Source organism: Excalfactoria chinensis, chromosome 1 (assembly GCF_039878825.1).
Source record: "Excalfactoria chinensis isolate bCotChi1 chromosome 1, bCotChi1.hap2, whole genome shotgun sequence".
NCBI classification, from domain to species: Eukaryota; Metazoa; Chordata; class Aves; order Galliformes; family Phasianidae; genus Excalfactoria; species Excalfactoria chinensis.
Window position 1 is genome coordinate 118,478,858 of NC_092825.1, and position 288,358 is coordinate 118,767,215.

At 40.5% G+C, this 288,358-nt stretch overlaps 1 protein-coding gene across 6 annotated transcripts; it reads right to left on the reverse strand.

The window, feature by feature from the left end:
* Positions 1-2,873: 2,873 nt before the first annotated feature.
* TBL1X (transducin beta like 1 X-linked) lies at positions 2,874-212,359 on the reverse strand. 6 transcript variants are annotated; one of them, XM_072336421.1, is made up of 17 exons: positions 212,205-212,359; positions 140,835-140,908; positions 87,082-87,189; positions 54,604-54,711; positions 35,184-35,329; positions 32,351-32,600; positions 26,007-26,139; positions 18,358-18,499; positions 15,519-15,582; positions 15,317-15,414; positions 13,730-13,790; positions 9,914-10,035; positions 8,378-8,452; positions 6,628-6,755; positions 5,328-5,493; positions 4,320-4,421; positions 2,874-3,213 (listed from the first exon to the last, which is right to left on the reverse strand). In XM_072336421.1, the coding sequence occupies exons 4-17, from the start codon at positions 54,659-54,661 to the stop codon at positions 3,187-3,189; spliced, it is 1,572 nt and encodes a 523-aa protein (XP_072192522.1). In that variant the 5' UTR covers positions 54,662-54,711; positions 87,082-87,189; positions 140,835-140,908; positions 212,205-212,359; the 3' UTR covers positions 2,874-3,186. The 6 variants fall into 6 exon arrangements, with proteins under 6 accessions (XP_072192522.1, XP_072192530.1, XP_072192514.1 ...); XM_072336429.1 differs by lacking the exon at positions 212,205-212,359 and adding an exon at positions 211,997-212,054; XM_072336413.1 differs by lacking the exon at positions 212,205-212,359 and adding an exon at positions 211,189-211,327.
* Between the last annotated feature and the right edge of the window lie 75,999 nt (positions 212,360-288,358).

Genomic DNA, 288,358 nt, shown 5'->3' on the forward strand with positions numbered 1-288,358 from the left:
CTTCTTACCTCCATGCAGACTGGCAGAGGAAAGACGCCACTCTCACCAGCCCTTTGCAAAAAGGAAAAAGAAACAAGAAGCACACACCGTTGACATTGCTGAGGTATCTACAGTATCTACAGTATCTATTTCTGGAACAAGCACAGAACTTGGGATGAGCAAGGAGGCAGCCATGTGGCACAGCCAAACTCAGATTGAGCAAGCCTATGTCTTTGAATCCTGAGATCTGGCTGAATTCAAGCATTGCACAAGGGCAATGAGAGCCAGCCCAGGGCCCTCTGGGCACTCTGCCCTCCACTGCCTGCGGACCAGGAGCTTTTGTGTGATATTCTCAGAAATGCCACCCAAAAGCAGCTCGGGAAGTTAACCATGAACACGCAATGATTCTCCTCCAAGCATCAACCCAACTGAGCTTTAGAAAACCATGTAAAGCCTTCATATTCAAATTCAAGTCTCTCTTCTAGTAAGTACTCTTTTCTAAATAGTGAATTAGTAGTAGGAGCATGTAAGTTGCCATAAAGCAGTGCGAAGCTCTCACGTGATCATCTACAAACTACACAGAGAAAAATTTGACACTGAAAATAACCCTCAATACCATCCAGTGCCCTGTTCTCTGATGCAACTGATAAACAAGCCTAATTGTAATTAATAACCAAGATGCCGTACAGCTGCCTTCCCCTCAGACTAATTAGCAGTTTTTGCAGGTGCTTATTTTCTCCTTTCCAACTAGGTATCTTTAAGAAAAGCACCTGCAGCTGGCAGCAGCTGGTTCCAGGGAAAGGACTCGGATACTGTAAAGATTTAAGTATAAAGAGAGGAAAATACAAGAGAAAAAAAGGAAATACAAATTCCGTGATGCTGTGATGCCCAGTGGATCCTGCACCACCAGTTCAGTATCAAAGCCCCGGTTTGATTTTTGCTCAGATCAAATCACCACTTCAGCAGCTGTGGTCAAATTAAAGGACAGATTCTGCGTTGCAGAAATAGCAACTTTGGGTGGGAACACACTGTGTGATTTTCAGGGGGTTCTCAGTTTCCTTTTATCTGTGCTACAAACCCTTACCTCGCCTGCAGGCTAGGGAGGATAGCAGCTCAATTCAGGCAGTTCTGAAGATCTGTCTGAATAACACAGCCACCACCCCAAGGCTGCCTCAGCATTTAACACCGCTTCCAGTAAGCTCTGCCTTTGGCTTTCCTGTACCTTCTCTGCATCCATCATTTGCTCTTACAGTAAATAAATCTTCATCTGCAGATGTCCAGCTGGCAGTAAGGAAATCATGCCCCACCTGGGTAGCTGATACTTCGGATGTCTTTATTGTCGTTCTGATCATTTTGCCCACTATAACTTTATCGTGATATATATGTAAAGAAGTAGTTTATATATTGTCGCATCCTCACAAAATTGAGATTTCTACGTTGTCTTCTGAGCATCACTCAAAGCTAAACCTGCCTGGACAGACAGTGACCCTCCACCTGCAGACCCAAAGCCTTTCTTGTCACACGGAGAACACACAAGGCAGAGGGTGATGCACTGCCAGATGCAACAGAAGAGCCTGATTTTAGGCATGTGCCCACCACAGATGGTCAGGAGTGCAGCAGGAGTCCATTCTTCAACACCGATAGCCACAGTCAATGTATCTTGGTCCGGTTGGTCGCATTAAGTCACTGACTTACTGGAACAGAAACAGCTGATGGGATGAATACCAAGAATAGTGAAGGACAGCACTGCCCAATGAAGCCACAGGCAGCCAAACACATGGTCTGTATGAAGTCTGAACTGCCTCTCAAGGAAAGAAGATGGACAACCGTATTCTCCATGTTACTGAGGATAAACGAAAACACGCACTCACGAAACTGAATGTTCTACTCATGGTCTCAAACCTACAAATTCCTTTTAATAAGTGTAAGTCATCAAACAGCCACAAAAAGTGAAGAGACTTATAAATCTCCGGCTGCTGGAAGAGGTCTCTTAATAAATGACTGGCATTTATGTTATCAGATGGCGTTCGGCCTTACAGCACTTTCTGAGGGAGAAGACAAAAAGGATACTGCAGCTTTCATGTTCCTTGGATTCTGTCATTCTTTTTCCTTGAATCACACAACTGCTTTATATTTGGTGGCCATTTTCAGCTTTTAAAACTGTGTTCAACATAAAAAATATTATTATTATTATTATTATTTTTCCAAAAATACACTGGGTTCTTTCTGTTAAAAGTCATCTTTCTCCTGTAAAAATCTTCCCCAGCACTGCATTCTTATATAAAGCACTTATTACACAATTTGCTGAAAGTGCCCTTGAGACGCTAAGATCTGAAGCATGGAGGATTCTTTTTCTTTTGAACGGAGAGAAAGAAAGGAAGAGAAACAGAGAAGAGAGGAGAAGCAGTCTGTCAAAAATTTTCATTGTCATGTCCACCTGGCTACATCTACTATGGGCATACAGGGGAAAAAGAAACAAGAAATGGGCAAGGAGAAAAAGGAGAAAAGAAAGGAAGGAGAAGTTGGGAGCGGAAGGGAGAAATAAAAGGAAAACAACAAAAGTTCATCCTAAGCCTGGGATCCTCCAGGCTATAATATTCCAGCTGATAGAAAAACCACTGAACAAAAAAAAGTAGTCTAGAAAATAGAAAGTGTTGTGATTACAAAGTCGAGCATTTCATCAGTACAAACTGGTCTTTGAACGTCCTTTGGGAGAGCAACTGTAGTGTCCAAATTGGAAGGAAAAAAATACAACACCGCATGGAGGAGGACTTTTTTTTTTTTTTTTTTTCCCTTTTGGTTTATCACAGCATTTTTCTTTTTTTTTTCTATTTTTTTTAATTTTTTTTTTTTTTTTGGCACAGCTTTTTTTTTTTTTTTTTTTTTCTTTATTTCCCAGCCATCAGAGCAAGTTCTCAGACGCAAACCAAACAGTGCAATGCCTAGCTGGTGGCTTCATGCTTCCAAGGCTGAATGTTCCAAGTGGAAACCATTCCCTCCCCCTCTGAAGTGACTGTGTTTTTACTCCTTGATGAAGGTTACGGACAAAATACTAGACACCTGTGGCCAGGGAGAGTTGGTTTCACAGTACACTCTAACTTTGTTCAAGTTCGTACAGTTCTGGAGCTGTTAAGAATAGTTTTGAAGAGTGCTTCTCCCCACACATTCACTGCTGGTCCATTTGAAATTTCTTCTAAAACTTCACTTTTACTTCCGCAGATCTAGAACACAAACCTAGAGAAAAAACACTCAGGATTAAGGAACATTTTTGAAAGTTGTTTGGAATTCCTACTTATATACGGCCCAGTAAAATCGGCTGATCAGCCAGCTGTGTGCTATACTCCCAGGCTTCAAATCAAGTCAGTCTCAAGTACCTGTTTACATGCACACACGAACAAAAAAGAAGTGGAAAACATACACTCAAGACTCAGCTGGGACTGCGTCAAATTACAAACAAGCATCTTGATGACACGTCCCCTGCAGAACTATAGGTTCTATTTAGTTGCTTAAACCCTTCAGTTTTTGAAGTATACCCAAAATATATTCACAGGCTGGTCAGGCACGACACAGCACATGGAGCAGACAAGCGCCCATTTGGAGCAGCTATTGGAAGCCAGGCACGGCACCAGTTCAAATGATACAACTCAAGCAACTGAATTGTGTTCTCTGTGTACCCTTCATTAAAAACAGTGGAAAAATACTGCTCTACAGTGGAGTTATGCCAGCTAGATATGAAGAAGAGTCATTTTAGTTGGTGTATAGCATGTTATAGCATCCGTGTGTCCTTCACAAGCTGATCACGCTATCACTGAATTTCTTAACAAATAACAAAAAAACCTGTAATGAATAATCAGTTCATGTTCAGCGATAGCTTTCCTTTACCATGGGATGAACTTGCTGGGTATTGTACTGAAAAACTGCTCTCTCAGGTACTATTCAAAGGTACATTTCTTCTGTGGGGTAAAATTAGAAAGCCCCAAATCAACTTTGAGAGTTGATTGGTGTGACCAATCATTAAAAACTGGCATTCAAAATACATAATGATAGAAACACCACCGCTGTTCTTATCAAGTACGTATTTAAAAGTCATTCCCACCTTTGACAATATTCACCGATTCCACAAGCACTCTTCATTTTCAATAAAAATATCCCTCCTAGCATACAGTACCTTTCAAAGCAGGAGCAGTTCTAATATACTCCACAGAAGTACTTAGTTCTGTCTGGAGCTGTCTACACCTTGAGCCCTATCCAGAAACGGGAGCATGGCACACATGTTCTTCATTGACACTTTCCAGAAGAGTAACTTCCTCCCAACATTTACAATGTGTAAAGCTTCTTACCGATCCATCTGATGCGCTTGCTCCCACTTTGTCTCCTCTAGCATTCCAGCAGACTTCAAAGATGCCTCCGGTGCCTCGGTAGCTATGTACTAGAGTTCCACTCTACAAAGCAAGAGAGCATGCAAACGTTCAATGCAGAAGTTCCTTCTTTTTCTCTGTGTGTCACAACATTAAAGAAAAGATGGTGGTGGTGTGTGGGAGATATTCATATCACCTGACTGTAGTCTAGTCATCTTTGTAAGATGCCGAAGTTAAGAAACTGGCCTTTGATACTGAAGACAAACAGGCTTGTCCAGAAAGCAACATACACTATGACTCTTAAACATCTGCTTTTGTCAGCTCTACGGCAGTGAAGGCCTGTGGGGTTAAGCTGAGGAAATACTCCCCTCTAAAGTTTATTGCTTAATTCAGTGCTTAGGCAGCAATATTCAAAACCAAATCCATGGGTCTGTGGAACTGTAAGGCACGTCTGCCATCAGTATGAGAGAGGCTGGATCTTGCCCAAGTTCATCATGCAATATACATCTCCATGCATTAGAAACAAGTAACAGGAGAACTTCCACAGTTTCTAAGCATATACAGATCACCAAAGTTTAAGGAAGAAAGCTGCGTGGACATCAATGCCAAACCCAGCAATTTTAGCTTGCTTCCAGTACTAAGGATATAGTACATGAGGGGACAGAACTTCTTGGCTCTAGGAAGAAAAAACTCCAAATGCTCCACTTTTCTCTGGAGTATCTCCAATCCTTAGTCTGTATTCCCCTAGTATCCCTCATCTCATCACCACAAAGGATAAGCCAGGTGCATCAGATTCACAACTGAACTCGCTTTGATACGAAATACCACTATCTCTTATTTCTAGTGACACAACTGTTATGCTGGGATTTCTATCAGTCAGTACAATCAGGCTAACCCTATCACTGCAGAAGCATATATGTTTTTCATTGAAGCTTTTGCTATTAACATGTTACCCAAAACAGATGTGCTTCAAATGAATCAAAACAGTACCTGAGTATTCCATATATGGACACATTTGTCAAAGGACCCACTGGCTAGATATTTTCCATCGGGACTAAAAGCTACACTGTAGACAGGCTCTTGATGCTTTGTTAATGTATGGATGCAGACGCCTCGGTCAACGTCCCACAGCCGAACAGTGGAATCAAATGAAGCACTACAGGAAGCATTCAAACACAAAGCATGTCTTAGTTTGGGTGTTAATCCATATGTAGTTTGATACTGTAAATATTTGAAAAGAATACCAAGAGGTTTTTTTTCTTGCTAAGCAGAAAATAATGCTTCAAACAGAAAAGCAAAACATGTAACACTTGTTCATTCTCCATGACAAGGACTGCACCCACAGAACTGAATTCTCACATGTAGACCCCAACCTAAAGAAAGCCAAGCTCCTCTTACTGAGGTTCCACCTGTTATCCGGGAAGGTCATTTTAATGCACATTGCCATGAACAGGATAAACTGTTCTAGGAAAATCTTAGAGAAATCTTGGCCCTTAAGAATTTGGACTTTATATTAATGAACATTCTGCAGTTCTCTAGAATTATGATTCTTTTGTTTTGTTTCAGTTCTGTTTGTTGTTGTTGTTGCTATAGATCATCTAAATCCCCGGCTATGGGCCTGGAGAAAGGCAAGGGAAATAATTGGTACTAAAAATGATATTAGAAGAACAGCTCCAAGAAAGCCAAGTTCTTCCATGTTCACTATCAGACTGAGGAGTAAAATAAATAAAACAACTCAGTTCAATTCTTTCCCAAATTGAAAACATAATGAGCTGATTTGATAATCTCATGGTACTAACCCTTAACAAGTGAATACATTTCCTAAACTCACAGAAGAATTTCGAACTGATTTTTAAGTAGAATTTTGAGCATTATCCATTAATTAACAAGACTTCAAAATGTATCTGCCCAGGTGAATTGCATACTCTTGTTAGAACACACACCGACTGGCTTAACAAGCTGCCATCTGTTTCATTTAAGACATGCACTCTTAACAACCAGATGCTGGATGTGAAGGTACAGTGCCACACTTACAATCATTTTAACGAGATAACTGAAAAGTTAAAATATCCTATGACTCAACTCTTCTTCTTTTTCATCTTTCAGATATAATACCTCTGCCTTTTGTATCCATCCCCCTGATTTAGAAGTGCAGGTACTGTGTACTTTATTCAGCAGATAGCTTATTAGAATTGTAAACAGGAAGACTTACAGCAAGGGAACACCAGAGTTACATGTCAGAACAATGATTCTTCTCCTTGGTAGGCAACAGAAAGAGATGTATTTTTACCTTGCTAACATGATGTTGGAGTTCGGGTTGCTGGTGCCTGGTCCTGTAGGACTCCATTTGATAGTGTAAATCTCTTTGCTGTGAGCTTGAAGGTCATGTACACAGGTATCTTGCTTCATACTCCAAATCTACATTTAGAGCAATTGTGAAGGGGTAAAAATGGCAACATTAAAAATCTCAGTTGAATTATTTCGGTTCTCTCCATGTTATACTTGCTGTTTGTTTATTTAGTATCCAGACACACATACATACACACAAATACAACCTAATTTGAGTTTATTAATACAGCTGTTTTGACACCTACGATGGCAGAATAGTCCCATGAGGGAAAAGTGCCACACATTTATTAGTACTTAATCGATCAGAACTGAGTAGCTGCTATTCTGGACATTGCCAATGCATGTATTTTCATATAGAATCTGAAGTTATGCTATTCAGAGAAGTTCAACTTGCAGTTTCACAGAGCAGAACAGCAGTCATCTTACAAAATGAGTAAACTCTTTTATAGCTGCTTAGAACGTAGCAGTTTTCCCAACAGCCAAGTCAGATTTCCCTTTCCTTCCTAAACTCCATTTGTTTTCCTCGTATTTTTAACAGTACGGACGATGGAAAAAGATCAGTTACGTATGCAGTGTTGCATAGCCAATCAGTTAAATACAAGATAAACAACATACAGTACATACAGCACGTAACTTAGTAAATCCTTGCCCTCATCTACATTTACGAGTTTTGCTGCTCTGTTTCCATTCTTACACATAGGCTGTGTGCATACGATCAGCAGTGGAAAGCAATATGAGTTTTAATTAAGCCAATTATGTTATAAGAAATGTGTATTACTAGTGCAGTTCTATCTGCAAAACCTTATGTTGCCTGGGATGTTTGCCTTGCTCAGAGAAAACAGTGAATATTAACAGTAATATTGGGCTAGCTCTGCAGTCCAGCAGGAAGGCTTAGTTGTTACAATACAGATCTTCCTGTATAGACACTGCCTTTATTTAATGCAACTGGGAAGGGTCAATGAGACTGAGAAGAGTTTGGGCTGGAAAAGTTCTATGACAAGAAGTATTTCAGCACACCCAGAGCCTCTCTGCACTAACAGTACTTTGTTGGTACAGTGCTGTGGCCTGGCTGTGCCAGTAGCCTATGTTATCCATAAGACAGAATCTGGATGAATCCCATCTACCTTCAAGTACCTAACAGATGCAATTAAATCAGCAGAACAGCTGCCTTAGTCTTCCTATACAATGAATGGATAAAGAAGTATTTTCAGAGAGCGCTTCAGATTTTTGCTGGGCTCTGAATAATGTCCCGTCCCATTGCTCTGGCCAAGGCTTTTCAAAACAAAATTCAGATGACTTCAGTGAAATTCCTTTCAGACAGAAAGACTCCAAGGGGAAAACTCTTTAACTGCTTCTTGGCATAGGGATTGAACTTCCATTGGTAGGCAAGCAGGTATATATATATATAAATATGTATACATCTATGTGTACATTTAAACTAAGAATATTCTGTGACAGTGACATATCAGTCGCTTGATACTTATTTGGATAGGATGTTTCAGTTTTCCCAGTGGCTACTTTTCTATTTTCATTCACATTGGCTTTAAGAAATCTGGGATAGATGAAACTATTGTTCATGAAGAGTGTTCAGTCATACAGTGCCTCATTCTGGAGAAGATTCTGAGAAGATTAAAAAGCAGAAATAACTTTTGTCTTTACTTTTTCATCAGCAGGTGTGGAAATTATATTACCTTTAATGTCATATCATCGGAGCAAGATGCTAGTAGCATGCCAGATGGGTCCCACTTGATAGCATTAACTTCATTCTGAAATAAAGAGCGATTTTATTAAGAGAATATTCAGGTTACCCGCATTGTACCGGGCACCCAGCAGAGGGCACTCATGGTTTATGTCTCCAACAAGGTGAACTACAAATTACTCTTTGCTTTAAGAGGCGAACAAAAGAAGCTCTGCCTCCATAACACACTGTTTAAACACCATTTAAGAATGGTAACCATTTTGCGTCTGTGAAAAACACACACAATCAGTCTTCTGATATGTCTTCTCTCAAAGTCCTCAACTGCAAGGATATAAATAAACCCTCAATCCAGACAGAATAACAACACCACATTAACTGACTCTTAAACTGAAGTATTTCTTAGCTTAATATTTTGTACATCTACAACAGAAAATACCAGTGGGGCGCAGAGTTTCATGGGCCTCAATATTCTTATTACTGCAGTACTACAACAACACGGGCCTCTCTAAAAAGGACTGTATTTCTAGATGAAATTCAGCATGCTGAATATTTCATATTTTGTTCCAGGTTAGTTTTTACAGCACTTTGCAATTAACTAAACCTAATGTATCCCCCCACGACAATCAGAAAGTTTCTGGTGCTTTTTTGAGGGTCATACCTATGTGAACATAACAGTGTGAAAGAGCATTTCACAAGAAGACAAAATATTCTTTTTATTTTTATTATTATTATTATTTTAAGCATAAACTGGCTCAGGGTCTCAGTGAAAATAATCCTGGAAAATATGTTAATTTTGCTTTATCCGTTTTACACGCTTCAATTGACATTAAGAGGATCTGTACAAATATTTGAAGGCAAAATCTGGTCCGTGTGCAAAATGGTGCAATTCATATAATCATAAAACCCACCGTTCTGCAAGTAGGAACATAAAACTTGTCATAAAACAGCAGCCTAATGTCAGTATAACCACCGACTAACAGTCTCAGAAAGGGTCGCTTTTCCTCTGTGTGGAGATAGCCAGTTCTGGGAGTAAATATATAAACTACAGCTCTGTATCCGATAGCAGTTTTCTCATGAATGAAAGCTAGAAAAACTAGCCTTTGACAGGCACTGTGTACTAAAAAATGAGTTGCAAATACATCTTAAACAGATATTAGATGAAATTGATTTTAAAACGGAACAACAACTGGAGGTAAACTGTTCTCTTCTTATTCATCGTTCTCATTTACTGAAGGAAATTACACCAGTGGAAAACAAAATCTTATTTATTGATGTGCCTTCAGTCTGCAGCTCCTGCTACATATAAATAGTCTCATTGTTTAAGCTGCAGGTTTTGCCTCCTACAATGCCTTAGAACAGTTTATCCCTTCTCACAGGCAGTGACTCACTCCCAAAGAATACGCCTTTAGGAAAGCAATGGGATATAACACCAATGGCTCTAGAATGCACCCTGCAAACACATCAGCTGTCATCATTGTTACATGCGGCTATGACTTAGTCACTAACATTTTAGACTTCTTAAACTTACTGTGTGTCCTTGAAAGGTTTTAACGGGACGATCGCAGCCAAGTCTGCATACGTGAATGCACATGTCAGTGCTGCAGGAGGCAAAAGTAGTGTTGTTCTGCCAGTCTACATCCAGAGCAGGAGCTGTGAAGTAGAAACAACAGAAGGAACGTTAGGGAACAGAGCAAAGGAACATTCATCCCAAATCATTTTCCTTCTGTCACCCATGTGGATCAAAGAAACTAAAAGCTTGCTGTGGGCCTATCACGTGCAACTAGTTGCTGGCATGACAGACATTGTCTGAAGGGAACTATTTTCTCTTTTGCAGTGGCTGATCTGGATGCTTTGTGCAGAACCTACCTGTGAGAATCTTTCAGATAAAAGAGGGCAAAACTATCCTGCTCCTGTACCATTTATTTCTCTGTAAGCCAGTCCGACTGAACTGCTGGAAAAAAACTAATTTTGAAGAAAGAGGATGATTTCAGTTGGGTTAGAATTTGATCAGAATGTGCAACGGTCCTGTGAACCTCAGATACAACACAGGAGGGAGAAGAAGCATGTGGCCTTCTTCTTTTATACTCTGTATATTGGTCATGTTTGCATTGACCAGTGCAAAACTGTCGTTCCATGCAGACACATGTGGATCCCACGCTCAGTTCAGTTTGGCTGTGGATAGATTTAAGACTGGTACATCGATGAAACCTACCTGAAATCTACAGAAACCTGAGTTTCTGTAGAGGTTTCGGCATTAATGGAGACTGAACTACTGAAACTCTGTACACAGACAGCGCCTCATCATGTAACCAGAGCTTGTGTGCAACACATACACTGCAAAACTGTAAAAAATCCCCATATCTTTCTTCACAGTTTGTGTTTCTATGACTGCTGCTTGATTGGGTTTGGTTTTTTTTGTTGTTTTAATTCAAGAAGGAGTTTAGCCGCCCTCTGGAGGATGATATGGGATTTGCCAAAACACAGTAATCTTCATTTTCTGCACGCTGGTGAAAAGTAAATGTCTCAGAACGAGGCTGATGTTTAGAAAGCAAAGTTGAATCTCTCTCTGGCAATGGTATAACATAAGTTTATTGTAAGAATGAAAGCAACAAATGCCTTAATGCAAGGATGCTTAGAGAAATACTTTTATAAAACAGAGCCAAAAAGACACGTGTTCTGCCAAGCCTATTCTATTCAAATACATTTTTCCTGTTCTAAATTTCATGAACTGCAAAATGAGACTGAACATCATCTGATCACCTGATAGTTCTTTAAATGAGAACCAAGGGCAGGAACTGTTTCAAATACGAGGATTTATTTAGAACAGCAAAGAAAATTCTTAAGAAAGCTCAGTGACAGGTAAGGAATCCCTGCTTAGCAGAACTGAAAAGGAAATCTGTGTGAGAAAGGCAGATTGCTTGGAGATTCCTGATGAATGGGAATGAGCACCAGGAAACTGTGGAAGATTTTGTTTCTCTAACTGCCAAACAGGCAGTCTTTTTTTTAATTTTTAAGCTGCAAGCTTTGTATTACTGTTCCAGAGCAAACAAAAGCTCTGTCTTCATTAACAGCTATGTACCTTCAGGGCTAATATCTAGTACGATACATGAGCTGAAAAGTAATTTTCTGAAAGCCACTGGCACCTAAAGCAATGGATTTGCATTACTGTATAATTTGAATTACGGAGCGCTGATAATTAATACAGATTCATTTATTAGTGTGGTTAATCATATGTTTACTGGATAAGTAACTACATGAAACTGTCTTGAAAAAAAGAATCCAACATAGATTTTGATGCAAGTAATTGAATTGCCAAAGTGCCTTCGGAACCACAGGACACCGGTCAATTGCTTAAAAACACTTAGAATGTCACCTAGTAAAAGCAGCAACAAGCCCTTAAGAAACACAGCTATAATCAGCACCAAGAACAAATGTATTATGATAATTATCAGTTAATTCAGGCCTCTTTTCATTAAATTTTGCTGTGTTTTTGAATGAGAAGCTCAAACATGGAGTTAATTGTTCTTAATGAGTCATTTAGAGCACTTAATGGTCTAAACTGTGGTGTAACATCAGTGATTCAGAGGCCTTGACTTAGAAAAAGGAGTCTTAAAAGTTATGACAGTTTCGTCTGTGTGTGTGTAACCTAAGTAAGAGCTGAGTAAAAACTGTGTTGTTCCTAGTCCAGCAGCTTCCAGACTTCAAAGATGTATACAAAGAAGAATGACACGCAAGTATGTGATTAAGCAACTGTGCTCTGTACAGACCAGACGTTTAAATGCCACCTTTAATCTCTCTATTGATAAGATTCTCAGATTCCAGATATGGTGAGTAATTTCTGTCAGTTTGTTCTAGCGAACAGGTGAAGCAAGAAGGTAAAGATGAGGTCTTGGCTTTAGAATTATCTAGGTACAAAGATTCCTGTTGATTTTAAGGAGCTTGCATTTGACTATATGTTTTTGGTCTACCAACAATTTGTTCTTTTTTATATCCCTATCAAGACGTACTTGAAATAATAAAATAAATTCAATCACGTCTTATGGTTGAAAGACAACACATGTAGTAACAATTTTCCTTGTATTGCACTGGAACGAATAGTTAAGTTTTCAAGTTGCTAAAGGGAGAATCACGATGCTTCCCCAGTGCATGTTGCTAAGACAGATTCACTTCAGTGAACATGATTCTGAAGAGGCAGCCGGGTTCTGAATCCATAACTATTTAGATCAATAGCTAGGGATTACTAAGCCTAAGAATTTCATTACCTATAACACTATACAGTGCAAAATGTGGTTTACTGGAACAGTTCTGATTGATAAATAAATGCCACAATGAGAAAATGTGTCAACAGACACCGGCTCCTCTAAACAGTTGAATTAATAACCTTGGAGGCGAGTGACAAAAATGTAGAGTACAGATCTGTTGTGTGCATGGATGCATTTTTTTTGTCTTTCAATAACAACCATTTCTATTGCAAATAGATGTGAGTATTTGAGAATGAGACCAACCAGAAATTGAATTTAAAACTGTGGAAATTAACATCTTGAAATCAGAACTATAAGTTTTTTAATACCATTAAGAACCTCGTGTAAGACTGCTGCATGAAAAAGTGATTAGTTACAGTGAGCCATTATAGCATCAGAACCTGTAATGTTTTTGATGGTTTTAATCTCAGTTTGACTATGCCCATTACAAATACTTAAGTGTGACAACTTACCTGGTTTGGATTATGAATTCAATAATCATCTTTAAACTCTGATTTTGTTAAATTTATGATTACACCAGTGATTACTGTTACTCAGGATTACTCAGAATCTATATCTTGTATCAAAATCTCTCTCTTGTCTTCTTAAGGACAAGACCTACAACTGACAGTCCAAAGTAAGGTTGGCTGTTGACTTCTGATAGTTAGATAAAGCAAACACAAAGGAACTTCAGGTTAAAATTAGAAGATGGGAAATCCCTGAGGACCTTCATGCTTACAGCAGTGAATGCGAGCTGCTGAAAGATCCATATTCGCTTCTTTCTGAAGTCACTATTTTAACCTTGATACTATTCAAGCATATAGATAATGATGCAATCATTCATCTGAGTAGGCTTGGCTGGCATGTAAATCCTCTTCTGGAGTTCAATTTGACTTTCAAAGCTGATTCTCATAGAAACCCATCCTTCTTAAAAAGGGATAATCCCACAGACCATGCTACTCAGAATAGTTAAGGCACAAAAACCCTGGTTCAAAATTTGTGTTTTTTTCCTCTGGCAGACAGATTTTTACAAAGGAATAATTTAGACTGACAAAATGAAGATGTGTTTTTTATGTTACTAATGTGAGTTCTGCAAAAATTACCTGAATGGAAAGGAAACTGCTGTTTAGCTTCTCCTGTGTGAGCATCCCAAATAATTGTTGTCTGCATGAGGAAGAAGGGGGAAATAAGGGTTAGTGACCATTGAGCTCAGAGAAAACAAATACAGAGAAGGGTTCTGAGGGCCACTGAAGAGCAACTATAAAATTATTGACTGCAGAGAGAGCCTTGCGTGCTGTACAGCTGAATAAACAGAAATCACTTCCAAACACCACAGAGTAATTATGTAAGTGTGGATACAGAAGTATCACCCCTATAGAGCAAGTAATGTAACTGCTAAAACAGCGTATTCTCACTGAATAATGCTGGAGGAGAGTACAACAAATTTTTAATAAGAATTCTGTTACAGCTGTTTCAGTTATCAAGTAAGACTTGCTTTCTCCTAAGATGCAAGTTGAATTTGACTGCAAAACTAAGTGATACTACTTCTAATAATTAAAGTATGACATAAAATGTTTGGCCGTGGAGCACCTACGGCTTCCTACTACTGTGTCAGGACAGACTGAAGTGCACTTCGCTTTACTACAGGTTTTAATCATTCTCGCAGAACACATAAACAATTTTCCAACTCAAAACTACCATCTAAGCGAATTGTCAGCTTACTGGGAGTACATCCTTTGAGAAAATAAATTGGTGACAACAGTCCATAGAAAGAATCACCACTGTTACATGGAACTGTTGTTGTGAGACAATTGTAGCTGTATACGGGCCAGTATTAGAAGGAATAAAACTCATTTTTTGCAAATTTCCATTTTCACAACTAGGTGAAAATATAGATTCATCTACTCTACAAATCAGAGTGAGTTTGAGTGCGTTTCCCTTGACTTCTTCTATCAGCTACTGGAGAGGAGCACTGCCTGTGCATCCCACTGTAACACGGGCCATGCAACTCATCACTTGGAAGTACCATTTTTCTCTCCCTATTTTATGAAGGAAGCCAAAGATGGCACACAAATCTAATTCTTCAGAAATCAAAAGTTAGGCAAGATGAATGCTGTGTTTATATTCCAGTTTCAGTTTTGATCGATTTCTGCTCATCATCACCAGTCATCTGCTCATTTTAATCTCTAACACGCACTCAGCTGAAACTACCATGTTTTGCTTCATTTTCAGTTGAGAACCACTGTATTTTGCATGTTTGTACAGGAAACCATATAAATTCTATCAAAATACAAACATTTCTATATTTAGATGCACTAAAAACACAGCATGTGTAAGATAACTTCCCCTTGGAAAGAGCTGCAATTGATAAAACTCTGTAGTGGTGTGGAAGTAGTGGAAGCAGCTCTTTCTTTTACAGAAACATTTAAGATGCAGTTTTAAAAAGGAAACAAGTGGAGAGTTTTTTAAAACAAAGTTCACACAAAAACAGACTTCCCACATGACGTCTCAAAAACGTACTCAATCACTTAACCCAAGGAAATCCAACACACGTTAGAATAAATTAAAGAAACTCCCCAGAACTCCCTACTGCTCCTGAAGCAGAAGAAAATAATCTTACGAAATTCAACAGCACACGCTCACTGAGTCAGCACACTTGGAATTTAAAACAATGTATTTTTATAACTCACTTTATCGACACCAGCGCTTAAAATATAATTCCCCTTTTTGTTCCACTTCAGGGCAAATATTGGACCTTTATGTTGACCTAAGGTGCTTGCAAGGTTACCTGCAATAAAGAAAAAAGCTAATGTTATAATTTGTTTATGAATTAGTCAACTTCCTTTTTATTGCTGCTAACTGCGTAGGGCCACTGATTGCTGTTTGACTTACCATCTTCTGTCCATATTCTTGCAAAACCATCGTATGAGCCTGTAGCCAATAGTGTTCCATCACTCTGTTGGGATGTATATAAATGTCAAAGGTCAATATTAGATGAAATTTGTTTCAACCAAAATGTTTTCTCCCCCCATCAGGTTTGTGCATTACAATTTATAGGAAATCTGAGTCCACACAGTAAAATGGACAGCATCAGTATCATATAAACTAAAGTACTGCAAATGGAATGAGGAAATAAAACCCTTGAACAATACTCTGAAAAACTGAGCTATGCCATCAGATAAAAGTAATTCATTCAAGATGATTAGAAAAGGAAAGCGAGATAGAAAAAAAAATCAATTCAGGATTCTTCCAGATAACAAATATTACATCTCAGACATGACAGCCTAAGAATCATTAACCAACTGTGCATATCCTTACCAAATCCCAGTTAATTTCAGGCAACCATACTTAAAAGTAGGACCTAAACACATAAGCTACCTATGATTAACACCTTGAATGCTGTCCAACACAATGAAACTGCTTCCAGGTTGCCTAAAGACTCCCACATATGCTCGGAGGCACAGCATCATGATAGGCAATCTCAGAATTCTAAATGGAACTTACAGGTTCCAACTGAGAGGAAAAAAGCCTGGTAACTTTAACTAGCAAATTACATGCATTCTGTGGAACCTGATCTTCATCTAAGGATAACTCCTGTGTGGCAATGAAAGATTTACTGGGCCATAATAAGAGAAATCAAAAGGAACCTGACTCTGGAACCAGCTGAGGTGGGTAGGTACTGTTAGCAGTGGGCAATTAGTCACTAAGCATTTTAGCACCTGGATTAGGAGTGAGATTCGCCTTATTTACCTCCAAAAGTTCAGGAGTTAGACTAACAGAGTAACCTAGTTTCCCTCTAGAACTAATGGCACTAACTGCCTCTGGAGTGTAATTCATGATTGTATTTGCTGTAGACTCTGCCCAGACCTCTACGAAGGCACATGTCTCTTAGCAGGATCCTCTATGACCAGTTTAGATGGCTAAATACGAGGAAGATTAGCCTCTACCAAAGGACATGATCTGAATATGACCTCTAGAAATAACCTTTCCTCTTATAACATAATCACATAAAACAGATAAAAAACAATTTAACATAATATTATTTAACAAAACAATGTGAACATTTCACAATGGAATATGATTAATATAATAGTTCTAAATAATGGCAGATGGCATTTCTAGCATCATGAATAAAAAATTAGGAAAAAGCATAAGACAATTCTTTAAAACACACGCCCAACTGTAAGCAGTCAGAGTCGTTGTAGATTTAAGTCAAATATGTAATGACTTAGGGGGAAAAATATGGAAACCCAAGTCAACTTCACTGTGCAGTATGCTTATGTGGACCACAGATATGGACAAAGGGAACAGCAGAAGGGAAAAGAGATGGAAAGCTCAGGGATGAGACATACCGTTTATCCAAATTTGTTAGCGATAATGCACATTCTTTGGAGACTGAAAGCAAGTTGGAAGCACTTATGGTGGTTAAATGAGGAACGTTTCATTATGTTAGATACTAGCCCAGCGCAAGTAAAGTATCACTTGAGACTGGAAGGGTATGGATCTGCAAACTACTAGAGGAAGAACATATTACTGACAAATTTTCTCATAACTATTCTGAATCTTTGCTTGTTTTCTTCTTTCAACTTCCCTCTTCCCACCCGTCAGTTCAGTTTTTTCCTGACAATTTTTCTTTCCCATGATGTACACAGAAAACAAGTAATACACATCCTTGATCTTCATTTGCTTTGTTAACTTACCTGCATGTGATACTCATCAACTTTATTGTGTCAAATAAACAACACACAGGGGAAGCTGACCTGCACAGCTGCCTAATCTTACACTTTTGTGAAGCACCTAGCCCACCTAGCACTAAAGGATAGTGATACTGCAGTAAAGATTAATCAAATCTTGGTCTCTGACCAGCAACTGAAACCATATGTAACTGATGAGAATCCTTCCTGGTGCTTAGTTTTCAATCTGTTGTGATCACTCGGTCTATTCTAATATCAACAGAATGGACAGAATGAAAATGATCTCAAAATTAATTAAGGTTCCTGCAAGGTCTTATAAGTTCCTTTTACACTGCTCAGCAGCAGAAAGGAGACATTAAGCAGTCTTAGTGCTGCCCAAAGACACTGTCCAGCCACTGGGGATTCCTAAGAATACCTGTTTTCTTTGCTCACTTCAGTCATCTCCGTGCAGGACTGTAATATCTAAGACAGATAAAAGATTTTGCAGGATGAAGATCAATAAGGGATCAAGTAGTACAATTTCACCTGGAAGGTGGATGGGTAAAAAGAGAATGGCTACACATGCTCCTACCCGTATAGACTACATAGTGAGCACATTTTGTTTCGTACAACATAATTCAGATGGGAGTGGGTCTTGACAGTTCAATCTCAGAAGCAGCTTCACTGGTGCTGCATCTCCTCATATGCCAAAATAGAATAACTATGGGATGCAAAGACATTATTAATCAGCTTTCATTACTACATAGATGGCTGGTTTAATCTTCATTCTTAAAGTTAGCTGTTTATTTTTACTCATGCTCCTAAAAACAGATACATAAATACATCATCATTAAGCTTGAAGATGGCAACAGTAATGGAAAATTAAAGCATACAGGGGAAAGTTCAGTCTATTATGAGTATCTGAAACAAGAGGTCAGTAGGTTAGGACAGAGGTTCTGGTCACCTCAGATATAAAAGATACAGAGCAGCAGCTGTAATTGACTCTGAATTAAATTTAGACAGTTAAAAACCACACACGGTCTTAGAAGCTAACTTACATTCCAGTCCAGTGAAGTCACATCCTTATTGCTGGGGACATCATGTCCTCCTTCTCTTATACAGTGCCTCAAAACTAGTTGAGTGGAACCACTGTTGCTGTTCTCATTGAGATTCCATATTCTGGCTGTTGAGTCTCCAGATCTACAAAAGCAATTGCAAAGAGATGAAAACTTCTCTTGGTGGCAACCCAGCAAACAAAGTAAAAAACCCCAGTTTCTGTTTTTAACTGAGAGAACATCACAACCTTTCAGATGTGACTTTTCAATTCTGCGCTTCCTACACTCCCTACACTGGCAAATATTGTTAAAGAAATTAATAGTTAGTATGATATCTATCATCTAAATCTACAGCACAACATCATTCGCTTTATTCAAAAAATAGTTGCACATTTGCTTGCTACCTACATTTTGCACTTCATACACATAACCATTACAGAGATGGTCTCGGGGAACTTAACCAACATAAAGGCAGTCCTTTGCACAAAGGCTGTGTCCACATGCCTCCTACAAAAATACTGCACATCCACATTAACCTCCTAGTGGCAGACAGAGCCCCTGGTGCTCCCAGAGGGGCAGAATGCAGCATCACCATCTGCAGAGGTGCAATGTCACCTGGCAGCTGCCTTAGGGAAGGGGACCACTAACAGTGTGACAAAGGTGCTGCAGTGCCTGCTTCCTGGCCCTGCCTGAGGTTTTTCATCTGCTTCGTAGACAGAATGTTTTCTAGGAAGATATTTTCACTGCAGACCGAAACCCTGATGTTGTCTAGAAAATGCCGTGAGGAGAAAGTGAGAAGTTGATCATAATCTGCTCAAAAATTATACAGTTATTTTCACTGTGCACAGATCTTCCTTCCAATGAAAAATGTCTCTGAGGTCAGAAATCAATTTCCAGCAGGGTGGAAGAGATCATGTTTTCTGGTTTACTGGGATTTGCCTCTTGCCCTCCCCAACCCCCCCTACTCTTTTCAAACAATTGATAACAGCAACAAAAACCAAAGCAACTCAGTACGATGGATTTCTTGCTGTGTCCAGAGGGTAATTTTAATTTCCCTGCAGAAAGCAGAAACTTGGAGCAGAATTAGGATCTCTCCTATATTTCCTATAATTGCTACAATCAAAACTAAATGTTGTTGTTGATGCACCTGATGTTAACTTTTCCTTTCTTTTAATTAATGACTAGGACTTACTTTCCGATACATGAGCAAGGAGAAAAGGTATTTATTTGAAGACAAAAATCCTGAGATCCATTTTCGCATTGATAACCCATGTTTTTTTCCTAGTACAAGAGGATTCTGTATTTTCTTCTGGTCTATTAGGAAAGCATTTTAATTGTTCATATGAAAAATACCAAGCCAATTTTGAACGCTTCATACTTTTCAAGTGCCAATAACCGATAAAGCAACAAACTAGATGGATTGATTTTTTGCATATTCTTCTATCAACAATATAGCAAGATTTTACACAAACAATATTTCAACTGTAGAAGAAAAATCCTCTTTGCCTGTATCAGTGTCTCTGAGGTCTGTTGGGTCACTGCATGCCTGGGGAATGTGCCTCCCATCTCCTCACAGCCCTTTGTGTCAAGCTGAGATGTGATCCCTGGCCAGGGCTTTGTCACAAGCTACTGCCATTCTTTGGCTACTATGCAGCCATTCTTTAATTGTTGGCACACATCTTTCACATCGGTGATTATGAAATAATTTGAACCAAGATAATTTTTGTCATCATACGGAACTCTGAATGTAATACAGTTCTTACTTCTTCAGAGGTTTAGAAAACTGAACAGTTTTGTATGTATTGGCGGTAAAGTTCATGAAGTTAAACACAAGGCTCAGAAGATAAGGGGCATTTTTAGCTGCAGTAATTTACAATAGTGGGAATGTAAGTCTTTCATAGGCTTGGGTTACTGGTTAACATGCTAAGTAGGAAATTCCTTCAGTGCTGGCTTCTACACTGCGTAAGATTCCTGGCCAATTCTGCCCTTATTGTAACAATCCAGTTTGCTATTGGACCCTCTGAATAAAATACTCAGCCACTTGGCTATCAAACACAATATCCTATTTGCTATTTCTAAAAGGGTTATGGCTTTGTTTTCCAACAGTTTTATTTAGTCAGTTTGCTGGCTGTGCTTGGGCAATCTTATTTTCCAGTATTTTAATTTTGTTTTTCCATTTTCTTCTTCCTAAGGCTACATAAGCTATTATGTGTCCCTGCAGAGAGGCTTTATAAGCCTACCAGTGTGTGGCAGGGGTATTTGTGTGTCTTCCTCTTTGTTACTGGGGACAAAAAAAAAAAAGTAAAAAGAAAAAAAGGAAAAAAAAAAGTATTCTCTGTTCTGGAAAGTATTCTGATTTCTGTTGAATGATTCAGTGAACCCTACCTTATTAGAGAACCATAGTTCAAGCACAATTCAGAAAGATATTTAATCTCCTTAGCCCACAGAAGCATTTCGATCTGCATGATAAAGCAGCTCATTCCAACATGCGAGTCATGAACACTTGAGTAATAGGTATACTGTTCTGCACTGCTGAAGAATACTGCCAAATTTTAGGAAGGCTTAGTTCTGAAAGCATTTTACTTCATGCCCTTCAGCCCTTGTGTAATCATGAATCAAAGTGGAAGAATGCTTGCAGAATTTTATCTGTGACATATAAAATCCCTATTCCACAGCAGCCAGCAAAGAGGTTAAAACAGCAGCAGCAGTGTGTAAAGGAATCTGCATGATTATTGAATTTTGGTGGTTCTAATCTTCAGGTACAGTCTTACAATTATGGTTATTTTGATATACAATATTGCTACACGTCTTTAACACTTCTGGATGAAACAGGTTGGGTTTTTTATTTTAGTACAGATTATCAAAAGCATAAGGGGAAAGAACCTCCTCCACTTAATTTACACGCCTAATTTTTCGTTAATAAAACAGGTCCCTTAGAGTAAATGCTTAAGTTTCCTACGGAGTAAGCAAAGGCAATTGCCTCAGAGGTATCCAGAGGGAGAAGCCAAGTGCCTAAGCACTATGGGGAAACTTAATGTCTGTCCCACTGAGTCAGCAATATTGCTCCCCACAATGGATTATTCAAATAAAACTCACCTAATAGCTGACCCGGTTGCATTAGCAGATTTGATATAATGCAGAAATTGGCCCCAATGAAGTCAATTGCTAATGAATAAGCACTTAAAATTAAAAGAATTAGCACCTGGTAGTATCTAGGGGAGTTTGCAATCCATTTCTTCAAAGTGATAATTCAAAAGGATTTTTCAGGAGGGTAATTCACAGTAGGTACTAAACAGCTGATATGAGGAACACAGTAACTCAAAGCATTATGTAAAACCCAGAGATGAAAGTTGAAATTGGCACAGAAACTCTCTTGCTTCTGCCATACATAGCTATAATCAAAAGATCTTATGGACAACAGTTTTATGGCTAATTATTATGCTGACTACAGAGAGCAAATATGCACACAAAGCTCTGCAAGACACAAAGTTCCCTTGTGTGAAAGAGGCTGGTATAGGTCAGCAAAGATAAGCCGAGAAACCTACTGCTGTGTTTTGGGAATAAGGCCAGGTTCTTCTGCTTCACAACTATGAGAATTACTTAAAGGGCATGGCTGGATGTAACAGAACAGAGCATGCTCTTGGAAACAGCAGCTAAATGTCCAGGCAGAAGCAGCCTAAATTCAACTAGAAAAGCTTTAGGAGTTCAAGGCTCCAGCAACCTTGACATTCACAGTCTACTTCAGTACTGGGAAATTCAAATAAGTTCAGGAACACTCTGGGTCACTGGACCACGATCAGCTAGCAAGCTGATAAGATTGATTACCCCTGGCCAGAACTTGGGCTGTTTGAACTGGCACTCTCTGATGGGGCCATTAATGTGTATTGTTGCACAAAGGATCTCGATGATCCCACTGAAAAACTCCTGGGCATAGGGAACACAGAGATAATCCCCAGTGTGCAGCTTGTGGGCAACCGCCCTATTTGGCAGCCAGGATGGTTTGCTAGCACAGACACAGGCCATACCGTGCCAGTTGGCCTCAATGCCTAGGAATATTCCCAGGCATGCTTAGTTTACTAATGTGGATGTAGCTGTTTCTGCACTGCCCATGGAACACAACCATCTGTAATGATTTACGTACGCCATAAAATTAAAATACGTTGAAAGAAATTTCAAGGAAGAAATCAGTCTTTGAAGAGAAGGACTTTTTATTTTAAGAGCAAAACTGGAATCGTGGAATGTCCCAATCTTGACATTTTCCTATGCACGTATTTATTATTTTTTTAACTTCTGAAAACGCTGTACACTATTATTTATTTTGGAATGCTCGTTTCCTTCACAAGGTGCAATTAATCCTCCTAGAAAACCACACGTATGTACTTTACTGCTTCCTTCTGCAACATCCAAGTGTTCTCATAAGTATCTGGTGACAGTCATGTCTTTGGTAGCCTTTACTACTATCACCAGTCTCCTGATCCTCCATTTCCATGCTAATGGGAATGATGGAGAATGAAGGGTAGCCACAGAAGGTATTTCTTCTTACTGTTTGATCAGAGAAATTCCTGTCTCCACACTTATTTTTTAAATAGCCCTTTGCCAAGTCCAGAAAGAACACATTTCTGTGCTAACCAGTGCCAGCATCTGGTACATCAAATACACAGCTTTCTTTCTATCTGTGGGGTACTCACTAAATCTGGAAACCAATGCTATAATTCCCTTATGTAGCTTGCTTCAGATCAGGTTGTGAATCTGCATTATTCTTCTAGTGCTCTGAAGATTACATCAGGTTGCTTTCTAAACTGGCACTAACTGTTAGATTGATTACCTGTATAACTTAAGGTTTGCAGAAAACACTTTGCCATGAATTGAAATTCAATTGTTCTATGCGCAGTATAAACAGAATGAACGCACTATTTCGCTTACTTAATAGTTAGGGTTTTTATATGTGTTCTTTTGAAGAGAAAACAGATGGGTACAATCAAGCAGATGGGAAGACAGAAGAAAATTAAGGACTGGGCAGCACAGTATGGCTATTATAGAACCTAACAATTCAGCACTCTCACATCAGTCTAACTGTAGGGTTTGTTTTTTAAGCAATACTTTGTAAAGGACAAATGGAACTGCAGCATGCTTAAGACCTCAGGGAATTTCTTCCCTATTTTTATTTGCTACCATAATATATAGTTTATCTGTAGATGATAACATGCAGCACTACTATACAAGACATCTCAAATATTTCTCTGTACAATGGCATCATCAATCAGCTCCTTTCCTGCCATTCCATTTTTCCTGTGCATTTTATGCTTTTTCCATCACGTAAGCTTCATAAGGCACTCATTTCTGCATTATCTGAGAGCTAACAGAATTCACATACAAACAGGCTAAAATCTGATCAAGATGCATGTGAGTTTGAGATATCTGCATTTTCAATGCACTGCCATTAGTCCACATGAGACACAGTACTTGACTGCACTTTCTGCCTATGTGTGTATCTATATGCTTCCAGAATGAATAGCAAAGCCTACAAATAAGGACTTACTACTCTGAAGGGCAAAGTCTAACTGAAAGGATAGTGAGAAGGTACTCCTCTATCTTGAACATCTAACTAATGGTTCTGATTACTGTCCTCCAGCTTCAGTGGAGACTGTGCAAGATACCATCCATCAAGCTCAGGAAGCATTGATTTAGGTTAGATAGAAGGAAAAAATCTTTTACAGTGAGAGTGGTGATGCACTGGAACAGGTTACCTAGTGCTGTGGTGGATGCCTCACCTCTGGAGACTTTCAAGGTGAGACACTGGAACAGGCCTTGGGCAACCTGACCTAGCTGTGGTGTCCCTTCTCATTGCAGGGGAGTTGGACTGGATGGCCCTTCCATCAGAGGTCCCTTCCAACACTAAGGATGCTATGATTCTATGATCATTGCCCTAGGCACTCTGCTTTATCCAGCTACCAGTGCTCAGTGCTCTGCAGCAAAATTAAATACTCACTGGTTACTCAGTCATTGTTTAAACTCTGCACACAAGGACTGTGAAATAGAGCTCACCCGTGTGGCATGGAATGCACCGATGGTGAGCTGGACGTTGGGAAGTAGACAACAAATTCAACAGGTGATAAAGCCAATAGGTAAAGTAGGAGCCCCTATACTGAGAAGTCTTAACACCCTGTATAATGAATTGAGAGATGAAAGAACTGGCAGAGTGACAGAGCACTTGAGTAGATACCTAACTTCAGCTGTGCGGGTACTCTCCAGAACAAAATAGCCTTTGCTGCTGCATCTCAGGTGCCACCAGGTGTCCCTAAAGAATAATTTTTTATGGTATCCCTTCTCCCCTATATATTTTCCCTTAGATAATGTGCTTGTGATTATGCGATAACCTGAAGTCTGTTTTCAATACAATTCAAATTAATACCCCAAAGGATAAGTTTACGATTACAAGTACATTTCCTAGAATGGCTGGTATAAAGGAAATTCTATTAGGCCTGGACATTCTGGAAATAAAATACATTCAGAAAGATTCTGTTTTCTAAAAATCCAGCCTGTCATCTGAAATCATTCATTGGAAACTGCCATCTTCACAATCTTGTAGCGATTTTGTGCTGTTTCTCCAACCTGATATTTACTTCTGTTAATTTATTAGGGTATTTTTTCCCCACGTTTATTCTTTCCTATTTGTATCCACACTTTTTACTTCCATGCATTACGTCAACAAAGATCTCATGAGAAGATGATTCTGATGAGTTAGCAAAAAGTTGGAAAAAACAACCTTCCTCTCCCATGTACTTGCTCAGATTTTGTTAGGTAACTTCTAGTGATGAAGACCTCCTCTAACTTGCATCAGTTTTCCTCCACGTTCCCAGTTGCCCATCTAAAATTTAGCCTTTGTTTTAAGTTAAATTTAAAGCACGGGCAAACACAGATTCCAATAGTGTCTATGCACAGCTCCTGGGTTATGTTTACATTAGCATTTCAGCTTGGATCAAAATCTTTTTTTCTGAGTCAATCTGTTTGCCCTGCTTACCATGCTTTGTCATGGCTGAGCGGCAACAGAGAACACAAATTGGATTTTATCAATGAAACTGAAACAAAACATGCCCTCAAAGCATTTCTTAATGATGAGCATATTGGACATAACCAGGTTCCTTCTGAAGTACCCCTTCCTGATACAAACAGTGGTGGCATAGGACTCTCAAACAATAGTTTTGCTTTCCAGAACTACTGTTTGCGCTGGACCATGCTAATGAAGACACGGCTAAAGAGAACTCTGTTTTATAGTCCCCATACTTTTTAAAATAAAACTTGGGTGACGAAGCTTTCTGAGATCCCAATGTGCACCATTAGCTAAGACAAGCAGGAACTGATTGCATGAACTTCTAATAGTCTGAGAATTATCCAGTTATTTTAAAAACCTTTACAAATTTTGTTTGCATTCAGAACCATGGAGTGCACATTTTAAATGTTTAAATGCTTCATATTCTGCATCACCTTACTATTACTTAAATCCTACATATGTGCAGTACTGCTGAAAAAAAGAGTTGCAGTCTGAAAAAATCAGTAGGGAGATTACTGATTGGTCACTACTATCTGCTCTCAAGTTCTTGCATCTCTAAATTGACTCTAATTGCAGCAGCTGTTTCCAGTCATGGCCTTACCCAGATGCTAGCAGGTCACTGACAGGGTTCCAGGCACAGATGAACACCTCTGATTCATGGCCCCGAAGGACTGTTGCTTTGTTAGGAGGAATTTCAACATCCCCGTCAATTTCCATTGGCTTTGAATGATTATCTGTAAAGAGAAATATCAGAATAATTAGTTTGCAAGATCATGTTAGGTCTGCATTAAAAACAGCTGGATACCTGTGGCCTAAGCCTTAAAAGCAATGTATATTTAATGCTCTGTGTTGTGTCACTGGTCACGCCGCTCTGTTTTCTTTTCTATGGCAATTCAAAATTATGATATTTCCTCAAAATATAGAGCTTTCTAAAACATCCTGTATAAAGTATGTAGCTTTAGATACAGATAATTAGTGTTCATTTCAGTACAGATTTTCTTGAAGATGGCTTAATTTAAATCAACCTAAGGATTTACTGAAGTAGGAGATTACTAGATATGAGAAAAGATTTATGCTGTTTTAAAAAAGCAGCATCAGCTTCTTAGACAGTATCCAGTTAGAAGTGTGAGGGGCTACTCAGATGTAAGATATATGTAGTATGGGCCTAATTCACCAAGTACAGCAGGGAAACAGCCAGCAATTCTCTCCTTATGGGTACCACGATACTTGCAAAAGGGACCAGCTGATGCATAGATATACTTAACCCGCATACTGTGATTCTGGGGTTGTTCAGATTGCAGTCTAAGCAACTTTGGTTTTGTAAACCTTTTTTATTTCCTTAAGGGGAAAAAAAAAAAGAGTTTAAAACAATGCATTTCTCTTAGTGGCAGCATTTCATACCAATTTGCATAGTGAATAATATTTTCACTCCAGATTCTCATTGCATCAGTATGCATCTCAAACTGCACTTCCTGGCTGCAACACAAGATTATTATCCCCTGTGAATGAGACACCAATCAAGGGCAGGTAACACACTGGAACAACAGGCGGCAGATGTCATGTACAGAACTGCAACCCATTTCAGAGAAAGCACATCCAAGAGCAGAGAGCTGGCAGGCTGGTGGAGAGGCAGCCTTGTGTTATCTCATCGATGCCTTGGCCAGCTGAACTGCTCTGATTGATCAAAATCCAAGTTCTCAATCTGGGTTAAGTCTTTTAGTTAGTCATTCTTTAATCACATACGGAGATCCATAGGTTCACAAGTGGAATAATTATGCTCCTTTATTGCCACATGTTTATGGCATTTAGAATCAGCCATCTGTCCCGATACTCATGCTCTGTTGAGCTATTGCCCACTGACTGGCAAAACAGACTGTGATGTTACACAACTGCCATCAGAAGGAAGATCTCCAGATTTCTACCCTCAACCATGTTTTAAAGTACCCTGTTTTGTGCTAATTTATGCTGATGCATGTAAGTAGCACTTTCCTTAGAATTTCATAGAATGGTTAGGTTGGAGGGGATCTTTATGATCATCTAGTTCCAACCCTCAGCCATGGACTGGAGTGCCAACCACTAGATCATGCTGCCCAGGGCCCCATCCAACCTTGCCTTGAATGCCTCCAGGGATGGGGCACCACAGCTTCTCTGGGCAGCTGTGCTAGTGCCTCACTGTCCTCTGGGTAAAGAATTACCTCCTAACATCTAACCTAAATCTCCCCTCCACTAGACTGAAGTTCTCCTTTGTCCTGTCACTCTCAGACTGTGTCTAAACTTGGTCCTCATCCTGCCTGTAAGCTCCCTTCAAGTACTGGAAGACTGCCATGATGTTTCCTCAGAGCCTTTTCTTCTCCAAGCTAAACAAGCCCAACTCTCTCTAAGCTTTCTTCATAGGAGAGGCACTCCAGCCCTCTGATCATCATCATGTGGCCCTCCTGGGACTCACTTCACCAGCTTCACATCCTTCCTGTACCGGGAGGCGTACACCTGGACGCTGCACTACAGGTGGGGCCTCATAAGGGCAGAGAATGGGTGGACAATCCCCTCCCTCTCCCTGCTGACACCCCTCTTTTGATGCTGTCCAGGATACTGCTGGTCTTCTGGGCTGCAAGCACACACCGCTGGGTCAGGTCCAGCTTTTTTCTCCATCAGGACCCTAAAGTTCTTCTCTGCAGGACTGCTCTCAATAAGTTCTTCTTTGATAAGATATTCTGAGTAGTCAGGGCAACACAGACCAAAGCACTGTTAAAACCAACCAGAAGATATAAGCCTCAAACTCCTGTATGTCTCACCACAGCAAAGAATCACCAGGTTTAAAAAATACATTGATGAGAAAAATGGCAGCATGATGACTATCAGGCCTTCATGTGTGTCCTGTTCACAGTGTGAGTTGGAAGCTGGGGTTAAATCATGCAGTGAGATCTTTCAATTGTTTTAATTTGAAAATATTAAACAAGATACTACTCCTACCATGTACCATCCTACTGTTACCTGCCTGGCTCTAAAGGAAGAGCTGCTTTTCACTCCTGAATAAAGCCAAATGATGGCTTGAACGCAGCTTTACTCCAGGGTCTCAGACTTGTGAGGTACTATCAGAGCAAGCCCGTCTGATTTTTAGAAGTATTTTTTGTTTGTACACGGCCAGATGGAGAAATCTAGATATGCACTGAATGTTATTAATTCTTCTGCAAAAAGAACAAACTCGTGACCCCTCAATCAAGTGATACTTGTGTTAGTACATATAAGACTGAGTGGCCTTTGGAAACAATGGAATATCCACACAATTATTTTCTATTGTTTTTCGCCAGCAATTTTGACACTACAGCTTTGATGGTTCTAAAAAAAGGAGGGAAAGATGAGAAATCTTTCAGAAATTGTTTCCAAATGTTCATTCTGTATGCCTTTTCTTCCTGTTTTTCATCACGTAATTAAGTAGTGATGTTAAAGAACGTTCGTATTTAAGGGATTACTCTTTACAAAACATAAAATGCCCCACTGAATAAACAGAATAAATGAACATTCTGCTTCAGGCTCTTTTCAGACAGACATGATTAAGTTGTACCAAGTACAACAGACCCCTGCAAAAGTGAATAACTTAGTTTGCATATTGGAGAACTGTGCTTAAATGTTAATACAAACTTTTTTCTAAAGGCCATCTATGGTTAAGACTACACTATATTCTAATGTTTTTCCTCAAACATATTAAAAACACAAAATCACTGGAAAGTTAATATTCCCTGCCCCCAAATTATGTTTATTTAAAAAAAAAAAGTAATTTTAACGCACCAGTGAGTAATCTCAACTCTTTTTTCCTCACTAAATTAAACCAAAAATAATGTATTTTTAAGCTCTTACCAGTGTGCTAAGCCTGACTTTTCACAGGAAATGATTTTTGAGTTAAATATTTGACAGGCCATTCAATGAAGTTGTTCTTTATGGCTGTAGCTACAATAAAGGAGCGAGGCTGAGTATTTTTTTTTTCCAGAGACTTATTTTTCTTAAACCCAACGCAATCCTTGCAAATATAATGATAAAAACAACAGTAAAAAACATTTGAGTTGGAAAACAATCCAACGCCAGTTCTTCTAAACTAATTTTTAAAGTGACTCAAACCAGAAAAGATCACTCAGGAAGCAGCAAAAGAAGGCAGCAATTTCCTTTACTTACTTATTTTAAATCTGCATCTCAAACTGCTGTTAAGATTTTTTTCTGTGCTTCTCTTTCTTAAATTACGACTAAGGAAGAGCACACTACCCCAAAACCATCCCCCTATATGCCAGTTCTGTCAAATCCAACAACAATGGAAATCATGGTTCACAAATTCTCTCCCATCTTTTCTATCAAAGTAGGTCTCCCAGGTTTCACCTTATTCATTTTATGTCCCATCCTAAACGTCTTCCGATCTAAATGTCTCGTCTTAATCTAAGCTCTTGCCATATCTTTCATCTTAGTCTGTCCTAGACTGAACACTCTCTAAACACAGTGACAAGGGTGAAGGTAAGGCTGGATACACAGTTTGCCCTGTTTAAGCAATAAAAAGGAAGGGTGTGACCTTTTTGTTAATTCATTTACATGATTACCTATTTCTAACTTTACCATAAAAGAAGGAAATGTACGTGTAAGACCATTGATCAGAGCTATGCAATAAACTGCCAGTTATATCTGTTACTTCCAATGGTTTCTGATAACTACTGAGAGAGATCTCTTGCAGTCTGATCAAGGGTGAGAATGTCAGCTTGGCAGATCTGTATGTATCTCCCAAGTATAATCCTCAGCCTGCAGTTGTTGATACCTTGCTGATATCCTCTGAATGATTCCAACAGAAAGGTTATAGTCCTCCCAGAGCAAGGGAGGCACACAAAGAGCCATCTGTCTCTGTATTTCTCAGCAGCTTCTCCCTAAACTCTCCTCCTTAAATTGCAGACCTCACCTCTTTGCTCAGGATGAAGAACTGGCACAAGAACAGCTGCCAATAAAGTGTGCCAGCTGGCCAGGTACACCTTCAAGACCTCCTATCCCCCCACTGCCATGCCATAGCCTATCTGCGTGACAGGTTCTTAGTCCCGTTCATGCTTTGAAATTTGCAGTCTCATAGTCTAAAAAATTTCACTGGACAACACCACAGTTATCTTCTTGCATCCTGCTCCATGCAGATATTGGATGAGATTAGGTCATACATGACTTTTCTACCTCAATACTCACAAACGTTCACAACTGTTCATGAAAGGACTTCTACTAAAAACCACTGTAAGAACTATTACTTTGAATAATATGATGACGGATCTGAGAGATTGAGCTTTATAGAGTAGTCACACATCTGAACTGGTCTGAAAGGCTCTCATTTTTTTAACACAATAGCATGCATGTTTCTTCAGATCAGAGGAAGTAAGTCTGAGAAGTTCTGCATTTGTGATGATCTGATATTTGATTTTCTACCTTCAGAATTTGTTTACTGAGATGGAAGGATATTCTCCAAAAATTTTTACCAATGATCAGAATGAAAGAGTCAACAAAAACACCAGAAAGTCGGCGGTAGATAAATTTGCAAGTGCTTTCATTTCTGTTTGTACCACTTCATATACGAAATAAGTTCAACTCCAAAACAAAGGATCAGTTGGAAGTAAAATATTAACATTTTTCACAGATCTAAAAACAGGTAACAGCTTGGAAGATTGGAATTTTTTACAACTTTTGACATCCCTTTCTCAAAAGAAAAATGTATTTTAAATCATTTCAGTATTACTGGGGGAAACCATTCTGTCTAACTGGAATTCCCTGAAGAAAAATCTGGTTTGAAAGCATTTTTCTCACTGACCCAGAGAGGAGTCTATTCAAGTCAGAGAGAAGACAGAGACTGATAAAGGCAACTACGCTGCAGAACAAAGAAAATCTGTTACATGACAACAGTCCTGACCTGTTTCTTGTCTAAACCAAAGGGCTCTTGGGATTTCCTACAAAACCTGCCATGCATGTTCCTCTAGAATTTCTTTTGAAATACATAATGTACTGAGGTTTCATTTCAGATGTTAGCCAATGCCCTAATATGGTTTGCACACAGAAACCAAAACCATTAATCACATCCACTCAACAGTGCTAGCGCAGCCATCAAGATTTAGTTACGCTCACAGGAATATACACCTATCTTTAGATGTATAAGCCATGAGCTCAATCTCTCTCTGTAATCAGTAAACAAAGGTGCATTTGGAGCTCTTAGGGACGGACTGTTCCCATAGTCTACAAGAGGTAAGACCTTCACATTGATACTTGCTTGTGCAACTAAGAATGTAGTTTTAAGTAAAAAAGCAAGGAATTCTCTGTGCCTTCAAAACAAATTCACTGCTTCCAAACTGTGAGGAGTGGTTTCTGGCTCATACAAATTTCTATCCAGCACTTGACCATTCTGTACAGGAATGGAAAGGCCAAACTGTGCCAAGAACCAGCAGTAAGGCACTGGATCATCACAGGGTAGTTAGTGCTTAGTGCTGTGCTCTGGTTGTGCTTCAGTTATACAGATTTGGCTTGCAGGTCCCAGCGTCTAAACCCACCTCCCCCTAGCTTGGTCAAAATGATCAACTGCAGCTGCAGCTTCTCTGAACTTTCATCATATATATTAAAGAACCTGTAAGGCCAATAATATTAATGAAATCTACAGATAGCCTGCTCCAAGGAAATTGCATACATCTCCATTTCATGACACTGCAATTGCATCTTGCAATTCTGAAGATCTCGCAATTTGAAGTTTTTGCATTCTAAGAGAGAATCAGTAAAACATGGTATTGTGAGAGAAAATGTGTTGTCTAGTCAGAAATCTTTCTAGAATTACCCTATCCTCTTGAAATTATCCCCCTCAGTTTTACCATCTTACAGACACCAACAAAGCACATGAGGATCATTCAAAATGTAATCTACCCCGGAAGTGGAAAGCAGCTGCACAGGTTGGCTTACTTATTGCATGTGCCCCATTCTCCTCTCCATTCACAGTGGCTTCTCCGTTCTTTGGTGTGTTCTGCTGGGAAACAGCAGTCGTCGTTGTTCCCGCTGTTGCTGCCGTTGCTGCTGCTGCTGCTGCTGCACTGGCTTGTTGCTGAGCTAGTTTCTCTCTGAATGCTTGCTGCCGGGTCTGTACAACATCAGGCATCACTGCGTCTATCAGAGACAGTGACTCTATTGGCCTGCCATCAAATACTGTACCATCCTGCAAAGAAAATGAGCCAAAGTAAAATTGCAAGCTCAGGATCTTCAGCACAGAGGCTGGCAAAGAGGCAACGTTATAAAGAAACAAAACTGGGTTGTGTAAGGATATTGTTCTGTGAAAGCATCATTTGTTCAAAATTTACAGAAGAATCAGGCAGCTAAGCTCTCTACAGTAAAGACTCAAAAATATGATGTTGTGAAAATATATTGTCTGAATTATGACAGAAAGTTTACTTTATTTAGCAGTTTGAAAAGAAAAGAATAATGGCTAAAGTCACGACTGAGCCAAACAGACTTGGGTTGAATGGTTTGCGTTTCTGCACTTGCAGAAGCATATGAATGGAAGCAGTAGATGAATAATGAACCTCAGACAAAATAAGATGTATATACAAATTCACTGTTTCTTTATACCACATACATAAGCCCAGCAGCACCAGTTGTAGCTGATTACACAGGACTGCTTCACCACTATTTTCCCTTTTTCCCCCTAGTTTCATTAATAATAGTTACAGATTTCATTTTGATTTCTGTAAATTAGGCTTCAGGTTTAACAAGCAATTGAGTTAACCTTCAAGGGCTATTTTTTAAGACTTAATACAGACTCAGGTCAACAACTGCTTTATCTACTTAGCTCTGCTTCACTTTCACTTTCCCATTATCTTAAATATAGGTTTTAGAAAGGTTTTAGATGGCTCTATATAGAGGCACTTTACTGATCTAAATAAGACACAACAATGAAGGATTTGGGTTTTAGGAATAAGTTTTGGATATGGACAGATGAAGCAGCTGGGAAACTATCATTTTCAAAAGGTACCAATAACTGGTAATGAAAAATAACAGTCTGGTTTACAAGTCTGCTTCTGTTGGACTGCCCTTTGAATTATACCTTACAATTACCTTATTAAAGTATTACATATTTGTTTCCTCATGGAGAAGAAAACAGAGGAAAGAGTCATTAGAAAAGACACATATAATACCTCTTTCTCCTCAATATTTTTTAATGTAAATGTCTCTATAGACATTTATTTGAATCCTGGCTCAAGTCCTTGATACAACATGAAAAACACACGTTTGCCAATGGATTTTGGCATTCTACATTTTTAACTATAAAAATGCTCACTGGAATATTTTCATGACTGCCTTTACACAAATCACAAACAATACTTCAATTTTATACACAATGATTTATAAACTAGTGATTACTCATCACTTCGAAGTAAGTCACACAATATATCTGTAGCCACTGCTGGCACACAGACTTGAGGAAGAGCGGCTTTTGTTTTGCTGTACGGTACTTCTAGCTATATAATCAAGCAGAACTGAACCACTTGGAGAGCAAAACAAATCACAGCAGTGACAACATGTGTATTTTTAGATTATTCTCTCACAAGAAGTTAATTCTGAAGCTGGATTCACAGGAATAGGACCTTACACCTTTCACACAACCTGAATTTATAGGTGCTGTTCGTGGTGAATGTTTCTAACTGTGTAGCTCTAGTATGAGGCGCGAGGCCAAATGTTAAGTAGCAGCAAATTGAGAGAGATTCCTCACATTGGTTTGTTATTACAACTGCATCAAAGTGCAGCTTGGCATGAATGTCAAATGTCACTGCCCCAATTAAAAAACACATATACAACTCTTAAACATGGTACTGGGTCATAAAAAGAAAACCGTACAGACTGTTAAAGATAAAACCAAATGGATTTCCAAACCATACAGTACGAACACAGCCTTTTCTCTATTTTATATTCCTTTGTTCTCACCCACGACATTCAGCTATAGAGGAAAAAGCAATAGCTTTTTACGCATTAATATTAATACAGATCTCTGACAAATACAGCTATCTGTGGTAAATATTTTGTAATGCAGCACTTGCTCATCCGTCATGCTCCACTCCCCCTCGAAGTATTGTGCCTTTAAGGTTGGCAGGGCAGAAACACTGGCTTTTCCTACATGCCCTCTTTGTTTCCCCTTGCAGCTCAGTGAGAACAGAGACACTTTGTGGCTGCTCTTACAATGCACACAGACAACCACTGACCCAGCCAGGATGAGAATTTACACACACTTGTTTCGGCATGTCTGTGATGGGATGGTGCTCAGTCTCCGTATGATCTGAGCCAAAGCCACTGAAATCAGAAGAATCTCTCCAAGCTCCCCTGCAAACAGAAGCAGTAGGTTCTAATGGACAGCACGGACTGAAGTTTTAACCTACGCGGCAAACTTTTCCCGTCAAACTCTGCTGTTACCTTAAAAACACAACACTGTAAACACAGAGCCACCATCTTGTTTGCTGCAGGAATCTCTGCACCCACTCTGTTGCCTCGGGTAGTGGAAATACTGAAAAACCCTCATAAGCCACAGAGGTGGCTTCAGCGCCACAGCCAAAAAGTGAAATGTGTACCTCAGGGCTCCCTGGCTCTCTTCTGGGTGGGGCAAAACAGGGTGAGCAACAAAAGGAAACCGCATCAACGCAAGGTGAGGACGGATGGTTGGTGTGTTTTTGAGATGCATCCCGTGGTGAGTTCCAGCATGCTGGCTGGTGGTGCCCAGGAGGGGTGTGAGAGGGGTGGTGGGATTACTTACTTCGTTGATGCTGATCTCAGCCTCCACATACTGGAGCCCTTTCTGGAGGATGGAGATGAGTGCAGCAGGTGGCACTAGTGTTCCGTTGATGTTGGACTGACTGATGTGGCTCTCGATACCAAACGTGAAGGCCGAGTGGGAGAAACCTGAGAGCAGGAAAAGGAAGACATGACATGAAATCTAAATGCACCAGCCAGATACACCTTCATGGTCTAAAAATAATTCTGCTTCAAGATGCAAAAGACACTGCAGCATAAATGGAGGAAGGCTGCTGCAAAGGCTAAGGAGAGCTGTGCCAATGGCCCCACAACCGCCTGTGCACAGCCCTGTACATCTCATGGGCAGCAAGCATCACTCTGAAACACGTATGCACACACAGGAGAGTTATAATGGGAATGGGCCAGCTGAAAACAAAAACACAAACATGAAAAATATGAGTCACCACGAGGGCACGTTCAGCTGACAATAAAAATAACTCAGGTCTTTATTTTCTTTACGTTTTCGCGTCAGGGCTTCCTGAAGCTGAGCACTTACACCCCCGCCAGCACCACACAACACCAAGGCACGGGCGCAGCTCACGCAGGGGAGCCGTGTGCTTATGCAAGGGAGACGTTTAAAATCCACATTTATTGCTGAGTGTAATATGACACGCAGAGCACTGCCATTAAGCATGAATCAACAGAATGGCCGCTCCTGCAAGCCTATCTTCTGAAAGTGAACAGCAGCAGCAAAAGTAATTAATTGGGATCTGTCAAACAGCGGATGATGAGCCAATTCGACGGTCCTCCCTTCAGCCCGATGCTTTTCTCTTCACCATTTCATTTTCTTTCTCTTTGCCATTCCATTTTTGTCACTGTCCTAGAGATAACTGGTTGCGACACTGTAAATTGAAGTGTTTTTGTGGATGAATACTGAGGCTCTGCAGCCGAGTGGCTGGGAGGGCTGCTGGGCACCGCTGTCTGGCCTAGAGGCTGAGGACCCACAGCCCAGGCAGTGGTGGGGGAAGGGGAGCAGAGGATGTAGATGTAACTGTAGGAACCCATTTATCACCACACTGTCTCCAGAGCATTAATCTAACATTAAAAGCCTTGGGGAAACCACCCATGCACTGTCTCAAACAGGAAGAATCTTAGCAGTCTCCGCTGACCAGACAAGAGGAAAAAGAAAAAAAAAAAAAAAGAAGAAAAAAGAAAGCAGTTCTCAAATGAAAATACTTCCGTTAAATATAGCTTTGCCTCTTCCCCTTGTCAACAGTGGTTTCATTTATAGTTTTGTCCGTTAAGGGATTTCCCCTCTGTCATTGCAATGTCCGATTGTGTGTGGGCTGGCGGACAGGATTTTGGGCTCGCTCCACAGCACTACTTTCTTTCCCTTTCTCAAACTGTTTTCAAGACTCTTTCTGAAACCAGCTCAATTACTGTCATAGACAGATAGCAAAAACAAGCTAAGAAACAGAATGCCTCCCACACTTGAAAACCAAGGTATGCATTTCTCTGTGATTCTCTCTCCCTGCACACTTCATTTTGCCACTTCTTTTCTTCTCCTCCAGCCTCTATTCTTTCCTTTCCCTATCACACTTCCCTTCCTCAGTACTCCTCCATTTTTAGGAATGTTTAGGACACTTTCTAAAAAGTGTCCGGTCAACCCAGATGAATTATTACGTGTAACCACAGGCATGAAAACAAAGCATAGGGAAAAAAAAACCACCTGCAAATCGGCAGTATCATTTATCTAATCCCTGGTCTCCCTTTACCCCATCTCACTCTTTATACCCTGGTCTAATTTATGAGCTGCTGCATCCAAAATAGATCTGCAGGGCAGTGTTTTTGCCTTGTTATTTGTTTTGCAGAACAGCCAAGCACATTGCTGGGTACCACGATCAGGAGGAAGTCAAACACTCAGCACACACAGCTTGAGTCAGAGAGACCTAGGGTTTGATCTCTGAACACAGAAATCTCTATGTACATATAAATATAGGGCATGCTATTAATCAGATCCCACTAAGTGTATATTTATGTGTATTTAAATTAAACAACAACATCAGTAATAACACATTCTTGAAAAGCAGTGGACTTTAAAAAGCATGACAGAGTAATCAGCCAATCTACTTAAAAATGCGTCAGACGCAGATAATTGAGTTGTTGTCCAGAAGCACTGAAGTTCCCTTCTAAAAGAGACAGCAGCTTGTTTGTGAGCTGGCAGCTCATCATTTTGTAAAGTGGTCTCTGATTCGATCAGAAGGCGGACAGAATAAAAATGGCCAAGGATTAACATCCATAGAAGATGGTAAAAACCAGAAAACTTACTGTGGATCTACAGCAGCCTTAATTTTAACTACAACTTCATTACTGCATATGGTATCCTGCAGACCTTTTTGCTGAGTGCTGTCACATCTCATTTCAAGTCCCATTGTTGCCAGCAGACAGGTTAACATGGCATACAACTAACCTCTCTGGCCAGTACTGAGCTGCCAAGTCCTTGAAGTGCAAGACCTCTCACCTGACTGCGGGTGAGAAAAGGAGCCTCTCAGCACAAAACACAGCCGTGTTACTGAAATGAATCCTTTCATTTGACTGTTCCTCTCCATGACAAGTAACTATTACCAAAGCACCCCTGAGATGACCAAGCAAAAAACTCCCGGATACGCTGTCACTGAATAGAAATCTCACTCATGGATCTCCAGCAGCTGAGACAGATGTTCCCAAATCGTGTCTGGTAAGATCCAAATAATGAATAACAAGAGTGAAACTACTTAAGTGGGTGCTGCTGGACACTGTGTTCCTCAGCCCTCTTGGAAAACAATCCTGATGTACAACAGTAGTTAGAAGAAAAACAAAGAGACAACCACCCAACCAAGCTATATCTAGTTATCTCATGATTTCTTAAACATTACCATAGGATTTACATAACATATGGAAGTACACTGACTTTAAAGGTTGCACACACAGTGAAGAAAATTCTGAATGAAGCTGTACCCACGTCAGATTTTTAGTAACACTGAAAAATCATTAGAGCTTTGCTTTTATAGTTAACAGATGTCATCAGTTCTCTTTAGGGCTCTCCGAGTACATGGAATTATACAGCTACGTTGCAGCTCTTTATAGTTCAGTCACATAAAAAGGTGATCTTTACTAAACAAAGGCAAGTTTCTTTTAAATGCTAGCTATTTAAATGCTTGTGTTACAAATGTTAACTTGGCCCTCCTTCTGAAGTTCATGAAACCACATGAGGCAGCGCAAAGCCAGGAAGCCAGCACACCACCCCCTCGATGACTGTGCAGGCTGTCAAGGCAGTCAGGGAGGGAGAACAGCGGGAGAACGTGCTCTGCAAATGGCAGTCTTAGGGAAGGATGTGACCGGGATGGTATGCCATTCTGGCAGACCGAAACTCAAAATGCTGCAATAGCAGTGAAATGTAAGAAGTGCTTTGCAAATCTGTGTCCATATGCATCACTCCTTTAAATTCTGTCAGCCCAGTGACTGTAGTAATCACTTTATAAAACATTAATTTATACCCAAATAACACCAGTAAGTGGTGTCTTAATGTAACAAAACCTTTGAGGATACATGCAATGAGACTCTGAGTATTTAAGGTTGCGTACATGGACACAAAGGGCCAAATGACCATGGCCACATGCTGGAACTGGTCTTGCACCACTGAGCTGGACAGTCACTTGTGCAGTGACATGACCAGTACCCCAAATGGCATCTTTCAGCAGCCTTGAGAGGATGGCTGCCAGATGTTCAACCTAGAGAAAAGATGGGAAAACACGAGCCATCCAACTACCTACAGTGTGTAAAAACAGAACCATACATGAAAAAAATCCAAACAAACAGTGGACTAACTGCAGGACTTTGTATGATCACCTGGAAAGGCAGTATCTATCTGCGCTGGGAGAGCAGGAAAAATTTTGCAGAGCATACAAGCACTGAATGATATATGAAAATGCATAATGAATGCAGAGAGAAAAAAAAAAAGTCATAATGAAATGAATCCTACCTAACAAAAACTGCCATGCAAGTGTTTTTGACTTGAAAAGTGAGTGAAATTCGTCATTTAGAGATTCCCTCGCGTTTATACTGACAGTGATAAAGGATCCTGGTTCTGTGCTGCATCTCTTCCCTCATCGAGGTGCCTGTATACACCATCAGTGGTACTACACAGTCGTTTGGGAATTGTTCCCCTAGGCAGTGCCAAAAATGCATATGTAGGGCTGTTTTGAAAAATTTCACTGATAGATTTTGCTGCAACTGCAAAAATAGAAATAATGGAGGTTTCTGTTTTCTTTTTTTTTTTTTTTTTTTTCCCCTTGGCTGCTCCTTTTTCAGTTAAAAATGGCCTCCCTGACAGACAGTATTTGCCACTGATTTTTTGTTTTATGAACATAATGCTGTTCTTTGCATGCTGACTGATCTTCTGCAAGCTGCATAACCTTAGTTGTTTGCAATATGCTTGGCTCACAGCAGCAATGCCTAGCAAACACAGGCATAGGAAACAGAGATAGCTGGGATGCCACGCAGCCTGAAGAAAGCCCTGTAGCCCTGTCTCCCCTGAAGACATGCCTCACCTGGCCTGAGTTAAGCATTCCTTCTTTTAAGCACACAAATGGGGTGCTGCTGAGTATTCCCTGAGCTACCTGATCTAGCAATCACAGATCTATCTATCTGACTGACATTCCTTAAGTGCTCCCTTCATTTTCGGATTCCCTTATCGCCGTAAAGAGCACTCTTGTTTAAACTTAAAGTGCAATCAGTATGGCACCTACTGTTACGTTTGTGCAGGTGAGCAGACTGACAAAGAAGGGTCTGTGGATGCAATGTCTTTTGACATACTTCTGTCTTAGCCAGTTACTCAGGGATGACTAGCGACAGCTAAGCCGTCTACTGAGTACCATACAAGTCTTCTGCTTATGAACTAATTTTTTTCTTTATCCTAGTAAGTTTACTTAATATACTGTTCAGTTTTTTTAAACGCATTCTGTCTCTAAGTTGTTTGCAAATCATTCGATTTAATTATTCATACTACGCGATTCTTCATACTGCGTGAAACATTTATTACCACAGAATGAAACAGAGAATGAATAATTATGAACATCAGACTGTCTGTGATGCACATCTCAGAAATCTCTATGAGGAACCAAGTAGAAGCAACAACCCATTCTTACAAATCTTTTAACAACTCATGCCCAGTGTGGTCTTCAGTCCAGGAAAATAGTGAGATCTCATATGGAGATCTGTGCCATTTCCTTTAATGACTTTTCCTATTTCTTTCCTTCAGGCAGTACAGACAGGTTTTCAAAATGTAGTGACTCCAGGTTCATTTTCCCAAAGTCACTAAATTAATGATGTTATCACCTTAAGAGATAGATGTCAACTCCTTTTTCCGTAGTAATTTATCTACCTCCAGGTGCGCTGTTAAATAATCAGCACATCGTATTCCATTGATTTCTCTAATACTGTGTTGTATTCCAAATTTCCAAATACTATGTCTTCCAATTCTTATCTTGATGTAACACACTGTTCTCTTATAAATATTTGGCAGGTACAGGGTACAAAAAAAAGGAAGGTTGTACCAATGATTAAAAACTTCTGGCTTGGTAACTTCTGGTTTTGCAACTGCTATAACGCGATTCACTGGCAATCTCATTCTTCTGATGGCATGAGTGCTTGTTTTCATAAGGTATTCCTGTGACTGGCATTATTGCTTATACTTCTACTGATGTAAAATACATGCAAGGATGGGACACATCTAAGAGATGACTGCAGCTGTACAGGCTGCAGGGAAAGATGGCCATGAACGGGGTTAAAGAAAGTCAGCTTTATCGCCATAAATGGGCATAAGTGCAAAACTCCCAGGAGATTCAGACACATCGAGCAGAAGCATTCCACAGCATAATGACTTAAAAGTATATTGCAGACAGAAGGAGAGGATGTCCACACAGTCCCATTGGCAGCCGAACCATGACACCAAACCCAAGTAACTCCAATGCTTGCTGAGCTTGCCAAAGAAACCAGATGCAAACAGTGGAAAAAGATCGTCCAACATTTGACATCTGGGTCTTGGGAATGCCATCTGAGCTGGAAGGCAAGAAAGGAAGAATGGAGCAATGTGGTGACCTGAAATAAATCAGAGCCACACCACTGCAGTTTAAAGAAATTCCACTAAAGAAAAGTGAAATAGAGCTACTAACAAAATAATCTCCTCCAAATAGTAATGTATGAACAAAACAACTAATGTTAAATTAAGGCTTCTGAAGGTCTAGATTTGTTAGTATAGGAAATCAAAGAAAACATATCCCTGAGCCCATGAAGTTTCGTGTAAGAACACAACTTCTGGCTGAAAACCACAAGCAAACAATCTGACTTTTAACAACGTTATTTTCTTGATCCTGAACATAACACATGCTAACTGAGCTCCTCAAGTAAGTTAAACCATTTCTAGACCATTGCTCAAGAGAACTTAATGATGTTCTTTACTACACTTGACTGCATCTGCCATTCTGCAACAGAGGAATTCCCTTTCTACTGGGATGCACTGAGTGTGAATTACGAACACACAAACACAGAATGAATCCCCACACTTTCTTCTTACATTTCTGTATAAATGTAATTATATAGACATTGTATTGGGCTTACATGGCAAGGTTTGGGAAGCATGAAGGCTGCAGGGTGACTTCCGTGAGCGGAGCCCAGCAGTGCCCCACATCAGAGCTGCAGCTGTTCCAAAGGGGCCCTTTGCTACCAGAGCTGCACCATCAGTGGTGCCGGGTGTGCTCTGAAAGAGCAGACTTAAGGAAGGGAACACCGCTGTGCTACAGCAGTTCTCCCCGTAAGGCCATGGAGGAGCCCATGAAGGACTATGGACTGACTGCAACCCCCACCACCCATTCCCCTGTGCTGCTTGGAGTGAGGAGGGAGAGTAAAGTGGATGGAGAGAAGTGGTTTAGTTTGCTCGTAGCTCCCACTGCTCTAGTCTGTTAGTAACAGGCAACGCGTCACAATTAATCTTCCTATGCTGAGTCTGTCTTGCCTGTGACAGTAATTTGCGAGCAATCTTCCTGTCCTTATCTCAGCCCATGAGCCCTCTTTCATCATATTTTCTCCCCCTCTTCCTTTATGGGGAGGGAGAGAGTGCTTCCAGTGGAGTTTAGCTGCCCATCTGTGTGAAGCCACCACAGACATAAAGAATATGCTCGTAGAACCCTTGTGTATGTATGCATACCTCTTAAGAAAGGACACTCCAAAATACATTTTGTTGCACTTAGTAACATTTGGTGCCTAGAGCCACTGATAACATCCTAAAAACGGCTAAAAAATAGGTGGGTGAAAATCCTGAACCACATCTTGTTTATTATTCACAGCAGCCTGAGATTCTTCTCCTAGCAGAGCTTTCTCAGTAATACAACCTAGAGTGCCTCTCTAGTTTTGGCAGTCTGCTTATTTTTGAAGACTTACCTTTGCAATTACACAAAGGGCTTAACAAGGACACACATTAGCAATTTAAAGTAAGAACTGCAGTTGAAATATATTTTTAGAAAAATCAAGCTGAACAATAGGGCCTGTACATTTGTTTCAACATTAGGATTGCGAAGCGATTAAAATTACTTCCAGAGCCCTAGGAAATGTGCCCCGTATTACACGTTCTTCACAAAGAAATTATCCCTAACCGTAGCCTATGTCAGCTGCTAAAATTATAACGTGCCTGGTTACCCCAAGTTTTGTAGAAGCCATTATTCGCTAATATTAAATGTTATACCCTTTTTTTCTTGGATATCTGACCTGCTCACCTTCTGCCAAGAATTCCGAGTAAATGTCTGCTACCCAAAATTATTTCATTAAAGAATGTTTTTGGCAGTTTTGTTTTTTCTTTCTTTTCTTTCTTTTTTCTTTTTCTTTTCATGCAGGAAAATATGCTGGAAAAGATTAATACTACTTGGAAATGATCTTTTCATGAGCAATACTTGGCACTCACTGTTTAGGTCTTTCTGAGTACTGCAAATTAACAAAAAGAAATATGATACAGGCAGAAAACAGAACATGAGCAATGGAAAGAGGAACTTAAATCTTTTGAAAACAAGATCTGAAATAATCCCCCTTTTTCACTTGCTCTGTGTAAACAGGCTGACAACTGCAAATAAATGTCAACACAGACTGAGCACTTTAATGCAACTATGGGCAAGATTTGAAGTAACTTAGGAAGGTAACTGCAAGAAAACCAAATAATCCTTCTAAATTAACAGGATGCTGTTATCATAGAAAGGCTTGGGTTGGAAGCAAGCATCCCAAGCATCACCAAGTTCCAACTCCCCTGCCACTGGTAGGGCCACCAACCACCAGATCTAATACTAGATCAGACAGCCCAGGGCCCCATCCAACCTGGCCTTGAACACCTCCAGGGATGGGGCATCCACAGCCTCTATGGACAGCCTGTTCCAGCACCTCACCACTCGAATCTTATTTTCAGCCCTGTTCAAGGAATCAAGCATGCGAAGAGTTGTGCAACGTTGTAAGGATCCCTTTAATGTAAGAGACCTTCACAGTCATACACACTTCTCATTTTTTTCTGTAAGCTATGTTGTTTTTTATTCAATTGTAATATATAGCTGCAAGCAGCATCAATAAAGACACTGTGGCTGACACACAGTGGGCACTCAGGAACCTCAGCTCTGGGACGGTTTCTGCTGATGGCCACTACAAATGGAGTTCTAACAGAGCTGTGCTGGCTAGAGATGTGATGTGTAACTGCAAATCTGCTGCACTGTAGGTACAGCTTCTTTCACTGGGTCTGGGCAATCACAATATCATAGTATCACAGTATCATGCGAGTTGGAAGGAACCTTAGAGATCATCGAGTCCAACCCCTGGGATTCGAGCCCTCTGTGTAGCAGCACGGCACTTCTACCACTTATGCCACAGGGGGGATTCAAACCCGGGCCTCCGGTGTTGCAAGCGGCAGTTCTTCCACCGTGCGCCACCGCATGCAATGATCAGGAGAAGCACTACACAGACAAATATATAACACATTTCTGGTTTTACTAAGCAAAGCCATCTTGACCAAAAGATATTTTCCTTCCCCCCAGTATCCAATTTTCTTAATATCCCTACACTGCTATGATACTGTAATTATGTAAGCTATAAAGATCAGAACATCAGATGATCAGAACAGAAATATGGGCTATGGAATAAACTTACAAAGGTTTATTTGCATAACTTCAAATTGCTGTGTTTGCTCAGTGTCTGAGATCCAGCACTGCACAGCACCTTTCAGGCCAAAGAAAAATGAAAATAGCCAAGTTTTTAAACTGTTCTCTCAACAGACCTAAGAGGAAATACCAAGTAAGCAGGGCTTTGCAGAAGGCAAACAAAAAATGCTGTGTATTTTTTTCCTTCATAAGAACCTAGGAAATTCTGCACAAACTATTGCTTTTCTTACGTGACATTTATATGGCTACTATTACGCAACAGGGGTAAATAAGACAGAGAAAGAAGTTTCAAAGGGACTGCTTGATCAAACAAAACATTCAAAATTATTGTTTATACATGTGCGTGTAACACAGATACCTGGTCACAAAAGTTTAAGCTTGTGCATGTTAACACACGTAAAAATGGCCATCATACGTCTCACTACATTCTCCTGTAAGTATCACCAGAACCAAGCATGAGAAAACAGGGTTTGTAGCTGTAAAAGTATTTTTTCCTCTGCATCATGGAATTTGGATTTGGCCAACAAATAGTGCTGGTCTGTATTCACTGTAATATGAAATAAGAGCTCAATGGGGTGTGGGTTAACAGAACATTCCGTATGATACGGAAGTGTTGTAATCTTAGTAACTCATTTGCTTATCTTTAAACTTAAAGGTATTTACCTTTAACCCAGCAGCTTCATCTTTTGCAAGATTATAGCTTCGTTAATTATAAAAGAAATGTTTTTGGGATTGCAGCTCAGTAAAGCTGGTTGTCTTATAATGCTGACTCTGACTTTCTTAAAATCTACTTAGTATTTGCAAAGAGAATAAATGATTCCTAGCAGAGAGAGAAACTCTGCATAACATAGTTCTTATTCAAAAAATGGACTTGTCTCTTCAGCAGTCATTCGTCCTCCAACTATGGAGTATAATTCCATATTCAGAATCAGTCTCGTCATTTGTGAAATCATATGGTAACTTCCTTCCTAATCTAAAAGAAATATAGAAGGCAGGAGATAAAATAAAAAACAGTGGCAATTTAGTGAAAACCTCTGAACCTTTCTGAAAGCACAGTTTTCTTTACTACATTCATATCTTGCAGGGGAAGGTTAATATACATTACGTTACATTACAAGCAATGTATGGAAACAGACGGTTTCTCATTAGATAGGAATTTTAATTCTTTTATTTAAACCCACACTGGTTTTGTGAGTTCTCAAGCACTGCTATCCAAAATCCACTATAACGCATATTTCACTCCTGCAACAACACCGTGGCTTTTATGTATCTCAAGTAATTCAAGAAAGGTCTCCAACACTGGCTCTGCAACCAACTTCCAGTTGACTGGATTTGTATCATAAGCTTAAATAGAGATTCATGCCCACAAATCAGATCCAGATCAAAACTAAGGCAATTAAAAATATATTTTGTATTGCTCCAAAGCCAACCATCGTATCACTGAAAAGGTGAAAGATTCCTGCAGTCAGCCTTCACGTTTGTTCCTGAATAATAAATACCATCAGGATATCATTCATACTGCACTTAGATCTATGAATATATTCAACCAATATATAACTGCCTATAAATTCCCAAGGCGTACCTAAAATAACTGCAAAATACTGTTAATTACTCTATTACCACAATTCTTTCTCCAGAGGATTTAAATATATTTTAGGACTATGACCTTTTTACTGTATGTAAAATTAACTTCATTTTCAAACAGGAAAATAAAGGCACAAAAACTTCAAGGCTGAATTCAAACACCAATTTTCATGTATTTCCTTCAAAACTACTTTCCTTTCTTTAATCATTTATTGACCAGCATCCAGCTGTACTAGTATAAAAGTACCCAGGCAAATAGGAGCTAAGCAAATACACACAACTGCTGCTGAGTTTTGCCTACCAACTACAGTTACTGCACATCACAGGCAGAATACATGTGGTCCCAGAGTCAGTGGCAATATGCGTGCAGACAAAAATAATACAGCCACAGATGGTTACTGGAACAGCACTAAAATGTGTATTTTATCTTTGGGTGGCAGGGTGTCATTTCAAGGATATACTTTTTCTTCTTTGTTTGCACAAAAGGTCTCCATCCTTACCACTAGAGCATAGCTATGTACGCAGCTTCAAAAGCATTCCAGTGACTATAGTGTTCAACAGTACCTTTATGCATAGGTACTTCAAGAGACCTTTGAAGCTTCTCAGCTTTGAGAAGGAGGCTGGGCTAGTTGAACCTGAGCCAGAAATTACCCTTGCAATAAAAAAAGCTGACAGCATCCTGAGCAGTGCTGTGAAAAGTGTTGTCAGCAGGTTGATGGAGGTGATCTCTGTCCTCTCCTCAGCACTGGTGTGACACACATGGATTGCTGGCTGCAGTTCTGGAGAAACACTGGAAAAAGTCCAGTGAAGAGCCACAAAAATAACCAGTGGAGTTGAGCATGTTTTATATGAAGAAAGGATGAGGCAGATGGGACTGCTCAGCATACAGCAGGTAAGCTCAGGGGCTTGTTATCAGTGTGCATAAATGCCTGAGGGGTACAAAGAGAATGGAGTTTTCAGTGGCACCCAGTGACAAGACAAGAGGAAAAGGGCACAGATTGAAACACACATGAAATGCCATTTAAATACAATCCCTAGCCCTCCCCCTGTTTTTTTGGTTTTTTGTTTTTTACCCAAATATCAAGGTGATCAAATATTGGGACAGGCTGCTCAAGGAGGTTACAGACTGCATAGAATCACCAAGGTTGGAAGAGACCTACAGGATCATCCGGTCCAACCATCCACCAATCACCAATAGTTCCCATTAAGCAATGTCCCTCAACACAACATCTAAATGCTCCTTGAACACCTCCAGGGTTGGTGACTCCACCACCTCCCTGGGCAGTCCATTCCAGTTACTCAAAATCCAACTAGGCACAGCCCTGAGCAACTTGTTCCAGATAACCATGGTATGAGCAGGGCATTTGGACTAGGTGACCTCCAAAGGTTCTCCCCAACCTTAACTATTCTCATACCGTGAAGTGCTGAACACTGTGCAGCCTCAACTCTCCTTTGAATTAACCAGTGGAAAGGAGAAGAGAGGAGAGAAATAAGGAAAAATCATTATTCACAGACACTACTAACATTTCACATTATATTTTTTTTATTAACACATTACCCAAGTGCCTTTATTGACCAAGTGCCTCATTCTTCTCATGAACTATTTTTCTAAGAGTACATTTTAATAATTTAAGCAAAACCTATGCACTATATATTCCTCTTCTACCTAGCAGCAGCCTTCCTATGCAAAAGAAGCAGTTTTGAAGCAAATTTAGCTGACCTATATAGGCCAATATTTTATGCTATGCTTAAGCTGAATTATTTTCATACGCTTTTCACATCTGTGACTCAGGAACCCTGTGCTATAACAATTATTTAAAATATACCTCACACAGAAAAAATATGGACTTCAGAGAAGAAAAATTATATGCACGTGTAGTAAGAAATGCTGCATAAAGCACAAATTGGAAAGAACAGAATATTCGATTTCTGTTCTGAGAAAGTACTTTTGCAAACTGTGATATTTTATTTCCAATTTGTATGATATTTCTTTGTTTAAAGATGGGATGAGTCATAAAGATGATATTTTCTTTCAACTTTTGTTGGTTCTGTTTCAAGAAATTGCAAATGGCATCGGAAAAAAATATAAGGTAGCACTATTCCAACTATTAGTACGTGACCGGACAATGTCATAATGCTGAAATCCCAGGAGCTTTAGAACTTCCGTGCCACTTATAATTCCAGAAGACAGAATGAGAGTAAGACGCATTGGATGAGGCTAATAGGAAGGGCCCACACATTTTTAATTCTAAAAGGAATTCGTGCTGTGATTCACAGAAACACATCATGTTCTATGTGTCCTTTGAGTCTATGCTTAAAGCCTAAGAGAAAATCTTCTCTGTCAAACATCAACCAATCAGTCAACATCAATGCAATGCTGTCAACCTGAATCTACAGGGGAAAACAACTACATTACTAGTTTGATTCACATGGCTGGGAAGAAAACAAATGACAGTACTGAAGTATAATGGTATATTGTCCCAAGTCAGCTGCTGAAAATTTACTTGTTTTTAGTACAAGCAACCAGAAGGTATTTTTATTATCTTGGACATGGTACTGATTGTACACCGAGGAAAAGTTTATCAAGTGTATGTCATAAAACATGGAAAAATTCAAACTCAACAGTGAATGTATGAGTGAAAATGGAAACTTATGCAATCTTAACTCTAACAAGGCATTGCCAGACAACCACCACAATAAATGTCCTGAAGAGCAGTAGAAGCCTCAGACAGATGGAGAGCTGATAAGATTTGATGGTGCAAGATACATGTAAGTGGTACAAAAGGGACACAGTTCAAACAATCGATCAATCCATCAAAATACTAAATTTGAAAAGCTTTAATATTTAATTGGCAGACTGGACTGGGTAGGGAAGGTAATTAATTGTAGCATTTGGATCTATGATAGGATTTGTCACTCACAACAGATGGCAGCATAGTTTGGATTAAAAGGTACATCATGATTCGACGTGTCTTGGTTTAGCCATTTCCCTTTCTTCAATCCTCTCTGAGGTTGTTACTGCATACTGGTTACTGCCCTTTATTCTGAAAGACAAATAACTATCTGCTTCTGTTTCAGGCAGATGAAGCAGAATGGGAAATGTATTCTAAATTCGTCATGGTTTTATAGAGTCGCAGTCCTTCTTTCTGAAAACAATCCACAGGACTGTATCGGTGAGGATGGTTGCTGGCAAAAGTATAATTCTCAGGAGTTTGGAAAGGTGCAAACCTGAACCTATATAATTTGGATGTCAGAGCAGTACCCTTGGTATAGCTTGTTTTGCTTTTGCCAACACATATACTTTGTTGGTATAATATATCCACCATAGGAACATTTTGCGTGCTTTTACTTCCATGCTGGTAGAATGTTCACAGTGCAGATATCACCTAAGCCTGACTTCAGTAACTGAGGCCAACATTTCCACCTGGAGGTGGTCTCTGACTCAAGACACCTTCAAATAAATAGAATTCTTGACTTCTGGAAGTACTTGGCACTTTGAAGAATCTGGCTACTTCAAATTGTGCTCCAAGAAGTGCGCATTAAAAAAGAACTAAGCCAAACATTGCAGGATCTGGTTTTTGGATAAGAATTAACAGTCGAAACAGAAACTAGCCACTCAGCTTCTTCATAGCTCAACAAAAGGTGCATGCATTTACTGGCCACACAAGTGAAAACACTCTGCCACCTCAGTGGTAGAATCCCTATGCTATCAACAGAGAGACCTTGAATGAAAAATATGCCTGAGGTACTGCTTCTTTTTCTTGGCACAGACAAGACCTGAAAGAGACACTTACGTGAAAAGGCATTAATTTATTTATTTTAATACAGCTGCGTAATTGCGGCCTTAACTGGTCCAAGTCCTATCTTGTACTGTAGGGATGTGACTCCACTATCTGTAGAGCAACCATCTTCTCCCGCTCCGCTTCTCCAGCAGCAGGGGACTTGAAGCACAGAGTCACCCTGGCTGTGTTTTTCCTCTTTTAAACCCCATGATCAGTCACTGTAATTCCTACAGTGTCAGCTGCAAATGCACTCAAGGATCATTTTATATTTCCTTCCAGGTCACTAAAAAAGCGATTGAGTAGTGTCATGCCAAGAACAGATTCCTGTGAGTTTGCATGAGAAGCAACCTTTGAGATAAATATTCCCCATCTCCAATCGCTTTAAAAGATGTTTCTGTTAGTCAGTTTTCAATCCACTTGATAACCTTGTATTACACCGATTTTACACACTGTTATTTTGTTTTATTTATAAACACAGTGTGTCAACAAGAATACAAGAAAGCCATAAAGCAGTCTGAGTATATTATTGTCAGCACAATTATCTCTGTCATTGTATTTTGTGATCTTGCAAAAAAACTAGCACCTAGCTTGTTTGGTAAGGTCTGTTATTCACACAAACTTGCTGGCTGCTATTATGCATGCTGTCATCTCTTCATTTTTTTTGGAGGTATCTAGGTTCAGCTTTCCAATGATTTGACTTGACCTACAGTTACCTGGATCATCTTGTTTAACCTTTAAAAACTCTGGCACAACATCTGTTCTTTCCAGTTCTCTGGAACTCCTCTTAGTACACCAAGATTTGTTACAGAGCAACAATAATGGCTTAGACAGTTCAACTCTATTAATACATTCCTGTGCAGGTTTTGTAGTCTGACACAGAATGAAGAAACAAAACATAATTACTGAGTTTCACTTCTAACTTCAATTTGAGATGGGATGAATTTCTTTCAGAATGACCTGAGAGCATTTTCATAATGAAGTATGAGAGCACCCATCAGTATTCTTGCAACGATAATGTTTCAAACAATCTCAAGTGCTTCTGTGCCTTCCAGCTGAAAAATACTTGAAATATTATAGGTATAGTTTCCTTTTTACACTGTTTTTCTGCCATATATGTATTTCTTTTTGTCATTTCTCTCTTCCTCCCACTATCTGCCCATATCTTATGAGAAAGCCTAGAAATTTTACAGGATGAGATTAAAGAACAGATAACAAAAGAAGAAAATGGAACATTTTTATGGTCCTGTAAGCTACTTTTATGGCTATGCTTAATATAATTTTTTGAGGCTTGAGGTTCAGCTAATGTAAACATAATTTATCTAATAAACTTGTTTTTGGCAAACTACTTTAACAGTAAGGGTTGAACTTAATTTATATTTAAATATTAGCCCTATGCATTCTTTTTACTTCTGAAGATTATTGATTCAGAATATTTTTCATTTGCTGTCTCATCTCATGGCATTAATGACGGCTGCTCCAAAAGTAATGCCTCTTATTTTATTACAGTGGCCTACAACATCAGACGTTGGTGGTATGGCAGCAGAGATTGAATCTTCCTGCCAATATCCATTACATTTTGTTGTCACGCAACAGATGGCAGCAGAGGGGCAGCCTGACAAAATGGTGTCTGATAGAAGTGCAGATGAAGCAATGGTGTGTCCATGCAGAAAGAATGGCAGCTGTTGCCAATCATTCGCACTTGCTGAACATTTATGGAGATTAAATAGTGGATGTGAGCATGGTGAGGTAGTGGGCAGTTGCAATGATGATGTGAAAGACAAGCCACAATACAGTCATGCAAATTGGTGGATTATGGCCAGTGAACTTGCATAGATTTGCATATCAGCTTCAATATACTGGAGACAATGGTGGCAATGTTCGAGTATTGCAAAGTTTGTATCAGGTAGAGCCCATGATTGCTCACACAAGAACAGAAAGAACACTGTATTACAAGTTTCTCAGGACTTATTGAACCAATATGAGGCTGAGAGTGACAGTTTCCTGGATTGTATCATTACTGGTAACTTGACGTGGTATCACCACTACAAACCAGAGTCTAAAGGGCAGACTTGGAGTGGCAACATAATGTCCCATTGAAGAAAAAGTTTGAGACAGCCCTCAGCAGGTAGAGTGATGTGCACTGTCTTCTGGAATAGGAGTGGGGTGATCCTTCTGGATTTCCTTGAGCCCAGACAAACCATCAAGTCTAGCCACTACATCATGATACTGACCAAGCTGAAGGCTTGAACTTCCGGAGTCAGGCCAGGGAAGAAAATGATCTTTCTCCTGCAATACCATTTTGAAGATCATAAGGACCAGTTGGCTGGACTTCCTTACTACAGTCTGGATTTGGCACTTATGATTTTCATCTGTTTGGTCCAATGAAAGACGGACTTTGTGGGCAATATCTTCCTAGGAACCACAATACCATAGCAGCTGTGAAACAGATGATCACCTCCACTGGTGTAGGTTTTTATAAGCATGGTATGCTGGCTCTTGTTCACTGCTGTCCAAAATGAATAGCTAATAGCTATACTAAAAAGATAATATTTTGTAGCTGAGAATTTGCTCTATCAAATAGTGTTATTGTGTTCTTTTTAGCTTTTCTAGTTTCCATGGAGATACACAGGAGGCATTACTTTCAGTGTGACCTGCATATATTGCCAGGTGGAAAGGCAAGATGCTGCAGAATAATTTCTCTTTTGCTACTCTATCTGAAAACAAAGATATAAAAATCTGCATTGAAAATCATGAGAGTATGAAAGAAGATTTAAAACTAGTGCAAGAAGCTCTACCAATACATTAGTGGATTCTTCATTGTTTATAGCTCTTATTTCCTAAACAGAATTACATGCAAACTGTAAGGCATATTAATGAAAGCAATACTACCATCTAGATTTCAAGATGTTCAATTTTAAGCATATTTGGATATTTTTTCATGTACTTAACCTTAATTTCTACTCTTTTATATGGATAAAACACAATAAAAATAGTGGAAATACAGCATTTCTGTGCCTGTCTTTAGTATGAGTGAGTTACGTAAGAAAAAAACGTGTCCCTTTACATAAGAAGTTAAGAGCAGTAAAAATTGCAATTAAACTGAAGATTTGTATGTAAAATTCTTCCTAAAAGGGCAAAAGTTATTGTTCCCTTGTGGGTGAGGTGTCATCTGAAATAACTCTTCCTGACATTTGGCTGACATCACCATTCTTGAATGAATTTTTAAAGCCTTTTTCTCAATCATTACACAATACGAACCCATCTACTGACCCATCAAAAGGAAAAGGTACCGTATTAATGTACCACTATGAAGAATCTCCTATAATACAAATATAACAATGTAGAACAATTTTAGGATTTTTTAGGCTCTGTGTCTGTCTGTGTGACACTTTAATGCTTAAAAGCACTTTCCAGTGAAGTATCCACTAGCTTAGTTTTAAAAACAAACAACTTCTGAGTGAAATTTCAGTTTTGCTAGTCCCTATCCATCTCCATCTAATTGCATGCTACAACATTTTTTGATAAGCTGTGGTAACTCAGAATAGAATACAATGTGAGAAAACAGCTGCCAACACAGGCCAGCACTGTTATCTCAGAGCAATCTTTTAAAGACCAAATTCTGAAGAAATATTATTAATCATTTTTTTTCAGTTTCAGGGGAAATCTCTTGCATGGGGAGCTGGGCTATGAGGATTGAAATAGCTTTGGAAAAACAAGTTAAAATATCTTGCGTAATGAACCCTAGTTTTAACGACCAAGAGAAGCAGGCCGAGCCTCTATCTTTTACTTTCTGGGATTTGGGCCATCTATTGAAGACATGTCTGAAGTCTGTAGGGCTTACTCCAAAGTTGTCTTTGTGTCTTCTGACACGAGGACATACAGGTTCTGTATTTTTCTCACAAGTGTTTCTTTTTCCTAGCATTTGAAACAACAACATTTTAGTTCATCATTCCATCAGCATTTCAGTCAATTCTACAACCAATCCAGAGCACATGGCCAAACCTAGGTTAATCGGGTTTCTGTCTGTAAATCCTGTGTTTTTCACCTCCCCTATCATCTCCACTTCAAAAGAATACTTGCGAATAGAATGGCGACTCCTTGTAAAGAGTGGACACAAGACTATGAAAACAAAATTGACATTAAATATTAAAGTTTCATTTCATTATTATTATTATTATTATTTTTCCTGAGGAAAGATGCACCTTTCCTTCCAAAAGGCTTTCTTAAAAGTCATTTCTTTTTCCTTTCTGATGATGAAGACAGAAGAGCATGGGCACTTTGCAGTACCACAAGGAAACGATGCCGAAACAGAGCTGTGCTCACAAGGAATAGAGATGTCACCTGCAAAGCTCACTTTACATATATAATTACTGTAATGAAATTCTAAACCATCAGACATTTACACCCAGTTTTCCATTTATGAGATCAACATACAGCCAATATAAAATTAATTTATACAATCCCTGTTTATTTAATAAGCATCTGACAGAACAATTTCAAATAGCTAAGAAAATCGATACAAGATCAATGTGCTTTGTGCTGGCTCTGCCAAAAACGATGTTGGCTCTGATGATACTACTCTTTGAAAACATTTATTAACACAATGTTATTTATTTCCTTGTTTTGCCTAACTTAAATGTTTAATTTGTACGTGTGGATGTCTGTACTTTTATTATGCTTTGGGCCATGGTTCCAATAAAATACAGGTTTGTGCAAGAAATATTTAGTCCAACTGAAACATTTAGTCCAACTGAAACACTCAACACAACATTCTTAAAACAACACCAAGTAAAAAGCCAATTTTTCCATTTCATCTATGACTCAGAGTTGTGATGAAATATAGGAAACTTACCCGATTCCTGGAGATAGCGATACACCAAGAAATTCACTTCGTCACTGGTTATGCTCATCTTAGCCCAACCTCAATATGATGAGGTTTATGAGAAGTGTGATCCACGCTCTGTTCAATAGGAAAGAAAATAACAGGCTTTGTTTTATTTTGATTTATTATTAAAATTGTTATCAAAACAGATGTGAGATTTGTAAAGCTATTTAAAGGTCTCATTGTCATTGCTGTTATATCTCCATGGGAGGCACCCATTAAATAATGTGAATCAAGTTCTCAAGATGTATGATACTTTTTATTACAATTAAAGAGCAGTGCTTAACATATACAAGAATCCAAGGGGGCATTTTAAATCTGGAAAGCCTTTGCAAATGTTAACTCTGTTACCTCAGTGGCTTTATTACTTACTACAAGGGTATTGCCTTTTCAGAATTGCAAGCAAATACTCACATATAACATATCAAATCATTAACTCTCTGCAGCCCCAAATTTGTCATCCAGGTTTCTGTCCAGTAGTTCACCCACTGAATAGAAAAGTTATTTCCTTACAAAACCTAAGTTATGCAGAGGACATAAATAAAATTCCTGTAAAACACAACCAACCTAAATTTAAGATGAAATTACAAATTTTATTACAGGGGTGTGCACGTGAGAGATAGGCGAGGAGGAAGTATGCAATATAATTTGTGCCAACAAGGACTACAAATATCCTGGCATTATAAAAACTTATAATGTTATAATGTCTCTGCTGATTAGCAGTGAGCAAGAACTGAACTTCAGTTATTCACTTAAGCAATCCTAACCTTTAGGATGACAGTTTTACACTACTACTTTGGGCATGCACTGCGGTAATAAATATATTTGTTTTGAACATTTTCCATTAAATCTTGATTCATTTCTGCTTGAGAATCTGCTTTAAGAAGTTTGGTTTCCAAAGCTGTTAAGTGCTCCTCAGACACAACCTTTGCAGCTCTGTCAGGCACATCAGACGTATACCAAGTGATGTAAAGGTTTGGACATAGAAATGCACACTACACACTTGGCTGGAAATTAGAAACAAAACACCACAGGCATGTGCTTTTTGTTTCAATATCCCGTATGTCTCTTCTTGGCAAGCAGAAAGGTCTTTGTTCATTGGGAACCTCTTCAGTGATTCCCGTTGCCTGAGTTAACACCTGCTACTGTGGGCAGTGCTCATCAGCTACAAGTCTTCCCTGCTACTCATTTCAGCCAGCAGGTTACTTCTGACTGTAACAGACCTCTCTGCTTTTACAGAAATTGAGGTCTTTTGAACCCTCTTTAAGCCTTTAATTCTCCTGGACTGCTGGATTTCCTCAGTGGCTCAGATGCTGGTTTGTTTTTTTTTCATAAGAAATCACACCTTGGTAAGCTGGGAGACACATTCCTCAAGCCATCTAGTCTTTATTATTATACTTTGGAGAATATGAACAAAATATTGGAAATTTCAGCTGGGGAAATTTCATCTACTATTAGGGCTCTGAGGTAAGGCAATGCCAGCTGCACCCAACCAGCTCTGTCACCGATGTCATGTTTCTTTCTGGAAAGTTGTTTGGTGCCCCTGCTCCTCAATCCCCCATCTGTATTATGACATTTCTCTGCCACAAACAGGAGACTGAAAGCACACATAGCTGCAGGGGGTTAGTTATCAAGGTGACATTGCCTTCAGCTACAGACAGGCCCACCCTTTCTGTGAGCGGAAAGGCAACCACAGGTAGCAAAAGATATGCTTACAGGCATGAATAGCAGGCAGAGAAAGCACTTCAGGAAAATGGGTGGGTGGCAGCTTTTAAATATCACTTGACATACTTGATAACGAATAATTAATAAATCACCATGCCTCTTCCTGCACAGTCATCATCGTTACATGAAGAACAAGAAAGACATATCTTGCAAAAGGCAAGACCATTTTCATCCCCAAGTATTTGAAACACATATGTATCACTGCTGTGCCTGCGATAACAGAAAAAGCAAGAAATTTTGATAGCTGTGGATTTAAAAAAATACCCCACGTATCATTTTTAAAAGCACTTTTAAAATAGTGGTTTCAGTATTTGGTGGTAGGAAAGTTGGTAAAGTTGAAACCTCGTGCAAGAATTCAGTTTCACCAATGACGTACTTTGTGGTCAAACAACTTTATTAAAAGAAAAAAATAAATAAATCAAGAAACTGCAAATGCTGTTTCTGGATGCATCCTGATAATTCAAGCTATTCACATGGTATTTCCCACATACAGAGAACTGTTGTGGGAAAGGAAAGGGAAAAGAGGGGTGTTGGGTTTTGCTTTTCCGAAGAAGGCTCCTCTTAAATGAGTTAAAACCAGAGAAAATGAGCCTGACTGCAAACTAAATAGTTTGACGGTCACAGAAAAACCTCCACAGCAGCTACCTTCATATCAGAATCCCAAACACACTGAGGAGCTGGATTTACAGTGCATTTTCCCTGAAGTCAGTCAACAGGAATTACTTTGACATATGTGTCGGATCATATCTTTATACAACTGTTACCATGCCATAAATAACCAGACGATCCCTGCTCATATATTTAAGGTTTCTATTCTCTCTGAGACGCCAGTGCACAATCAGATACACAACTGCAAAGCTTCTACCCATCCAGAATCATACAAAGACCTTGGCTTTGACCCAGAGAATTCTATTCATTAGAGATCTGGCTGAGCTTTGAAAGACCATACTCGATTTCATTAATGCTCTTTCTGATTTCCCTTCGTCCTTATGGATAAACACCTCAAATAAAACAGACTACAGAAAACATACTGGGGTTGAGAGGAACGTACATCCCCTTTGCGTGCTGATTCACAAGCAGCAAACAACTAGCCACTCATCAACACAATTTTTAATGCAGAAATGCAAATGCCTACAGAAAATTGCAGAAACCCTTAGTTATCATGGTGATAGAATTATTTCTGCTAAGCGACAGTCTCCTCTTGCTACTGGATTCTGCTATTACTGAGATTAATATCTTTTTTAATGAAGTATTGCTTAGAAACGAGACATTTCACATTCAAACCAGCAATAACATCTTAACTCTTCACAATGACAAAAGGAATTACAAAAAGCATTTGAAGTTTTCAACCTTTCTTTACTTAAAGCATTTTTCCCCCAGTATTCTGTTATACATTAAGGCAACTTCTACTTACTTGAACCTTGCCTTCGAAACATGGCCTATGATCCTGCAGGTATTTGGGTATGTCAGACACAGGAAAAGAGCCTACTAAGTATGGCATTCCCAATCTATTATGAACCCCAAACACTGAAAACCCCTCAGTGGATGTTAAGAACAAGCAAAACTAAATTCACCACTGCTTTATATAAATGCTAAGCTCTCAGTTCTGCAGGGATAGGTTGGCAGAGATGCCTTGGGTTCAGGCACACCATCACCATGCTCTTACACTTCCTTGGCGCAGTGTCAGCTTGCCGCAGCAGCACACTGCCTGTGCTCAGGGTGAGCTAGCAGTCTCATTCCCTGGAGTCAACACTGGGCCTGATTTGGCCCTGGGCGCTGGCCTGCCTCTCTTCCCAAATTAGACCTTCCTGGAGCACTAGGAACCCTAATGAATTAATACTAAATGAGCCATGCTGTGATTGAAGAAGGCAGCCTGGGGAACAGCTCTGCTCCAGCACCACACCATCCAGGTCCGCCAGGCTGCCTATCTGCATCATGTTCTCCTACCCACATCAAGCAGCTATGTTTCTTTCTTCTGGCGTATTTTAGCACTGTTACCATAAACATGAGAGATTTGGATGAAGAATTATGTGAAAATAAATTTTGATTCTTAAAATACTGTATAGAGATGCAGCTTCACTCTCCTCTGCAGATCACAGGCCATGAAAGCCGCTTCCTGGCATACCTCTGCACAGGGTTGCAGAGGCCATTCCAGGAAAGCAGCTCACCTTTGCCACCTGTGGCTGCACTGCTATCCACAGGGACCTACCGGTCAGCCCTCCCCTCAGGAAGACGGAAACAGGGCAGACATTTAGGGAAAACACCTACACTCAAAACCTTGACCTCAAACCTAAATAGGAAACTGCACGCTTCCTATTTCTGCATCCAGCCCTCCTGACAGAAACTCATCAGGCTGCCAGCCAGGTCCTCACATTACCCCCTGAGAACCTGTGAGCTCCAATCAGTTTTAACTGAATGCCGAGCAGCCTTTAGCTTCCTGGAGGCTTTTTTTTTTCCAGTATTGCTAAATAAACACACTCTATACCCCAAAACATTGTGGTTTTTTTTCTTTAATCTCCTGAAGGGGTTGCACTGTACACCTACTTACTCAACAAGGCTAGGCTAAAATGTCTCTTCCCTACAAAAGTTTTAATGACCGCAATAAGAAACAGAGGGGAAAAAAGAGAAATTGTGTATTTTCTTTGTGATAGAAACAACAACAAAAACAACAAAAGGCCCACACCAAAACCAGGCAAAAAACAAGAGGTTTAATTAAAATGAAAACATTCCAGAAAGTTCAAATATTGAGTGTTGCCAAGCTGTTGCATGGGAACTGGAGTTCCTGCCCTTGTGCTCCCATTTTCTTGTCCAAGATGGCTCCGGGCATGAAGCTGCACCTTTTGAGAGCCAGAGCAGCCGCCCATGTCACAGCGGCGCATCTGAAGGCACTGTGGCAGCAAAGCCAAATCAAGAGGTTTCTGTTTTGCATATGCTCTGTAGTTTAATGAAAAACATCAGTTCCCAAAGCCAGAAATCACTTCTCACAAAGCGACCTACTTAGTCAATCTCAGTGTCTTCTGCTGAAAGACACTTCAACAGAAACAGAACCTTGCACTTTGTATATCTATGCTTGGCCTCCCCATGCAGTCAGAACACAGGCAGCAGGCAGCAGCTCTTCCCCAAAGGCTGACAAGCCCTCTTTGGCCCACACCACTGCATTCTTCCGTCTTGTCTTTTATTGCAGCCGCCTCCTCCTCCCGAGGAATTCCAGTATGTTTCCTTCCCAAAATGCCCAAACAGAACTTTGGGAGAGGAACAGAGCGCACGCAGCCCACTCTCTCTTCTGGCAGCCTTTCTAGACATTTCAAGAAGCAAAAGAGGAAAACATCTTTTCTTTGCCACCATCCTGACATGGGAGTGATACAGTTTCATTCCTGCTGATGACCAGATAAAGAGCACACAAGACAATTCTTTCCGAACTCCACCTGTGCTAGTCATCAAAACAATAGGGAGCCCTGTTCACAGCACTGCTTGTGTGTGCGTGACTTCAGGTTCCTCTCCTCCAAGGACTGAACTTGACATCACCTTCCTTTAAAAAACACAACCTAAAGGAAGAACAGTCATTCCTTCTACAGATCAGGCACTTAAAAATCCAAATCAAGTCCAATCGACAGTAAGCTGCACCAGCTCTGTGGCCTTTCTTAATGAGAAGTCAAATAGTTAACTATCCTCATTCCAAATGACCACCATGGGACACTGGTTGTTCAACAACCAAAATGAGGCAATTCAAAACTCTCCTAGGATCTTTCATAGGTGCCCACAGATGTCTTTGCATCACCTACATTTAATGTTGTTGGATCTTCTTCATAAATGCAGCACCAATTTTGTTTATTTATTTATTTATTTTCCCCAGGGGAATAAAGCCTGAGACAGAGCAGAACAGGATCCTCCTCAGAGATGGCTCAGTGCTCTTCGCAGTATGTGCTGCTGCACCCCGAGCAATGCTGTTGACATTTGCAGCAGCTAAGTAAAAGCACGGACCTCAGAGTGAAAAGACAACAAGCTTGCCAGAAAACCCGAATGGCCAAATGTTCTGGTGGACTCTTCCTCTTCTTTTCTAAAGTCTATTTATTTACATTGACCTTGTGTTAATTTTTAAATGGCCACGCTAAACCAAAACAAATGCAGGAAGTTCTAGCTCATCCTCATTCACACTGTTGCCTGAAGATCAAATTCTTATTAGAGGAAGCAACAACTGCATCTATCTCAGACCTTCAGAAAAAATGGTACCGATTACATGCATGTGGCAGTGGTTAATTACATGCAGTTCTGTCTTGAAGAGGTTGCTCTTGTTGAATCAAATGTTACGTGAGCCAATCTGACAAAAAGGGAATTTTCATCTCAACAAAAGTGTCCATCAAAATGAAATATAAACTTTGTCCAGTAAGGTCAGTACACCACGCAGTACTTAGACAGATGTGCATTGGAACAAACAAGTCTCTTATTTCAAAGCATAACTGTGCCTACTGTATTTATCCTCTTAAAAATCTGCAAGTAAGTTAACAAAATGATTGCCCTGCCCCGGAAAAAAAATTAAACATAATTATAGATCATCCATTATATTATATTATATGTATATGTGTGTGTATATATATATATATATATATGTATATTTAAACCTAAATCAAACCTAACACAAATATACTGATAAAAAAAGCTGGCCAATTAAACATTTTGGTGGACTGCAGCATTAAAATCACTTATCTTCAGATGACAAATTACATGTCAAACTGAAAAGCTGTCTGGAATCAAAACTGTACCTATTTATTAAAGAAACCAACAAGATCAACAGAAGACAAAAAACAACAAAGATGTTCCAGCAGTTTCTAAACGCTATTCAACCATTTTTCAATTAACCAACAATTTTCAGCAGAAAATAATTGTCAACAGAAGACAGGCCTTTCATCACCAAATTCCCAGCAAACTCCATTCCTCTATCAAAAGACTAAGAATTGTGCATCAGCTCTTTCATGCTTATATAGTCTAGTTTGATCAGGTTATTTTTCAGTTCTCAGCCGGTTCACTTAATTACATCAGCCTCCAGCATTTCACTTCTAAGAGTGGATCTTTTCCAGCTCCTTTTGCCGTAGAGCAAAATGGTTTTTCCTGTATTGATTTTTCCTTTTTGGCACTTGGCTAAGGGGAAAAAAAGCAAACAAAACCAACTGCTCTTCTTAATTAGCACAATTGTGTTATACCTCTTTTATAGCTCAGTTCTCAGAAGAGGCAATTTCAATATTTTTTTTTTTCCTCTTTCTCAATAAAATTGAGTTTACAATAGTATATTATATGCAAAGCTCAGAGAAGCCAAAAATAAGATTGTGGGGAGAGAAAAGGTTGTTAGTTCTCAACCTTGCAAATGAGATGAGGTGAAATATAAAGTTTTTTTTATTTTGTTTAAGAGGGAATTACAGAGACTTAAGAAATATAAACACATGATTGGTGTGGTTGGTTTGAGATTCAAGACATCTCATCACTCTTGAACAACTTCAGTCATCTGGGGATCCTGCCAGGAAAAAGAACTAATATTTTCTTCCTCATAAGAGCATGAACTGGAGGACGTGTCCATACATGTCAAGTCAATTAGACTAAAATATGTGATCAACGAGCTGTATGCTTAATTATGTGTGTGTATGTGCAGTCCCATGTACGTAATGCAACCAGAAATTAGTTTTAAATCTTACTAATTGTGCTACATGTTCAAAACAGGTAACGAAGACTAAAACCTTTAAAAAAATTACACAATTACTCTGCACGATTACTCCACAGATATTTGCTTTTCTTGATCTTTGCCAAGTAGAACAGCATGTTAATAGTATCTCAAATTCTGCTTTTCACCAGATTTATCTGAATTCTTATTCATATCTCAGAAAAACAAAACAAAACAAAACACAAAAAAAGGAAAAAAATGCAAACACCGAGATTTCAATTTTTCAGCAGTACTTTACATTCACAGAGTACTGAGTGAAAAGGAGTGTGATGGGGAGAGTCCTTGCCAGAACTGGTTGTACCTGTTTCATTTTCTTTCTGTATCCTCAGATGTGACTAAAATGACGCAAATGAATTTTTAGAACAAAGTTCCCCCCTCATATTTAAAAAAAGGGCTGTTTCTTTTTCAGCTGCCAAGCACTTCTTTAATACCTACAAAGGAGTACACTAAAATGTCAACCTGAAGTATCTGAGTCCTAAGCTTGCCTTTAAGTATGGATGTAAACAAGCACCCGACTGTGATGAGGCAGGCCAAGCACCAGCAGACAAAACATATGCCTTTGAGGTGACACCACAGGGTTGGGACTGGTAACAGGGCCTCTATAATGTTCCAGAGCCACCTTCTGTAAGGGCAGCTGGGATCAGCAGGCACAATGTCTGTTTTGTTTATTTTATTTTTAAATGAGGCAAAGAACACAAGACCTGCATGACTGAAAGGACAGCCTTGACTTTCCTGAGATGGAGTAGCTGAATAAAGCTTCCTCTGCCTTGAATAAGGTATCTAATTTTTATCCATCAACTTTACCATTTAAAATGGTGCGGCTCTGGTTGCAGGGACTCAACTCCTGATTTTTCCTGGCACATCTGAACATTTTAACTGGGCTATAGGATCAAGTTGTACCTTGCATGTTCTCCTTATTTCTGAAGAGCAAGGTAAGGATAAAACACCCATGTGTGCCTTTTGCACCACCTCTTATATAAACTGTTTCCTATAACAGTCCTAAGGTGAATCCTTGCTATAAAAACCACAATGCTAGCAACTTACCAGCTGGAATGGTATTAGTGCCAGCTACAGCTACTGGGACCTTTGCCCCTCAGCATATGACAACAGACAGGCCTGGTAGACATGGCACATCAACACTGCAGGACCAGGGAGGTGACACACAGCTAAGGCAATTACCTCTCTCCCATAAGTAATATCTGTGTTTCAATTCGACAACCATTTGAGCTGCATGTTGTTTCAGTATCTTTTTAGACTTCATTACACCTAAGCATGAGAAACAGTTTAAATAGGGAGGCAATTCTGGTGCTGCCTCACAATAACACCTTCTACTGGAATGAAAAAACAACCCTTGGACTTAGCAAACCCTACGTACAGGATGACATAAAACACTAGGAGTCTGTGCTGGACTAGAAAGCCTCAAGCTTTGCAAGCTATCCATGTGGAGCAGCAGATTAGTAGACTGCTGGACAGTTGTCACCAGGTGTGCTCATAACAAATGCAAAGAGGGCAGCTACAAGTATGTATGATGGTTAGGTTGCGGTTGGACTTGATGATCTTTAAAGTCTTCTCCAATCTGAGCAATTCCATGATTCTGTGAGTCTATGACTGATCAGCTGAGGTCAAGTGAACAAGAGATAAGGGAAGGATGTGAAGAGGTCTAGGGAAGAGCTGAGGGAGGAAGCCCAGCCTACCACGTTCAAGGCCTGATGGCCTCAGGCAGAAGGACTGCGTAGTGACATCGTTAAAGGGGTGGGATTTTATTATTTTCAGCTAATAGGCTTAACAGATGTTACTGGGAACAATTTGATGTTATTTTTCCATCATTTATAATTCTGTTTTTATTTTTTTTTCCCTCAGAGCAAGCAAAGGCCATACATCTTAGCACACATTTCAACCTTGTTTTCCCTGTAGTACTGTAAAAAGTGTGGCTGAGGATTTTCTTCATTTTTTAAAATTATTGTTATTATTATTACACTAAGAGAAAAAGAATTTTTCCCATTCGTTTGTAGTTCCAGAATAGCTGAAAAGAATTATATTATCAGCTAAAGGGCAAAAAATATTTTCCAGGCTCACAGCATTGGAAAATTTCAGCCCCCAAAACAAATATTTTGTAAATTATAGAATACATGGAGACAAAGAATTTTAATGGACACTATTTTAAACTTTGATTATGGTAGATCCTCTTATAAACTATTTATAAACATATTAATGATAGCTATGAATAGTTAATGTTTTCTCTTGAATAATCTCAAGAGAATGTCAATGCTAAACGCCACTGAGGACAAACATTAGATAGTATTGTGCAACAGAACAACAGAAACATAAATATATGCATTCAGGATATTTCATTGCGGTGTACTTATACCTCAACATTTAGCTCTTTCAGAAATTGTTTATTAGTTTGTTTGTTACAGTGATTTGAGCTTTGGACACAAGTCATTAAAGGGCTTTCCTAATGCCTCCTCTTTCAAGAAGGTACAATGTTATTTTTTTAATTTTTCTTCTCTAAAGATGGAGGAGGGCAAAAGAAGGGCAGTGAGACACAAATTGCTGTAAACGGATGCCTGCAGACACTCCTGTGCAACCCGCAAACTAAAATCTTACTAAGTTATTTTTTTGCTTGATATTTAATATAGAAGCTTCCTATTAAAAAGTCAGTACAAAAAATTCAGATTGAGTAAACTCGGTCATATGAAAACCTATCTCAAGCACAAGTTTAAGATACTGGTGAATTTCTTTTTCCGCTTCTTTCCCCTCCTGTCCCCTAACCTTTCCTCTGAATGATCTATATACAGACCACAAAGAGGGAAGAGAAAATCAGGCACAGCATATCCAGTGCTATCCACTATCTCACACACTATCTGTCTTTTCACCAATCCCTCTCCCTTCATGTGCTGTTATTACCCATTGGAGTCACACAGGCTCTGTCACTTTATGTTTTCTGGCTTTCTGTCTTACTGGCAAGATCATGGGAGGAATACTCCGTGCTTCTCCTCTTTACATAGAGGGTGTCTGCCCATTTTTATATAGACATTACTGACCCTGTATGGAGGTGTACACACAATGTATATCTCAACCGTATTTGACTGTTTCCTCCAGTCTAAGGATAGCAGTAGACACAACCAGAAGCACTATAAGGTTGCTTTTTATATACTTTGGTTCTTTTTAACACTGATTTGCATGCCCTGACTAGTTTTTTTGTTATTTCCAGACAGATGATGGATACAGAATGTAGCAAGATAAATGTATGGATGCAGTACTGTGAATTAGCAGCAAATTCTATAGATTAAAAGATGCCATGGAAAGCTTTTTAACCTGTTTGTTTTTTTTTCTTTTTTCTTTTTTAAATCCAAACAAGGTAGAAACTATGATAAATTCAAAATCCTTTGGGACTTAGAGACACATATGATACAACCTAAGCTTTTTTCCTTAAAAAGGTCAGCTGAATGGTTCTCAAAAAGGATTTCAATCTATTATGACACAATTGCTATTTAGATCAAATAAAATAGCACTCCCAGGCTTAAAAAAAAATCAACACAGAGAGAACCTAAGACTTAAAACTATATATACAAGGTTTGCGATGCTTTTAAAGTTATTAATGCCTAGACAACAATTATTTCATCAGAGAACAAAATGTCCTATATTTTTGACCTCTCCTCCAAGAGAGACAATCTGGAAGCCAGAGGTGATCACAAAGATTGACATATATGTCAGTCGTGTTTACTACTACAAAACTTCTGAAAGCCTGTGAACATCAGTAGGATTTTGCGTGCCTTAAGACTCGAGGATAGGAGGTCCAAAGGGATCTCAGGAGGTATACAGTCCACTCTGAGCCTCAGCAGGGCCAGGCTTGGGGTCAGAGCAGGCTGCTTACGGCTTCATCCATCCAGAGACTGAAACCCTCGAAGGACAGAAGTGGCACAGCCTCCACAAATTACCTGCTCGTCTGCTTCGCTGTCTTCTCTGGAAAACAGTTTCTCTTTATACCTAACCTGAACTTCCCTTGTGTCAACATTTGTCTCTTCCCCATCTGCCTTGCATCCTGCACCACTATGAAAAGACCACTTCCATCTCCTCGATGATGCTGCATAGGTGCTGGGGGGCTGTCCCTGAAGCTGTCCCTTCTCCAGGCTGACCTAGCCCAGACTCACATGTGTTCCAGTCCCAACCCTGGGGGACACACCATGGACATCTACAAAACTTCTGTTTTGCCCATGTTTTGCCCTCTGCCTCTGTTGAGGACCCAAACTAGATACGTAACTAGATGTGGTCTGATTAAAGTCGTGTATAAGAGGATCATCCCTTCCCTTCATTGGCTGTGCTCATGCTCATACACACAAGAATTGTTTCTTATTGCTCACACAAAGAGGTATTACAGTTGTATTATAAAACTACAAAGTCCATGTAGGGCTTTAAAATGAACATCAACAGTCAAATAATTGAAAGTAAAAGTCTTTTTCCAAATTGGAACAGTCTTACTACCATCTTTGCTAATATATATGGAAAAAAAGTATATCTGGAAAAGACATGCAGGAAGGTAGACAGGGTAATACTCAGTACTGTCATGCTTACTAGATCTTCTAAGGATGTAATAACCAAGTGAGTATTTTAGCCATCCAGCTCCTGGAATGCAATTCTCACATGCTATTTAGCTATTGAATTCCCTCAACAAGGAATGGGGAAAGTTATGTGCCCGTTTCAAAGATTTATGTATTTTCCTGCAGCTACGGATTAGACAGTTGTCTGAGACTGGGATTCACTGCTTTAAACCTCTCCTCCAAATCTAAGCTCCAGTTTGTATCTTTGGCTGAAAAGAACTGGCTAATTATCTTCATTTGGAAACAGAAAAAGAAAAAAAAAGGAAGAAAGGAATAAAAGAAGAAGCAAGAAAGCAAGATGGCAAGACGGATGGACGGACAGACATTCAGACAGGAAGGAAGGAAGGAAAGAAGGAAGGAAGGAAGGAAGGAAGGAAGGAAGGAAGGAAGGAAGGAAGGAAGGAAGGAAGGAAGGAAGGAAGGAAGGAAGGAAGGAAGGAAGGAAGGAAGGAAGGAAGGAAGGAAGGAAGGAAGGAAGGAAGGAAGGAAGGAAGGAAGGGAGGGAGGGAGGGAGGGAGGAAAAAGGTGGCATGGAACTGGTATACAAGATTTAAGAGACAAAAGATTGAAGTGTTCATTAAGAATTAGCAGGTTCAAACCTGCATTTTCCAGCTCCCAGGAGAGTGCACTCTGCACCTGGTTACAGGTTGCTGAAATGAAAACTCTGAGGAGCAAAGAATGGGAGAGCCGTGAGCCAGAAGGATGGGGAAACAGGGATCAGTATCTCCTTTTAAATGATTCCCTACTTAATACAGACATAGCACAGCTGAATAATGAACAATGAAAACTTTAACTTCTCACCATCAATGAAAAAACATACATAACAAGCCTGAGTATTCACGTACTGTTTACTCCTCCTGATTATTTTTTCTCAACATATGTTTTACATTTCCTTATTATGGAAAGATAATTTTGGTCTCTCTTTTTTTTTTCTACAGAAACTCATGATTCTTTGTAGTATTACGCAAGGAGCAGACATCAACACCTATATTTAAGTATGACACATTATAAGCTTACATTTTCACTTATAATTTGAGTACATTTTAACTGTTTGGACTGCAAAGCTCCATGGTGAGCATCTGCCTCAGGCTAAGTTTTTTTCTGGAAGGCATAAAGAAAAGCAGTCATATCATTTCAGAGTGCAGTTGGGGAAAGTATGGCGTTAACGATATTTATACAGCTGTTTCAATGAGGATCTCTAGTACTTCCACACTTTGGAATGGGGACCTGACGTTTGGCAGGCAGGTTGCTCTGATGGCAAAATGCCTTTTCTACCACAGCGAAAACCCACAAAAATTTGAGTAAAAAAAAATGTTCTCCCAAAATACTACTTGTATATGGCTCTGCACAGGTTTGTCAGAAGCCTGTTATCAAATTATCAAGTATTATTATTGCATTAAATTTGCTTCATACTAAGGTGACGGGAGCTTAGCGTCTTCATATAAAGGGACGCAGATGCATCCTGATGCTGAAGCAAGGGGCAGCAGGCTGTGGAAGGTGATGTGAATCAGGGTTACAGGCTGATACACTACTGAACTGGTTTCATTCCTGTTCAGCTCTGCTGAAACTTATCTTCAGAGAGGAGAGAATACTCTTCCTTCCCAACAATGAAAAATAATTATACTCAAGGTATAACTGATTCTGAAACATCTCTGAAGCCCTTCATGTTACTTTTTATCAGCAGTTTATTCCTGAACACTTAGACTATGTGACCTTTAATGCCTTTTAGCTGTATTTATTAACAACCTTGCTTTTATTACATTGAAGAGTTAGGGCTTTTCCCCTGAAGCATTCAATTATGAGACTTATTTGGTTTGGGGAATTCTTGAAAAGAAAACAAAGTCTTCTAATTTTCCTCAACAGAAACAGATGATTTTTTTTTTTTCCCTCTCTCATTTGTTTTCTGTCAATTAAGAACAGACTTAAATAGCACAGCTGATCGTTTATACGTATTTTACCTTAATCAAGTTTATTTACAACACTGCATAAATATAGTGAATGGCTAATATTTAGTCAGCTACCCTGAACAACAGAAATGCGTATGAACACACACTGCTTAATGTGTCGTCAATCCCCGAAACTGGAACCAAATACAGAAAAGCAACAAAACTTTTTCTTGTCAATAATGCATTTAAAACGCTGGGTTTTGAGGAAGTACTTTTTAAAGCCTTTTCAGCCTACAGGGGCAATCAAAGTGTGTCAGCAAAGAGCCATCACTTCAGTTTTAATTCATTATAAACTTGCACAGAGCTGATCTGGAGCTTTAGGGTATGGATGTTCTAAATTGTACCGCCTACAAGGGAAGCAAAGATTTATTCATAAGACTTTCAAGGATGATATAAAAAATTCTTCCTTTCTCTCCTTTACTAACAGGTGCCATAAAATTTAACCCAATGCTTAAGAGTGCTTACAATCTCACAGATCCAAATGATATGCCTCCTTTCCTCCATTATATTGATGGAGATGAGCCTGCTTTCCATCAAATATCTTGTGATATAAAGCTGTAAGAGAGGGAAAGGTTTGCCGAAATTCATTGTTCTTATGACTGCCATTATATAACAGCATTTTGTTTACCTTGAAGTAAAAGAAAATAAGATGTTTTGTAAAGAATTCTACTTTTTGGCTGGTGATATTTTTACATCTAGATCTGTGTGCAAGTCTTCCATAATTTCCTCCTTTCTAACTTCATGTCAGCTTCCTCAATTTAAGATGTGACATGGGCACATCCATGCAGAACTTATTCTCCTATAACTACAACCAAGCAACTTTTTTGGGTAATAATTTAAGCGTATCTCAATATCAAAGAGAAAGTTCTTATTAATAATAAAATATGCATGCTTACAGTATAAAGAGCAGAAAAGTACTTTTAAATACAATATGAGGTTGTTTTACCCAATCAATAATGACAACATTGGTGTAAAATCTGTGCTGTGCATACTCAGATTCCAATGCTTATGTAAAGAAATGTATATCCTACCTAGGAAGCTAACTACCACCCATTACTGACTTTTTATTGCTCTGTATTTTCAAAGCACTCTTAAAACATGAACTAATACATCTTAGATGTTTCTGTACAGGTTGTTTTGGTGTAACACAGTACCTCTCAGATTCTTACTAGATGTCAGCAATGGTAAAGCCATTTTGGTCACAAGTTACCATATCCCTTCTTTTTCCAAGTGAAGGAACGCAATGTGCCTGTGATGAACCAAAATGCAAAGCAAATGTTTCAAAAATTAAGATCTCTAACCTCTGCATTCAATTCAGCTGTTAGTAATAAGCACAAAATCATTTCTACTGATTCTTACAAAGCCATGTTAACCACAGCCTTACTAGTTCTACCTAAGTGTAAGTTGTAGCGTAATACACCTGCCAATGATGTCACTGTGTATGAATGGATGTTGAGACACTTCCAGCAATCCTTCTGACACAAGCATTCTGCAAACATAGCACCAGTCTTTGAGCTTCTTTATGGAAGCAGACAGGTGAACTGGAGGAGAGGCATCATAAACTTCTGTACATAGCAAGATCTGAGCAGAGTTTGAGCTGCAGAGCTTCAGTGGTTTCTCATGGGACTAGCAGCAAATTGCAGAGTGAGAGATTGGAAGGAGTGTGTGTGCTCTAGTGGGGTGTGGAAGAAAAACATCAATAAAATGGCAGAGACATGGGCACAGTGAAGGAGCGGGAAGCTGACAGAGCAACCAGAACCAGAGGTCAAGGAGAAAAAGCCTTGTGAGAGGAGCAATGGGTGCATGAGCCAGCTGAAGGGAAGTGTGACTCGGAGGGCAAAGAAATGGCTTCCTATATAATTCTTGCTGTTTAATTTCACCCTCTAATGATATCTAGGAAACATCACTTACTTTGGTTACAAGTGAGGCTATAAAACAGAAAAATGGCATAACTGCTTCTGTCTCTGGCCTAAATTCCAAAAGCTCACTGTTTCTAGAAACATCCACACTATACTTCCACACTGAAAACAAAACCTATTTCTCCCCTCCCTCAAATATTATACACAAAAACAAACAACAACAAAAAACAACCAAAAGACCAGCATGCAGGAGACCGAATAGTTGTGACTACATCTCAAACCTTGTGTTAATTTGGAAATCATGATCTCTCTAAACTCCCCCATTGCTCCCGTTTCCCATATATTGGGATTTTGGCTGAATCCAGAACAGAGAACAATACAGACAGGATTGGCTACTGCTCACACTGCAGACAATGGCCTGGGCCTGCTGCCCAAGCCACTCTGATCTCATCCCAAGTTCAACCATAAGTTTGAAAGATAACATACATATAACTACGATCCTGTGTGATAATTAGATTTTACTGAATTAATGTGTCACGTAAGACTTTCCTACCTGGATACATCACTGTTCTGGCAGGTAAGACAGGTTGAAATGGCACGAGCCACTTGAGGACTCACAAGCTGACAGCTTCTAAAATAGTGCCTGGACTGTTTGATGTAGCTGGAGAACCTCAACAGATTTACCTAGCAAATCCATTAACAGCATTCTGAGACTGACTTGTTACAGCTTACAGTGCTCAGGCTAAGGACGTCAACAGAAGTCATTCAGGTGTAATACCTCATTAAAGTTGTGCTCAAAAGCAGCCAGTGTATCACCTATTATATGGAAACGCTTGCCAAAAAAAGAACAAAAAACAGTCGTTAATATCTTTTTTTCCTCCTCCGTGGAAAATCTGCAATTGAGTTTCACTGTTTATGGGTATTTCTGCTAGTTTAGGAATCTTCTTTCTAGACTGGTCTTTGAAAAAAAAACAACCCAAACATCAGGGATCAGGTTCAAGTTATCTGTACTTGTGCCATATGTCCTGAATTTGTGCAGGACAACCAGAAAATTCCAGTCTTACTTTGTAAACTGTGTTCAAACAAGCTCATAACACTAACCATTTGCAAAATGGCTGAATACAGCTGACTGGCATGTGGCTGAAGGTGGTACTTCTATCACTTCTTTTGGAAACTTAATTGTATACATTAGAGCTAAGTTCTACTATCACTTGCAGTCTATTCCAGAATAAGAAAACCTGAAACGTTGAGATTTTTGTCAATATTTTAAGATTTCCACTGTCTGTACCAAAGCACTTCAGTTCGCACAGACCCCTCTCAGGACATGCAGAAGCCAAGAGGTCCAAAGTCTCATTGAGAATTTAGTTCCACAAGATACCAGGCCATTCCCAAGGATGAAACGGAGCCTGGTAATTTCCCAACAAGTTTGACATTGTTCTGCCATTTCCTGAATGAGAATATCAATCCTTGGCCACCAAACAAATCATCTAGTCAGGACAGGCTATTTTTACAGTTCCCAGATGGTCCTTATGTACTTTCATGCGTGACATGCGCTTCCACTTTGGTGACCTTGGTAAATGTGAAACTGTTCTGTCCAAGTAAAGAAAGGTAGGAGCTGTGTTGTGCACATGGATGTATCTATTCATAGTTATGTCATGCACTTTAGCTAGCACTACATCATTTTATTTTCACAATGTACCTTGGCATTTGTCATTGGCAGGAGTTCAATTTGTGTCATAAAAAATATACTGTCTTCAATTTCTGTTCATTCCAGTTATCTGCTGCTTCCAAAGGGAAATGTGACAAGCAATTTGCATTCAGGAGCTGATTGCTACTTTTGACCCCAGTTCCGTATTTTGACAGCGAACACTCAACAGTATTACCCATTTCTGAAATTATATTGGAGATACTATTGATATTCAGCCCTGCTGTGTAGCAAGGAAGCATGCCCTGTACTCCTCCAGCTGAATCCCTTGAGGCTGTCTTCACCCGGTCTTGGAGCTAACAGAAAAAAATATCTGGATATTTAAGATTTGAGCATTTTGGCCTCACATTATTAACACTGTGATTGAAACCTTCAACAAACTACGTCTAGAAAAGCTAAGAGAAAAAATGCCACAACTTACTGGGGATAATTAGTTATTCTTCTACATTGCTGCTTAACTAAATGGGTAATCTGCAGCCTGTAAATTCACATACAGTGGTTTTAGATCACGCACTAAACCAAGACTTCTGAGGCAGTCACGATGCTTACAGCTTCTGAAGGTTCCTTTTGCAGCACCGAGACCATAAGCACAGCAAAGAGTGACTGTCTCTCAGGAGACCACTTTTAAGGTGGAACCCATTTTACAAAAGCAAACATGACTGTTTATCTGCACAAGAATATCAGCTACAGGGGAAGAATTTGAAAAGCGTCCCTGGTGTTTCCATTGCCCTTTTTGGCTCATTATTGTGTAGCTCCAGGCCATAACTGAAACCAAACCACGCATCACTGAATGATATTGACATACGACAGAAAATGCTTCCAGACTTGGACTTGCAACTGATACAGCACACAATAGTTTCTCTATGACAACTATTCTAGGCACTTGCTGGACTGATTTTCATATTCCACTCCAGTTTGGGGTTCTAAATAAACTTATCACAGCTTAAATAGAAGTTGTTGACCATGATGATGGGTAGCATGTTGGTGCTACGTAGTTTATATATACAAGGTGAGGAACATTTTGTGGAGCTGCAAGTATAAGGAAGAAGTCCCAGGCTACATAAAGCCACATGACACACAACAAAGGATACAACGTGCCTTTTCTCACTCACATGGAGCAATTTTATGATCTAAGTACACTGTAGTTACAGCAAAAATCAAATTGCTCTCTCCAGTATTAAACCCCTTGATCTATGCCTTGGATAAGAATTGACACCTTACTTTCTTGCCTTTGAAACACTCAAGTTCTAAAAAACAAGTCTGGTACTCAGTACAGGCGCATACTAATCTCTCCAGCCTCAAAACTAAGCAGAATAAGCACCTCTGAAGAAATTAATATGAGAAATGACTTGTTTGGATAACTGAACTGTACTGCATCAGAGCTCCATCAGCCCCCACGGTCACAGTAAGTGCTGCCATGACCATTCCCACATCCCTATCTCTAAGTGGACAAGCAGCCCAAGGCCCTGGGTCATGCCTCAGCTACTGAGTTTGGTGGTACCTTATCATATTGAGTAGCAGTGATAAAAGCTAGTAGTTGAACATCAGGATGCCTGGCGCTGAATTTTGATTCTGTTTTGTGAGAGTGATTTACAGCTGAACTGAGGTGCTCAGTCCAGCCAGCCAGTCTGAGCTGGCTACGTCCACATGGCGCTGCTACGTCCACAAGGAGATGCACTGCTAATGCCCATGCATGACCCAGGTCTGCATGTCTGCAGCAGAATGGCCTCTGCACACATCTGAACACAGTGCAGAGGTAACCCCTGTCTTACAATCAGTGAAAAACTGTATGGTCTTTGTTAAATTATCTTTCTCTGCTTTTCTAAGGAGAAAACATCTCTTTTTAATAAGAATTTTACTGTGTTTTATAATCTCTCCCTAGCTGTAAACTTAAGTAACTTAATTTGATCAAGCTTAAAAGTGAGTTGGACGATAAATGGAGTCTGTGGTAAATCCAGTGATTAATTACAAATTGTTAAAGTCTGTTTGTGTTAGCTTAAAAACATGTATTAAGAGACACAGATTTGTTTTCATATCTTACACAACCCCCCTTTCCTTAAAACCTCAGACCTATTCCAATATTCAGAAGCAACCACCTGCACCCCTGGAGAAAAACATATTATCCAAGGATAAAATCCTTTGCTGTGAAGTCTTATGTTTCATCTTGTATAATCCTCATGCCGTCTTTGCGTCAGAGAAACAAACAAGCCTTTAGTACCAAAAATTACTGCATTCCTTTGGAACCGTAACATGCTTTTAAATAAAACCATCATCTGAACAATTAAATTAAGGGGAAAAAAAAGTGAAGTATGGTTTGTAATTCCAAATAGTGAAATGAACTGTTTCAGCTGAAGAATGATTCCTGAGGATTACACTTGACTACCAGTTCCAACTCTGCAGCCTTGGGAAATACTGTTTTGTCTTTTTACTTACAGCCCACTGTAAAGCACTTAATAATATTTCACTGAGGATATATATACCTCACCAGTATTTTGTGGTAATTAATTGAACTAAATGTATAGAAAAAAATGAGATGAAAAACAAGACGATGGTGCTAAACTTATCAAATGATATAAACCACCACCATCTTCACTTTGAGATATACATCATCATCACAATAATAGAAAAACGACCCTGACTTTGAATTCAAGGTTGATTGAATTTCGTCACACATTCAACCTTCCGGCTTCCCGTTAATTCAAATTATTAATTGGCAGATATCCAGAAGGAGCAGGGGAGGGGAAACCTAATTTGGGTTATGTACTTAGACAACTAAAAACTCCCTTTACAATTGCTTGCCTTCCTATTCCCTCTGTTCATCTTCCAGAAAAAGCAAGAGAATGAACGCAGAAGTGCTGTTTAGCAGAAAATAATGAAGCACTGAAGGTAAAACAATTATTTGGGAACAGCAGATACACATATCCCTGATTTTTATTTTAATTTAATTTAATTCTTTTTCCTCATTTTCATCACTGGTATTAGCTGTACAGCTGTATTTTAACCACTGCACAAAATGGCAAGTCCCTCAGACAGAAGATGCAAAGGCAAAGCCTCTTTCAAAACGAAGTTGCATGTGAAACTCAAACTAACTCCACAGGGGTTGTTCATTCAAGTAAAGACTGACACATTATGGCTCTCAAGTAGAGCACAGGCATGGCAGTGCTTCCAGTGTACCTACAGGACCTCATGTTTTGCTGGTCTAGGGGAGGAAAAGCTTTAGACATTGATTTCTCCACTGTCTTGGTTCTATCTTTCTTGCATTACTTCCCCTGAATATTTTTGTCTTTTTTCATCTCTTCGTTATGCTTTTAGAATTTCCCTATTTCCACTCAGGGTTTAGAGTATTCAGAACTGAGGTTATCTTTATGCTGGGGTAGCTCAAACTTTGCAATTTTCTATTTCTAAGCCACAGATGACTAAACTTGGCAACGCTTACAGTATCTGCTGACAAGAGCCGACTTCCTTTATGCCATGTAGCATTAGTTAGACAACCAACATTGAAAAAAAAGCACAGAAAAATGAAAAAAGAAGAAAAAAAAGCAGTTGATCACTGTTAGCTGCCTTGTTTTGCTATCAGGCACTTTCTACTGCTTCCGTTAAAAGAGTAAATGATTAAATGTAGAAATATCTCTAGCAGAAAAAATTACCTAACAATTCAAAGTCAGTCGTGTTGGGTTATGTTGACTTTTAGAAGGGCTGGAGTAAAAAGTAGTCTACAGTTTTATTCATTTGCCATATAATTTTTTTTCCCCCTAATGAAAGCCCAATGAATGCCTGTTAGCCAAAAGCAGAAAGACCCAGGTGGCTCAGCTGACAGTGGCAAATAACCTTAGGAAGATGCATGCAACTTTTTTTAGTGGGAGAACTCCGCCATAGGGAGCTCAGATACAGTCAGGCGCAATTACAGGGACCCAGCTGGTGAATTTTGCACTTCTTGCTGTAAAGCCTGCAAAGCAATTTGAAAAATGGCACAATTCATGCTGCTTTCCATGGTACTATTCCTATGCAACATGTACTTGCTTTATTATTAGTCTATCTGATAAGCTGGAACTAAAAATCAGCCGGCACAATTTTTTTTCTTACTCATCACTACTAATAAGAAGACATCTGAAGGTGAATTTTGCTCAGATCTTTAAGTGAAACACTCCCTTTTGCAGCGTGGTTGCCACAGACAGACATGAAGAGCCGTCACTGACTGTAACTCATTCATCCATTCCACCTGCCTGTCTGCGGTCAGTACTGACTCTGGCTAATAGTCACAGATACTGTCAACAGTCCCTCGTTACTATGAGCAACAGCACACGCTCTGACTACATGGTGAAGATGGTCATAAATCAAAGATATCCGAGCTACAAGCTACAGGGTTACTTTCCAGAACCTGCATGCAAATTAGAAGGCATAACTTAACCTTTCACATAATCAAATACCCTTTAAAGATGCAGGGAGTAACAGCTCATTTCAGCAGGCTCAGCATTTAGTTTCGACATCTCAAAATATGGGCCATCTCTAAGCAAAGCTCACAAAATCTCATTTTTCAGTTGCTCCCCCTTCACACGTCTTTATGGACTTTGAAATAATGCAAGTGTTCTGAACTCACCTGGAAAAGAAGCTGCACCCTGTCATTGCTTTCCCAAGCCCTGGGGTGACTGGATTTTGCAGAACATCTGCACTTTGTACAGTAAGTACAACATCATGTTTTTAAGTCTTGACCACATCCTTTTGCCTCTGTTTCAATTTGGTGGGCACAATTCAAGCACAATTCAGTAGGACAGTTTAAGTGGTCTACTAGTTAGATAGAAAGGCATTAAAAATGCTAGCAAAACCAATCAGGAATCAAGTCCCAGTGGCTATTATGCCTTCAGTGGCCATTTCCTTGGCAGCTGGATGGACAGCTGGATGTTTCACAATGAAACACATATGGGCAGCAGAATTCAAGTCTGAAGATTAGAAACAATCTCATGCTGCTGATGAGCAAAACAGAACTAGCCATTATAGCTTTTATAAAATTCATAAGAGGCAAGAGTTTCATAAGCACTCTACCAAGAGCACACCTCATTTTGCTCGCAAGTCTGTTTTCTTCACATTTACTACATTGAGCAGGTATAATACAAAGTGGGGTGGGGGCAGTGTGGCATTGACTATTTTTGTTCTCAGCTGGACTGAAAAGCCTTACAATTACATGAGATTGCACACCATGCACAAGGAAATCGTTGTTCTCAGCTGTTAAATTGGAATCACTAGGCGGAAAAAGTCACTACAGTTTTAAAGCAATGAGCAAATAACTTTTTATTTCCTGTCTGTGATCCAGTAGGAAAGGGGCAGTTTCTAAGGGCAGAATGTAATTTGTGGGCACTGTCTCGCTTAGAGACTCTCCATGTTACCTGAAACCTATCCTGTGTTGAACAAAACTAAACTTATAGTGGCTAATTAATAAAAATATCAAGATGACAAGACGCAGGATATGATTAATTGTCATCGGTTTTAGGGTTTTATTTAATAGACAGTCTTTAGGTACAGATAATACAAAACATAACAGCAGGAAAATGTGATCACAGATACACACATTTATCTGTTCTATCAGTTCAGTTCTAGATTTAAAGCAGTTTAAATGAGCTTTGATAACGAAAGGCGACAGAATCAGCTCAAATGGTGCAAGTGATTTGATTACCTCCATGCTAGCCATCATGGGTAGATTTAATTTAGAGCTGAGTGATCACGTCTGACTGTGGTAAACAGCTTAGCGTCTGCCTTCCAAGGTAACATCTTCATGGGAGACAGAGAGAGATTGCAATCTGCTGCATTCACAATCTTGTAGCTAAATCCCCTCTTCTTTACAAAATGTATCTCAATCTTTTGCTATCCTCTCAGGACAAGTAACTACAATAAAGTGAACTATGCAAGTTTCTGGAACGGCAACCAATCATTTAGATGAATAAAATCTGCTCCTTAAACTCTCTCTAAATGTACTGAAAAGTACAATTAGAATTATGAAAATAAGCCCCGAGGCTGAGTTTATTGGTCAAGCAGAGCAACTGGGACAAAGCCACAACAAAAGCTATATACCTAAAAAAAACCTCATCAACATGTAAACTTCAGTAGCAATGAACATATCAGAGTAGCAGAACTTTTATTTCCTCTATCACTGCAAGAACAATGCTACCCCTATTTTGCTCCCTCTTTCAAAAGGGACATTCAGTTCTTCCCCTCAATGGAAACAATGCTCTGAATCACAACAAATTCAATCTCATGTGTCTCTAACACATCTGTGTGAAAATCTTAGTAACACAAACTGCCATAAAATGGCGGTGACCCTTACATAACAATGAATTAACAATATCCTCTCTACCATGAAATCCTAACAACTGACTTAAAAGTCAAGAGGAGAACATTTGCAAAGAAGCTGGATTTCTAAAAACCTCCAGCTAAGTTAGCATCCTCTTCAATCACAGAGCTGTAGGCAAGGTGAGAGCAGACAGTGCTTACAGGACTGGTGACACAGTCAGAAGACAGAGCTCTGAGAGACGCTGCACAGGGCAAAGAACAGCTTTGAGGAATGACTGAAACAAGCACTTGCAAGAGAAACTGAGATTCTATGGAAGGCAATGCTGGAAGCTTGCAAAATATGGATGTTGATGGAAAAGTTAAAGGAAAGAAAGATGGTTAATTTATAGGACAAACCAAAAAAGGTGTGTGTGTGGGGTGAACAGTTGATGTTAAAGGCTACCACAAAACTGGTCCTAGGTAAAACCAGCAAGCCTAACCTATCTCAGACACCAAGCTTTCCCTCATGTTTGGATTTCAGCCCCAGTACATAATCAATCATCTATGGACTGGAAAAACTCGCATGATCTCCCAGCTGCAGCCTCCAAGCTGGGCTGTGGTCAGACGATACTGGAAAGGTTCAAACCAAAACATGGCTGGAAGTGACCTGCTGGCCTACCCAGGTAGGTAGCCCTAGGTGTAGCTTATTGCATCTGAAATTTTGTCTTGAAAAAAAAATTGCAAAAAAAACCCCAAAAAACAAAAAACAAAAACAAAAAAACCCAACACCCACCTGACAGTGTAATAAGATGTTACTGCGCTTAAACTTCAAGCAATAATTTATAAAGCTTGGAATTAATCTGAGACCAACAGACACTGTGAAGCATATAAATAAGCCCTGAATGACCAACAGTACTTAATATCTGTACTCATGAAACAGGACCAGACAAGTTACAAGGAGACATGGTTTCATGTACGGCTGAATTACAATGTTTATTCAATAAGGTGCACCACATCCTTCCTTTGTGCAAATAAAAGGATTATTGTTTTCACAGGATGATGATTGATTTTATTACAGAGGAAAAGCCCCTTTTCAATGTCAAAATGTACTTAAGCCAAATCTTTTTGGAACCAAATTTTGCAACTTGTAAGCTCACAGGACAAGTAAGTGTGCTTTCTGCATTTCACTACTCTACAGACACAAGATATTCTAATGTTAAACAAGCAGTGAGCATTGAACCTAATATTAATAAGACAGGATGACAAAATGTTTCAAGTCTTGTTTGAATTTATATAGGACGTATAATTGAATTCCTGTATAAAAGCCAGAAGCTAAGCTTGAATTACACCCACATTTCCACAAACTACTTTTATTGTGCCATCAGCATTCAGCAGAAGAGGCAGAAATGGCAGCAGTACCTCCAAGCTACAACACCACTAGCAGCATTAGACTGCTCAGGATGTACTTATATACCATTTTCAAGCAACCAGTTGAGGGATCTAGAGCAGTATTTCTATTACTTCTGAAACAGCAGTCTAGAAATTGCAATTGACTAGTATGGTAGGAATGCTTGTTAATATGGACTGTTTTGCTAGTTTTGTTAGCTACACTTAATGGGACATATTCTGAATGTGCTTTTAGCTACAGCAGGTAGATCACGTTTGCCTTCACATTATGGTGATTGCAAAAGGAAGAATTGATTTGCAAGTGCAGAAGTATACTAAGAAGCTATAAAGTATTACTGCATGTTGATCTTTCAGATATTACACATTTTTGATCATAGCATACCTCAACAAAAGTTATTAAATGTGATGATCTGTATAAGTGTATGATTGAAATATCACGGCCAGTTAATATAAAAACAGTTCGGCATAAAACAAATACATTATTGCATTTGCAGGCCAGCTCCAATTTTGTGCAGGAACAATACATGTCACATGGTTAATCCATTAAGGAGGCTCTCCCAAACCTGCAAAACAGCTTCACTTATTTTCTTCTTGTACCTTCCATGAAGCTAACCTCAGTTTTTGCTTTTTTTTCTTTTCTGCAATGGAATGTAAAAATGATTAAGTTGAATCAGTCAATGCAGAGACTTGATTATGGAGGGAACTGAGTAGAGACTAGAAAATAATTTTACATTTCCTTGACCAGGGTTGCACAGTCATGCTACAGAAGAAGTCTCTTGTGATTGATTATTCTTTTTATTTCGACTGCTTATTGGCAGGTCAGACAAACAGGAAGCTAATTTATGCATGCATCACTTGAGCTAAGTTTATTTAAGCTGATTTAGGTTGACCATAAATACAATTCATGCTACACAGATTCGGGATAGCTTCTTAACTACACTGTAACCCACAAAATAACCGACACAAAAATGTTAACTACCTCGCACAGAAGGAAAAGTACAAAGCAGCTCTATTGCATTGGATACATTGTTTGAAAAATATCCTTTCCTGTTACACATGCATTTTTACCTGAGTAGGTGAAAACATACCTGAAAGCCTCAGAATCACTGATCAGAAAAAGGTACAATCCAAAGCAGCCCTGAGAAGTCATTTCACATGTGAAGTTCTGAATGCAATGCTGATTATCCAGAGGGCTTTGCCTGAGCCCACACTAAGTCTGTGTTTACAGAAGCACTGCAGAAACAGGTGCCCCACTGCAGCACTCAGCAAATGCAACCTCTTGCTTTGATCTGGAGCTGTGACGCTCCAGAGTGGCAGCACCACAGTAAGACTTCCACCACCGATCCAGCCCCAATGAGTTTGGGGCCCCCAAAAACACTCAGCTCTTTTGGCTCAGCTGCACGCTCTGCCATATCTTAAATCACCAAAGCTTTCTTGGTGGAGATCATTATCTCGACAGCTATAAGAGTACAACTCTACTAAGTCTGTGTGAAATCACTTTCAGGAAGGAAAAGCCTGAACCAAGGTAAAAGTCAAGCGTGAAGCCGTGACCTCTGTGTATAACTAAAAATGTAGAGTTAGCAATGACACACTCGTGACACCATTTTGATTAACTTTGGTGAAATCTCACCAGTTCACACTGATTATGATAATTAAACTTCAGAGAAAAAAAAAAAAAAAAAAGACTGCTTTTCACATGCAGCATTTAGAAAGAAAACTAGACAGTAAAATAGTATGTGAAAATCCCTATAGGCTGACTGAAGAATGAAATTCTTCCACACAGCTGATAAAAAAAGAACTGACACTCGTCCGTATACTGGGTGCAAATGGTGAGCACGTGCGAGCTACATAACAGTATGATGATTAATAATTTACATGAATGCACCATTAAATCAAAGCAGCTCAGGTAGGAACAGCCTATGCAAATATATATAGTAATATACATATATAACGTATATATATATATACGTAACACAGAGGATCTCCAAGGCTTCACTGAAAGAACTTCTATATCACATGCTTCTTTTCCGTGGGCTAACTCTGTGAGATGTTCAGATACTGAGGAGTATGTTTAACTAGACTGCCCATAATAAGGCAATTTCTTCAGAATAATGTGATAAAAGAGTTTAGTTTAAAACAAAAGCTTCAATTACACAAACACTTGAAAAGCAGAAAGCTCTGTTGTTCAGAGGGAAGCTGTTCTGTTTGGGAAGCACACACAGTCTCTCTGCAAACTCAGTCAGTCTGCAGAAGATGCTTTGCCTCTGGTACGTGCTGGGCATAACAAGTGCTACAACCTAAGCCGAATTCACTTGGGCAAATTTCTTAGTTTTTCCCACACAACTCAGGCAGATTTCAGGTGGAGAAAAACTGCTTGACTTCATGGTCTCTCCAAGGCACATACTTCATTCATATGTCATGGAGGTATGCACCTTTGACTTAATCTGGCACTCCAGGTAAACTGAACACACATTTTATTAGCAATTAGCACATCAATCATTTTTCTCCATGCTTCATATCTGTTACTAGCACTTTCACATGATTGACGCAATGAACATGGAATCCTAACGTGCTCTGCATATCAAGTACAAAAAGAGTAGGATTGTCATACCTCAGTCCTAAATGTTCTGAGTCAGGCTTAAATAATGACAAGCTTAGTTTAAAAATGGAAGGATAAAGCATTTTGGAGTGCTAGCACCCTCAGTTCTCTCCACTGGCATCACACAACTTCCTCAGAACCTGAGCTGTACTGAATAAAAAAACAAAAAACACACAAAAAAGGAAGGAAATGATTTTAGCAGTAGCTTAGAAGGCTACTGTATAAAAGCAAGGCTCAAAACAACCATCTCTGAAGTTGGCCATGACAGGAAGTGTATTTGCCTTATCTCTTCAGCACAACGTAAAGTAATAAAAATTGTTACCTAATGGACAAGTTCATGTTTTAGCAAGATATACTTTTTCACTGACCTCAAAGGTCAAAAATACAGATAAGTAATATTTAATGAATAAAAAGAGAGTTCGGTTAACTATGATTCACCAAGTAGCAAGGGAAGTCTCAAGCAATATATACACGTAATTTTGTTTTAGCCTTGAAACATTTGCAAATAATAGAAATTTAAAGGATGTTCGCATTCGTTTAAAATAGGCTTATTTTACAAAATGCTATGCCAGCATTTCAGTGAGTGGTGACTTTTAAGGATAACTTCAGAATAGCAAATAATGAAGGCTGAGTCGTTCTCGTGCAGACCCAGAAGCTGTAAATTATTCACTGGTAATATCTGATAACCAGTTTTAGAAATCAAAACCAACTTAAAGTTTGTTTACCAAAAAAACTCCAACATTATAAAAGATATTGTTTCAGTGAGCGTGATTGTTCTAGTTACTAAGTTTAAGTGACCAAGAAAATAAACTGCTGGGATCTAGAGCCCATAGTACCTCTTACTGCCATACAGAAAGCTTCCCTGTCTACTTGTGCATTACCCTTAGTAGAGTTCTAAACAAATTAAAACAAGCTATTGAAAATACTTAGTTTTAAAAAAATGTATAAAAGTTAAGGAACAAGTATGTAAGCATGGATATAATAATATTAAAACACATATAGTTTCAAGCTAGAAAAGCAATAACCAACTGCTTAATAGTTTCTTTTACTTACATGAAATGTGACACTGTCATGTACAAAGACGATGCACATTTCACTGATATCAACTGTCTTAATGCTGGCCTATAATGAAACAGCCTTCCCATTCAAACAAAATGAATTCTATAATGTTTCTGAAGAAATACTGTCCTGGAAGTATTTTTTGAAAAGAATAGTTACACACTGGACAACACTGAATATTATTTACATAAATCTATGCTTCTGCACAGGACTAGTTGCAGCTTGCATTACATTTCAGGCATGTCATTCTCAAAATGCATCCATTCTTAGCTCATATCAACTGACATGTCTATCTGAAATATCTTTCACGTTTTTAAAATAAACTAATCACCACAACTAGCACCAATCTAGTAAGGAGTGATCTGTTTCTTCCGAGTACCATGTGTGTATTCCTACCAATTCTAACCAAGCTTCAACGATTTTTTATGTTCTCACATCTATGAGTAATTTTGTCTCATCTGTCTGTTTGATCTTTGTTTTCTAGTTAAGATATTCTAATTCCCTTTGCACTCATTGCTATTATCACACAGCGTATCAGCACTGTCATCCCCACTGTCAAATCCATCATATCAACAACAAGACAAGAATGCATGGGATAAAAGTAAAACACTTCTATTTTGTTAAAATAGATGATTTTCAAAAGCCACTTCTCACTTGGGGAAATAACAATGACCATGTAATGGAAGGTACTCAAGTGATCCGACACCCAACATGTAAAAACTGGGTTAGTGCAACAACAGCAGTAAAGAACAGGCCTGAAGAAACCTCTCTAGTCCTATCCCGGAAACAAGTACATATCTACTAAAAATGATCATTAGCTTTGCAAAATGCTTTTCTGTTCTCCAAATAACATTACGCCTCCATAACAAATCAGAGGAATAATTATGACTACAATAATTTCTTTACAGACAAAAGAGACGAAGTCAAAATCAGATGTAGAAACAGACCATGTTGAAGCTGAAAACTAGCTGTACAAGAAAGGGACGGAGAACTAGACTATGGGTAGGAACAGGAAGAGACTTTGGAATTGATTCTCTTTTCACTCTGAAATTTGATCTCTGAATAGGAAATATAATTCCGGTGAAAAGTGAACACAAGTTCTGTTGATGCTTGGCTTATGTGAAGTGCTATATAAGGAGATAACAAGACAAAATGCACATTCTTTTTTTATTCAAGTAGGGATGGAGCCTGATTTACCTAACTTTATGCTTAGAGGTTCTCACAACGCTGGCAAATTTTGGTAATGTTGCTGTTACATTTTTGTTTGTTTGTTTGCTTTACTCAGACAGAATCTCTTGCTTTTCAATATTCTTCTAATTGGTTCAAATAAGCAATTACTACAGAACAGTCTAAGCAGACTTGCACCACCTGCTCCTAGTACCTCTCCAAAATAGGTTTCTGCAACACTTGACTTACAGGGTTTGGCATGAATTTCTTCTGTAACTTCTTTTTCTGGAATATGACATTTTCTGTCTGGATCAGCTCCATCTTCACTACAGACTGGTAGTGAAGAGAGCTATTCTCTTCAGGAGATGAAAGTTGTAGTCTGAGGGTTCCATGATGCTATGAAAGTTTTAGTTTTACTATGAGAAGTGCTAAAAGCAGGTATCATCAGGTCAAGTTACGGGTCAAGACGCCTTGTCTTGTCTGGGCCACATATAAAATATAGTTAATGTATATAAGTAACAAAACTTTTACAAATATTTTCCTGGGAGTCTGCCTTATCTTGTAAGTGTCCGAAAACAAAAAGCTCAAATGCTGAGAATGGTTATGCTTCTGGTGAAAAACGGACAAGACTCTAGCCTTTAGAAATTAATATCTGTGGAGAGAAGGAGTCATATTTACAAAATAAGCTTAATTGCACTGACATATGGTTACCACTGGATAAGCTAGGGCAGGCAAAAGGCTTCTAAATAAACTGGGAGGTGTTGCAGAAATGGATACATTAAAGCTTGGTCTTACACATGGCAACCTCTATGGAAGGAAGGACCAGAGGCCCAAGAAACAAACAAGACAGGCTGTAAATTCTTATTTGAGAGATTCTTTGTATAGCTGCAGAAAAAAGAAATAAAGGATGATATGCTACACTAACGGCACCATTATCTCTCAAAATTATTGATAAGCCAAGGGCTCAAGATCTTCAATACATATAAATGATAATGCCAGCAGATCCCAGGAGGATGTACTGTTGGTAAGGACAAAGGAAAGCACCAAACTGTATTAGAGAACTGGGTGATTTATTTCATAGAAATGTATTTGCAATACATGAAAGCAACTGCAAAAGGACTTCTGGAGAAGGTACAGGGATGAAAATGTGGAAGGACTCTTCCTTGCGCACTACAGGCAGGGATCAAAGCCACTACTGAAACAGTTATAAAAAAAAATGGCAACTTGTAGAACAGAAACCACACGTTGGTTAAGGCCATAAATGAAATGCATACTAAAAAGGAAAATCAAATGCAATTAATTTGAGTAGGAAATTATTGGCTAAAGAAAACATGTAGTCTCCAACTTCTGATTCATGGTTGAAAAGAATAAAAACACACTGTACAAAAACAAAAACAAAAATGAAAAAAGAAAAAAAAAATCTTCCCTGTAAGTAGAAAAAAGCATTTTAACAGATGAGGAGGCCATTAGCAACCAAAATGAATGTTAAAGACAACTTTAAATCAGCACACACAAATAATTTGTGCCTTAGAGTCTCAAAAGTGTTTGTGAGAGTATCATTTTTATGATGCAAATTTTCAATACATTCTGGAATGCCAATGAAATTCAGTGAGACTGTAGTACTTTCTGACAGTATTTGAAGCTGGAACGCAGTATGATCTTAGTGATTATAGAGTTCTAAGCCACTCAGGCAAAACAACCAGTGAACTGATAAATTCCTCGGAATATGACATGAATAAACAGGCAACACCAGTCAATGCCATTTTATAGAAATTTGGTCAATAAAACGTAAAGGTGGGATTCAATAATCTGATTAAGTTATGAAGTAACTATTTTCGACTAAAATTCATAGGTGAAACAGAGATATTTGAAAGGCACACAGCTTAAGGACACACAACATTCAGGATTAAGAAATTTACTCTCTATATTATCAGTAGCACCAAAATATGAGTTAAATGGATTGGGACATAGAAGAAGAATGCTCTACATTACCCAATGAAACTATCCAGTACTAGTTCAACATTATTTAAGTGTATCATTACCAGCACAAATATAAGAATATGACACTGCTGATAGCAATTATGACACAAAAATTGGCAGATTGGCAAAGTGGTTACTTAGAGTAATATGGATTGCTTTGTAAGATGTATCTGTTAAGTGTACTGCAGCAAAGGGGACTTTGCACCAAGAAAAAAAGATGATAGGTCATACCCAGAGAATGAATGGTGCGTGGAAAATATGAACTTAGAAAATAGTAATACAATCTTCACGGCACAGAAACAATGCAATACAAATGCCAATAAAACCTTATGACAGCTTGAGTTGCATTTTTACCAGGAAAAAAAGAAAGGCTGTCCAAAAGACCATGCCGCCAAGGTAAGGCCATGTGAGACAAATCCTTTGGCTTACCTGGCTGTGAGACCCCTGAGCTGCTGAATGCTGCTCCTCACAGGCTGCTGTCGGGAGTCTGGGGGTTGGAGTTAGCATGGAGATCACCACATCTGACAGCGGAGAGGGCTGCAATGAGGGAGAGAGGCACCATTCAAGCCACTTCGTATCACCCCATCAAAACAAGAGTATTTGACCCCTTTCTCTTTTGGCATTCATCAACATACTGTCTTCCAAATTAGAAGCTCTGGCAGAACCATATGAGGAAAAAAGCTATGACAGAAAGAGAGAGGAAAGAGCAAGACCCAGTGACCCCAAGCATCCAAGTGCTTTGCAAAGCAGTGCACTTTTCCTGGAACCTAATGCACATTCAACCTGGCTCAATAATTTTCAGCATCTTTGATCAAGTATAACATCAGCAAGACATCCATTGAGCTCATGGGCTAGGGAAGGAAAGCTTAACAAGGTACTGAAAAGCTAGTTCAGTGCCTCAGAACAGCACACAGAAGTGGTCTTCAAGAGAATTTCCAGTGGAAATTGATTTCTGTGCAAAAGCAAATAAGTAGGCCAAGTAATGTATCACTTTGGAGGCAGGCAAAGCATTTGTGAAAATCAAACATGAAAGACAGTCCAGCGTCCTGCAACAGTAAACCTGTTTGCAGATTTCTACATGTCTGCCACTGAACACACACAAAAAAATCCTTATTTAATATTTCCTCTGCAGTTCGTCTGCAATGTATCTTCACTAGCTTCATACTCCTGTATTTCAAGCTTTATATCTTATGCTCAGCTTTTGTCTATATAATATAATAATTAAATGCTGTAAAGTGAAGTAAGATATTCATTGGAGACTTCTTAAATTAATTATACTCTTCCACACAAATGTCTATCAGCTTTTAAAACTATACATTAAGGATTATTTTATAATACAGACAATTTAATGAATAACATATTTTAAAGCATCATAAGGAGAAGCTTTTATAAGTCTAATTCTCAGTCTGTGGTATTACAACATGTTCTCATTTGCATCACCATGAGACAAGTACACCATCTAACCAAATACAACTATTCACATGAGAAAGAAATACACCTATTCTAATCAGAGCTGAATGATCATACAAGGGACAAGAAATGATGATTTAATTATCACAATTCATCAGCTAGAAGCCTGTATTTTTTCTGAGTTTGTTGACCTCTACCTATACACTTGCCTAACTAATTCTCAGATGACATTTTGAGATGAGTACTGTTGTCTCTCCATCTTATTTTGGAAATGTTTCCCTTCTTATTTTTCTGTGGAGCATGTTACGTATATACGCAAAATAAAACACACTCAAGAAAGTAACACTTTGTGTAAATATGCAATCTGAAAATCCCAATAATAATTAGAGGATCTTGCTGTTACAACTTCTCCACGTCTTATGGGAAAATAGTTGAGAGTATTAATGTATTAAAATCAGTTCTATTCAGTACTCTGACATGATGGTATACAACAGCAGCTAAAACATAGGGGCCATTCTGGAGAGAAATACTATGAAGACAACTGGCTCATCTCATGGCTTCTGCGAGATTCATGAGGTTTAGTGGACACTGTAAAATACAAGATAAAGGCTTATATTATGCTGTAAAGTGAAGTATTGTTTTGTCTACACATTAAATTCTTTCTGTCCTGATTAGACTCCTAAATCATTTGGGATGTGTTGTTATTTGTTTCATTTACCAACACGGTATAATGGATTCACAGGACCACCAGATGACCGAGGCTGGAGGACACCCCTGAATCCATCTGCTCCAACACAGTCACTACCCATGACCAGGCAGCTTTTGGAAATCTCCAAGGAGGAGACACCACAGTCACCCAGGGCAGTCTGTCCCACTGCTCCAACACCTGCACAGCTTAGAAGTGCTTTCTGGTGTTCGCAGGGAACCTCCTGTGTTCTAGCTTCTGCCCATTGCCTCTTGTCTTGGCACTGGTAACACTGAAAAGAGCGCGGTCCAGTCCTCTGCACCCTCCATTCAGCTATTTATAGACACTAGTGAGATCCCTCTGGGGCCTCCTCCAACCCAAACAGTCCCAGCTCTGTCATCCTGTGCTCAGAGGAGAGGTGCTCCAGTCTCTGGTAGCTTTTGGCAGTCAAGGAATCCCATGAAGATCAGTCATCCCTCCATGCTGCTATAGGGCAAACAGCAGGTACAAGGACAGGGTCACACAGGCTGGGAGAAATACTTGAGTCCTATGGTATTGACTGCTTTTGGTTGCCCTGATACCTTTTTTGGTAAAAGCATTTATACTGGATCTCCACTTCAAAAGGTTTTTTGTACTACAAGTATAGCCAAGTAAATGATCTTCAAGAAAGAAAAGGGAAAAGGAACAAGACTTACATTCTTTAAAGTTCTGTGACCCACAAGTGTCAGTGAGACTTAAAAGTTAAAGACTGTCTTTACAACTGTGGATGAAGACGTGTGGATGGTTCTAGTAGCTTGTGATGATAGCACATGTCCTAATTTGTAAGGCTTTACTCAGCAACAAAAAGGTTCCTTAAAATCTGATTTCCTAATGCAGCAAGTGCTGATATAAGCTTTGAACAAAGAGCACAGGAAGAAGGAAAGTTTTTCTGTGAACTTTCATTTTTTAAACTCTCATTGGCAATACCAATATTCTATCTATCTGATAACTCCCTCTGGAGTCAGATCTCCACAATTTAGAAAGCTGCAAAAAACCCACATATCACAGAAAACAGCTGCAAAAATGATTGGAAGGATGAAGAAAATACTTTAGTATGAAACATTCAGAGAGTTCAACCTGCAGTTTATCAAAAAGTAAAAAAATAAAAGATAAATTATCTGATTACAGCATGTAAGTATTTTCACATGGAGAAAACAGTAAGAACCAACTGGGTTGTTAATCTACCACAGAAGGGTATGTATGAAAAAAATCAGTACATGGATGCTGAGGCCAAGTTCAAATGAGATATAAATACTTATAAATACGTACTTATCTTCACTTGTGATTAACCATTAGTGTGGCTATCAAAGGGAGGGAGAATGCAGAGATCCTCCATTTGTTGGTAAAAGGTCTGTCTGGCGAGACTTTGAGAAGATAAACTTGGGTGCAAACACAAGCTATTCTGCAGTCAAACACAAGCTACTAGGTTTCACACAAAGACTGCTGGGCAAAGTCTGTAATTCAGAGGAAGGAAATCAGGTGACGTAATCACACTTCTCTGATCATACGTTAAGTATCCTATCATCTGCAGCTACCGACTAGCTTTGCAGCAGCAGTGCTGAAGGGAGACAAGTGGCATGCATGCCATGCCGCTGGCTCCAGCACGTTCCTGGTGACACATAAATGCACACACAGCAAGGGAGCATGTCTGCATTCAGGCTATATGTGGAGTCAGAGAATTGCAAGCATCTTCTCAGAAACAGGTGGAATATATTCTGCTGTGAGTAATACTCTGGCTGCTAATTTAGGAAGGTAGTATGTTGCTCACTGAGCTGAAAGGACGTGGTCAAAACCAAATTGTGGTGGTTGCTCTCTCCCTCAGGGCCACTGGTGAGACGACTATAGCGTGACTGCTGCTCGCTTAGTCTGGGTCTCAGCTCTATAGGTGCTGAGCATTGAACAACAGCGCTCTGTTGGCACCAAATGCCTCATTCGTGTGTGTCGCTGTGAGTTGGGCCACCAGCTTCCAGCCTGAGCTCAAAGAGAAGTGCTGCAGTCACAATGAACCTTGTCCCTTTGTCTGGTGTGCAAATGGAAGCTGCTACCAGGAAAGGGAACATGAGAAGGAAAAGAAACAGTCAGAAATGGATGCAAGGGCATACTGAACCTCTCTATGATGACAACAGAGCTTAATCAAGGATCAGAAAATATACTGCAAGTGTTATTTTAGACATCTTTTCTGCTGTTGCTGTGTCTTAAACTGCCACACAGACTAACCATGCTTAAATATCAACTAAAAACAAGACTTAAAAATGTCATTCTTTTTGTCCGACTGAATCCCATACATACAGTTTGACCTTGGGTGCTGCACTACTTCTGGAAACACAAAACTAAGCTGAGCAATACCAAAATGACACTCTTTCCTTGCCAATATTCCATACTTGAATAAGCAAAACAACAGCAAATGAGAGCATCAACTCCCACCAATACAACCAACACAAATGCTAGTAATGGGGTACCGATCTAAGGCAAGACCACAGATGTTTGGCCTCCCACCTCTGTTCCTGTAATTGCGGGAGCAGCCACCAGGTTACAGGAGAACCTCCTGTGCTGTGAGAGTGCTCCTGGTGAATGAGCAGCCACAAAGACATGGCAGGACTTGGGCCTGGTCTTGCCAGGCAGCAGGGTGGCACTGAGAGCTCAGTCAGCAACATGGCAGCCACTGCAGAGCAATCTGAGCTTGGTGCTGCCCTTAGAAGGCAACAGATGAAATGCTGTGCTGATGTGTTGCTTGGTGTGTAGGCTTCCTTCCTAATATCAGTTTTGCAGGGACCCGTATGAGTTTAGGAAACTGAAACTAGAGGCCAGATTTACAGGACACCTGCTGTACAGGTGCCCAGAGGCAAAATCACCTAACTCACTTTCGACTTTACAGCAGTCACAAACTTTAGGAAGATGTTTTTGTAAGACCTACTAAATCCCTCTAAATAGATTTAGATACCTGAATATGTTTCCAATCTGATTCCTGGTTAAGTGCTATTCTGTGCAGCTTCACCTACATAATTTTATTTATTTTTATCAGACAACATTACTTTTCTCTTTCAGCAGTTTTCTCTAACATCATTCTGTACTAAAAAACATTAATTGGGCAAGTAATTTATTATCCCCCCTCCTTTCTGAATTTTAAAGGCACGGGAGAATTTAAATGACAAATGGGCTGCCTTCAACACTCACTGAACTACAAAAGCATTTTTGAGAGATTTCACTATCAATCTCTGTAAAAGTACAGGATACCTAGTGTGCAACATGAATATTTTGCTTTCTTTCAACATGACAAACAGCTTTAATATTTTCAAACAACCTCTGGGGGATTGGGCTCACAGGAAGACTGGAATATATGGTGGATTCCGTCAGGACATCAGTAATTATGCCACCTTCAGCACAAAATAAACCAAGATGTCCTTTCTAAAGATGCTTGAAAAAGAAAGCGATTCCTAAAAGGTGGACAATTTGGTGAAGAAAAGATTTCAGCATTTGCAAAACTTGTGCACTGATGTGCAGAACATCGATCACATAATCACATCAGGATGGTAGTACAGAAGTGCTCACCTCGGGGACACAACCAGCAATTCACCCGCGCTACAAGGATCATGGAGAAAAACCTGCAGATGTGGAGCCCAAACCCAAACCACCACTTTCAACACAACATGCCGGCTCTCTCTGATACATTTTCACAGAATATGTATGCACTGGAACTCCAATGTCTGTTCAGAAACACCCACACAATGCCTGCATATTAATTCATTTGCCCTAAGGTTTTATAGAGTAAATAAATACTATATAATGGCTCGCTGTGATGGAAATTATTTTCTCTCTTGATACTTACGTATCAACCCATTCCCTACAGACTCCTCCTCCAAAGGAAGTTAGAAGAGGTGGGTTTTTTTGTATTTTAAATCTATCGCAGATGGCTGGTGAAGGGAGATAAGATAAAGGAAGCAAAATCATGAGTCAGTAAGAAATCAGAGAGTCAACTTTGAAATAAATATTCATTATAATACTAGCGCGAGAAGTTTTCCCATGGTAAAATCTGAGAGAAAGCAACAAAGAAACCCCAGAAATAACCCCTATGTTTCCAGAAAATCTTAAAATACTCAGCCCCGAGAGCCTCTCCCCAGAATATTTCACTCATTTGAGCTCAGTTTCACAGAGTTTGGGCTTACACTTTGAAGCAAGAGTCTCTAGGGAACATAAAACTTCCACTTGCAGCCTTCACTGCTAGGAGAAATTCTTTTCATGTTTCATCTCAACTAACTCTCTCTCAAAGCCAGTGGACATCATAAAATTATGAACTGCAGAAGCCTGGTATCATTGCTTTGGCTCTACCCTGCCATCCTTTTTATGCAGGCTCTTTATCATCAGAAAAAATGTTAACATCCCAAACAGTAACTCCATACAACCAACCTTAAAGAAATCCAGACTGGAAGGCAGAGTTACAGCACCAACTCTCAGAATTAGCTACCACAGTGAAGGCTCTGTCTGTGCAGATGCTTTGCCAGCTCCAGTCTCTGTTTCCTCAACATATTTCAGTGCAGTAGATATTCCAGTGTCACGCATAACAGTGTTAGAGGCTGGAGATACGCACGCTTTATTTGGAAGGCCGGTACTTCCTGATCTATCAATGGATTTATGGAATGCTCACCTGTCAGTCAGCAGCCAAGGCAGGTATGGATACAGCACACGCTTGCTACTGTAAGAATATTCTTTATAGTACGTGGATTCACGGGTGCTGTGACCTACAGCACCACACACCATGATGTTCTGACAAGATTTTTTTTCCCAGAAAGATACATTCGTATCAATTAGTACAGTGTTTATCTTAGCAACCCTCAAGCAGAACAAATGTGTTTTTTTTCTAATTAAGTAGTCCAGATTAAAAAAAAAACAAAACAACACAACAAATCCACAACACAAGACAACAAACTTGTCTCTTGGTAGTAAGTTATTGGATTTCTGCTTAACTTTATGAAATGTAAAGCACAAAGCACAGCATGGAGAAATAAAGAAATGCACTTGATTATTAGAACTGTGATGTGGCAGGTAGGTGGGAAAGAATTAGCACCTTCAGAGCTGTCTACTTAGCTCAACCTCAGGGAAAAGCTGAGAAGTAGAAGTTGAGAAGAAACAAGAAAAATGAAATGTTGTCTCCTCTGCATTGTCCCCACAATTACCATTAACTGATTAGTAACTGAGTGCTTAAAATAAAAACACACTATTTTGGCCCCTAGTTTTACAAATAGTGCAATACTATTAGCATGCACATCTTACATGTACCCAACCGATGAACAGCATGTGAAATGAATTGTTTTCCCCATCAGAATGACGCAGAGCGTGTACAGCTTTCTAGAAGTGCATCAGTAATGGCAAATGCAGCCTGCTGCGATGACAGAGCTAGCACAGTTTTCTTAAGTGGGGTTTAATATGTGTAACCAGTATCACTGGCTTTGTTTTGGATGAGCTGTAGTTTCCAAGAAATCATGAAGGTAGGCTATGACGGACATGGCAGTAATATAATCTTGCTGTTGCAGAGGCATAAATAACCACTGCAAGGTCAGGCAGAGGGAGAAATGGCTGCAGCCGGTGTCCCAGGGGCAGGCAGGGCAGCTGCTCCAGGCACACTGTGGGCATCTGCGGGGGCTCCTGTCCCCAAAGGGACTTCTGATGCTTTATCTAGGGAGAACCTTCAGCTGCTGTCACTACAAGCAGGCGCATGTATATGGTAATTAATATATTTAAGTCACATTTTCCCATTATACTGCAGCAAATGTATGAAACATTTCAGGCTGCAAGCTGCTGAATCAGGAAATGGACCAGAAGCTAACTAAAATGCCTTTTCAGTTATTGATTCCTGCTCTCTGTTTCACATCAGCTTCCTAGAATCCATCCAGCACAAGCACGAAAGGGTAATGAGTTTCTGAACGCACACTCTAATAGTGCACACTGCATCAAAGCTTTCAGTAATTGCCTAGATGCTGCTTCCCAGCAGTACTAAACAACTTAAATATAATTAGCTAGAAGCTCTATGGGCTGCATTTCCCCACTGGAACACCTCTTACACTAATCCATTTATCAGACTGACAGATGACTGAATCATTGGTACTATGGACCCATTTGACTAATAATATTTTTCAAGCCAATGTTTTGGTTCATTCCTTATCTGGGAAATTTTTGCAATGGAAAATCTGCATTATTTAGAGCGGGGAGAAAAACATTCATACAGCAAGTTCACAGGGCCGAAGAATGTTATTTGTTTGAATAGCTCACTAAGTGCAATGCTGGAGCTATCAGGAGGAAAACAGAAAAGAAATAATACGTTGCGGAACTGTACAGTGCCTAAAATAATAGGCAAACACACAAGCACTGGAAGAACTACTGGCAGCTCTCCAGCTATTCAAAGGTTTCTGTAAGTTTGGATCAGTGGACAGTTTTCAGTGTATTCCTCCTGAAGATGGCCTGAGTAACACCAGCCAAGCCAACATTTACTTCTTGTACATCCTCGTGAATGAAAATTGACCAAAGACACTTTTAAACACTTTGAATTATATGTAAATAGACACGAAATGCTGAAGAGTGTGCTGCTGTAGAACTACTCATTTTGCAAGCTGCTAAAGAAACCTTATGAAGATAGGGAAAAAAAAAGTAATAATTCTTGGGCAGACTATTCCAGTGTTTTAGCATAAACAATTTTATCATTGCATCCCTGTGGTTATTCTTTCCAATATGGGGAGCTCTCTACAGGGAATGAAATACTGGTTACTGCATGTGTCTTTGAGGAAGATTTCACTTTCTTCTTCAGAAAGAAGTCTCCCCTTGGTTTGGATTTTGTTCCATTTCCCAGGAGATGATATAGATTCTATCAGAGCTAAGTAATAAGATAAGCACAACCCCTGTAACTTTTGCTCAAATTTTACATTTTACTTACAGCAGGTCAACTACCAACTACGCTCCTTAAGAAATCCTAGCCTACCAAGAACACACAAAAAACAGAACCTCACTCTGAGATAATGTACTGAAACATGGCAGAAGGTTCAAGTTTAGACAACCTTCCATCATGTCATCTTTTACCCACCTTCACATGGTCTCAACCTTTTGACTGGAAAGATGGACACTGATATAAGCTCAATCCCAACGAGTGACTACAAAAGTTGCAGTTTAATGTTTAAGAAGGAATGATACGGTTGAAATACAGTCATGTGGAGATCAGAAATGAGCCAATTTAGCTTGAATCAGCCAGCTCCTCTTGTGCTCACGGACTGACCACTGGTCTCAGAATGTGGCTGATGGATGGCAGCTATTTGGACATTACCTGGCTAGCCTTTTGAAAAGACAACTGCAGGTGTTGAGGGTGTCTGGTAAAGCACCTGGCAGGTTATTAGATGCTAAGCTGCTAGAGAATTCATGTGAACCCAGCAGCAGCAATCTCAAGTTTCCATGCACTCTCCACCCACTCCTTCCCTCCGGCCTTAAACTGGAAAACTCGTTCTAGTGACACCAGCACTGCCTGAGCCAGCTTCCCAACAGCCAAAGCCTGCCCGTTTCTTCTGAGCTCCATCTCCCCTGCTTGTTGTTTTGCAATAAATGCATAAAGTCACAGCATCACACTCCAATTAGAATCATAGAATCATAGAATTACCCAGGTTGGAAAAGACATTGAAGATCATCAGTTCCAACCACAGCCTAACCAGTACCCTAACTCTAACAACCCTCTGCTAAATCATATCCCTGAGCACCACATCCAAACGGCTCTTAAACATATCCAGGGATGGCGACTCAACCACCTCCCTGGGGAGCCTATTTCAGTACTTGACTACTCTTTCTGTAAAGAAGTGTTTCTTAACATCCAACCTAAACTTACCCTGGAGCAACCTGAGGCCATTTCCCCTCATAAAACATTATTTACAAACACTCCTTTAAAATGGAGCAGAACTAAGCAGCACAAACACCAGATCTGATCTACAGAACATTTTGCAGCATAACACATAGAAAAACCTTCCCCTGCTTTTTGTCACTTCTAATCATACAGATCACAGTCATGAAGTGAAGCAAGGCCGGGAATATAACATCACCTTCATTTAGACGCTTTAAGAAAAAGCCAGCTGTATTGCCAGTGAAGCTGCATTTCCTTGGTACTATTTCCAATTCGAGATAGTTCTTTAATTCATGAGGTAAATAATATCTCTTTAAATCACTTCCAAAATTATTACATCAACAGATTCTTCTCTTTATATTAAGCCAGTGGCAGCTATACAGTGGCTTTGTAGTTAGACAGTTGCACTAGACTATTATTATCTTTTTTTAAAATAGAAATAGAAAAAAAAGAGTTTGAGGAGAAGAGAGGAATCATCTGAGAATAAGATTTACAGCTGGAGTCATCCTTCAGCTAGGGCACACTTGGAAGAGCATGGCAGGCTAAGCAGTTAGACGCTGCAACAATGCAGGCAGTATTTGGAGTGCAAATAAAGAGCTGTTCTATAAAGCATGGTAGAAGTGATCTCATCTTCAAAAAGCACAATTATTTGTAATAGCTATCTGAAAATTAGATTTTTATATTGAGTATTGAGATTTTTTTGCAAGAACACTTCTGCACTATCTCCATCTTCCATCATTTCAAGCCCTGACTGGACCAAGAACTGAGCAGCACAGCTTGACCCCAGAGCTGGCCCTGCTCTGAGTCAGGTATCGGACAAGACATCTCTCAGCATCCTTTCCAAACCTGAATCACCTCATTATGCTATGACAATAATCACTTCATGTTAAAATAACATATGCTTGCTGTGCTATTTACATAGAAAAGAAGAAATTTAATAAGAAAACTAAGAACACAAACTTACATACTGAACTCACTATGACCAAAGGTCTTAAAAACATCAAACAGGAGATGTTCACTCTGCTCATGCTAAGTTTGTGCTGATTAAGCAGCTATCGCTATGGATAAGATATGTATGACTGTAGACAGAGCAACTTTGTTGTACTGCAAATTACATTTTGACTTTACCTTTTTCCTTCACTTCAATCATTTGTAGAGCTATAGTGTAAGAGCTGTTTATATTAAATTACTCACAGTTTAACTACGTGAATTACAATTCTCCCTGGATTAAAATGCCTGGCATGTGGTGATAGGTTATACTTGTCTGGGTATTAAAAATACACCCCAGAATACTGGCTAGAGAAATATACTGAATTAAACAAAGAGCAGGAACATGAGTTAAACTGCAGAAAATGGGCCTGAGGAAGATCTGGACAATTCAAAATTGCAGACAAAAAGAAAGCACACAACAAATGAAACAACAGCAATCACCATCAAAAAAACAAAAATAATAGACCCGTCACCATTAAAACTCCCACAAAAAAACACTACTCACAAATGTCACAGAGAGTCGGTGTAAAGAAAACCAGTCTGGCAGTTTCTTGGTCTAAGTAACTCAAACCTTTGAGCTGGACAAGAGCCCAAATATTTCACCACATTGGAACCTTTCAATAAAATATTGTAAGAGCCTGCAGCAGAAGTGAAGTTCCAGGAAAAAAAGGATGCCAAAATTATCATCTGCGTGTTACAGGAAATAACTGCTCTAAATTGCGGCCCAGTTGATGGATTAATCTGCTAACCTGGTGGTTGACACTAGCTGCCCCATAGTCATATAATTTACAGGAGTAAATGGGTATCCATACCTCTATTGTGATATCAAGTTCATCTCTTTTGACTAGCACATATGAGAATAGTTTGTTGTAGAATGAGATTGGGATACATCTTTGCAATGAATTGTCTCTTCATGTACGTCACGTACATACCATGAACAGCATGAACCAACCACCTTTGGTGCATTTTATTTCCCCATCAACATTAAGAGGTATTTTAATAAAGTAAAGCCCACAGATTTGTAACAACTCTCTAGTCGGTTCTTTTGTGAAAGGTCACATGTAGTCAGGTTCTTAGTGCTATTAATTGGTTATTTAAATTACTTAGCCAGTTCATATTTTATATTCTCTGCCTTCCACTATGTTCAGACATTGTGAAGTTTGTAAAGTATGTTCCAAAGGCATTACAAAATACCTTTATCAAGTATCAGAACAAACAAACAAAAAGGACAAAATCACACAATTGGAAACTTAAAAATTCAGCTAATTCATTAAACTTGTTGGGAAGGGAGAAAGGTTTGAAAACTGGAAAACTGCAAGGTTCGTTTGCTTCTCCTGAAGGTTTGCTATTCCAACATGGAAGTCCAAAGGTCCTGATTCTGTTGTTCTAAACATCATTTCTTTAACAACCAAGGACCAATGAGCTTTAGACTGGAAAAGGGAAAACGCTTATTAAATAACTTCCAGCACCATTTAGTGTCTCACAGTGTTTTATGCTTATCTGTATGCCAACTTCATTTAATAAATTCTCTTTTCAGTAAACTTTAGATCTGCTTTTACAAGTGCTACAGCTTCCAATTAAGACCCTCTGAAAATCATACAGGTTAGGATAATAATCTCAATGACAGCAAAGGCTACTTACAGTCTTACCTATCTCCTAATGTAACACTGGTTCTTCATACAAATTCTAAAGCACCGAATTTTGCGCAGCCAGTAGGTGACGCTACTTACAATCAGCACTAAAAAGCTACTTTTAGGGTCTAAGAAGTGCAAGGATCATTGACTTCAATACAAAAGGGAAGTAACCTGCAAGTCTAGAAGTCATGTTTTCATCTTGGAAACTAAACTCTATTTCTGAAAACTGAGAAAACCATGAGAAGTGAGAACAGCTATTTGCACAGAAAGATGTCTGTTTTTATTGTACTGTATTAAACAAAGCAGAACCTTTTTATTTCATGACAACACATGTCAAAGATGTTCACGCCACTTAACTTTGATTCCAACTTATATATATGTACATAGATGCTGATGCCTAAAGCATTACATGAATATTCAGTCTTCTTTAGAATGAGTATCTTTCTTGCACTGGCGGAAGAACATCTAATAGTAAAAAAATATTCAGTGAAGCCAAAAAGATTTAATGAAGCCAAGGACGAATTTCACCAAAGTTGAATAAATAAATAAAGAAGGATCGTTAATCGTTTTTTGCATTTCTTTTTACAGATTTTGTTTGCTTTGCACATAAATGTTTCAGTGAGATGCAAGGTGTTACAGTCACTATGAAATTATTTAGGAAAATGATGAGGCCAAGCCTCAGAAGCTGAGTAGCTCTGCTAAGAAATTTTGGAGGATGGGGCACGAGAAGTTAATTTTTACCAGGGTAGCAGTAAGTCTATCCAAATTCCCCATTCAATCCACTGCAGTTTGTAATTTCAGGCTGCATTCATGCCTCTTGTTCTGGCTGGGGCTTCACTTGTGTAGACTTATTCTCTTGCTCGTTGTAATCACTCTTCCCTTACACTCCTGATGAACACCTCTGCCCCTCAGTGTCTGTGGAATAACTGCTGATGCAAAAATGATTCTGATTAAAATAGTTCAGAGGGTGTTAAAAAGTGTTTAAACTAACCTATATTATAGTGAACAAATTAGGTTAGGAGTGACAATGTCATCAATTAAACCTTAGGAGTACAGTAGGCGCATGTGCACACACAAGAACCTTCCTCAGTCAATTCATTTGCTGCCAGAACAAAAATATGGGAAACAGAGAAGACTGCCCTTGTTCTGCTGCCTTTTTTTATTTTTATTTTTGGCCAATATCTAAAATGCAGCATTCTTAATTCTAATTTAGGCTTTCCAGTTTCCTTAAAAAATGGCTCTGTCCAATAGCAGCAGTGTTAAGCACTGGAATAGGCTCCCCAGGGAGGTGGTTGAGTCACCATCCCTGGATGTGTTTAAGAGCCATTTGGATGTGGTGCTCAGGGATATGATTTAGCAGAGGGTTGTTAAGAGTTAGGGTACTATGGTTAGGCTGCAGTTGGACTTGATGATCTTTAAGATCTTTTCCAACCTGAGTAATTCTGTGATTCTATGATTCTGTAAAAGACACACATCTACATCAGCTAAAAAACAAGAGAAACACCTTGCCCCCATGCAGACACCACCTCAGTAAAGCAGCACTGAGCTTAAAGGCAGCCATTTCCATGTCCTTGCTTCACCTCATTCCTACACCTCGTTACTGTGGCATGAACATGATGCAGCAGCTCCCACTCTTTGGGTACTCCTCCTAAAGGTGAGACACGTTTTGCAGTACCTCAGCATGGCAGGGTAAGACAACGGAACCTCTGCAGCCCTAAGGCAGAGTTACTTTAATTACACTGTTTTGTGTCCTGCCCTTATATATATTTTTTTACTGAAAGTTTTTGCAATTAGATTTACCTGGGTGAAGCCTACAGAAAAAAAAAAGCCAACAAAACAACACAAACTCTGTATGTGTGCACATGTGCAGTGCCTAGAAAATCTCCTGTGTTATCTGTCTGTTTAGCATTACCTTCCACTAGACAAATATATTTTTAAACAAGCTGGAATCAAAACAACATTCCCAGCATTCAAAACATTCTGTCATCACTGCCCATTTGTTGCCCTCGAGGTTTCTCTCAGCTGGCAAATTTCCCATTTAAGGAATTACCAGATTTGTCTGCTCAGATAAAGCAGCAAAATAAAATGAGAAGCTGTATTGTTCTAGAGAACTTGTATTTTTCTTTCAGTGTACCAAATTAAGCGTACGAGAGCTAAACATAACAGCAAACAGAACAAACCTTGTGTCTCTTACAACCCTACCTCATTGCACTCTGCAAAATATGATTTTAACTAAGAAACCACAGCATTTCTTTTACGCTTACTCATTCCTTCTTTAAATATGTTTACAGTCATATATTATGTTAACCCATTTTTGGCCATAAATATTATGCTCATAAGCAATTTTTTTTTTCCTTCAGCAGCACTAGTAAGTATTCTGCCTGTACACACTGCTTGCTTCTATGTAACTTTACATAAAGAATTACCAATTGCTCTGCTGCCATTTTCCCAACATCACTTTCCTTTCCCCCCCAGAGAAATAAGAAAGAAAGCATGGAAAAATGAATAAAATAACACTTTTCCAAAGCAAGATGGCTCAAGAGTTCCTAGAATCGTAAAAGTTGGAAAAGACCTCTAAGATTATGAAGTACAGCTGTCAATGTGGAGTAACTTGCACATCAGAAGCTGTGTTGCAAAACCATATCCAAGTTCATGGGCCCACTGGCTCCAGCACCAGGATTTCAGATTCTTGGTACTGTAATGCACTAAAACTCTACACAGGCCTTTCATCTGAAACTGTAGGAACACCACTTTAACCCTTACATAGAAAGAAAACTGTGGGAAGGTCTGGAGGAACTTCTCAACGTGATCTTTCCTCACTAAATTGCTGAAACAGGCTTGATCATCTTGATGCAGGTGAGCAAAGAAAAAACTCCTTTAAACTCCATTTAGAGAGGGTTTCATGTGCTGAATGCACACACGCAGACATGTGCACCTAATTTAGCACAAGAGGAATATAAGGGAAATCGTAAATGATTCTAAAATGATTACAGCAAATCATGTTACTGAGCCAGAACTCATCTGAGGAGACCACTGCCTTCTAGTATTTATAATAAATCATTATCCTACACTGTTCCTCAAACTGAAAGTCTAATTTGAGGTGTTATGTTGTTACAACACAGCAATTACTCAGGTTTTTTTTTAGAGCCTCCCTTTAGAGCTTAAAAGGTCCATAATTCACTTGGCTAATACTCTGCATAGCTCTCCACATTTTTTGAGTGACATGATGAAATTCATCTGTGGTTGCTAATGGCCACAATATGGAAAATGCTACCTGTGAAGACCACTGTTCCACATGAATAAATAGATCTTAAAACACTTGTGAATCTTAAGCAGAAAGGACTACAAGTGATCAATTCTTTTCTGTTATTATTAAATAGGCTAATGCTGTTTTGGAAGATATAGCTAAAAAAAAAACACTACAAACGCAATGCATTATATCTGCTGCTTCTTAAGGTTGCAAATTATTCCATGTGCTAATTTGGCTCAAGCCCTACTGATTTATATTTTACAAGATGAGTCTTTACCTATGCTCTGATGTTCTGAAATGAGGACTACCAAAAAGTATGCAAAGTTCACATGTTCCAGTACATTATGGATTTTAAAGATTTTCAACTAGATTCCAAGGGTCTTCACACTGTATTACTTATTCACACTGCGTGTTCTTACAGTCCAGGCTTGAAAATCACAAGGTACTAATTACTACACTTTTCCATTCTGAGTATCAAGAATTGTAATATGTGAGACTTTTTGCATGGGCATGTAGACATAGGACAAGGTGGAAAGGTTCTAAATTGAAAAAGGATAGATTTAGATTTGATATAAGGAATAAATTATTCACTATGAGGGTGTAAGGCACTGGCACAGCTGCCCAGAAAAGCTGTGGTGCCCCATCCCTGGAGGTGTTCAAGGCCAGGTTGGATGGGGCTCTGGGCAGCCTAAGCTGGTAGGGGGCAGCCCTGCCTTTAGCACAGGATGAGGCTGGGTGGGCTTTGAGGTCCCAACCCAAACCATTTGATGGTTCTGTGAATAAAGAAATCAAAGCAACTGTTTTAATAAGATTGAATCTGACATCCACAGCAATAACCAGAGATACAGACTAACACATACATTTCAATTTTATTGAATGTGGAATGATATAATAGTGTACAATCTCATTAAAGAGCCAACCGATAAATAACTCTGTGCTATCAGAAATGACAGATCATTCTAAAACCTGAAGTCATATATCAAAGATAGCAAAATATACTGTAATGCAATAAAGGTAAGGAGAACAATGTATAAAGGGATCTGTCATTAGGTAATCTGAATGCAACATAAACCAAGGTTGATACTTGAGTGATTTCTTTGTTGAGTGCATTGCTATGTATGTTCTGGAAGAACAAAGTTTATTATGCAGAAGTTAAATGTTCTCATTGTAGTTGCTGAGCTACTTCAAATCATGTAACTGAAGGGTGTTTCAGATGGAAAAAACACCTTGGTTCCAAAAGAGGCACCAGTGTGACTCTTCAGAAAAACCAGATTAAAAATAAGACATCACGTGAATTGTACTGCATTGACTCTATGACTATAAAACACATTCTCACTCTAGACTGTCATTACCACTGAATGGGATGAATATGTCTTAATTCACTGGTGATTTTTTGGGTGCAGACATCTCTAAGGCACCTCACCTCTTCATTCCAAAGAAGAAGGGGAGCAATTATGACCATTGGATGGTAACACATCCCCAACACAGGACTAGCAAAGGGGTACTTCTTTAGCAGTCTCCTACAATATGCTAATATTCTGCATAACTCTTTAGCACAGATGTATGCCATTAATTTTACTATTTATTACTTTCTATGAAAGACAACTGACTCAACACTGGATTTTACGAGGCTAATATTTTGTCCCCGTCTAATGCCTCTTTTTTTTTTAACCTCGTGATGCATCTGCCTATTACGAGACTAAATTTATTCCAAAGAATAACTTAAGCAGTAAGGCACGGCAAGCTGTGCATTTGCAGGCAATTTACTTACCACCTGAGGCATGCTACAATGGCTCAAGGCCAAAGGCTGAGTAACTTCAACCATTCAGTAAGTGCAAGAATAATCAAACTGAAACACACAGCTTGAGAGACTCGTGGCTATCATGACATGGAATTTACATATACAGAAAAAAGACTTTCTGCACATCCTCCAGTTCCAACTCCCTGTTATAGGCAAGGGGCGCCAACCGCTAGGTCAGGCTGCCCAGGGCCCCATCCAACCTGGCCTTGAGTACCTCCAGGGATGGGGCACCACAGCTTTTCTGGGTAGCCTGTTCCAGTGCCTCACAGCCCTCATAGTGAAAATTTCTTCTTAACATCTAACCTAAATCTCCCCTCTTTTAGTTTCAAGACAATCCCCATTGTCTATCACTATCAGACCATGTAAGAAGTCAGTCCCCTTCCTGCCTATAAGCTCCCCTCAAGCACTGGAAGGCTGCAATGAGGTATCCCCAGGGTCTTCTTCAGAGTAAACAATCTCAAATCTCACAACCTTTCTTCATAAGAGAGGTGCCCCAGCCCTCTATCATTTTTGTGGTCCTGCTCTTGACCCAGTCTAACAGCTCCAAATACTTCCTGTTGTGGGGAACCCAGGCTTGGACATAATGCTGCAGATAGAGCCTCACAAGGGCAAAGTACAGGGGTATAATTCCCTCTCTCCCTACTGCCACCCCTCTTTTGATACAGCCCAGGATACTGTCAGCATTACAGGCTGCAGATGTACACTGCTGGCTCATGGACAGCTTTTCATCTATCAAAACACACAAGATTTCTGCAGGGCTTCTCTCAGGGAGTTCTTCTCTCAGTCTTACCTGGGACTCTTATTGGCAACCACCTTGACCCAAGTGTAACATCTCATGCTTGGCCTTGTTAAACCTCATTAGGTTCTCATGTGCCCGCTTTTTGAGCCTCTCAAAATCCCTCTGGATGGTGTTCCTTCCTTCTGCTGTGTCAACAGCACCACTCTTTTCCAGAATTTTAACTTTTTTTTTAATGTAAATACTATCCACAAAGCACAGTTCTCCATAAAACAATTTCTTTTTTTTTTTCTTTAAAAAAAAAACAAAAAAAAAACTCGAATGTGAAACTAGAAGACCACAAAAAACAGACTAACAACATCTAGTCAAACATCTGCAATCCACTTCAACCAGTATCTTCTTTAACAGTGGCAAAAATAGACTTCTAATGAAGAATGTAAGAACAAAGCAGTCAGAGTGGTACTCTCCCAGCCTCCAGTAGTCTACAGCTCTAGGACCAGCTGATGGTTCCAAAATCAAGAAACACCAAGACATCTTCTCATGGAACATTAATGCACACTGTTTGCAATTTACAACCACAGAAAGAATTTATTCTGCAGTTACTGCAGGTAACATTTTAATCTCGTGAGACAAAACACCTAAGTCTGGTTTTCACTATCTTAATAGTATTTGTTGAGTATAATCCTGTCCTTCATTTCCGTATGTAATGTCTGAAGTTTTAAAAAGTATTCTAGCATTCAATTCCTTTTTTTGAACCTACAATACAGCCCAAATGCAAAGCCATACAAACACTAGAATACCTGTACAATTAATTTGCACATGAAAAATATGCAAGCGAATTGGAGATTTTTACAGTAATCTATTCAACAAGCATTGCATTTGCACATACACGTGCAGAATACAACCTGCAGAAGTGATAGACCTGTCTGGAAATAAACCACAGAAATGCTATTACACAATTCTCCCCGACTGAAAACCTCACTGTAGGAATCGTGTATATCTGGTAACTTGCCGTTCTTCTCATGCAACAGTAATCAACTGCCATCGTGTCTCAGAACATACACAAAGTATAAGGAGATCCTGAAGACAAGCTCATTGCTCACTTACATTCTCCAAACATTTAGTGCTCAGAATTTTATGACTTTCCTTCCAACCAGGGGGACAGAAATACTGAATTACTATTAGCAATTCTTGTATTTTGGAGCTCAAGTAACAATGTCTTATGTTACAGCTGCTGCTGTTGCACCACCTTCTAGTTTATCCTAGTTGAATAATTAAATACCCTTTAGTACTTCTGACAGTACTAGACTGAGTATGGCTGTTAAAATCACATAGAAAAGAACTAGGTTTACGCAACTGTTGCAGATAGCAGGATAGATAAGACAAGAGGGAAAAGACTTCAAAACAGAAGCCTTATTTTTCTTCTATTTTACATGTCCTACCAAATGCGCACACACACTTGAGAACACACAGTGCACAATGATGCATAGTAGAATTCAAATTAACCTCAGAGATTTGTACACTATAATGGCAACCAACAGACAGTTCTCATTCCATTCCTCCTAAATCCCCCTCCCTCTCTGCAGTTTTCAGAATCACAGAAAATTCCCAGTGGAGAAGATACTTTAAGTATTCAGTTTATAGGGAAAATTCAACTGCATTAAACCATTTCTGAATCTCTGCATGTGATTACAAGGGAAGACAAAATATTATATTTAATAACTACAATCTCAACACCGCCCAATGCAGCTTATTTAGGAAAATAGGCAATTCCAAAAATCTGATAAAGATTTCCAGAATCTCTCAATGCGTTATGGTTTTTTGTTGCCATTTTCTTGCCCTGCAGTGAATCAATAGGGTTTTACTAAGAGCAATCCCAGGCTGAGAATCCCAACCAAGATTCTCCTGAAGGAGTATAAATTTTCCTCATGCTACCCTGCCACTGTGCTTACTCTCAGATCTACAAAGAGGAAAGGAGACTTAGTTGCCAAGCCTCCTCAACATCGTTTCCTTTCTGATGTAGCTCTTCTGTACCAAATATAGAAACAGTTAAAACCAGGCCAAGAAATGAGCATGCAAGTCAAACAGTAGCAGTGTCAGATGACTAAATAAATGTAAAAATGAATAGTGATAACCACACCAGAAAAGCATCAACATGGAGGTGAAAACTATGCACTCTTTACACTCTTCTGCTCTGGGCAGCTGCTTATATATCACACTTAAAGATACAGAATTTATAAAACACCATAAATGAACTTCAACCTACATAGTCTGTAACACTAACAACTGAACACAAAGAATAGAATTTCAGAATGGAAAAGAACCATTAATTGATAACTCAATTAATTAATAATGATATAAATTGATATTACACCTTGAAGCATTTAACTAAAATTCAAGTTTGCAAGGGAACATTTTCTCCCCAATCCTTAAAGTAATGAGAACAGCACACATATGTTCAGCATCTGATTTATAACAGACTTCATTATTTTTGTCTCAAGAAGATATACTGCAAGTTATGTGAAAAACTTACTTCAAGTTCTTCAGAAAACATGCTATATAGCATATAGTCTACATTCTTGCTTACATATTGCAGAAGGAACAATAAAACGACTTCAGATAAACCCAGGCTTTTCTAGTTTCTTCATTCCCTCTCAACTACAGCTGGCCAGCTCCTGGCTCCTAAGCAGATGGTGTGCTGCAGGACCAGCATGAGGAATGTTGTACCTCCACATGTGAAAGCAAACAAGGATAATGAGGCTGCTGTGGCCAGAACTGCTGTGCCCTTTCTTCTCTGCCTTCGTGTGTAAGTAGATACCCAGCCTAACCTCATTCTGGAAAGGGTGCAAATGGTGCACTGCCATTATCTCCCACAGCTCTCCCACTTCACTTTGACCTACACCATACAGCCAAAAAGATCCTGGTGCTGTAAAGCCATTTAAAACACTACATTTTCATAATTTTTTTTTTTTTTCCATTTTTATTCAGTACTCACTGAGTTACGTATAACGAAATGCAATTTTAAACCAACTTGATGCTTTAGTTTGCTTACCATAAAACTGTGCCACGTACATATCTAAATGTGTGCTCAACCCCACATTCACTGTTTTCCTACACTATTTGACTCTGAAGTAAAGAAAAACTCTTTTACATACTGTTATTCTTAGCAGAAATAGTGTTGCTAGCAGGAGCAGGGAAGCAATCATCCCTCCATACCCAGCACTGGTGAGGCCACGCCTCAATTACTGCGTTCAGTTTTGGGCCCCTCACTACAAGAAAGATATGGAGGCCCTGGAGTGTATTCAGAGAAGGGCAACGAAGCTGGTGAGGGTTCTGAAGCACAGGCCTTATGAGGAGTGTCTGAGGGAGCTGGGACTGTTTAGTCTGGAGGAGGCTCAGGGGAGACCTCACTGCTCTCTATAACTACCTGAAGGGAAGCTGGTTGGCCTCTTCTCCCGTGTAACTAGTGATAGGACTAGAGTGAATAGCCTCAAGTTGTGCCAATGAAGATTCAGGCTAGATGTCAGGAAGTAGTACTTTTCCAAAAGTAGCGGTCAGGCAGTGGAATGGGCTGCCTAGAGAGGTGGTGGAGTCGCTGACCCTGGAGGTGTTCAAGGAACGTGTAAGACATTAAGGTATGTGGTTTGGTGGTAGCTATTCTAAGTGAACATTTGGAATGGGTCTTTTCCAGCCTTGGTGATTCTATGGTTCTAAGACTTTAAAACACAAATTAAACTTCAAGATAAAAGTTAAACAAACAAACAAACAAACAAACTTGCAAGAAGGAAACAATTTAGAAAGAACACTACATCAATTGAGAGTTTACATAAAACACAAATAACAATCAATTAAAATTCTTCAATATGAACCAATTCAATAATTCAGTACATACAAGAGAAATCAGTACAATTAGTCAAACAAACTATTTCTGGTCCCCATGTCCTCCAGGATTTTAAAACCAATATCCTGTGGCCTCTCCTTGGTTTTCTAACTGACTTTCTACTTGGGAGAAAGATAGATCATTCCTGCCTAGCAATCTTCCAAGCAGTTTCTCGTCATAAAGCCATTCACTAGACTGGTAGGCTGAAATGAAGAAAAGCCTTTCACCTGCTGGAAAGGCTACAGTTCCCAGCTGTGAGTTTCCTGCCTTGGAAAGGTATTCAGCCAGAGTTTTCCCACATATACGAGTACACGACTTTCTCTAAAATGCTAGCAGCAAATACTGTCTGGATAAAATTTTCATCAGATCAATCAAAATAATAAAGTCAGGACTTAATGACAACTCACGACTTTCCATTTTACGTGTAAAGGAAATCTGTTTTATTTCTAGTTCAGATTCAAATATTTTTCTTTTTAAGAGGTATGTATTGACTTGTGATTCAGCAGAATCTCCTCATGCAATAGGCTGGAGAGTGTTGGGCGATACTGCTGACTCTAAGAACCCCGATTTAACAAATACATCTGAGAAAACTGAAGTGGTTGAATACAACTGTAATGCTGACACCCAGAGAAATCCAAGAAAGAGGCAAAAGATGAGTAAATAAATGAAAAGCACAGTTCTTTAAACAATTTACATTACCAAACTAATCTATCCTTCTGTAGGGTCACAGTCAAGTATTTGTAACCTAAAGCAAAGCCAAAAAGAAATATCACAGAATCACAGAATCACAGAATCACAGAATTATAGGGGTTGGAAGGGACCTCTAGAGATCATCGAGTCCAACCCCCCTGCCAAAGCAGGCTCCCTACACCACGTCGCACAGGTAGGCGTCCAGGCGAGTCTTGAATATCTCCAGAGAAGGAGACTCCACCACCTCCCTGGGCAGCCTGTTCCAGTGCTCCGTCACCCTCACTGTAAAGAAGTTCTTGCACACATTCGTGCGGAACTTCCTATGCTGGAGTTTCAGCCCATTGCCCCTAGTCCTGTCCCCACGCACTACTGAAAAGAGACCAGCCTCGCCACTATAGCTCCCACACCTCAGGCATTTATAAACCTGGATCAAGTCCCCTCTCAGCCTTCTTTTCTCAAGGCTAAACAGACCCAGTTCCCTAAGTCTCTCCTCGTAGGGGAGATGGTCCAGGCCCTTCACCATCTTTGTGGCCCTCCGCTGGACTCTTTCCAAGAGATCCCTGTCTTTTTTGTACTGGGGAGCCCAGAACTGGACACAGTATTCCAGATGAGGCCTCACCAGGGCAGAGTAGAGGGGGAGGATCACCTCCCTTGACCTGCTGGCCACGCTCTTTTTAATGCACCCCAGAATGCCATTGGCCTTTTTGGCTACAAGGGCACACTGCTGGCTCATGGCCAACCTGTCGTCCACCAGGACGCCCAGGTCCCTCTCAGCAGAGCTCCTCTCCAGCAGGTCTTCCCCCAACCTGTACTGGTGTATGCAATTATTTCTACCGAGATGCAAGACTCTACACTTGCTTATGTTAAACCTCATCCGGTTTCTTACTGCCCAGCTCTCCAGTCTGTCCAGGTCTCTCTGAATGGCTGCACAGCCTTCAGGCGTGTCAGCCAATCCTCCCAGCTTCGTGTCATCAGCAAACTTGCTGAGGGTGGCCACTATCCCCTCATCAAGGTCGTTGATGAAGATGTTGAACAAGACTGGACCCAGCACAGACCCCTGGGGGACACCACTAGTCACAGGCCTCCAGCCAGACACCGCACCGCCAACGACAACCCTCTGCACTCTGCCAGTCAGCCAATTCTCGATCCACTTCACCGTCCACTCATCTATCCCATACTTCCTCAGCTTTGTTATAAGGATGTCATGGGGGACCGTATCAAAAGCCTTACTGAAATCAAGGTAGACTACATCTACCGCTCTCCCCCCGTCCACCCAGCTAGTGACATCTTCATAAAAGGCCACCAGGTTGGTCGAGCACGACCTCCCCTTGGTGAACCCATGCTGAGTACTCCTGATAACCTCCTTTTCTCCCAGTTGTCTGGAGATGGCATCCAGCACAAGCTGTTCCATCACCTTCCCTGGGACAGAGGTGAGGCTGACTGGCCTATAATTACCCGGGTCATCCTTCTTGCCCTTTTTGAAGACTGGGGTGACATTGGCCATCCTCCAGTCTTCAGGCACCTCCCCAGTTCTCCAAGACCTTTGAAAAATTACAGAGAGCGGCTTAGCAATAACCTCCGCCAGCTCTCTCAGCACCCGCGGGTGCACCCCATCAGGTCCCATGGATTTATGGACATTAATGTTTCCTAAGCACTCACGGACCACCTCTTCCCTGACTAAAGGGAAATCTCCCATTCCCCAGATTCTCTCATCAACCACCGGGGACTGGGATTCCTGGGGGAGAGCCCTTTCACTAAAGACAGAGGCAAAGAAGGCGTTCAGTATTTCCGCCTTCTCAGCATCCCCCGTTACCAGAACACCCCCCTCACTTAGTATGGGGCCCACATTCTCCCTAGCCTTCCTTTTGCTGTTAATGTACTTAAAAAACCCTTTTTTATTATCCTTTATCTCCTTAGCTAGATTCAGCTCCAGGTGGGCTTTAGCCTTCCTGGTCGCATCTCGGCAGTCCCTGACTACATTCTTATATTGTTCCCAAGTGGCCAGACCCTTTTTCCACATATCGTGTACTTTCTTCTTTCTGCGGAGCTTGCACATGAGTTCCTTACTCATCCACGCAGGTCTCCTGGCACCTTTTCCTGACTTCTTAGTTACAGGGACGCACCGATCCTGAACCTGGAAGAGGAGCCGTTTGAATGCTAGCCAGCTCTCACAGGCCCCCTTGCCTTCTAGCACCCTGGCCCACGGGATGGCCCCAAGTAAGTCCCGGAGGAGATCAAAGTTGGCTCTCCTGAAGTCCAGGGTAGCAATCCTACTTTTTGTTTTGCTTCCTCCGCTCAGGATCTCGAACTCCACCATCTCATGGTCGCTACAACCCAAGTTACCCCCGACTTTTACTTCCTTAACGAGTCCTTCCTTGTTGGTGAGAATAAGGTCCAGCAGCACCCCGCCCCGCGTCGGTACCTCGACCATCTGCATTAGAAAGTTATCTTCAATACACTGCAAGAATTGTCTGGACCGCGCATGCTTGGCCATATTGGTCGTCCAGCAAATATCTGGATAATTGAAATCCCCCAAAAGTACCAACGCCCGGGAGCGTGATGCTACTTCCAGTTGGCTACGGAAGGCCTCATCAACCTCCTCTTCCTGATCAGGAGGCCTGTAGTACACACCCACTACAGTGTCCCCCTTACCAGCCTGGCCCTTGATTCTCACCCACAAGCTCTCGACTGCTACATCACTCTCCCCCAGGTGGAGTTCAATACATTCTAGCTGCTCTCTCACATAAAGAGCAACTCCACCACCCCGCCTTGCTAGCCGATCTTTCCTAAAAAGGACATAGCCCTCCATGACAACATTCCAGTCATGCGAGCTGTCCCACCACGTCTCTGTGATCGCAATGAGATCATAGCCATGCGATTGCACACAAAACTCCAATTCTTCCTGTTTATTCCCCATGCTTCGCGCATTAGTATACAGGCACTTGAGAGAAGGAGCATCTCCCCACCTCTCTCCATGCCTTTGAACCCCTTTGTCAGCACCCAACACGCTCTGCTTTAAGCCTTGAACTGCCGCCTCAGACCCAGCGGCCCTCATTTTGTCCCCTTCCCCCTTCGTACCTAGTTTAAACACCTGTCAATTAGTCCTGACAGTTCCTCGGCTAGAACCCTCCTACCCCTTGGAGACAGGCCGCTTCCATCTGCAGCTGTCATGCCAGGAGAATATATCTGGAAATAATACATAAAGGGCACAAGTGTTCCATCTTCAAAGCTTTATTTCCTATAAACACACAAAGAGTATCTAAATACAAAGTAATTTTAAAAAAATGTTTGTCAGAAATATTGATTTTTTCTTAAAAGCGGATTGTCCCTAGATACCTTTATTAACCCAATCCACCACAGTTTCTAACAGTCCAGCTCAGGATGCAGACAGAATTGCTTCTTTCTCTCAAAACTCAAGTCACCCAAACTAGTCTGTTAAGGGAGCAACACTGCCTTTCCTCTAGGCAGCCTGCCTTTGATGCTTTTCTCTCTTCCATATTAGAATCATAGAACCACAGAATGGCCTGGGTTGAAAGGACCACAATGATATTGTTTCAGCCCCCCCACCATATGCATATGTATTGCCACCAACCACCAGACCAGGCTGCCCAGAGCCACATCCAGCCTGGCCTTGAATGCCTCCAGGGATGGGGCATCCACAACCTCCTTGGGCAACCTGCTCCAGTGCATCATCACCCTCTGCATGAAAAACTTTCTCCTAATCTCTAATCTAAACCTCCCCTGTCTCAATTTCAAACCAGTCCCCCTTGTCCTATCACTATCCACCCTCCTATTTAAATGCTCCCTTCAAGTACGAGAAGACTGGAATGAGGTCTCCCTGGAGCCTTCTCTTCTCTAAGCTAAAAAAGCCCAGTTCCCTCAATCCTTCCTCATAGAAGAGGTGCTCCAGCCTTCTGATCATCTTAGTGGTCCTCCTCTGTACCCACTCCGAGCTCCACATCCTTCCTGTATTGGGGGCCTCAGCCCTGGATGCAGTACTGCAGATGGGGCCTCACAAGAGCTGAGTAGAGGGGAACAATCACCTCTCTCTCCCTGCTGGCCACCCCTTTTTTAATGCAGCCCAGAACACAGTTGGCCTTCTGGGCTGCAAGCATGAACTACCAGGTCATATCCAGCTTCCCGTCCACCAGGACCCCCAGGTCCCTCTCCGCAGGGCTGCTGTCAAGGAGATCTTCCCCCAACTTGCATAAATACCTGGCGCTGCCCTGACCCAAGTGCAGTACCCTGCACTTAGCCTTACTGACCCTTATTAGGTTTACATAGGTCCACTTCTCCAGCCTGTCCCGGTCCCCCTGGATGGCTTCCCTTCCTTCCAATGTATTGACGGCACCACAAATCTGTATCATCCACAAATTTGCTGACAGTGCACTTGATGCCATCATCTGTCATTGATGAAGATGTTGAAGAGCACCAGTCCCATGACTGACCCCTGTGGGACACCATTTGGGACCAGCCTCCACCCTGACACAGAACCATTAATCAACACCCTTTGGCTGTGTCCTGCCAGCCAATTCCTAATCCACTGTAGAGTCTATCCTTCAAATCCACACCTCTCCAATTTAGAGAGAAGGATGTGGTGAGGAACCATGTCAAAGGCTTTGCAGAAGTCCAGGTAGATGACATCCATCGCCCTTCCCCTGTCCACCAAAGCTTTAACTCCATCATAGAAGGCCACCAGATTGGTCAGGCAAGATCTGCCCTTGGTGAAGCCATGCTGGCTGTCTTGAATCACCTCTTTACCTCGTATGTGCTTTAGCACAGCTTCTAGCTCCATGATCTTCCCAGACACAGATGTGAAGCTCACCAGCCAGTAGTTCTCCTTATCTTCCTTTTTCCCTTTCTTAAAAATGGGAGTAATATTTCCCTTTTTCCAAACTCTGGGGACTTCACCAGACAGCCCTGATTTTTCAAATATGACGGAGAGCGGCTCGGCAACCCCATCAGCCATCTCTTTCAGAACGCTAGGATGGATATTATCCGGTCCCATGGACTTATACATTTCAATTTTATGAGGAGGGCTCAGACTTGTTCCACCACTACAGTGGGACAGAAACCACTCCCCACACCCTCATCTAGAGGCTCGGGGTCCTGGCAGACACGAGAAGCCTGACCACTGGTGAAGACTGAGGCAAAGCACTCACTGAGTACCTCAGCTTTTTCTATATCTAAGGAAGCCAGCTCCCCATTACCTTTCATCACTATTACAGGTGCACTGACTCAGGTAGGGTCCTACACAGGACACACCTTCCTTTAATTACTGTAGATTGCTGTGCCACAAAACAACAAACACATGCCAGTGGTACCACCACTACTGCTGTCTTTGTCTCGAAGGTTGACTTGCTTGCCTGCAGTTTCTGCCAGATCTCAGCTGCCTGAATCCCCATATGTCACTCACCTTCTTATTTTGATGCATGCCAATTTTGCGTGCTAAAAGGCAGTCTGTACATGTATGGATATATATATATATATATATATTTAATTATGTCTCTAACTTACCAGCTGTCAAACTCTACTTGACATTTACAATAATGTCTGAGGGTAATCTGTATCTATTTCCGTTTTTTTCACCATAAACTACTCTTGCTCTAACTTAAAAAAAAAAAAAAAGACACTTTTATTGTATACTCCTTGCATAAAACTTACTACCATTTCTGGGATACATCTATATTGCATTGAGTACAAAATCCAAAACAAAGAAACTATGTTCCTTACGATGAGGGTGAATTGTACGATGAGTGTTGAACATTATGCAATGTACTGCATATAGTCATCTTCAGCTTGGCAGACAGTGAAAGCTCTTTTTTCTCCGTTCACACATACAACCATCCCCTTGGACTTTGGGGGGAGGAAAAAAATACTCAATTAAGTTTTCAAGGAAGGTTTGTTATAGAACTCTGCTGTAAAATAAAAGCTAAGTAACCAACCAATCGTCTGCCTAAATCCCAAATGTTCTCATGTTTTGCATTTAGGGTTGGATGATAACTTTGCTCTTTCTTTTAGTGCAGCTCTCAATAACAGTGTGCAGTCTCAAGAGATGAAAATAGTTTTTTAGCCTGGAAATCATATGGAAAAAATCAACTGCCCTTTAAAAGAAGTTATAAATGTCTGGACAAACTTTTCCCAGACTTCCCTTCTTCAGTTATTTAACAAACATATGGTTATTTATAATGTGAGCTACACTTGCAGCATTTCAGAAATTACTTATAAACACGCCTATAGCTACTCAGCTCCTCCCAAGACTATTCTGCCCTTACTCAAAACCCTTCCAGCACTGTTTGCCGAGGGATCTTTTGACAGCGAACCCACGTTCTTACCTTGGTGTTTTCTCTGCCTTGAAACTTACCTCAGTTTTCTTGTCTTAGCAAGTACCTTATTACAGGTTACTTTCATTTCTGAAAGATTTTAACACTAAATACCAATTACGATAAAGAAAATCCTTGCCCAGAGGGCACTGCTGATTAAAGATACGGATAAAATGAGCACAACCTCAGTTCTCTCAGTATTTAAGGAACACTAAGGAGCCCATCATTCAGGCCAGCGGTACAGCCAATGCTAATAGCTGGACTGATGTCTTTTTGACACAAATATCTGTGTTCCAGCAAACCTCCTCTCTAAGTCAGGAGCCTGCTACTTCTGTATCCCAAGTACCTTACAGGTTAGACTGACAAGAAGGAGAGGCCATGTGCTGGGACTACCTGGTTCTTCTTATGATGAAGAAGGAAGATATCTCTGTTACTTGCTGTGTCTGGAATCTGAGAAGTTAGGTGAGATGATCCCACTCAAAATACTCTGTGCTAATGAGTAACAGGGACACAGCCAAAAAACTAGGTTTTACCATCTTCTACTTTTCTTTCTCATGTACGTATGTAAAAGCATGTGCATGTATGTACACGTCAAAGAAAATAAAACAACAACCAACAACAGTTAAGACAGTATCACACTGAAAATCAAAACGATTCTGCTTTCACGCTACTTTTATTCATTTGGATACAAGATTATACAGTTTATTTTACTCACTGTTATTCTCTAGGGTTTAATGGAACTTCTCACGTAAATACACTGGTTTATTCAATATCCCTTCCTGTTTAATGGAGTTTTAATTCAATTCAGTGCATTATTTAACTCAATAGAAGGTAAAACAACATTTTTCCCTTGCAATCAGCATAAATTACAGAACTGTGTGTCTGAAGATGGGTTTTCTTCCCCCAGCTTCTAGAGTTTCCTGAAATTCAAATTCTTACATTCTTCCCTACTTTTGAAATCTGATCCTACTGCCAAAAGATAAAATGGAAACAAACACCATCAACTTAAACACGAATGGTGCATATAAATAAGTTGAAAAAGAAACTGCTCATTTTTTAAATTTCTTCTTAAATAAACTCTTAAGTTTATGAATGAGTCTTCACTTTAAACATTCCTTATCACTGTTAATTGTATTTTATACTATTATGGGGATTCCACAGCACTCTGTCCTCAACTCCTTTCTCTTTCACTCATGTGGGAATCTCTTTCAAAACTGATTTTAATTACCATTCGTGCATGGATACTCAGTGCTCCAGATCTGCCTTTTCTGATGTGACCGGGACTTCTGGCTGTGAACTCCAAAACCACTCTGAACACTCAGTACCCTTTTCCTCTTTGCTCTGCAACCATTCTTGCACCGTTTTGTCAGCACTGCCAAACATCTTATTTGTCATGCTACACTTGACGATATTCTCTTTAGCCTATAGATTTTACTAGACGGCCATCTCAGGGTTATATAAATAATGTCGTTGGTTTTTTTGTTGTTTGGTGTTTGGTTGTGTTTTGTTTTTGTTTTTAATATATTATATGTATGCAACTCTTATTAGATTAAAATGTTTGTGTGCAACACTTCTAACTAACTTATCACAAAATCACACCTCAAATTCAAGCAGTTTTTACCATTTTGGAGAATCACAGAACGGCTTGAGTTGGGAGGGATGCTTAAAGGTCACGTAGTCCAACTCCCCTGCAATGAACAGGAACACCTACGGCTAGAGCAGGTGCTGAGAGACCCGTTCTGCTTGACCATCCTCTCCAGGAATGAGGCATTTCAAGACCTTTCATAGTCCTTCTCCAACCTCCTTTACCTTACTTGTATATTAGTTTACTTGCCTATTTATTACATTTTCAAACTGGAATCGTCATGTTTCTTATCATGCTGGCTACCACACTTGGAATCTGTTTCCTACGTGTTTCCTCGAGTTACTTCACTGAAGTCCTTCATTTCCTTCTTTAGATCTTCAAAACAGACTGCCTATTTTCTATGAACAAAGTTGATTTGGTAAGAAAAAAACGAAGTACTACTCTACTGAGAATCGACGTCACTTTTCAAATTTAAGAGAACTTTAAGCCATGTTATTCTTTCACATATATCTTCAAAAAAGAATGGGGAGAATGCATAAAGGTAAAGAACCCAAGGAAAACACTAAAACTGATCAGTTTAACTAGGGTTATTCCAGATTCACATTCTGCAAATCCATTCCGGACTTAAAAGTCAAACAGGCTTTCCCTGTTATGGCTAACCAAAGAAATCAAGATTTTCATTGCAAAATTCTTTTGCCACCTCACCTGTTGTGACTCTATTAACATTACAGAGGCAGCCAGGATAAGGTTTGGCTCAACTCTTGGAATGTTGCTAATGATGCAGCTGATGCCTGAGCCAGAAGAGAACCTAATTTACAATTCTGAAAGCATTTTTACATGAAAAATAACTAATAGTACGCAGGAGCTCAACACATCCAAATACACAGAACATGAGGATCTGATCTATGGGACAAAAGAAGACGAACAAATTAATCCACAGCATTTCAACTTGGAAAATCAGAATCTAAAAGCGTTGAACTTTTTTTTTACTGCGTGCTCCCCTGAACACAGTGTGCTTCCTTGCTTGTACACGTTCTTATTGTGTCTGGTTTTAATGTACGCTGTGGAAAAAAAAAAGCAAAACCTGTCATTACCTCAGAGTATATTGAGACGATGTTTCACGGCACATTGAAATGCTCTGAAAGCCTCCTCTCTTTAACACCTCTGCATACGCCTCGGCTGCTGAACCCAGGTGACAGAACCACTGGTTTTTCTGTGTGTTTACCACACAGACCCACCATCACCAAGGAAGGAAATTCCAAGGCTCACTTCAAGAAGCTTCCCAAACAAAGAACTCTTCTGACAGATGTTTTATGTTTTAACATGTTTTCCTAAGAAAAGCTACGTAGTCTTGGAAGCTTTCTAACTCAAGCAGCTATGACCCCTCAGTGGAATTTCTGTGAAACCATGCCTGGCTTTGTAAGATACTCTTTTGATCACAGACACTGGAAATCCTGGGGCAAAGACAACAGTCTGCTAACTTTTGCTTGTCAGGGTTAGTTATCCCCTACTCCCCCTACAAAACCAAACAAAAAGTAAGAAGGCTAACAGTCCGAGAGCTTCATTTAGGTAAATCTTTCTCCTGATTTTATTCGGTTTCAAGGAAAACATCAGAGAAACACTTTACAAACTCTTTTGCTTCACTCTTGAATTTACAGCTTATCTAACAAAAAATGGAGAGAAGGTCCAAGAGCAAGACTGAAAGGTCTTGAAGGTTTTAATTAATGCTGAAGTATGCATCAAAGCCAGAGAACAGCTACCATGTTGGCCATTTTGAAAACCTGGGATCAGTAACGGTGGATAGCACTCTTTCTGCTCCTCCCCAACCACTGTTCTGCCTCCAGCCCTCAGTAGCATGTCAGATTCTTTTAACCTGGAGACACAAGTAGAGCTACAATGCTATCTCCTGTGCGTGTGCTGCTAAGGGTCATATACAGGAGGAAGCTGCACATAGGCATGAACTATCAGGTTCTTTAGTGGAAAACTAAGGAGAAAGTGTTTTTACAGAATACAACTGTGTTCTAGATATTATTTTTTCTAGGCTCAAATGAGGTTGGTATCTTGACCTGCTAATTCCTCACTAGCAACTAAAATTTTCCTCAGCTGAGAGGTGAACACAGTCTAGGAACAAGCTTCTTAGCAATGTTAACACAATCACAGTGCTAGCAGACACAGCTACAGCAGCAGCACTGGTCAACACTTCAAAGCAGTTTGGGGCCACACTGTTTTGTTGATGCTGATACACCCCGACACACACCCACACAGCTTCCTGGGCCCAGCACAAATTCAAAGCAAAACAAACAAGGAAAAAAAAACAAAACCAGAGACTACAGAAAGTCAAACACTGTAACAAAGTACCGATCAGTCTTATCCTTTGACAAAATAAAACCTTAATCAAATAATAAATATGTAACCTAATATCTCCTTCTGCCTTAAATCCTTCCCCACTCCCTCCCGACCCCCACTTCCCTTGAAAACCAGATGGCCCCGGCAATACGCCCTGAGGTCAACAGATGCACCATGACTTTGGAGAGAGAGAGGTATATAATATCTTTAATAATATTTCCAGATGATAAAATGGGAAAACACACATTGAAAAAAAGCGCTAAACATCTACAGCAGGGAAACAAACAAAGGACAGGTCTGTATTAAAATATCCAAGACAATAATGGAAAGAAAAGCCAAGAAGTGAACTCATACTATGAATGATGAATAAGTGAAGAATGATTAGAAAAAAAATAAAATAAAATTAGGAAACCACATGAAGAAATGATACGAGATAACTCAGAGGATTGGTAACGGATATGGCTGCTTATTTGTCACGGCTGTTCAAAGCTGTGAATTCAAGAATTCCACGTTTTCCTAAAACACGTGCTTGTCTTTCAGCTTTATAGGAGATCTGTGTCAGTGGGTGAGTAGATGAACGAGTGCATAGGTGAATGAACAGGTGAACAATTGAGTCTGGGCTGTGCTGGCTGAATCTAAATTCGGTTGCCACAAAGTATGTCCGGAAAGAATCAAACAAATTACAGGTTAAGCTACTCGAGACTTTCACCGGTGAATCTGAGGTCTGAACTCAGGTCTGTGAATCTTAGTACGAAAACTGATTCTAGCGGCAACATCATTGAGCTCCGTGTTTTTTTGTGTAGTGCTACACCCAGGTCAAATTTGTTCAGTTTACAAGAACAGCTTCCAAACTGCAGACATTCTCAACTTATCCCACAATCAGAAAAACAGGTAGATACCTTTCCTCAGAAGATGCACAAGACAATATTTTACTCTGCTCACTGTTACAACTAAGACATTGTGTGTTCTTCACCTTTAGTGCATTTGTCGTTATCACCAGCTCCTGTGTGCCTCCATAAGTTTGATCCCAGGACAGCACGGCACAGCTTACTGTGGTCTGCAGACATCCTGCAACAGCCTGGCTGTAGGAACAAAAAGCTCTATCTACACAGACATTCTAAGCACGTAAGAAGTAGCACAAACTAACGGAGTGCTCTTCCTTAGATAAGAAATAACTTGTTAGCCCATGGTAACCTCCTCACATGCCCTTAGTCTAAAACTTCATGCATCAGAAAAAAAATAAAATACAGTTTTGTTTCCTGGTCAGCTTTGGCCAAACAGATGTAACAAACAAAAAGTGTATTGTAGCACATTACAGCTTCAGTGGCTGCTTTTCACTTGAAGGATATCTGCACCATCTTTCTAAGTCAATCTTCTTGCACATTGCACACAGTACAATTTTGCCTAACCCTCTCAAACCACAGCCATAGAAGCCAAAAAGCCTTCTCTACCTGCATTTAATAGCACATCGCTCATGTGGATATGCCCTTGGGACCAAAAAGCTTTAATAAACAACCTTTAGCCTCAGACCGCTCTCAGCAGGACAGAGTAGCTTCCACCAAGGCAAATGATGGAAGCCAGACAGTACTTTGCCATCAAGACAGACAAGAGGAATAACATATCCGCTTAGCTCAAGTTCTGGTAGCCAGACTTTCTAAAGAATGTCTGATCTTCAGACCTGAAGATTTGTCTCTATTAAAAAGCTGTTTCTGACCTAATAGAGACGCCATGCACTTAAGTGTATCTATGCCACTGGCTTCCCAAAAGGCACTGGCTACCATGACAGAAGCCCCCACAGCTGCTTCTGCCAGCACTTTTCCTGGCCCTGAGGAAGCCCATTCACTCTTGTTCCTTTCCTCTCCTCATCAGAGCAATAACTGGAGCACACTGAGGCAGAAAGAACAGCCACACTCTCAAGGGACAGGAAGTTCAAAACAAGGTAGCAACACTGTGTTGGGGCTGGGCTGCCAGTCTGAAAAACCTAGACAGTAAAATGCAACACACGGGCACGCTAAATGAAGAGCAACTCAGAAGCCTATGACTGAAAGAGAGAAAACAAACAACCAAACAAAACCATATGTGCTTTGTTATATATATAATTTTTTTCCGTTAATTTAAAGAGAGGAGAGTTCAAACTTGAAAGCAAGCTCTGTCTCTGGGTTTCTCAGTCTTGAACTGCTGTCTGAAACAAAAGAAAATCCATTTGCTGTCTGGTTAGGCTTCATGTATCACTGTGAATCCATGAGTGTTACTATGGAATTTACTTGGTAATGTTAGCAAGAAAATCTATTTGTGCAAGAGTATTTGTTAAGGGAAGTCCTGTTCTGTGTTGGAGCTGTCAGCATCCTTGTGACTTTTGGTCCTCCGTGTGCACTTTAGACTCCTTCCTTCAAACGCTCACTGCTGACTCTGGAAATGGGGCTAAATGCTATAGAAGGGAGAGGACCGAAGCATTTCCCTCCCAATGAGAGGCCTGAGCATTGTGCTTACAGGCTCACTTCACAACAACGTAAATTAAATATAAGCATTAATTCTCAGGTAGGCGAGCAAATGAATCCCGACTGTGAAGATGTAGTAATCCTGTATTCTTAAAAGAGAGTTAAAAAGTTGTGAGGAGAATTTTGTTTTTCCTCTTCCCCTACTCTGTGGAAACCAGAACGGACACAGCATAATGCTGTTACAAAGCCCAGTTAAGTAAGAAGCCAGAGGTGCACGTATCAGATAGGAGAACTCAGCACATCCTGAAGTACTATTGTAAACGAACATTCTATTCCAAGAGAACCTACGATAAGGTGCTGAGAAGTCACAGCTATTAATATCATTTTACCTCTTTACATAATCCTGCTGGAATCTGCAGAGACTACCAGATCTTTTTTTTGTGCGAATAAGGAATAACATCATTACATCAAGGGAGCACCATCACAACATGGGAAAAGGCAATTACTGGTGAAACTGAACAATCATGGATGTCAGCCCAGCAAATGAAACAGCTGAGATCTGGGTTTCACTGTGGGGAAAGGGAGAATTTACACAAGAACAAGAAACTGTGGATGCTGCTCCATTTTTAGAATCCAGAGAACATGAAAGTGTAAACATCTTACAGGAAGTAAGGTTCAGGGCCTAACATCCACAGCCATAACAGGAAAAACCTTTCCAAATCAGCTCTGCATTATTAACCCACATTAAGAAGTATTTATTTGGCAAGACAGAATATCTGTATCACTCCTTCAGAATTTTTCTTCCTTTCTTTTTCAAATATCTGGATTTCATTTAGACCTCATCTGAGAATTCAAGCCTAATTCTCCAGCCACTTTTGGGAACAGTTTTCTTCTTTTTTGAAGATAAATGAAGACTCCTATGTTGACCTTCATTATTTATTTTTCTCCTTACAATTATAAACTAGTAACAAACTGCTAATGAAAGCTATCACTAAGAAGCTCAGAAGTATCCAATCAAGCCAGCTGTTTGCAACATTTATCAAGCCACAGGAAGGAATTGATGACTAATAAGTTAGTACTACCTGCATTATGCTGCTGCCTTTATCTCGTATACATTTGAGATAAAGGCATCAGCTTAATGTGAAAAATATTACATCATTAACATCTAGAACAACACAGACTAAAAAAGAAAGAGCAAAAATAATCCTTGCCCCCAAAGTTATAATATAAGAATAAAATCAATGCACGATGGATGCATTCTGGTAGCTGGAAGTAGGAAAAAAATGGGTATATCTCCATTCCACACTGCAAAGCAGATACCTGTATTAGCCTGGGTACTGCAGCACATAAAACATTACACACTGTTTAATTTTTTTTTCTGTAAAGTGTAATTGGCCCAGGTAAAGACCTTATGGGACCTACTCAATGCAAGGGTTATAAAGCAAGCAAGCAGTCATACAACCAGCCCACACCACAAAGCACTGCAACGCAGCCATGCTCAGGGAAGGAGCAGCACTGCCAGCATCTATGCTGGCACAGCAGGAGGAAACAGGTATTCTTTCCAAAGGGTTTCTTAGAAAAAATTACTGCAGTTTTCTTTCCAGTTCCATTTCCAGCTTGTTCCTCTCCCTTTTCCAAAGGCAACAATTAAAAAATAAACATAAAAAATAAAATTGCAGTGATAGAAGAATAAATAAAAAATAAATTTCTCATCCAAATTAGCACCCTTCCTATTGCTTTGAGGCACACAATTTGAATATGTAGTTCTTTGAAAAAACCCAATACATAGAAGGTTATCTGGACATCTCTAGAAAACGCAAAGGAAATACATTGAGTGTCTGATTCACAAGAAGACATCCTCTGTTTGACACTGTTACAGCTGCAGTGCTCTCTGCATAGAGTTTTCAAAGCAGGTCCCTGGGTGTGCGGTGACACTGAAGCAGTGACAGTGAGCAGCACAGCACAGTCTTTGGCAATTGGCTACAACTGCACTCTCATGTTTCCTACTGATGTGCGGCAGTCACAGAACTTGCACAGATTTCACAGTGCTACATTAATCAACAACAGCAACAAGAAAAAGGGCCAGAACATCTCTTCCTCTCCACAGCTCTTCATTACTAGATGAAGGAGGACGCTGCCTTTTGTCTTTAACTGACGTGGACTGTGCAGGTTGTGATTGTGCTCAAAAGCAGTACTGGTTCTACAGAAAAAGGCTTGTTGCTCTATTTTGTTACAAAGATCACAGGGAAGTACAGGAAAAAAACCTATTCAAAGGAAGAACTGAGCCTGCAGAAAGCCATGTACGTCTTTGCCACAATACTGATATTGCTAGTAGTAACCTGAAATCAACATTTCTGAAAACACTGCTTGGAAGCTGGAAGAGGAACCTACATCTGAAGGCAACGTATCTACTTCCAGGATTGTGTTTTGTTTTCTGTTCCCATTTTCTTTAAAGCGATGAGGGTGATGAATAGCCTGGCTGCTGGGAGTTGGGGTGGCTTTGGGCTGAGAGCCCCAGCACAAAGCCTGCTGAGCAGAAGGGGTGACAAGAACAATGGGCCCGGATCTCCCACCTGAGTTCATGGGCTGGCTCACATCTGCCTGAGGAGTCAATGGAGTAAGTGGTGCAGATGGGTACAACACACAGTTGTCACATCTTAAGCCAGCACAGCTAGATCTACCAGTGTTTGAGACGGTCACTTACGTTAGTGGCCCAAACGTCAAATAACCTACTTACTCTTCTCCAAATATCTGCCATGACAGTCCAAACAAATGACTTCATGTGTTTCCCTAGAATTTAAAATCCCAGGTAAAATTTTCACCCTTCTCCAAAAAAAAAAAACCAAAAAAAAAAAATATCTGAACTTCAGTAAAGCATTCTGGGATCTCTCTTAGAGTGGGAATTAACAACACACTGCTGCTAAAAGCTACCATAATTTGGTAAAAATTGTTTTTATTATTCTACCTAATAATTTCATAATGCACTTAAACAGCCAAGAATTTTGTAGCAGGTTATTCAGAGAAAATTGTTTAGAGCAGATCATTTCTGCATTAATATTAAAAACTTCTTGGCCTAGAGATACTTCAATGTAAAAGCTATATGCACTTCTGTTGCACATCACGTAATGTCTGCTTATAATGCCATGTTACTCACAAGATGAGAAAATGAAGAGTCATTTTTAGAATGAAAGTAGCACTTCATACTTTAGAAAACAACATCTCATTAATATAACCAGTAAAAAGTGATTGAGTACAGAGCCAACACCTCAAATGACAAACTGCAAGCTTAAAATCGCACTGCCTTTATACATGCATATATGTACACACACACACACACACACTGAAACACATACATCAAGCAGGCTCCCAAGGAGTATTTATGACAGCTTGGAGCAGCTCCTTCTCTGCCTGCTCACAGAACAAGCCATCCTTCAGGCAGCCCAGCTAGAATCACTGTGCTCAATGACAAATCATAAAGGACTGAAGTCATGCAGCTACCTGGAAAGAAAAAGGATCCTTCATCGTGTATTTAGAAATGCTAAATGGCCCGGGAAACTATTCAGAGATTTCTCATGCTCAAATCCTCATTTTCTCTTGCGTGGCCATCCCTAGGACAGCTCTGGAAAACAAGGCAGCCATTTTCTCTTAAGCTGTTACATTCAGCAAACCAGATTGAAGTGCTTGATAAGCTGCTGCTCTCTTCCGTGCCTGCAGCACTCAGAGGGGAAAAACAACCAATCACCCACAAACAGGTAGCGACCACAGCCATTTTTGCACTTGCCTGAAATGAGTCATGCCGTGGCAGCAGATGGGGCTGGGGGGGAAGGAGGGGGGGCTGGGGAGGCCTGGATACAAACAAATCAATATGCTGGAGCTCTCCACCTTACCCTCTCTGCTGGCTTCACCCCCTGGCCCTGCAAAACCATGGAGATCCTTGAAATAATGCTGTTTCCTCACGTACGTGAGTTCCCAAAATTAACTACCCTTATTAAAAAAAGATTTGGCTTTTACAGAGCCTCCGGGGCTAAGGCACTGCCTCGAATGCTTCTAAAAGCGCCTCAAAGCACCAGGGTGAGCAGAGGAAGAAAATAATTGTAATGTGCAATCGACAGAAACACACACATGCTTGCACCTGTATGCACATACGTACCTGATGTAATCTGGTGACACAGCTGCAAGTAACCTCTCTCCAGCAATGTGCACACTGTCAAAACTGGTAAATGCTCTTCAGAGCGTCCAAACCTGGATATTCAAAATGGCTAATCACAGACAGTGGAGAAAGAAGCCGTGCCCCCCTATACTTAATTTCACTTGTTTTCCAATGTAATCCTTTTTCTTGTCAGTTTTGGAAACCTCTCTGTTTTGTAGCTCTGTTGTGAAATCTGGCAGCGAGAAGCCCCAGGCTGAGGGAGATGCCTTTCCTGTCTTGTGTTCAGATGTAGCCATGCTCAGCAATGGTGGGGAAAAACCTCCCCCCGTCTTCATCAGCAGTGGCTGCTAAAAAATGGATGCTAAAATCCCTCCACTTCCACTCCTGCTGCCTTCCACACTGGGGCTTGTTTCACCACACGAAATGGGAAGCAGTGTCTGGGCTTCAGACACTGTCTTGGAGAGCTCATGTGGTCAGACCAGGCCACTCAACTGGTGGGGCACTCGCACCTACTGGGCCACCTAGGAGGCCTTCTGCCAGGCCACCAGGCCCCTCACCATCCAGAGTTGACGCACACAGAAGGCTCCGGGACAGAGAAAGGCCCCACACCACCAGCACAGTTCTTCCACAAAGGGCCTGGTAACCCACTGGGCTTGGCTCTGCTGCTGTACTTCCCTGGCCAGAGGCATAGCTTTCTTTGACCCCCTCCTTGCCAGCAGCCCCCAGGCTCTCAGCAGCTCCTTGGACAGGAAAAGAGCAGTAGCAGCACATGGGCTCCTCTAAAGGGGATGGCCATTGACTGAGTGCTTGCTCCAGCTCTTAAACACAAGAGTCACGTTTGCTCATGCAGCCTCCACATCTGCACTTCCATTCATGCTTTCTGAGGCCATTTTCAGACCAGAAGATATTCAACCAGTCATCCCCGATGCTGCAAACTGCAGAACTGTTTCACAAGTTACATTACTTTGCACCCTGCTTTACAGTGAGGCTGCTGTACCAAAGATGACCTGCCAGTTTTGCAAAAGCTTGGTAAGTCATAATAAACACAAGCAGAACATCTGTATTTCAAACATGCGATTCCATCATCAGTCAAGAAAATTACTGAAACACAGCCAAGTTCAATATGATTAGCTGAAGAACATGTTAGTTCTCTGACCACTGATTTTCACCAAAAAAAAAGTAATAAGCCTTGTTTCTGTGCCAAGTATAAGTGCATCACAATATTTTTAATTTCTTTTCTTTTGGAATGCAGGAATGTTTAAGAGTGGAAAGCCTCCTCACTCCCCTAAAATTCAAAGCATGTAAAACCGCAGCTCCCTCCATAATGCCATCTGTGCTAGCAATGACTTTTTCCCCCCCTCCTTTTTGCTACAAGACTATTACATTGTGTGCAAGTGGTAACGTCTAAAAATACATCACGGAAGATACACGTATAACTACCAGACTATTCCTTTTTTGTTCAAAACAGTAAGTGCAAATGAACCCATATGAATCTAAGTCATACCTTTTGGAGCTAGAATTTTTCTTGTTAGACCTGCATTCCCTGTGATGAAAAAGAGTTTCCAGAAAGAAAGTGTACAGTTCCTCACACCTGTTTCACACCATCAAACTAGATAAAACGTTTTAGTCTCTTCCAGGAAGGAGTTCAGCAGCATAGCAAGGAGGCAGACAAGCACCATATGGGCAGAAGCAAAGGAAGACAAAAGCAAGGGTTGAACTACTGCTCTAAGCAGCAGCGAAGGTTGCATTGGCTCAGCTGTGTTGCCTGATCAATTATTCTAAATCAATTAAGACTGAAGCTAAGTTGTACACGCAAATCTTTGTATTTATAAATCAACCTAAATATTCCACAGCAATATTCCATACGGTTTAACTGCTGTAGCACATGGCCAGAAACCAAGGACTAGCTGATCTCATTAGCCATGGAATTTTAGCAGGTGAACTTTCATCCAGCAATACAGAACATGAGTAGTGAACGAGTATACACCTTCCTGTCCTATAAAAATAATGCTACCTAACGAAAAAGGAATTTTCAGCTAACAGTAACCACGTTCTTAAAGTTGCCAGGGACTGTTGTGAGACTGTTAAGGTATTTCTGTAATAGCAACAGAAAAGGAGCATCTGTTGACATCAGTCAGTAACAAATGCTCGTCAATATTTCTCATACATTTGCTAGGAATCTTGAACTTCTCGCAGGTTTTACAGAAAATGGAATGCTAATTTCTCTGGCTGAACTGAATTCCCACCAGTTTTTGTTTGCAGCTAAACTGTCACTGCTTGAGTATCACCGCCCAGACACCCACCCAGGCAGTTTTTTCCATCTGCCTACCTTGCCTCTCCACATCAGTGGCTGAGCCACTCACCACTCGATTGCCCAAGACTGCAATTTATAGCACATTCTACCCAGGCCTGAATTAGCAACAGTTTGCCTTGAAAAGGTGCATAGTAAACTGAAGCACTTCAGCAGTGACTCAGCACTGAGTATTAATAGCCAGCCTAAGCTCATTTAAGACCCTACTGGTGCCATGTGGCTGGGATACGAGTTGGATCAGGCTGTTGATTGAACTGAAAGCTCACCTTGCAAATAAAATTTTTCAGCATTGTGCAGCTGCACAATTATAGAGCTGGCGTTGCCAAGGGAGTGGGAGCATGGGGTCAAGGATAAGGGGAGAACAGGACAGCCCGTTTTGCAGCAGCCTGTGTTTAAACTGGCTGAGGTCAACTATGGGAAGGGTTGGTTTCCCTTTGCCCACAAGAGGAAGCAGAGGCTGCAAGGACAGTCAAGCCAGGGAAGTAAAATCAGCAGCCCGCCTCCGCCATGCCCTCCTCCATAAACAGATGCTTCAGTTGTGAAAAACGTGACCCAAGTTAAGTCCCTATACACACACTGTATAAAATAAACAGAACAGAAAACAGTGCTCAAAAGAACCCCTTACACTCATGAATACCAGAATGCAGAAATGAAGAGAATCAGCTCCAAATAGACAGAAAAATGGTCCTTTAGTATGTTTTTAGTCAAACTGGAAAGTTCGAGGAGGTAAGAAATAGTAAAATAAATAAATAAATAAAAAATCACCATAATCTGATTAGCTGTGTAATTAAGACTAAACTGGGAGATCAATAAGGGAAACTATAAGGAGGGTTCCTTCAGCACAGTACACTGGAGAGAAAATTGGAAATCTGGTGGAAATCTAATGGGATAAAGTAACAGATGGTAGGTAGACACACAGAGGACATGGAATGTCTTCAAAGATGATACCAGCTAACAGTATGACTAAGAGGATATGCAATTAAGTAGTAAGGCCATAAGAATCTTAATATTCTAGATTAGGCTTCCATTAAAAGTCTAGGTTAGAATTACTGTATTCTAGGTTACACATACTTTTTGTGAACACCTAGTAGACAAATAGGAAAATTACTCAAGAAAAAGAGCAAGCACCAGGTAATGAAGTAACCAAGAGGGGAAGTTTCTTTTACTGAGAGAGTGGTGAGGTGCTGGAACAGGTTGCCCAGGGAGGTTGTGGATGCCCCATTCTTGGAGGTGTTTAAGGCCAAGTTGGACAGGGCCCTGGGCAACCCAACCTAGTACCTGACCTAGCAGCTGGCAACCCTGCCTTTGGCAGGAGGTTTGAAACCTGATGATCATTCCTTCCAGCCTGAGCCATTCTGTGATTTGATGCTTGTCCCTGTGTCTTGAGAAACATGGCAAGCAGCTGTGCACAGATATAACACAAGACACTACAAAGTAGACAACCGATCAAATTAATCAGCAATAAACAATGCACTCAATGTACCGAAACAAAGCAACAACAACAACAAAAAGCCTCAAGTTCAATTTCTAGAAACAACCTAACAAAACAAGCTGCCAGCGGAACTGTGCAAACCACCATCACTACTGATACCCAAAGAACACTGTTCTACCTGGCCCGTAAGGACTTCAGGCAAAAAACTAGATCAGTCCACGTACACTTTTTCCGAGCACCAATATGTCAGTAACTTCCAGCAGAATCTTTCACATAACCCAATTTTCTTCCAGTCAGTACAGCACAGCAGTACAGCTTAATGATCATAAGCTGAACACACAAGCAGGTCAACTCAAGGCGGTCACTCGTGTTCACAGGCAGTGCTTTCAGTTTTCTCTTGGGTATACAGTCAAACTTTGCTATACCAGTCTCATGAAGCTTTGGTGGTCCTGTGCCTTCCAAATATTTGCCAGCAATTAAATAATACTTATAAACAATACAGTCCAGCTGTGGAACTGCTTATATTTCAGTAAAATAAAGAGCTGTTTTATATAAACTCCAGATATATACAGATGGATACATACGTACATGGAATACAGAGAGAGAGTGTTAAATGGAGCAGATATAAACAAATGATATAAAAAGACATAAACTGACGCTACATTATTATAAGCCAGTTATTTATGTAGATTTATTTTAAAATATGTCTGATTGCATTCATAACACTGATGAAGAGAAGAGTAACGCACTAAACATCATTAAACACTTAGACTAAAATTCCCCCTTGATCATCCCTTCACAGGCACTTTGTTTCTGTTTTACCACCCAGGAAAAGAGTAACCACGTGACCTGATGGTCAGAAAACTCTTCCTCTGGTATGAGAACAAATGAAATAATTTCCAAAAGCAGGGGTCTCTCCCAGGCACAGTCCTACTTTCAGCTCTCCCATCTCAGACTGGCACTAATTTAAATTAGAGACTGGCAGCTTTAGCACTTCAGTTGATATCAATTACCATTACATCATGTAAAGCACTCCCTGAAGAAATCAGGAACCAAGCTGCTTATGGAAATAGCACAAAAACCACACCAGGAATGAAACAGAAGCCAGTATACAGCAGAGATGTAACCAACCCCTCTGCAAATAAGGAGGGGGGAAAAAAAAAGAGAAAAGGCTTAAGTGGGCAGCTGCATTCTGCATCAGCAGAATTACAGCCATTTCTGTCAATGATTTTAAGGTGCACAGAGAGGTCATTGTCTTCTACAGATTGGATTACTGCGAAGCCAATGTTTCATAACTATAGCAAGGAAGCAACTGGATGCTGGACTGCCTTCAAACAGCTGAGGAGAAACAGAAGAAGCCAGAATGATGCTGACTATGATGCAGCTTTACACACATTCTGCCCATGAAAACTTTGCAGTGTTCCTAGAATCATTAAAACCCAATAAAACACCCACTTAAACACAGATTATTGTTATTTTTTTTCTATCCTAATCCAGCGAAATAGTGAGAGGCAATGAGATTGGGGCCAATTAAATGTGACATAAGGAACCAAGAACGTGAGGTCAGGAAGCCTCAGCTGTAACAGCAATCTCGCATTGCTGACAAAACCTTGCAATTCTGTCTGTTCTTGGTAGTCCACCAAAATAGCTTTCACTCGGGTACAAAATATTTTGCTTTAAGGACACTTAACCCAGTTGCTATGATCCATCATTTAAGTCTCACTTCCAAAACTAAAGAGTCAGCCAAAGTCATTCAGGGACCACCTTACTGCAAGGGTAGGTATAAGAGAGGCCTCCTGGCATCCTTCCACCTACAATTTCCTACTGCTATTACACTGATGATTCAAGTCTAATTTTAACAAGCAAACAAGTCTTCTGCTGTCAGCTACCATTGTTCCAAGACAGAAGGAAAATACTTTAAGCCCGTTTTCTTGCTTTTCAACATCTGCATTTTTGTACTGCTTTTGTTCCTGGAGAGGGGCACGGAAAAGGGAAATAAAAGAAACACTTCCCAAGGTAAGGGAGGTAAGATATTAGTGCTGTCAACTCTGCACTTCCTAAACGTGCCTATTTTTTGTTGTTGTTCTTCAAACAATTCTTGGGCAGGAGATGACCTTTATTAACTTAAGAACTAATGCTTCTGTAAGTCTGAAAATCTTGCTGCAGTAACAAAAGAAGTTTCAAAAGCCCCTTCCCCTAACACAACACACTTTGTGCTAAACAATAAATAAATACTTTCCCATATCTTTTGGCAAAATTAAGTTTGACACAGCCACCCTATTCATTTAGTAACCATTACATGCAGCTAAGCTTATGTATGAATGAAATTTCTCCTCATAAGAGATCAGAAAAAGCAAAACAATTTCCACATGCTCTTGTGTATTTTCAGATTCCTTTCAGAAACAACACCAATGTAGAATAGCAAAGAGTTGGGTTCATTAGCTGCACAGCAAAAGACAAAGACCTATCTAATGTGCAGTGGCAGTGAAAAACTAGAAGGGATAATATACTCACTGAACACAATCCTGAAAGCCACAGTAGAAGCTTCTTTCTACCACAACGTAAACATGGTTCCAATAATCAAGGGTAAGACAACAATATGCATAGAAAAGTCTTCCAGACAAGAATATGTATGTGATGTAGCCTGACGTTTGTGTGTCATTACTTGAACACCTTAAAACAGAAAACTAAAGCTGCCTGCAGGTCTGCCGACAAAAATACCACACTGTGATGCTGAAGTAGGTAAGGCGCTGTCATTGTTTAGAGCACATGCTACAGAGCGTTACTGGTAAATGGGAATGGGAAATATTTGATAGCATTTAACACTCTGACTGTAACAGAAAATGCTATTTGTAACACACTGCCTTGTTAGAACTGACAGCGTAAAACACACCCAATGGTATTCAAAACGGGTGATCAAGTGTTGCAGCCCTCCTAGACATTATGGATCCCGCGCAAAGTATTCAACTTGATCTCTTTGTGTGAGTTGCATTTGCATCTGTTCAGCAACTTTTTTCACCTGAAAAGGCTATGATTCTTTCATTTCCCCTTCTCTCCTGAACAACGTGGGATTCATTCTCCTACAGAATTAATGCCAGAAATAAAATGTTGCATTTAGAGGGGCAATAATAATACAACCAGCCAATTCCATGTAATATATATATATATATATCCTATATATATAATCCTATATATAGGATTATATATATAATATATATAATCCTATATATAGGATTATATATATAGTTATATATAGGATATATATATAGGATTAGGATATATATATATATATATATAGGATTTTAAATATAAATAACCATAAAATCCCCCACAAAACAGTTACCATTTTTCCCAATTCCCTATGTGCAACATTAGTGCCAAGCGTTAAGTAAACCTCAAACATCAGTCAGTGCTTACTGGGCTCTCACCTAAGTGGTCTGTATGTCACATCTGCCATAAGCAGTCTGTATGTTCTACTTGCCATAACAGAAGCACTTAAAAAAAGGCATCACAGAGGTACTTTAGGAGCTGGGCAATTTACTGAATTATTCCTTCAGGGTTTGTACAGTAACTACTGTGTTTTGACTGTCCTCTAGAAAAATATTACCAATGTTCTAAGCTACACAGTAAGGATATATATGCACAAAGCCCTTACCATAGCTGAAAGACGCTAAGAAGCATGAAGACCAAAAGAGACCACTATTAGCTAACTGAATTTGGGGTGATTTTAAAAGACAAAACACTGAAACATGCAATTCTTACCTTAAAAATAACTTTAAAAGAAATCTGTATTTCAGAAAGTCATCTGAACACAAGGCAACGATATCAGCTAATGGTGAATTCCTGATCCCAATTCCAAGAATTGCCAAGAGCTACGAATAGTGACAGAACAAAAACAAGAATCTGTTTCCTGTTTGACCTCCATCATTTCTTTCCAGTGCATCTTTTCATTTCCATATTTTCCAAACAAGAGTTTCTCATCTTATAAATCTCCACCTGGTTATTACCAGATGACGACCAACTCTCAATTTCAGTCTCTTGGATTACACATTGGATTGTATCCATTTATCAGGAAGACGAGCTCCTTCAGAGTTCCCAAACTCTTTCCCCAATATGTCCAGCCTGCAATTACATGTGCTGCACCTCCACCCTAAATACATCCTAGTTAAATATCATTCAAACCATATGGATATTAAAAATACACCATTTATTTGTTGTCATGCAATTATATACAAAAAAACAACATTTGCTTTTAGCAGTATCAACAAATGGTAGACTTACACGGAAGCTGTACAATGACAGCAGTGCACCCTGAGGTGACAACTTCTGAAGGAGCTTCAGATATGATGGGTTTGCACAGATCACTACACTATTCCTCACTGTCATCTCTGTAACTGAGTGGTGTAATGTGAAATAACAAACTGAAGAGCACAGTAAGAAAACTAGTATCAAAATTGCTTGGAGATCTGGAATAGGGGAACAGACAGAAAGAAACTCCTGGCATTTATCTCAGAACAAGAAAGTTCAGAAATGCTCAGTGCAGCTTTTTCCAGTGACTACAACCAGAGCTAAGAACTGCTGAGTTTGCTTGTAAATCCAGACGGTATTTCTGGGACAGGACAGGTGTCTGCAAAAGTGTGTAACTCCTTAAGATGTATGAGGACATCTGGTTTCAAAGCAAAGAATCACAATCCACTGCTCTCCTTGTCACCAGGCTACTTGGGTTTGGTACTTAGCATGACTAGATAGGTTAGATGATGCAGGGAGAAATCTGTATCGGAAGAAAATGAGATAGTAACACAAGGGGTAGGGGATGGTAATAATTTACAGACATCTGAAGGAAGAATCTGCACAACCAAAACAGGAAGACATTCCCTATCAGATATGTAAACTAAGTAGTAAAAGGATGGATGTCATTTTTAAATGGAAAATATTGAGTGACTCAGTAGGACAGTTTTAAACCAAGACAGGGGAGGTTTAGGTTAGATATCAGGAGGAAGTTTATCACTCAGAGGTTGGCAATGCACTGGAACAGGTTGTCCAAGGAGGTTGTGGATGCCCCATCCTTGGAGGCATTCAAGGCCAGGCTGGATGTGGCTGGGCAGCCTGGTTTGGTGGTTGATGACCCTGCACAGAGCAGGGGGGTTAAAACCAGATAATTATTGTGGTCCTTTCCAACCCAGGCCACTCTGTGATTCTATGACAGCTTTTTCTGGAGAGGAAAATAACAGAAAATGCACTGGTATGAACAATCCTGCATCAGCAAGAAGGAGTGCTTCAGATTATGTGTAAGACCAGTTCTCAGCTAGCCTATCTACACTCTGTGCCTACTACAGCTGAGATATATTGCCCAAAAATTTGAACTCGCTTTTAATATAACACTAATGCCCTTTATTACTGATTTTAACAGGCTTTGATGGGAGAAAGCATACATTCAATTATTTTATTACATGCTTTGAATATAAATGGAGAGCATCTGCACCGTAGTTTACATCTTCCATCCTCACCCTCTCATAAAAACAGCACAGACATTTCAGAATTGAAAGCAGCCTTCCCCACCCCTTGCTACTTTCTTGGCTGGTTTGCTGAGATCTATATATCCAATCTAATTATTTTGATTCCTATTTCCAACCCTATCAGTGGTGCAGTGGTGCAAGAAATCAAAGTGCCAGTCTCCTGAATGTGTTAGAACCTCGAAGCTAACAGCTCATTTGCAGAGGCATCACAGTGTGGCCCAAAGCCGCTGTCAGCATACAATTTATGTTCAGCATTCTGGATGTGACTCGAAAGGGTTTTCCCAGCGTATCAATACCAAGCACTTCATATAGCATTTCAGATACGCTACAGCTTGTTGCATCATCTTGTTCTGTCACAACATAACTGATTCTAACAAACACCCACAATGCTTCAGTTTAGATTTTGCTTTAAAACACTCAAATCTTTCTTCTTAGTTATATTTTCCCTTTGTTTTCTTAAAGGAAAAACAACAGGATCACATAAGCTTAGCTCCTCCTAAGTGATCAGAAGCCACAGTCAGCAATGCTCCTGCCAGAACACTCTATCCTCTCACGCCAGGGGGGATTTTATGTTGCTCGCTATCTGAAGTCCCATGGGGGTCTTCTCTCTGACGATACACTTTTCCCCTCTTGAATTACAGTCTTACTTAAATTACTAATGGCTCAGCGACACCAAAATATTCCCATTCATTTCCACAGCTTGTGCAAATATGGTAACATGATTTGTGCTCAAATATAAGCGTCACCATTTCACTTTTTATTATGAATATCATATGTTTGGCAACCTGTCTGACCTTCCTTATGATGATGAATGCTGCAGCAAACAATTTGCTGTATCTTTAAAGAAATGGCCAATTCAATTACATTCTGCCAGAAGCTTTCAAATCCCTCTCTGCCAAACGTCTTTGCTATATCCTGCCACAGACAGCCCATTTGTATTCCAGCACAGTAGGACGCTTGTTTTATTGAAGCATACAGTTCTAGTTAGGTACTATCAACAGAGCGCTATTTCAGTTCTCCAGCTCTCTGTTCCTTTCTAGTCTTGGTTATTAGGATTTTCAATTTCACTGACCAAACATGTATGCGTTACTAATTACATGCCTGAAATCTAGTAGTTATCGACTGCTACAACAAAATACATTAGTGACCAATTACAGGAGTTCTTGGCAGCAGTGGTTATCATTTTAGTGGATTTAATCATTGCACTTAAAGTGAAGCTTGAGATTCCCTTTGAGATTACACCACTAATTGCTTCTGTTTTCCTAGTTACCGCATCAGCTGCTCTGAAAAAAGATGCTTTTTAAATTCCAAAAAGCAGCAAATAGATCAAGCATCCTTTAATGAGTCCTCCTCAATAAAGGCACAGCGTAAACTCATTCGTACCACAATGCTAGTCTCCCCCATGTATCTCCCTTGTCATCCTCTTTCCTTCTCAGTGCTTGTTACTAGGGCAAACAGCAAGACAGCTGTAGTGCTGTTCACATGCAGCACGTGCCACTGTAGACACACAAGCATTTCTTTAAAACAGTTACTGAGAACATTGCACCTAGTTTAAATTTAAAAATACATATATATCATTTTTCCCTTCCCTCCTGTATTTGACGACAGCACTCATTACTATAGTTTCAAACAGAATGTTTGTATGTTCTTGGACCTTTAGGAAAAGGGACAAAACGAAACAACCCAATAGGTAAAGTACTTTGTATATTGCACGCATTACATCACCATCATAGGCTTCCACTTTCCAGGAATCACTAAAAACAGTCCTTCTCCAAAGGACTTTGTACTCTAACATATCGTATTGTTCTTTAAAAGCCTACGACTCCATCCAGATCCCCACTAGTGATGAATTATCTGGTTTACAGCCTCATAAAGCAGAAGCTTCTATATACTTTAATGCTGAGGCCGAGCACAGAACTTCTGTACCTTTCAAATGTAGTGATATACAACTTTCCAAACGCCACTGAAAGGCTGTGACCTTAGGCTTCAGGCAACTGAGACAAGGAGATATCATTTCATTAACGTTTTAGGTCAGGTCAAAGTAAGTTGTCTTTCAAAGACAGAAAGCACGTGGGAGGGCTGCAACTGCTGCTCTGTTAGCTGGCTGAGAACAAATTATTTAATTAATAAAACTGTTTAAATTACTCTGGTTTCTTGTTACTAAGATCTCAGCTGTTGAAGCTTTCCATTACTCAAGTGCCACGTGCCAAAGACCTGTCTCAAAAATACATGTTAAAAGAAAATTAAAAATCGCACACAAGTTTAAACAACCTTCTAGAGTTGGCGCATCCTACATCTACCTTTTTAGATTTCAACAGATTCTAAGTTGATACAGATTTAATTAGAAAATTAATTAATCTTCATAGGAAAAATATCATAAAGAAAGGGTTTGAGACTTCCAGAGTCTTCATGACTATTGTTCACACCAGTGGAATAGCAGAGCATACGGTATCTTTAAAAGCTGTCAGAAACATTCAGTTTGATTTACAAAAACTAATAACAATCTCCCTGAATCAGCTACTAAAATAAGCTGGAGAGCTACATCCTACAGCTTTAAGGGGTTCAATCAGTTGGCTTCAGCGCAGCCTGCAAATTAAGGTGCAGAACATTACCTAACAACCCCTGAAAAACAACACGATATATCCACAGAGCATTGCGTCACTGCTACATTTTTCCTGCTTTCACACCAATGTGCAGATTTCCATAAAGCCGTAGGGTCTGTTTACAATATGAGGCTCACAAGGCTGCTACATGCAGAATGCTTTCAAAAACACGTCCAGCTCACTTCTATGCTTAGCTGAGAAAAACCTGCCCCAGGGCACTCCAATTTCTATTCTCCATAAGGAAAAATGTAGGTGATGCGGTAAACTGAAAGTAACTGGAGACACCTAAATTAGAGCAGAGATCAATCCCAGATTCATAAAGGAATAGACTACACAATGTAATTGGATTACAGCCATCTGCTAGTTCAATAATTCTTGACTTCTGCCTTCATCAAACAACAACTGAAAACAATTTTCATTTAAAAATTAACATAAAACTGATGCTTCTTCACTGATCTTTTCTTCCTATTGGAGTCACTACTCTGACAAATACTTGAGCTCAGAAGAATGACCACCTTTCTTCTGTATGAAAAGACTACTTTTTCATATGCACAGCTACAGAATCTGCATTGTTATACCAAAAAGACTGCAATTGCACCTGGAATTTCTAGTGCTACCTTCAGCATGAGAAAACAGGAAGAAGACCGATGAAGAAAATGTTCTTGAAGTGAACAGCTGAACTTATATAGCACCCAAAATACAAAAGGTCAGGAAATACCTGCCTTTCATCACTGTCAGAAGCAATAGACTAAAATACGCAGAGTAGGACTGATAACACAGGAAATAAATGAAAACATTTGCTATGCTTTAGTACAAAAGTTAAAAGAAGCAAGGCAAAAAGCTCTCTCACAGGTCCCTTATGGATTCAAAACAGAGCTGTTCAGCCAATTTCAACCTAAAAACATGCCATTATCAATCAAGAATACCAAATTACTTTCCTCTAATAAGCCTTACATCTGCCCATAGTCCCAATTCCTGCCACTATGCGCACTAAGTACAAGTTTGACAAGGCACGGTATTTGCAGGAACCAGAACCTCACTGAGAACAACAAACGCACCAGAAAGCAACCAGTTCTAATGCCGCCTCTGGCACTATTTGTGATTCACTACCTAACTTGGAAGTCAATGAATGATAAAGCTGAACGAGACTTGATATATTTCCAAATTGTACAATGAATTTAAAGTGCTAGGCGTATAGCTTACAAATCCTAGCATAAAGGTACATGTTTACTTCTCTTTAACATCAAAACAATGGAAGATATATTTTTTTTCTCTTCTACTGTATTGCAAAGAGACAACTGGTGAATACTGTGACAAAATGTAACATACTTCTTTATGCTGTGACACGACAGATATCAGTTTATGAGTTTATGCATTCAGTACAAGAACAAGATTAAACCACTGAATAGACTTGAAATAAAATGCATCAATAACAAGTTTAGATCAAGTTAAATTGAGAGAATCTTGGATGAGAAGAGTCTGTAAAACTTAATATAGGCACCAGTTAAAATATTCAACTTACTGAAGCCTTCCAAAACTAAAACTAATTCTTTAAACATGACAAATGCCAGCAGGAAGAAAACCTTTAGCTCTGGCAATTGTTTCAGAAAATTCAATTAATTTGCCCATTATTAAAAATACATTGCCAGTACAAAGAAGTTTCATGCTATGCTGTACTGATCCACTTATTATAATTACACGTCTTCCATATATTACTATATATATGAATTAATTAATACAACAAAGTACCTTTCTGACCTGTAGAATAATTTATTGTCACCAAAACAACACTTGGATTGCCAGGCCAGGAATCAAGCTGGAAAACTGCTATAGCTGAAAAGTACTCATCTTTTCTTGCCTTTTAAGAAACTTGTGTAGGTTAGGTTTGGGATTGCTGGATACCTTCCAACACCTAGGAAGGTCTGCCACATGTCCCATCACAACTGTCAGAGAAAAACACCCCTAGCTAAATTTTAATGGAAGCTAATCCAAGTGAGACAATAGCTTTTGTCTCAATGTGAAATGCACCCTTAGCCAGACAACCATGCTAGGCCACAATTACAAGGTCTTCTTCTCAGCCTCCGTTCTCTGATAACATCACAGTTAACACAGCCTCTTTTTAGGATTTCAATCCCACTGAGCCTCAGTGCCTCACTGCGATTCCACCTGACAAGTCTGACTTTAAGAAACAGATCACTCAAACTCAGCATTTGATCTCAGAATAAAGAACTGGAAAGGCAAAACACCAGAATACCAGTCTTGCATATAATCTACATTTAATTGAATGGATCCTTTAAGAGTAGCAATAAAAAGCACTGAAGGTTGCATCATGCTACGTTCCGCTTAGCTAGCCCTACTACTTCTAACATTTTTCTCAATCCAAAAGCCAAAGCATCGTTTCAACTTACACTTTGCAGTTTAGGTGAGAAGACGCTTAAAGACAGTCAACAGTTTCTGCATTTTGTAAAGCTAGTTTCCAGTTAAGCATTCACTTACTCAGGTGCAAGTGCAGTCAATCTCCCCAGTTTCCTCCTAGATTTTCCCTCCAGGCCAGTTTTATCCTTAGGTACCTGAGAAAAATGGAAAAAACAAAATGAATTTAAGTAACTTCTAAATTCACCTCTTGACTCTATCAAGTCTTGTGACCAAAAATTATCAGCAATTTATGCATTTTTCTACCAGGACTTTTCCCCATCTATTAGCTTAACCAGGAGGAAAGTCAAGGCTTCTGTTTTCTCTGCAAAAAGACAGCATTTTATTTAACCAGTTTTATTTATTTATTTATTTGGACTCAGAACAGCCTTAGATGAGAGCTTTCTGTCAGAAACCTCATGTAAATCCAACCTAATAGACGATGGGATAGCATGATTTAAGTATATTTTATCACTTGTTTTTAGGAGTACAAACAGAAAGAAGCACAGTAGAGGCTTTGTTAGACACAGAATGAAACTACCTTGAAACCGTTAACACGTGAAAGAAGAAAAACTTACATACTCAATTACCACTTGAAAAATTGAAAAGTTTGTGTACAGGCGCACTGTCACTTAGTTAAGGAGGAGCTCAAAACACAACGCTATTCTACTTTCTCCAGGCACTAGCATGACTAAAGAAACATTTCGAAGCATGCTATTCAACCATATGGAGTCCATTTTTTCAGACGTATGGGGCTCCAACTAAAGAAGTGTGGCTTACTGACACAAAAGTCCACCTGCACATATTCAAATTTTCCGGAATTAAACCAACTAATTTATACCAGTCCACTGAACAATAACAGAGCAGAAAAACAACGCATTTGATATGACACAACTGAAGCTATGTGTTTTAAACAGTAATCACTACCATACTTTTGACCAGGGTCAGAATACAACCAAATTATAAAGAAAACAAGGATGGAATTAGTTTTCCTGAAATGCAATTAAAATTACACCAGCTCACAAGAAAATTATTTTTAGCTTTCTCTATCATGCAAGTAAACATGTAAATCCTAAAAGTAAGCAAGATACTCTTTTTGAAAGAAGAATTTACTAGAAGTCAATGGATATTTCAAAATAAACTATAACCAAAGAATCCTAAGATCACCAAGATTGGAAAAGACCTCCAGGATCACCCAGTCCAACCATCCACCTATCTCCAACACTTCACACTATTCCTTCCATGTTCCGCAGTACAACATCTAAACATTTCTTGAACACCGCCAGGGTTGGTGACTCCATCACCTCCCTGGGCAGCCCATTTCAGCACCCGGCCACTCTCTCGGAGAAGAATTATTTCCTAATGCCCAACCTGAATCTCCCCTGGTGCAACTGGAGGCCATTCCCTCTCATCCTATCACTAGATACATGGGAATAAAGGTCAACCACCACCTCACCACAACCTCCCATCCAGCCCTATGGCCTTGTGGCAGTCCAGGCAGAGTAGTAGGTCTCTAACTGTTTTCACCTGAATCATGGGGAATTTATTCTGCTCCCATCTCAGGCTTCCAGGTCGGGGGGTATAGCACCCCAGGGATAACTGGTCTGACTTTTAAAGACAGATTTAAAGACAGATTTAAAGAAGGAATTGAGAACCTCATCCTTTTCCTTATCCTTAGTGGTTACATTCCCCACTGCATCCATGAAAGGATGGAGACTCTCCTCAGTCCTCTCTCTTATTGCTAATATATTTCTAAGTAAGTTCTTTTGTTCTCTTTTACCCCAGCAGCCAAGTTCAGTTCAAGCTGGGCTTTTGCCTTTACTAATTTTCTCCCAGCACATCCTAACAAATTCTCTGTGCACTCTCCAAGTTTCCCATCCCTTCTTCCACAGGAGGTGGATTCTCTTTTTCTTCTGGAGCCTCAGGAAAAGCTCCCTGTTCATTCACACTGATCTTCCCCATCAGCTCATCTTGTGGCACAGGAGGACAGCCTGCTTCTGTGCTGCTAAGATTTCCTTCTTGAGGAGCAACCAGCCTTCCTGGACACCTTTACCCTTTAGGACTGAACCCCAAGGGACCCACCCTACCAGTGTTCTGAACAGTTCAAAGTCTGCCCTCCAGAAGTTCAAGGTAGCAGTTGTGCTGCCCCTCCTCCTGACTTCACCAAGAAAAGAGAAGTCTACCATCTTGTAGTCACTCTGCCCAAGACAGCTCCTAATCTTTCCAGCTCTTGTAAATAAAGAAACTACCAAAAAGGAGAAGTTCCTATTCATTCAGTACAGACACCCCAAGTGTCCCACAGAACTTGGCCACCACTCCTTCTCACCCAAAGCTTTGCCAGTGCCATCCCAAAAAGCATTTACCACCATCCTATCACATTCCTTGCCATCAGGCTCAGCTTTCTTTTATTTCTGATCTCAGTCCAGTTTCTCTGTCTCTTTAGAGTAGCTGCTTTGTTCTCATCCACTTCCCACTACTCCCCCCAACCAGAATCCCATTTTCCATTACTTTCTAGCTCTCAAGCAGTACCTTTCCTTTTAATCTCAGCACCATCTTTCAGCTTCTGTCCCCTTCACTTATAGATCTGACAGCCCTTTCACACCGCTTTTTACTTTCCAATGGTTCTCCCACTGCTTCACTCTCCCTCTCAGCCTCCTGCACTTGCCTCTTACCCTATCAATTTTCAGATTTATTCTCAACAACCAACTCCCTGTCTTACCTGTATTTCCTTTCCTGGCTCCCTACATAGTCTTTTTAATCAGTGCACCATAGATGTGGCTGCTGTGCTATATGCTGAACTCACTTCCAATGATGCGTGTTAAAAGAGATCTGTACAAGAGCTTATGTGCAGGAACACTTCATTTGAGGATCCCAGAAGGACTTGGGCAGAAGATAAGCAATACAGTAGCACTACCTGTGCAGTAGCAGAATTTTTTGCACTTAAATCCCTTGCTACAGAAACACACATATGAAATTAACTTAGATGTCAAACCAGCTATATGAAGGTTTTGTGGATTGCACGCTTCGGTCTTGAGTTTAGATTAACATCATCTACAATGTAAGATTATATATATTAGATATATATACACACACACACACACACACACACAACACATATATATTTAACCTTATCCTCTGATTTATGGAGAGCCCAAAGTTAGGCAGTCTAAATATTAATCTAAACTCACTTTACACTGTAGTTAATCCAGATATAGTAGTACGGTGTAAATAATTCTCTTGAAGGCAAAAAACAAAAAAAAAACACCCAAAATCCACTGATTTAATTGAACATAGTAAGTACTGGTGGAGGGGTACATTGTCAGGACCATTTACCAAGAATAAGTGCACTTATTTCACAGCAAGAAAGTAGCTGACAGAATACATCTGTCTGTTTTTGCCAGAAAGCAAAAAAACAAAAATCTAAGATCTCTTCCCATCTTGTCTCCAACAGCTCTCCCTTATTGAAGGAACGGGTTTGAAGGGATTAAGTCTGAACCTCAGATGGTTTCCTACAGTAGGAAGAGGCTATTTCCTCCAAAACATAAAACAATAAAGAAAATTAAAAGGCATTTGTTTTGCTGCATAAGTCCTATTTTTAGCATAGTTGAAGTAACTGGGTTGACAACAACTGGGTTTGTATCAAAGAATTAGGACTAAATGAACCCAAATGTAAGTTGCAGGTTCATTAAGAACATTTTTGCCACCTTTGACTACACAAAAGTAGATCTCTCAATTACTTCATGACATCACCACTGTTTGTAACAGGACCCTTTGACAAAGAGGCAACACAGACCTTAAAATAGATTCCTATTGGTCATCACAGCTTCTTGGTACGATTCTTCCTAATGTGGTTTACATATATACCCTAAATCTTTCAGTTCTCTTACTATTCTGCCCTCCTACCTGCCCTTTTTTTTTTTCCCCTCTTAAATATTTCCTATGCTATACAACTCCTCTTCCATTCATCTCCCTGTGTTTCTTTCCTCCTCTTCCTCTTAATTTCCTCACTGAAATACAACCCAAATTTCAGTGACAAAAGACTGCAGTTGCCTTCCCACAAAGAATATTCAGTACTTCATGGGGCACCACCCACACATGCTGGAAGTGCTGCAGCAGCTTTTCCTTAGCTTTAACACAGTTTCGCATCAGAGAGGTGAATGGAAAAGAAAATACCAAACCAGTATGAATGAAAACTTTAGATTAATCTTTCACGTTACTTCTGCGAGCAGCTTCCTAAGATTTACTATCTTGTTTGCTGTAACATGCACGCCAATTATTCAGATTACAGAAGGTCTGGAAAAAGAGAAATCTGGAAGGGTGGCACTGGATTTAAAAGCAGCTCTTTTTCTAATTGCTACCCAGAGCTTATTCTTATCTCTACACTTCCTATTATTACCCTTATTACTCTTCTTCCACCCCTACTCATTGTAACACACAGGGTCACTTCTTCATGGAACACCGCACATGCAATTTTGCTTCATGCGCTGGTAAATTGCTCTGTGTTAAGTCTTCATTGTTTCTGTTTTTTTTTCTCCCCCCAGGGATTCATTAAAAAAATAAAAAAATAAAAATAAATAAATCACGTATTTTCATCATTGTTTCCCAGTAAATCACCACGCTTTCCCTTCTCTGTATATTACAGCAATTGGTCACATTTCTCTTCTGCCTTTCTCTGCCACAGCACCAGCACCACCTCCAACATGCCTTCAAACACTGAGCAGACCAGGCAAGTCATTCAGTGTTTGTGTAAGAACGAACACTTTTACTCAAGAGGAGGGGCAGCCTCTCTCTCTTTGGGGTGAAATACTCAAATACAGCCTGGGGATTAAGTTAAAGAACTCTCACAGCCTCTAATAAAAGACGTGCCACTGACTCTGGTTCTTCATTTAAAAATCTCAGCCTAAGCTGAAATATGCAAATCTGGTGAAAAACCACGTATCCCTGCTATATTGCTGCCGTTGTACCAAGTAGTCAGTCAGTAACAGCATACTTGGTAAGCACAGCTAAATGATTTGATTCTGCTGAAGAGGAATTCATTCCTCATTCTTTCAACAGTGAGAAAGAAATGATCTGAAATAGAACTGGTAGGCTAAAATTACTCTTTATATTTAAAAAAACAAATTACGAGTAATATTTATGCACGCTGCAAAAAGACACGCTGCTCCAACATTCTGGCTATCTGATAGATAAAAATTAAGTATAAAAGCCATATCATCAACGAAGGCAATATTTATTAACAAATCACTTGTTCTTTGCTCAGCCACTCTGTGCTAAATACACTCCAATGCTGAAAGCAACATCCAATTATCCTCACCTGACCTCACATGAAACAGGGAAACAAAAATGCTCAGAACACGTGGATCTTGCTGATAAGCACCAAAAAGGTACGTGTCAAGATAACATAAGATGGCAATCAGTCTCACTTCTTCTGAAGAAATCTCAAATAGTGACCGCAACACATTTAATGTTGTACCAGCTCAGCCACCAGTTTTAACTGATCCTGCAGATCCACCATGGACAAGGAATCATGAGTGGTGCAGTGAGCTATGACCTTGGAAGCATGTATCATAAACGATCCAAAGGCTGTAACTCATACAGAAGCCAATTATTGCTCGTGATCCTATAATTTATCAACAGTTAGCAGTCTAAGTCTCTCCAATTCACCATATTTGCTACTTAGGGTAACAGGTAGAAAAACATCTGTAACTACTAGCAGTAGATGGATACTTAATTTAAATAAATAAATAAAATAGGTAAAGTGACCAAAAAAAGACGTAAGTTTCAGATTTTGTCTCTGCACACTTTATGGAAACATTCTCCTCTATTTATTTTATCATCTCCTGGCTTGCATTTCCAAGCCCTCAACATCCACAGTGGTACAGTGTTTACATTTCAGTTCCTGCTGGGTGGCACCTGAAAAAGACATTGGGTTTACCCACAGCCCACCATGCCAGGGAGGCCAGGGAAGACCTGCAGAAAGGTTGGTTCTCCCCACTCTCCCCATACATCCCTAGGAGGATGTTGAGTCCCCCTCACAACAGCAGGCAGGGCCTGGGCTCTGTTATGGACTGCCCACCTGCACGAGGCAAATGACGGATGGATTCCTGGCATGGGAAGGCACCTCTGTCATCATGACAGAAGGGTAAACTGCACCAGTTCAAATCTTCCATGAGATACTTTCTTTCTGGGTAATAAATAGTTTTTCAGCTTCACAGCCTTCATCCAAAATCAGCGCAGCTAACCTAGAAAAGGCTTTCTTACTCAAATAAGAGGATTTCAGTGTTACAGCTATAGCAATTACAGCCCGGCTTATGCTGGTTACCTTGCACACACAAGCAAGCGCTAGAACTTTTCAGCACACATTTAAGCACAAGTGATCTGGGTTTATACGTTGTACAGCCTAAAGCTAATAGATTTAACATTTCTTTGATCCTCAGGCTTCACAGTTCACAGAGATGTGGGAGAGAGGAAGTGCTGGAGGCCTGTAGTTTTAGCAACCATTAATTATAGGAATTCATCATGAAGGGCATTGCTGGAAGCTGGATTCAGACCATCTTAAAGTAGTGGAGATAATCCCATGGTTTAAATATAAACAGCACAGTTGCTGTCACACAGTTGCCAACAAAAGGCAAGTTCTTGGTGCACTTCTATTCAGATGGATGATCTGTAGGTGCTGAACAGAGAGGAAACAACTTTGTCACAGTACTGGCCCCTTCAACCAAAACGTATTCCCTAGGGTGAGTTCCTTATCTCAAAGTAAATCATATATCACATTAACCGTCTAACTCTACCATAATTTTTATGGCTGAAATTTTCAGAGGACTGGATATTAAGTTTCATCAGCAAAGCAGAAGCGTGCTCTTCTGAATTCAACTCCTTTATTGAAACAGAATTTATCCTAAAATGGAGCTTCAGTCTTTTTAGGGGAAAAAATAAAAAGTGATGTTCGACTAACCTGTGTGACAAAACTGTAACACTAAGGAGCTATTCAAAATTATTTCCCTAATTTTCAAATAATCTGTACAAAGCCATAAGGCAAGCTACTGGGAAATGCAGGTATTATTTCTTGCTTGCCTAACCTACTTCTCTATAAGTTCTCCACTGCCTGACAACATATTGTATAAATAATCAAGTTTGTAGTACGGTGATTGCCTGCAAGAATCAATATTTTATTATGGTAACAGTCACGTACAGCATGGAGTCCTTTTCACAGTCAGCTGAACATTTGGTGGCATGATACAGCCTGAGCCTAAAAAAGAACAATAAGGCTTTTACTTCGTAATCTGACCCTCCAGTGAAACACCGAAGAGAAACTCTCTCTTTAAATCGCGTCCAGAATAAAATCTAGAAAGCTGCCCTCAAGCCCTTACCAGCTGCTTTCTCTGTGACCTTAACTTACTAATTTAGGAACACTTCTTCCTCTTGCACACTTAGCAGGAAGCGGCTACGCCATGAATGTGTTGCAAACGCTACGCGACTCTCAGGCTGTACGGCTTTGTGAAAAACATGACAACTTAATGGAAGTGCTGCTGTTTACCATTCTCTACTTCCTGCCCACATTCTGATGACTTAATTCAATACCAAACTTAGACTGTCTGCAAGAATTTCACATCTCATTTTCCTGCCTTATTTCCCCTTTCAGTCTGAGGTCTTTGATGGTATGCTGATTTCCCTGGAAGTTCACTTTCTCATGGATGCTGCAAATGCAATAGCAGAGAGAGAACCAAATGGCAAGACATCGCTTACTGAGAACATTCCTTGAAGAGAATAAAAGAAGCCAACACAGATATCATTCAGACACCATTACAGAAAAACTTATTCAGACAAAACAGCAAAATTTTAGGAGTGGAAAGGCTGCAATATCTTGTATGGATCACCAGTGTGACATTTCAATGTACAACTCAACACAGCTCGGAGACATAGGATGGTTGCTCCAAGATGGATGTAAAACTGTAGGCAACCATGCAATGAATGCTCAGACCCAGAGTTCCCATAGTATGTCTGTTCCTTGCGCCCTAACCAACACAAAATCCTTTTCAACAATGTACAAAAAACATAATAGCTATAGAAAAGGCTATAATTACAGAATACCATAGAGGGAGAAACAGATTGAGCGCACTGGCCATATCCTCTATAATAGCAGTGTTTTTTTTAAATTGCAAAGTAACAACTACTCCTCAATTATCACAGGAAGTGGACCACGTATCACACAACAAAAGAGGATAAAAATATCTGTCATTCTGTGCCTGTTTCTCCATGGGGAGCCATTCATCCCTGATCACAGATCTTGTAATCAGTTTAATGGCGAATGTGAGAAAATGAGGGCAGGAGTGAGTAAAGTAAGTTGTTATTAAAAGGTTTGGGAGAAGAGCAGGAAAAATATACTTCTTATCCGCACGTAACCACTGGGAACCATGAATTATGCTGTTAGTGCCAAATAAGTTTAAAGAAAACAAACAGTTTCAGTTTTCCTTCAGACCCCTTGGAGACCTCAATACTTCAAATTCTTCATATCTAGACTTCACTTCCTATAGTCATTACAGATTAAAGTCTTCTGAACAAGTTACTAAATTCACTCTTCCAACTCTCAAAATTCAGGTTCTTTGCTCCACTGTCCTGTTCAGGAGAAATGGTTAAAAATGTCCTCAATTTCTTGCCTAAATTTGCTCAGGAGCTATTTATAATATCAATATCAGACACAACGGTTACATGCTACTTGAAACAGTTTATTCGCCTTGACATTTATCCATAATTTTATTTACAAAGAATATCTTTATCCTCTCTCTCTCAGCCTTCACATTTGAACAAGCTGAACAACAGCAGCATTCTAATTTGCACTTTGAAAGCTAAGTACTCCATTACTCCGAGCAGTCTAAAGTCTGTCTTTGCATCTGTTCTAATTTAAGGCCATCTTTCCTGACTGCAAGTGAACAGCATCGGACACAATATTCCAAATGAGGTCCCAGGAAGCTTTTGTAAAATGCTATTAGCATCTCTCCCTCTCTCTACAGAATATCACATCTAATGCACTGTACAAGCACATTAGCCCTTCACACAGCTGCATCATACTGGTGGCTTAGAGCCATCACAGTGGCATCATCACAGCACTTCATCCAATTCAGAATGTTACAACCATTAAATCATCTACGCAACATCCTACGATGCTAACAGATGTTCTTCTCATTTTAAACATTTGCATATTGAGATAAAGACCAAAACGACCTGTCTGAAACTAGACACTGGGGGCCTGCAGAGCTGAATTAGCAACCAGGACCTTTTGATCTGTAATCCTAAACACACAATTCAACCACTAGCAGCACAGATGAACTATACAGAGCACAGTAACAAGGCTTCTCCAGCTATTTCATGCCAAACGTCCATGTCTGCACTCAAAAGTCATTTCTAAATGGATAGTTACAGACAGCCACTTCTCTGCTCTACCATGTAATTGCATTAGGGTGGTGAGGAGCTGCGCAGAACACAGCCAGAAAGGTCAGACCTCACGGACTCACCGCTGCTCACTCTCATCTTCACGTCCTCAGCTGGCACTGCAAGTGATCTCACAAAACAAACAAACAAACAAAAACAACTCTGCATTTCAGGTTCCCCTCCCTCTCAACACACATTCAGTTGTTGGAGCAAAAGCTGCTTGGTTATGACCACTTCTACTGAAGTTCATTCTAATACTGATGTATTGTCCTGAAAAACATATTAAGGATTCTGAATGTTTCATTTGAATGCTCTTCCTATTCTGAAATTTAGATCATATTAGGCCTGTAAGTTGCAGGTCAAAATAAAACTGGAAATATATATATATATATTATATTATATATATTATATAATATATATATATATTATATTTATATATATATAATATAAAATGCAGCAGTGCAAATTGAAAGGAGCTGACTGGTAACAAAGAGCTTGATGGTTCCCACACAAGTCAACATATTGTAGATGTTCACATCGCAGTGTTAATTTCTTAATTATCATCAAATACTCCCAAAGCCAACTTATTCCCCCTAACAAAACCTATCTTTGTGAGAAGTTTGCCAGAAATAGGACCATTACTAGAACTCGCAGAACATGATTTAGTTTCCCTTAAAGCTTGGAATCCCTTAATTGCCTCAGAAATGCCATGCATGCTTTGCAGTCACATTCCAGAAAGTACTTTTTCTCCCAAGCTAGCAGAGCCAGCAGCATCCCCTCAGGTAATACACAGGAGTCTTTTAGGCATTCCAGTCAAACAACACAATACACAACCACTTCTAAGAAAACAATGATCCCAGTTAAACTTAAACTTGTTGTCTCTTTTTTCTTCTACACACGTGCCTTAAACATTTCATGTTAAGACTGTATTATGAGCTGTCCTCCACATGTGAACGTACCACTGTCAAGTAACAATGCTCACAAATATATAAGGCAGATGGGATGATTTCTACTGGTACCCAGCGGTGTAAAGACCGATATTAACAATAATTCTGCACAAAAATGAAGGAGTATAGCTGTGCAAAACCTTGAGCGTTACCTCAGATCAGCTGCAGTTTAAAACACTTACTACATCGCTTCTACAGACGAAATATAAACACCTTCCAGAAATTTATGTTTTCAGAGCACATTCATCCATCACCAAAGGAAGGAGAAACAACTGAATTCGGATCACCAAATGCTTTACTGCTGGCCACTAGTAAGGGGGAGTATGTATTCCTCAGCAGTTATTCAACAGCCCAGTAGTGGGGAAAAAATAACTCCAAGGTGGCTAAACGCTTGTCTTTTACATTACAACTGAAGTGATGAAAAAGCCATCACACAGCCAGTTATAACAACTCTGCTGAAGCACCATCTCATTCTAAGCTGCAGCAACACGCAGCATTTTATTAACCTGCAGTAGCGCAATTTGCCCCAGGCTGTAAAGACAGTTTTCAGTCAGCCTTCTGTGTCACACGCACTCCTTAACTAGATTTGAACGTATCAATTTGGCCCTTCTTTTCTGGATGATGGAAAAAGTTATGCTTCATTGAAATTGTAGAAAAGTCTCGGGCACAATTCTGCTTAGGCTTTTGGTATACGATACACGGAATATAAGATACACACACTTCTGATTGAGTACACACTTGACTTATGCCAACAAAAACAAGCGACTTGAAAACCAGGACAATTATCTCCTGATGTTTGCAGCTGAGACCCAAGTACACAACGTTTATATATTGTAAAAGAAGCATATTTCATATTTCTAATACAGAACCTGCATGTTGAAAAATCAGCATGACTTCAAGAGTATTTGAAAAATTACTTTTACTTCAACCTAACTGCATGTACCTCTTGTGAAAGTCCTGCCAGCAGAAGCCACCCACATTTCTGGTTGGAAAGGATGTAAGCCAAGACAGATTTGCAAATAAAAACATGTAGCTTGCGTGCATACAAATACATGCACGCATTATGTAAATGGTTAGAGAAACATTGCAGTTTGCAAGCAAAAGTGAGCAGGCAGTGTTTCAAGCTGATATGGTGGTTCCAGTGTTACTAAGGTCAAGAATTAAAGCGATTTAGAGTAAATTACCCCTGCTGGTCAGGGATGATACACAAGGAAGTCTGCATTGCTGCCTTGCGGTTCTTGATCTTTTGATCAATTTCTCAAGAATATCAAATTATCTTTATCTGATCACTGCTTACTTTTGAAGTTAGCATGAAAGAAACGAGCTTTTAAGATCACAACGGACTTGAACAGAAGCCGTTATCATCAAAACTTCAATCTCTAGTCACTAAGTCCCACTCACTCGCTATGAACAACCTCACTGCTTTACCTTTTAATGTATGTATCAAAATTATCCAAGAAAAAAACTGAAGCACAGGCCCAAGATCTGTGTTGAAGAGCATAGCTTGGCACTCCCTTCAAATTCCAAGTGTCTATACCTCCTAAATATACCCTTCTCTATAGCACACGCATTTCTACCTGAGAGTCAAGAGTGTCTTCCAATTAATGCATTTTGTGAGGCACGTTTGCAGTTGTGCGATGTTTGAGAATGTGTAGGTATTACCCAGCATGAGGATTCAGCACATCCAAATTTCAGGTGAGATAATAACCTGCCAGCCTGAACTAATACAGTATAATTAACAGCCATGAAAGGAAACAAGAAACTTCAGAAGGGCCACTCAAAACATTTTAGATGCAGAGCTTTACCAGGTCTACCCATAGGGGTAGGGGTACCACTTCAACAATACCTTTAGTTTGCATTTCTGGAATTTGATCAATTTACAGAAGACTTACATTTGTTCAGAATATCAAAAGCAAAATGGAATTACTTCCTTCAGTTTACTGCCTTGATTTGGCATCAAAGCAACAGCACAGGATTAATGTTCCCAAAACTGCGCACACCACACATATCCATTGCAATTCTAAATGCAGACTAACTGATCAGCCACTTTCTGTTCACACATGTTCTAGGCCTTCCACGACACACAATGACAATGTTCAGCTTAACCAATTAAATTAATATCACAGATGATACAAGACACACCAAGTCTCTGCACCAGGTAGATGCAGTCTCATAGAGACACAATACAGCAGAGAATGGGGAAATATACTGAAAGTATAAGGAAATTTCCACATAATAAAGCACCGGATGTTTAACACACCACCCTGGATGCTGAGATAAAGAGATGCAGCTATGCTGAAAGATCAGTAGAAACGTCTGCATTACTTAGAAACTTAATAACTCCTCATATGAATTGGTCGGATCTAAATACCTGCTGATGTAGCTCCAGCCAAATGGTGCAATAGTTTTTTCGTAGTGCAAGAGAGTCCAAATATTAAACTAAGCAAACCTAATGAAAAGCAGAAAGTATCAGTGTAGAAGAAGGAACATTTAAAAATACAGTTTTATACTATTCTTCCAGGACCTACTGATGAAGAAACAATAAAGACAAACAATTTCAGAGGAATTTTAATCCCTGCATACTTCACACACTGCTGTAGCACACATCAGACTAAACAGCCCAGTCAAGACCCCCTGAAAATGAGCCGACACATATGAACAGACATATTCTGCATATTAAGAATGACCTCCAAAAGGCTTTGTTTCAGGTTAAGTCACAAGGGAGTCCTTTCTCCCTCAGTAATTCTCTTTATATAAAGATAAGAGAGGTTTTAAAGCGTAACTGTAGGACATCTTTACAGTTCTGAGAGCCAGCGTTTCCATTTCTGCATTTCTTACTCCATGCAAATGAGTGACTATTTACCTCAGCAATCTCCATGTCTGTAAAAGTGCTCATCTGAGCAAGTTTCATGCTTGCTTTGGTGTTCGCAGGATTAAGCTTTTGCAACTACATGAAAAATGGGTCAGACATCTATTAAAAGGAAAAAAAACAACAACAAAACAACAGGCTGAAATGGAAACGTTATTGAGTTAAGGAAACAGAAAAAGCATGCCAGATACTACTTGGTATCTCTATGGCTTTGTGAACGAACATGCTAAAAGCCCTGTACGTCACAATTATCCTAAATATTCACAATAAAACAAAAGCTACACTTCAGTGCAAGTGACACTAAAGCACCTGATAAGGTACTGAGGTCCCGGAAAAGATCAGTGAATATAAGATTCTTACATGCAGAAGAGCCAAAAAATAAGATCTCTAACTTCCCTAAAATGTCACCTGCATAACAGACTACTGGCTGGAAGCTGCTTTAAGTCACTCACATCCAAGTAGAAGACAGAATTGCTAATGCAGTAGTGGGAGATAGTAAAAGAAAAAATAACCCACATGAATGTATTGCTTTCAATTAAATCCTGTTGAGACAGGAAAAAAGCAACCATGAAAATAAGAAGAGAAAAACTGCACTCCAAATTAGTTCTTTGCAGGATACCCACATTTATTTCCACACGTGGAGAACACTGAGATTCTTCAAGAGAAACTTATTACAGTAAAAGCAATTACCAATGAAATGATGGGTCTTCCATTAAAATTATTTCCTTTAGAACATCTGGATATTATTTTTTACTGTTCTTTTTCAGTTTGGTGTTCTCATCTCTTAAGCTTCTTCCTCTCAAAGAAGCAGAGAAAAAGTGGAAGAAAGCAAAATGTTTAAAAATAGACAAGACAGAAATTTTAAGCAAGGGTTTCAGATTTCTATCCCATTTAGTCCCAAGGATATTTGATTTTTTTTTTTCCCCTATCTTCATTTATTCTATCTTTTGCAGGGAGAATTTCTGCGTACTGCCAAAGCAGCCCCTACCAAAACTCCTGCAGTCTAACAGCCTGGTTGACCCTACCCAGTTTGAAGGAAAGAAGAGTGGCTTCTTTTCTCGTGTAACACGCAAGCACTGACAAGAACCATGCCTGTTAAAAGAGCAAACCGAAGAATGAAACCCTCTGATCAAAGTGATGGTATTATCACGTGATATTACAGTTGGAACCACAGCTTGAAAATAACAAGGGGATCTTCTTCATCCCCAACTGTACACGTACTGCGGTTAAGATATTAGTGGGCAAGCGGAAATGGAGAATTCCCCATGATCTCTGCCACTCTGCACGTTTTTAATCAGTATTACACTGCATCAGCTACATCATTCTCTCGAGCTGCTGTAAAACTGACTCTGGGTTTCACCTTTTTCCACAATGGCCCAGATTTGTAGAGGATGCTCTGACAAACAGCCATTATTTCTCTAGCGGCCCACTGGCAGCAGAGAGCCGAGCCCTGCAGGACACCGTTTGTCAGTCATCACTCAGTGACTCTGCACAACAGAAGTATGACTGGGAAGAAAATGCAGCATCAGTCAGTTGTCACGAATTAAGAATTAATGCTTTAGTCATAAAGGCTGCCTCCCAGAAAAATCAGTGACGTTTTGAACGTTGTATACTAAATGTGCACTGCTTTATGCATTTCAGAGCCACTGTTTATTAGACAAAGTAGGTCTTTACATGGAACCAGTTTAATCTCAAATGGAAATGTGATTTACTTGTAAATATTGTTAACACTTGGGTCTACAGCAGACTGAATATAGACTTTAAAAAAACCAATAGTGATTCTGATCAAAAGAGCTCTCTGGGCACAAAAGTTATTCTTTTCAGATACACCTAGCTAAGAACACAATGTTGTCTCACAAAAGCATAAATACTGCATGTATGTTCCTCATTAATCCTTTGTTTACTTCTTCTCTAGCATAAGACTCAGTAAGGTGGTATAACATGGTCCCATTTTAAGTCTGTTAAACTGTTTTGGCAAGGAATTGTAAGCCAAGCAGGATCTTGGAATTAAAACACACACGAGCTTTTCCACTGACTCCTAATTAGCAGCTCTTGATGGATCATTCTCAGCATACTACTTCAGAATGGTGACAGCGTTCAGTGCACGTCACAGTAAATTCTGAAGTTGGGATACTGAAGATGCTGGCTCTCCAGGGCAGAACTAAAATATAGGACCCAATCCCAACATGGAGCTCTGATAGCAGGTAATGGACAGATTTCCATGGCAAGGAGACAGCTGAAATCTCTCTGAGTTGTGAGAGCTCAGCACGACCTGACCTATCCACACTGTACAGAGCTGTCAAAGCAGCAGCATCCTACCCATCGTGGCCACCCTCTTTCAGCAGACAGGACTGCCTGGAAGCCAGGGCAGAGATCTCCTCCCCCAAGAATCATCCCCACATGGCACAAAGAAGCATATCCTAGGGGGATAAAGTAGAGTGAACCTCAAGCTGTTATGAGGCACAGCTCCTAAAGAAGTGACCCATCAGCTGACTGCAGCCCTGCCATCCCATACAGTATATCTAAACAGACACCGATGGCAAGGAAGAAATTACACAAATCACACCTACATTAAGGGGAGACTAATATATATATATATACACAAAGAAACAAACAAACAAAACTTTAATGCTTAGTATAGATTATTATTTTGAAGATCTGTGTTCAGAACAACAAAATTTTCATTAAAATCAAAGGTAGTAAGCCTTTAAAAATGAAATAAGGCTCCATTTCTTTTTAGGAGGCTAAACACATGAAGAAACAACCTGCCTCCCATTTTTAAACTCCAGTTCCACTACATCACACTTGGAAGTTCTAATGGAGTTGTAAAAAATGTTGCTGCCGAATCTGTTTTCAGTAACTGCTGGAAGCTTGCTTGTATACAGAGGGCAGCCCATCCTAGATCCCTCAGTGGAACCAAAGTAATTCCTCATTTAATTGTTTCTCTGTACTTCCCTGCTTCTCCCTTCATAAACACTGGGGTCATGCTGTTGAGGCCAGGCAGGCATGCTGCTCTCATACCCCATTGACTGACTTCCTGAGGCCCGCCATGAGCAGCACCAAGCGGGCAGCAGGCTCCCCACTGTGAGGTCTCTCTGCTGCCCCAGGTATGAACAAGCATTGCCAGACCCTTCACAGTGAGCAGCAAAAGGCAGGCAATTGTCCATAGGTTTTGACACCGAGGGACAGCCATGTTCCCAAAAGAGCCCGCACATTCACAGCTTCCCTACTGTTGAAACCAAGGAGAAAGAAACAGTGCACATTTAACTCCTCTCACACAGGCCAGGTGGCAACTGGTGATGAACTCAATATTCCCTCACGTCTGGGCAATATCCCTGGACCCACAGATCTACTACAGGAGCTTCTTTCCCTGACACTCGATGTTTATATGCTCTGTTTGATTCTGTTTTCATTCCCGTTTCCTTCTAGCCTACACAGCTTTTTGTGTCTTAACTTCCTGATGGTCTCCTTTAGTCTTTCTTCTTGATTTCCCCATTCCTTGCTAACAAGAATCATTATTACTGCTCAGCATTTTTAGCCTCTGCCACAATACTAAATTTGATCTGAGAATTAATAAAATACAAGGGGTGCCCCAAAAGTAATGCCTCCTGCTTTATTATGTTGGCACACAACATCAGAGGCGAATGCTGGCAGTATGGCAGTGGAGGCTGAACTTTCCCAACAATATCTCATTACATGTTGCCAGGTGACAGATGGCAGCAGAGGGGCAGCCTGGCAAAATGGCACTGGTCATGGAAGTGTGGCTTAAGCAACAGGGAGGCACTGAATTCCTTGATGCAGAAAAAAAATGGCACCAGCTGACATTCACTGACGTTTCCTGAGCACTTATGGAGACCAAAGAGTGAAGGTGAGCAAAGTGAGGCAGTGGGTGGTGCACTGCAGCAGTGCTGACAGCAGGTCACCTCCGCTGATGCAGACTGTTTTAAGCATAGCATGGAGGCTCTTGTTCATTGCTGGTAAAAAGGCACAGCTAATGGCAGTGACTGTGTTGAAAACTAGCGTTTTGTGGCTGAAAACTTGCTTGACGAAACAGTGTTATTGTGCTCTGTTAAGTTTCCACTGAAATAAAAAGGAAGCATTACATTGGGACTGACCTAAGTACTTTGGATTTGATGAAGAAATAATCATAGAATTACAGAATCACCAAGAATGGAAAAGACCTCCAAGATCATCAGGTCCAACCACAAGACCTGTGCTCCAGACCACTCATTAGCTTCGCTGCCCTTCACTGAACACGCTCCAGGGCCTCAATGTCTTTCTTGTCATGGGGGCCCAAAACTGAACACAGTATTTGAGGTGCGGCCTCACCAGTGTTGAGCACAGAGGGACAATCACTTTCCTGCTCCTGCTGGCTGCAGTTCTGATGCAAGCCAGGATGCCACTGGCCTTCTTGGCCACCTGAGCACACTGCTGGCTCATGTTCAGCCAAGCATTAACCAACACCCCCAGGTCAGTTTCCTCTACACAGTCTTCCAGCCACTCTCCTCCAAGCGTGCAGTACTGCCTGAGGCTATTGTGGCCAAAGTGCAGGACACTACACATGGTCATATTGAACCTAATCCCATTGGCTTCAGCCCAGCTATCTAGCTTGTCCAGATCCCTCTGTAGGACCTTTCTACCCATAGGCAGATCAGTACTTCCAGCCAACTTGGTGTAATCTGCAAACTTACTGACGGTGCACTCAATGCCCTCACCCAGGTCATCAATAAAGATACTGAAGAAGACAGGCCCCAGCACCAACCCCTGGGGAACACCACTAGACACCAGATTTAACTTCATGTGCCACCCCTTTCTGGGCCCAGCCCTCCAGCCAATTTCTTACCCAGCAAAGATTTTAACTTTCCAAGACACAGGCTGCCAGCTTTTCCAGGAGAATACTGTGGGAGACAGTGTCAAAGGCTTTGCTGAAGTAAAGGCAGGCTACATCAACAGCATTTCCCTCCTCCACCAGGTGTGTCACTCAATCACAGAAGGAGATCAAGTTGGTCAAGCAGGACCTGCCCCTCACAAACCCACACTGGCTAGGCCTGATCACCTGGTTGTCCTGTACATGCCATGTAATCTCCCTCAAGATGATCTACTCCATAACCTTTCCTGGTTTCGAGATCAGGTTGCTAGACCCTTCTTTTAGATCGCCCTGGTTCTTTTCAGTGAGCCAAATTCAAGTTCTGCTGCCAGGATCAGGCACGCCACATACTGACTTTCCTGAACTGATTTTATTCATTTGCGTTGTTATCAATCATAAGAAATTAAAATCTGAAACTCAATGAAATTCTTAAATTAGTAAGAACAACAACACTTATTTCCAAAATTATCATCCACAGATGACTGAGAATTCATTGTGTTCAGAGGCAATTGATACTATGAGGTCTCTGCTCTGTTTATTTCAGTCTCATTGTCAGAAACAACAAGAGCTTCTCCAGAGAAAAAACAGAGAGAACGTTAGGGAAATATCTCAAGCTGAAACTGGCAAGAGCTCTTTATTAATAAAGGTTGTTCACGTGAAAGAAGCTGTAAGGTATTCAGAAGTCAGGGCAGAAAGGAAAATACACACACATACATACTGTGAACACCTCTCAGACAGAAACATCAATTAAAATGATTTCATGAACAGAAATGGATCTATATCAGGAACTCTTAGAAACAGGCTGTTATTGGCAAAACATAACCCAATTATCAGTAATTACCAAAACACACATATACGCTGCAAATTTTCAGTGCCTCAGAAATAAAACTGAGTTTATAGCTCACTGAATAATGAAAAACAGGTATCGGCCATGTAATTGATAGACGCAGATTTGAACTTGTTTTCAGAATGCCTTCCCCTGCTTTTTCAAAACTGTTTTGAGATGTGATAAATATTTAAATATCATTAGTAAAAAGTCCTTTAACTGACTGTTGTGAAATCATATTCTGAACATCAAACCTTGGAGACAAAATAATTCTGTTCCTGCATAGCAAACGCTTCGATAATAGCAAATGCATAAGCAACGGCAGAACACTTCACCCACAGCACAACTTGGAATAATCTAATACTGCTTCTGTAAAAACCCAGAAGTAAAAAAAAGGAAAAAAAAAATAAAAAAAGAAGAAAAAAGGATACTTAAACTGTGTAGGATTTATTACCTTTGAGATGTTACTCTACTACTCTACTTTGTGAGATATAATCAGGTTTCTGAGAACGATGATGCTAAAATGTAATAAAGGATCCAGATCTGATTCCTTAGCAACTCCTTGCATTTAATCATTAAAAAAAAAAAAACAAATAAAAAAACAAAAAACCACCCAAACCCAAGATAAATCCATTCTACCAAAAATGAAAAGATTGACTGGGCAGATAGGAAACAAATCAGTTAAGTACAGACATCGGAAACTAAAGCATGAGATGGCACACAAGTACTACAGTTGACAGAGATAATCTGACAGATAAATTCGGAAGAAGCACAACTGACACTGCAACTATGGACTGAGCAGAAGCCAGTACCAGTGCATAACAGGAAGACTGAAGGAGAGGTGTTTGAGACTTGGCCCTGCTTCGAAAATCCCCCAGCTTTATGGATTTGTCTCACCACTTCATCATCATTTCTGAATAGCGTATTTCAGAGAATGCTGTGCTCCTCTAACCCAGGATTTCGTGAACCGATACTTGCATTGCCTGACAGTGCATTCTGAAAAATAACAACACTGCCGTGTTCCTGTGAAGTATCACACGTATCAAGTTCAAAGAAGGCCCTATGCAATAAGTAAATACAGCACTTCCTTTGAGCGCAAACCCAACCTTCTCACACAGGATGACAAGCTGACAACATAGCTTTCCAGTAGCTCAACATCACATCCTCATCAAAGAAGGGCAGTATTTGCTGTATCAGAGGTGCAAAGCAAATCAGAAGTATGATTAATGGCATCACCAGTGAGCCTAGCGCACCTTTGCCTCCTCCTAGGAGAGCAGCAAGGCCAGACAGCCCTAGGTGAAGCTGCTACCGCCAGGGCTGCTGAAGGCACCTGTGCACTGCCTGAGGACTCCTGACATGAATCCTCCTTCGATCACCTCTTTCCCCACAGCAGCTGCACTGACTGCAGCTCATTCAGCAGCCACTTTTTGCTCCCTTTTAAGCATGAAGCATAACTAAACCTCTGTGACAAGGAGTACAAGTAACCAACAGGTTACACAAATTCTGGTCTTCTTCTAAGTACGCTTAACCATCACAAGAGTAGCTTACAGTGGCTACCATGTTTATTAACTCACTTTGTCATTCAGTAACACTCTATAACACCTAAGGACGTGGAAGTAAGAGATTAAGCACCTGAAACACACTAAGTAACAGAGTAAGTATGTCAGATGATCAGGGGAAATTCAGGGAAGGGAAACTGAAAAAGACCCAAAAAGAATCAATTGGCAAAAGGGGAAAAAATCAACAAATACAAGCAAAGAAGAAAAAATTAGAATCCTCTGGTGATAAGCGTGCCATGACTACAAATAAAGGTTATACATCTGGCACTTTCTACCTTGTCATATACTGCACCACAGTTTTGTCACAACCAACCAGGTTCTGCACTCAGCCATACTGTGTACCAGTGTACCAGTGCTGCTTAACCTGGGTGATGAGCCACACCGAGAGGCATCTCTGCGGGGCAACTTCTTCAGCTGTCCCTCAGGTTGAGGGCCCATTCAGGAATCTCACCTGCATACAGCTATCAACAATAAGATTACATGACGAAAAGTGACACAGAATATAAGTAACTGTTGTTTACCAAGTATTGAAGAGGCCAAAAAGCTGCAAAATAGTGTTACTGCATATATGAAAATCCAAATGCCTTACTTTAAACAGACTCCTCCCCACCTACTTCAACTTTTTGTTTGAAACGGTGTTCTGATCATTGCAATGCTTAAATCAGCTGTGGCAGGAAAAAAAAACAAGCCAACACATGCTAAGTTTTTCTCATGGTGAAATTCCTCCCTTTATCGGAGATAATTGCAATTGCTGTTCGACATACTGTTTTCAGTACAACAAGCTGCAAATCACTTCCAGCATAGCTGTGGCAAATAGGGATTACACCAAGCCACTCTCTCAGCTGAAGGCCTGGCCTTTCTGTAAGTGATGACATCACTTTCTCCAAATAACATAACCAGCCCATTATGAATGTTGACAGTTTATATTAAAGGAGAGAACCATGCTGTAAACACAGCGTTAAAGAAACACGACTCAGCAGCAACTTGGCAAAGGTTTGCAATTGCTGCAATATTTTTGTTGTATGGAAGTCGTTCTAAGTGCAAAGAAGACTTCTGTGAAGAAGATTAAGCCTGGCTGATATCTCAGCACTTAGGAAAACCCGTTTGATGAAAAAACAGATACAGCTGGGTTAAAACCTTTGCAGCGATTATTTCTCAGAAAGGAAGAAAACACAGAAACAATTTATTAATGAGTTTAGTCTCAGGTGTTAATATATATTTGTTTACGTGTCTATGCACATACCTGTATCTACACTTCTGTGTGTGTGCACAGAGGGCACCGCAGGCCAACCAGTTAGAAGAGCTTGCAGGAAAAATAAAATACCTTCTGTTCTCTCAAACACATGCTTTGAAGAACAAGAAAAAGAAGCAAGAGCTGCTCAAAAACACAGTGCGAAAGCATAGCCCATGCTCTCCTACTTTCCCTAACACACTAAAAAAGGCAGACAGAATAAGCCAAGTTGAAAGAGAATATTTCAACAGAATGTTTGGGAAAAAAAATAATAATTCAAAAGCTTCCCTACTAGATAAAATTCAGGCTGATACGCAATACCCAGTAACATAGACATGGCTTACAAGACCTGTTATTCATGACAGGCCCAGGATGAGCAGCCCTACCCAGCACCTCAGGAGCTGAAGGGGATGTGGCTGAGCCCACCTCTTGTTCCCAAGGCTCTCTGCAGGTGTGGATGCGCTGCAGCTGACGGGGCTACCTGGGGGGCTGTGGGCAGAGCCCCACAGCCTGCAGTTCCCAGGGAAAGTCCACAGCACAGGATGGAGATTAACCACCAAGGTGAGGAAACAGGGAGTTGCCTAACCTCAAATGACTCCCTGGGCTGAGGACACTGGGAACAGAATGGATAGTCCATTTCCAGCTGGCAACCCAAGTGCCAATTATTACAAATATCTGAAAGCTGAAGCCCAAAATATGCTCTATAACCTAAACTCTTTAGTGTACCTCAAGGCTATTTCAGCTAAGTGACCACCTCAAACGCAAAGGAGACAGAGAAAAATTGCAGCTGTGGGGCTTAAGGACTGGAAAGCAGATTTTTGCTCTGCGCCTGAATTAGGTGAGGACTGTCACTGCCGAGGTGCTCCCAGTTGCTTCCCCCTTGCAGATCGATATGAGACCTTGTGATCCTGCAGCCACACCGCAAGGCAGTGGAGAGGGAGGAACGACAGTGCAAGGCACATCAGCCAGATGGACAAAGCTATTTCCTCCCATACATACTGCACCACTTTCTGTTGTAACTCTTCTAACCAGACCCTCCACAATCACATGTTAGTCACCAAGATGACAGCTGTAGGTTAGCTGCTGGGTGTAATGTGACATTGCAAACTGAGCACACACCACCTCTCTGCCACAGCCCAGCTGAACTGCTGAGGGCTGCAGACCTGACTGAGAATCAGCACATACACACAGGATGTGGGGATTCTCCTCCTGACCTGAAAGGATGGCAAAACCCTCACAGCCCCAGACAAAGGCAGGAGGAACTCACTCACAACTTGCTGACCCTTTAGGGTAATCAGTCTGATGTTTTTCTAAGCTGTGTATGCACCTCCGAGCCTATAAGCTGCTAGCACTGCACAGAAAAGGGCATGGCGGATGACACAATGTTGTCATTGTTTGCTCCATCCACCTCCTCAGTCGCAGGTTAGCTGAGTTTGGAGCACACACAGATAGGGCTGCAGAAGCCAGCGCACCTTCAGCCCAGGAGCAGACATCCAACCAAAACATCCAGCAAAAACAGCCTTGCCATTTACATGAAGTATGTTGCACAATTTGTAAGATGGATGAGCAACTAAATTTTCAGGTGATATGACACCTAGAAGGGAAGGGACCTGCCCATACTATCTGGACAAAAAGAAACGCTCTAATTATCTTTTTCATTGGTATAAAATGGCACCAGTGACTAAATTATACTCTGAACTTCATCTCTGAGGGAAAGGGCAGGAGCTACTGAATTAATTCTAAAAAAGTCACTTGTAGATCTTTGATTGCTGACTTGCTAACCCTTGACAACATAATTATATTAAAAATTAACTGCATCTTTAACTTAGATGTATACCAATTCATTACTTGCTGAGTTTGGTCAGAATGCATCAGCTATGGAAGGCCTCTTCTGTCATTTATTGTTATTCAACAAAACACTTCTGAAAGTCTTCTAAATGGCCTATTTTTAGTGACAAATCAGAAACTTTAGTTCACTTCAAAGCAGAGTTTAATTTGGCCCTATTTCTATTTTTTTTCTCCTGAAAGGTGGATAGGGCACTGTTTGTTGGATGAAAAGTTTTTAGCTACGGGTATGGGAGATATTAAATTTTAGAGTAGTGTATTGGTTGTTAATATACAGATGGTAGCAAATGTACAGAAGGAATAAGCAAAGGAAAACTCACCAGTGGTGGTGCCTTGGCTGAAGAAGCTGGGGCAGTCCTCACTGGAGAGCAATCTCCAAGAGATGCTGCCTCAGTGGGAGTCAGCCCTTAAATGAGGTCTCAGAGGGGATGGAGTCGAGCTCCACCCCTTCCGGGAGCACAGCTACATCACTCTCACCTGTGCTCCCACAGCTGACCCCATACTTGCCTCAGCTGATTAATCAGATGTTCAGGCTGTGATTACCAACCTCCCATACAAGTAGTGAGGAAAATACAATCTGCATATTCCTCCATGCCTGCAAATCTGTTCTACTATAAGCATATGGAAAACCGTATAGAGTGAACAGAGTTCTGAAGCAGAACTGCATTACCTGTTAGGGAGATAACACCTGGTCTCATAGCGCTTCCTATGAGAGCAAAGCAAATGTCACCTGTATTCTTGCCAATAGTTGAGACCATTGTAATTGTAAAATGTCTTCATTCTTCATTGAGAAAGTTTTCAGCTCCTATTTCACTGAGATAGCTTGCTGCTTAACTATCCGAATACGGAAGACTGAGTTAAAAGGACTGAAGTGGCATGTAACTAGGGCTTGACATTAATAACCAAGGCAGGAAAGTAGTTTATGTGAACCATCCTGCTATATTTTTATTTTATTATTAAAACACTGTCCCAATCTTTTCTAGATAGAAGGAATATGCTTCGCCCCTAATGTTACTGAAGCTAGAAAGCTCTGTCTTGCCCCCCTAACAAAACACAGCTTCACATTCAACAGACTGCTGACTATTTTAGCTATGGGAAGAAGCCAAAGAGCCAAAGCTTGCTTGAGTTTCCAGAGTCCAAAATGGTAATGAATTTTCATTTTAATTGACTTTTATATCCACTTTGAGTAGTGAGCACGTGCTGTTCAGCATTTAATTGCAGAAGTACTGTGCAATACAACTTGTAGAATTACTTCTGCAAATATTTAATGAGGATTTACAAACCACGTTGCATAATATTCCAACGAAGTCCGCAACTTCTGAGGTCACATCTATGGACCCTGCCATTCCAGACACGTGCCTGGGAATCTCCCTACAGACAACTCAAAGGCTGTGTCAGAGTTTCACCAAATGTACCAATGCAGCCTCTGACAGCACAAATTTCCACACGTGACAACTGAATTCAGTACAAGGCACACATCCTGAATTCACAGGACTGGTCCTACAGGCAGAAGAGTCAGAATGCTCACAAGCACAACTGATTAAATGCTGTCTTGCTGACTGTATTGGGGAAAAGAAAAATAATAAAGAAATCTGTAGTAATTTTTCATTTAGCCTTTCACGCATTATTTGCACAGTTTTTAAGAAGAGCAAAAGCAGTTGCAAAACTTTATACTCATGCAACCATGTTTTGGACTAGCTTAATTATCACTGCTGCATTACCACTGCTGTGAAACTCCTTTCCCTCGTGGTTCAGATTTCCATTGTCATCACGCAGATCCCAGGTATTCCCTTCCTTGAGTCTGGCAACTCAAATGGCATTTTATTGACCTTTCATGATGACGTATTAACTGCGAGAAGCTGCAGTGTGGGGTCTCAATTTAACATCGAGTTGCATTAGAAACAAGAGAATTGTTCCATCAAATGATCAAACTTGGCTCAGTGGGTAAGATAAAGAGACGGGTTCTGTTGGACTGACAGATTTAATAGATTTCAGCAACTTATTTCAATTAAAATGTATTTGGCTCAAATAGCCAACGGAGGTCCGAATGCCTACAAATTTCCAACTGTACGGTTTTTGTTTTCCTTTTTTCTCCCCCCCAAAATATAACTGGATTTTCAAGGCACAAATGTTACTAGTATTTTTTTTTTTTCCTTTTAAGTTCTACCTATCTGTATGGGAGATTGGTAATCACAGCCTGAACCTCTGATTAATCAGCTGAGGCAAGTATGGGGTCAGCTGTGGGAGCACAGGTGAGAGTGATGTAGCTGTGCTCCCGGAAGGGGTGGAGCTCGACTCCATTCCCTCTGAGACCTCATTTAAGGGCTGACTCCCACTGAGGCAGCATCTCTTGGAGATTGCTCACCAGTGAGGGCTGCCCCAGCTTCTTCAGCCAAGGCACCACCACTGGTGAGTTTTCCTTTACTTATTCCTTCTGTACATTTGCTACCATCTGTATATTAATAACCAATACACTATCTTGATTTGTCTTCAGCCAAAATTCTCATCTAACTACAAAACACGCCTTTCTTAATCAGGAAAGTAACTGATTGATTGTTTAAAGGTAGAAGCAACAGTTCATTAACAGTATGACGTCTACCCAAGCTCCTTTTTTCAGGTCAAGGACAGATGATGTAAGGTCAACTTCTCCTTCCTTCTAGGTTTGGAAGACAGTGGTGAGGCACAACACAAATCCAAGGCCATTTCTATTTCTAGGCCTGAGGAGATAAGAACTGGATGGGGAAAGAAGGAAGAAGAAACTTATTTTTCAGAAGAGAGAAAAGAGTATCAATTCCATTTTCCCAAGTAGAGTAGAGTGGCTGTTCTTCCAGCCAGTGGACAAATGAGGTACAGCAGCTCCGTACGAGGCACTTTCACCCTTTCTCCATCCATCTGCAGGGATGGATGAAATGCACTGGAAGCTCAGAGCTTCTTCTATCACAACAATGTTGTTGGCTTCTGCAAAGAAGAGAAACTGTGCATTCACCAAAATGGCAAGACTGATTTCCATGCATCATGCTTCAATGTAGTTAGCATTTCACTCAGCTTAGGGACTGAAAACAGCTTGATAGAAGTATATTGTATTGCTTTCCTGGAGCTGCAGTTCATCTTCATTCAAAAATTCACTCATGGAAAAAATCACAACTGGATCTCCCAGGTAATCTCATTCTACCACACATGGCAGCCTTTTTACACTTAAATCACAACACTGAAAAGACCAAGTTCTTCACGAGCACTTGAACCTCTTCAGTGACACTTCTCAGCACTCAGAGGACGCTGCAAAACTGGAAGTGAAATCCTTCACAAGCCTTTATTATTAACATTATAGCACACAAGGATGTATGTGTAGAATGCTTTTCTTCATTTTGAGATGAACCAATCTAGAGTTTGGGAAGCATTAGGTTTTCGTAATTACTAGGCTTTGATGGCTGTGTAATACTTAAAAAACTTGCAAGTGTTAAAAACAAGCTTTATATGTCAACTGATTTTATGTCACATCAGATGACTTCCTAAGGAAGCAGCTGCTGCACTGCACGATGCGACTATACATTCAATTGTTTACGGGTACATTCTGCAGTAAGGATACATTTGAGAGACTCAAATTTGGACTATGGGACAGACAAGACTGTAGCAAGAAGTTTGCTTTATCGTTGCCACATTATGTTATTGTCATGCTTTATCATTGCCACATTTGTTAAGAAGTTCTGATGCTTCATTAGCTCTCTATACTGTAGCAGGATTGCCAGATAGAAAGATGTGTGAATGAGCAGGAATAACTTGCCTAGTGATTCCAGATAACTGCACCTATAGAACCAGCAAGGATGAATGGCCTACAGCAACTTCCACAATTAATGCAGTTCACTGTTCAATCCAATAGATATAGATAATAGCATGTATGAGACTAGACAAACAAAATGAGAATTCAGATATATTTTAAAAGTGCTGCCTACAGCACTAATGTCCACAGTTGTGTGAAAGCCAAGCATATAATAAAGAGCAATGTTCTCTGTAGCATATTTGAAAATACGGGAGACACAGAAATCACAAGACAACTTGACATCCTTGTGGACACTTATCCATGGCACTTAAAAACCAATGAAATGATGGGTCTTCCATTAAAATTATTTCCTTTAGAACATCTGGATATTATTTTTTACTGTTCTTTTTCAGTTTGGTGTTCTCATCTCTTAAGCTTCTTCCTCTCAAAGAAGCAGAGAAAAAGTGGAAGAAAGCAAAATGTTTAAAAATAGACAAGACAGAAATTTTAAGCAAGGGTTTCAGATTTCTATCCCATTTAGTCCCAAGGATATTTGATTTTTTTTTTTCCCCTATCTTCATTTATTCTATCTTTTGCAGGGAGAATTTCTGCGTACTGCCAAAGCAGCCCCTACCAAAACTCCTGCAGTCTAACAGCCTGGTTGACCCTACCCAGTTTGAAGGAAAGAAGAGTGGCTTCTTTTCTCGTGTAACACGCAAGCACTGACAAGAACCATGCCTGTTAAAAGAGCAAACCGAAGAATGAAACCCTCTGATCAAAGTGATGGTATTATCACGTGATATTACAGTTGGAACCACAGCTTGAAAATAACAAGGGGATCTTCTTCATCCCCAACTGTACACGTACTGCGGTTAAGATATTAGTGGGCAAGCGGAAATGGAGAATTCCCCATGATCTCTGCCACTCTGCACGTTTTTAATCAGTATTACACTGCATCAGCTACATCATTCTCTCGAGCTGCTGTAAAACTGACTCTGGGTTTCACCTTTTTCCACAATGGCCCAGATTTGTAGAGGATGCTCTGACAAACAGCCATTATTTCTCTAGCGGCCCACTGGCAGCAGAGAGCCGAGCCCTGCAGGACACCGTTTGTCAGTCATCACTCAGTGACTCTGCACAACAGAAGTATGACTGGGAAGAAAATGCAGCATCAGTCAGTTGTCACGAATTAAGAATTAATGCTTTAGTCATAAAGGCTGCCTCCCAGAAAAATCAGTGACGTTTTGAACGTTGTATACTAAATGTGCACTGCTTTATGCATTTCAGAGCCACTGTTTATTAGACAAAGTAGGTCTTTACATGGAACCAGTTTAATCTCAAATGGAAATGTGATTTACTTGTAAATATTGTTAACACTTGGGTCTACAGCAGACTGAATATAGACTTTAAAAAAACCAATAGTGATTCTGATCAAAAGAGCTCTCTGGGCACAAAAGTTATTCTTTTCAGATACACCTAGCTAAGAACACAATGTTGTCTCACAAAAGCATAAATACTGCATGTATGTTCCTCATTAATCCTTTGTTTACTTCTTCTCTAGCATAAGACTCAGTAAGGTGGTATAACATGGTCCCATTTTAAGTCTGTTAAACTGTTTTGGCAAGGAATTGTAAGCCAAGCAGGATCTTGGAATTAAAACACACACGAGCTTTTCCACTGACTCCTAATTAGCAGCTCTTGATGGATCATTCTCAGCATACTACTTCAGAATGGTGACAGCGTTCAGTGCACGTCACAGTAAATTCTGAAGTTGGGATACTGAAGATGCTGGCTCTCCAGGGCAGAACTAAAATATAGGACCCAATCCCAACATGGAGCTCTGATAGCAGGTAATGGACAGATTTCCATGGCAAGGAGACAGCTGAAATCTCTCTGAGTTGTGAGAGCTCAGCACGACCTGACCTATCCACACTGTACAGAGCTGTCAAAGCAGCAGCATCCTACCCATCGTGGCCACCCTCTTTCAGCAGACAGGACTGCCTGGAAGCCAGGGCAGAGATCTCCTCCCCCAAGAATCATCCCCACATGGCACAAAGAAGCATATCCTAGGGGGATAAAGTAGAGTGAACCTCAAGCTGTTATGAGGCACAGCTCCTAAAGAAGTGACCCATCAGCTGACTGCAGCCCTGCCATCCCATACAGTATATCTAAACAGACACCGATGGCAAGGAAGAAATTACACAAATCACACCTACATTAAGGGGAGACTAATATATATATATATACACAAAGAAACAAACAAACAAAACTTTAATGCTTAGTATAGATTATTATTTTGAAGATCTGTGTTCAGAACAACAAAATTTTCATTAAAATCAAAGGTAGTAAGCCTTTAAAAATGAAATAAGGCTCCATTTCTTTTTAGGAGGCTAAACACATGAAGAAACAACCTGCCTCCCATTTTTAAACTCCAGTTCCACTACATCACACTTGGAAGTTCTAATGGAGTTGTAAAAAATGTTGCTGCCGAATCTGTTTTCAGTAACTGCTGGAAGCTTGCTTGTATACAGAGGGCAGCCCATCCTAGATCCCTCAGTGGAACCAAAGTAATTCCTCATTTAATTGTTTCTCTGTACTTCCCTGCTTCTCCCTTCATAAACACTGGGGTCATGCTGTTGAGGCCAGGCAGGCATGCTGCTCTCATACCCCATTGACTGACTTCCTGAGGCCCGCCATGAGCAGCACCAAGCGGGCAGCAGGCTCCCCACTGTGAGGTCTCTCTGCTGCCCCAGGTATGAACAAGCATTGCCAGACCCTTCACAGTGAGCAGCAAAAGGCAGGCAATTGTCCATAGGTTTTGACACCGAGGGACAGCCATGTTCCCAAAAGAGCCCGCACATTCACAGCTTCCCTACTGTTGAAACCAAGGAGAAAGAAACAGTGCACATTTAACTCCTCTCACACAGGCCAGGTGGCAACTGGTGATGAACTCAATATTCCCTCACGTCTGGGCAATATCCCTGGACCCACAGATCTACTACAGGAGCTTCTTTCCCTGACACTCGATGTTTATATGCTCTGTTTGATTCTGTTTTCATTCCCGTTTCCTTCTAGCCTACACAGCTTTTTGTGTCTTAACTTCCTGATGGTCTCCTTTAGTCTTTCTTCTTGATTTCCCCATTCCTTGCTAACAAGAATCATTATTACTGCTCAGCATTTTTAGCCTCTGCCACAATACTAAATTTGATCTGAGAATTAATAAAATACAAGGGGTGCCCCAAAAGTAATGCCTCCTGCTTTATTATGTTGGCACACAACATCAGAGGCGAATGCTGGCAGTATGGCAGTGGAGGCTGAACTTTCCCAACAATATCTCATTACATGTTGCCAGGTGACAGATGGCAGCAGAGGGGCAGCCTGGCAAAATGGCACTGGTCATGGAAGTGTGGCTTAAGCAACAGGGAGGCACTGAATTCCTTGATGCAGAAAAAAAATGGCACCAGCTGACATTCACTGACGTTTCCTGAGCACTTATGGAGACCAAAGAGTGAAGGTGAGCAAAGTGAGGCAGTGGGTGGTGCACTGCAGCAGTGCTGACAGCAGGTCACCTCCGCTGATGCAGACTGTTTTAAGCATAGCATGGAGGCTCTTGTTCATTGCTGGTAAAAAGGCACAGCTAATGGCAGTGACTGTGTTGAAAACTAGCGTTTTGTGGCTGAAAACTTGCTTGACGAAACAGTGTTATTGTGCTCTGTTAAGTTTCCACTGAAATAAAAAGGAAGCATTACATTGGGACTGACCTAAGTACTTTGGATTTGATGAAGAAATAATCATAGAATTACAGAATCACCAAGAATGGAAAAGACCTCCAAGATCATCAGGTCCAACCACAAGACCTGTGCTCCAGACCACTCATTAGCTTCGCTGCCCTTCACTGAACACGCTCCAGGGCCTCAATGTCTTTCTTGTCATGGGGGCCCAAAACTGAACACAGTATTTGAGGTGCGGCCTCACCAGTGTTGAGCACAGAGGGACAATCACTTTCCTGCTCCTGCTGGCTGCAGTTCTGATGCAAGCCAGGATGCCACTGGCCTTCTTGGCCACCTGAGCACACTGCTGGCTCATGTTCAGCCAAGCATTAACCAACACCCCCAGGTCAGTTTCCTCTACACAGTCTTCCAGCCACTCTCCTCCAAGCGTGCAGTACTGCCTGAGGCTATTGTGGCCAAAGTGCAGGACACTACACATGGTCATATTGAACCTAATCCCATTGGCTTCAGCCCAGCTATCTAGCTTGTCCAGATCCCTCTGTAGGACCTTTCTACCCATAGGCAGATCAGTACTTCCAGCCAACTTGGTGTAATCTGCAAACTTACTGACGGTGCACTCAATGCCCTCACCCAGGTCATCAATAAAGATACTGAAGAAGACAGGCCCCAGCACCAACCCCTGGGGAACACCACTAGACACCAGATTTAACTTCATGTGCCACCCCTTTCTGGGCCCAGCCCTCCAGCCAATTTCTTACCCAGCAAAGATTTTAACTTTCCAAGACACAGGCTGCCAGCTTTTCCAGGAGAATACTGTGGGAGACAGTGTCAAAGGCTTTGCTGAAGTAAAGGCAGGCTACATCAACAGCATTTCCCTCCTCCACCAGGTGTGTCACTCAATCACAGAAGGAGATCAAGTTGGTCAAGCAGGACCTGCCCCTCACAAACCCACACTGGCTAGGCCTGATCACCTGGTTGTCCTGTACATGCCATGTAATCTCCCTCAAGATGATCTACTCCATAACCTTTCCTGGTTTCGAGATCAGGTTGCTAGACCCTTCTTTTAGATCGCCCTGGTTCTTTTCAGTGAGCCAAATTCAAGTTCTGCTGCCAGGATCAGGCACGCCACATACTGACTTTCCTGAACTGATTTTATTCATTTGCGTTGTTATCAATCATAAGAAATTAAAATCTGAAACTCAATGAAATTCTTAAATTAGTAAGAACAACAACACTTATTTCCAAAATTATCATCCACAGATGACTGAGAATTCATTGTGTTCAGAGGCAATTGATACTATGAGGTCTCTGCTCTGTTTATTTCAGTCTCATTGTCAGAAACAACAAGAGCTTCTCCAGAGAAAAAACAGAGAGAACGTTAGGGAAATATCTCAAGCTGAAACTGGCAAGAGCTCTTTATTAATAAAGGTTGTTCACGTGAAAGAAGCTGTAAGGTATTCAGAAGTCAGGGCAGAAAGGAAAATACACACACATACATACTGTGAACACCTCTCAGACAGAAACATCAATTAAAATGATTTCATGAACAGAAATGGATCTATATCAGGAACTCTTAGAAACAGGCTGTTATTGGCAAAACATAACCCAATTATCAGTAATTACCAAAACACACATATACGCTGCAAATTTTCAGTGCCTCAGAAATAAAACTGAGTTTATAGCTCACTGAATAATGAAAAACAGGTATCGGCCATGTAATTGATAGACGCAGATTTGAACTTGTTTTCAGAATGCCTTCCCCTGCTTTTTCAAAACTGTTTTGAGATGTGATAAATATTTAAATATCATTAGTAAAAAGTCCTTTAACTGACTGTTGTGAAATCATATTCTGAACATCAAACCTTGGAGACAAAATAATTCTGTTCCTGCATAGCAAACGCTTCGATAATAGCAAATGCATAAGCAACGGCAGAACACTTCACCCACAGCACAACTTGGAATAATCTAATACTGCTTCTGTAAAAACCCAGAAGTAAAAAAAAGGAAAAAAAAAATAAAAAAAGAAGAAAAAAGGATACTTAAACTGTGTAGGATTTATTACCTTTGAGATGTTACTCTACTACTCTACTTTGTGAGATATAATCAGGTTTCTGAGAACGATGATGCTAAAATGTAATAAAGGATCCAGATCTGATTCCTTAGCAACTCCTTGCATTTAATCATTAAAAAAAAAAAAACAAATAAAAAAACAAAAAACCACCCAAACCCAAGATAAATCCATTCTACCAAAAATGAAAAGATTGACTGGGCAGATAGGAAACAAATCAGTTAAGTACAGACATCGGAAACTAAAGCATGAGATGGCACACAAGTACTACAGTTGACAGAGATAATCTGACAGATAAATTCGGAAGAAGCACAACTGACACTGCAACTATGGACTGAGCAGAAGCCAGTACCAGTGCATAACAGGAAGACTGAAGGAGAGGTGTTTGAGACTTGGCCCTGCTTCGAAAATCCCCCAGCTTTATGGATTTGTCTCACCACTTCATCATCATTTCTGAATAGCGTATTTCAGAGAATGCTGTGCTCCTCTAACCCAGGATTTCGTGAACCGATACTTGCATTGCCTGACAGTGCATTCTGAAAAATAACAACACTGCCGTGTTCCTGTGAAGTATCACACGTATCAAGTTCAAAGAAGGCCCTATGCAATAAGTAAATACAGCACTTCCTTTGAGCGCAAACCCAACCTTCTCACACAGGATGACAAGCTGACAACATAGCTTTCCAGTAGCTCAACATCACATCCTCATCAAAGAAGGGCAGTATTTGCTGTATCAGAGGTGCAAAGCAAATCAGAAGTATGATTAATGGCATCACCAGTGAGCCTAGCGCACCTTTGCCTCCTCCTAGGAGAGCAGCAAGGCCAGACAGCCCTAGGTGAAGCTGCTACCGCCAGGGCTGCTGAAGGCACCTGTGCACTGCCTGAGGACTCCTGACATGAATCCTCCTTCGATCACCTCTTTCCCCACAGCAGCTGCACTGACTGCAGCTCATTCAGCAGCCACTTTTTGCTCCCTTTTAAGCATGAAGCATAACTAAACCTCTGTGACAAGGAGTACAAGTAACCAACAGGTTACACAAATTCTGGTCTTCTTCTAAGTACGCTTAACCATCACAAGAGTAGCTTACAGTGGCTACCATGTTTATTAACTCACTTTGTCATTCAGTAACACTCTATAACACCTAAGGACGTGGAAGTAAGAGATTAAGCACCTGAAACACACTAAGTAACAGAGTAAGTATGTCAGATGATCAGGGGAAATTCAGGGAAGGGAAACTGAAAAAGACCCAAAAAGAATCAATTGGCAAAAGGGGAAAAAATCAACAAATACAAGCAAAGAAGAAAAAATTAGAATCCTCTGGTGATAAGCGTGCCATGACTACAAATAAAGGTTATACATCTGGCACTTTCTACCTTGTCATATACTGCACCACAGTTTTGTCACAACCAACCAGGTTCTGCACTCAGCCATACTGTGTACCAGTGTACCAGTGCTGCTTAACCTGGGTGATGAGCCACACCGAGAGGCATCTCTGCGGGGCAACTTCTTCAGCTGTCCCTCAGGTTGAGGGCCCATTCAGGAATCTCACCTGCATACAGCTATCAACAATAAGATTACATGACGAAAAGTGACACAGAATATAAGTAACTGTTGTTTACCAAGTATTGAAGAGGCCAAAAAGCTGCAAAATAGTGTTACTGCATATATGAAAATCCAAATGCCTTACTTTAAACAGACTCCTCCCCACCTACTTCAACTTTTTGTTTGAAACGGTGTTCTGATCATTGCAATGCTTAAATCAGCTGTGGCAGGAAAAAAAAACAAGCCAACACATGCTAAGTTTTTCTCATGGTGAAATTCCTCCCTTTATCGGAGATAATTGCAATTGCTGTTCGACATACTGTTTTCAGTACAACAAGCTGCAAATCACTTCCAGCATAGCTGTGGCAAATAGGGATTACACCAAGCCACTCTCTCAGCTGAAGGCCTGGCCTTTCTGTAAGTGATGACATCACTTTCTCCAAATAACATAACCAGCCCATTATGAATGTTGACAGTTTATATTAAAGGAGAGAACCATGCTGTAAACACAGCGTTAAAGAAACACGACTCAGCAGCAACTTGGCAAAGGTTTGCAATTGCTGCAATATTTTTGTTGTATGGAAGTCGTTCTAAGTGCAAAGAAGACTTCTGTGAAGAAGATTAAGCCTGGCTGATATCTCAGCACTTAGGAAAACCCGTTTGATGAAAAAACAGATACAGCTGGGTTAAAACCTTTGCAGCGATTATTTCTCAGAAAGGAAGAAAACACAGAAACAATTTATTAATGAGTTTAGTCTCAGGTGTTAATATATATTTGTTTACGTGTCTATGCACATACCTGTATCTACACTTCTGTGTGTGTGCACAGAGGGCACCGCAGGCCAACCAGTTAGAAGAGCTTGCAGGAAAAATAAAATACCTTCTGTTCTCTCAAACACATGCTTTGAAGAACAAGAAAAAGAAGCAAGAGCTGCTCAAAAACACAGTGCGAAAGCATAGCCCATGCTCTCCTACTTTCCCTAACACACTAAAAAAGGCAGACAGAATAAGCCAAGTTGAAAGAGAATATTTCAACAGAATGTTTGGGAAAAAAAATAATAATTCAAAAGCTTCCCTACTAGATAAAATTCAGGCTGATACGCAATACCCAGTAACATAGACATGGCTTACAAGACCTGTTATTCATGACAGGCCCAGGATGAGCAGCCCTACCCAGCACCTCAGGAGCTGAAGGGGATGTGGCTGAGCCCACCTCTTGTTCCCAAGGCTCTCTGCAGGTGTGGATGCGCTGCAGCTGACGGGGCTACCTGGGGGGCTGTGGGCAGAGCCCCACAGCCTGCAGTTCCCAGGGAAAGTCCACAGCACAGGATGGAGATTAACCACCAAGGTGAGGAAACAGGGAGTTGCCTAACCTCAAATGACTCCCTGGGCTGAGGACACTGGGAACAGAATGGATAGTCCATTTCCAGCTGGCAACCCAAGTGCCAATTATTACAAATATCTGAAAGCTGAAGCCCAAAATATGCTCTATAACCTAAACTCTTTAGTGTACCTCAAGGCTATTTCAGCTAAGTGACCACCTCAAACGCAAAGGAGACAGAGAAAAATTGCAGCTGTGGGGCTTAAGGACTGGAAAGCAGATTTTTGCTCTGCGCCTGAATTAGGTGAGGACTGTCACTGCCGAGGTGCTCCCAGTTGCTTCCCCCTTGCAGATCGATATGAGACCTTGTGATCCTGCAGCCACACCGCAAGGCAGTGGAGAGGGAGGAACGACAGTGCAAGGCACATCAGCCAGATGGACAAAGCTATTTCCTCCCATACATACTGCACCACTTTCTGTTGTAACTCTTCTAACCAGACCCTCCACAATCACATGTTAGTCACCAAGATGACAGCTGTAGGTTAGCTGCTGGGTGTAATGTGACATTGCAAACTGAGCACACACCACCTCTCTGCCACAGCCCAGCTGAACTGCTGAGGGCTGCAGACCTGACTGAGAATCAGCACATACACACAGGATGTGGGGATTCTCCTCCTGACCTGAAAGGATGGCAAAACCCTCACAGCCCCAGACAAAGGCAGGAGGAACTCACTCACAACTTGCTGACCCTTTAGGGTAATCAGTCTGATGTTTTTCTAAGCTGTGTATGCACCTCCGAGCCTATAAGCTGCTAGCACTGCACAGAAAAGGGCATGGCGGATGACACAATGTTGTCATTGTTTGCTCCATCCACCTCCTCAGTCGCAGGTTAGCTGAGTTTGGAGCACACACAGATAGGGCTGCAGAAGCCAGCGCACCTTCAGCCCAGGAGCAGACATCCAACCAAAACATCCAGCAAAAACAGCCTTGCCATTTACATGAAGTATGTTGCACAATTTGTAAGATGGATGAGCAACTAAATTTTCAGGTGATATGACACCTAGAAGGGAAGGGACCTGCCCATACTATCTGGACAAAAAGAAACGCTCTAATTATCTTTTTCATTGGTATAAAATGGCACCAGTGACTAAATTATACTCTGAACTTCATCTCTGAGGGAAAGGGCAGGAGCTACTGAATTAATTCTAAAAAAGTCACTTGTAGATCTTTGATTGCTGACTTGCTAACCCTTGACAACATAATTATATTAAAAATTAACTGCATCTTTAACTTAGATGTATACCAATTCATTACTTGCTGAGTTTGGTCAGAATGCATCAGCTATGGAAGGCCTCTTCTGTCATTTATTGTTATTCAACAAAACACTTCTGAAAGTCTTCTAAATGGCCTATTTTTAGTGACAAATCAGAAACTTTAGTTCACTTCAAAGCAGAGTTTAATTTGGCCCTATTTCTATTTTTTTTCTCCTGAAAGGTGGATAGGGCACTGTTTGTTGGATGAAAAGTTTTTAGCTACGGGTATGGGAGATATTAAATTTTAGAGTAGTGTATTGGTTGTTAATATACAGATGGTAGCAAATGTACAGAAGGAATAAGCAAAGGAAAACTCACCAGTGGTGGTGCCTTGGCTGAAGAAGCTGGGGCAGTCCTCACTGGAGAGCAATCTCCAAGAGATGCTGCCTCAGTGGGAGTCAGCCCTTAAATGAGGTCTCAGAGGGGATGGAGTCGAGCTCCACCCCTTCCGGGAGCACAGCTACATCACTCTCACCTGTGCTCCCACAGCTGACCCCATACTTGCCTCAGCTGATTAATCAGATGTTCAGGCTGTGATTACCAACCTCCCATACAAGTAGTGAGGAAAATACAATCTGCATATTCCTCCATGCCTGCAAATCTGTTCTACTATAAGCATATGGAAAACCGTATAGAGTGAACAGAGTTCTGAAGCAGAACTGCATTACCTGTTAGGGAGATAACACCTGGTCTCATAGCGCTTCCTATGAGAGCAAAGCAAATGTCACCTGTATTCTTGCCAATAGTTGAGACCATTGTAATTGTAAAATGTCTTCATTCTTCATTGAGAAAGTTTTCAGCTCCTATTTCACTGAGATAGCTTGCTGCTTAACTATCCGAATACGGAAGACTGAGTTAAAAGGACTGAAGTGGCATGTAACTAGGGCTTGACATTAATAACCAAGGCAGGAAAGTAGTTTATGTGAACCATCCTGCTATATTTTTATTTTATTATTAAAACACTGTCCCAATCTTTTCTAGATAGAAGGAATATGCTTCGCCCCTAATGTTACTGAAGCTAGAAAGCTCTGTCTTGCCCCCCTAACAAAACACAGCTTCACATTCAACAGACTGCTGACTATTTTAGCTATGGGAAGAAGCCAAAGAGCCAAAGCTTGCTTGAGTTTCCAGAGTCCAAAATGGTAATGAATTTTCATTTTAATTGACTTTTATATCCACTTTGAGTAGTGAGCACGTGCTGTTCAGCATTTAATTGCAGAAGTACTGTGCAATACAACTTGTAGAATTACTTCTGCAAATATTTAATGAGGATTTACAAACCACGTTGCATAATATTCCAACGAAGTCCGCAACTTCTGAGGTCACATCTATGGACCCTGCCATTCCAGACACGTGCCTGGGAATCTCCCTACAGACAACTCAAAGGCTGTGTCAGAGTTTCACCAAATGTACCAATGCAGCCTCTGACAGCACAAATTTCCACACGTGACAACTGAATTCAGTACAAGGCACACATCCTGAATTCACAGGACTGGTCCTACAGGCAGAAGAGTCAGAATGCTCACAAGCACAACTGATTAAATGCTGTCTTGCTGACTGTATTGGGGAAAAGAAAAATAATAAAGAAATCTGTAGTAATTTTTCATTTAGCCTTTCACGCATTATTTGCACAGTTTTTAAGAAGAGCAAAAGCAGTTGCAAAACTTTATACTCATGCAACCATGTTTTGGACTAGCTTAATTATCACTGCTGCATTACCACTGCTGTGAAACTCCTTTCCCTCGTGGTTCAGATTTCCATTGTCATCACGCAGATCCCAGGTATTCCCTTCCTTGAGTCTGGCAACTCAAATGGCATTTTATTGACCTTTCATGATGACGTATTAACTGCGAGAAGCTGCAGTGTGGGGTCTCAATTTAACATCGAGTTGCATTAGAAACAAGAGAATTGTTCCATCAAATGATCAAACTTGGCTCAGTGGGTAAGATAAAGAGACGGGTTCTGTTGGACTGACAGATTTAATAGATTTCAGCAACTTATTTCAATTAAAATGTATTTGGCTCAAATAGCCAACGGAGGTCCGAATGCCTACAAATTTCCAACTGTACGGTTTTTGTTTTCCTTTTTTCTCCCCCCCAAAATATAACTGGATTTTCAAGGCACAAATGTTACTAGTATTTTTTTTTTTTCCTTTTAAGTTCTACCTATCTGTATGGGAGATTGGTAATCACAGCCTGAACCTCTGATTAATCAGCTGAGGCAAGTATGGGGTCAGCTGTGGGAGCACAGGTGAGAGTGATGTAGCTGTGCTCCCGGAAGGGGTGGAGCTCGACTCCATTCCCTCTGAGACCTCATTTAAGGGCTGACTCCCACTGAGGCAGCATCTCTTGGAGATTGCTCACCAGTGAGGGCTGCCCCAGCTTCTTCAGCCAAGGCACCACCACTGGTGAGTTTTCCTTTACTTATTCCTTCTGTACATTTGCTACCATCTGTATATTAATAACCAATACACTATCTTGATTTGTCTTCAGCCAAAATTCTCATCTAACTACAAAACACGCCTTTCTTAATCAGGAAAGTAACTGATTGATTGTTTAAAGGTAGAAGCAACAGTTCATTAACAGTATGACGTCTACCCAAGCTCCTTTTTTCAGGTCAAGGACAGATGATGTAAGGTCAACTTCTCCTTCCTTCTAGGTTTGGAAGACAGTGGTGAGGCACAACACAAATCCAAGGCCATTTCTATTTCTAGGCCTGAGGAGATAAGAACTGGATGGGGAAAGAAGGAAGAAGAAACTTATTTTTCAGAAGAGAGAAAAGAGTATCAATTCCATTTTCCCAAGTAGAGTAGAGTGGCTGTTCTTCCAGCCAGTGGACAAATGAGGTACAGCAGCTCCGTACGAGGCACTTTCACCCTTTCTCCATCCATCTGCAGGGATGGATGAAATGCACTGGAAGCTCAGAGCTTCTTCTATCACAACAATGTTGTTGGCTTCTGCAAAGAAGAGAAACTGTGCATTCACCAAAATGGCAAGACTGATTTCCATGCATCATGCTTCAATGTAGTTAGCATTTCACTCAGCTTAGGGACTGAAAACAGCTTGATAGAAGTATATTGTATTGCTTTCCTGGAGCTGCAGTTCATCTTCATTCAAAAATTCACTCATGGAAAAAATCACAACTGGATCTCCCAGGTAATCTCATTCTACCACACATGGCAGCCTTTTTACACTTAAATCACAACACTGAAAAGACCAAGTTCTTCACGAGCACTTGAACCTCTTCAGTGACACTTCTCAGCACTCAGAGGACGCTGCAAAACTGGAAGTGAAATCCTTCACAAGCCTTTATTATTAACATTATAGCACACAAGGATGTATGTGTAGAATGCTTTTCTTCATTTTGAGATGAACCAATCTAGAGTTTGGGAAGCATTAGGTTTTCGTAATTACTAGGCTTTGATGGCTGTGTAATACTTAAAAAACTTGCAAGTGTTAAAAACAAGCTTTATATGTCAACTGATTTTATGTCACATCAGATGACTTCCTAAGGAAGCAGCTGCTGCACTGCACGATGCGACTATACATTCAATTGTTTACGGGTACATTCTGCAGTAAGGATACATTTGAGAGACTCAAATTTGGACTATGGGACAGACAAGACTGTAGCAAGAAGTTTGCTTTATCGTTGCCACATTATGTTATTGTCATGCTTTATCATTGCCACATTTGTTAAGAAGTTCTGATGCTTCATTAGCTCTCTATACTGTAGCAGGATTGCCAGATAGAAAGATGTGTGAATGAGCAGGAATAACTTGCCTAGTGATTCCAGATAACTGCACCTATAGAACCAGCAAGGATGAATGGCCTACAGCAACTTCCACAATTAATGCAGTTCACTGTTCAATCCAATAGATATAGATAATAGCATGTATGAGACTAGACAAACAAAATGAGAATTCAGATATATTTTAAAAGTGCTGCCTACAGCACTAATGTCCACAGTTGTGTGAAAGCCAAGCATATAATAAAGAGCAATGTTCTCTGTAGCATATTTGAAAATACGGGAGACACAGAAATCACAAGACAACTTGACATCCTTGTGGACACTTATCCATGGCACTTAAAAACATACCAAGTGGTTCCATGGTATCTCACTCCACACACAAAAGAAGACAGGCTTTTGGAAGAGTTATAGTGATGCATACTGTGGTATCTTTTCCTTGTCAGGAATACTCTATTTATATCTTTGGAATAAATACAAATTCATTAATCAAAGTCTCTAAGATGAGAAATCATTTTGCTGGTAAAAGAACTGTATGTACATCTAGCTAGGATTTTTGACAGAAAAGCATTCCCCATTAATAAAAAGGAAAATGAATATTTCTGTAATACTTCAAGGTAGGACATATTCTGCAGAAATCTGATGGAAGAAATGGAAATTAAATCAGAATGTGATACAATGCAAATTGGGATGAAATATAAATATTGTAACATACTGTATTTATCATAATTTTCTTTAAGAGAATATCAAACATGCTTAATGTTGTAGAAACTCTCTGCGCAAAGTAATTGGCTCAGTAATCAAGACTGATAACTTGCATGAAAATAAAACATTTTTGTTGTCTCATTTTTAGTGGGGAATTTGAAAATACTTTTCATTCCAACTCTTAATAATAAAAGAAAACAAAAGAAAATACACATCCCCTGTGGTCAGTGTCACAATGGATTTGAGTTACTAAAAAGCAACCCGAAAACAAGCAAACAAGAAACCAAAACGTGAATTTTAAAATAAAGACTGTGTGGGAAGCATGACTGTCCCTGGCCTCATCCTTGGTCATCCTAAAAGGTAAGGATGAGAAGCAATGTTCTGGATAACACTCTGTAATTAATCACAATTTCATCTCCAAGCACCCTGAAACTCAGGACTGAGGTTTGCAAGAAAATAACTTGGCCAAAATGAGATTTATTTCATCTATAAGGATAGCCAGCTGCCAGGGGCAAAATCAGAGCAAAGTAGAAATGCTGACCTAGAAAACGCTAAGATAAAAAAAAGGAAGAGAAAGTATACCAAGAGGAAAGGTTGGATATTGGGGGAAGTTCTTTACTTTGAGAGGGGTGAGGTGCTGGTACAGGCTGCCCAGAGAGGCTATGGATGCCCCGTCCCTGGAGGTGTTCAAGGCCAGGTGGAATGGGGCCCTGGGCAGCCTGATCTGCTATTGGACACGGAGATTGGTGGCCCTGACTGCAGTGGGGGAGTTGGAGCTCCATGATCCTTGAGGTTCCTTCTAACCCAGGCCAATCTGTGATTCTATGAAAGATGACAAAAACAATGTCTGATGCAGCCTGATCGGGCCCCTGACATTTTCTTCATATACAGATGAGCTCAGAAGGCACGTCACTCTCCCTTCCCCCAGGCACACATCTCACAAAAGGGTGCAGATTCAAACACACAGGTCAGTGCTGAACAAAGTAGGAGAGAAGAGTAACAGTCAACACTAAAATCTACCCACAGTTGAAAGGTTTTCTAAAAAAATACATACATCAAATGAATTATTTATACCCAAAATTCTGCTGTAGTCTAAAAAGATTTTCAAAAGAGAAAAAAATGAAGGGGGGAGGGGTGGAGGTTGGGTGTATAAACAACATTCTTTTGTGGGTTCCCCCTCCCTTTCAAATAACCACACAAGCTAGAGGAAACCTTGCTGGTATCACTTGACTTCAAAACCTGGGGCTTTTGCTCATATTGCTCAGGTGGGAAAATATGCTTCTGAGTGAAAAAGAAACACATCAACTACATATTAATTCAGAAGCATTGGGCAACCAAATACGGCATTTTAGAACAGACTTGTGCAAGCACAGCTATAAATGCATTCACATGTTCCACCTCTGTCATCTGCAACAGTAATGAACACTGATGGTACACAGATACGCGTCACTTAGAACAACATTCAGGTAAGTCCTAAAGATCTCCCAAATATCTAACCATCTACTATCTATACATCAGTGAGAAATAATATTCCCCATTGATCCCATCAGCCAACAAGACTTTTGTAGGCATCATATTTTGTGCTTTGTTTTCAAAACAATACCAGCTAGAAGAGGGAGCTGTGTTTATCAGGAACAAGTTTGAAAGGCTCTGAGCAATGATGTAATTCTGACATGCTAACTACGTTAGTTCAGTTTAATTAGCCACAACTTCGATGTCATACTGCAGGGCTGATCGCATGAACATAAGCACTGAACCTGGTTATGTGCCTAACACTTTTGCTGAACGCAACTTCAATATTTTTATAATGTGAAAGACTATTATCACTGAGTAGTTGCTTAGAACATATTTGCTTGTTTGTCCAGAGTTCAGAAGACGATAATGGTGAGACCTGGTATTGTTCATTTGTACCATAAACAATATGGGGTCTACAACTCCTAACGCTAAATTTCCATGTTCATGTATATGCACACAGAACAGAGGCTAACAGGTTTAATTTCTTGTCATGCATCCGCTGGGACAGTGGAAGACTTGATGGTTCTGGCATTAAGAGACTGACCTAATTAAAGTTGATTCACTCTTCCCAGGGATGGATTAGCCAAGTTTTGAAGCACCACACCCATCATATCATGAGGGTGGAAGCAGACTGAATCCTTGGAACATCTGCTGACAAGTTTATACCTGAAAAATAATTGGTTTGACACAGGATAGCAAGTACTCAGACATGCTTGAGAAAATTCAAAAAGGGAATGATTAGGCAAACTCCGCTTAGGTAAATATATATATTTATGTACTAACATGAAAACTGCATACACGTAAACTTTGAGATCTTATTTCCATGTCTTATCCCTTTGGTTCCAGTCCTCAACCCTCTTCCGCGTTCTTCTGCTTTAGTTTTATTTTCTCCTGCTTTATGTAACCACAAGCAGTTTGCTGGAAAAAATATACTGCGTGCTGCATTAATTATGAAGTTCACTATTTGCCTTCTGTTACTTAAATAGGAAAAGACAGTGCTTAAAGAATACTTAAGCAAAATCTATATTATAGTTGATAATTTAGGAGTTGTGTTACTACTTCTTTAATATATATTTTAATGGTAAGAAACTGCGTAAAACTTGTCACTAGCATCAGCATATGGTACTTAATAAAGAAAAAAAAATATACTCTAATTTCCACAGAAATTCTACAGAAATAACATGCAGGGGTGCCCTGAAAGTAATGCCTCCTGTTTTATTACGTTGGCCCACAGTGTCACTGGTATGGCAGTAGAGGCTGAACCTTCCCACCAATATTCCATTACGTGTTGTTGCCATGTTACAGATGGCAGCAGAGTGGCAGTCTGACATGGAAGAGCAGATGAAGCAAAGGTGTGTCACCGAATTCCTCCATGTGGAAAAACTGGCACCCATTGACATTCATTGATAGAACATTTATTGAGACTAAATAAAGATTCACAAAGACCAAAGAGTAGATGTGAGCACAGTGAGGCCATGGGTGACGTGTTCCAGCAATGGTGACAGCAATGTGAAAGACAAGATACCATCCAAATGGCCATGCACAGCTGTCACACCACGAAATGAAGAGTCTTGATCAGCTCATCTGCACAAGTCAGTAAATTACAACCAGGGAACTGTGTACAAGAGTGAATATCAGCTTCAACACATTGGAAATAATGGTGGCAACACTGGAATGTTGCAAACTTTGGTCCAGATAGGTCCAACGAATGCTCACAAACAAACAAAAGGAACACCATACACAACAGCATCAAGGGAGTGAACTTATAAAAGTCTAAACACACATCTTCTCAATACTTCCTTATGTACAACCCACTGTGTAAGTCCCTCCGAAACACAGTAATGGCTGCAGTAGTTTAACATAACCTATTTTAACAAGCTAATGTTCATAAGAATTAGTTACAACCTGTAATTCTCCTCTGTACTTTACTCACAAAGTCAAATAATAGTCATTAATTTCAATATTTCACCTGGATCAATATCTGGGATCACCTCAGTTACCAATCCTACAACATTTACCCTCACCCAGATTTCTCCTACCTTCCTTGTATTCCAAGACTTTTGTAAATCAAGAATGAGAGCCTAACATTGATTCCAATGTCAGCTCTTTTTTGGGGAGAAACTACCTGCAGGTTTTAAGATAACTAAACAAAACACTTGGTGCTCATCTCTATATCTGTTGTTCAGGGCTATACAGCTCTGGAGTATTGACAACAGCTTTCATTACCACTAATCTACACCTTAAACAAAGCGTATCCTTCCTATACCACATTCAATCTGCTCTCAGGTAGGAAAATCACATGCAGTCAATGGTACGTGCTCCTCCTTCTCACCCATACATTTTATTTTATATAAGCAAAGTCACCTCAACAGAATGTCCTACCAGTGCATGAAAGACGATGCTGCAACACCCATACCGTTCCCACTGTAGGCTTGGCGTATTCCTTTTACATACATGCAATTGCAATTTGGGCCAATAAAAACTAACTGGGCAAACAGCAGAACGGACAGCTTTGTCTGTAAAACCCTGAAAAACTCGATGTTTCTGATTGGGGAACACGTGAGCCAAAATTTATACTGACAACATTACTTAATATATTTATAAGGAGGTGTAAGAGGAATAGGCTGCTACTTTTCCCTCTGAATTACGGGAAACATCATAAATAACCAGGCAGAAAATTAATCTCCCCTTCTGTGATGTTCAGCTTATCTGAGAAATAAAGGTTCGAATCAGCTTTGGGATCCAAGCAGCCAATCTTTTGTGCTGGTAAGCATAAAAACTTTTAAAAAGAGGACAGAAAATCCTCCGACCAAATATTGATCAATCACTCCGTTAAGCTGATGCTGAATCAATTACCCGCTGCATCTCAGAAAGATGCACGTTGACGTGTTCTGCCTCTAAGGGTTCTCTTGAATATTTGCTTTGCAGATAATCAGGAGTTTTGTTTTCATGGTGAGCAGGTTTAGTTGCTGTGGACTGAAATGGGGGGGAGAGAGGAGAAGGAGGGAGACTTCATGCCTATAAAGGAGCAATTGAGGATCAGACTAAAGCTTATTTAAAGACTTCCAGTAAGAAACTGTGACCAAGGCTTAAAACACACACTGAAGAAGCAGCTTCATCTTGAACTTTATGAGCAGCTGTGCTCTCGCTTCCCTTCCCCCACCACAGGAAACAGACCTAGAAACAAAAATAAGACAGGAATGCTCCTGTGCAAGCTAAAGTTGTTGGCTTCTTAAACATCCACTGCTCTCATGCCAAAAAAAATGAAACCTAGGAGGATTTAACACTTCAAAGGATAGTGGGAGACTGCTTTAAACACTGAATTTTCTACCAGAGACAGATATTCTTTCATTCTGTAAACATGTAGGAAAAATGTTATCATGAGAGCATGTCAAGACAGATTTCATTTATATCCTTGTGCTTATTATGCACAAATTCACCGCTGCATGTTGCACTTTTACCTATTTTAGACTACAATTAACACCGTAGCGATGTTATCTCTAATCAGAAAGATAAATGGTTGAATTTTCTGATACCTTCAAAAACACACCATTATAGCATATAGTTAGAAAGCTTAATACTGCAGAGAACTGTTTGACAAAGTTCTCTCCTTATTAAGCAATGATACATAATTATAAGTTCAAGGAGAACATGAATAACATCTTGCCAAAGGAATGCACAGCCACATAAGCTACTTACAGTATTCCCAGATACAAATTAGAGTTATGCTTTCACTTGTGTTACTAAGAAATTAGCCTTTGTTCCCTGTCTTTCACTCCGTGAACAAAGGTAAGGAGAGGGGAAAGCAAGTAAGTGTATGGGAGGCTCAGTTCTCCGCTTAGCCTAAAAAAAGCTCATTCTGATGAGAACAAATCATCTCAGTGGCTTAACTCAACAAAAACAACTCGTGTTTTCAACACTTAATTTAATATTTCACAGGCTAATGGAAAACTTACATAATGCATTCTTCCTCAGAAAGCTAAAACGTCAACACGGATGGGATTGAGATCTCGATACGGGGAGAAAGGAAATGTTATCTTTCCAAAATTGTACGCCCAAGAAACATGACGTGGAGGATGGGATGAACAGTGATGTGAGAAAAAAAATGAGGAGGGGAAAATAATGTTACTTATTCGAGTGGCTGTATCTGAGTGCAGCAGCCCCAGCCATACCTCTCTCAACAGTGTTTAACGCTTGATTAAATGATTAACATGATGTGATTTCCTGTCCCACCTCTTTCTCCTGGTGTCCTCCCTCTGGTTGGATGTGAAAAACAGATTGAAATGAAAGTTTATGTGATTGTTAACAGTAATATTTCACTCTCACTTCAAACCCCATAAGTGCTGTCAGACTATTCCACAGTCACAAGGAATTCCAACGCTCCTGGTCTCCTTTCTTTCTTTTTTTTTTCTTAAAGTACGTTTGATCTTTCCTTTGTACATTGATAATTCAGGGTCATGCAGCACTCCTGCCTTCAGCACCTGTTAATAATTCCTCAGAGGAATGGATAGAGAGAAAAGCAGGTGAAGGGAAGCTTTCAAGTCTTAAAAATTCCACCCAAGGATCACATCTCATCCAAACACTGAGCGTGGCCACTGAAAGCACCGCTCCTTCACTTATGTTTCTAGCAAGATGGAAAGGACTCGCTGAGGGTGTAGCATTTCAAAAAGGGTTCAAATAAATGTAAATGATTTTTCTGATTTAAGGGATTTCACTGTAAATATAGATAATTAAATCTGAGCACAGTGAGAGGACAAAATCAAGCCTTGGTCACATTCTAGAGGTGGCAGTCCAAGAAAGATCATTATCACAGATGACGAGCTTAATACCGGACAACAATTTTTTCCCTTAAGCTTGCTTCTAGTTATCAAAATCATTATTATCTCATGCTATGGAAAAAAGTTTGGAATTTTGCTTTCTTTGCAGGAAGACCTGAAGGCTTTCAGTACACAGTTTGTTATGCTTTCAACAGAACAAAAACAACTGCTCAATTGGCCCTTATATTGTTACTACTGTCACAGAACTACAGAATTACCAAGGTTGGAAAAGACCTCCGAGATCATCTAGTCCAACCTTCAACCTACCAGCAATATTTCCCACTAAGCCACGTTTCTCAGTACAACATCTAAACATTTCTTGAACACATCCGATGACAGTGACTCAGCCACCTCCCTGGGCAGCCCATTCCAACACCTGACCACTCTCTCGGAGAAGGAATTTTTCCTAATATCCAATTCGATCCTCCTCTTCTGCAACTGGAGGCCATACCCTCTCATCCTATTGCTACTTACCCGGGAGAAGAGGCCAAACCCCACCTCACTACAACTTCCCTTCAGGTCATTGTAGAGAGCAATAAGGTCTCCCCTGAGCCTCCTCTTCTCCAGACTAAACAACCCCAGTTCCCTCGTAGGAGTTGTGCTCCAGACCTGTCACAGCTTCATTGCAGTTCTCTGAACACCCTAGAGGGCCTCAATGTCTTTCTTGTAGTGAGAGGCCCAAAACTGAACACAATACTTGAGGTATAGCCTTACCAGAGCAGAGTACAGAAGGATGATCACTTCCCTGCTCCTGCTGGCAGAGCTATTCCAGATACAAGCCAGGATGCCACTGGCCTTCTTAGCTACCTGGGCACGCGCTGGATCAATGTCATTTCACAAATCCTTTACCCCTGTTCTAGAGTCACCAACAGACTCATATATTTATGTCCATTAAATGTTCTGTACTCACTGCTAGTAACGAGCACTTAATTAATAGAGAAGTTCTTACAACCCAAATAAAATGCTGTTCAAACCACTTCATACCGGCTGGCTTGTAGCAAGAGGACAGTTAAATGGGCCAAGCTTTATCAGATTACAACTGAATAAAACTAGGGGAAAAAAAAGCCAAATATCCCAGAATAACTAGCAAAAAATATACCATCTACACAACTGATACTAAGATGTCACACACAGAGAATGTTTTTTTGGTTTTTTTTTTCACACAGTTTGCATTACTGATGCATAATGCTTCTTATGCCTGGAAAACAGTACCAAGAACACGCTCTGACAAACTCCTTGACTTTACTGCCAAGGCTGGATGTTCCAAAATGCCTGAGCTGTCACATCACCGCACTACAGTCAGATTTTCTATCAAGCTCTGGTCTACAGGAATGCCTGGGCATTTTTCTTTTCATTTTCTCCTATGATTTTCATGGTTAAAGGGCATACTTTCAACCTGACCTATGAGATGCTAAGCTCTCAACAAAACTAACAGTAGGTCCACACCTAAAGGGCCAATCTGGATGAGAACCAAACAGCAAATAGTTTTAAAAAATCTATGTACTGGTGGAGGTAGGCATTTTGTTTTGTATAAACTCTACTTGGAAATGCCAGCCAGACCAGAATACAGGATGACATAAAAACAAAGCAAATCCATAGTGCTATTGTGAGTTAAAATGAAAACACGGTCTATAAACCAGTAAGACTTTGTGTATTGTGTGCTGCACACTTGTATCTCTAAGGAATTTAGACATGTTTCTGTACGTAGCCTAGTAACAAAGTCCTCACGCAACCATTACAGAAATTAACTGTATAAGAAGAATTAATTAGTTATACATTTTCTGGTTGCCTGACAATACATTTATCTGCGGATTCTTCAAACCAGCACAGCAATGGAGCATTCTGTACCTGCTTAGAAATGCTAACTTTGAGCTCTTCAGGGAGTTAGTCAATGAAACACCTTGGGAAACTATCCTCATGGGCAAGGTGCAGAGCAAAGCTGGCAGATCTTAAAGGAGGCTTTCCTCAGAGCACAGGAGCTCTCCATTCCCAGGTATAGCAAGTCAGGAAAGGAAGGCAAGAGACCAGCATGGCTGAACCAGGACCTGCTGGTCAAACTGAAGAGCAAGAATAAAATGCACAAACAGTGGAAACAGGGACAGATACCACAGAACAAGTATAAGGATGCTCCTAGGCTGTGTAGGAAAGAGGTCAGGAATGCCAAGGCCCATCTTGAACTTGGCAAGAGATGCCAAGAATGAGAAAGGCTGCTACAGGTACATCAACAAGAAAAGGAAAGCCTAGGAGGGCATAACCCTCACCCTATCCCCACGAGTGACAGAGGCATGCTAGTAAAAACAGACAACAGCCCTCAAATGTTTGTTTTGTTAAGAGATTGGAGAAGCAATATCCCTCACACTGTAAGCAAATATCAGGTTTGTAACCACCTGAGGAATCTGAACATCCAGAATCCATGGGTCCCAATGAAATGCATCCCAAACTCCTGGGGGAACTAGGTGATGTAGTCACCCAGCCACTCTTAATATTTGAAAAGTCATGGGAATCAGGTGAAGTCCCTGGTGACTGGACATAAGGCAACATCACACCCATTTTTAAGAAGGGTAAAACCAATGAGCGCAGGAACTACCAACCCGTCAGTACCACCTCTGTGCTGGGAAAGATCACAGAGCAGATCCTCCTGGAAGCTATGCTAAGGCACATGGAAGACAAGGAGGCGATACAGGAGAACCAGCATGGCTTCACCATGGGCAAATCCTGCTTGATCAAGCTGGTGGCCTTTTATGACGGTGTCAGTACATCAATGGACAAGGGAGTAGCCACCGATGCCATCTATCTGCACTTCAGTAAGGCCTTTGACATAGTACCCTGCAACGTCCTGGGTAGAGGCAACCCTCACTACCAATACAAGCTTGGAGATGAAAGGATTGAGTGCAGCCCTACTGAAAAAGACCTGAGGGTATAGGCAGATGGGAAGCTGGACATGAGCCAGCAGTGTGCCTCCACAGCCCAGAAAGCCAACCATATCCTGGTCTGCATCGAAAGAAGCATGGCCATCAGGCTGAGGGAGGTGATCCTGCCCCTCTATACTCTGTGCTGGTGAGACCTCAGCTGGAGTACTGCATCCAGATGTGGAGTCCTCAGTACAGGAGAGACATGGACAGGTTGGAGCACATCCAGACGAGGGCTACAAAAATGATCCCAAGGATGGAACACCTCTCCTACAAGGACAGGCTGAAAGAGCTGGGGCTGTTCAGCATGGAGAAGAGAGGGCCGCAAGGTGACTTGATAGCGGTCTTTTAATATCTAAGGGGCAGCTATAGGAAAGAAGACAGACTCTTTAACAGGGTCTGCTGTAACAGACCAAGTGGAAATGGTTTCAAGCTTAAAGAGGGAAGATTTAGTCTAGATATAAAGTCTTCTACAGTGAGGGTGGTGAGGCACTGGCACAGGCTGCCCAGAGATATGGTTGATGCCCTGTCCCCAGAGACATTCAAGGCGAGGCTGGATAAGGCCATGGGTGACCTGATCTAGCTCGGCATGTCCATGTTTGTTGCAGGGGAGCTGGACTAGATGACCTTTAAAGGTCCCTTCCAACTCTAAGGATTCTATGATACCATTTCTGTAACGATACAGTACACAGCAAATACAGTACACCATTAGATTTCAAAACATTGCATTGTAAACAAAAAGCTTTAAATTTACAACTTAAGAAGCTGCCTTGTGCCCCTAGCATGTGGTATATGCTCTTTTCATCCATCTAAGAATATCTCATTTGTAAAAATCTAATCTCTGAAAACATGAGTAGATGGGCTTAAAATATTGTACTGGTGGATTTCTAACTTTTTTATCCATGTTTCACAACTGCAGTTGAAAGTGCATTTTAAAAAGAATAAGTTCATACCCCTTCTTTAAAAAAAGGTGCTTGCTACAGCGTTTGCATTAAGTTCATTGAGACTGCAGCCCATGGAACGAATCAAAAGGCTGTTCTATGAGCTGTGCTCTTCCTGTCTTCAGAGGGAGTGGCATCGCTTTGGTCTCTATCTCCTAGAACATTGATTTTCACCAAACCTGTAGGTGCTTTGTATCCATGAGAGCATTAACATTCTGTCAGACACAGCTGATGCTGTCTAACACATGTAAGGATGGACAGAGACAATGAGGGGCACACAAACTTTCCTTAGGAAATCCTCAGAACATTCTGATATACAGTGCTCACAGTCCCCAAGCTCAGAAGCATTAATGAATAAAAAGTATCTGGACAGGCCTACCATTTAGCTTTCACCATACAAACTCCAGTTTCTACTACTAAGTGTTGAAATCAGGCAGAAATCACTCTAGCTATTGCCTTCAACGTGTCCAGCACACACAGAGCAATGGTTTCAGTTTCTTTTTCCTCTCAGCCTTTTCATACTCTTATAGCCCGGCAATACAAACCAAGATGCAGTAAAATGCCAATACTTACCAGCTGAGCAAAACAAGATTTCACACCACCGCAGTCAGTCAGGCTATCTCACGAGGAAAAAGCACAGTGCTTTTCATGCAATTCCCCACTGATGGTAAGCAATGATCACTGTCCTCTAGGCTTCGCTGTAGGTTATTCAGTTTCCACCACCGGCTAACTGCGTACAGCTTGTGTGGAAATACTAAATCTAAACCAACAGGCAAGAAACAAGTCTGTGCTAGCATTCCATTCTGCACAGTTCCAGTTTCAACAGACAATTGGTTTTTATCTTTAAAAGCAATAACGCTGATTTATTCGATGCTTAAGTAAGAAGAATTAATAAAAATATGAGTTATTAGAACAGAACACCATATTGTGCTGGTGACCCTAATATGCCTGTATCCAGACCTGTTGTAATTTTGAACTAACAAAAATATACAGTGAAGGAAGCTCCGGACTACCACAGTCCGCTGTCTTGAAATTTCCTTCATGTTGTGCCAACTTCAATTTGGATTTGGACTGGAGTTGTAACTGATCTGGTATGCACCCACTGGCAGATAGACAAATATATTTCTGAAAGTACAATAACCCAGATAAATTTTCATCTCACAACAGAAGAGTCTCGTCTGTAGTCCAGCGCTGGACTACAATGTCTTTATTCTTTTGTTCCTGATAGCACAGATGACAGAAACACATTCTATCCGGGATTTTAGCTGCGACATCTTTTATTTAGTCGTTGCTGGTTTTTCCTGTCTCCCTTTTTCCTCCATCTTAAGTGATAGTGGCAGTGTGAAATCTGCTCAACAAGTGAAGTAAATTAGTTTTAGAAGCTGAATCAGTCCCAGTTCTTACATTCGGTTTTATGGCTTCAAAAATGCATTGCGCGTTACTTACTCCATTTAAAAACTATCACTTGCTTTTGGGTAAAACAATCAACAGACAGAATGGGAAATCCAGCGGCCTTAGAGGAGACTGCAGTGAAACTGACTGTGACAACAGTGTCTCAAATATGCAAAACAAAAAATGAAGGGGAAGAGAAGAAAACAGAATTACATCGGTTTGGGGTGCTTTTTTTTTTTCCCAGTAACCTCAAATAGTGCTTGTCAAAATACTTCAGCTGCTGTGTGACTCCAACAGTGGAGATGCAGCTTTAAATAGGTACATGCATTAAACAACGCATTAAACGATGAGGGAAAAAAAAAGAGAAGAAATTACTGTTTAAAAGTTTACATTCCTTTTAACTCCTAATTAATAGTATCTTTGTTATTTTAGAAGCCTCCTGGGTATTTCAAGGGCTAAACTGTAATAAAACCCAGGTACATAGTTAAACCTATTAAGGCTGTCCTAGTAAATAAAAACTAATTGCATCAAACACTAGCCATGGTGGGTGGGTAAGCTCCAACTGGGGGGGGGGTGCACTCCAGCAACAGCCTTCTTCCCATAGCAACAGGAAGCAACACAGCAGTAGCATTTCAGCAGCGACAGGGCTGCGCCTTGCAAGGGTGGCCTTGCTGCCTCCTATTGCTGCCATCATCTCACTGGCTTCCCAGGACACCTCCTGACACAGTCATTTTGCCACAGTAAAACACCCTGTGTAAAATTTTTCCCTCATGCTCTTCAACCAGGAAAAGGTGCATCCATCAACCAAGCGATGCTGTCCCCAAAGGCACTGCAAGTCAGAAAACTGGAGCTGTGTGACAGATGGCAGCAGAAGGGCAGCCTGACAAAATGGCAGCTGACATGGAAGTGCACATAAAGGAAACACGTGGAACTGAATTCCTGTTTTTGAACCTGTTGACATTCCCTGATGCTTGCTGAATGCCTATGGAGACTGAAGAGTGGATGTAAGCACAGTGAAGAGATGGGTAGTGCATTTCAGGAGTGGATACAGCAACAGTGGGTCACTTGAGTTGGGACTGATAGTTACAAGTGTGGCATGCAGGTTTGCGATCATTGCTGGTGAAAATGCAGAGCTCATAGTGGTGACTAAGTTGAAAATCGGTGCTTTGTAACTAAGAATTTGCTCAAACAGCATTATTGTGCTCTTTGCATCTGTTGTAGACTCCATGGATATAAAAAGGTGGCTATTTCAGAACAACCTATGTAAATCACTCATCAGCTCTATCTATACACTGTCTGCAGACATTACATGAGTTCCTTTTTTTCCTACATGACGAGCTAGACTGAATATTTACAACTGTTTCCTTCAACTGAAGTTTCCCCTGCTATGCACACCCTTGTCTTTTCATCTTACTCCTCAAGTATCACAATAATTGTTTCATTCCCTTGGTGACAGGCCTCCATCATCTCCAAAGAGGATAAACTTCACTAAGGACTAGAGCAGGAGAAAGTAGCCACAACCAGACAATGTTTAGTACATACACATTTTGCTTTTACTTGCAGATTAAGTCTTTATTGCCAACAGATACAGAACTCAGACTGCTGGATACAGAGATTATTTGGAAGCAACCCTTGAAAGTGCAAGTGTAAGCAGGCATTTCTCCTGAGCAATTAACAGAGTTGCTAACTTTCTCATTACTGGATACCGTTTTATTTACACAGTAGCTCAACTTGCTTGCTTGCACTCATGACCACAAAACAGGCAGCAGTCAGCAATCTCTGCTTCATTGAAAGGATCTAAGGTACGTGTTCAAATGGAAAAAACACAAGTTAAAAAGATGAACCAGAAGGCCCAGCAACTAGCTTGTCATTACTCATTAAAAGCTTTTAATAACTAGATGCTTTTTAATTCTACAAAGTAGAAATAAGACAGATTTTAAAACATATATATTCTGGACAATCAATTCTTATAAACCAGTAATTAATGCCAAAGCCCTAAACACACACACATAGTGTACACAAAGGCAGGAAGTTTACAACTGTTTCCTCCAGTGAAATGACTGTGTGTGCAATTAAGCACAGGTATAAATATTTAATACCTACAGCCATAAGCTATATGAAGGAAATGTCTGGCCTATAATAGAGACAGACATCTTACCAAAATATTCTTTAAGTATATAAATATATTTGGAAAAGAACTCTCTCTTTCTCTCTCTCTCTTCAGTAAGGCACTTGAATATGCAACTTAAGTGTGAACATCAAAGTGGGCTAACAGCACTTTGCTTTTACTGCTTAAGATAACTAAATATCAGGGGGAAAGGGCTTCCATAAGATCAATTTGAAGATACAGTAAGTTCAAGGAAGAGAGAGCAACTTACAACATGATCAGTTCTTGGCACTCACCACTGCCCCTTTTCAGATCAACCTCAACCCATCCAGCACTGGCAATTGTATTAGACCTAAAATGGCCTGCAACCTACTGCTGAAACAACTAGAATAAAGGCATACATGTTTATGTAAACAAGCTTAATGGAGAATATCAACGTTTTGGCCTAATCTTCATCTTACACTTGGAGGAAAAGCCAACTATTTCACATAAAGGCTATTTTTATTATTCATAATTTAATTAAAGCGCTTGCAATTATAATGGCAAAATTAGTTTTGTAAAATAATAATCAAAAAATCATATTTACTGAAAAATTATGTGTATCTTTCCAGCAGTCCAACAACAGGATGCGATGTGTTACTTCAAGAAGAAAAGCTATTATTTGATCTAAAAGGGTTGAAGACACCAGGATGTCATTTTCCTTCTCCCAAAACATACACGTAAATGTACCAGAATCATCACGAATAGCGACCGTTCTTATTAGAATGTTTTTGATGACAAGTTCACTCTGCTTCCCTCACACATAAAGCAGACAAGTGAGGATCAATTCACATTGTAACATCCTAAGACAACCTTCAGGGCTCAGTAACAAGTCTGTCATCTGCTACATTTCAGTTCGGTGAGGGATGTGGATGATGTTTTTATTCGGCTTGTTTTGGTTTCCTTTCATTTGTTTGTTTGTTTGTTTTAATCATTCACCCCGGTGACAATTTGTAGCAATTCATTACCACTTCAGAACTAATTTCCTCCTTTGGAAAAGCCACCTCCCAACAACTGGCACTTTGTAAACACTCACTTTCCAGGAGGAAGGCACACCAGCAGCCTCCAGCAGATCTACTACTGATAGGAACACTGTGGAAGATGAAACCTGGGGGAAATCCGGCACGCATGCTTCCTTCCCCAGTACAACGGCCTCATATCATTGCTGCTGGTTGCTTCTCTTGCTCTCCTTTCACCTCTCGCTCCCCCCAAAAGGAACATACAACCTAATAAGTAAAGGGTGATCTGCAGGACCAAACCAACTCAATATATTTCTTACCAGTGTGGTGTGGCATATACCCACATCTCACTAAACATTACTCCTCACAGGAAGCAGACAAGCCTAGAATAGGTTCTGAAACTAACGAGTTCAAGAACTGTGAAACCAATCATGACTGAAACCTCTTTTAAGCAGCAGTTGCAAAGAAGTAATACAAATCTGTCAGTTGAATGAGGTGCTCCTCCTGTAAGAGCCAAATACATCTTTTTTTTTTTTTAAGCTTATTTTTACCCATGAATGTCTCTCAAAACAGAATCTTGCTAGTGTACTACCAACCATCTTTACCCTTATTTTCCCCAAATGTGAACATAAAACCACGAAGACACAAAGTTGGATTCTGATATAACTACATAAACGCACACATTTCATTCATTGGCTTGGGTTGAAGAAATAAATGAAGTACTAAAATGGCCTCCTTCCATCACACATCGCACGCTCTTTGACAGGCCCTACTGTTCTTCTTACTGCATCAGATAGGTCCATAACTAAGAATCCTAGGAAAATACTTTCTGAAATAATTAAAATCACAGATGAACAACTTTAAATCCAGTAATATCTGTACTGTTGTACAACTCATCCCTGACTGTTTTGTTTGTTCAACAATGCAAGTCTGCTATATTGCGGTCTGCTGTAAAAGACTGGTTTTACTAGCAAAAAGAGCAATAAGCTTTAGTTGCACATGCACAATTTCATTTTACAGTTGCTGTGGCTCTAAATTAATTGCTGACATTGAAGAAGCCAAGAATACACCTTGTACATGCCCATATTCTTAACAAAGAAAGAGAGAAGTGAGAAGGAAGCTACAATTTCACAGGTTCTAAAGTCCTCCATGGTCTGAAACAGTTCATCACATTTTGTTCTTCACATCAAATTCACTTAAATGTTATCTGTCCTTAAAGAAGCACTCTGATATTTCTAAGCTACTTGGATGGAAAGTCACCTCCAAGCCTGTTCTTGTCTGTTCTGTGCAAATTAGACTTCTTAGATGGTGGAGATCATTATGTGACCCTACTCACATTTAGATATTCATAAATGTAAGTAATCTGTAAATCTGTTTCATTTTGAGAAGCATTTGGGGTAGTTTGTTTTGCATTAGGCTATATCTGGCATTCTCGTTTCTTCAGTGTTTTTGCTTGCTTAATAAGTAACAAGGATCCCAGTTGCTACTATTTCAATTACAAAATAAGTTTTCATGGCTTTTAAGGTAGCAAATATGTGTAACAACTACTAAAGCAAACCCCTCCTGCAACAGTAGGACATCCTCCTGCTAAATGAAATGCTACATGAAATGAAACTGAACATACCCTGGAAGCATACATTGTTACCCATTTACAGTAAAGGCCCTCAAACACAGAACACCAAAATTTGCTCTTTCAAGAAACGCATGGAAACAGAAAACCAACACCCACGTACAGACTGGCAATGATCACTCAGTAGGATCCAGTTCTTCAAAACACCTTTAAAATGCTATTTGATTTAACTTTTTAGGTGAAAAAGAGAGAAATGGTCCCATGTTATCAGAGTTTTACGATGCAACCCTACACTGAGACACCTGAGTAAGAGTAATTAATGACTTATTCCAGCACTAAGCAGCCACTGATGCCCCTGATTTCAATTGGAGCCATCCATACTCAAAGCCTCCAAACACCATGCTACTTAAAGAGATCTCTACTTGAAATTGTCTGCCCTCTGAAGGCACCCAACTAGTACACGTGCTAGAGACACAAACGTTAACACTACAACCAGCATGAGCCATAGCCAGGATACAGATCATCCCGAGTGTGAGTCACAGGACAGCAATAAAAAGGTGCAGGCAGCCTGGCCAACAGCAACCCACAACCACCTCTGGCTTTAGATCCCAGTTGTATGTGGCAGAGTAGTGCTCTGGCCCTAAAAAATTAGTCGAGAAAGGGATACCACCACGTGCATACGTGTTCAAGCTGAAGCAGTCTACTGCTTCTCAGAAAATGCATCTCTAAACACAGACAAGATGTCAGCCACAACTATGCAGAAAGTGGTAAGCCATTAAATGTCTTTAGGAAAAAAAATAACGCGGCCTGAATTACCTTTTGCATTGCATCTCCTAGGATGGACCTAAGAATGAAGGAAACAGCTGTTATCTCAGTGGGACTGTCTCGGTTTGTTTGTGACATAATTATATGCTCGTATTTCTGGAGGGCAGCAAATTTGGTTTGGAAAGCAGAAATAATAACAAGTTGCACCACATCAGCTGCCAGTGACAAAGCAAGTCGCTGGAGTGATGAAGTGGCATTACTGCACCACTTGGGAAAACCAATAACGGCATACACAGCAGACAGCCTTAAGAAACCAAGAAAGCAAGCTCCGGGGAAGGAAATCACATGTATACAAACACTAATAATAAATAATAATAAACAGAAGGTCTGTTTATTACATTATGCAGAACCTGGAAGAAATCATTATTCATCTGCCCGCCTGCTCAGTCTGTATTTTAGTGTCGACCGCAAGAAATACTTTCCAAACAGTCAAAAACTACAGGCATGCAGGTGGATGACTGAGTATCTGATTTCTTCAGAAATTTCAAATATAAGTGCTGGAAACCAGAATCATCAGATGAAGACCACAAAGCAGACCAGACACATTCCAAAATAAATGAAAAAAAGAAAATGCTTTAGATAGATGTATTACATAGAAATCAGAAAAAGGGCCTCACTGTCAGCTCCCTGAGCCAAAGGATATCATGCAGAAAATAGGAAACCTAATTAACAAGAATCTTCTGCTTGTGAGGCTTTCCCTTTGGAACACAACTAGCAAGAAGAAAGGACTCAAAATCGACTTTGTCCTTTTATAGGCAATTCTGGAAGAAAGTACAGTGATTACCCTCATTTTCAGTATTTCTAAAAATGCCATATTTTAATTACAGAGTGAGGTTAACCTTTATTCTCGTGCACATGCTCAAAAAGGTAAACGCGTGGTTTATTACGAGTACATTTCAATCAGAGAGATTAACACGTTACTATTTATTTCTATTGGCTGTGTGCCCAAATACCCCAGATCTGCAAAACTGATAGTAAAGAGGAAAATATTTCTGGCTTCAAAGAGAGGAGATCTATGGTTGCCTGGAATGTGTAAACAGCCAGAGCCTGTTTTACTTCCCACCCCCACTCTCACCTCCTCTACGTAACCCCTCCTAATATCAACATGAAGTGCTGATGTCAAGCATGGGAGAGCAGAAATGTGGCAACAATAAAAAAGAACCAAAACACAAGACCAACAACAAAACTCTTGACATTTTAAGAGGCAAGCATTTGGATTTATTGAAAAGTGACGGTGCCACATAAATGGCTGGAAACAAAACCAGTGCTGCACAAGACCAGAAATCTAAAAAAGACCCCAAAAAGATGAGCAATCGGCTGAGCAGGACTGCTGGATGACTGATCTGGTAAACACAAACTAAGAGAAACCAAACGCAGCTCTCCAGGTTATCCCTTGTTCAATTAAAGATCAGCCAGAGCGGTGTTCTGTCAGAGAAAACAGATCGCAGCCCTACAAAACAGGAGGGTTATTTTCATAGAAATCTACACAATGTAACGAAACTGATGCCAAAATTTAATGTCGGTATAAATTACCTTCCGCAAAAACAGAGATCATTACTTGTATAATGATATATACACCCACAAAGTAGTAAGCCATAAAAATAAGATATCATCGCATCCTTAAGAAGTTTACGGTATAATTAGATCGGTGGTTTTTAAATCTCTTTAATTTGTGGATCTATAAGGTTACCTTGAATAGTAAATTTGCACAGAATGACAAAGACTTCCTTTTTTCCCCCACGTCTCTAAAAACAGAGGCGGTGAGTCCCTCAGCAGCTCGCAGGCTGTGGTTTGAAACTACAGAATTAGAGAACTGAGAACTGTGACAGCTTGTTACTCACCTAGCAGCTTCGGCCTTCAAAAACAAACCAAACCATGTACAAAACAAGAAAATGGCAACTGTATCACCCGAGAAAATGGCTGTGTACCATGGGAAGCTCAGAAAAACCTCACAGAATCAGAAGGGAAGACTTACAAAATATGTTATTTTTTTCAGCGTTAGACTCCATGCCACGCTTTGAGAGAGAGAATGATGCAGTCTAACACTAAAAGGCAGTTTCACGATGCTGTTTACAATTAATAGGTCAAACAGCCTTCATACTTCTTCCTTTTAATTGTGCTGTTTTTATGAATGCATTTGGCCAACATTCAAAAGAAAACATCCATAGACTAATGAGGGTAAAACGCTGGCTCAAAGGAGACAGAAGCAAACGGTCTGTCAGTATAATATTTGCAAACTGCTGAAATCAATAATAAATTCAACCAGACCAAATGCAGCGCACACAAACAGAAATCAAATGGCTGAGGCAATTGGCAAATACATAAACGATGTTTCAGGCCACAGGGCACACTTTCTCACATACGTTAGTGCATTAAATAGGCTGGCAAGACATTGGCACCGACTGAGACGCCAGAGAAGAAGCTGAATGTACTTCCAAAGACCAAAGGAACAATTAAGACAATGCCAACAGAACAACCATAAATGTATATAAAATAACTATTTATAGAATGGGAAGCAATTATAAAATGCCCGTATCATCAAATGAAAGATTTGAAGTGGAAAACTTGTTTTTAAAATGCCACCAAACTTAATGCTCTTTCAGCCTGATTTTCCTTACTGTTGACAGGCACGGAACTGCTACCCCAGAGAAAATCAGAGAGCTGAAAGAAAAACACCTACACCGTGCCACCACCAACACACAGGCACACACATCCTAGATGGTTTTTTTTTGCTTCCATTTAGGAGCAGCAAAACCTTGATGTTTATTTCTACGATGAGCATCAAACATGAAGCACTGCGCTGCGTGTTTTCAGGCCTCTGCCTTCAAACTGAGCTTGGTGGGTGCCCAGCAAACCAGAGGCAGGACTCAAGAAGGCTTTGCTTCGGTTGCATCAGCTTGTTGGCTAGGAGATGGTACTCCATGCAAAGGAAGGAGAGCTGCACTGCTGAGACTCCAAAGGGAACAGAGGAAGCACAGCTTCAAACTCCAAGCAGATGTAAAAGGGTGCAAGGTAAGAAAGGTGTCCCCCTTGCTGGATGGAAAGGCTGCACGTGGTCTTGCCAAAGGACACAATGCTGGTAACCCTTCTGCAAAAGACAAGCATCAGGTGCTGGGCTCAGCACGTTGGGCTTTTTTGGATGCAGGCCACAGCTGGCAGAAGAGTCTTGAGATTACACAGCACACAGATGGACAGTGACAAGAGCTCCCTGCCACTGCTTGCCAGGTGCTGTATGGGTGGCTATACAGATTCTTACTCCTTCCAGTGTTGGCTGGCCTGAAAAGCTAAACGCACTTCCCTGAAGGAAGTCACAGAGTCTAATCCCCAACCTAAGTCAGTCCTCTTTCAAAACACGTTATTTGCAGTCTCTAATCTTTAAGCTTCACATTTCATACAGCAACACGTTAGTTCTATAAAAATACAAACGAAACCAACACAGCCTCTGCACATTTTAAAGAAACCGGGCTCTAAATCTGGACATGATGTTTGTCAGCCACCTAAACTTCAAAGAGCACTGTGAGAATTCAGATAAGAATGGCATTCAAAATAGATAATGGAAGTTCTACCACACACACACAAAAACAAACAAAAACCCAATTGCTTGCATAGGCTACAGGACAGGAAACGGACACCACATTCTCTTACACACATAACTACAAGAATACTGACTTTCAGTCCTGAAGCTCAAGTCACGCACACCATTAGACTTCAGAAAAGGCTGGAAAATATTGACCTAACCTGCCAAGAATCTGTACTGTCATCATAGGAGGCTTGATCCTAGAAGTCTTCTGCATGTGCCAAGTTAAGTTTGTGCAGTTTCAGGCCATATCTATAACTGCATCTGTTGATTGTTCACAACACAAACGTATAATCAACTTTGTCTTTGCTGGCATTACCCGTGTGCTGTGGAACTCACAGGGAGGAAAAACTACGAAACACCAAAAACATCCACTGATATAAAATCCCTTCCGTTTCACTAGAGACTCCAATATTCTTCGGTAGGAAAAAACAAGTATAATAAAAGATCAAGAAGCTAGTACAGAAAGGTTGGAAAAACCCAACCAGGCAATTAATACCTTAAATGTAACTCTGTTTTCCACGAAAATAACTTTCAAATTAACAGAAGATTAACCAACTAAAGCAATCATTAATTGTAACCCCACACCTACCACCAAAAGGAAGAGAACACTTTCTTTTCCCCCCCATGATTTCTTTTAGATACTTTGCTACCCTAATCTATACTTCGATGGGAAGTAAGACTGTACTACGGCAAACAGAACTTTACATTCACGTTTTTTAATAAACTACCCGAAAGTAAATAAACACGTTGTTAGAATCTTTAGAATTCTTCCAAAGAGTCAGTCATAAAACCTTCACAGCAGTTCTGCAGGGCAGGAGGCAGACCAATAAGTTACAATCCAGTCCAGTTGTGACAGGGCGGGAGGCAGACCAATAAGTTACAATCCAGTCCAGTTGTGACAAAGGAGTGCCCTATCAATTGCCTTGAAAAGATGCTGAGAAGCACATTCTTTCTTTTAATACACATACGTTCAATTTACCTTACAGAGTTAAAAAGAACCGCGTGGCAATATGAAGATATGAGGGTAAACAACCACGTGTGTAGCTAATTCCCTGCAATTATCCACATGCTTTTTATATATGTACAAGATACAGAACACGCTACATCTTTTATAATGAGGAATTAATTTATTTCCCTCTAGATTAGACGTACATACACACCCGCTATGCATGACACACCTGATGTACAAAGCCATCACTCACCAAGTACGGCCAAATTGGCCGCATACAATGGCATTAAACGTGCTGACATTAGAGAACACAAAACTTCCCACTTTGGAAGTTGTTGCTTTTTTAAACCCAAAGTACATACTGCTGGTAATGTAACAGATTCCATGACCAATATATTATTACACTAAGCAAAATTTGAGTGAAAAAAATGAATACAGCAGTGATGACATACACATACAGACACGAAACCTTAGAAGAGATACCTACCCTACCACACAAACACACACACAGCCCCTGCTGTAATCACAGAACAACAATGATGTACAAGAAGATGCCCACATGCTGTATATACTACCATCACAACACCGAAGAAACGCACAGAAACAAGTGTTTTCAAAGCATTACCATCTCAGGCAAGAAAAAATTCTGTTAAAAAAAATAATTCCTAAAAGATTCCTGTTGGCTGCTTGACACTCAGCAAGTGAAAACCAGTGAATCCAGGCTCTCATGGTAACCTCCTCCCACTCTTCCTCCTCCTCCCTGTAAATTGCCCATCACAGCCTAAACTACATTCTATTTTTTACCTAACCTCTATGCAGCACCACCAGACCACGTAGTACAGACACAATGGTGGTCTCTCAGAAGAACTGAGAAAGTAACTGCTGCATGGATGATGTTGTGAATTTGAGCTGTACATGCCAGACCCTTCTCTCCCTCCCCAGCACTGTACGTAGGGCCATCTTTTCAACTTGCCTCATGCTTTTTTTTTTCCTTGAGCACATAAAATCCTGGGAGAATGAAGCTGGATGAATTTTTATGATACATTGTCATGCACCGCTTTCAAATTAATTGGCTCATTTAAATTAACTGGTTATTTAAGATACTTATTGATAGAAGCAGAAGCGGCAGAGCCTCCAGTTTGGGGTTATTCCACAGTACAAAAAACAGACTCTCACGAATTCTTAACGAGCTATAATACCTGCAGTCAAAATAAAGGTAGTCATCAAAATGGAATTAAAGAAATCTTCACCACCCTTCACAAAGAATGACAAAACCCGCATCCTATGAACATTATTAAATTCACCTGCTCTTGTTCTTCTCTTTCTTTTCTGAGAACTGGGAGGAGAGGAAAGACGACACGCTCCCCATCGGAATGATTTTTGTGCCTGTCTTTTATCTGTGCTTTCCACATCACATCATTTTAAGGTTTAAAAAAGCAAAACGACAACACCCGATTCCAAAAGTAAAAAGACAACAAACCAACAAAGTCGATCCAAAATGGAAGAGCGTTGCATGCATGTAATTGGCAGCATTACCAATATCTCCTGAAAAATCAGAGATCTGCTGTGTTTCAATCAATTTTGTAACTAAATTGCTTTCCTAGAGGTCTAACTCCTCCATGCATGTAATGGGTACAAGAAGAGTTAAGTTTCTTTTGTAAGCGTAAAAGGCCCCAGATAGATATCCTTGGAAACTAATCCCCACAACACCAACAGCACTGTCTGTGCTCGGATCCTCTGTCCTACCCTGTCAGCAAAGCTCAACCCCATCTGCAAAGAGTGCTAGGAAAAAGGGTGATTTTGCCTCAGTCTCTTTCGAGATGAGGGTTTGTATTTTACTTCTAAGCCAAACAGCCTCCCTACACTCAGTGGGACATACAAGCACAGCATCCACTCCTGACTTTATAACCAGGTAAAGGTGCCGCACCTCCACGTCTCCCCCAGCCCAACAACCAGCCTAGCTCAGCCCCACATTCCTTTCAGTTCATTTTAGAAAGGTCTCGGGTACTTATGAACCATTCACTATGAAGGTCAGCTCTTTTGGAAGAACTTCTTTCCAGTGATCGTGCTGTAGGCTACCGAACTGTATCCAAACCAGCACAGACACATCCATGGACACTTTAAACATAACATGTCTAATAACAGTCATTCACATCTTAATCGTAACAAGGCAACTACATCCTCCCACCAGTGCTGCTCTAGCACAAGATTCTCCTGCTCAGAAATACAAGTTGTAAGGAGTTGGCTTTACTCTTGAACTGCGGAAGCTGTTTGGCAGTTGCCGCTCGGTGGGACAGGATTCACCAGGAGCAGACAGTGCTACAGAGCACAGTGCCCCAGAAACCAGAGATGTACGTATGGCCAGTGGGCAGTTTGCTGCCTTCAAACAGGAGCACAACAAACATATTCTCCTGCAGAATAACAGCAGGAATCTATCCATCAGAAGAAAATCCTCTTTGTTTCATCGAAGACAATGTCAAACAGTATTTTCCAAGTCTTTTTAATGCCCAAGGGAAAAAAAAAAAGGTGCTTCTCTGCCATATCAAGAATTTACTGTAAGTATAAAAAGGTTGCGTTTCCATAGGGAAAAAATAATATTTGATGTTACATTATCTTTCCACCTAACAAAAACCAAGGTTTCACGTGACAAAACACATACTAAACTCACTACGTAACAGTAGAAGGTTAAAAGGTAACTGAGAATTAGGGGATCGGATGAAATTTAGGCCAGCAAATACGACCCTGTTTTGAATGGCAGAAGGGATGCACAGAGGAGCTGCTACATGTTAGTGGAGAGCAGTTTTTTTAAAAGCCTTATTTCACCTTCCAGAGGAAGTCAACAAAACTTGGCTCTGAATCAGACAACCGTATCGTGATAAGTAAGTATATGTAATCACTCTGTGCTATTAAGCTCCTCGCCTGCTCATAGGCACCCACCAGGCTTATCACCTCAGCATTGAGAGGCAGGCTTTTGTCCAGGTACTCCGTGCACTGTGTGACTTCTTGGAGCAAATGAGCGAGATGCAATGACTGAGCCAAACCACATTTATGCGCCGTGCTTGGCTAAACTACTGAAATAATCGCTTCTTCGTTAACACTGACATGACTGCATGAATTCTACCAGCAAAAATTCCACTGTGACATCATATAAATTAATGAATTTCTACATGCTCTCCAATGTAAAGAGGACAAGCAGACATGTATTGATTGCCCGTACTACAAACAGAGAAGGTCAAGAAATGGGGTTAAACACTGTGATGCCCCTATTACTGCACAAAGTCAACACAGCGATAAAAACAGGAGTCGAGCCACCGGATGTGCCTAACCCCAAACCTCTTCTACTGCAGGCACACTGAGAACCAGATACCGTGAGAGGGTTGGTGGATGGGACCTGAACCAGGGATTATGGAGGTTGCACCGAGACTACATGTAGAGCCACACACTCTCCTTTCCTAAAGCAACAAAGAAAGAAATCCATCACCCCTCACTACAGTGCAATAATTTTAAGGCAATAACGTCACTTCAACAAAACACAAACACGCCCAAGAAAAGTAATGCAAGATGACTGTGCTCCTTAACATTCAAAAACAGTCGTATACCCACAGTTGAGCCTGCTTTCAGTCAAGCTTGCAGAAGCAATTTCATTATATTTCTATGTAATCACTAAATATTAGTAGCTATAATTTATGATTCTGCCTAGGATATCTACACAAGATGAAAATTGGTAAAAAAAAGGATGACTTCTCCTTATGAAACTGCATAATCTTATCTGACACCACCTGGTTTTTCAGCCGCTCCAGAGGCTTCTGGTGCTTTTAAAACAGCTCACCATCAGCCATTCTCAAATGAAATTCCATGATATTAATGACCAGACTGCCACAAAAAAATAAACAAATAAATGAAGGGATAAAATATTCTCGTGTCTACCAAAGAAAACTAACCTAAAATCCATTTTTCGCCTTTAGACATTTGTGATGCTATCATTAAAATGATAGATTTTGTATTTACGGGAAGGCTGCTATTCCTCTCCACAGAGTTGTAGTCCCAATGTTTTTGTTTAATATTCAACCAACTTGTCCAAGTAGGCCATTAGGGAGGAACTTATAAATGGCACCCAGGGGGTCTGGGTTCTTGTTGTAAAGAGGTCAGCTATTTCCTCCTAACTAAAAATAGGCAAAAGCAAGGAGGGAAAGAGGGAACGGGGTTTAATTTAGCAGCTGAAAAAGAGTTTACAAAATTACTTCCATCTTGCCTCATAATGAAGATTATGAAAAAGAATCTGCCCTCAAGAGCTACAAAACCTTATTTGTTTTACAGGCAGGCTGGTGTATGTAACTTACAATAATACTGTGAATTAAAAGGCCCGCATGCAGCAGAGGCCGAGGGATGCCGGCACCCAGGCTGCACAGACCAACCCAATCCATCAGCGGTGGCACCTCTGGCTGCTAACAACTCTGCTCTCTCCACCAGGTGAGGCCATGCTGCTGTCCAGTACACACAGCACTCCCACCAGCAGCTGTTCCCCTGAGTCAGTCTTCTCTACCATTCACCTTCCTGGTTTTCTGCCTCTCACTCCGATTACAACCTTTTCAGGATGAGAACCGTCACCTAGGATATTCCCCAAACAGCCCCGATTTGTACAGGGCCCCCCTTGGCACTACTAAAATATAAGCAACATCAGTTCAAAACAAACTACAGCGTGAATTGCAGTACTGAACTCTAAAAGCTGTCAAGAGAAAATAGCAAGAGCACGCCAAAGCATGCCAACAAAGCGCTGGGATAAGTTCTCCAGCCAACCTCTGAGCTGAACCCACTTGGGAGCACCACCAAATCTTAAGTGTATCTCACGGCTGACTTATATTTCTACCAAGAAACAACTCTGAAACAATATGTCGCTGGCACTCCAGCATGTTCCCACCCATGCCCTCTAGGCTCAAGGATGGAAGCCTTCAGTAATAGCTGCCACCAGTGGAGTCCCAGCTGAGGAAGTTCTTCCACAAGATGGACAACAGGTCTACTTCTGGTCCTGCCGCCATGGGGATAGGAAAAGCCCATCTGCGAATAAAGGTGAGGACCACAACTGGGAAACATGGCAGAGCAGAAGAGCCAGCACATCCTCTATCAGTAATTTAACTGTCTTTCACTCTTCTGGTACTCCTCTTGCTGAGCACGGAGGATACTTGCCGCCCATTGAAAAGATGAACAAGGAGCCTAATTCACCGAATGTACCAGTGAACATAACTCACTGTTTGCAGTATGACAGACAACAGGCACTGAAGTTACAAGGCAGAGGATGCATTCAGATGACAACTTATTTGCAGAGGGCTTTTTTTTTTCCCTGTCCTATGAGACTCAGTTGCGTAGCTGCCAGTGTTCACAAGCATGCAAAATTCTTACACCCATCTGGTTCCAAAACATATCTAAGGAGAGAAAAAACAACCCTGGTTGCTCTTTAGACCACCAGAGGCATTAAACTGAGATAAACAACAATTCCACTCAAACCTCTGCTGGTTTTACCATTACCGCGTGTAGCCCAATAAAGGTTCAATGCATTGTTCACATAGCAGTATCGTTCCCCTGCAGTGCTTTCTCTCCCTCCCACCCCATGCTTTTTTTTTTCCCCTTTTTAAAGCCGTTTCTGATTGAGATGCTGTGATTACTATCAGTAATTGTTAAAAACAGCATCAAACCCAGGCAAACAGCACCAAAACACAGCAGAACGGCCCCATTCTCCAGCAATCACAGAAATCGGAGAGTTATTCCAAAGCCTGCACAGTGCATCTGTACCTAGTGGTGCACTAACTGCGGGAGAGGAAGAGGCCTCGTGTAGCACGTGTGAGCACATGGCAAGCGAGATGTGTGATGGCGCACCTCGTGCGTGCCTCGCCTAGAGCACTGCTGATCAGCAGGCAAAGGACGGGAGATGCAGGGCTGTATTTGTCACCAGTGGAGACCTCGTGCTTATTATTGGCAAGCTATACAGAAACATTCAGGTTGGTAAAGTCCTGAGACCATACAGCCCAGTCGCCAACCCATCAAACTGCTGCCCAATAAACCATGTCCCCAAATGCCTCATCCGCACGTTTCTTGACCCCTGCAATCAGATTTCCATCTAGTACAGCCTATTTATTTTCGCACCATCACCCTCAAACACCGCTCTCACAACTCAGATTCCACACTCGGGGCTACTCCTTTCCGAGGGGTGCTTCAGCGTTCCCCTTCCCGTATCACACAGCGAGGCCGGCTCCGCTCCCCTCCCCCCACGGCGCTCACCGCACGTCGGGGGAAGAACACCGCTCGGGTGCCGTGGGGAGCAGCGGGACACGCGTTGGGGCAACGCTCACTCCCGAGCACCGGCTCCCAGAAACCGACCTTCCAACCTAACTTTTAGGGTGTGGCTTTGTTACTTTCCCCCCTTTTCCTATACCGGGTGTCCAGCTGGGAATCCACCGACACGGCGTTAAACAGGTCAGGGGTCACCAGCCTTTACAACACCCTGCCGCCGCGTTACCCCGAGGCGCGACCGGACGGCACCCTCGGGCGTAGGGGAAGAAGGAGGAAAGGAGGGGAGGGAGGTGCCCGCCGTGCCGCCCCGCTCCCGCCGCCGGCCTCGGGGCGCGCAACAGGTCCGGAGCGCCGCGCCCTGCCCCGAGCGCTGCCCGCCCGGGGGAGGCCGCTTGTTTACCCACGTTCGGAAGCCAACTCGGCCGCGCCGCAGAGCGGGATGAATGGGCTCCCCTCCCCCCTGCCCCGCACCGCGGCTCCCCGCGCCCTGCCCTCTCCCTCAGCCCCTCGGACGGCGGCGGTGGGCTCGGCACGGCGGCTGGCACACACGCGTACGCGACGGCCCCGCGCCCCGCTCGGGGTTCGCACGTCGTGCGGCAAAAAACCCATCAACGTACACGCATACGGGCACACAGATAAAAAGGAAAGCATTAACAAGGCAGAGAAGGGGAGAAACACGCCGGGCTTCCACAACTTGGTGGCGGCGGAGCCCCGGGGCTGGAAGGGCTCCCGTCACCGCACGCAGCGAGCAACAGAAACGCAACGGGCAGCGGCGCTCCCCGCCCGGACACTCACCTGCGCGCGGGCGCTGCGGGCGCGGCTCCGCTCCGGGGGCGGCGGGAGAGCCTGGGGCGGACTTTCCCTCACTTGCCGCGCATGGTGCAACTCCTGGTGCCGGGGTCCCGGCCAGCCCGCCAGCAGCCTGCGAACCCCCCCGCGCCGCCGCCGCCGCGCACGCCTCCTCCTCCCCCTCGGCGCACACAAGGAAGTCCCGGAGAGTGGGAAGGGGAGAGCGGAAAGTTTTGGGGCGGAATGGCGGCCGCGCGGCGGCGGCGGGAGCGGCGCTGAGGGGAGCGGGCTGCGCCCGGAGCCCGCCGCCGCAGCCACTGCCGGGCGGGAAGGACGGGGGCGGGCGGCGGGGCGAGGAGGGACGGTGGGGGGGCGAGCGGCCGCGCCCCCGGCAGCGTGCGGGGCTGCCCTGCCCGCCGGCCGCTCTGGGGGAACCCCCGCGCCGCGTTCCCACGCGGAGCGCCGCTCCCACGCCGCGCACACGCGGAGGAAGCCTCCCCTCCCCCCACGCCCCCTCGGCTCCCCGCCGCCGTGACCGGGCGAGCCCCGGCCCGGGCTGCTCCTTCCCGGCTCCGGGACGGGCCGCGGCCCTAAGCCGAAGGAAAGGTGTTAAACGCGCGGCTCGGGGCTGCGTGCGTGCACGGGAACGGGGCCGCTCCGCTGCGGGCAACACACCCGCTCTGCCCGCGGAATGATGCAACGCGGCCGCCGCGCCGTGCGGCCACCCCTCCCCCCTCGGCCGCCGCCGGGCGTCGTTTCCGCCTGGCGGGTCAGCGCTCGGCAAAGCGAGCCTCCCTTCGCCCTGCTCGGTCACCTGCGCTGCAAAGTAAATAACACGCTGACATCATCGCCGCGCCGCCGCCGTACCGCCCGGCGCCGAGTAGCTGCGCACTTCAATCCCCGCCGCGCTTCCCCACGTCCCGTCCCTTCCCATCCCCCCGCCGTCGGCTTGACGGGGCCGCGGGCCACTCGAGGGCCGGCAGCGCCCACGACCACGCGAGCGGGTTCCGTTCCCGGCTGACCTTCCCTCGCCGGCGGGGCTCGGTGTCGCTCCGGCCCTGCAGCGCGCTCCCGGGCTGCCGGCCCCGAGGCCGTTGTGTGTTGCCTTTGTGGGAAAACGTGGCGTCGCCGGAGGCAGAAAAGCGGTGATGTTGCTGCGGGCACCGGGCTGCGTGCTGAGCCACACCTGGGCACGGCCGGGTGCTGCTGCGGGCCGGGGTGGCTCCGTGCTGCGCTCGGTGCTCACGCGGTCACGTTCTTTGCAATTCCCAATGAGCCACCTTTTGATTTTTCAATAGCAAAAAAAAACTGTATCGGGTTTCTAGGGTTTTATTACCCAACAGTGTAAATAAACAAACTACCCCCAGGCCTACACTGAGACACAGCCAACTTTCAGCTCCTGAGACCCATCTGCTGGCTTTGTTCTAACTCCCTTAGGCCTACAGTGGGCCAAACACACCCGCAGTGTCCGCAAGCTGGGGCACCGCGAGTGGCCCTGCAGTGAGGGGACCGCCTGGCAGCAGCCTGATGCTGCTCCCCCACCTGCAGCAGGAGAGCAGCTGTGGGGGAGGCCAAGCGAGGCTCTGCCTGTTGGGTGCCCTGCAGCTGCAGGCTGGAGTCCTGCAGGTTCGACCCTGTGCGGTCTCTGAGCTGTGAATCTCCCCCCCCTCTCTTGGGGAGCAGAGGTCCGTGTGGCCTTTGTGCAGCTGTGTCTGAGCGTGGGGCATTGCGGGGCTGGGCACAGCCATCCACAGCTCAGCAGCCTGTGCAGCCTAGAAGAGGGAAGGGGCAAAATGCTGGTGTAATGCACAGCCAGATCATAAAGTGAGGCCTGTCAAGGAACTTGTGTTTTTCAAGCTTGGCAAAGGGCAGCAGCACAGAGCTGAGGAGAAAGGTGTTGTGTTGTTGTTTTTTTTTCAGTGACAGCGAAAAAACCAACCCTATAAAGGGACCCTACAGTAAAAGAAGAGTGAATCATTGCTGTGGCTGTTCAGAAAATGTCAGCCTTTGTGCGACAGAAGATCCAGAACACACGCGCTATAAAACAACCTCCCTTCCCCCCACCCCCACCCCAAGACTTTTAAGAGTCTTTTCTCTTCTGTTTCATAACTGGTGGTGCAGGGAGGGCAGCTGGCAGCAGCTCTGCGCTCCCCCAGTGCCGAACAAACACAGGGAGCCAGAGGTGTGGTGTCTTACCTCATCGACATGGAAACCCGACCCCGAAGCAATCACAGTCAAGGGCTAGCGACTGGCCTACTGCGGGGATAATGGGATCATAAGGCAAAATATTTTGCATTTTAAAAGATTAAAGTCACTGTTATTTTTCTCCTCCTTCCTCAGGACGCCGTGTGTTTTTAACTGTTTCTAACTATGTTTCCCCCCACACTGTGGTTTTCTGTTCTCTGTACAAATGAAAGTAAGTTCCCCTGAAAGAGTGAGTCATTTAGAAATAAGTCAGCGGTTCTGCGCTTATGTGGCTGTAGATAAAACGTTCTCCTTGCCAAAACGCCCAAAATACAGATAATTTGCTCTTGTTATGAACTGTAAAATATATGTGATCTAATGATGTTTGAAGGAGAATTAGTAATAAAAACCATTTATGTGATAGTGAAAACCAAACTGGAGCTTCAGCCTGGATAGATGCTGCGTATACAGCTGCAATATGTAATTCTTACGTTGAAATACGGAGATATTCTATGCACTGAAATGCAGCATGTCAGGCACTAGTCTTACGGCACACTTAATTTTCCTGTTACGGATTGTCCCACAAAATAATTTGTGGTGCAAAAAGGAAGACTTTTAGCACGTTGTTATTGCTATTATTATTCAGCACATAGGCAAGACTGGATTCCTATTTTGTTTGCATCTTTCCAGTAGGTTTTTTTTCAGATAAATGTTCTCACCGAGTCACTGGTGTGAGCTCCACAGCATCAAAAGGTTTCTCGTTCAGCCATTTGTTAATACCAAGAGTTTCAGTTTTAAATGGCAATTCTGATTGACTCAGATATTGTCAGGAATTGACACTGTCATTAATATTTGTTCTTCACATGTTGCTTCATGATTTTTCTTTGGACTAGACAGAAAGTTCTCGCTTAATTGATGAGCACGTCTGCAAGCAGACCTTAGGAAGAACAACGTTATTTGTGAGACTCGCGGACGTGAGAAAAGGTGTTCTATAATCATCATGTTTCTTCAGCCTGAAGTGGGAAATAAAGCCAAAAGCAAAGTGGGAAATAAAGCCAAAAGCAAAGTGAGAGACCTAGTCACAAAGCTTTTGGAAGTCAAAACAACCAAGGTTTTTCTTCTTTTTGTGGAGAGAGCAAAATCTTATCCCCTTTTTTTCCCCATCCCATTTCTATCTATACTTTGTTCCGTGTGGCTCGTGACACCTGCATTCTCCAGTGATATTCTTCATCCACCTTTTTGCGATGTGAAGATCTAGATTCTTTGGACAGGAATTAGATCTAATCTAGTAGGAACCTAATCAGTTCTGACAGCAGTTCTGATGCTATTACTCTGCTGAAGTCTCAGACTGGGACACACTGTTCATAGTCTCTCGCCTGTGCCATTGCATGATCAATGCACACCTTCCACTGCTCAGGCACACTGTATATTAGGTAAGCATTAAGGCAAGAATATTATTGCTTCCATACATAAGATAAGAATGTATTCATTGGTTATTCCAAGGTGAAATTTGCTAGATAAGTGAGGGAAACATTCTTCTCTACTATATGGAATGTGTTGTTTACTATGTAGAACCCGTGTAATTGTTTTTACTTAAGGTAAAATAAATCAGAAACCCTGGTGTACGTAATCTGTGCTCCTCTGATCTATTTTAGTGGGCTGATACGCTGGGCTGAGCTAGCTGTATGGGTCCCCTAGGATACCCAGATGGAACAGATATTTTTTATGTTGCTCTAATTTACTCTTAGAGACATTTTGGCCTCCTGCCAGTCTAGGATATAGAGAACAGAGGGGTGATCATCTCTTCCCTTGCCCTCCCTTATCCTCACAGTGTTGCACAGCCTCAGCTGTGCTTGAACAGCGTGTGGGACAGCTCATGGTTTCAAGCCTTTCTCCTTCCTATGAAAGGTTTTAGAAGAGAAGGAACTTTCTGAGCAGGAGCTGGCTGCAGAGAGTGAAAAGCCTCAAGAATTATGAGGATCAGAACTCCTGCGGGGATGCCAAACTTGAACAGAAGCTGTGTTGTGATTTCGAGGGATGTTAGCCTTGTATAATCTCCCTGGGCTGCTCAGGTACTCTGGAGGTACATTAGTTCTGAAGTTAGGAGTGGCCCTGGCTCACTTATAGAATCATTTGAGTTGGAAGGGACCCTTAAAGGCCATTTGGTCCAACACTCCTGCAGTGAACAGGCACACCTACAGCTCGATCAGGAGTTCAGCATCCCGTTCAGCCTAACCCTGAATGTCTCCAAGGATGGGGCTTCCACCACCTCTCTGAGCAACCTGTGCCAGTGCCTCACCACCCTCACTGTAAACAACTTCTTCCTTACATCCAGTGCAAATCTCCCCTCTTTTAGTTTGAAACTATTTCCCCTTGTTTTGTCACAGCAGACCCTGCCAAAGAGTCTGTGCCCTTCTTTCTTACAGCTCCTTTTAGATACTGAAAGGCTGCTGTCAGGTCACCTGGGAGCCTTCTCTTCTCCCGGCTGAACAGCCCCAGCTCCTTGTAGGGGTGACATTCCATTCTCTGGATCATTTTTGTGGCATTCCTCTGGAGCTGCTCCAACGTGTCCATGTCTCTCCTTTACTAGGACTCCGCATCTCCAGGAGAGGCCTCACCAGCATAGAGCAGAGGTGCAGGATCACCTCCCTCAACCTGCTGGTTACGCTTCTTTTCATGCAGCCCAGGATATGGTTGGCTTTCTGGGCTGCGAGGACACATTGCTGGCTCACGTCCAGCTTGCTATCCACCAGTACCCCCAAGTCCTTTTTGGCAGGGCTGCACTCAACCTTTTCATTCCCCAGCTTGTAGTGCTAGTGGGGGTTACCTCAACCCAGGTGCAAGGCCTGGCACGTGGATTTATCAGACCTCATGAGGTTCACCTGGGCCCACTGCTTGAGCCTCTCTAGGTCTCTCTGAATGGTAACCCACCCCCATGTCTTGTCAGTCACACCAAGAGCTTCTCCAAATGGCTCAAGACAGGTAGGAGCCTCACGCCTGCCAGTGGGGAGCTTCATATCTTCCTGAAGAGCTGTTGTTAACACAGAGTACAGGAGCAGCCCTGTGAAGAATTTATCAGGAATCCCTCAAGACGGGTCCAGTGCACACAGAGGAGCAAGCAAATGAGTATCATGCAACCAGAGTCGCTATGCTCAAATGAGCATGTAGGTTGGTGCAGGTGCGAAGATGAAACAGTGCTTGCAGGGGCCAAACATTGTGTTGCACTAGCTTCAGCCTCCAGATGCACCTCAGGCCTGGGGCTGGTGAAGCAGACTGGCTGGCTGTCAGCTGGAGTGCCTGGGGCACGCTCCCAAGGCACATCTGCTAGCTTAGCTTCATCCCAGAGGAAACCCAGTTCTCGTGCTTAGAAACCACTCTGCTGTGTGTGTACCAAAGTAAGGCAAGCAGGGAGAATCAGGAGATTCATTTCAGAAGTGCAGACCTGATTCAAACTAAAACTGCTATAGATGAAGTCACTGATAATTCCCTGTTTCTACTGGCATTACATGGTATAATATGCTACGCTTTTAAAGGTTCCTCTTAATTCAGGGGGATCACTCAGGATTCAAAGCATGACTCACCGCTGTGAAATGCAGGACATATTGGTTGCTTCCCTTGCCAAGTGCAAAATTTTGGGTTCAAGAATTCAAGAATGTTTTGTGTTTTTTTTTTCTTTACAGTCCCTGTAGCTCCTCGAGCATACAAGGTATGCTGCATCATTTCTAGATGCGAACTACCATTTTTAGGAGCGATGAATAGGAGGGTGAAGGATTCTGAAAAGCTCATATAAGTGATGCTAATGCTGGCACAAAGCTAACTGAATGGGAGTGCCTCGTGTGATGCCATGGCCAAAAGGACGGCTGTGATTTCTGGATACCCAAAAAGGGAAATGAAAGGAGGGAGAACAGAGGTTATACTGTCTCTGTGTTTGGCGCTGCTGCGACTACTCCTAAAGTAGACCCATTCGATTATCTGCACTTCAAGAGGGACGATGATAAATTGGAGAGACTACACAGAAGAGTACTGATAATGACTAAAGGGATGGAAAATGGCTTATTTTCAAAGATAGTGATCTGTTTAACTTATCAATGAAGTAACTTAACCGTTTAGAAGAACCAGCGCGTGGGAAAAGAGCTAACAGAGGACTTTTCAATCTATCACGCAGCTGTGGGGAGAATCTACAGCTGGATGTTAAAGACGAAGTAGCAAACAAAGTTTTTTTTTTAAGATGAGAGAAAACCAACCAAATGATGTTATGAATGAAGAAAATGACTTGGATCTTTAACTGGGTTGTTAGCTCAAACACAGCTACTGAGTTTCAAAGAACGCTAGGAAGTGCTGTGGCCCGTATTATGATTTTATATGGTAAGAATAAACTATTGCAGTGGCAGTTTCTAGCCTTAAAATCTTCAAAAGCAGGCTTTTGAGAAGTGGTATCTTTGAAAAGCCAATGTCTGGTTGGCTAACTAATTAACTGTCAGTGTATTTAACACACATTTCCAATAACACTCAATATTCTGACAGCAGAGAAAGTTTACTTTGCCTTCCCAATTTGCACACATTGTTTCTACAGGTGCTTGCTAAGTGACTGTCTTGCTATTTTAAATAGCAACAGCTTTGTATACAGCAAATACATTTGTCTGAAGGGGGGGATGGGGTTTCTTTTCATATGCCAAAAGTTTTATGAAGGACTTTAACCAAGAAAGAATATTCAAAGAAACATGTAATATCAGAAGCCTCTTTTGCTAGAACAAGGCTGATGAGTCAGACCTGCTTTTCAGTCTTAATTTTCATATGACTATACCTGACCTCATGCAGTTTACAACCTCTGTTCACAGGGCCCAGTGATCTACATGGATATGAATAAAAACGCATAAAAGGGAGAAGAAACTTGGCTCATTTTTTATGGTTAAATTTAAGATACAGTACCAGGAAATGTTTAAAAGGCAGCGTTTCAGTATCTGAAATGCACTATTAGTGGATGTTTAAAAATTCAAAGCAGACTTCCAAATTCCACACTCCATCTAGCCTTATTTAAAAGCTGAGGATTCATATGAAGATGTGCAGGCATCAAATCTATTTTAGTCTGGCTTGTTCCTATTGAAATCCAGCAGTGGTTATGCCACCACTTCAACAGGAGCATAATAAGGCCCTTCACTGTCAGTGTCTTACTAACACTGGAAAAACAGTGGATAGAACAGGAATGAATGCCCCTCTATTAAGTAATCTTTTTTTACTATCATAGTTCCTAAAAGAACTTATTTGAAAGTTTGAGCGGCGAGGGAGAAACAGGTTCAATAAATCAGTTCAAATCTCTATTGCAACAAAAAGTGATCCCTTAATTCTTCACTGCCCTTATTTTCTAAATCGCACATTCCTACTTTGTCTGTCAGTAACCTAGAATTTCCCTCCTCCTTCCCTTCTCCTCCTCCTTCCCTTCTTCTCCTTCTCCTCCCCCTCTCCTCCCCCTCCCCCTTACCTCCCCTCCCCCTTCTGCTACCCCTCCCCCTCCACCTCTTGTCTCCTCAAGTTCTAATATGAAAGCTCCCTGTATTAGCCTGAGGTTGCATATATTTGCTGCACTCCCATCATCACACAGATTCTACGGTTTTATCAGATTCTACAATGCTGAATTATTATTATTTTTTTTTTCTCACTTATTTCAGCATCTCCTTTTATGTTGGAATTAGAAGCACTGGTTAGGAAAGACAGTAGAAATGAGGTAATTCCTGTATGCCCCTCAGACATCTTCCTTGAACGTCTGCTAATGTGGCTAAGTTTAACTGTGAATTCTGAGACTTCCAAAATCAGACTTGACAGCTCTGACTTCAAACTACAGCTTCCTCTGCATTATGTCACGGTAAATTTGTGCCTGGCAATATTTTCATGAGTGAGCTGCAGTTGCTTATGATTCCTTTATGTAATAGGCTCCATGTAGGCTCCCGGCTTTAATATTTTTTTAATTATTGATAATGAGAGGAAACGTAACAGCATGTCATGTTTTGTGCTTCTTACAGCAATCTCTCCTGTTACTTTATTTTCAGGATTTTTAAACCTTTTTTCTAAATTAAACCAACGTTTTCTGGCAAGTAACACGGACCTGTGAGGTCCACTTGAAATATTCTGAGGCAATTATTTAGAGTTCTTCATTATACAATTGTTTCTTACTTGTCCTTTGAATAGAATTAGATCTCCAGCCCTGAGTTTTTACTGTTCCTTTGAGAGGACAGCAACCACCCAATTCTAACTTACATAAATGACATCTTAAGCTCTGTCAGCCATGAAAGAAAAGAAAACAACACAATTGAGATGTGTGAGGTGAGCCCAGAATTTTCATAAATACACCAAAAGTGGAACTGAAAGTACTCTTGGGTACACAGTGATTGAGCTTACTCTGGTTTTATGTTTGTTTGTTTGTTTTAGAGAAAAATCTTTGAATTGAAAACGGCCACTGTGTAGATCATCAGAAATTGAATGCCTTGGAAAGAAATGTTAGCTGGAAAGTCAACATCTATTGAGACATTTTTCTGCTTGTTCTATCACTAAATACCGTGTTTTCCGTTTCTGTATGTTAACAAGTTTAGGTGAAGCTCCCCATGATAAGAAAAGAGGCAGTGTCTTGACATACTTGTTGTGGTATTTCTGTGTGGTCAGTCACTTGTTACCTGATTAGAGCCTGAAGGAGGCCAGATGCCGGAATTATGTTAGGTAAAAGTGCCTACAAAAATATGCAATACAAAGACTGTAAGAAAGAAATACTATGATTAAAAACTCATCAAATAACATAGCATCTAATTCTGTGATTCTGTGATTCTGTGATCTAACTTCAGCACTGAGCATTCACAGAATCAGCTTTAAGATGAAGGTAGGAGTATTACTCTGTAACGTTCAAGACAGGGAAAAGATTGTGTGTTTTTAGGTCTCAGTTGTACAAATCTCCATCCTTAAGCTGAACTTGGACTTAGCTGGAGGTGAGAACAGATACAAGATTTTCAGATGTCATGCAGTTTCAGTAACAGTCTACAGCTGCACTACGCAGTGCTTATATTTACTGTTGGATCAGTAATGAGTAGCTCAGCTAGAAAGATTTATATGCAATCTAGAGCCATCTGACCACGTGCAACCGGAGTTTGGTCACTAAATAGAATTTAATTACTTTTTATCTCTTTCCTTCACCCAGTGCCACAAGAATCTAAACAACTTGCCTCCCAGAAGGATGAGCTGCAAGCTGATTGCTCACAAAGACACAGATCGTCCAGATCTTTCTGGTATAATATATGTTAACTTTGCTCGTTATCTTCTTTTGCTACGTCTTTAAAATTACTGTGAAAAAGCAAATGCAACTATCAGACTTATAAACCAAAACAAAGACATGAAATTACTTATTTTTCCATATTATTTGAAAATTCACAACCACAAGTGGATATTTATGTATATGCATCATCAATAAATGCATAGATGTAACACACATACATACTTCATAGAATCATAGAGTGGCTTAGGTTGGAAGGGACCTTAAAGATAATTCAGTTCCAAACCCCTGTCAGAGCCCCAAAGTCCTTCTCTGCAGGGCTGCTCTCAATTTGTTCTTCTCTCAGTCTGTACAAGTCTGGGATTTCACCAATGCACCACTTTTCACTTGGAGTCATTCAGTTCACATGTGCCCACTTCTCAAGCTTCTGCAGGTCTCTTTAGATAACATACCTTCCCTCTCTTATATCAGCTGCACCACTCAGCCTGGTGTCACAAGCAGACTTGCTGAAGGTATATTCAATCCCACTGTTTATGCCACTGATGAAGATGCCGAAGAATACAGGTCCTGCCTAAAATGCCTTGTCTCCAGCCTCCACCTGGACATAGGGCATGTGACCACAACCCTCCGGCTGTGATCATCCAACCAATTCTTTATGCACTGAAGAGTCCACCCTTCAAACACATATCCCTTCAACTTAGAGAGAGGCATGTAGTGTGGGACCGTGTCAAAGGCCTTGCCACAGCCCAGGTAGATGACATCAGTTGTATTATTTTGTAGCTGAACCCAGAGAGCATGCATGGAGGTGCATGTGCATGTGTACATACACATTTGCCTCGGAGAACGAAGTTTCCAACAGGATGCTCTCATGGGGGATTAAGTGGTAGAATGAGCCTTCCAGTTTGATGGAACGGCTGGACTGAAACAGAAAGGGCAAGTTTCCTGAAGGTCTGTGTCACCAGTGTGGAAAAAGCTGTGCATGCATGCATGTAACTCTGCCAGTTGGCACAAGGTCCCCTGCAGGTGCCTGCTCTCAGCCTTTGCAAACCTATTGTATTTTTCCTAATGTGGATTGCTAATACTTTAGAATTACTGTCTACAAGAATTGGAGTCCCATGAAATGCTTCTAATTACTGCAAAAATTGGTGTGTTTGCATGACCCACCAGAAGATCAGTTAAGTACTTTCTATACCTTTTATTTGTACATGGCAGAACAGTTTCCTTGCTGAAGGTCATCAGTGAATGGGAGAGACTGCACAGAGTACAGAGTTTCTTCCAGGTTGTGAAAGCTTTGGGAGGTAGTGCTGACCTTATTAAAAATTGTCTTAAAATGACCATAGACTACGTAACAATTCGTATCTAACCTCAAAGTTTATTTTTTAGTACTAAAAAATGCCACATGGGGAAACATATGTGATTTCATTCTACCAAAAACACAGCTGTTAAACAAAGAAAATAGGTTAATAAATGAACTCATAGAGGGAAAACCGGGGAGGCGTGAGCGTACATTGTAAGAAATAAGCACCTTTTTCTTCCTCAAATGTCTGCACCCGAAGTAACCATTAAAGTAATACGCACCATGGGCAAACTTTCCAGTGAGGTATTTAAAATTATGTTCATTTGTCTCTATGTTTTTGTTTACATTTATGTTTTAGGATTTAATTGTTTTTCCTGTCTCATTAGGAGCCTGTCAGCTCAGTCAGCCCCAAACCTCTCATTTCCTTTTTAAGAGAGATGTACAGTTGCTGAATAATTTATACTGCATTCATAGGATGAATCATAAGCGCTGGTGCTTCTCACCCCCCAAATCTGAACGCTTTTCAGATTAATAATGCATTCACCCTCCCTGTCCCCTGTGAGATGAGGTGAGGACAATGTCTCGCAGAGAAAATAGCAAAGGCATGAAGCACTGGGTTCAAAGAATTTGACTGCAGGTACACAGTGTCCAGCCAATAAGGACGTTTCGGTCATGAGCTGCTCCTATGGCTGCAGGGGATGTTAGTGACCCTTTGGGAGAAGGACATGCAGCTCACTCATGGCGGCTCCTTGCAAGGAGGTGACCTCCTGTGAAGGTGATAACAGCATGGCATAGTGTCCAGAGTGGACAGGGCCCTGCTTCTTTGCAGGTGCATGGCTGAGCCACCCAGCACTCAGCACTGTGTTTTGGGCAGGGGATGGGACATGTGGCCCCTTTCAACCTGACTTTGTGTGAATCTGTTACTCTAAAGTCACAAAAAAACTCCACCAGAGCAACTCGGGTAGGGTGAGAGCAGTACCTCTGCCTAAACCAGGATATCCTTGGAGGCCACATTTCTGACATTCTTACGTGATGGCAAAGTATTTGTTTTACCTCGCCCTAAGAGTCTGCTAAGAGGCAAAACCATCCTACACATGCCGAGGGGAAAGGCAGGAGTTCAGCACTTCCAACAACAATAAAAAAGGAGAATGTTTGTTTAGAAATGTGAGTCTGAATTTAGTGGCCTACTAATTAATCAGGCAGGTCTGAAAACGATGGTCAAATTATAAATAGTGCTGCAAGGTACTATGTGCAAAAATACGCTGGTATTTGTATAAATGTTATATATATTAAATAAACAAAACAAAACAAAAACCCTAAAAACTAAAAATCCAGCTCTGAAATGTTTCTGGCTTGAATTCCATCTGCTGTATTAACATGAAACCTTCTCTCTCTTGGCTGTTATTTTTCATTCCTACATCAGTGACTGTTGGGCTGTGAGTGGCCACCTCTCACAGTGCTGACTCCTCGCTGCCTGCCTCACAACTCTTCATCTACTCTGTGCGGGAGAGACCAGGACCGAGTCCAGAGGCTCTTTCTGCAGACTGCCCCTTTCCCTGCTGAAACTCTGTGTGGGATCATTAACAGGTGGGTTCCTGCTGAGATATTTGGGTGTAGCATGGCTGCAGCCACCTGTCACAATCTATCATTTGGGCAACATGCTGTGGGTCTCTAGCCTATGCTTGTGGGTGTGCGAACTGCTATAACTCAGAGCCACCGCTGGTTTAGAGACAGATGCAATGTCTGTCAGACCCTAATTTGCTCTGCAGTTACTGCTTTGTGGAGCCCTTTATGCCCTTACCTTTTCATGTTAAATTCTGTGGGCTTTTTAAAGAGATGATTTACAATTAAACAAAATGAAACAAACAAAAAAATGTCTCAAAATGCAGCCAGGAACATATGGAGATTTTTATATGCCTTTCAAACTAAGTAAGGATGTATGATCCCCTAACCACCCCCTCCCCCCCACCCAGAAAAAGGAAGGAAGGAAGGAAGGAAGGAAGGAAGGAAGGAAGGAAGGAAGGAAGGAAGGAAGGAAGGAAGGAAGGAAGGAAGGAAGGAAGGAAGGAAGGAAGGAAGGAAGGAAGGAAGGAAGGAAGGAAGGAAGGAAGGAAGGAAGGAAGGAAGGAAGGAAGGAAGGAAGGAAGGAAGGAAGGAAGGAAGGAAGGAAGGAAGGAAGGAAGGAAGGAAGGAAGGAAGGAAGGAAGGAAGGAAGGAAGGAAGGAAGGAAGGAAGGAAGGAAGGAAGGAAGGAAGGAAGGAAGGAAGGAAGGAAGGAAGGAAGGAAGGAAGGAAGGAAGGAAGGAAGGAAGGAAGGAAGGAAGGAAGGAAGGAAGGAAGGAAGGAAGGAAGGAAGGAAGGAAGGAAGGAAGGAAGGAAGGAAGGGAAACAAAGGTGAATTCTTAGCCTAGTCATTATTTAAACTTATTCATCCTCTGAAGGAACAACTATGGAAAAAAAAATTCTTCCAGGATTTTTTTCTGTTTTTTATATAATGCTCGTTCAAGGAAATGCATCAGGCATGGTGTGAGCTCTGTTGTCTCCTTATCACTTTCTAGCCATTTTCTAGCTCATCTTGTCTCTCTTTGCTACTGCTAATATAGTATTTTCTGCTCCTGTGCTCTTCCTAAGGCTCCTTGACATTTGCACATTTCTTCCCTAAACTGTAGCAGCATGTCCCCATTAAAATAAAGTGCCTCATCATATTGTTCCCAATGCTGAAATCGGGTAGGGTTTGCTTGGCTTACCCTGTAGCTGTTAGAGTCAATAGGGATGCCTACAGCCTGCCTGGTACTCCATGCATCGATACTGGGCTGGTGGGGCTGTGCAGAGGGGCTGTTGCTGCTCTCACTTCTGGACAAGATGGCTGGCTACTGGCTTCTTTTCTCTGTGTCTTGCATCCTTTCATCCATTTCAAAGAATAACATTACATATTCAATCGTTCCTTTCCCTTCCTATCACTACTGTAACCCTTTCCTGCTGTAATTTGCTCACTTACGGGGGCATCAGCTCCAGTTCCTACATGCACAAGCATATGGGTTCAAGATGTGAGCTGGCCTTGCAGAAAGAGATCATATTTTATACTTTCCCTGAACCTGAATAAGCAATTGTCACAATCCAAGCTATTGTGCTAAATTTAAATTAAAAAGGTTATAAAATGGGGGACTGCGTACGGGTGGTAAAACCGGGTGCTACGTAAACGTTGTGCAGAGCAAGAATATGCTTATTAAATAGGCAGTGGAGAATTAGAGGAAACTATTTCAGTTTACATTCAAGTACATTATGGGACTTTTTATAGGGCCCAAAAGAACTTCCCGAGCATTAACACATGTTGTATGAGACGCAGAGGTGGTAGAATTTATATAAAGGTGAATAGACATGTAAAACCAGAATAACTTGTTAGCATTTACATCGTTGCTGCCTGGAGGGTATGGCAACTATTTCAGCCACCTTTAGAAACTCATTCAGCGATATTTTTTTTTTCCTATAGAGTGGATTAAAAGACAGCATTTTTTGAGAGGTCAGGGAATAAATCAAGCTAAACTTATCCTGTTCTTTTAGAATATCGAAGGACATGTGAGAACCATGTAGAAAAAGGCATTGTTATTAATAATGGATTATGCAAGAAAGAGAGGAAGGTCAGGTTCATGCTCTTTTTCCTTCTCTTTAATTATAAAGATCAAATCATGCATATATCTCTGGAAAGTAAGTGGAGGAAGTTTCCCATTTGCGTCATGATAGAAATTCATCTTGTATCACCCTTTTCTGGGTGATTCCTCTGAGTCTCCAGCTTCTAAACAAAGGAGATCAGGCAAGGATAATTGCATCAGAAAAACCTATGCAAATAAATGCCAAGTAATGAGAGGAAGGTGAGTTTCATTCACACTGTTTGGTTTTGATTTTAACTCAAGTACTGAAAAACACTCAGGAGAAAATTTATCTCTCTTTCTTCAGGGCAGAAAAAGTTCAAAGTGAACACATGAGGTCTCCAATGACTCTTCAAGCAAGGTTACGAGAGCATTAGCTTTCCCGGTAGCTTAAAGGTAAGAAAACAAGAAGAAAATCCTTTCCTCTGACACAATTTATCACACGTTTTATCATCATTATACATTATTGAGAAGAGCACCAATTAATAGTTTATCTTTTAAAGCATTCTTATCTAGACTTCTGAACAAATAGAGAAATGGATGGGCATCCATCCACTTTTATTACTTTTTTTTCCCCATGTTAGGGAGTGCTATACATTTCCATGAGCTGCAACAAATGGTCCCATTTGCGATGGGATTTGCTTTCAGCTGGGACAGAGACTGTGCTATGTCTTCAGTATCAAAAAGATGTCCGTTTTAAAGCAGGGGAATCGATATGCATTGTTATTCTGCTCTCAATTCCCCATAGTATCAAGTATAGTTTTTAAGTACACTCAGTGAGGCCAGCACTAAACTTGACTATGAGACATAGCTTTGCTCATGTGTTTTAGGATAAAGACAAGAGAGATTTGTTTCCTGGAGGATTTTAATGGAAAAACCAACCAACCAAAAATAAAAAAACAAACAAAAAAACAAAACCGCAAGCAAAACACAGAAAATCTCTCAATTGTCTTACAAAGCAATAGTGAAATTAAAGGTTGATCAGAAGAAGAAATGTTGTCTCATGTTGTGCACCATGACATCTTGTCTTTCACTCTGCACCCACTGAATGAATTCTGTCATTTTAGAATACAGCCAGCATTTCAACAAATATACATCGCCATGAATCTCCTGCAGTCAGTGGTGTTATGGAACTTACAGTAGATGAAAGCTTGACCTTTTATACTTTAGCACTTGTCCATCAATATCATTGCTTTTCCCTTTTTAACTGTCCATAGAAGCACGATTTTTCAAGGGAGATTAAATAATTATTGCTTTCATTGACATCTCCCAGCAAAGCCTGAACACTCAAGATTAATTCCTTCACATACAGGATTTATGCACCACCTAGAATTTCTTTATTTTACCACTAGGCCTTGATGGTGACTGGAACTTAGCCTAGGGGCCACCTGAAGCAATACCTGTAAAATTAAGATGACAGACCCTGCAGATGAAGGAGTTCCTTGTGCCACAGAAAAAAAGTTCTGTTTCAATATATTTAAATCAGCTTTCCAAACCAAGCTGTGTAGATTGAAGGCATGAATTTTGATAAAATGACTGCATCTATATTTGGGTTTTGCTAGCTGTATCAGTTGAAGGTAAACTAGCAAGATATTTTAACAGAGATCAGCCTTTTTCTTCCATTGTAAGACAAAGCCTACATGCAATTTTAAACCTGAATAAAAAGAGAGGATACTGTAGTGATATTTGACTTTGGTTGTCCTTATGTAAGGCAAGCAAAAATAAATTGTGTCCACTCTGGGTAAACTGTGATTCAGATTGCTCACCTTTAAGTTGAAGAGCCTCTATCAGAAAATATGGTTCTGTTTTTAAGTAGACGTGTGTGGGAGAATGACATTAACACCTTGTACTGAAGGAACTATTCTCTCAGTCCCTTTTCACGGCTGACTACACATAAACGGCACCGGTTTAACAAAGAGACACAGATGGCAGAACTGATTATAGTCCACACCGAATAAGGAGATTGATTCAACAAGGTAAATGAAGGTCAGATTAATCATGGATCACATTTTCCTTACCAACCAAATCCTTTACACTACATTATATGCTTGACTGTATTATATTTCTAACATTTTGATCCAAACCATGGGTTCTCCACCAGCCTCATTAGCCCTTGGAACAGACTCTGCTGTCTTTGAGGTCTCTACCAGCGTCACCTCTACTGTATGAGCGGTCAGCACAAAAGTACATTAAAAGAGCAAGAGGAAAGCACAATTCTAAAGGTATCAGTATCTTTATCCAAGCTACACTGAAGAGTTATATTATCCACAGCATGAAAGATTCCCATATTTAACTGGGCAGGCATGTACTTTAAATGATCAATTATCAGTTACTTTTGCTAGATGTTCTAGCAGCTTAGATCCCCTAATTTTGGCTCCAAGTTAGAGGTAAAGGATAGCATAAATTTCAAAATTCTCTTCTCTGGTATTACTTCAAGATAACCCTTTTTGTTCTACTAAATCATTTCCCAATTACTCTACAACTTTAGACCACATTTCAGAAGCCGGGCACTTACTGGCATTTAAAGAAAAATATTTTTATTAAGATTTTTTCTCACCTTGTTAATATTAAGCATTACAACCATTTACAACATGGCCAAGAAGGCAGTGCTCAGTTACTCTTTCTGTAAGGTTGACAGGACTTCTGACTATTGTAGTGATAGCTTAACACTCTTCACCTAATTTTACGTGGAAAAAAATACGATGAGTGGCCACTCTGAACTCTAGTTTGGGCCACTGTTTCCCAAATTCAATTGAAAATTCTTGGAAATCACAGAAATAGACTTGAGAGCAAGATGAACAGTATGTGTGCACTGCACAGTGCAGTGTGCTGTGGGATGTATCACAGGGCTAAAACGAATGACTGCTTCACAGCTATTCCTTCTGCTTCCAGAAACCAAAATGAATTTGCATATCTTTGTATGACTCCACAGTGTTCAGAGTAGATACATCTGTAGGTTTTTTGGAAGGTACTTTGTGTACATTGTCCATTTAAATCAGAATAGGAATTTAACTGCAGGGTAACTAATGCAGAGACAGTATGAAGAAAAGTAGGTTAGAAGCCTCTAACAGGACCATAGGAAATGCTTTAAAAATATTTACTGAAGTTTCTTTGGTTTGGCCTGAAACCATCCTAATTAAGTGTATGAAAAATAATCCAAGGATAACCACAATAAAGATTTATTTATTTAGAGGGTGGGGAGAGGAAGAAAGAAAGAAAAGATATAAAACTCAGGGATTCCAGTGTGCATTTTGGATCTGGTCTTTTGGAAGCATTTACCTAGAAACAGGGGAAGGGAAGAGATAGAAGCCAGAGAAAATGAAATGTAAAGAGAAGGGTAAACACGGCTAGCTTGCAAATCAGGGTGGTTTGAGAAGCATGAAGAAACAGAAGCCAGGTTTGTAGACAGAATGTGAATGACTTAAATAATAAACTGCAGAACATAATAGCTCTCTCCAAAAGTGAATAGACCAAAAATATGAGGAAGATGAGTAAGATGTGTCATAGGTAAAAGCAATAGTTACAAGAAGGCTGCAAGGCTGTTGTCTGGCAGAATATGCTTGGACAATTTTGGTTTTCACACATTCTGTTAGTGGATGGAGGCATTTTCTGCTTTGGCCATAGTTTACTCAGACGTGTAATGGAAAGAGGAAAAGGTACTCTTAGGATGTTAAATACAGTCTTTTGGGAAGTGTGAATAGAAGTATGCCTAAACCATGGGCTGCTTTTAAGGTCCGATGGAAAACATACATTCAGGAAATATTATAAATTGGTTTAACTATATTTGATGGGAATATAGCCATTTACTTTCAGTAACATTTGGCTCTTTTTTTGCTCATGCTGTGCTAAGACTTTTCATGCTGTCATGGTGATTTTATTAACATAGTGTTAGTGGTTTATTGAAACCCACCTGGCCAGATTCAAATACTAATTCAGAGACTCTGAAAGTCCTGAGTTGACACTGGAAATGCTGTACCATGAAGGCATTCAGAACTGGCCGTAGCATGTTTGGTATCGTGGAAGACCAGACCCTTTGTGCTCGTCGTAAATAGAGTTGATGTCTTGCATTTTGTTTGTTAGTTTCACATGCAATGACTCTGAAGAAATAGAGCACAAGATTACTGATGAGGAATTTTACAGAGCTGACAGTCCTAGAAGGCATTTCTGTAACAAGAGGACAGACACCTAGACTTCAGGGCAATGTAAATCTCCTTGGACAAGCACTATATTTTTCATTAGTGTTTGTATGGGAGATTGGTAATCACAGCCTGAACCTCTGGTTAATCAGCTGAGGCAAGTGTGGGGTCAGCTGTGGGAGCACAGGTGAGAGTGATGTAGCTGTGCTCCCGGAAGGGGTGGAGCTCGACTCCATCCCCTCTGAGACCTCATTTAAGGGCTGACTCCCACTGAGGCAGCATCTCTTGGAGATTGCTCACCAGTGAGGACTGCCCCAGCTTCTTCAGGCACCACCACTGGTGAGTTTTCCTTTGCTTATTCCTTCTGTACATTTGCTACCATCTGTATATTAACAACCAATACACTGTTTGATTAACAGACTGCGTATTTAGGCCTGTCTCTGTGGCAAGAACATTTACCCATTTTCACCATCTAAATAATGTAATGCAATGTGTATGCATATAGGAAAATTCTAGCCACATTTTAAACCAGTATCTGTCTTATAGCACAGGAGTAAATTCTAGTAAATGAACAGAAGTTGTCACTTACTTTTGAACACTGCCAAAGCAGACCCACTGAGGAAAGAGGTATTGCAGACACTCTGAGCTCTTTATTCTCAGATTGTTTCTGCAGACAAGGGCATATATTGTGGCAGGGATGAACATGGGAAAACCTCTATCTATATGTTATTGAGACAGAACAGTCCTCCTGGGCTTCTCTAGCACTGAGTGAGAGAGGAAGCCGCAATGAAGCGGCCTCTGTCATCATAAGCCCCCAACTACACAGAGTCTATAGGAAAGTTAATTTCCCAGATGACAAGGTTTTACCTGAGATTGCAGTGTCAACTTAAAACCATATGATGATTTAATAAAAAGCTTGTATGACATGGAATTAATAGGGAAAAGATTGAAACCTAGGTCACTTACAGATACAAAATGGACTTATTATTGGGAATGCAAAAAAGTGTCCAGGCTTTTCAGTGGGTTTCCTAGAGAGCAGTTCCACCTGATGGATGATCATTCCAGACACTGACAAAGCATCTGTGCTAATAATGTGTGCAGATGACAGAGAAATTGGCAGGGTAGTAAACAAGGAAAAAAATTAGCTGTGCTGTGCAAGCTGAATGACTTAATTAGCCAGTCACAATGGGCATGGTTTATTGTAATAAAAACTAAATAGAAAAAGCAAAACAAAACATACGGAGCAAAATTACAAGCTCTGGTTTGAGAATAGTAAACTGTCATGGCAAGCAGTTGCTTGGGAGTCATTTAGCAATCTGTGGTAAACACTTCAAGGGGAAGAGGAACTCCACTGAAAAGAAAGCAAATGTACCAGATGCATCTGTGAATGTCTTGGATCTTGGAAGTACAGGATAGGGTACCAAGCAGAAGAGTGGTTGTGCCTATACAGGTAATGCCTCATGTACAATGTTCTGTCCAAGGGGGAGAGCTGCACTTCTGGATGATTTCAGAAATAGGAGAAAAAGATAAAAATGCATAAAATAATGTAAAAACTGCAAGGAATTGCATTACATGAAAGAAATTAAATTTAGAAGAGGACAGTTGATAGCCTTTTACACACTGAACAGTTGTTTGATGGCTGAACCTTCTGATCATTCCACAAAGGCATAATAAAATCCAATCACTGTGAAGTGGAGTTTGAGAAATTGAGCTTCTGAATAAGATGTAATTAAAATGATTAACACCTAGTATGATCCTTGTACTGGATGTTCTTCCATTCTGCCGTCATGGTTTAGCATCTCAAGAAAAATCTTTTTTTTCTTTAAAACTGAACATAAGTGAGGCCTATGATAATATTCTACTACAAATCCATTACTGGTCCATAGTAAAATATTCATTTAATCTTAATTTAAATAATCGATTTAATTTTAACCTGGCTATGGTGAGGATGACAGAGCACTGAACAGGTTTCTTAGAGGGGTTGTGGAGTCTCCTTCTGTGGAGATATTCAAGACCTATCTGGATGCCTACCTGTGCGAGCTGCTGTAGAAAACCTACTTTAGCAGGGGGCTGGACTTGATGATCTCTTAAGGTCCCTTCCAAGCCATATGATTCTGTGATTCTGTGTAATCTAATCACGTTATCTGTTTATTTTGGCTTTGTGTGTGTGTGTGTGTGTGTTAGAGCACATCTCAAAGTACTGATGGATCCATCAGTGGTTTGTCTCAGATTTCCAAGCCTATCCTGTCCTCTGGTCTTTTACTCATCTATAAAATCTGTTAATCTATTATAATTTAAGGAAAAATAGATCATCATAAATACCACATGTAGTAGTGCAGACAAAACTTTTCTCATTGCTGCACGTCTTTGTTCCTTGCTGTTGAAGAGTCCCGAGTTTTAGATGTATTGAAATTCCTAGAAAACCTTCAGGATATTGTCATGTCATATCAAACACTGAAAGAACACCAGATAATCTTCTTCACTATTTTGAGGACTGATGCTCAGTAATATTCAGGGTCACCCACATTTCACAGCTGTATCATTCCATATGAGTGTCACCATTTTGGAAGCTGTAGTTTTTAAATTTAATAAACTGACTATACAGAACTGCAGTTAACTCTGTCAAACACATAAAGGACAAGTTCACGTAATTCTATTTGTAGTATCAGTTTTTATGCCTTCCTCCTTGAGCAGGTGTTCCCAAAAAGAGCAGAGTCCCCCCCCGCCCCCCCCCCCCCCCACACACACTTCGCACAGCAGAGGGTACAGGGTGTGACAAACGCCTGTTCTTCTAAAAACCTCCCTAGAAATATATAAAGGATAGACTAACCTTTTTTAATATAGCTTTTGAAGACGTATATGAGGTTGTCTTTATAAGGCATGACCCAGCTTGTAGGCTATTTACCTGTTTAGAAGGCCAGTCTTTGCAAAAAGAAACGTTGAGCTGATACGGTAGATTCTAGTTTATGTGCTGTTAATCCATATGGTACAGAATTCAAGTTATTCTTTAGCATTTACATACATCTAAGACAATGTGAAACTTCACTCACTGCTGGGAATTGTGCTTTACTGACAATGTATCATATAAGCTGCACTGATGAAAACAGCAGGTTGCTTACTTCCCCATTTGTCACCCAGCTCCCCTGATAGGTTTTCTCCTGATGGGAGAAATAAGATCTGCTGGGACCTAAAATCCTGCTTGTGAAATTAACACTTCCGTAGAGAACCTTCAGTGAGACCTGAATAAATTGGTTAACTCCTCCTCTAGCAAAATATTCCTTTAAAGTATTTGGACAATAACCTGACAGCTAAGATGAAAATGACTTGAGTCAGCACCACGACATTGGCACTACAATTGTGCAAGGCGACAAAAAAACAGGAGTATTTGTCTTTGAAAAATTATCTTCTATGTGATTGCTGTGCATGGCATTATTATTATGGTTTTGTAGTTACTTTCTCTGTGTGAATGATAAAATCCTTGGAATCTGACAGAATAAAATACCTTACAATCTGTCCCGGAACGTTATGAATCATTAGACAGATTCAGCTTGGCAAAGAGAGTTAAAGAGAAACTAAACACCTCTGCGTGTCTATGTGTGTGTCTGAGCATGTCTGCCTGTGACGTGTGTGCTAGCTTTTCTGGTGGAGGAGTATTTACTAAATCATAATCAGGAAAATCTGGGATTTAAATGGGGCTGTGGCCAGAAAATGAGACATCTGGCTCTCTGTTATGGTCAGGACAGAAGCATCGAATCTTTTTGGTAAACAGCTCCAGCAAACAAATTCTAGAAGAATTTAGAATAAAAATAGGCACAGTTTGTGTAGTGAGATTATTTAATCACTGAACCTTCTTATAATAGCATGATCGAGTTTTCAAAACTGTGCGTCTTGATCAGAACGCACCGTGTTCTGTATGATATATTGTAGTTTAGATAAGGATTATGAGCTTATGGTAAGAATGTATGGGGAGAGTCTGCTCTGTCTATGGGATGGTCTTTTGGCTTTAAAAATGTCCAAAATAATTGAGAATGCTTTGAAGTAATACTGGGCTTACTGATATGTGAACCACAGCCAGTACCTTTGCTGGGAAAAGAGCACTGCAATCGTGTATTCCCTTGACCAAACTCTGTGGACCCTCATCTTGTTTCCTGCTCTCTGCAATGCCCTGCTGAACTCACACAAAGGCACTGATCTCATCCTGTGATGTGCAGTAGCGACACAACCAAAGCTCCAGATGTTCCATCTTAGGTCTTTCTGGAGAGGAAATTCTGCATTAGCTTCATCAAACACATGCATTGAGGTGGAAGGGGCTTGCTGGCGGTACTTGCGTGAGTGGGAGGCAGGATCAGATGACCTCCAGAGGTCCTTTCTAACTAACACATTTATGATCCTCTGAGTTTCCTTGCTCAGCATCATTCAATACATATGCGCTGTCAGGCCAGCCACTAAATCTGGGTTCAGACACTGAGGTGTGTTTTTGTTGCTCACAAGCTCCACAAGTGCTGGTCCCATGTACTTAGCGCTTTGCACTATAGTCACAAGTACAATAATTCAGTGTCTGCTTTTGCAGTGTTGTGCTCTGTATGCTCCCGGCACAGGACAACATTGCCATGCAGTCCTTCTTTGATGGGCGCGAACAAATATAAGGTTTTCTTTTTTCTTTAAATCACTATTGTTTAAGAAGCCACTTATTGTAGAATGGATTCAATAACAAATCAAAGGAAAAGCAGAACCTGTGGAAACACACAGAGCGTGAAGTTAACTCTGCACAAAATAAAGGCAGTGAGTGACACTTAAGAAAGAAATACAAACAGCAAGACTTTCCTGTAATTGTCAAAATATATATGTATATTTTTAACATGCATGTGTATATTTAAAACTCTTGCTCTTTTAATATCTGAGAACTGAAGGTGCTCGGGAAAATAAATCATGTGAGAATTTGAGTACTGGCTGCAGCAGAGCCCAGAGAAGGTTTGGACAATGCTTTGGAAAAGTGAAGTGTTGTGGAAAATATTACAGTGTTGTGGAAGAAGTAATAGTTTATTAAACATAAGGGCTGCAAAAATGAAATGATGTGAGGTCTGGCAAATGTTTTCTTTTTAAAGCTATGCATCCCACTCATCCAAAAATATGCTAGAAGAACCCAGAGCTGGTTGAGGACCAGCAGCTGTGCATGCCTGCTGAGCACAACAGTCAGACGGAATTAGTGCAGAGCTGCCCTCAGCGCTTCCCTGATGCCTATTACAGCCGTTTTTATCTACAACGGCAGTGATAAGGAAAACATTTTCAGAGAGTTACTGTATATCCTTCAGGATTTCTTTTAGAAGCAGTTACTAGTGTTTACTTCTCCGCAAAAAGAAATTGAAACAATGTTCTTAAATGACACCAGACACCATGCCAGTGCTTTGTTTTATTACTTTGTTGCACGGTAACAGGCTGTGCCCAAACCTATGTATATAAGTGTTCCTATCCATTGACCTTGCCTGCGTACCGCTGGGGCTGGAGCTCAAGATCCAAGGCAAAACCAGGAGCTGATGCCACTGTGAGCACTGGTGCCCTATATGGTAGGCCTGGAGTACAAGCCTGCAGGAGCAGTATGTAAAGCATACCTATAGTTGCGGTACAGCAGAGATAGCATGCAGCTAATTTGGGAGGTAATAGATTACAGCAGAAAAAGCAGGAAACATTTCCTATTCCTGTCATTCTTAATGAATCTGCATGTCACTGGATTGCTTTGCAAGAGCTATTCTCATTTAAATGCTAGTTGCTATGAATTAGCATTGTTAAACTAAAACATTTTGTGTAATTCTCAGTTTATAATTGGATGAATTTTACCCTAAAATCCCATAAGGAAGATAGAATATGACTTCTTGTTTTGTTTTGTTTTTGATCTTGCAACGAGTCAGACATTGCTTCACATGGTGTGGTAAGACCAGGCAGTGGGCTGGGGCGACTGAATTTTGAACACATCATTAAGCAAACAGGAGTGTGTGATGAAATGAAAGGAAAAACACATTTCCAGAGTCTAAATTTCAGAGCTAGAGCTCTTTAGGGTATCTCACCCTGTAGAAAGCTGGCTGTTTCTTACAGCTTGTCCTCTCGAACATTGATGGCTGTGGTAATAGCTTGAGATGAGAATCTTATAAAAACAAGTGAGGACAGGAGAGAACTCTTCAGTGGAAAAGCTGTTCTGCAGAATGTAGAGGAGAACCCTAAATAATTGACATAAATGGTCCATGTGTCTGAAGACAGCAGGTGTTGAGTGGGCTAGATATGTATCATTCCCTAAAGAAAATGCATGTCAAGAAACAAAATTAGACCCTCATCCTGGAGGTATATTCTACCTCTGGTACTAAAAAGCCAGCTATATCTTTTCTGTTATCCATAGTTAATAAAAAATAGTTACATTCACGAGAAAAGTAATGAAAAATACCCTAAACTTGCAGACAAGCATCAACTTTATTTCTGCTTGGCAAATGCGAGTTGTTTCAAAGCTGCAGCTGTAAATGTCACGCCTGTGACTGCAGCTATGTCACTTAGATTAAGAAACATGGTAGCTGAACTGCAAATGTTAGATGTTTCTCCAGAAAGTGGAAACTTTGTAAAGGAAGTGCATATTTTTGGCATGGCTGCTGCCGTTTGCTGCTGACACCAGCTTAGGCCTGGCATTGCGAAACACCCTGAAAGAGCACAGCATTCCTTTACGGATTGCTTTGGAAAAGGGACTGCCTCTGTAGGAAGACAAAGGGAGGATTCAGCAATTTCCTTCTGGGCTTATTTCCCTCTATATCACAGTAACTAATTAAGAGAGTTGAACAAAATCATCTCCAGCTGAAATTTTGAGAGCGAAGAAAGAATGGCAAATGCTTCTCTAAACAACTGAATAGCTTCATTTTGATTGAGTGATGCTTGAAGAGCATCCACGGAACTCCAGAGGGTGGATATGCTCTTACTATTAGCCATGGTGCTTGGTGGTCCCTGCAGACAGCTCTGGCTACATGTCGGTTGCTCCACATGTTCACACAGGTACATGCAGCCAGCACTGTGGTGCTGCTCCCTCCCCTGTGGTGCATAGGGCTACCCCTTTGTGCAATATTATCAGCACCACCTGAACCTGATACCACCATAGAATTCTGCACAGCAGTGACAGCACCCAAAACATCTCTTTGTGGCCTTTCACAGAGACCTCATGCTCCTGAGGCCCACCCGGGCCCCTCAGGCCTGTCCCGTGGTCCCTTGTGAGGGTGGCCCCACACAGGCCTCGGGGCTGAGTGTAAATGATAGAAAACTTTCTTTTGCCCTTGAGTTCAGAGACATTTAAAAACTAAACATAAGACATTCAAGTGTTGCAACAAGCAATTTTGCAATCATCAATCATTTCAGGAATGGCCTTCAAAACACAGCAAGAGGCATGTTTCAACACCAAATTATCACAATTGAGGCAAGGAAAAAGAGGGAATATGCCATGTTTCCATAAATTCCCAGTCACAGTGGTTTGGGTTATGGCCAGTTAATTCATTCAAGTATACTGTTAGAATCTAAAAGAGTGGCAGGCCTATCTTTAAGAAGGATTTTTTGGGTCTCTTTTAGTGAAATTTTGATCTCTATGCATTATGAAAACATACTTTACTGTGGGACATTGTCAGTGTCCTTCATCTGTCTACATTTCAGAGAGTTATAATTCAGTGTATTATATCCAGCTATTCTCTGCCTTTATGATTTGCTAATTCCTGCATTACTTTTTTTTTTTTTTTGTCCCAAACCCACATGATTTGCAGTTAGTAATTAGCTAGATTTCATGTCATTTCTCTGCATTTGTACAGAGTCTTCCTTTCCATTTGCTCTACAGTGAAACTGTAAACATTTGTCATTTTACACCAATTTCAGATCTAATAAAAACAAGGAGCAACAGGGCTATTGTTATAAAACTAATGAAAAGAGATCTCCCTGCAGATAGCAACGAAGTGGAAGAAATTAACATAAAACTGTTATGAAAAGAAGTACTTTACTGTATAAAACATCTATTTTACAACACCTACAATTGTAATAGCTCTTCAGAGTACAAGCCCAAGGAGTTTACCGTTCTATTTCAAATGCTGTGCAATTCAGAGCTTTCTTCCAAGTGGAAAAATGAGGGATGCAGTAGGGGGATGCACTACTCATTGATGTCCACCGGTCATCTCACTGCAGTCAGGTTTTGTTGGAATAATTGAATTTTAGGTTGCCAGTCTTCGCATTACTCTAGCACAGCAGCAGTAAAGTAGAGCACCTTGGTAACATTTTGAGAGGCAAGCCAAGAGGCAGAGTAATGAGGAAGCAGAAATGAAAGGTAAGTTTTTCAGAGGTTGAGGAGATGTTGGATATCAAATAGAAAATGTTGCAGTCCTCCAGGAGAGGAGTGGAATGGTGACATAGCAAGAATTGTCCTACCAAGAACCTCTGCTCTTTTGGAAGAAATACAGCTTGAAAATAACTTTGTTAACCTCTGGACTCCATGTTCTCAAAGCTACTCACAGTCACTAAAAAGAGTGGGGAGATCATGCAGGGAGCTGTTAGGAGTGCATGACAAAGCTACAGAAATAAAGAATGATTAGAGGGCAAACAGGACTGTTGGCTCAGTCAGAATTTCTGCTGATAACAACCCAGGGTTTTTGCCTATGTGAAGCTATCAGGCTTTGGCCTAGTAATTTAGAGAAAAAAATGTGTAGAAGAGCTCAGAATCCACTTGCAGTTACACAGCAGTAAATTCAGACTGACTTCATTCACTGAGTTCATTGGAGTTGCTCTAGATTTATATCAGCTTCAACGAGAGCTTATAATGATCTACTGAGAATTTAAACTTTGTGGTTGAATGTGCAAGAGTGAGAATTGGCTGAGCTATATAGGCTCAGCACAGACCATGGTATCCAAAGAGGAACTTTTTGCTGCCATCCTTATTGTGCTTCTTGTGCTATTAAATTCTTCTTCTGCTCCAAATGAGACTGTAAGAATTAAAAACTTGCAACTACAAATGGGCTATCAATTATTTATTGTTTCTGAGCTCATTCTTAGGATAATATCCAAGGACCCATTGTTATTAATTCTGCATATTGCATGAGAATGGGTTAGGTCACCCATTAGGCTCCTCAGTTGTCACTTTGCTCATTTCTCGAATCTATTATAGCACAGATGTACAACATATTCCTTAATTTATTATCATAACAGATTGTATTGGTGCATTAAGTACTTTTTTAATAATGAGTGGGCACACCATCTCTGCTTCCCATGCTTGAAGTTATACCCTCCGTTAGTAAGTTTCTGAAAATGAGGCTCCCTGAAGAAGAGAAGAAATGTGAGCAACCTATTTGGAATCACCTGTGTTCTTCAGCCAAATGCCAGCTGAGGATGCCAGGAATTAAAAATCAAGCCCATTATTTCTGGATGTTCACATGCATGCCTGCCACATGAGTTTTGAGCCAAGAATGGATCATCTCGTGAGGTAGCCTTGTGAAATAAGATAGCTCCTATCTCTATAACATGTGTCTGATTTCCATACGCCTATTTTTTTCTCATTATCTCTGATATGTAGAGGCAGCTGTAAACTGTCAAACCAGGCATCTAAGTAGAAAAGATTTTTGTTTCAGGCACTCTTATTTGTGCCCTAGAAAAGGTTATCCTGTGATGAAACCCCCCACAGACACGAGCATTTGCTAGCTGATGACCCTTGGAATATTAGTCTTACATCATGTGCCAAATTTACATCTACACTTACATATTTATTTTTGATAGGCAAGGCACCTAACAAAATAATCCAGTCAAAAGAAGTTAGGCATGGCGCCGACTGAGGCTTCCTTCTGAACTTCACTAAGCACATGTGTACCTTAAGCAACACTGCAAATCCTTTCCCTAAACTGCTCTTAGCCATTAAGGGAAAGTATGTTTACCCTAAGGAACTTCAAGGCTGTATTAATGTTCATTCCTGAAAAGGGAGAAAACAGTTGAGATTCCTTTCTACAAAGTCACTAAAATTAAGTGTGGGGCAGGGAGGAAATTCAAAGAAGTATCTTCTTATTTGATCTCTTTTTTTTTTTTTTCCACTGTGGCTGAGCAGTTGACTTTGTTTCCCCAGTCAGCTCTGCTACAGTTACCAGCTTGCATGATATGGTAAAGGCTGGCTTTAATTTTTAATAAATATTGTCCTTGAGAAAAAGAACTCTTGGCTAAAGTTCTAGTTCTTTGCATTTTGAAGCAGCAATTAAGCAATTAAATCAAAGCCTGTGAAATAGCAACAGTTTCCATTATAAAACCACCAGCATCTCCACCTCTTTGAAAAGCAGTGATAAAAATGCCTCAGAAATTCTTTGAAATCAGATATCTTGCAAGTATCTGATCTTCATCTTTAAGATAGTAGAAAGAACAGAGGTTATGCAAAATCCATGTATTCCTTCCAAACCAGAAGTGTTCCAGTTTCCCAGCTTCCTAATTACCTTTGCAAAAACCTATTTAGCCTTACGGTACTTAAAGCATTGCTGATACTCTGGTGCTTCAGTGCTATAGACTTGGGGTTTGATCAGTCAAAGAAGATAAATGTTAATTTTTCTTGTTTCATCCCATCTACTTTGTGGTCTTTGCTATCTCTTTCATTATAATCCAGATATAAGCAGATTCTAGCTACACAGTTTCTCTTCTTTCAGTTTGACTTTTTTCAAAACAGCAGTGTTTTTGGCTTTGGCACCAAGATGAGGATAATTACCATGTGGTCTCCATTTGCTTGTAGGTTGAAGACCCCCACCCTAGATCAAAAACAATTTCAGTTGACTGAAACAGCATTTCCCAGCAAATGGAAATGATGCATTTCTGGCAACTTTTCAGTGTAAAATGAGTCATCAAATCATACTGAGTTAAGTGTCTTCACCCTTCCTTCCCCCAGCTCTTAATTCAATAACGGGTAGGCATAGAACAAAGCTTCATCTTCAGAATGTGTACAGAATACACAGGGCCACAAAGATAAACACTTGATTGCTAGGCATCTAGATCATGAAAAAAGCATATAATTTGAGTCAGATTGGGTTGAAACTAAAATTGCAGCAAACTATTTACCACAGATTCAAACTATGGAGAGAAAACTTAATCTTTTCCTAGTTTTTCATATTCTCTCTCCCACTCTCTTCACTTACTGTAGGAGTTCAGCATTGCTATTTTTTATTATTATTATTATTATTTATTATTTTATTATTTGGTATCTAATAAGAAACAAAGTATTGAAAAAATCCACTACCACTCATATTTCAAATTAAAAGTGAAGCTTAGAAAAGAAAATATTGTGTTACTCTAAAAATCCCAGTGGTGAAATAGAATCTGCTCTAAGCACAGAAGTCAGAGGTGGCTCTGTAACTGTGAAGCAATATTTGTGGTAATATGTGGAATTATGGGAAGGGAAGGGAAGGGAAGGGAAGGGAAGGGAAGGGAAGGGAAGGGAAGGGAAGGGAAGGGAAGGGAAGGGAAGGGAAGGGAAGGGCTGCAATGAATGTAGTAAGGGAGGAGATCTTATGTCCTGGCTGATCCTTAGATCTACCAACCATAGTTACACCTACACTCTGTTTGACATGCTGGTGAACTTCAGCCTTTAAAAAAAGACAGTTTGTGATGTATACATCCACTTTGCATCAGAAGATTTGTGCACTGCCTTATTTCACAATTATATGAACCCATACCACTGCCTGAAAGGAAGGCTCAGCTGTGGATTTTTGAGCATGTGGTGTTTTATATATTTTTAAATTTGACTTTTAGTATTTGATCAACACAGTAGTACAACTTACTACAATTTTGTGATAACTGTGGAAAGCAGTATAATTTGGTCTCTGCCTTACAGTACATTGGCAAGTGTGGGTAAACTATTCATTAACAAATAGACCTTGGTATACCACACGTGTACGTGCTTCAGTACTGAACAGCATCCACAACAGAATGTGCTGAGAAACCTGTGTTCATGGACAACGGTGACCAAGCAGGCTCCAGCCACTGCTATCCCATCCCTAGTGTCTCCATTGCCTTCAGATCAAGGGATGCTTCTGAGCAAGGAGTAGCTGTGCAGAATCAGCAGCAGCATGGTGCCAGCCTCAGGCTAATGCACTTGCACAGAGCCTCTTGGTGAGATCTTCAGATGGTGCTGTTGGATTGATGCCACCTGAGGCAACGGAGCAACGCCAGCCTGAAGAGCTGGGGCCATGCCTTGAATTTTTAATGTGGTAATTTGTTTAGACCATGAGATAGGAGCTGATGATCAGCTAAATTGAGAAGCTGAGAGTTTTAAAAGATGCAAGAGTGCAGAATGGGTTTCTCTATGATTTTTAAAAAACATAGAAATGCTTTATTTCTTCACCCCTTCTTATCATTCTTCTTTCCCAATCTGTAAACTTCTTTCCCTTTAGCAGGAAAATCCGAGTTCACAGGCACTGTGATTCTGTATTTAAATGCCTCTGCTTTCTTTTTAAATTACATATATATATTTAAAATTTTCATCTTTTTTGGAAGGCGTAATTCTGCCTCAGAGTACACCAGCATTTCATGTTCTCCCTTGTCACGGCTCACACTCAGCGTCGGAGTCATAAAAGCTGCTACTGTTCATTCACATTTGAGGCATGAACAAAGGGAGCTTTCTGTAGCCCGTGCACCTGGAATGTGAAGCGAGAATGGCAACTTCTGCAGCCTGCTTCTACCAGGTGGTGAGCCCTTGCTAAACCAGGAAACAAGGCAAAAATAAATAAATAAATAAATAAATAAATAAATGGTGAAAATGTTAAGTGGTGTGCTACATTATATTTTAAGGCACTAACCTTGTTTTATGTTGATTGCACGTTTCATTTTTAGATTTAAAACCCCCCACTGTTTTGAATTGCTCAGCCATCCATCAACACAAAGCAACAGAATTGTCAGCTCCTGGAGGATTTTGCAGCAATGCTGAGCTACGCGGATTGTAAAGTTTCTGTAGAATTTTTGTTAATGTAGTGCAAAATGTAGATTGTACTTCTAACAGGCAGAAAAGAAATGGGAAAACTCCCTTAATGGTTTTAGATGAAACAAATGGCTATTAAAAATGCATTTGTGTCTCTGCCAAAGCAAAACACAACAGTTACTTGTTTCCTCTAACAATAGCTTAACATTCATCTTCTCAGGAGGACATGATGCTATTACGTAGCTATCATTCAGGCAGTACTCAGAGCAGATTATGTAAAAGAGAGATGCAGAGGTGACTTGCCATGTTTACCCCACCCCCAAGTAGCTCAATAGTAAAATATGAGGCTACGGTATTTTCAAATATGTTTATATTCAAGTGGTTTATATTCTCTTACAGAAGCATTGTACATTTGAGCTGATGGTTTCGTACTACAATATTGGAAATAGCGTTTAGCTCACATTTCTGTTGAATTGGTACTGAAAAGAGCTTGCATGCCAAAAGAGGCCAGAAAAACCTGCTGTGTGGTTTTAGAAAGCATGGTTGAGATCTGGCAGATACAAAGAATTAACAACAGCTCTAGCAAAAATAATTTTACCTTTGTTCAAAGCAGATTGTTGACTACTGAAAAATTTGAAAATAAAGTGTTTGGAGAAATACAACTTTAGCATTGGTTCCCCAACAGTGTTTTTGGAACTGAAGTCAGAAAAACCTTCCAGAATACCCAGGATTAACATTTCATATTATGTTTATAAAGTTGTGCCACTGACTTTTCTGGCTTCGCTATCTAACTGATGTTTTTAATATTCTAAATCCTCTCTGAGGCAATAAGACTCTCCCACTAATTCAAGTAGAACTAAGGTTTGCCCAAAACTGAGTACATCTCATCAGTACATTGAGCTTTTATTTCCTTCAAACCATCAATAAATATCACATTTCTGTGTTTACTTATTGTACTTGAATACCTGGAGTTGTTTAGATCTTCCACTGAGGCCGAATTACAGTTGCCTCATAAAAGGAATTAGGGTTTTCCTCATCATCTATCTGACAGAGAATTGGATACACTATTTTAGCAGCCTCTTACCCTTCTGGATATGTAAAGCCCACCTGCTTTCCTTTTTTTCAGAGGCTCTAATTTGCACCTGAGCTGAAACATCCCTTGGGGACAATCAGGTGTGTCAGAGCAGGCCAGGTGCCCTGTGCTTCAGCTGCACCTATTCATGAGCACCTTTGTCTCCAGCAAGGTCGCAAAGGTGATGTAACTTCTATGTATAAACATAGTGCGTTCATTAGGATGGGAAACATTCTATTAAGAAGATCTGTTTGTCTTCTTACCCTTTTATGTATCAGGAACAATGCAAGGGGTGTGAGGTCCTGCATGCAACCAGTTCATACACTCTAAAACAAGTCTGAGCAAGTTGCAGTTCCTGCCACAGTGGTTTACATAATTCCCGTCACAGGCAAGCTTATTTCTCCCTCCCCCTTTCCACCCACTTCCGCCTCTTTGAAAATGCCAGTCTTCGTGCTCAGTAAGATTTGTATCTTCAGTATGGTTTGGTCAAGTTTGATCAGATGTGCTGTGATGTTCAGATCTCTGTATTCACTCACTTTTTTATATTTCCTATCCTCTTGTTCCTCGTGTGCATTTATAGTATCTATAAAATTATCTCCCGTGAAATAGCTACTTCAGTTTCTTTTAATCACTCTCCCATATACTTTCTTTTTGACCACAAACCGCCCATTTCTCCATTAAAATTGCTTCCTGTTTATCTCCTAATTTCAGCAACTTTTTTCCTGCTTTTTATTCATTTCCCTGTGACATACTCCATAGTCACCAAGGTCTCCTTTGTCTTAAAAACAAGTAAAGCTCCATGAATTGCCTTAGACAGTTTACAGTCAGGTATCCTTTAAACCAATGTAGTCTAATTTCTCTGCATAGCAAAAAGATGTGGGAAAAGACACAGCCTCACCATAGAAAAGATCTTCTGCCATGTGGCCTGTTGTGGCAGCATTCTCTGGTTGGTTACAGATTTTCATTTTGTCATTCTGGATTTCACCACAACTGGTTGAATATGTTTTCATGTAAGCCCAGTTGCCAGGCTTCTTATTAGTCCTATTTTGATTTCACGTGCCTGAGATACTTTTGGTTGCCCCTTCCATCTACTCTGCTTTCTCTTTTGCATGCTTCTTTTTAGCAACATCTGTGTTTCATGCATTGACCCTGAAAAGATTTTGCCTCAAGTAAAAACCTCTACCTTAAGATCACAAGAAACGTGAATACGTTCATGCTCTTGCTGTTACTTTTTACTTCACTATACCTCCAGTGTAAATCTTACAGGTTATGCAATATCTATAAATACTTTGTATAGTCTTTCTACAAAGTACTCAGCATACTTTCAGGCGCCACATAAATTACAAATCAGAGTAAACGGGAACAAGTTAAAAAGCAGTACCAAGTTGCCTTCCATTCCTCTTTGGTGATTACATCATCTTGCTTTTCTTGTCAACAGCTGCCCATTTATTTTTGCTGATCTTTTGCTCTACTATGCATAGCAAAGTCTCTCCCACTGGCAAGTGACCCTTCTAACTAATACTGGTCACAAAACATCTTAGGGATGAATATTTCATCCTCTATGTTCTGCTCTCACAGTTAATGATATTGCTTTCCAAGCTCTACACAAATCCATTGTACATGTGTGTGTGCATACATTAAATGTATATGTAGTATAGGTAGATGTATGTATATGACAGATGTATGCATGCACATACAGAGAATAGATGAATAAACAGAGTAAATTAGAATCACTGGAGGAAAGACCTACCAGGAACCTGGCACTGAGAGACCTGGACATCTATGCTGTTTCAGTCCACAGGAGATGGACCAGTACAACTATTGGGAAAAGCAATGGGGAAGTAACACAAAAATTTACTTAACACCAATTTTTAAGCTGTTGTCCAAAAAGTAAAGCAGCAAAGGAAGATTACAAAACAAAATAAACACTACCAAGCTCTGCTAATGTAATCCTTCCCCACCTAAAAAGACTGTATAACTTTAGAAGAGAGACATATTTCTTCCATGGCAAGATATACTAAATCACATGCTATCAGGCAAGTGACCGCATTTACAAGCATTGCATACTTGGATCATTAAAAACTTATGACTTATATTGACCTTGAAAAAAATCTCCAAACCAGATTAGAGAACAAATGGATTTAATTTTTTGGTCTTTGTTTTAAAGCCAACAGAAATCAAGCTCTATAATTTCAGGCCTACTCAGGGTTTCATGAGCTAGAACAGTGGAAACCAGCATCAGACTGGACAAAAACTTCAGAAAATGTGTTTGATATCTTTCTTAGAAAATCATGTATTTTAACTGAGAAATGTTTTACTTTGTGGACTAGAATTATGTGATATAGAACCGCTGAAAGCCTCAATCCACCAACATGACTTTTGGCAGGCTAAGGCAGAACCACACAAAATTAGAGTGAGAGACAGAAAGTAATGATTATTTGAGCTGTAGGCTAAAGAAGCAAGAATAATAAATCAGGTATATACACTATAAAGCTTCAAAAGTTTCCCACTGAATCTTAAGATTTGTGTCTTATTTAAAATAATAATAATCAAATCTATTTGATAAGATTTAGTGGTTTCGAAATGGAATGTTAATAAAGACTTGCAGTAGACCAGAGGTAAACTGGGAATGAATATATTTCTCTCAGTATACATTGGTTGAAGGTATTATTTAGCAGAGCTTTTGTCACCTCCATGATTATTAAGAAATAGGAAAAACTTTCAAGGGAAGAAGAGAAAGCTGTATACTTTAAAAGCTTAAAGATGAAGTGCAGCACACCTGGCTATATGTTGGTTCTCTTGTCTTATCTGCTGAAAGAAAGGTCAGCTCTAAGTCCTGCCCAAGGACAGAGGATAATTTAATCATCTAAAGGCTTTCTGTATCTACCGCTCACTTAATCTTTGCCCCAAAATTCAGTTGAGTTGCCTACCACACAATTGTTTTTTACATGAAGGAGATTTTACTTCCAAAGTCAGACACATTCAAAAAGCAGTATACGTGTCCTCATGTTAACTATTGAGCATAAATTTATCTCATTTGCAAATAACAGTATTAGATGTGAAATTTTTAGCTAGGATTTATCCAATTAATCACATGGACATTTGGGGGGATTTATCCCATGAGCAACATGGACATTTTTTGGTGTATAACTATACTGTTGAATAACCCAAGTAGAATCCCGACTAAACTGCACATTTATGCAATAAGTGCGTATCACCTGGAGTCATGCAATATATTATTAATAGTTTGGCTCTGCTGATAGTGTAGACTTAGGATGGAAAAATTGAGAGAGTTTTCAAAGATAACATAGCCTGGTGAAGTAAAGCTGAATTGGCTTTAACTCGAACATTTCATTTAAATGAGACTTCTGAAGGCCTGCACTGTATCTTCACAAAAACAAAGAAGGCCAAAATAATATATCTTCCTATATTTGTTCTCAATATATGAAATAATCAATAGCTTTGCATTTTTTTAGTATAGTTTTTGTTTCTCTATATATGCTTCTACAACTCCTGTCTATCTAAAGTATGGGAATTTGTCTAATGGCTACGTTTTTATATGTTCAGATAAAAAACACTTGCACTTGCTCTGTGCGCTGACAGGGGTTTTGCTTGCTAACTTCTCTGTATCAAATGACACATCATGAAAAGGAAGTCTGAGGGATTAGTTTTATTTGCAAAATGCATATTCAGAAATAACTTGAGATTGAAAAGTTACCAACCGATAGCCACGTTTAAATCAAGAATATTTATAGATGCGATCATATTGCAGACTTGAATCATATCTTAGAAAAATGTCAGGGTTGCGAGTTAAGGAACACAAGGACTAAGCCTGCCTATGCTTGGTAACCAGAGATGTGGCCAGATTCCGTGGCTCCGGTGATATGAGATACTTTTGTCCCTTCCTTCCTAGATCCCCATGCTTTCTTTTTGGTCTCCTGCCCCAGCCTACTACATTCACATGCCCAGCATTTCTTCTCTTTCCTGACTTTTTTTTTTTAACCTGCTTTGTGCACTCAGCTACCTACTCCTTCTGTTAAATCACTACCAGTTACATGCCTATTTCTGTTCCTGTTACCTCATCAGAGTTAGAGTTAGCTTTACTTCTGGCCCCACACTTTCTTTCTCTTTGCTCTTAACTCTGCAGTTAATCAAGCAACTACCTTCCCCTTCAATTAGTTGACAGGAGCACAGAAGTAGAAGCTCATGGGACATCTCTAACTCAGCTTCAGCATTAAGCATCACAGTAGTGATAGTAGCAGTTTACAGATAAAAAGAAAAAAAAAAAACAGTTGCTTGGAAGGTAGTTAAGCTACACTCCTCCATTATAGCCGTATTCTACAGTGAATATTTATGAGTTTTCATGCTGAATGAAACCATGCTGAATCAACGTTTTTAATGGAATAATCAGGGGTACCACAGGCCCACCTCCATGGCATGTTTTTAAGACACTTTTCCAGAGCGTTAGGTGAACCTTAGTGAGAAAATTCAACTATAGTTCAAATCAATGTCTGTGGCAAAAATTAAGAATAAAATCTTAACACGTGAAATGATGAACAGCATTGTGTGTGCTCTATAATAAACGACAATGCTGGTGCTGTACTGTGCAGCACTACACAGGTAGAGTTAGCTCCCACTAGGCTTGGGCGGCAGAAACAGAATAGCTACATAAACATGTCTCTCTCCTGCAATATATTTTACTCAACTAACAATTATTTCAGTGTGAATGCTATGCAGTAGGGAACTGGACACGGTGGGTGAGATTCATTTGGCTGAAAATATGACAGGGCCACTGTATGATTTCCATTATGGTTAGAATGATTATTATTTCTGGAGTATGAATCACCCCATCCTTGTGTAGATATTATATCACAGTCTAGAACTGCCTCTACTTGTTCACTGATGTTAAAGAGAGTCCGTGGTGACTAGCTCAGGAGTGGACATTTAGAGTTAAATGTGATAAACCTCACCTACTCTGTCTTCCCTTTTACAGCACATCACTTCAAAGTGAAGGATGACTTTTACTCTCTGTAAATGCACAGGAAACATGAAGCCATGCTGAGGTACCACTGTATAGCAGAAGTCAACTACAACGTTCAAGCACTCAAATATCATGGACATACTTTTAAAAGAGTCCAAAATGCAGAAGACTGGAGAGAATCACACCCTGAAATCAAGGAGAACATCAGCAAAGCAAGCGTCCCCTTGTCTTTATGCAAACTGAGCAGTGCTTCTTAAGAGAGAGAAAAAAACAAAACTATACCTTACATCATTGTCTTAGATGGCCCAACTTCAGAGGAAAGCATTTTAGCATTTAGATTGTGCATAACTTTCAATTCTGAGCTGTGACCTTTGGGGAAGCACAGTGGGAGGAGCTTGCAGTAATAACTCCTCGTATATATAAAGCTTTTGCTGCATTTTATTTATGAAAAAGCTACATAAAAGAACAGATAACATTCTTATTCTGCTTCCCCTTGCCTCTCTCCCTCCTTAATGCAAGAGTGTTCTTACTGGCTCTAGTAAAAAGGTTCTCAAGTGCATTTTCGGAAGAAGCAGGAAATTTGCTTTCCTAGTGGATCAAACAGTTGGCACTAATGATACAGCACAGGGAAAGGGAAAAAAAGAAAAAAAAAAAAAAAAAAAAAATTAAAAAGAAATGTTCAACACTCAGCACTAGCGGAGAGCAAAAACAGAGCACACTTTGAAGAGTTTCCTTGCTGCAGCATAGCCCTGTGTAGGACAGTCTCCTCAGTCAGACTCAAAACATTTTGAAGTTTCTCTGTTTGTTTAATTTTCAGGTCAGGTTTTGGCACTGTGCTGTGACTGACACAATACAAAAGAATAAAGACCCAAACAAGGCAAAGGGAAAAAAAAAATACACCTTAGGGAAGTGTGAGACTCGGTAAATCAAGCTGTCTAAGAAGTAGGGCAGTCTGGGTGCCTTAAGGACTGGTGCAAAGTTGCCTCTTAGACCATGAGATGGTTATCTACAGATAGGCCTCTAATAACCAATAACCAAATGTAATAGCCTAGTTGGGAACTAAGAAATTATTTCCTTAAAATTGATCTTAATTATAGGGCCTATAAAAAAATCAGAATAGAGCTAGAATGCTGAATGGTAGAGTAAACTAGAGGAATAGCATAAACTACCAATATGAAAGTTTGTTATTGTAATAATAATTTAGTTAATGTGTTTATTGCCACTGCAAATGCCTTTCCTCTCAATTGTGAGCCTCCAAGAGGAAATGAGAAACTGGAAATTAAAAATCTCAATTTCTTGTTAATAGAGACTCCCTTTATAACCATTTGGGACTGCACATACACTACTTTGTGAATGCATTCTACAAATTCTAAACTAAACAGAGTTCTTCCATACAGAAGCACAGGCATACATAATAAGTGGAGCCTGATCAACAAACCACCTCTGTGAGAAAAGCAGATGGGCACCAGAGACGGACATTGTCTACCTTCAGAGATGTTGCAGCACTCACACTAAGACATGCTGACAGGTATGGGCTCACTTCAAAGCAGAGGGTACAAATGAACACGGGAATGAGCAGAGTAGCTCAGATGAGAATTTCACAGTGTCCAGTGAAAGCAGCCTACAGCAAATACCCAGAAAAGAATAAATGAACAGACACAACATACTAATATACTTTCAGTTTAGATCTTTACCTCAGAAGCTTCACTGTATGATGTCTGCTCCAAAAGTAATGCCTCCTGTTTTACTATGTTGGCTCACAACATCAGAGATGGATATTGGTGGTACAGCAAGAGGTTGAATCTTCCCACCAATATTCCATTACATTTTGCTGCTGTGTGACAGATGGTAGTAGAACAGCAGTCTGACAAAATGGCATCTAACATGGAAATGCGTAATAGGCACAAGGGTGTCACTGAATTCCTTTGTGCTAAAAAACAGCACCCACTGACATTCACTGATGCTTGCTGAACATTTATGGGGACCAAACATGTGAGCACAGTCAAGTGGTGTGTTTCAGCAGTGGTGACAGAGACAGTGTGTAACCGCCACAGGTACAGACTGGTATGAGTATGGCATGCAGGCTCTTGTTCATCCCTGGAGATCATGCAAAGCCAATGGTGGTGACTGTGCTGAAAAACAGTGCTTTTTGGGTTGAGAACTTGCTCTATCAAATATTGCTATTGTGATCTCTGTGTATGTTGTAGTTTCCATGGAAATAAATAGGAGGCACTGTTTTGAAGCAAGGAATCAATACGCTGTAAAAACTTAGATTTTAATTTCCAGACTGAATATATTGCAGTTAATTATGACAGTATCAGAGCAATAAAAGCCTTAGTGGAGAGGTTCAAGGCATTAATAGATTATTCTCTCAGCCAACTCACAGAACAACTCGAGCCTTTTTAAGACTCAGTTCAAACTTAGCTAGAAACTTGCACATATCGAGGCTGTTTTCATCAACAGGGTGATGGCTTTCTACATCTCTGTTACATCAGCACTGAAGAGATGACTAGCAGTGAGTAAAATATTATCTTAAGGTGGGGTATGTTTGGCAGACTTCCTTTTGGCAAAACGAAACCATACGGCAACACAGCTCTCACTTGGAAGGAGATATACCAGGTAGCAGCGGGAATAGCAGGAAATGTTGACAAAGAATCATACCTGGCTCACCTGTTTGCACTGCCCCAGTGAACGGATGCTGCAGCTTCATGGAAGCTTACCTGCTCTTCAGGGAGATGAAGTGAGGCAAAACTATTTATTACTGTTATGATCTTCAGTGAAGAATGGCTACATAACAGCTGAATGTGTCATTCCCAATATAAAACCCATCAGACTGAACCTTCCTCAGCTTTGAGCTCTTAGTGATTCAGCAGCAAAATTCCCAACTGAGACTGTTCTGTGAAACAGAATGTTTTGAAGGACAGCGCTGTCCCCTCTTCTGCATGATCTCACACATACAGCTATAATCATCCCTTGCGCTGATTCAGCAACATCAGCATCAACAGAAAAAGTATGACAATGGCAAAAGCTAGAATGATTTCTATTAATTAAGAAAACAGTTTAATGTAAAGGTTGTAATATTTTATATCCTCAGTCGCATTTTATTCTATATGAATTGAATGAACCAGCTTTTTAAAAATAATATGTGTAATAACTGATACGCGCCAGTCACAACTTTTCATCCCCGATTAAAAAGACTAGTAGCTTATTGTGAATTATACATATTTTACTTTTCAACTGATGACTGCTTGTGACCATACTATAGAATCAATCTATTTTGATATTTGATATCATGTATGCACTTGTCTTCAAATTTACTCCAACTTTTCTTTTTGACAATAGTCAATGGAGAGTATATTCCTGAATGTATTTCGGACTGTTGTAAGGGTCATGGCATGGTAATGTGCTCATAGCAGATATGCCTTATACATCCACTTTGAGGACTGAATGAACATTATCTACCAGAAAGCTCATCCTTAGCCATAATTCTACAGAAATAAAGAGATTGCAGTTGAAATTCATGCTGCCAGAGGATTTCTATTCTGCATTGCCTTCCATTTCTTCCTTAAATGATCATGCATAAACTAACTCATTTTTAAGATAGGAATGAATACAACAGAGAGGAATTATGTTTGTATGGTTGAGGTTTGGTAATGTTGGCTCTGTAACAGATTATGAAGTCCAGAGAAATACAGACAGTGCAGTAGGGGATAAATAGACAGGAGATTGTCAGTAAAGATGAAAGAGAAGGAATCTTTTGCCAGGTTATCTTTGCAGTTGGATTATTATAAAGCCAGCAAAAGAAGTGGTAAAAAAATCTCTATATAATAGAATATGTATTTATGGTTCCTTACCTCACAGCTTAATGTACAGTCCCATGTTACTACTTCAGGGGACTGAAGAAGGAGAAATAGCTGTGGTACCTATGAAACACTGCCTGCCTTTTTGGAGCAGCCAGCTGGAACTGGCTAAAATGCAGAATGTCACATCAAATCTCATACAGATGAGAGGTTTGCTTGCTTTCCAGTAGAGATAACAATCGTGATGAGCCAGCAGAACTCAGTCTGCAGCAATATGAAAGACAGCATATGAACATTTACTAACTCTGAATAACAGGATGAGCCAACCTGTAACTGCACCACACCTTTGCAGGGTCATGAATTTATTTATTCACTTATTTTTCCTCTGTAGAGCAATGTCAAGAGTGTGGCCTTTTTATCTCTTCTGCAACCGATTCATAGTCTGAGTCCTAACAACCATGGCTGCAGAGAATATGGTGTGCTGGCACCATGACAGCTTTTTCTTTCTCTACAGCCTTGGAGAGCCTAAAAATTCTCATCGTTTTTTCAGAAACAGCTAGCCTGAGTGTGAACAAAATCCTCCACAGATAGGGGACAAGCTCGGGAAACAGCAGTATAAGAGGTAATATTTTATAAAGAAAATGATGGATGATTCCAAGAAAGAAATTAGGAAGAAATCATCTCAGACTTATGTGTAAAAGCACTGTGATGTAATGGAAAACGTATCGTGTTACGGCCACTGGTTTCACAACAAAGGCAAAACTGTGAGGCTCATTTATGACAATGTAAAAAAAATAAAACAGAAATAGTATGTTGATAATGAGCCCTGACTATTCTTTCTTTTTTTTCTCCTATTCTGTCACCTTTGGTCTGCTTGGCATTCACCCAAATTAGAAGACTGACAGTCATTTCTCTTTAATAATCACTCTTGGAAACTCAAGAAGCACTCCTTTTTCAGCTCTGTCAACAGGGAATCATTAACACTGGAATATATATATATATATATATATATATGTATATATATGCTTAATTGTTTTTACTGAAATAAACACTCTGGGTACCCCCTGCCGTTTAATGAACATACACTGGGTTAACTACAAGGGCTGCTACCACTGCCATATTTGATTACTTGCTAGTGGCAGATGAAAGCTTAAAGCACACTTATTTTTTTGACAGCAAATATGATTTCACTTTTTTGGCTTTCACATCAACCTACCCTTTTCAAAGTAGGGCAGACTAGCAAAGGCTGTCAAAATAAGGCTAGCAAGTAAGTGGAGTAACAGCTCTCCAAAGAGCTTGATTATTCTTCTATGAAAGAGTCTGTAAACAAAACCTTTAGGCTTTTGTCTACTAAACAGTGCTTAGAATTTTTTCCAGCCCAGCATTTTTAATATGTGGGAACATGACTGCAGTGGGATTCAAGAGCACTCAACATTTTTGAAAGGAAGGCAATTTATTCATGTAACTAATGTGGTTTCGGTATTCAAAATGGAAGTAAAAGACCAATTCATTTTAAAGAAGAGATGGCCTGTGTGTGTGGATCCTCTGACCTGTGAGAAATAAGTTTTTCCTTAGCCTTGGCTATACATTTGAGTTTATTTAGGACTTATTTTTCACTTCCATGTTTTGTGCTGTGATACTAAACTAAACTAGTTACTTGGAGGCCTGACGTCCCTTCACCTAACAACCAGCTCTTTGACATGTCCAAGAATCTTTGGACCACACTGCATGCATTACATGCATGAAGACTCAATTCTATTCCCTTCCTGGGAACGAATTCTGGTGAAATATTTGACAGAGATTTGAGGAATGCTTCTCTTCACCGGATCAATCGACCAGCTTATGAACATGGTCAAGAACTCAATGAAAATCTGCATATGCATCAATGCAGAAATGTATGTGATGTTTCTAAGGCAATATTCTATAAAAGGTTAAATGTTCCCTCAACAGTCCTTTGACTCTGTGGCCATCTTCAGACTCATACCATTAAACCGTTTTAGCCACCCAGGAGCATATCCACATCAGTATAGTCATGTGGAAATGTTTTCTGTTTTTTTCAGTCCTGAACTACTGCAGAGTCAGGGGTGGTGGACTCAAAACAAGCCAAAGACCACTCTGACGACGTAGGAGAATAAACAGCTTAAGTTCCAGAGCCTGGGAACTTTCCCTGGCACAGCTAAAGCTATTACTATGGATGTAGCCGTATGTGCCAAGGCAATTTAAACAGCAGTTGAGCCTGGAGATTTTTACCGCTAGCTCTGCATAAATATCAGGCTCGGATGTCTAAAAGGGAAACTGGTTGCATAACAGCTCTTCCTGAATTTATTTCCAACTGGCTGAGTGGTGAATATCACTCCTACAAGTTTTTGGGTAGGTTTTTGATTGAGGTTGAAAAAGTTACTGCCAGTGTGATTTTGGTTCATTTCCTGCTATCTGAGATCTACTAATCATTTTACCTCTAATATACATTCTATCTATCTTTTAATCCCGTTTTAAATACATTTTTGGTGTAATTTATTAGGCAATTAAGTTTTAGATATGAAATTACAGAAAGCAAGGCTTTCTGTACTTACATTCGAATTCTTAGAACAGACAATATTTTATAATCAGGTTGGATTTTCTTCACGTCGGGGACTTGCTGGAAAGTAGGTATTACTGTATCCTCTTTAGTTTTAGTCATCAGCCCTTACATACATCACAGGCATTAGGTCCACCTAGAAGAGATAGTTTTAAGTATCTCATTAAAATATAAATTTCAGGAAAACAATTTTGGTAGACCAGAAATGCTAGTGACCCTCCTAAAACTTCACCCACATTGCTTTGCTATTTCTCTCAGTCTTTCCAATGCAGCCAGACTGCTTGTATCGTTGTTAAGGAGTAATTCCAAGGACAGACACCAGTATGACAAAAAACATGAAAGACACAGGATGTGGCAATACATGTGCGTTGCTCACAGACATAGCAACACCTAAGTTTTAGCTGCCTTGTCACCTAGTAGAAGTGACTTCAATCAGTGTGTCTGGGCAGGGGAGTACTGTGCTCACAGCCACTCACCTATATAAGCATCCATACACAAATACATCAGTTCTCCAGCACTAGAGAAGACTGACTTCTAGGATGAAGCACAATAATGCACATTTACACAAAGACAAGGTTAATATCAGAGATATCTTCTGATAAGTAAACCCTTAAAAAATTAAGTAAAAGCTACAGTTTTTGAAACACTCCTCATTCAGAATATAATTTTGAAATCAACTTACATATTTTATTTCATTTTTTAAATATGCAGGAAAAACAACCCATGCATTTCATTTGAAGGACCAGTATTTTCCTTTGAGACATTCCATATACAAGTACATATTGCCGTGATCTGAAAAAAAACCCAAACAACTCATGTTGTTGATTTCTAACACACATTACCACTAGAATTGCCTAGAAATAGCTTTCTGATGTAAAATGGACTTTCACAATTCAGTGATTTTTCCCTCTTATTTTCTATTAGAAAATCAAATTGATTCAGGTTTTCCTGTTTTTTTCTTTCTCTCCCCTCCCCCCCCCCCAAAAAAAAAAAAAACAAACAACAAACATTTTCCATTTTCAACTCTTTTCAAAGCAGTTTAAGAAAATGAAGATCATATTTTAATGACACTATGAAACACTGAAATAGGGCTTAAAGATTTTTCAGATTTTTGTGAGGGTAGCAGAAACTCACAGTTGGAAAAATAGTAGCAAGATGGAGGCTGGAGCAATATCTTCCCTTAGGAAACACAAAACATACCGCAGTAGACTCCACCTGAGTCCAAAGAACAGCACTGCAGTTTGTGATGCACCATGAAACAGTTGTGATTTTCTTTCTGGATGGGAAGATATCCAGACTGAAAGAGGTATTTTCAGTGCCATCATGTAAATAAGTGAGACAATTCTTTCACAGTTAGCGAAATGAAATAAAAGTGTTAGTAAAATCTGTGTTGTGCTAATTGGATATACTCTGTATTCAGGACAAAAACATTCTTATTGGAACAAGCAGAGAATGGCTGTACGAATGCTAAGCAGTTCCTTCCTCTCTTTCTGTCTCCTAATAAGACCTGCATCTCAGGTACATTGCACATATAGTAGCTTTATATTCTTTGTGCAGGAGAATGCATTTATTTGAAGATTCTTTCCTTGAACTGGAGATCAAAAAAACATCTGAAATGTTCATTGTCTTATTTTCTTGTGACAGAACATGCCATGGACCTGAACCCTATTATGAGCTGAGCCTCCTTTGTATCATGCAGATGTTTTAACCAAGAGTTTTGAAAAGGATTCCTTGTTCTTTTATTCTGTATCTGTTTTGTGTTATTTAGGCATAGCACAATTAAGGGTTACAAAGAGAGATGTACATTTTACATTTGCGGTTTCCAGCTGCAAGTCTCAGTACATAGAGGTACTCACTAACTATAAGATCACGTAACCTTTGTCTTAATTGGGTAAACAGGGCGTTTGAAGTATCACACAGCAGGACAAAGCTAATTAAATATTGTTCAGATTTCTCACTGGGGAGTTTATGCAACCACTGAACTATGAGCAGCAGTGCTGCAGCTAAGAAACCATGTAATTAAGGTAGGTATTTGGGGGAACAGCTGCCCTTCCTTTCCCCAAGAAACTCTGTAAACAACTTGTGGCATTTTGGTGAGATAGAATAAAGATAATCTGACCTGAATAGTTTGAAGAAAACCTTGCTGCAAATATGGGCGTTTCTAAAGAAGCAAGTGAACTTTTAACAAATTGAGTCCTCATACTACGGGCTTCTCAATATGGACACTTAAACTGTTGTGGGCTGAACTGTCATAGGTGAATTTATTTTACCACTTCAGTTGTAGTTCTCCACTCAACTGCACTAGGAACCTCACATCCCACATGTACGCTGCTCAACTCCCAGAAGATTCACAACTGCATTACCATATATAGGAACAGACATATCTGGGCTAAATGTTCATGCAGAAGGACAGAGACCAGAGACAAGTGCAGCCAGCTGAGAGAGAGTAACTCCCTTCTACAAGAATGGAAACTGAAAACCAGAGGGCCAACAAAGATAAGACTGGGGGGTAAGCACTTCTAGTGATGTGTGCTTCTTCCTCACCTCATATATGTCACTCTGCAGGTTATTCCTGCTCTTACTACTTCAGATAAGATAACTTCAGATGACCAGATTTTGAGATGGGACTTTACATTGCAACTGTATGTATTTTTTCACACAGTTGCAAAGTGCTTATGGGAACAGAGGTTTCTTGAGATAAATGATTTTAGAAGGTGTTTATATGACAGAAATGTTATAAGAAGGATCATTTGAGGCCTCCTGAACATCATCATTATGTAGGCAGATCTGTGCTGAATGCTACACAAGGGCAGTAGAAGCAAATTTAACTTATCAGCTAGAGTAGCTCTCAGTTAGCTAGATATAATATCTGAAAGAAACATCTGGATTTATAGGTCTTTCCCTTGCAATTGTGTATAGGTCCCTCCAGGGCTCCGTACTAGCTTTACTGGGTAGGTAAGAAAGAGAAAGGACAAAAAGCATTCCATTCTATGTTTAAGCTGTCACAGTCTTATATGGCTCTCAAAGTTAAGTCACAAAGGCTAATCCCAGAACACTTGAATTTCTTGTAATATTTATTCAGATTATCCCCATGCCACAAAAATTGTGATTGTTTCATTTGAACACACTGAAAATTGGCATTTTCTCTACTTAAGAAACAGAGAGTAGAGATAGGATGCATACCTAAATATCTAGAACAGCTTCCAAGTTTTCACATGCAGATGCCTCTCAAGAATGTATTAGTGTGAGAACTGAATGAACACTGCTCTCCCCTTACCCAAGCAGACAACCAATTGGAAAAAATGCAGCGCATTGCTGGGGAGACAACCATGGAGTTCTCTAACAAACCCATTGGTCCGGATTTTTGTCAGGGTAGGGCTGTGTTTCATACCATATGACATGTATCTGCACTTGAGCTTAGATGCATCTCAGTGATTCTACAACTCAGTTCCCCAAGGGGTCCAGGTATGACAGTTCTCAGGAGATGGGTCTCAGGACATAGGCAAAAATAATTATCGAAGAACTAAATAAACAAAAATAATAATTATTTAAGAATTGCTGAAGGCCTAGGAGTGAGAATCAGAAGACAACAGGGTGGGTGTGGGCATGCTTAAGGTGTTCAGCAGGACATACGGAAGTCCTGAATCTTTCTGAGTTTGGGCATGTCTGCAAGGCAATGAGACAGATGCCAGTGTAGCATTCACAGTCTCTAAGAGATCTGCCTTTGAGCCAGCTGAGATACTGCCATCTACTCAAATATAGAATTGTTTAAAAAGTTGTATTAAACACAGATTTTGGATGGCTGTTCTTTATCGGTCCGTCAGCCTACAGGACTGACAGAAAAGTGTGAACAATGTTTACGTGTTTTTATAAAATCTTATTCACATGCAGATATATGACTTCATCGTTTAAATACCAGAGCTGTGGGCACTGTAAACTTTTATTTTTCTTGGTAAGAGTAGTAATTATTATTATAGTTATTGTCGTTGCTGATCATGTTTTGTTCAGGTTAATAATTTCTCACCTCTTATTCAAAGCAAACCTCAGCGTTATTCTAAATAGGAGACTAGAAGCCAAATTACGATTTCAGTCCACTGCAAATCTGTTGCTATTTGCCTGTGTTAACAGACTTCATGGTAATTTTGAGGTAATTAATGTACCTGCAGAAATCTGACCTAAAGCTACAATTTAAACTTATTATTATTATTATTATTTCTGTGAGATCTACAGCACCCTGTAACCCCAAAGTCCAGATTCATTTGGAAAAGCTACTTAGCCTGGTAATCCCTTGTGTACTTAGATCAGTATAGAAAACTTCTCATCACAAATGTAAGTCAAGTAAATGCAGAGTCTGCTAGCTGAGGGAAGTTTTTTTCCAGTGTATTTCCTTTTAAAACAGATCTATCTGTGTGCCCATGAATTGGTTTGCTCTTGGAATGGAAGTTTCTCTTTTATCAGAATATTTGAAACGTCCTTCAGTTTTAGAAGTGTGTCCTGAACCCAGCAGAGATTACTTAACGTACGCCATAGATGAAAGTTTGTTTCTACCACTTTGTTTCCACCTGGAGCATACCTCAGCAATCCCTTGACAGTTTCTGTTTTGCTGACTCAGAGTACTAAGAGAGAAGAAATACAAGTCATTTGAGCTATTCTTGGACACCATGCCCTAAGAGTAAGCAGTTTCTCTAACCTGGCTAAAATGTGAAAACAGAATCCAGTGTACCTTCCTTCTAGAAACAGAATTATGGTGTGAAAAATACTGTAGGGAGGCTAGGTGAGATGTGTGTTTAGTGTGAACTTTGTGGAAAATCTACAGTTTATTTATTTATTTTATTTTTTCAGAATTTATAAAAATGCTTTTTAAAGTTACTGCCATTTCAAATGCCATTCTGAGAGTGTGTCTGCACTTCCAAGCACATTTTCCAATTGAAATCTGAGCTCCATTTACATTTTGAATGTACTTCAAAATTTTCTTTGAAAGGAGATGAAAAAAAAAAAAACATCCAGTAAAAATAAATATAAATGAACTCTAAAAAATGTGATGAACTTGTGTAAGTGGAATCCACTGTTATGAAACCCAGAATAGGTGAAGAATAGCATCAGATGAGGTAGGAAGCTCTTACTGCTGGCAAAAAAAAAAGTAGCACGCAAAGTGACCAAAGGAACAGTTTGCAACAAGAAATAAAAATGCAAGCAGCTGCTATAATTACAGATAGCAACTAAGTGGGAGCCTAAATGTGATTTTCAAAGACACTTAGAACTGGTTAAACTTACTTTCTACTGCAGTTCTTGGGACTTTTGCTGGTGAGGTTGGCTGCAGGGAGCCAAACTCTGGAAATCAGCAAGGCTCTCTGAAATCACTTCTACCTCTCCTGCTCCTTCGTTCTGGAAAATCCATATTCATAGAAGTTAAACTTCAGAAGGAGGAATGTGAGGCCTTATTTGCTGCATGACTTTGCAATAGCAATGACAGTGATGCAAGACTGGATTTCTTCAGGCCTCAGCTGCACAGGGCATTCAACACTGTGCCCCACCAGCAGACAGATAGATTAATTTTTCTTTCAGCCAAATCCTGTGAGCAGAGGCAGTCAGCCTCATATTCTACACTGGCACAGAGTTGTTCGTCTTTGACAGAACATATGTGCAGCTGAGTTGAATCTGTGAATCGAGTTTCATTTTCTCATTCCTCTGCCTCTCAGAGCTAGTTGTGACCTGACCTCCATCCCCTTAGAGTGCCTGTCAGTTTCTGCTTTCTTGGTTTGGCCATGTAATGGTCAAGCAGAGAGGCAGTAATATATTGTCTCACACTATCCCCTTGTATAATTACTGGTGTGTGTCGTTAGTGCTCAGTGTACCCCCCAGTGTGGGAAAACAAATGGAGGCTGCCAGAGATGAGGATCCATGAGAGGCAGCACCACTGACTATAGCAAAGAAATTCTTGATTATGTTTATGAACACCGTAGTGAAGCTTGATTAAAATATGCATCACTTGCATGGAACAGCGGGGGAGTAACTTGGCCACCTTAAGCAGTTGTGGCAATGGGCACATTGTTTCCCAGATCGTGGGAGCTCTGAAGCAGAATGCCATTAGGCACCACTCTCTTCACAACAGCAACCCTCAACCCATTCATTTCCAGCAGATCTCCTTGTTGAACCTCAGTTTTAATTTCCCTCTGAGTAGGATTGTGCCAGTGTGATGCAATCAGGTGTCCTGCTCCCCCAATACAGCACTGGCAGGCACTGTTCAGAGGACCCTTTTGCTCTGCATTGATGGGAGCAAAAGGCCTCCTGATGTTCCTTCTTTGCATGAATTTGAGTGTCAGAAAGCCAAGGAATAATACAACACGCACACCTATGCAAACTTCTGCTGAGGGATATAATCTTCACAGCAGCCCTTTCCACCAGCCCTGAAGACTGTAGCCCAGCAGCTGGTAACAGTGTATTCTCATACATTCAGGGCATAAATCTAAGCAGCCTACCTCAAAAATCAAACTCACAAAAAAAAGGTAATAGTACAGACCTTGCCATGTTACCATTCTTTTTTCCTTTTTTTTAAGAGTTTTGTTCTGGTAATGTGGATTCTTTCTTTTTTCACACCAGCACTTCTGAAATTGCGGTTAGCAACAGCATAATTTCACATTCAATACTTCTCACTTATGGTTTCCTTTTACTGCCTGTGTCATGAATTAATCCTTTTCTTTTTTTTTTTTTTTTACTCCATTTTTGAAGAGCAGAAAGCATTTTTAAGGGAAGAGCTCAAAACTGAATACAAAAACCTACTGCTGAAATCTAACAGTGAAAATTTAATCTATTCCAGTGCAAGAAGTAACTGTGACGATGTCACCAAGAATGCTCATGTTGCATAAAACTGAAGGTACACTATTAGAAAAGAAACAATTATAAAATCCTTGCAGACTTGTTGTATATGGTAGATTTAGGATTCCCCACCCCCCCTCGTCTCACACCTCCCCCCAGAATAAAAACAAAGAAAGAAAGAAATCCTGATTTAAATTCCTATTTGTAAAATTAGCACCTTTTGTCCAGATAGATGCCATGAATAAAGGAAAAACTGCATCAAGAAATTGATTGTGCCATTACGAAATAAATGCGTATGCTTAAAATCAGAGTTTCTTAAGCTCATTGCTTTAAAGATCAGAGTTGGGAACAAAAGCAAATCAATTGAAAGGTATCAAATATAATAAGCTACCACTGCTGGAAGTAACAAATTGACTCTGACTTGTGCAACCAGTTCACACCATATGCCTTTCTATTCTAATGTTTCAGTGAATTGCTTGAGTAAATAAATTAATTGCACCGTCATGAGGAAACACACATGGAATTTGCTTTACCACAAGGCAGAATGTAACTCAGTAGGCGACACAAACGGATGAGCAGCAGAACTGTGGGGAGCTTCAGCAGCATTCTTGGAAAGCCACCATTTTTTGCTGCAGCACCAATTATACAAGATCTGGCCAGGACTCATGGAGATGCAGCTTTAAATAAAACTTGGTATTTACTGAAACGCTTCAGAGAACGGTTAATGTTCTTTGCTCAATATCCTTCATTGTTCCAGCAGCCCTAAAAGAGGAGTTGCAAGAACTCTGGAAAAGTTCCCATAGCAACAGTTGAGAGGACAGACCATTTTCCTTCCAGTTGAGGACGAGCAGCAGCAACACTGATTCTGGTAAATTGCCCTTCTTGTGCCCAGCTGAGCTACACTGCGCTACCATTGCATTCAGACAGGCACTATTTTTACTACCTTCTGAAGAGAGATGACTGCCTCTCCTGTTAACATTATTATATTATTTTCACGGCAAGTAGGATAATACCTCATTTCAAACTCAGGAATGAGAACAATGAGAGTACAGCCTGCACTCAGACATCCTGGTCTGTAAATAAGGCCAACAGCGGGGCTTGGTGACCGAGGCACTCATTTAGGATTTGACCACTTCCTTGTGGAAATTCCCCCCAAATCAACTTGGGGTCTGTCTGCTCCTGGGTCACAGCTCTGCTCTCAACCCTTGGTCAGTCCCAAGGGCTTCTGTGTCTCTGTAGCCAATGGTGTGCCCTACAGCAGCTCTGCTGCTGCTGTCAGCAGCATGCCACTTCCCCAGAGCATTCCCACCAAACACGCTTTCTCTTTTCTACAGAAATAGAGACAGCCAGAGGCTGCAGATGAGCCTTCCGGCCACCCTCAGAAATGTAACAGCTAATTGCAGGATCCAAATGCTTTGTCAGAATGGTCCTGAGGCTGGCACTCTTTTCTGGGCATATTTATCTGTACTTATGGGGAATGCTTTATCTGTAACAACCTTTTGTGCACAAATGCAGCCATACTTTCTAATGCAACATGTCATAACAACAAAAAGCAGATATCAACAATTTGCATATCCGTACTATGAAAAAGTTACTAAGAATATCCAGTCTCTATTATTTCAGGATCTCTTACTACAGATAAACAAATTATTCAGTTTCTTTTTAAGAACAAACTTCTCTAAAACCAGAAATACATGTATTACAATACTCTAATACCTTAGTGGAGTCTTTAAAATTCTAATGTAATCAAATATTTTCTATTTCATGTTCTAGTTTAGCTAAAAGATCCTCAAGTTCAGAAACGTTTTAATTATCTAAGCAGGGTTTCTGCTTACTTGACTTCATTTCTAGCAGTAATTCCTCATCCAGTCAATCCCCTCCATCAAAAGGGAAATAGCAGTATGTCAGAACTGTGTTTGCCATGCCAATATAGAGCTACGGAATGATAGAATCATAAAATCATTCAGGTTGGAAAAGTTCTCTACAGTCAACAAGTACAACTGCCAACTCATCACTACCATGCCCACTAACCATGTCCCTCAGTGCCATGCCTACATGTTTTTTGAACACTTCCAGGGGTGGTGACTCCACCAACTCACTGGGCAGCCTCTTTCAACACCTCACTCCTCTTTCAAAGAATAAATTTTTCCCAGCATCCATCCTGAACCTCTCCTGGTACAACTTAAGGTCATTACCTCTAGTCCTGTTGCAGTTACCTGGGAGAAGAGACCAACTCCCACCTCACTACAACCCCCTTTCAGGCAGTTGTAGAGAGGGATAATATCTTCCCAGAGCCTTCTTTTCTTTGAACTGAAGGGTCCAGTTCCCCCAGCTGCTCCCCAAAAGACCTTTGCTCCAGACAGCTCATCATCTTCAATGACTTTTGCTTTGGATACGTTCCAGGGCCTCAATGTCTTTCTCGTAGTGAGGGCCCAAAACTGAACACAATACTCGAGGTGTGGCCTCACCAGAGCTGAGTTCAGAGGGATGATCACCTTCCTGCTCCTGCTGGCAACAATATTTCTGATATAAGCCAGGTTGCCAGTTGGTCTTCTTGGCCACCTGGGCACACTGCTGGCTCACATTCAGTTGGCTGTCAGCTAACACAGTTGAGATCCTTTTCCACCACACATCTTTCCAGCCACTCTGCCCAAAGCCTTTAGCATTGTATAAGGTTGTTGTGCTCAAACTGCTGGACAAACTCTTATCGGTGTAAAAGTAAGCAATTTTAGGTGCCTGGTATGCCCACATTGCATTCACTGTGACAGACTGGTGCATTCTACCCTATTTTAATTACAAAGTTTAAGTATGTTTCACAAAACCTTTTGCCCACATAGGCGGATGGTCTGAAGGTATGCTTTTTACCCCATGCTAACCGGCACAACTGGTAGATCAGGCCCTGGCCCAAGCATGTGCAATGGCAAAATGATGCCTGGTGGTTTCCCTGTCCCTCGCACTCCCCCTGTTGTTCTGCTGTGGTGTGTCCCTGTGGGAAACCCATACAAAAGGATGGCCATGTGCAGGTGGGGGCAGCTGGCAGTGCCAAGGAGCTGTGGTAGGGCAGGTGTATAAACATTCGGGTTTCATTCCCAGTATTTCCTGCCAAAATGGAAAAAAGAACAAAGATTTAGATGGGCCAAGTAAACGTGCTTATGCAGAATCCTCTCAAAGAAGCAGTAGTACCCGTGACTACCAGACAGCCACAGATATATCAAAATATTTTACACATAGTGAAATACTTGCTCTCACACACCCTTGGTGCAAAAACCAGCACTGACTTCATTCCTGGGTGGAGCTGCAGTGGTGTTTTGTGCAAGCAGAGAGCCAGGCCTGCACTCCTGATCCTCGTTGCAGGTGACAACATTATAGCTCAGAAACTACTGAAAACGGAGGAAGATAATCTCACAACTGATGAGTTTTGAAGAAGCTCACTTGAAGCTGCAGAGCCTTTCTGCTCCTCCTGACTGGCATTTTGTGCTCAGGAGGCTCCAGCATTGCCTCCCCTCCCCCAAACCCATAAAGCCAGCACTGCTGTCCCGGAGGGGCAGCAAAATCCCCATAAAAAGGCCGCTCTAAATCCCGTGGATAAGTTTATGCGGCTGCTATTCAAGTAAGGGCAGTGTTTTGATTGTTCTCCCCGACCTTTTCACCCGCCTTCCATTGCAGCGGAGGTCGCGGGGGAGGGGAGGCAGGAATAAACCCAGCCAGGCTGTACAGGTCTGGTGGGCTTGCAATGTGAGGGCAGTGGAGTTGGTGTTTATAAATAAAACTTGGTCACTGTGCCTGGAAAGGGGAAAAAAGGCAGAAGGGCTCCTTCTTGCAGGCAAAGATGGCAACTGGGAGCAAGGCGACTTGTGCATCTGAGGGGTTTTCTTCCCATGGCCCATGGGGAAATGGCATGGGACACTGTGCTGCTGCGAAGGCAGGGGGACAGGGCCCATCATGTTCATATTCCCCTCCAGGAGCTAGAAACGATGCACCCAGTTGCTGACATGTGGAAGCACCCTCAGCCGAGCTGCCAGCCCCAGTGCCCCGCTGTGATGGAGCAGGGCAGCCATGACACCCACCCCGGGGTCGTTCCAGCACTGGGCACAAAATGGAGACCCCACCGGCCCCCAGCCGTGCGCTCACACCACCGGCCAGGCCCGCTCAAGGCCCACGCACAGCACAGCACCAAGCGGGCGGTGAGTGCGCATCTCTTCGAAGGTTGTCGGTAAGAGCCCGGCGCGGCGGCAGCCGGCGTTGACCCCGCAACAAAGAGCAGGTTCTCGTCCCTCCCCCACCCTGCAGGCGGGAGGAGGGGCGGGTGGGGGAGGCGCGGGGCACGTGACCCCGCGAGGGCGCGCGGCGCGGGGGTGGGGGAGGGAGAAGGGGGGGGAGGGGAAGAGAGTGGTGGGGGAGGGGTGCGGTGAGGAGGCGAACGCCCGCCTGTGTAACGGCGGAGTTTCCTCTTCACGGCCGAAAAATAAATGCAATTTAAGTAAAATAAAATAAAATAAGTGAAATAAAATAATCAAAATAACCGGCTCAGAGACGGCATGGAGGGGTGATGTCCGCCATGTTCTGTGGGGCAAGCTGCCTGGGCGCTGGCACGGAGTGTTGTGCCACCCCTGCCCTCCCCCCATCCTGCAGTCCTTCTGCCTCCTGCAGCTCCCAAATGGAAGAAGAAATGTGTGTTTCTGTGCCTGGAGGTAGCATCTCTCTGCATCCCAGTCTTCACCCTCTTACACTGCGAAAAATGGCCCAGAGTGTCTCGTTTGAAACCAAGAAAGATGCACGTTAGATAGGTTTAATTTTCACCCTCTTGTGTTTTTGGGAGTAGGAGGAGGTGGGGAAGAGGGAAGGTGCTCTAGAAGTCTGAATTTGAGGCGCAGAAGGCCACGTGTGAGTGCCCCTGTAGCTCAGAATGCAGGGGTGCATAGATACAGGGGAAATCCCCCTCCTGTGTTATCAGGGGATTTTAGTAGCAGGCCCCATGCCTCCTTCAGCTGGTGACATGAGGCCTGTAGCCCAAGTGGCTCTTGGGGCACACAGCTGTGGATGTGCCATCTCACCCTCCTTTGGCCAGCTGCACAGTGCAGCACTGGCACCTCTGAACCCTGCTCCAGCTTGTCTGCATTGTGAGCTTCACATAAGCAAGGAAGGGCCTGGCAGAAGAAACAGTGTGCTGAGCTCACCTGGATGTCCTTCTTTCCTCAGGGCAATACAGCAGCAAAAACTTTGCATCGCCTCTTTCCTGAAACTCTCCTAAATGATCACTAAATGAAACAAAAATACAAAACAAAACAAAAGCTGAAGTCTCTCAAATGCTTACTGGAATCAACAGATTCAGACAGGTCTCCCGGGAGATGCTGGAAGAGATGATACTGTGAAGTAAATAACAGTGTGAAATGGCACTGCAAGAGTGTGCTGGGAAGCTCATTCTAAGGGTCAAAGATGGGCTGATGTGAGTGATGTGGTATTTCTTGGAGATGTAAAATTAGCAATGTTACCCACAGCAGAGGGCCGGTTTCTCTCCTGACCTAATCTGATGCCATTCCAGCTATCTCAGAAAATCACACTGATTAAATACAAGATTCTGGAACAGTGAGAGATGTCTTTCAGCAAAAGTAAAGAAAGGGGACTATAAAATTCAGGGTCGGTGTAAACTGGTTGTTACTTAAACAATACTAAAGTCCGTAATTAACACAGGGTCACTTTAGCATGTTTGAATTTATCAGTGTGTTTTAAAAGCTTTTGGAATTTGCTTTGAATGTTAGAGTGGCACTGGTAGATGAATATTAATGTTTCCCCCCTTCTTAAATCTTGCAATGCAGCTTTAACACTGAGTCACATCACAGTTCTATTTAGCAAGTTAGCTTTTGTTGGACTGGTTTAACACACTTAAGGAATCCCAAATATAGTTCTTACTAGTGTATCAACCTTTTAAAAGAAGAAAACAAAGAAAAGCAAAGCTTTTTTTGTTTGTTTGTGTGCTGAAGAAAAAGGAAGTGGCCATCATTAGTCTGTCATTCATTTTACACACTCTGATAAATAATCTTTTGAGGGAAAAAAAACCACATTAAAACATATTTTTATTTTTATAGGCTGTTTGATTTATTTTGCTGCTGGAGGTATGTTGCCCAGTCTGTTATCTGAACGAAGCTCATGATAAAATGGGCAAACTGACAGGAAAATAAGACCTAATGATGGAGAAAATCCAAATGGAAAGCGTGCTGCAATTTGACAAGGATCTACCAGAATCACTGGACACCTCTAATGCCTGCAATCTCAACCAGAGTAATAAAATAATTTTTTAAACAGCCATTGAAAATTCATTGTACAGTTTAAACAAAATGCAGTTTTCCATCCTGCATTGTTTGACATTTTATTATTCAGTTTACCTCAGCAATGCATGTGCAGTCTTGTTTATCTAAGCTCAAATGTAAGTAAGCTTTATCTTTCATCGTTCTGAGTGGATACTGTGCAGAGGAGAAAAGTGGGGAGGCTAGAACAACAGAGTCCTAGTAGTTCTCTCTCTGCTTCAGCAAAATATTCTCCATAGCTTATCAGGAAAGATAAGATGAAAAGTATGTGGTGGCATCAATTATGGATCAAACTGTGTTTGTGTGCATGCATATGCGAGTGTGTACTGGTATATGTTCTAACATGTTCAGTTCTGTAAAAGAACGTTACTGCTATGCTGTAACAGGTAAGTGCTTCACATTTGATACTGGAAGTTACCCGGACTGTTATGGTGGGATATGCTGAATCTTTAGGTCCTTTGGCCACTTTGCTGTCTCTCTTCTGAAGCAGCACCTTGTTTACAAGCATATCCTAGCTAATCTTTCCTCTTTACTAGTCCACTTGTATTCACACTGAGACAGAGTAATGAAAAGTTGGGGTGCAGCTGTCTCTTGATGCCAACACCCCGTCATGTGCCACGATGCCTGACTTCTTGCCATATACCAAATTCTCACATACAAGAAGTAAAAGGAATGTTTCTTTCTGTTCGTGACTGAAATTAAATCCTGCACATTTTCAACAAGCATTACTCATTTCTTCTTTTCAAAGCTGTAAGGATTGTTGACCTACTTTCAGGTGGAAAAAGAGACACAGAGGCAGCAATCTGTTCTGTAGTGTGCTCTAAAATGAGTCTCCTCCACCAGTACATGAAACAGTTATTTGCATTCAAATCTGAGTATCTCCTTTGATTCCTTTAGTGGTGCTTTTTAAAATGAGTGGTCGCAGATTTACAGGAATTTTGTCTTCTAAAATTGATGTTATGCACATTTCCCCCCCCCCCCCCCCCCCCCCCCCAACCCTGCTTATATAAATCAGATTTGTTGTTTTTCCAGACTCATGTTTGGAGGAGTTCAGACAAGGGCTTGGAGATGTATGTGATCCTTCAGCCTTCAGGCCAGGATGAATTTAGCCGTGGTGCATTTATGAGACCTGTGGGTGTGATCAAGGAGCAAGTTTTCAGAATCAATTAGATGCAGCTTGGTGTCCTGGAGAGGAAGGCAGGGGAGCTGAATCCAGTGTATCTCTGCACGTCTGATACCAGTTGGAAAGGGTCTCAGCCTGGGAGGATCAGCAGCCTGTCAATTGCTGCCTCCCACTTCAGTTTCACCCCATCAGTAGAAAAGTCAGTCTGGAATGCAAAAGCTGCTTTCTCAGATTTCCCCCTGACATCCAGTACTGAATGTACCTCCTGTGCCTGAGCTGAAAATTTCATCACCTTTTTTATTCCTCTGATTTTACTCTTCCCTTTTCATTCCTTACACAAAGCAGAAAACGTGTGCAAGGAAAAGCAGCCAGAAGGACCCTCAGTTGATGGGAGCTGGGATGTTATTCAAGACAATTACCCTGCAAGACTGTGTAGCTATGCAATAGCAATGCCAGAGAACCAGAGAGGAGCCCTGGGGAATTACATCAGCTTATTTTATTTTTATTTTTTTCCTTAAGGGAAAAATCCTGAATAGTGTTATGAGCTGTCTAACTCTAATCAGCACTGTCCTAGCTCATAGCAAAGCATGAAGAACAAACCGAGTACAGAGCACACACAGTATCTGCCACACAGTTTTGAGAAAGCAAAGCATATAATTTCCTGTGAAGCCCTGAAGTATGGAACAGATAATAGGAAACACAGGCGTTTTCCTTGTAATCCTCTCTGAGTATAATCTATTTCACCTCCAGTCTCCTTTGTCTCCTTGCTGTCATTCATGACTCAGCACCGCCTTTCATAAACCTCGGTACCTCTCACCTCCAAGGTGCCCGTCCTCTTGCAAAACTGCAGATCTGCTTCCTTTGTCTGCCCACTGAACATGACTCATCTCTTCTTGGACACTGGCCTTTGCCACTCATTTTCTGATGGTACAAAATATCACACTGAGGCCAAAAAAGAAAAAATAAATCCCACTTGAGGAATTTACTGCTGTACTCTGCTCATTGCAATGCCAGCTGAGCAGCAGGTTTTGGCCACAATAGGAGCAGGTACCTCCCAGGGCTCTGCATGAAGGCTGCACAGTGCACTGTCCCCACCAAAGGTTTGGTCTTGCTTTCTCCCCTCCCCACAGGGACCAGCAGTTTGCAACCCGCACAGCTGGACATGAAAGCCAAGAAACCCTTCACCTTTCCCATTATGTGACAACACCCACTGCCAGCTCTCGCTTTTGCTTCCACGTCCCTTGGAGTGTTGTCTCTGCAGGGCAGGCATTTTGCTTTCCTTTGTGACAATAATTCAAGGTTTAAACATTTGCCAGGCTAATGGTTCTGACATGCAGACAAAATGAAATAACTCAGAGTGGAGCTGGCAACTGGGGAACTCCAGAAACAAATTGATCTGGCAAGGAGTTTTCATTATGCTTCAGGGAACAGGTTGATCTGACAGAAATAGAAGTTGGCAAATAGATTACCTCTTGGAAAATGGCACGCTGATGAGGGGTGGCGTCTGATCTGGCTCAGGGAGGTGGAGTTGGCTGGCTCAGTGGAAACGAGGAGAATGAGCCCTCGTTGGAACTGAGATTTTGTCATTTGAGTGCTTCATAACGTGCTCTGCAGGCTCACAGCTTTCTCGTGAGGCACCCGTCACCATCAGGAGGCTCTGCCAGAGCACATCAGCTGCGACTTTCTGCATCTCCTTTTGCTTTGGCTTCACACCCTTGTGGTCTGCTTCTGGCTTTTCCTTGCCTGGTCTCCTGGGCCTCTGATCCACCTCAGCCTCCCTTTTGTGAGCATGGCCAGGAAGGGTGAAGGGTCATGGAGATTTTGCCCAAATTGCCCAATTGTGGGAGCTACTATCACAGGCACCATATGGCTTTATACCTGCAAAGCATACAGGCACTCAGTGCCAGGAGAGAAGAAACTGTCTCCAACCTAATTTATAAGCCTTCTGTATGGCTGATGGGGACATCAAACCTCTAAAGCAGTTAAAATGTTTGCACTGTGTGCAAAAGTCTTTTGTCATCAGTTTCAAACATGCAAACTATTCACTGTTTTAAAAGACCAAAAAGATTCCCTTTACATTTCTGGTAATTAAAAATAAGTTCTCTGTCTATAGTTGTAAATATAATCTTCTAAAAAGTTGCCTGTTCTTTCTATAAATTCTTCCTGTTAGCTCTACTATGTGGTATTTTATTTTTTTAATGACTCATCTTTCCACTACTCACTGTTACCTTATATGGTCTCCCTATACATCTGAGTTTTTTCTTAATGAATGGTAGTCTTCTTCATAACCTATTTTGATGGTTAATAAGAATAACGACTTCTTACTGTTATTTTATAGCAGTATAGAAATGAAGAGATTTAATTTTTTTTTTTAGCAAGTACGTTAATTTCCTTTCCCCCTTTTTTTTTAGCAAGTACGCTAATGAGTACCTTCAACAAAACCCTTTATCTAAACTGTATACAAAGAATAAATCTATGCCTACAAAGTTGTTCAGATGTCCTCGATTACAGTCTGGGGACAATGGTAAGTTCTTACATCATGGTATGCACTAATGTTACCTTAAGGTAGACAAGTGGAAAATAAAATAATTATTAAAGAAATGTGGTCATAGGGGTGTATCTCAGTTCACTCAGCTAATGCACAGTAACTGCCATCATAGTAAAAATTAGAGCATGTTACAGGGAATGCATTGCACAGTTCCTGTGTTCATAACTTCTGAACCTCTATGGGCCCTTATACTTGCCTGATTGAATAGGAATATGCTTGTCTGGGAGAGTAAGTATTCATGAGAATCGCGGAAGAGTAGTAGAGTAGATCAAACACAAAGTATATGTAGGAACCTGTGCCATTTTTGTTTTCATCTTTTCTTACTGTCTTTCTGACAGTTTCCTGCTAGCAATCCATCTATTACGCTTTAAGTTAAGGTAACGTATAAATCTTGCAGAGTTATGAAAGGATTATGAGAAGGTATTTATTTAATTATTTATTTATTAAACATTATGAAGTGGTTTGGAAAAGTACACAGATAAAAATGCCTAACAGATAACTATGACAGTCTATTGTAACAAGAGACACAACCCCATTGTTCTACCAGGGAAGTATCTCAAATGTATTTCAGTTGTCTGCAACTGTGGTAATGAATTATCTGTGTCAATGACGTCTTGATTTTTGGGTTATTGTAATTAGTATGTAATTAATCCAGTCATGATTCCAAGCATTTAAACTTTTTTTTTTTTTTTTTAATTCATATTATCTTTCTTGTTTTTTCATTAATTTTATTAATAAAATTAAATATATTTATTTCTATACTGTTATAAAATGGTATCACATTTTTGCACAAAACACTTCCTAGAATTCCTCACAAATTCAGGATTGATGAATTTAAGTGGCTTTGTTTTATTTTTTGAGGAAAATGTCACTTTTTTTTTTTTTTTTTTTTTTTTTGTTTAAAAATGCCATCGTATTCTTTGTTTTAGTCTTTAATTCAGACCAAGCTGAATCGCACCGGAACAGGTTGCCCAAGGAGGTTGTGGATGCCCCATCCCTGGAGGCATTCAAGGCCAGGCTGGATGTGGCTCCGGGCAGCCTGGTTTGGTGGCTGGTGACCCTGCACATAGCAGAGGTGTTGAAACTGGATGATCATTGTGGTCCTTTTCAACCCAAGCCATTATATGATTCTATGATTTTATGATTCTATGAATCCCTTCTAGCTGATACATCAATTGCATTATAGAGTTTGGCACAGAGAGTCTTCTAGATCTTGACATTGTTATTATATGTCATAGTTTAAAGTCAAACCCAGCCAGTGAAAACAAATGAAGTTAGTATGAAAACTGTTGATTCAACATCAGCTTTGATGGATAACTAGAGAACACTGATATACTCTATCTCATCTTAAACTAAGCTGGATATTTCATGAAAAAATGCTGTATGAACATCATAAATTACTATGGGTGATGGGGACTTCAATATTACTTAGAATTTAAAATACATGTAAAAGCTTGGTGAACGGACATTTAATGAGATAGCTTTGCCTTGTTTTCTGTTGACTGTAAGGCTAGTCTGAAGAATCATCTAATCCTAAAATGGAACTCTTCATTTTCTCACTTCCATTCCCTCCTCTTTTCTCCACGTCGCTTCCTCTTCCACTTCCTTATTTCCCATTTCCATTTTCCTTCACCAAAAGTGAAACAAGCTCCTTTTTATATAAGAAGTAGATCTTTCTTCCATTCTGACTTGTAAGAGGTTATCTGAATTAGCTTCTATAATATTAGTAGAAACATGATAGTATTAGGGGATAGAGAGTGAACAGACAAGAGGAACGTACAGGTTAAGGAAGAGCTATATGTATTATCCACGTAAAGCCATTTGTGCAATGAACTCCACCTAGTCAGAACAGAGTAAGCAGGGGATTCTTTCAATTCTTAAAATATCTTTTCTGAGGAGAAGGAAAAAAAAAACACACACACACAGAAACAAGAATGAAAAACATGTACAGTTTAAAAAGATATGCGTATTTTAAAATTATTATTGTTCATTACCCAGATCTTTCTGAGATAAAAGGAGTGTTTCATCACTAACCTCTCACCTCTGAAAGCTTTTACTTAGAGATCTTTGTAACATCGCTGTCATTTTAAAGTAACTTGTAACATCTTCCTTTGCCCCAAAATTTTAAGGTTTATTTCTTTGAAGCAGGAATTTGTGTTCAGTCGTGGGAGGAAAAAAAGCCTGAAATACCGTGCTTCTATGAAAATGTGAAGAGAATATACCTGTTTCATTTTGATTCTCTGGAAATCTCTCGGGAAAATTTCATTGTGTGATTACTGCTACTAATGAAGGATTGAAGCAGTAAGAAAAGAATAACGCAACAAGGGAGGAAAGGAAGAGGGGGAAGTTGATTGTGAACGTGAAAGCTTTATTTACACATACAACTATAATCAGCAGCTTTGAAAATGGAATGCAGAAAAAGGCTCACATGCACATTTTTTTTTTACATTTCTTTATGCATAATGGTGCTCTGAAAGAATCACGTAATTTGGTAATTTTAATCCACAGAGAATTTGTTACACTTGTAAAGCGGCAGTATTTTGAATGTTTTTTACTTTTATTTTTTTCCTTAGTGGTCTTAAGATTAAGTTCACAGAAAGGGCATTTTTTCACGTAGTCGTTCAGCACTCAGTGTGGTGCAAGGGTGGTTTTGAGAGAAGACGCAGAACTGCTACCTGTTCTTCCACAGAGCATCAGCAGGTTATTTGTAAGGTAGATTGAATGTGATTCCACTGATGGATCTCAACATAAGCCATAAGGAGGAGTGAACAGAGGTAGAAGTAAAGCAACACATTGTTTTGTTATTGAGCTGTTGGAAGTATGTAATCTCTCACAGACCAATTGCTACCTCCTGGTCACCCCGTGGACATGAATATGAAGACCGGTCCTAAGAGTTGTGGCAGTGGCCTTTGTCGTATTTACCAGCTTGTGGCCTTCCTTGTCTCTTAGAGATGCTATGCTCTAAAGTGGGTTTCACTGAGTGAGGTTGATCCTTGCTGTATACTTTGTCCTGTAAGTTAGAAGGTAACTTGCAGAAAGATAGCAATGTAGTGATTTGTGATTAGTTATTGTACAGTCAAATGTACAGTTGGAATAATGCAAGAATAGTCATAGATAGCCAGAGGGTACCTATGGCTACCAACTCACCAACTCTGAGGCTTTCAGTCAAGACTGAAAATATTTGGGCTTGCTACCAGAACCCCACAAAGGAGCAATCTCCAGAAAGAGATGCTGCCTTAGTGGTGGTCAGCCCTTAAATGAAATCTAGGAGTGATGGAGTCAAGCTCCACCCCTTCTGGGAGCACAGCTGAATTATCTTCATCTGTGCTCCCGCAGCTGACCTGACACTTGCCTCAGATAGTTTAATCAGAGGTTCAGGCTGTGATTAACCATTCCCCAGTTACTTTTGCTGTATTGTCTGAATCACTCAGCTCAGCAAAGACAGTTGAATGCTGTACAATGAGCATCCGTATAACAGCATGTTAAAATCACTAATAGAAGATGATAAAGATAAGGATTATGTCTGTGCTATTTCTTTTTTTTTTTTTTTTTTTTTTTTCTGAAGAAACTTCATGTTTTTGCCAGTATTGATGCAGCTTTGTCACTGGTAGTGATAGAGTGGATGATTTAGGCTGGTGCAGGCTTTTTAAACATATAGTTGTTAAGACCAACTATGTGTCTGCGACAGCCACACAATTGCAATGAAGAAGCTTAGCACAGGCATTACACATCAGTGGATCAACATTTTTGGCCTCCATATTAAATACAAGGTGAAAGAAGATGGCGACTGAGAATAAGAGTCCCACTATACTGGGGAAAAACCTCCTTGAAGTGACTTCCAAAGAGTGCCCTTGTGAACATATATATGTGCACCTATGAGTCAGTGCACAGGTGCATGCATGTGAAGAGGCATAACTGCCACCAGGCAGATTCTTGCTTCCTTCCTTTTGGGTTGGAAGCTAGGGAAGACCAAGATGACAGCTGCCTCTAGAAAAGACCATTCCTCAAACTGCTTTTTGAAGCTTGCTCTATTATGGTGAAGACGCATGGTGTTCTTGTGGTATGTAAGACAAGAAATTTGTATTGTGCTAATTATGTTGCAAAGTTAGAACACAAAAAATACTCTGAATTTTCAATTATAACTCCTGTTATGATAAAACATCTCTCTTATTGATGAGGTTTGGATATATATTTAAAATGGAAGCATTTTCTAGGAAAGATGCAGATTCAGTGAAACAAAAAATAATCCATGGACTTTATTGAGAGACTTTTTTAAATTTCACGTTTACAAGAAAAAAAAAAAATCTAAAAGATGCCAAAATAATCTGAATATTTTGCTTTTATGTTCAAAACAAAACTTTCAGTTTTTTAAATTTGGATGGATGGGTTTCCTGCCTGGAGTTCTACTTCCATTAAAAGAAAAAAACCACAAACCTCTACAGTGAAATGATGTGTGCATTGCTGACAGGAATTTCAATTCACTGTCAACTGCTTTTTCTGTCCTCATTCCCTTCTCCTCCTATAAAGGTTTTTTTCAGAATTGCCATTGACTAAAAATATCCGTGATATTTGTCGATGTGTGTCTGACAACTGTGATTTCCATATCTTTCCCTTCATGTTGTAGCACTTCCACAGCAATCCCACGCTTTTTAAACACTGATTTTCACAATATCCCTGACTGCCAGTTGTCTGTCTTGCTTCCATCACATGGGTGGAGGCACTTTTTCTCTATGCCTTACATTCATTTCCACCAGTCCTTGTAAGTTTTTCTTCCCAAGGCCCAGGGTTTTGGATACTGTCCACTGTCAACTGTGCTTTTTTTGGCGGGTTGTTGTTATAAGGTACAGCTTCACAACCAACACCAGTTTCTGTGGCATAGAGGTTGGAGTGGTCATTTCTTAAGTGGGAAAGGTTTTGTTTTGTTTTGTTTTGTTTTGTTTTGTTTTGTTTTTCTTTTACATAAATGTAAGCCATGTTGTAACAGCCTTTTCCTCTCAGAAAAGGAGGACACCTCTTTTCCTCCCAGGTGCTGAGAACCAAGCGATGACACCACCAGACTGGCTCTATTTGGAGATTCCTTTAGAAACAGTGCTTCTTGAAGCTCTTACATGAGGCTTGGCTACTTGAGAGACTCTGTGTTGGGCCACAAGACTGGCCTGCATCCTGCAGGGGCTGCCATCAGGGATCTTCAACATGGGGCCTCTGTCTGCAGCTAGCACTGGCACCCTCCACCATTCCAGATGGCCCTGGAGGTGGCATGAGGTCTTGGGCAGTGAAATAGGCTGGGGGAGATGTAGGGGTTGTGTTGGGTGTTGGGCCATGGACAGGTCTGGGAGCCTGAAGAGCAGTGGTCAACTCAGGTACACAAAGAAATGCAGGCAGGTGGATGGATGTGGTTCTGGGCTGTGTGTACTTTGGTGAAAGGTTTATAGCAACAAGCAGAAAAGGCAAATAGTGCATCTCAGAAAGCTTGTAATATGTAACAGCTTAGTCATGTTAGTTAAATCATTTACTTACATAAACTGAAATGTAGCCCCTTACATATAATGCGTTGGTCTGGAGCATGATGTACTGTGAAGTGTCTGACTCCCACACAGGACTGTTCCTGTTCCAAACCCAGGTTTGTTGGGCTTCCCTCAGCTGCCTTGAACATTCCTCTGCTGGATGGATTATGTGCTTTACTTGTCATTCCTAACAATGAAATACAAACCTTGTGCTTAGGCATTTCCCACCAACCCCAGACTCTCTTCAACTTATTGTTGAATGCTGATTTAGTGCTCGTGTGTGAACAGATTCCCCAGAGATGTGCTGTTCTGAGAGTGGTACCGCATCCATGCAGTGTGCAGTTGAGGTCACTCAGTTCCTGGCCAGCTCTGTCTGCAGGCCTTCTGCTGAAAAAGAGCCCCAGACAGCATGGAACAGGAAAGGGAGGAATGCATGCAGGACATAGCAAGGTGGTTTTAATTAGGATAAAAATTGTGACTATTGAAAGCTGGAGGATTTGTAACGTGTTACTCAACAACACTGCTTTCAAAACACTTCCTCACCTGCCTTAAGAGAGAGCCTGCGGTCCTGTAAATGTCTACTAGTGTTCAGAAGACAGGAAAATAGATCAAAGCAAATGTGTTAATTAGGAAAACACATGTGAAAATGCAAATAGAAATACACTATCATTATTATCACTCTGTAATGGGCCATTCAATGCCAATTCTGAAAAACAAAATGGGTTTTGTGAATTTTATGAGTGATACTACAAGAAAATCCTTCAGACCCTTCTGCAGGACTTAGGCTAAAGTCTGAATTTCTACAAGCTTTATGCATTTTGAAGCAGCAGAATATGTCAGCATATGAACATACAAAACTTAATGTTTTTGTATAAAGATGTTAATGTGTTGAACATTTTATGCAACTTTATGTAGTCTTTTTACACAGGATGGTCGTATAATTATGCTAAACATTTTTTTCTGCCCTGAGGCTTTGGGAACAATCTCACTGAACTGTGGCTTAGTGAATTTTTGAACTCTCCTAAGGCAGAATATGATAAATTATTAGTAAAAAAGGAAATACATTTATGATGTTAGTGCCACTGGCAGTCTGGAAAGCTTCACCTTCTAGGGCATGCCAACTGAAAAAGGAGATATTTTCCCATTTTTGAACCCCCCAAAAAGTAAAATTACCTGGAAAGCTGAATAAAAATACTTCCCCTGGAGCCACAGGAACAAAAACTATATAAACAATAATGTGAAAAAGAGTTAATATTTTACTAGATCACAAGTGGAAAAAAAAATGAGAAAACCCACTGAAATAGATTTAAGACATTCTACATGAAAAGAAAAACTGAAGGAAAAAATCCCAAAGAGTCTGCCAGCATAACATCATGTCACACAATGCTCTGTGTGTGAGACTGGTGTTATGAAAGGATTTTTTGTGCTGTTGTCAATAAAAGCTAAATTAAGCAGCAAACTCTTCCCCTTTTTACCAGAGGAGAGAGAAATAAATCTTTAAACAAATGAGCAGTCCTATACATGAATTTTGACCTCAAACTCTTTCAGTTTTACAGGCCAGAAGTTTCTTAGAAGAGGCTATGTTACATTAGAGACAGATTTGACATGTCAGGTTTAATCCAGATGCTATGAAGCCTGGGATCCTGTGGCATGTAGAATGCAAAGCCAAGGAGGAGAAATATTTTCGGGATATCATTGTTCCCACGGCTTTGCACTTAAATAGTTTCCAAAGAGCAGCAATCATCAATTATGAATGATGTTCTGTCAGGTAAAGCACAGGGAGGAAAATCCACCATTTCTTGTAAATACGCTGGCCTTCATGAGAACATTAGTGGTTTTGTTTTTTGCAGGATGCAAGAGCTGATAGATTGATGGCTGTAGCACTTTAATATAATATGAAAAATTACGATTCTTACCTTCTGATGATTCTGGGCTTCTCTTTCTTGCTTCTGTATGAAAAATTATGAGAAGTCTCCATTTAACTGCATAGGGAAAGGAAATTACTTTGTAATGCTGTTTTTTTTACCTGAAAATTTTTATCACTTTTTAATTATATAGACCATCAAATCAGATCCTATTTGCTCTCTCATTAAAATATTGAGAACGCATTATAAGGATGATCTTAGTAAATAAATTTTATATTTCATGGTCAGGTATTTTTCTCTGTCTGAATTGTTACCTCCCATATTTATTTACTGTAATGCATAAAGTTGTTTCTTGGAGAGTTAGGAGTCAGCAAAGATATGGAGAATAAGCATGTTTAATTTAGATCATAGCTCCATGTACATTAATCCTGGATATGTGCTCTGTCAGACTAGACAGCAAATATAAATTAATCTGGATGAGGTGTGAGCATGCCATCATATTTTTGCTAAATTATCCAACACAATCACAAGCAGCATGGTGCTTATGCCACAATTAGGCTTCATTTTGATGCAGGGAAAGTAGCATTTATCTGATCCATCGTTATTCTGCCAGGACAAATCTCTTCATTAAAAAAAAATATATCTGAACAAATATGAACTTTTGCTTTAGCAAAGCCTGTGCCTTGGCCTACCACAGTGTCCTCCGAGCTGAACTGCTGAGAGATGAACTGTCTAAGTAAGTGGACAAGAAGGCAGGGTGGAAAGCTGGTTATACTGTCAAGCCAAAAGAGTAGCAATAGTGATAGCAATTAAAAAAACACACACAACTATCTGTCAGTTCCTGATGGTGCCTTATAAGGATTGATGCTGGAACCAGTACTATTTAGCACTGTTATTGTGAACTGAATGATGGGACAGAATGCAGTCAGCTGAGTTTCCTGTGACTCCATATTGAAAGGGAGTGGCTGCCGCACTGGAGGGTCATCGAGACTATGACAGACTGGAGAAATGGTTTCAGAGGAACTGAATAAAGTTTGACAAAGCCTAGAGGAAACTCATATATTTGGAATGGAGTAATTCCATGCATGAGACCAGGCTGGTAACTGACTGTCTGGAAAGAAGTTTTGCAATAAGAAAGCTGGTGGTACTTGTGGATGATGCTTGCAGCAAAGGTGGTCATTCCCAAGTTGGGCTGAAGAAACTGAAGAAGCATAGCCAGCCGGTGAAGTGATTCTTTTCGTCTATCTAGCACTTGTGAAACTGCTCTGTGTTTGGGTTTGGGCTTTCAACACAGGAGATGCTGACATACTGGACTGGAGACAGCGAAGAGTGACCAAGTTGGTCAGGGGCTTGGACACTTACCATAGAAAGAGAGGCTGAAAGGGTTGGGTCAATTCAGCCTTATGAAAAGAAATCTAGCATGATCCTATTGTTGTCAAAAACTACCTTTGTAGACAGTGATCAACATGCTGGAGAGAAGGGGTGCCATTTGTAGAGACCTTAACAAGCTTGAGAGATAGCCCCATGCAAACCACATAAAATTAAATAAGGCCAAGAGCAGTGTCCTGCACCTGGGGTGGGGCAATTCCAAACACAAATACAGGCTGAGTGGAGAACAGATTAAGAGCAACCTTAAGGAGAAGGACTTGTGGGACTTGGGAGTTGTTATGAAAAAGTGCAGTGTGTACTTGCAACCCAGAAAGCCAGCTGTACCCTGCCCTAGACTGCATCAAGTGGTGTGACCAGTTCCTTTCCAATCTAAACCATTCCTTGATTCTGTAATATATGATTAGACTATACAGAAAAAACAGAGCCTAACGCTTCTGAAAGTGCACAACAAATTGAATCAGAAGCAGCACGTGCAAGTTGGAACATGTGAAATTTAGGCTCAATGTAAGAAATATTTTTTGCCATGAGAGTGATCAAACACAGCAATAGGTGCCCCAAGAGACTGTCAAATATCCATCCTTGGAGATTCTCCAAGTCTGATGGACGTGGGTTTGACCAACTGGTTTAACTGGCTGTGCTTTGAGTGGGTTTGTATCAGGTGGCTTCCAGCTTGCATGAAGTATACAGCTGTCTATCAGAGCTTGTTCTAGTTCATCGCTTGGTGTTACTTGTGTGCATCTCCTTACCCTGGATTTGCTATTTTACAGATCCATAGTTCATTTTCTTTATTTATTTTGCTATGACATTTTCCCCAGAGTTTTACAGGAAGTGAAAATTCTGCGAATTAATGTATAGAAGCTCTGCTGGCTGGAGTATTTATTGCAACCTGCAGAATGTGCTGCCTTTCATTTCTGAGTTAAGGACCAAATATGCATGACCATGTGCACACGTATTTTCTGGAGAGTGTAAAATAAGTATATGTCTGGGATTGAGGGGTATTCAAGAAGAGGTGTTAACACTGACTTCAAGGCAAGCTAAGAAGGGTATTTAAAAAACACAGAGGAAATCTTGATATTATAATTTTATGTGTTACTACCTTTTAGATGTAGCACATTATCTTATAATCTGTTATGGATTTTAAGAATGTCGTATCACACAAGAATGCAGTGTACCAAATACAGACCCTGTTCTTACATGACCGTCATTTCATAAGGGGCTGTTAACTGCTACCTTTGAAATTCTTTAAAAATTAAGCAAGGAAGTATCTCCCACAGACTTGGGAGTAACTAGCTGAACAGGTGAATATCTTGTTTTGTAGATGTACTTTTCTTCGAGATTATGAAGTTATCTGTATTGTCTTTTCTACATGCAATTTTATGGACAGTTTTCCATATCATTTACTCTGCAGGTGAGAGTTGTTTTTGACAATATGAAAGTTCAATTTGCTTTTTCATCTGGTGTATTCAGTTGTCATGCATTGTCTGACAATATGTTTCTTGTTGTTTACTCCTTACTATGCAGTTTTGAACTTTCCCTCAGGAATTGGGGCTGGGTCAAAGATTGATAGGTAAACCAACACACATCAGCCAGATATGCATTCAGAACTTTTTAGAGCTGCTTATAATATAGCTCAAAAAAATCCCTTTTATACACTGCCGTTTCTTCTTTTAATAACTCTGTCAGTAGTGAGAAAAGATATAATCCTATCTTTTCTTTAAACATAACCCAAAATTTAGGTTTTGTTGAGAGAAAATTAAAATCCAGAGGTGGATCAGGAGTTTGAAATGTGGATGTTTTATTCTGTGATGAGTCTATGTGCACTAACAGATTTTTTTATTTTAGGAAAGTAAGCCCATTTGCCTTTTCCTATGACTGAAAACATCATAGTATTTTAAGCATTCCTGAAGGATTTTTATATCCAAACAAGGGTAAAAGCATTTGTTTTCTTTGCAACACATTTGTTGTGAGCTCACTGAATATTCAAAACTGTTCTGGTATACAAATATAAAGAATTACTCAAGGGAAAAGTAGTATTAAATCAAGTATTTTTATGTAATCCTTGCAATGTTATGACTGCTGCTTGAGGTATTTTTAGAAATTGTCAAAGTGTCCTATCATTTGGAAAAGCTTCCTTCTGAGTCACGAAGTCCATACTCCTGTACTGTGGCAGAGCTGGATAATGCTGTGCAATGAGGTAGATTTGGTCCTACCCTCGTGTTATCATCCCAGCAGTGCACAGCAGTGGTCTCTGCACATGCTGTGAATGGTTAGGAAAGATAACTCTGCTCATGTTAACCCATTAAATCCCTCACATACCTAGCCTTTAGCAGTTCAATTTCAATAGCTTGACTTGTGGTGTAAGGATTTCAGTGGGAAAAGTAGTCTCCTTGGGTTTTTGTTTGTTTGTTTGTTGTTTTTTGCACTACAAATCCATTTAAGTATTCACTTGTTTTATGCTGGGCTACTGAATAAGAAGGAGTGAATTTTTGTGAGGAGGAGGACACAAATCTATTTTTGGTCTTAAGGAAATTAATTATTTTTTTCTGATAAGGTTCCTCCTGACAAACATGTACTGACTACCATTTTGCATTACTTCATCAAAGCATTAGGAACTTGCCTTCTGTCTAGCTAGGCTGTTCAAGCTTTAACGATGAAACTCCATTTTAATGTGTGCTATTAGAAAGGGCATATTGATATAAATAGTGAGAAGCAGCAGTTTTAGCAAATTTTAGTCTTTCAGGGTGTTTGCAAAACTCTCATGCCTGATAGTATGACCAGAATGGAGTTCTGTTGATACATGGAAATATTTGTAATAGGAAATGAAAAGTAGCTTAAAATATTTGCAATTTGCAAACTGATGTGGAGGTAGTTCCTATTAAAATATCCTCAGGAAATGTGACACATTTTCAAAATCATGAGACGGTTTTAATCTGCATGGACAACACCTTCCTCATCAGCTCTTTCATGCTGCAGACATGACAGCTTTGTTAGCCTGACAGCAGTGTGCCAGTCATTGCTCCAGGAATTTGGGCCACTGCAGTTTACCAATAACCTCACAGGCTATGCAGGGATCACTGTGCTTCTTCTGTATTACCTACATCTTCACACCAGTGGGCTGCCACATTTGTACCAGATTCCTTTGGTCTCTATTGTGGTAAAGCCATTGGAATGACATCAGTGATTATTTCCTAGTAATACACTAAAACTGCACGCTGGAATAGGAAATATTTATTGCAATCACAGCTAAAGTAAAAAACTGCTTTTGCAAGATGTTCAGGCTTTGAGAACTGGCTTCAGAAGAAGTGCAGAGACTGATTAATCTTCTGATAATGAAGAGCATTGAATAGGTCTATGAATTAACAGCTTCTTTGCGCTGATATTGTTTATTGCTTTGGAAAATAAATACCAAACCTATCTCAGCAGCAGGGGCTAACATTTATTTATTTATTTATTTATTTATTTATTTTTCCTCCTATGTTTGGTTGATTGTTTTTCACTTTGTCTGTTTCTGTCTGAACCAATTCATCTGGAAATTGAGTTGCAATATTGTTTAGTACCGTGGAGATTTTGTTGTGAGACAAAGGATTTATCTTGTAGCAAGGAAATGTGGAGATAGGGAAACACGATGAAATTCTGAATGTTCTTGTAATGGATTTAATTAGGAGTTTTCTTTAAGGAACCACATAGTAAGATAACCATGGGATAGAAATACTCTTAACTTTCTTTAAACCGAGTCCATTTTGATTTGATTGATTTTGGATGAATATCCTTTTGCTGGAGGCTTTCATACTGTTTAGACTTGGCTTTCAAAAATGATTTGGGGAGGACATTTTTCCCCTCAGAATATAGTAAGTGTGTTATGTATTTGTTTGGGCTGACTTCTTTCCATATATCTATCTCCTGTATTGACTGTGGTTTTTGCAGTCTGCAGACTCATGTTAGAAGACCTGTATGTGTGGGCATTTGTGTGCATATATGTGGATGTGTCCTTCTTGCTAAGCAAATGCAACTAGGGGTTCATGTGAACCAGAACTGTAATTTACATATTGCCCTGTGAAGTTAGATCTTTTTCTGCCACAAGTTTCATATTGTTTTGGGCTTAGCATAAAAAATTTCCATTGTACTTGTAAGTACTTCCTTTAGGTTCATCTGCATATAATAACTGCTACCTCAGCGTACTGATATAGAGCTTGCCTTGCTGGTTCTTGCCTTACTTAGTGTGGGTGACTTATTTACAAGAACATAACAGAGAGCTGAGTGTTGCTAAAGACTGCCAGGAAAAAAAGCAGATTCATCATGCAGTATTAGATGGATTAATGATCCGTACATTGTAAGATTCAAGCTTAGCAACAACTTAAACAGAATGAATGAGAACAAATAAAAATGGTTCCCCTCAGCCCTGACAAGCACGACAGAGCCACTTGGTGTCATTCCGTCAGTTGTTACTGCAGACAATGTAAGTACTGAAATCAGGTAAAGATACCTGGCTAACCTCTCAGGAAAGCAGAGAGGCAATGATCAGTGAGAGGAAAGAGAAGAGACTGAGAGATCAGAACAGGAGTGGCAAGGAGCTGAAAGGCATGTTTGTTAGGCTACTGCTCCATTTGTTGCAAGTATTAGAAAGCGTGATGTGAATGAGACAGGGAACTGAAAGAAAGGTAAAGATTACTGTATTTTTGGCAGGACAGGTGAATGTCACCACAAAGAGCTGAAATTTAGTGTTTCCAGGAAAGACATGTCACTTCAGCCTACCTTCATTCTTTGATAAATCTATTTGGCAAATGTCTTCAGTGAGACTACTGATACTAGACAGACTGATTGTTTTTCTTTCTTTGTTTCATTGAAAATATGAAAAGATGCTTCACATGAGGTCTTGACAGGTTTTGCTCTAGACTGTTATATTTATGTATCACAGAATGGAATTCACACATTTAAAATGTGGAAACTCATTAGGGTAAATGATAAGCTTGATGAAAGACCAAAATTTAAACCACATTTGGAAATTAGGAAAGGTGGTCCAAAACATCATGATGAAATTTGGTAAGGAAAAGTCACTATTTCTCTGTTTAGGAAGATGACATTAAATTGCATGTACAAAATGAGTTGGTTATATAACAACCAAATCACAACAAATTGCCGTGACTTCAGAGTCTCTTAGAGAATCTGGAGAACTTGGCAGGCACAAAACGGGTTGTAACTATCTGTGAGTCTCCTGCAGGGAAATTCTCTCTTGGTGTGCAAGTTCTTAAGCTATTGGAAGCAGAAAGCAAGAAGCAGCTTAGAAATGGAGTAGAGGAGGTTAGAAATTGGGATGTGTAGGTTTAACAGAAGAGGTCCACAAAGACTATAGATTCCATGGTTAGAAGTATCTCTTAGGTGGAACATTATGATTGCATTCATCCTTGACAGTTTTCATCAGATGTCCGTCCTTTGCTAATTCCCCATTGGCTGGAATGAACAGAGATGCTTTCATTATAATCAGTTCACAGTGTACAGTTCACTGCAGTCGTGAGCAAAGCTGCACAAGCAGCTTTTTCACCTCCATAAAATTAAAAACAGCCCATTATATACACCTCCTGGCTCATGTCTGTTCTCTGGAAGAGAAAGGAAGAGAGAGTGGTTGTCATGAGAACTGTTACTGAACTTTTTCTTAGTCCTTCTTTTCCTTGAGATCTGAGAAGGATAACTGATGGAAGTATGATGGAATGCTGTGGAAGCAGTGCTGTGTACACACCTGGCCAGGTGAATTCTTGGAAATAAAAAGCAAACATGATAGGCCTTCCCATTTGGCTTCATATAACTTCTAAGACACAGGCAGAGTACCAGGCTATAGTTTTCAGTCCCGGGAAACTAATCTCATATTTTTCTTATTAGAACAGTTCTTCCCCAGTAAGCTGGGCAAATGCTATTAGACCTGTTCTGTGAAATGTATTTTGGGGTGCAAATCCACCTGTGATACTGGGCATATAGTTGAACATCTGAAAAGTCATCTCTGGCTTACTAACAAACCAAAAAAAACCTTTATTTAAAATTAAGTTAGAGCATAGCTATAAAAATTTCAATGACTGCATTCTAGACAGAGAAAATGCTTGGATTTGTTTGCAGGCTTATGGCCAAAGACTTACACTTTTCTGGAATTCTCTGAAAATATAAAGCAAATATATGCAGTATACTTGGAAATACATGCAACGGAGCCAGCTGAATCTTTCTTGGCTCCCTTTCCCTAAGCGAGTCTATGTAGACAGGAAAAAAAAAAGACACATGTAATTTTTTCTTCTTGTGTGCATATTGTTTGCAGAGATGTTGCTCCCCAGTGGAATTATAAACAAAATAAATAGAGGTAGAGGGTCATTTTGCTTTTTTTCCCCTATATCTGCAGAAGCAGAAGAATTTCTGTATTTGCAAAGAGAAAGTTATCTTGACTGGGTTTCGGCTGTTACGAACACTCGTCAAAACTTACAGCTCCCTTTTTCATTTACTCTCTACTTGGAGTTTTATGAGAGTATTCTCTCACATTTCCCCTAACACTCTTCCGCACGCTTCTACAGACTGTGTGACTCAGTGGTACAGCACTCGACAAGAACAGGGCTTAACATTAGCACTGACATTGTGTTATCTTCAAAATGTGGTCTTTCTATCTTCCACTTGAGATATTAATAGACTTCAAAAGCTACTTTCAATCTAAAATAAAAAGCTCCAGGGATATCCTTAACTGTGCTGGTGCTGCTGCTGCATCTTGATGATTATCTTATCATGCAAAGGTGGAAAAAAAGAAGCTGATCTATAAAACACGCGCGATGCAAGTCACTGCAATTTCAAATTATAGATATCTGGGTATTGACCCATGGATCATTTCAATTACTAGCTTTTGTAGATATGCATAATCTACCTCTAGCCTACCACAGCTTGGTTCAGATAGCAGATAGGCAAGCAGAGAAAAAAATGTTTCCTTTAAACTGCTGACATGTTGTCTGATAAGTAAATGCTTAAATGATGTCATGTTGACTTGCTGTGATGTGATGGAAAGTAACAGTATGGACTGTGTATACAAGAGAAGAAAAGGCAAGGATATTTTTGTGATATCGTAATGCCCTCAGCAGGAAGTGTCGGTACAGCAAAGCTGAGTCATCAGTGCTGGAGTTCAGCCATCAGCATTCTGGGGGGAGAACAGGGACAGGCATTGAATGAAACTAATTTGCAGAATTTGCACACCTAAATTTATGTGAGACGGTAGAGGAATTCAATAGAAAGAAGAACGACTACGTGTTTAAATAATTAAACCCACTTTGGGAAATAATTAGACTTTTTGGGGGAACTGCAAGTGACTGATTTTGCCTTAATTCAAGGCTGTGTTTTAAGGAATGGTGCAACTGTGATGTGATGAAAATGCACATGAAGATAAAATAAGCAATTCTCTTTTAAAATTTTGATTGAAGGTGTCTACTTATTTGAAGAAAAAAATCTTCATTTGTTTTCAAATAATGCATGCACCGACATGATTTAGGGTTAAAAATTCCATTGCTTCAGCTATCATAACTAAAGGTCCAGGCTGGTGCTGACAACAGTTCCTCTTAAACACTGATAAATTTTCCAGTGGCCATTCCTACTTCAGCCGATTGGAATTAACCGCTCTTTCACATTGGCCCTAATTAAGTAAGGTCTGACAATGGTTCAGTCCACTTTATAATCACAGAAAAGACCCAATCACTGGCAATACGAAAGATTTCAGAGGTGTAAAACAATGCC

Bases quoted from the DNA above. Each gene is read 5' to 3' on its own strand.
- TBL1X (XM_072336421.1), bottom strand. From the start codon at position 54,661: ATGAGCATAACCAGTGACGAAGTGAATTTCTTGGTGTATCGCTATCTC. The intron at 35,330-54,603 runs GTAAGTTTCCTA...TCCTGCTCTCAG, and splicing joins TCGCTATCTCCAGGAATCGG to GTTTCTCCCACTCGGCCTTC. The intron at 6,756-8,377 runs GTAATATAATTT...CTCTAAATGTAG, and splicing joins CCGATGATATGACATTAAAG to ATTTGGAGTATGAAGCAAGA.